The 288358-nt window shown below is 38.8% G+C and overlaps 9 protein-coding genes and 1 long non-coding RNA gene across 19 annotated transcripts in view; 6 read left to right on the top strand and 4 right to left on the bottom strand.

The window, feature by feature from the left end:
- Positions 1-9844: 9844 nt before the first annotated feature.
- On the bottom strand, positions 9845-24351 carry LOC128608672 (uncharacterized). Its single transcript, XR_008386103.1, has 4 exons — positions 23963-24351; positions 14982-15062; positions 11830-11955; positions 9845-11480 (listed from the first exon to the last, which is right to left on the bottom strand). It is a non-coding gene; the product is annotated as an uncharacterized LOC128608672 (long non-coding RNA).
- A 27083-nt stretch (positions 24352-51434) lies between these two features.
- col4a1 (collagen, type IV, alpha 1) lies at positions 51435-105166 on the bottom strand. Its single transcript, XM_053626568.1, has 52 exons — positions 104945-105166; positions 87253-87309; positions 85656-85745; positions 85350-85394; positions 84646-84690; positions 82543-82605; positions 82293-82346; positions 82122-82148; positions 81902-81979; positions 81726-81788; positions 81506-81541; positions 81379-81417; positions 78880-78960; positions 78655-78690; positions 78406-78459; positions 73996-74031; positions 73839-73883; positions 73706-73738; positions 73470-73530; positions 72715-72750; positions 72393-72539; positions 72090-72167; positions 71276-71359; positions 70589-70659; positions 69802-69993; positions 69449-69617; positions 67846-67938; positions 67517-67621; positions 67296-67393; positions 67046-67196; positions 66808-66921; positions 66529-66696; positions 66326-66415; positions 66000-66152; positions 65788-65886; positions 65611-65700; positions 63819-63958; positions 63529-63659; positions 62130-62206; positions 61798-61896; positions 59951-60001; positions 59326-59511; positions 59062-59195; positions 58901-58973; positions 58403-58474; positions 58121-58249; positions 57897-57995; positions 57589-57801; positions 57289-57466; positions 57074-57188; positions 56784-56956; positions 51435-53721 (listed from the first exon to the last, which is right to left on the bottom strand). The coding sequence occupies exons 1-52, from the start codon at positions 105014-105016 to the stop codon at positions 53640-53642; spliced, it is 4905 nt and encodes a 1634-aa protein (XP_053482543.1). The 5' UTR covers positions 105017-105166; the 3' UTR covers positions 51435-53639.
- Positions 105167-105206: 40 nt separating this feature from the next.
- On the top strand, positions 105207-181731 carry col4a2 (collagen, type IV, alpha 2). Of its 2 annotated transcripts, XM_053626566.1 has the most exons (48): positions 105207-105497; positions 105811-105941; positions 106049-106100; positions 132434-132514; positions 157225-157359; positions 157522-157566; positions 157780-157896; positions 158039-158107; positions 158300-158335; positions 158442-158495; positions 158587-158622; positions 158726-158767; positions 158880-158936; positions 159075-159119; positions 160491-160541; positions 160652-160687; positions 160767-160811; positions 160948-160999; positions 161158-161259; positions 161350-161493; positions 163142-163213; positions 163347-163498; positions 163598-163670; positions 163781-163887; positions 164271-164454; positions 164858-164902; positions 165622-165696; positions 165841-165939; positions 166064-166285; positions 166418-166579; positions 166724-166894; positions 169617-169760; positions 169876-170004; positions 172839-173020; positions 173161-173224; positions 173438-173512; positions 173639-173746; positions 173873-173980; positions 176818-176889; positions 177597-177722; positions 177836-177952; positions 178131-178292; positions 178449-178547; positions 178686-178832; positions 178944-179060; positions 179333-179524; positions 179669-179955; positions 180206-181731. In XM_053626566.1, exons 2-48 carry the CDS (start codon positions 105874-105876, stop codon positions 180458-180460), a joined length of 5013 nt encoding a protein of 1670 aa, XP_053482541.1. In that variant the 5' UTR covers positions 105207-105497; positions 105811-105873; the 3' UTR covers positions 180461-181731. The 2 variants fall into 2 exon arrangements, with proteins under 2 accessions (XP_053482541.1, XP_053482542.1); XM_053626567.1 differs by lacking the exon at positions 164858-164902.
- A 650-nt stretch (positions 181732-182381) lies between these two features.
- rab20 (RAB20, member RAS oncogene family) lies at positions 182382-187383 on the bottom strand. Its single transcript, XM_053626585.1, has 2 exons — positions 186541-187383; positions 182382-183722 (listed from the first exon to the last, which is right to left on the bottom strand). The coding sequence occupies exons 1-2, from the start codon at positions 186731-186733 to the stop codon at positions 183181-183183; spliced, it is 735 nt and encodes a 244-aa protein (XP_053482560.1). The 5' UTR covers positions 186734-187383; the 3' UTR covers positions 182382-183180.
- Positions 187378-193551, top strand: naxd (NAD(P)HX dehydratase). 3 transcript variants are annotated; one of them, XM_053626573.1, is made up of 11 exons: positions 187755-188645; positions 188754-189173; positions 189546-189690; positions 189790-189835; positions 189970-190058; positions 190152-190260; positions 190606-190656; positions 190752-190856; positions 191482-191602; positions 191701-191821; positions 191915-193551. In XM_053626573.1, the coding sequence occupies exons 1-11, from the start codon at positions 188132-188134 to the stop codon at positions 192063-192065; spliced, it is 1872 nt and encodes a 623-aa protein (XP_053482548.1). In that variant the 5' UTR covers positions 187755-188131; the 3' UTR covers positions 192066-193551. The 3 variants fall into 3 exon arrangements, with proteins under 3 accessions (XP_053482549.1, XP_053482550.1, XP_053482548.1); XM_053626574.1 differs by lacking the exons at positions 187755-188645; positions 188754-189173 and adding an exon at positions 187378-187571; XM_053626575.1 differs by lacking the exons at positions 187755-188645; positions 188754-189173 and adding an exon at positions 187381-187438.
- A 1493-nt stretch (positions 193552-195044) lies between these two features.
- On the top strand, positions 195045-203539 carry eaf2 (ELL associated factor 2). Its single transcript, XM_053626584.1, has 6 exons — positions 195045-195317; positions 197958-198052; positions 198183-198319; positions 198417-198580; positions 200081-200317; positions 202001-203539. The coding sequence occupies exons 1-6, from the start codon at positions 195194-195196 to the stop codon at positions 202048-202050; spliced, it is 807 nt and encodes a 268-aa protein (XP_053482559.1). The 5' UTR covers positions 195045-195193; the 3' UTR covers positions 202051-203539.
- Positions 203540-208080: 4541 nt separating this feature from the next.
- Positions 208081-221352, top strand: LOC128608666 (sterol 26-hydroxylase, mitochondrial). The gene is made up of 9 exons (XM_053626576.1): positions 208081-208619; positions 210055-210245; positions 210340-210539; positions 213916-214113; positions 214367-214530; positions 214653-214819; positions 214899-214980; positions 217346-217549; positions 218261-221352. Exons 1-9 carry the CDS (start codon positions 208380-208382, stop codon positions 218408-218410), a joined length of 1596 nt encoding a protein of 531 aa, XP_053482551.1. The 5' UTR covers positions 208081-208379; the 3' UTR covers positions 218411-221352.
- A 12574-nt stretch (positions 221353-233926) lies between these two features.
- slc15a2 (solute carrier family 15 member 2) lies at positions 233927-243246 on the top strand. 3 transcript variants are annotated; one of them, XM_053626571.1, is made up of 23 exons: positions 233927-234221; positions 235010-235056; positions 235581-235668; positions 235799-235940; positions 236050-236142; positions 236245-236344; positions 236557-236647; positions 236791-236868; positions 237765-237847; positions 237939-238022; positions 238105-238194; positions 238372-238416; positions 238681-238713; positions 238926-239014; positions 239631-239712; positions 239825-239953; positions 240121-240285; positions 240438-240484; positions 240619-240726; positions 240924-241020; positions 241274-241417; positions 241493-241597; positions 242056-243246. In XM_053626571.1, exons 2-23 carry the CDS (start codon positions 235018-235020, stop codon positions 242251-242253), a joined length of 2130 nt encoding a protein of 709 aa, XP_053482546.1. In that variant the 5' UTR covers positions 233927-234221; positions 235010-235017; the 3' UTR covers positions 242254-243246. The 3 variants fall into 3 exon arrangements, with proteins under 3 accessions (XP_053482546.1, XP_053482545.1, XP_053482547.1); XM_053626570.1 differs by lacking the exon at positions 233927-234221 and adding an exon at positions 234230-234333; XM_053626572.1 differs by lacking the exon at positions 233927-234221 and adding an exon at positions 234342-234724.
- A 286-nt stretch (positions 243247-243532) lies between these two features.
- hspbap1 (hspb associated protein 1) lies at positions 243533-261856 on the bottom strand. Of its 5 annotated transcripts, none has more exons than XM_053626582.1 (8): positions 261800-261856; positions 260245-260442; positions 256900-257084; positions 255251-255387; positions 252924-253095; positions 246686-246769; positions 244680-244790; positions 243533-244125 (listed from the first exon to the last, which is right to left on the bottom strand). In XM_053626582.1, exons 2-8 carry the CDS (start codon positions 260426-260428, stop codon positions 243616-243618), a joined length of 1383 nt encoding a protein of 460 aa, XP_053482557.1. In that variant the 5' UTR covers positions 260429-260442; positions 261800-261856; the 3' UTR covers positions 243533-243615. The 5 variants fall into 5 exon arrangements, with proteins under 5 accessions (XP_053482557.1, XP_053482554.1, XP_053482555.1 ...); XM_053626579.1 differs by lacking the exon at positions 261800-261856 and adding an exon at positions 261044-261774; XM_053626580.1 differs by lacking the exon at positions 261800-261856 and adding an exon at positions 261582-261774.
- A 94-nt stretch (positions 261857-261950) lies between these two features.
- Positions 261951-288358, top strand: part of slc49a4 (solute carrier family 49 member 4) — a 44147-nt gene continuing 17739 nt past the window's right edge. The window contains exons 1-4 of the mRNA XM_053626583.1: positions 261951-262428; positions 269700-269793; positions 281394-281662; positions 283126-283255. Of these exons, the coding sequence (XP_053482558.1) occupies positions 262113-262428; positions 269700-269793; positions 281394-281662; positions 283126-283255 (809 nt within the window). The 5' untranslated portion in view covers positions 261951-262112. The remainder of the gene's footprint in view (positions 262429-269699; positions 269794-281393; positions 281663-283125; positions 283256-288358) is intronic.

Here is a 288358-nt window from a genome sequence, read left to right as displayed (position 1 = left end):
ATGTGATCCTTTGGAAACAGAATGTGTTTGTCCATTTCTATATCTACAGTGCATCCGGAAAGTATTCACAGCGCTTCACTTTTCCCACATTTTGTTATGTTACAGCCTTATTCCAAAATGGATTAAATTCATTATTTTCCTCAAAATCCTATAAACAATACCCCGTAATGACAATGTGAAAGAAGTTTGTTTTAAATCTTTGCAAATTTATTGAAAATAAAAAACAAAAAAGCACATGTACATAAGTATTCACAGCCTTTGCCATGACACTCAGAATTGAGCTCAGGTGCATCCTGTTTCCACTGATCATCCTTGAGATGTTTCTACAACTTGATTGGAGTCCACCTGTGGTAAATTCAGTTGATTGGACATGATTTGGAAAGGCACACACCTGTCTATATGAGGTCCCACAGTTAACAATGCATGTCAGAGCACAAACCAAGCCATGGAGTCCAAGGAATTGTCTGGAGACCTCCGGGACAGGATTGTATCGAGGCACAGATCTGGGGAAGGGTACAGAAATATTTCTGCAGCATTGAAGGTCCCAATGAGCACAGTGGCCTCCATCATCCATAAATGGAAGAAGTCTGGAACCACCAGGACTCTTCCTAGAGCTGGCCGCCCGGTCAAACTGAGCGATTGGGGGAGAAGGGCCTTAGTCAGGGAGGTGAACAAAACCCCGAAGGTCACTTTGACAGAGCTCCAGCGTGTCTCTGTGGAGAGAGGAGAACCGTCCAGAAGAACAACCATCTCTGCAGCACTCCACCAATCAGGCCTTTATGGTAGAGTGGCCAGACGGAGGCCACTCCTCAGTAAAAGACACATGACAGCCCGCCTGAAGGAGTCTCAGACTATGAGAAACAAAATTCTCTTGTCTGATGAAACAAAGATTGAACTCTTTGGCCTGAATGGCAAGCGTCATATCTGAAGGAAACCAGGCACCAGTCATCACCTGGCCAATACCATCCCTACAGTGAAGCATGGTGGTGGCGGCATCATGCTGTGGGAATGTTTTTCAGCGGCAGGAACTGGGAGACTAGTCAGGATCAAGGGAAAGATTAATGCAGCAATGTACAGAGACATCCTTGATGAAAACCTGCTCCAGAGCGCTCTGGACCTCAGACTGGGGCAAAGGTTCATCTTCCAACAGGACAACGACCCTAAGCACACAGCCAAGATAACGAAGGAGTGGCTACAGGACAACTCTGTGAATGTCCTTGAGTGGCCCAGCCAGAGCCCAGACTTGAAGTCGATTGAACATCTCTGGAGAGATCTGAAAATGGCTGTGCACCAACGCTCCCCATCCAACCTGATGGAGCTTGAGAGGTCCTGCAAAGAAGAATGGGAGAAACTGCCCAAAAATAGGTGTGCCAAGCTTGTAGCATCATTCTCAAAAAGACTTGAGGCTGTAATTGGTGCCAAAGGTGCTTCAACAAAGTATTGAGCAAAGGCTGTGAATACTTATGTACATGTGCTTTTTTGATTTTTATTTTTAATAAATTTGCAAAGATTTCAAACAAACTTCTTTCACGTTGTCATTATGGGGTATTGTTTGTAGAATTTTGAGGAAAATAATGAATTTAATCCATTTTGGAATAAGGCTGTAACATAACAAAATGTGGAAAAAGTGATGCGCTGTGAATACTTTCCGGATGCACTGTATCTAGTTGACTAGAAAGGAAACTGCATTGGCTAAAAGCACAGTAATGTTGCACACCTGTGGTAACAATGAGGTAATCACAGCTGGACCAGACTTTTTCCCCATTCTCAGACTGTCACTCACTCATATATACTACTCCATCTGGGATCTCCTGGGCTGAAGGCACCCTCAGGGAAAATGGTAAATAAATTCCAAATTCATCCCCTTCCCCACTCACTAACTTCCTCTCTTCTATCTACCTCATGGGTTTACAGGCTTCCATTCATATTCTAACCATATGCCCTCTATTTCCTAGACTCACTTCTCGCCACCCTCTTTTCCTCTTGCTATTAAACTCCCTATAGTCAATTTGTGCAGTCTCAAAGATCATAGTCCCCCATGCCACATTTTCAGAGGTACTTGGTGTTCAGGTCAAATTGACTCATTTAAAATTTTTACTAAAAGAAAAATGATACAAGCATTTTTATCCTGAAACTCCATGGCCTTGGCTTGTTTTCTGTGAAGAACATGTAAAAGAAAAAAAAAAAACATCTTTGAGTACACATGTTACAATGCCCCCGCACATTTATGTCCTTCATACAATGAGACACACACACACATACATACATATCTGGACTGTCTGTGATTGTGTTTCATCTTATGCATGAAACATGCAAATTTACACATGGAGGCCAGATGGGGGAGTCCCTGAGAGAAACCAGGGGACACGGGTGGTGCTGGATATGTCGCAGGGCCTCAATGGCCACAACAACACCTGCGATAATTCTTTTACATCGTACAGCCTGGAACAGTAACTTCTCAAAAGAATGCTGACAATGGTCGGGACAATCATAAAAAACTAGACGGAGCTCCCACCTCAGCTTCTAACTGTAAAGAAAAGACCAGTCCATTCCTCCAACTTTGTGTTTACAGCCAACACTGCCCTGTTATCCTACATACCCAAAAAGGGCAAACATGTGATGCTCTTGAGCACTCTACACAAGGATGGAAGGATCAGTGGCCGGGAGGACCATAAGCCAAAAGTCATATCTGATTACAACGGCACCAAAGGAGGGGTAGACAACTTGGACAAACTGCTGTCCTACTACAGCTGCCAAAGAAGAATTTTACTGTGGCCACTCGTGAACTTATTCGATATCCTGGATGTCTCAGCCTACAACGCGTTTGTAATCTGGATGGCAATTAACCCAGACCGGAACCAGAGGAAGCTCCAAAGAAGACGTCTTGTTCAAGAGGAGCTAGACAAGGCACTGGTGACACTGCACGTACAGAAGGGACAGCTTGTGCGAGAGTGTGTGTGTGTGTGTGTGTGTGTGTGTGTGTGTGTGTGTGTGTGTTAGGAGAAGTGGTGAAAAAAAATTCCATTATTCTAGATAATGGAATTTCTACAGCCGGTGGCAATAAAAGGAAGCGCTGCAAAATATTAGATAATAAAAAAATTATCTAATGTTTTATTTCTGTGTTGCTTTTAAAACCCAAATAATGTCCCATGTCAATTTGACCTGAACACTATCAAAAGGTCCAAAAAGTGAACACCACACAAGGGTAAAAGCGCACCTATTATGGTTTTGAAACATTCCTAATTTTGTTTTAAAGGTCTCATACAACAGATTTACATGCATCCAAGATCAAAAACACTTTAACGTGCTAATAATTTAAACTGCAGCATTACCTTTTTCCCCCAGTGTCACAAACGACTCATTAAATGATCCGTTCTAAAGGATTCATTCTAAACTCCTTTCAGAGAGCATACTCTGCTCTGATTGGTCAGATGTCCCAGTCTGTTGTGATTGGTCTACTGCTGTCAGCGTGCTTCAAAAAGGAAACGCCCACTACCATAACGAGTATTGGCTCCGTCTGTTAGCAAGCAGCCGATGAAGACCAGAGGTGGGGCTTTTTGTTACAAACCTACGTAGGTTAGTACAGGAAGTAAGTCTGGAATTACTAACAACTCGTTTCAGCTGTTCAGAATCGGCTCCTTCTTTTGGGAATCAATAACCCCGTTTGTCGTACACTTTGATTTTTGAAACTTTGCAGACTTTTTACATTCACAACCAGCTCTATAACACGCCACATGAAAGGTAATATCTGAAAAACCATAATAGGTGCACTTTAAGTTTTTGACAAAGCCTTGCAGTGTACCCATACACATATTTATTTTATGTTGCACAGCCATCTACTCAGACTGTAAAGCAAAACTAATAAACATAAGATATGGATCTGAGCAAGTCATCTCATGCTGAACCATTACAGTGAGCAAGCCTTTTATTACTGGGTTAGGGAGATAAACATTTCACAAGATTCAGCCGACTGAAACAAGAAAAACACAGCAACAAGAACAACACAGCTCTCGACTATAACATTTTAAACCAGTGAAGTAAGACAGGCAAAGTCCAGACAGGCTCGCAGACAGTAGCCTGGAAATATCTTAGTCACACATATGCATGTTAGTCACACACATATGGTAGCTACAAACACTCATACATACACAAGAGCTAAACTACACACATGCGGTGTGTTTATATAATGCAGTGCTTTTGTGCAGAAGGTATGAATAATGCTTCTGAGGCTGATTTGAAATGAAAGACAAGAACATTCACACTAGATACACTTTTGTTCAAACACACTTCTGGGTTCTATACCACGTACGCAGCTGAAGGAATGGTATACAAGTGGAAAACATGATGGCATGTTTTTTTGGTGGTTCATAGTTGTGGCTAGTCCCTCAGACAGAGGCGCTGATGATTTGACATAATTGCCTCTTTAGACTACTAGATGACTACTGTGCCCATGCATTATGTGCAGTAGAGCTAACTGTCCCTGCATGGCACTGAAAGACCTGTATGTTTACACTGCCCACAGGCAAGAGAACTGAGAGACAGAGCAGGACTCCTTTCTCCTAAGTCAGTGAGAAAGAGGTGTGTCTGCTGGGTGTGTGCATATGTGGGTATTTACATGTGTGTGTGTGTGTGTGTGTGTGTGTGTGTAAAAGAAAGAGATGAGCTTTTAAAAACATCAACAACAGTCAATGACACCCTGTTACACTACACTGAAGCAACAGAGCCAAGGTGTCTGTAACATTAGAACTCAAAGGATGTAATTACGCATTTCACAACAGACACAAGTCCTCTTTGTTTTAGCCCTTTTTTCTGCAGCGGTTTCCTTTTTTTTCATGTCATCTCCGGAGGTCACTCCAGGCTAAATCTTTCTCCCTTCCTCTTTTCATACACCTCCCACAAAGCCATGCTTTGTCCCAGAAAGAAATCTTTTTCATATTGAGGTAGGAAGCCATTTCATGGATGGTATATCCAGATCCGTGTGTGTGTGTGTATGCGTGTGTGTGTTTGTGTGTGAAAGAGAGAGAGGGGGGGAGATATGGACAAAGAGGGGCAGGAAAAAAATGCGCAACAAGCAGATGGTGCCATGATAAAGGTACACTCGGGCTAAATTAATCATGAGGAATGATTTTGGTAAATGAATATTTTTAATTGAGCATGGGATGTTAATTAAAATGGAGACAAACAATCTGCTAGCCCTCTGGGTAAGAAAGAGGGTTTTCTGTTATCTGTGAGCGTTACTATACTCCATGTGATATTTTTCCTTTCTTCCTTTCTGTCTTCCTTTCTTCAGAGCAAATCAAAAAAGTGCATGAGAGCAGGGTTTAAGTAATGAAGTGAATTATGCAATCGCTCACATATCTTTGTTATTACACCATTTTAATTCAGCACGTTTTTCTTGAAGACATATGGTTGTATGTTTACTCACGAATGTTATTCATTCATGGAGTAAGGCTGAATAATTTGTTGTTAGAGGGGAAATATAATGGCCTGCATGGACCACTTCTTTGTCTAACTGACAGAAATAGTAGACCTCATGCTCCCACATATCTATTTGACCTCGCGCCTCACCACTCAGGCAACTCATCTGAAAAATTAACATATTCAGTTTCATTTATTATGAGTGTTATTAATGTTAGCTGCTGAGAAGACTTTGAACATAGGCAGGGCCAATTAAACTGTCGGTGGAGATATGCTATGAATGCAATTTGCACTGTTGCTGTGATATCAAGTTCTTGGCACAGCCATTAAAACAGTCATTAATCTGTAATGTCACCTCTGACCCAGAGAGATTGCAGAGAGGCATACTATCTAAACCCTTCGGACCCGTTACTCCAAGAGCAGGACCCGTTTTGGCACTTTGGCAAACCCTCTCGTAGTAAGGTTTAATAATGTTTATGCAGATATACAGTATAGGAAGGGGTTAACCTTTTCGTATCCAATCATTATGATCTGCAAAATGTCTTTATGGTAACCTGAACCATATTGAATGTCTCTTTTGGAGATTTATTGTGCGCTCTCTTTTTAATTTAAAGCGCACCTATTATGGTTTTGAAACGTGCCTAATTTTGTTTTAAAGGTCTCCTACATTTACATGCATCCAAGGTCTAAAAACACTTTAATGTGCTCATAATTTAAACTGCAGCATTATCTTTTTCCCCCAGCGTCACAAACGACTTGTTAAATGATCTGTTCTAAAGGATTCATTCTAAACTCTTCCTTTCAGAGAGCATACTCTGCTCTGATTGGTCAGATGTCCCAGTTTGTTGTGATTGGTCTACCACTGTCAGTGTGTTTCAAAAAGGAAACGCCCACTACCATAACGAGTATCAGCTCCATCTGTCAGCAAGTAGCCAATGAAGACCAGAGGCGGGGCTTTTTGTTACAAACCTTCGTAGGTTAATATAGGAAGTAAGTCTGGATTTACTAACGACTCATTTCAGCTGTTCAGAATCGCTTCCTTCTTTGGGAGTCAATAACTCCATTTGTCGTGCGCTTTGATTTTTTAAACTTTGCAGACTTTTTACATTCACAAACAGCTCTATAACACACTACGTGAAAGGTAATATCTGAAAAAACATAATAGGTGCACTTTAAGGAAAAGGGGGGGAAAGCCCAAATCTGGAGAACTGTTATTGTCAAATACACTTGGATGCACCACAAATAATAGTTTTGTTATGAATAACAGTGTCATTGTGGGATAGGGATTAGTGCTTTAGGCAGACAACCACATCATTTGAGGTTAGATCACAGCAGGAAGTTGCTTCTTCTTCCTGTCTTCTATCAAACACAGTTCTGCATTCCCCAGACATGCCAATCGCATGCTTAGAAGCACAAAGACCATTGATATTATTGTAAATGATGATTAGGCTATATTTAGAGGCTCTGTGTATACACACAGCCCATATTTGGCAGGGAGCTGGAGGGGGTGGGTGTGTGTGTGTGTGTGTGTGTGTGTGTGTTGTGTTGTGTGGGAGACAGGCCTTGTGCTCTTACCCAGGCCAGAGTGAAGTTTTCTGGGCTGATTTCCAGAGGATGCTGGGTGCTCAGAGTTGCAGAGTTTCAGAGCCTGAGACATCCGACAAGAGCACTGCACGTGGGAAGGGTAGATGTACTGACATATTCCCACACTGCTGATTCCAGACATAGATAGAGATACAGTTGCAATCAAAATTATTCAACTCCCATTGAAAATCAGGTTTATTGTCAAAATTTAAGACTTTCAGCTGTTTCATTCTATAGGCATTCGCATGAACAATATATTTTTTTAACCAGATTCACAGAAAGTTGCAGAGAATTTAACACTCAACCTTGATCACCAATAACATCCAGTCCTCTTTCTTTGTTCTCATCAAAACAGGTGTATTTTTAGAGCCTTATGCTCCAGGGAAAAGCAAGGACTTTCCAGGAATGCAGCAGGCATTAATGGGAATCAGCCCTCTGTTTATCCTCCTGGGCTTATTCACCCACCAATGATAGATGGTAGTGGAACAGACAAGACCTGAAATGCACCTGAACCCTGATTCACCCATACCAATTCCTTGTGGAGCTACCTGTGGTATGCCTCTTTTACTTTCAGCCACATAACAGCACATGTCCAACTTAAGCCCTTGAGTTTAGAGTAATGTTTTGAAAATTATTAATTAATCATTGATCCTTTCTTAGTGGTTAGCACGTTCGCCTCACGCCTCCAGGGTCCAGGGTTCGAGTCCCGCCGGGGCCATGCGTGTGTGGAGTTTGCATGTTCTCCCCGTGCTGCGGGGGTTTCCTCCGGGTACTCCGGTTTCCTCCCCCAGTCCAAAGACATGCATGGTAGGCTGATTGGCGTGTCCAAAGTGTCTGTAGTGTATGAATGGGTGTGTGAGTATGTATGTGATTGTGCCCTGTGATGGATTGGCACCCTGTCCAAGGTGTACCCCGCCTTGTGCCCGATGCTCCCTGGGATAGACTCCACAGTTTCCCCGCAACCCTGAAAAGAAGTAAGCGGTAGAGGATGGATGGATGGATGGATGGATATTTCCAATGAGACTATTCACATCAAATTTTCATCAGACACCAGTATTAACTCAAGAAATCCAGAAATATAAAGAATTCACAACACAAAGTCCATAAATAAAGTTACGTGTAATAAAGTGGAATGACACGGGTCAGAATTATTGAAGACGCTAAGAAAAAGCAGTTGTCCAAGGCAAGGTAAGGCAAGGAACCAGCTGAAATCCACAAGTAATTATACCTCCTATCTGTGCAAATTAATATCAGCTGGGTTAGAAAATTGATGGTCTATAAAAAGGTTTTTCATTACCAAGGTGTCACACAAGAAACATCTCATGATGGGTAAAAACAAAGAGCTCTCCCAAGACCTTCACAACCTTATTGTTGCGAAACATATTGATGGAATTGGATACAGACATATTTCAAAAATTCTGAATCCTCCAGTAAGCACCATTGGGGCACAAGTGGCAGCAACATCACTCCGTCATCACCCAGCCATGCACAGGAGCTTCTGTGATTTCTGACCAGGGAGTCAGAAGAATAGTCAGAAGAGTAGCCCAAGAGCCATGGATCACTCAGAAAGACCTCCAGAAACACTTGAAGGCAGCAGGTGCCATTGTCACAGAGAAAACAATAGGCAATGCTCTCTACTGCTCACGTTCACCCCGCAAGACTCCATTACTAAAGAAAAGGCATGTCGCAGCTCATTTAAAGTTTACTACAACTCGTTTGGACAAGGCTATGAAATACTGGGAGACTGTATACTACATACTACACACCATGTTTGGAGAAGAAATGGCACTGCACATCACCCTAAAAACACTACACCAACAGTGAAGTTTGGAGGTGGAAGCATCATGGTGTGGGGCTGTTTCTCATCACATGGTACTGGCAGACTTCATATAATTGAAGGAACGATGAATGGACCCCTTTACCGGGAGATTCTTGAGAAGAATCTGCTGCCATCCACCAGCATAATGAAGATGAGACGTGGATGGACCTTCCAGCAGGACAACGATCCAAAGCATACAGCAAAGAAAACTTGTTAGAATGGCCCAGTCAATCACCTGACTTGAATCCAATTGAACAAGATTTAAAGACAATATGTTTAGAATAATGGGACAAAATCACACCTGAATACTACGGCCGATTAATTTCATCATACAGGAAGCGTCTTGAAGCTGTCATTACAAACAAAGGCTTCTTCACTAAGTATTAAATACATTTCAGTTAGCGTGTTCAATACGTTACAGAACGTCGTTTTACTCCAACAAATACATAGACTTTCAAAACCACACTCCATGACTACATTATTTATTTATTTTAATTAAAAAGTGATGTTAGGAAACTAACAGTGTTGATGGAGGGAAAAATAATGGAAAGTAAATAATATTTTTGAAATTAATCTCTTTTTGATGTACTTTAATGTATTGATTAGAATTAACATGAAATGCTCAGCCTCTAACATGTTTAAAAGAAATGTTATTAGTAAAGACTTTTTAGATGAAATTTGAATTCTTTCTTTCTTCTTTTAGTATGCTCTGCATATCGTCCTGGGTACACCCTTCGATTCCACAGCTGTAAGCCTTAATCCTTATATATATATGTGTGTGTGCATGTCATATTCTTTTGCAGAATTTTGCTGTTCAAAGGTATATCTATATATCTCTTATGTTTATAATTTTCTCTTTATACCTGAATCTTAAAAACTTCAAATGAATTTGTTGCAGGACAAATGCCTTTGAAGTGCAAGTGCCACTGAAACAAGGACAGGACACTCAGAGAAGCAAAAGGGTATGTGTGCTTTTTAAAGTTCACCCAAAAATTTAAATTCTGTTGTCAAGTCACCCTCATGCCCTTACAATACTATATGCTATTAAATGATCACTCAAAAGGGGGGATATGACTAAACAAATCATTCCTAAATGTTATTATGGTTCCTGCTCCTGACTCAAACACAAAAATAGGTATCAAAAACAAGCATCATCTCAGAGGATGGGTGAAGGAGCTAGATCTTCTGAAGATAAAAATGAAGACAAGAAGAGAGCCCTCAGTAAACTTTCAGAGGCTCACAACCCTGAAATGAGTCAACTAGCCAAAGAACCATTTATGTTTCACTTTACGTTCAGGGAAGATATGGAAATGTTTCTCAATGAGCGCAGATTGCTTGATGAGAAACAGGACCTCAGGGTTAACTGCCTCTTTCAAGAGTTTACTTTTTTTTTTTTTTGTTATTTTAAATTCATTTTATGTTTCAGAATATTTTACTTACATTTAAGATGAGAAGTTTTGTTTTTATTTATTTTCATTGTTAAAAGTTATTTCTGTGACTGGAGCTTCATTTATGTGTTAACTTTGAAATTGCTTTGCTTTTGTTCTGAAATTGTTTGCTAAAATATATCTGTTTTCACTTGAGTATTAAGTTGAAAAAATAAATATATTTTTTTAATATAATTAAAAATAGAAACTCAATCTTTGTCTTTAACTGAAAATATATATAATATATATAATATATACGTTTTATATCGTATTAAACATATAGCACATAATTCAACAAAGGTGAGTGGAACCTCTTGTAAAAAAAAAAAAAAAAAAAAACGTTACTTATGAGGCAAATAATTTGAGGGAAAACTGTTAGCTGTTTACTGTTAGCTGACTGTTAGCATAAAAAATATATTATTTCAGTTATATATATTTTAACAAATAGTGGCTTTACAAAGAACTTCAGAAAGAATAATTCAAAACGTGATGACGCTCACTGCCAGCCTGGAACTGCTGCTCGCCATAACTGATGTTCTTCCGTTAGCTCCGTCCTAACTTCCGACCGGCGTCTGCTGGCTTGACGCTGCCGCAGCAGCTCTGTGTATGCACATATCTCCCTCCAGAGACCTTCCTTTCCCCTCCCTCTCTATCTGGCACATGCACACTACCCTTTCCCCACCTAGGTCAGCCTCATAAATATGAATGACATACACTATCTGAAAATGTATGATTACATAGTACAATTGGAGAGATCTACAACTATATTCTAAAAATCAAGAATATCCTAAGGACTAGGAATTAATATTTTAAATGTGAAAGCAGCGTTACAGATTCTCTAGGTCCTTATAGCACTGTGCCTTAACTGGATGTTTTGTAAGTCAATCTAGATAACAGCATCTGCCGAATGAATAAATGTAAATGGTAATGGTAATGTGGTTGGATTTCACTCAATTTCATTCCAAAGCAATCATCTAAAAATGTACAAATGTTAACCCCGTCCCTAACCTTTAACTGTTCCTGAAAAATGTTACAAATTTATGAGACCAAAAGAATAACACATTTTACACAGAATTTTGACATCTGCCTTCAATGAATTAATTAATGTAGATATTTTACCTTTGTACTGTTTTACTGTGTTCTCCGAATACAGTTAGATGGGACTTTATTCACGTGTACGGAGGAATGTATGGAGGAACAGCTTGTTGATGTGATCACTGTAGACTTGGATACTGAAAAGAAAGCAAAGACATATGTATGGGCTACAGTATGCTGAGGCAGGCCTCAGGAGGGATTCTTGAAGGCACTGTGAACAAAGTTTATTCATTGGTAAATAAAATTTATGGATTCAGTAAAAGTGAGAGTATGTGGAGTATCTTAATCTGAAAGTCATATTTTTCTGACTAACAGTACCTGAGGCAATACTTTATTGAAGAACACTCCACAATATTTGAAGTCTAGTCACTGATTTTTGTCATTGGTCTGGCCTTTATTCCTGGTTAAAATGAGGTCAGTTTCATTTCTCAGCTGCTGTGTGTCTATGGAAGAGTGGGTGATTGTGTTGTGTGCAGCAAAACCTACAGCATCAATAAGAGAGTTATCAGGTCCTGAGCTGGGGTGAGGACCAGGACACTGAACCATTCAGACAAGGATACTGGGGATGGGAGAGTGGTCGACTTAGGCTCCTCTCTCTCTGGCCCTTTTTCTCTGTATCAGGAGGGGAAAAAAGAATGAGCACTGAAGAAAGTGCACTAAAGGGGCAAGTTAATGGACAGATCTTGCTTTATCATTTATTTTAGTCTCCACTGGGAACAATCATGCAGGTTAACAAGGCCTATCAGCAACATAAAAGTGCCTCAGTGGCCCTCCTTGTATTCTCTTGTCTAAAGAGTGATAACAGAGCTGACATGCAAGACATATGATTATACTATAAACAGTAACATAACAACAACAACCCCAAATCCAATGTCAATTAGCAATACCATGGTTACCATGTTACCATTGTTGTGTGTTTGATGTGTGTATTCTTATTTCATCACAGTACTTTTCTGTTAGACACTATGCATTGTGGAATAATGTAGCATTGAGAGTATTTGCAGTAAATTACTAGAAAAACGTAATGCCTGTTGGGATGTTTAGCTTCAAGGACATTATGCACATAACATTTCATGTCTGAAGCTATTGAACAATAACATCCAGGCTCTCCTTCAATTGCAGACATGATATGTTAAGTGTATGGTGTCCTCACAACTTAAAATACCAGTATGCATTATATTTTACACTCTCAGTGCTACATTTCCAAATTCTCATTCACTTTTATAATTTTCACATGAACTAATCATTTTCCCTGTTAGCACACATGAAAAGTTGCAAAGCTCCTGAAGATTCTTCAATTTTCAAATTTACATTATTTTACTGGCAACCAAGGTAGCAGTATTTTACAGTATTTAATATGTACAGTGACCTATACATACTGTAGGTGTACCCAATAAACTGGCCAATGAATGTAGACTCAAGGTAGGGAAAATGGTGCATGATTATTTATTATGCAAACAGACTCAAGCAGTTATATCAGTTAGTTCAACTTTGAAGGTGTTGCAGCTTCTATACAAAATTTTGTATGTGTGTGTGTTCCCAGAAATGTTTTCATAAGAAGTGGGGTGCACATGTCTGTAGCCCTGGCACAGCAAGAGACATGCGCACCCCATATAAGCAGAAGTGACCTTATCTGTGGCTTGTTTTACATATATTTGAATTTAAGTGCTCAGGTTGAAATGACCTACTATATTAATCAGTTTCGTACACCACAAAATGAATGGAGTAATATAGGGAATGAGCTGCAGAAGCCATCTGTCTCTTTGGGATTGATAAGGGCAATCTGAATATTTTTTTTCTATAAACAGATTTAGGCAGAGAGTAGTTAAATTTAAAATTACATCAATCATTATCAGATCCTGAGACAGCTGTGAGTCTTGGGGGTTGTTTGTGCTTGAGTAGGGGGTAGAAAGCCAGCTGAGTAAAGTAGATGACAGGATAGAGAAAGGTTGAAATTTGTGTTTTGGAGTGAGAGCAGTGAGAGTAGTGAATTCATTATGTAACTGTCATTTATCTGACATGTTTCCTCCCTCTTGATTGGCAGTTCTGTTTGAAGCAAACCATGGTGAACTTGTATGTGATCTCTTTCTTTTTCCTTTCAATAGTTGAGTGCATGTTTATATAATCAGATATGAAAGCCTGACTGAGCTATGTGATGCGTACAGAGAGAAGTTGGTAAGAGTGGGATCAACATACATACAATATACCAATGATCTTATGTTGGGGTGGATGTCAGAATGAATTAATTGCAGTTTTGATTTTATTCATAGAGCCACTTTGCCACTGAGCTGAAGCCACTTATAGATGTTAATTATTGTCCTCTTAATGCTATGTAACAGTTTTTACATTTTGCTGGTCTCTGTGAAAATTTATCTATCTATCTATCTATCCATCTATCCATTCATCCATCTATCCATCCATCAATGCATCAATCCATCTGTCTATCTATCTATCATTTTTAAACAACAATTCATATTGATATATTATATACCTTCATTTTTTGTACATACACATTGCTTGAGTGCAAACACAGCAACAGTAGTTACACCGTCACTCCAAATTTGCATAAAGTTAAACTTTTCTCAAGTCTTTTCTCAAACTTCTTTCAAAGTCGCTGGACACATTCACCAGCTCTCATTGAAAATGAATGGTCCCCAGTCCCTTTGTCACTGCGAGTCGCTGTATGTCTGAATGCACCTTAATAGACACATAAGCATAAGCACAAGCATAAGAAAACTTCAGACTTCAGAGGTCTTACTGAATTGTATTCATATTCAGATTGTTTATTTTTAAAGGCAGTAACACATCACTGTGAGTCTATTTGCATGGCTGTAGGCCTAAGTAATCAAATGATTATCTATTTAGTCTCTAAATTAGTCTCTATTTAATCTCCCAGTTTATTTTGCACTGCACTGCTCAGTTGGTCACGCAGGTATCATGACTCTTGCTTGGAGGCCAAAATGGTCCGCGCAGTGTGTTTAAAACCCGCTGTCCAGTGGGTCACACATATCAATTGGTCTGCGCTGTGCTGTTGACTGGTTCGTGCCATGCTACCCAGTGGGTCATGCAGGTTTTTGGTCCGCGCTGCGCAGTTCTTCTAAATAGCTCAGTTTGGACCAGCTTTTGAGTTGTTTGACACCAAAAATAGCATAAGTGCGAAACCCGATACCACCATTGATGCTAGCAGTGACCCTGTCCCTAATGTCTGCACTGAGGATAATCCTGATCCCATACGTACAACAGCAACAGAAGAACCAACAGGCACTGAACAACGCCACAGTGAAGGTAACAACCAAAAACAAGGAGAAGATGAACATTGCCAAACCATTAACAACACCAAAACACTACAGTGAATCGTACAGTGGAGCGGCTGTGGCTCAGGTGGTAGAGCGGGTTGTCCACTAATCGTAGGGTTGGAGGTTCAATTTCCGGCCCATATTTCTCCACTTGCCGAAGTGTCCTTGGGCAAGACACTGAACCCCAAGTTGCTCCCAATGGCAAGTTAGCGCCTTGCATGGCAGCTCTGCTACCATTGGTGTGTGTGTGTGTGTGAGTGTGAATGGGTGAATGAGAACCAGTGTAAAGCGCTTTGGAACTGCTAAGGTTAAAAAAGCGCTATATAAGTGCAGACCATTTACCAATCACAGACCGCCATGATGCAGAACAGTGAAGGAGGAGAGTGCAGCCCAGGTACTACAGGAGCAGATCTCAAACATAGCCTATGGAGAATGGAAAGATTGAATCAGATGAACCAGCATTCTTTAACAGTTCAGAAACCACACACAAACAGCAGAAGATCTGTACACCACAGCACAGATAAACTGCTTTTTACAACTAACCAAGGGTAATAGAAACGTTTCACTCTCCAGCTACTTCCCCGATAAGGAAATATTTGTTAAGTCAGCAAAAACCCCACAAGCAATGACAACCTAAGAGTACTCTCACCACGCAAGAGATACAGACTAAGAAAATGGACAGCAGCACGGAAGACTCTCTAAACTGGACTATGGACTTTTTTCTTATGAATTTATTTAAAATGGAATCAGTATAAGACTGACTGGACTCTTGGATTATTTTTGGGTGGGAAGGTGTGGGGTGTGGGGTCTGCTGAAGGTTTTTAAATCATGTAAATATGTTAAAAAGTGAAACTGATATATTAAAGGAGCCGTAAAAAGTCAAAAAGGTCTCTCTCTCTCTCTCTCTCTCTGATCTGTGGGTAGTGATGTGGATAGTGTAGCGATGAGATTAAGAGGCCAACATAAGAGCTGCCCCCTAATCAACCTTTCCTTTTGATCCCACTGTTATTTTGATCTTAGCGTTCATATTATTATACATCATCATATCATTGCATATACACCAATAGAGAATACACAGTTAAATATATAAATATACCACATAGAAAAACCTTCAGGTTGCGGAACAGTGAGCATAGCAATGAGAGCCACATTTTAGAGTGTGATATTGAAAAAAGGAAAGATACAATATTGCCTCTGCATTATCTGTGCTATAAAAAAATAATGTGGGTAATAGAATTTTGACAATCTCCAGGTACTCTTGAAGTGTGACGTGAACTTCATGCATTTCCTAAAATTCATGCATTTTCAAGTTATGCTAAAACTATTTCCATGTAGGATTTTTATTGTTTTTTTTGTTGTTGTTTTTTTGCAATTTTTGATTGGTCCAGTACTTGTTTATTGTCTGCGATCCTGATCCTGAACTTAATCTGCCCTGGAGCAGGTTTAGCTTTGCAGGAAGTAGCCACAGTGAAAGTAAATCACCATCATAAGACAGGAAATAAGTGCAAGTAAGTGCAAACTAAGCTCAAAAATAGCCAGCTAACCAATAAACTCTGTCTTAGCTAGCTAACCAATAAATTCGATCTTAGCTAGCTAACCAATAAATTCGATCTTTGACACAGGCCCTAGAGTTCTGTGAATTGTTTGCCAGAACACAGTTGCCTTCCAAACTCCCAGTGAAGACTTTGCACAACATGACATCAGATGGGTTAAATTGACATCAGACCAGGGTGAGAGTAAAGCATGTTAACCTCTCCAAGCTCATGACCATTTAACAACAGTGATAGTAGGAGACAATAGGAGAGGTTCACTCCTAAATGACTCAATGAAAGCATGATAATTGCATTATTACTGGGAATACACAAGTGAAAGGATGCCAGTCCATTGCAGGGCACCATCCACACACACATTCCCACACTTTTTTATATGTACGGGCAATTTAAAACATCCAATTCAGCTACCAGCATGTTTTTGGAGGTAGGAGGAAAAAAAGAACCTGGAGGAAACCCATGCAGACATGGGGACAACATACACAAACAGTAACCTGAGCTCAGGGGATTTTGGAGCTGTGAGGCAGTAACACTATCCTCTTTGCCACTGCGCCACCCATTTATGAACTTTTATTTTTATAAATTATATGGATTTATGTTTACCTGTTGGAAATGTATGCCTGTCTTGACTGTAGTGCTATTATGCATTATAATGCTATTGATTGAAGTCTATGACAACATTTGGGCCAGATATTACAATTCACATTACACTACATCAACCCCAGCAAGATTTAGCAATAGTCTTTGTTAAACTGGGCAAGTTTTAGATCTGTTTTTGCACAGATCCAGAAAACAGATAAGGATACAAAAAACTGGTAACTGTAATCCGTTACTGTTATGTAAAAAAAAAAAAAAAAAAAAACCCAAAGTAATCAGAGTACAGGTATATTTTGTAAAAATTGGGAATACTATCAGGATTACAATTTATTTTATTTAAAACCAAAGAAATTATTCTTTTGACATAACACAATATAGACAGCTGCTTGATTATAGTTATGGTTCTTTCTTGCCAGTCGTGACTCACATGAGCAACCTCCTGTTGCATGCTCAAATAAATTTTGCACAAAGTTAATTTGGTAGAAATTAACACAAATTATTCTCTGAAATGCTTTTGATATGGTGACCATGCGTCCTCTTTTTCGGACCTTATAAAGTGTCTAAATTTGAGAAAATGTCCGGGATTCAGCTTTAGTTTCATTATGATGTGCTTATAGTAAATGGCAAAAATGGTCCGCACTTATATAGCATGTTTTTAACCTTAGTGGTTCTACAAAGCACTTTACATTGTTTCTCATTCACACACACACACACACTCACACACCAATGGTAGCAGAGCTGCCATGCAAGGCACTAGCCAGCCATCAGGAGCAACTTGGGGTTAAATGCCCAAGGACACTTCGGCATGTGGAGTCACATGGGCCGGGAATCGAACCGCCAACCCTACGATTGAACCTGCTCTACCACCTGAGCCACAGCCGGTCTAATACTGCAACTTACTGAAAGGAGCAATGTGATTTATTGTGGAATCTGCCCTCTTTTTAGTCTATTATGAGAATATGAAATTCTAATATCACATCACTTCATCTCTCCAGATCTTTACTTCTTACTCACTGTTTTTGTTGCTCTTTCAAGGTATAGTACATTGAAGCCCCAAGGATTTGCTGTTCCAGACTTCTGAGCTGGATTTTCTTGTTCTCTGTGTGTATGTGTGTGTGTGTGTGTATGTGTGTGTGTGTGTGTGTGTATGTGTGTTGTATTGTGTGTTGTATTGTGTGGGAGACAGGCCTTGTGCTCTTACATGTTAAAGCGATACTATCTGCATGCTGTGTCCAGAAATAAAAGAAGAGCGAGACAGGAATACCAAACTTGTGATGGTAATATTTTACATACATAATTTGGTGACAAATTAAAGGTTTGGCTTTTTGACTATATATGAAATAAGGAGGAAATACATTTTTTTTTTGTTTGAACTGTTCCTTTAAAAACACCAGAAAAATTACCTGTTCATCTGGTGCGTTCCAGTAGCAGTCACTGGCACAGTATGGCAATCTTTGCAAGTCCATGCACATTAGTGGAGTAACAAGACACCATACAGAACTCTCTCTCTCTCTCTCTCTCTCTCTCTCTCTCTCTCTCTCTCTCTCTCAAGAAATGAGTTCTCCACTGTCATGCCCTCCTGATCCTGGGAACAATTGAATCCTTTCACCTCTCATCCTATGAAGCATAATTATTTTGAACCTAAGGCATCTAAAGCACCATCTAGAAAGGCACAGGAGTGTTGAAGTGTACTGCATGCAGAATCACCCGGTCTTCAACCGTCAGCCATCACTCACAGCACTCACTCTGCACCTTTTGTGGCCTTCAGCATTGTGCGCTAATAGACCACCACTAAAGCCTTGATGGCAAATCAATCAAATCCTGTCAGCTTTCAGAGAAGAGAATATATCATACGGTGCTGTGAAAAAGTATTTGAATTCTTCTGTTGTTGTGTATATCTCATACTAAATAGTTTTAGATATTCAAATGAAATACAACATAAAACAAAGGCAACCTGAGTAAACACACAATACAGTTTTTATTTATTTGTTTATTTTTATTGAAGCAAAAAAAGTTATCCAACACCTATTACCCATGTGGAAAACTTATTGCCCCCATAAACTTAAAATCTGGTTGTTCCATCTGTAGCAGCAATAACTGCAACCAAACGCTTACGATAACTGGAGATAAGTCTTTCACTTACTTCTAGGACTAGTATTTACTCTTATGCTTTGGATCATTGTATTGCTGCATAATCCAGCTGCACTTGAGTTTCAATTTACAGACTGAAGACCGGACATTCTCCTTTAGGATTTTCTAGTAGAGAGTAGAATTCATGTTTCCCTCAATTATTGTAAGTTGCCCAGGCCCTGAAGCAGCAAAGCATCCCCACACCATCACACTTCCACCACCATGCTTGACCATAGGTATGATGTTCTTTTTGTGGAATTCTGTGTTTGGTTTATGCCAGATGTAACATGACCCCTGACTTCCAAACAGTTCCACTTTCAACTCATCAATCCACAGAATATTTTCCCAAAAGGTTTGAGGATCATCAAGGTCTGCCTTAATGTTCTTTTCACCTCGCCACTCTTCCATGGATGCCATTTTTGTCCATTGTCTTTCTGATAGTGGAGTCATGAACAGTGACCTTTATTGATGCAAGAGATCAATAAAGGTCCTTTGATGTTGTCCTTGGCTCTTTTGTGACTTGATGGAGGAGTAGTTGCTGTGCTCTTGGAGGAATTTTGGAAGGTCGACCACTTCTGGGAAGGTTCACTACTGTGGGTTCTTCCATTTGGAGATAATGGCTCTCACTGTGGTCCTTTGGAGTCCCAGAGCCTTTGAAATAGCTTTGTAACCCTTCCCAGACTGATGCATTTCAATCACCTTCTTCCTCATCATTTCTGGAATTTGTTTCAATTTTGGCATAGTGTGTTACTGCGTAAGAGCTTTTAACCAACTTCATGTGGTTGGAAAAGTTCTATTTAAGTGATGACTTTATTGAACAGAGTTTGCAATAATCAGGCCTGGTTGCGTCTAGTCCAGCTGAACCCCAGTATGAATGCAGTTTCATAGATTTGGAATTAGTAACTATAGGGGCACATGCATTTTCACACAGGCCCAGTTGGTATTATATAACATTTTTGCTTCAATAAATGACATTATCCTTTAAAAACGTTTTTTGTGTTTACTCAGGTTGTCTTTGTTTTATCTTAGATTTTGTTTTCATTTCTGAAACAATTTAGTATGAGATATACACAAAAACCAAAGAAATCTGGAATGGGCAAATATTTTTTCACAGCACTGTATATTTTATGGCCTCTACCTTACATACTCAGACACTCACATGTTCAGATTACATCCCGAGAGAAATAGTCCAGAATGGCTTGGGTGCTTCTGTGCGGATTGAGATGAGAGTGTGATTGACAACTCTGAGCTAATTGTGAGATTGCAGCCTAAGCATGGTGCTTTGCTGCAGTCAGCAGAGCCAAGCTGAATGCTGTGTTTCTATAGTGCTTATGTTACTACCTTAAAGCTCCTTCTCCATTTCGGTCAGCCTCAGAATAGTTCAGAGCAATTTTTCATTTGGATTATTTTATTTTATTTTATTTTTGCTTTTAGCCAGACTTTTCTCAGAGGCACTGAGGAGAAACAGAGTGAGATCTCACTCTCTCACATCAAATATCCAACATCCAGTGCTAGCATACCAATGCATTCCACGTAATGTATTTAACAGTACTCTATATACTGCTATTAATTTATAAGAAGAGAAAGAACTTGGCTGATCATCCAAAAACAAGATCATTCTTTTTTATTTATTTTTTTTATTATAGATTAGGAGTGTAGAGTGATGAGACGGTTTGGACCCATTGCTCCTTCCAGCATGGTAAGCATGGAGCAGCCATAAACAGCCCCAGAGCTGACATCAGCAGGGCAACATGTCTGAACAGGCATGGCTGTCCCCATGGAACCCAAACAGCCCATAACACCCAGGCCAAACACAACCTCATTATCCCACACCAGATCAAGTGCACTAATCAAGAAAACCCAGCAGTATAAGTCACTAAAACTTAGCAGCCCACATGCCTGAGCCCATACTGGACCACAGACACATCATGCAGCTCACCATGTGCCTGCCACAATCACTGCAATACATGCCAACAGCAGGGAGCATCAAAACAAGTTTGGATGCCTCTGCCTGACTGACTCACACATTTCTTCCTTTAATTTTTGGAGCTGGATGAAAGTTCTTCCCATCAGCAGGAAGCAAAAAGCACTGTATTACAATCCACTGGTCCCATGGCCCATCTGATAAGAGTTATCTCTGTATGGTGGCCTAGGAAAACCTGCACAGTGAAATGTTGATGTTTCTACTGATTTTCTGCTAATGTTCCTTTCAAGCAGGATGTTTAATAGCCAAGATGTTCTCTAACAGGAGTTGATTACTACAATTCACTTTCATGGTGGAGGTTTTCCATCATTGTCTGAGACTAATCTAACATTGAATCTCCCAGCCTGTATGAGATATACAAAAAAACCCCAGAAGAAATCAGGATGGGGCAAATACATTTTCATAGCACTGTATATAATATATAACACATAAAAATGATCAATTTGACCTATCTTGCACACTACTACAGTCTGGTTCAGTTAGAACAGTAGTCATGTTTAATAATAATAATATCCTTTATTTAATTTTTAAATATATATAGACTGTCATAAATAGCTATATTTACATTTTAAACTAGATTAAGAGTCCTCAATAACACTTCTGTCATCTTTACATTATCTCAGTTGGATTTATTATAACTTGATTTAACATTATCCTAAGATGATTGCAAGCATATACCCCACCTACCTCTACATTTGTAACCTAATTCTTTTATGAAAAAAATACATTAGTGACAATTTATCAAATAATTATGAGCTTGAGATGGAAAACAACTAATCACTTTGATCTTCATCATCATCCATAGTATCATTCTTTCTAGGCTCATCTCCTGAAGTAAATGTCTGTTGAGGCATTTGACCAATACAAGCCTCATCATCGCTCTTTGCTTTACTCTGTTACATCAGTGCTGAATTACTTTTTTTCTGTTGATTCAATTTCATTAATTAACAGTCAAACATTACAAATGTGTCCTCTGCCATCTCTACAGTGTAGTCAGCAGTTTGGGTGCAACATGCATAATTTGACAACTGGTATTTAGATCGTTCATCTACTCCATTTTGCTACAATTTGATTAAAGCATGGCATTCACTGCATGAGGAAAGCACACTTAGCTAACGAGCTATCAATCGAAACTTCTTTAAGGAGACTGTCATGTAATGGGTTTTAGGAGACAGATGCAAATACAGTTAAAGCTTTTATTTAAGAGAGAGAGGAAGACAAATCCAAAAACGTCAGGCGAAACCGTGGTCAAAAACAAGCAAGGGGTCAGGCGATCGGCAAACAGGCATAAACAGAGCCGAATCGAAAAACGAGGACGAGAACAGGATCAAAACCATGAAACGAGACACAAGGATCAAAAGGATTGGTAACAACAGAGACAAATCTACTGAGCGTATACTTCACCCCGAACAAAGACACACGAGGGGTTTAAATACTTAACGTAATCTACAGGATAATACAAAACAGCTGAGACATATGGGAACTATCCAATAACGAGACAAGACATAATCCAAAACAAAACACTCATGTCAAAAGGTAAACAAAGACGTGACACAGACAGACTTTACTTACCAACACATCTGTTGAACTGGCTTATTGTATGATATGGATTTTTTCATTTTTGTTGGGTTAGCAACATCCAGCAGATTTCCAACCCTGCCACACACATCTCATTTACAGAGATTAGCTGGCCATAAGCATTACAATGCTAAAACAACCTACTGAACACCATGACACAATGAGTTCAGTTAACTGAAGGTAAACAGTCAAATGGCCTCTCCAGTGAAAATAGATGGTTGTGCTCACATTTACTGATGAAAAATAACAGACTCAGAGAAAGTCTGGCTTGAAAGACTACCCTTTGAGCAAAGTGTTTCTGTTCTCTTGAGGATTGAGCTCGTTAATGGGCCTGAAAAATGTCAAACAGAAGCCTGAAACTAAAAAACTACTGACATCCATTGCGTGTTGCTATATTCCCATTTCCATTATTATATTTAGGAAATTGCTTGATTTTTATAGGTATATAAACACAAACATTGTATTTTAAAATGTTTCAGATGCTTTAAAAGCAAAAAAAAGAAAATCCCATTTGATATTGCACATTAAATAATGTCACCATAATAAGAAAATAGAGGCTCATATTCCCCTTTATGTTTTATTGACAGTTGAAAACTGCACCCAGTCACAACAAAATGATTAAATCTTCCTACCATCTTGTTTTTTCACCAAGTATAAAGAGTAGCAAGCTTTGTTTGTCTTGTGGGTTCAGAAAAGAGGATTCCATTATAGCCAGGGATTTGTCATAATAGGATCTTTGGTGTTTGCCTGACTATTTGTGACCAGATATGACATGATATATGACAGACTGTTTGCCCCCTACATCTCAGATGTGGTTGTGAGCTCTGAGATGTCCGTGAGCTCTGCAATGACTGAAACGCCGTGCTTTTGGTCTAAAGCTGACATCTTATCCACAATTATAGACTGAAATAACATATAGAAATGAAATGTATAGAGACCATTAGAGCCAGAACCCAAAAATGTCATCAATCCCAAACACAAACAAACAAACAAATAAACAGATACATAGAAAAATAGATACATAAATAAACACATTTCACCTGCAATAGCACCTTATTCAGCAGTCTGTAATTCCCACTTCTTTAAAAATAAAACATCCCATTTGGATTTCTGTCAAATAATCACAAGCTGGTGTCTAAACAAGATTGCTTGGTCTTTTAATACACCAGCTTTTGATCATTTGCTAAAACACACGTCTTACACACAAACTGTGGTCCTGATTCTGTGTTTAGATAGGCAAAGAAAAGATTAGATTCAGCATAATATGTATTTACAAGGATATATACTGTATATACAAAAGAGGAAATTATTCTTACCGAACTATAGGTCTATTATATGCAGACTAAGGTCTGTATCACCTCAAAATTGTGTCGGTCTAAAGTAGATTACACAGACAAAAGAATGTTTTCTTCTTTTGTGTTCACCCCTGACTGATTTATGTAGTAAACAGACATTCTGCCTTGAGGATCGTGACGTGCCATTACCTTGACCTCCTGACCTGACCTTGGAATCTTTCAGCCCCTACCATTCCACCCTGCAGTATCAGACACCCACACACACAAGTGTATACACCATCAGACTTCTGCAAACACACACACACACAAGTTAGTGTATGGAGGAAAATTCATTCAGGCTCTTGCACATCAACAAAACAGAAAAAGTTTAAGCATGTTTAAGCAACTTGGGACTTGGAAAGAAGCGCCCACCTCCCAAATCATGGATGTAGGTGGACTGGCTGTGCTAAATTGCCCCAAAGTGTGAATAAATGTGCAACTGTGTCTGTGCATGGTGTCCTGTGATGTACTGGCATCCCATCAAGTGTGCATTACTGCCTCACACTCAGTGTTCCTGGGATAGGCTCCAGATCCATCATGACCCTGACAAGGAAACATGGTTACTGAAGATGAACGTTCATTCTTTCATCAATGAATGAGCGAATGAATATAATTTCAAACAAAAATCAAATGTGTCAATTGTTATAATTGTTACAAATATGCAGATAAAAGCATCAGCCTTGATATAGCACATTCATTCATCAGAATTCAAATGTTATTCCCAAACTTTGTGTAATTAGTAAAGTTATATAAAACACAGACACAGTGCTAAGTACACTATTAAATTAATTAGTAGAGACATAATCGCCCAAGGATCTTGGAAACACACTTATCAATGAATTCCAATATAAATGCAACACATAGGGTAGCACTTGTGAACATGCAAATGAATAATATTAACTGATTTTTATTACTAATACAGGGAGAAACAGGTAACTCTTTATTTTTGCCTTGTATTATAGTAAACAATATGTCAAGCTACATGTCTACCTCCAAAACCCTGCTGACCTTGAGGAAGGTAAACAGTGGGAGTATATGTTAATTAATTCACCAGCCATATAATTAAAAAACAGCCATATTATCATAACAGAATAAATTTCAGGTCAGGCATCTTCATATTGGTGGAAAATTCTCTTGACTCATTTGGTAGCTCAGGTTGTTTGAAAGTCACCAGTAAAGAGGGATAACACATCAATCATTAGTACATTTTCTTTATTTTATGTTAAAGTGTCCACATTCACTTGTTGGAATGAATAGCTCTTCTTGTTTTTCAAATTGCTAAGGGCATGAAAGTTTTGTTTTCCACACTGCTTCTCATAGCAACCAGATATCTGAAGCAACAATATTTTTGATTTACAACAGATTCAATTCACCAAAGTTTTATTGTAATCTCCAGCCAAAAGGCATTATGGGTGTTCTTTACCCATCTTTAGGACACTAACCCTAATGTACTGCTTTGTGCGATTTCTTGAACACACTTGTATGTACCTTCAGACATGGCTACATAAACACTCCCAAAATCGTACACTATGTACTGGATATGGTGCTGTTAAAGCAGCCCTTTTTCTTTATATGTATATACAGTATATCATCATGTCTCATCATTAATTGAGTATCTCTTCAAACATTCTGGCTAGGTCTTCCTGAGACATTTACATGTTTTAAGTATGCTAGAGTACAGATAATTACACACTTAAACGTAACGCAACTCAAAAATCCTACTCACTCAAGAAAGTAGAATTGTCCAAGTTCATGGCTCAACATTTCATATTGAATATGAATATATGCCCTGCAGCTCCACAGTGACAGGTATTCTTTAACATCCAGTTTTTAAGCACTAATCACTGCATTCAGGGTGTTTCCCCTGCAGATACCCAGCTACAGAAACATTGCTAATGGTTATACAGCCATGGAGGTAATCCCTTTGTATACCTTTAGCCTCTGCAGCCTTATTGGTCGTGTCTCTCTGGCTCAATATAACCCACAATTAGAAATAATGGGCCTTTAGCTTGCTAATAAATTGTGTACCCTATATCCCTGACTCAAGTGTTCAGAAGGATAGGGATTTGAGAAGAGTTGGATCATGTTAGCTATGCTCAGTCTCTCGCTCACTTGCAGAGCAAGTGCATTTGAGCATTTCTATTTCTACTGTCAACTACTCTTGAATACATCCCTCTTTGTTGATATTTTCAGTTCTGCTAACCATTTGGTTGTCTTGGTTGATCATGTGGTTAGTGTGTAGAGCAGTGTGATCCAGACAGAGTTATCAGTGTTAATCAGCAGGACATGCGTAATAGGACTGCCTTAACGACAACTGTTTCTGTAATGAAGCAGGAGCACTTGGTTGAAGCTGAGTGATGACATGGTAGCTTGTGTGCCTTAGTGCCCAGACAGAGTGATTACTAAAGCTGTGGCCATTTAAACCATATCACTTCTTGTATACACCCACTGCTGATATTAACTGCAATAATTTAGCAGGAAATCCAGTAAAACCTAACATATGGTACAAAGTGTGAGATGAAGTAAACTGGTTTGAGTGTGAAATGAGAGGCTTGCATTTTGATTAAACGCCACAGAATGAGGCAGTTAGTGTGAAACAGCAGCGCAGTCAGCGAATTCAGCATAAGTATGCCTACAACCCTCATAAATACACAAACATGTACGACCAGTGCTAATGTCCACTAGATATGCTGAGCTAGAACTACAATTCCTCACCAAGCACACAGCCTTTCAAGAGAGATACACTGAATGTGTGTGTGTGCGCCGGGGGGTGGGGGGGGATTGTTGGTGTAGTGGGGGGAGAGAGAGATTTCACTCAAATGTCTAGGCTCTAGATGTCTAGAATATTCAAAGATAAGAAATCCCCTTTGTATTTCTTCCTAAGTCCTTCATTTTACTGCACTATGGGGAGACAGGAAATGTGTTCATGTAGATTAAATCAACACCTTCTCTGTATCTACAACATACTAATTAAGCCAATATGATCCCCACATGGTTTTTTGGGGGGGTTTTTTGTGAGGCTTTTATGAGGCTGGAGGCTGAGTTATATACGGTTTTAATGTGTAAAGGATGAACAGTGTAAATACTGTATGGGGACAATAATATGAGGTTTCACACATATAAAATTCTGACCCTAGTAATTTCTATAATAACCCTAGTAATAACCCTAGTAATTTCCATCATAAATACATAAATAAATAAAGGAACGTTGTAGTTTCCTTGCTGAATCATCTGTGAACAGCCTACAAAAGCTGCCTGCATCATCAATTTGTCCATTTCTTTATTCTTATCTTTTCAGGAGATGGGAAAGTGACTCAAACCACTAAAATGTAGTAAACTAATCCTTTCATTATTGCTAAATTATTAATGTTAAATCTGCTGTGTCAAATAAGTGTTTAGCACTTGGGCTAACCTTGCTGAATATTACAATATTACAAATTACATTATTACAATATATTACAAAAGAGCTTCACTGTTGCATTGTTATAGGAGGAACAGAAACACTTGGGCTATAGATGGTGACAGTGTTGCTCTCGGCCCTTAATGACATATAGACCATAACTGGAGACACAATAGGAGACACAATATTGGGTTTGTTAATGTAGATAAGATGGCAAGTTTGTCTCAAATGGCTGGTAACACTTTGCACTACCTGTTACTAGTGCTTGAAGAGGTCATTTGAGGCCCCAGATTACTTTTAGATGCCCCCATATACCATCACATTATTCCTGTAATATTGGTTGTCAGAGACTGCAAAAGCAGGAGGGCAGAATTATGCAGTATATAGCATGGGCCAGATCAGTCTATGGTAGGCAGATTTTCCCCTCTGCAACTCAAATACAGGGGTGAGATAGGGGTCCGGTCTCTATGCCTTCATTCTAATTAGTTATAATGACTGCAAAACTACAGCTGTTACTAGAAAGCTAGCAGTTGAGATGCATAGGCCAGATCAGCTAGCTAGATTCCTTTTAAGATATTTAATTACTCTTCAATTAAAAGTCATTCATTATATGCTATAGCTACATTTTAAGTGGACCTATGAGGAGTTTTACTTACAGACATTTGTTAAGCAGCAACATGGAGTTCAGCGTTTACTTTTGCCAGATTTTGCAGCTTCACTGCACCCCACATCCTTTGTGGCGAGTTTGAATGATTCTCAAACTTAATAGAGAACAGTATGCACACTTCGAGCAATTGTTTATTAAATAATAAAAAAAAGACTGGTATCAGCACTATGAGTGCTGTCTGTTATTGCCTTGCGGGGTGCGCTGCCAGGACATGTTATGAACCCTCATGTTGACTTTGATATGCAGTCTTCACAAGTTTCAAAGGTTTCTTGTGTAAAAATGCTTCAATGACTAAATAGAAGACCTCCAGGACACTTTGGTTTCTTGGATAAATAAGAATGACCAGAAATTCAATTCAATTCAGTTCAATTTTATTTTTATAGCGCTTGTAACAATGGTCATTGTCTCAAAGCAGCTTTACAGAAACATATAAACACAGGAAACAGATTTAAAGTGTGTGAATTTATCCCTATTGAGCAAGCCAGTAGCGACGGTGGCACAGAAAAACTCCCTAAGATGATATGAGGAAGAAACCTTGAGAGGAACCAGACTCAGAAGGGAACCCGTCCTCATCTGGGTAACAACGGATAGTGTGAAAGTAAAAGAAGTTCATTATGGTTTTTATATGAAGTCTGATAAAGATGAACATCTGCTGTAGGCTACCCTCCTGATGTCAGGGTCACAAAGTGAGAAATTTCCTATACTGTATATATTTGGCATGAAAACACACGCATGGAAAGAATCAAATAGTTGGCCAGTAATAAAATTGGCCTAGCAGCCATACACTATTTTTTCTTTTTGGAAAATGTATACCAGCATTAACTTTCACTATGTACATCTGTTTCTATAAACCTTTAGGGAAAAAAATCAAGAAAATGAAGAAAAATGCATTCTCAGTTATGTACTGTATGTACAATGGGAAAATATGAAGGAGAAACATCCCATTTGTCATTTTCATTATTACTAGGAAGCCTATCTAAACAATAAAAGAATAAATCTTTAGCATTACTATAGACCATGAAGAAAGGAAAACAAAGAGGCTTAACACTGTATTACATTTCATTTCCTCTCAGGAAGTCCTTAACTCTTGTTCTTTACATGACCCCATATCCTTCAAGCTGTGTGTCTGGTAGTATCCAGTCCCACTGGGCTCTTTACTCACATATATGTGTCAGAGGTCATCCGCAAACTCTCGGGATGCACCCATTAGACCGCTGTATGATCCGTATGTGAAAGGACAATGAACTGACCTTAATACTGAACTAAGACTCATTACTCCAACACCTGGCTCTTCATTAAGGGTTCCATCTCTCTGCCTCCAAAAGTGCAGCCCTAGGGTTGTAACTTTATACCACTATACACAGACACACATGCACACAGGGGATTACACCACCTCCTGTGTGTTGCCCCACTGTGTTTGTTTACTTTCTCAGGTAATTGTTCTTTGAACTGTGCACTTCCTTGGCCAAGGAAGATATAATGAGATGCCAGCAATAGGATCAAGGTGAAAGATTAACTGAATTCAAAGCAGCCTCAATGTGTTATAGTATTTAACATGGCTGTATTTTACTGTGGGCTACAAAGTTAGAAAGTTACTGGCTCTTTTAACACCATAATCGTACTATACAATCAAATTGGTGATGGAATGGTCATTATTATGAGCCCCAGCTATCAGAGAACATCATTCGAATATCTGGTAAGTATTCATTGGTTTTTGACAAGGTTAGGCTATGAGGTTCCAAACAATAATGTTCTTGTAATGTTCTAAAAACATCCATGTTCCATACTGCTTGTCCTACAGAGGGTCACAGGGAACCTATCCCTGGGAACTCGTGGCACCACACAGGGGACATCCTGTGCAACCCATCATAGGGCACAAACACACACTCACCTACCCATTGGGCAATTTAGAGATGCCAATCAGCCTACAATGCATGTCTTTGGACTGGGGAAGGAAACAAGAATATTGAGGAAACCTCCAAAGCACAAAGAGATCATGCATACTCCATGCACACAGAGCAGAGGTGGGAATCAAGCAAACATGCTAACCACTAAGCCACCTTTTAGTTACAGAAACATTGACAACAACATTAGTTAATAATTTTAGCTAGTTAATATTAGTTCATTAATATTAGTGTTTGTCTAATATGAAACATTGTGTGAGCAACAGTTTGAAGCAACTCATTATTACGGCAGATATTCAGAATCTTCTATGAACAAACCGAATAGATTGAATGTTATTTGAACCAAAAGTTACTAGATCTATAATTTTGAAAACTTGAAATTGTTAGCTGAGACATTCAACAACCACTTCCACACAGACTTGTGCTGCTTTTTTTCCCCTTTACTCCAAAGCATTTGGTTCAGCAAGGGATTCTCAACCATCTGATGGTAGTGGCACAACAGGAGGTGCATGCAAGCCCTCATGCATTTTATATCTGATAGCAGACCCTCAGCATACAAAAGAGTTTAGCTATTATCAGCTCTATACAAACAGAGAACATGCAGTGTGTGTGTCCACGTCAACTCTCAAACATGACAGAAATTATGAGCAAATGAAAGATTTGAGAAATTAAATATACAAGCATGCTGTCCATGACAAAAAGATGAGAAAAGAAAAGGAAGAGATTCAGCACAAATAGCTGAGCATGGTAGCACAGACAGGTGGAGGGAAAGAACGAGCGACAAGAGTGAGATGGAATACAAAGCAAGCTGTGATGGCTTGCTGCCCACCCATCGCCCACTTTCCTCTTCCTCCTCTCATCCCACACACACTCTGTTCCTGTGACGTCCACTTAAATCCCCCACGCTCAGCCGTGGGCGTCTGCTCGCCCATTCATCCATACGCCTCTGTTCTCAGCGCTGCTCCTTCTTCCTCTCCAGCTCCCACTCCCATTCTCAATGAACTCCTGTCTCAGAGGTGTGATCTGGGCTGTGATTCGTGATGGAGAGAAAGCAGAATGCTGGATAACGAGGCATCAGTAACAGTAGACAGAATCTTCTGTCTATATATACTGTAAGCTTGATTGCAAAACAGAAGCTGACTAACTTGAAGTCTTCAGAGAAGGCAACTTGCCATAGCAGTGACCTGAGCATTGGGTTATTATAATTCAGTAGTTGTGTCAGCACATGATTCTGGGCCTGCTCCTAGGCACCTTCATCTCTCAGGTTCACTGTGTCCTAATGTTACCTCCAGGGAGGAATAGTCAGCTGATGTGCCAGACTTATTTCAACTGGTCCCAGAGTCACAGCATTTTCCGTAGGTCTCTCCTAATCCTATCAAAACACACATCATACTTTCCATGGAGACTAACCTGTTTTCAGGGAAAATGCATTACCATTACACAATGAGTTGGATTAGAACACCATCATTCATTATTAGTTGATATTAATGCCACCCCTATTTTAAATGATTACAAGCTTGAACAGGATATTGCAACTACTTTCCAGTGTGTTCCCTGTAGACTCCCAGTGTGCACACATGTTTCTGCCACATACTGCTTAAGAGCTCTTAATTAGGCTTCACCACTGATGTTTTGTCAGTTACTAAGAAATAATATTGAAAAAGTAAGTACAGCAAATCTTTACAACAACATAACAATGTTGGCTTTTTATCTGTAAAAAGGTTTTCATGTTTTTCAGGTATGACTTGGCTAGGAAAATGAATGTATCTACCATGTGTCAGGGTACTTAGAGAACCTCGAAAACCTAAATAATAATCAGGCATATGAATGCAAATACAGTCCCCTCATAAAGTATTGGAACAGCCAGGCCAATTTAATTGTTTGGTTTTTTTTAGATGAAAAGATGAATACGGGATGATATATCAGCATTTCAGCTTTTATTTCCTCATATTTACATCTAGATGTGTTAAACAACTTAGAACATGACACCTTTTGTTTAAACACACCCAAATTGTTTCTTGTTGGCCAGGTGTGCCCTGTTAGATTGAGTGTTTAAACAATTAATACCTCTGAATGTCTACTCCTGGTCTGAGCCTTGGGTTTCACCTGTAAAGACTGTATTTTTTGTTTGAAAGGATAAACCAACATGAAGATCAGAGAGCTGTCAATGGGAGACAAGCAATCAATTTTGAAGCTGAAAAAAATAGTGGAAATCTATCAGAGCCATTACACAAGTATATTGTATAGCCAATACAACAATTTAGAATGTTCTGAAAAAGAAAAACACACTGGTGTACTAATAATCAGACATGGAACAGGTTGACTAAGGAAAACAACAGCAAATATGTGAATAAACACACAGAAAAAACAGTCAGTGACATCAATAACCTTCACAGGTGAAGGGTTAAGGCAACACAATCCACCATTCGAAAAAGACTTCAAGTGCAGAAATATAGAAGCCGTACCACAAGATGTAAACTACTCATGAGCAGTAAGAGTCAGAAGGCTATATTGGAATTTGCAAAAGTTCTGGAACCAAGATTAACCTTTACTAAAGTGATGGAAGGGCCAAAGTGTAGAGAAAGAAAAGATCTGTTCATGATCCAAACATATAAGCTCACCTGTCAAGCATGGTGGAGGTACCGTAGTCTCATTGCTTGGGCTTGCATGGCTGCTTCTAGAATGGCCTCACTACTCTTTATTGATGATGCAACTCATGATGGTAGCAGCAGAATGAATTCAGATGTCTACAGAAACAACAACAACAACAAGAAATGCATCAAATCTAATTGGGAGGAACTTCATCATGCGGCAAGACAATGGCCTAAAACACACTGCCAACACAAAAGGTCTTCATCAGGGGGAATAAGTAGAAGGTTTTAGAATGACCAAGTCAATCACCAGACCTTAATCCAGTTGAGCAGCATTTCACCTTCTAAAGAGAGGACTGAAGTGAGAAACCCCACAAAACAAATAACAACTGAAAGAATCCTGCCACCAGTTGTTTATAGATCTAGATGTAAATATCAGGAAAGGAAATCTGAAATTCTGATCTATCGTCTCTTTCATCTTTTGACCTCAAACCCAAATGCCTTCATAGTATAGTAAAAACAATGGAATTGGCCTTGCTGTTCCAATACTTTCAGAATGGACTGTATGTGCGATGCTTCATTGAAATGCTACAGCAGGAATGAAAAGGATTTTTTGCTTGCTTGTTTGTTTGTTTGTTTTTGCAATTCCATCAGCTACAGACCCCACTGGTTGATTTTTTCATTTATTTTTCTCTTATTGTTGTTCTTACTAATGTACAGTACATTTTAAATTTCAATACTGATACAAATTCAACAAAAGAGATTCAGATTTTTTTTCTCAAATGCTTAAAGTTTATGCTAAATATACTATTACAAAATTGTGCAGTCATAGTTATGTTTTCCTCTTCAGACCACACGGGGTTTTACAGTAGGTTTTAAAATGCATTACAGGGTTTTTTTTTATTTAGGTTCTTCTGTAGAAATGTCAGCTGAAACTAGAACTATGTGCAGTTCTAGAGTTATTATAACACTTGACTGTAATGGGATAGCCTTAGTGTTTTTTCACCTGTGCTGTAGGGAGGCTGACTCACCACTGTTGAAGAATGAGTGAGTCACGCCCCTTCACATGCACACTAGTGATATTCCATTACTAGGGAAAAGTCCACAATTTCTGATCTGAACCAACATCGTAATTACGTTTGCTGTTGTTCCAATATTTACACCAGTTTGCAATATTTAGGAATATGCTGTAATTTAATTTCTGATAATTTATTTGGACTTATTTTTAGCCATGGAATGAATAAAGATTAGTCTTTATGCGGGTGTGTTGTCTAATAACATTCCAAATGGTTTATTAATGCTGAAGTTCCTTGTTTGTTACCATGTTAAATAATGCTCTAAATGAGTTAGTTAAGGGAACCTTAATGGCCTTACCGGTATTTTATTGCTCATCTGTCTGACAGGAAATTCCCTCAAGCATAAACATGCTTTTACCTATACAGTCATCAAGGACATACCTTTATCCTGACATTATTGGCCTCAATCATGCATTCTTATGCAGTCATTTTAGTTTCGAAATCAAAAACAGGCACGTCGGTAGTCTATTAGCTACATCTAAGGTTTTCACAAATACAACTGATCTTATAGCACCTTGTTCAGCATTTAAAGCTCTGGTCTACAGCATGCGTGAGACATGGTCTCATCTCATCACAACCGTGGCTGTGTTCTGACAGATTTGCATGAGTTCATCACAACCATTTCCACAGTACTATGTGGGCCAGATAAAAGTAGTAAGTGTGGGCCAGCACAAGGCCATTACTCATGATTCATTTGTTATCTCTCCATCCGTTTTTTCCACTTCAGTAAATGCATAAAAGTCCCTGGTCATGGTCATTCAAAAAAAAAAAAAAAGGAGATTATGAACTGTTTGATTTGGGACAATGGGATTGTATGATTTTTCTCAAATCTTTTCTCAAATCTCTCAAATTGCATGTTTGTGTGTTATGATTTGCAGTATGTATCACTTCATCTGGTCCAGTTTATCCACCCTTTCCTAAATGCTATTTACCTCTGGGCATTTGTGTGTGTGTGTGTGCGTGTGTGTGTGTGTGTGTGTGTGCGTGCGCGCGTGTGTGTGTGTATCTGAGAGAGAGAGAGAGAGAGAGAGAGAGAGAGAGAGAGAGATGAACAAACAGGAACTGTGTGTGATTTTACATGGGTTTGTTTTCATCCCCACAGTCTTGCTGCAGTCACTCATGTAAAATAACACCCTTTGACACTTATACATAACTGATCCACCCAAACTACTGCACAAGAGTACAGCATGTTCAGCTACTAAATAACAGTCATTTAGCTTAATTTCCTTCTACCAGTTTTTACCAATCATCTTTCTAAATATCATGTCCATGATGTCAAAAACCACATATTGCTATTTGAAATCAAGTGCAATGAAACAATGTCTTCGTCCAGGCCAGATTAAACCTAAGCGAATATTTACACAAAAAATAGAAGAAGAAAGAAACATATGAAACAGATCAAAATAAATAATTATCTACACGGATGAGAATTCACAGACCCTGGCACTGTTTATTAAACCTTACAATTTATTTCCCTTTAATTCACTCCTAGTTGTCAGACATTTTTAACAATCTGACTGACCACTTAGAGAAATCCAGACCAATTATGTTTTCCATTTATCTACAGTACACTGTTGTTGTTTTTTTACTATGGTGGTTATTGACAGAAAATACAAAAATAGGTGTTTGTTTATAACCCATAAACATACCCTGTGAGTGTACCTGTGTGCTAATGAGTGTAGGGTTGTCATGATACCATAAGCATATCTTACAACACTATACCAGTTGAAGTTTCACAATACCACGCAATATTGTGTTAATTCATAATCAATTCCTAACGTAATGTAATGTAATGTACGGGGCGCACGGTGGTTTAGTGGTTAGCACGTTTGCCTCACACCTCCAGGGTCTGGGGTTTGATTCCCACCCTGGCTCTGCGTGTGCGGAGTTTGCATGTTCTCCCCGTACGGCGGGGGTTTCCTCCGGGTACTCCGGTTTCCTCCCCCAGTCCAAAGACATGCATGGTAGGCTGATCGGCATGTCTAAAGTGTCCGTAGTGTATGAATGGGTGTGTGAGTGTGTATGTGATTGTGACCTGCAATGGATTGGCACCCTGTCCAGGGTGTACCCCGCCTTGTGCCCGATGCTCCCTGGAATAGGCTCCAGGTTCCCCGTGACCCTGAAAAGGAGTAAGCGGTATAGAAGATGGATGTAACGTAAAGATGTCAGATGTAATTATTAATTAAAAAATGGGGATATATTCAGAAGTCTGTATTTTTAATGTGTTTTAAAGACATCTTGCAAAAGGGGGGCCTCGTCAAATCTTAATGCCATTTGGGGGGCCTTGCCCTGGAAAAGTTTGGGAACCCCTGCCGTAGAGCAATGAAATCATGCAAACAGAAATTGTCCTCAGAGTACTAAGAATGAACACATCATTAGGAATAAATAACTGAATTAAAAAATCAACTCCAAAAATATTATAAAATTGGGGATGTTAGCTAACTTACTATCAAACACGGTTAATGTTTTATTTACACCGTAACGTAACGTTAGCTCGCTTCGGCTAATTTTGGTATTTACACACAGCAGTTAGCATAACTTTAGCTCGCTTACTACCAAACAGGAAATTATTAAAGATTAAGGTAAAGAATTTAGGTTAAATGAAGTGTCACTAACCTTTGTGTATTCTGCAAAAGTAGTGGGAAGTGTCATTTTAGCAAAAATAGTATTAACTTCCTCACACACAGCATTACTTACGGTACTACTGTATTGACTATACTACTGTTTAAAAAAAAATACAGTAGCATCAGTGGTATTTTGAAGCTTAAGAATCGTTATACTACCGTGTGAATTGCAATACAAGTGAGTGTATGTAGTGTAAGTGTGGGTTTGTGTGTTTGGGGGATTTAAATGACATAAAATTGTGGCTTCACACCCAGACTAAATGATGTTGTGTGCTTTATTTGTTTGAGTACATCACACACATTACCTGTTCAGTAGTGAATTAAATCTTGCAGTGTTCATATGTGTTCAGATGGACTAAAATGATTTCTGTGGGTGATAATTCAACCAGTGACTGGTGTTTGTGTGTGTTGAGGATTGAGGTATGTGAGTGCATTAATTCTCCTGGTTCATCATTGTCAGTGGGTTGTAACCTGAATGGATGAGTTAGTCTTTTGAATAGGTCAGGGTTCACTGCCCAATCCAAATTTTCACACCTGTAGAGGTCAAAGCAGGGTGACTAGGCTGCATATATTGCATGCATATACACCGATCAGCCATAACGATACAACCACCTGACTAATATTGTGTAGTCCCCCTTGTGCTGACAAAACAGCTCTGACCTGTCAAGGTATGGACTCCACAAGACATCTGAAGGTGTGCTGTGATATCTGGCACCAAGACATTAGCAGCAGATCCTGCCCAGTACATCCCACAGATGCTCAATCAGATTGAGATCTGGGGAATTTGGAGGCTAAGTCAATATTGTTAACTATTTGTCATGTTCCTAAAACCATTCCTGAACAATTTATGCAGTGTGGCAGGGCTCATTATCCTGCTGAAAGAGGCCACTGCCACTGCCATTGCCTTCATGACCGTTGTCATGAAGGGGTGTACTTGTTCTGTAACATTGTTTAGGAAGGTGGTAAGTGTCAAAATATCATCTATATTCAATTCAATTTTATTTGTATAGCACTTTTAACAATAGACATTGCCACTAATCAGCTTTACAGAAATAAATAAATTCAGGATATAAATTTTAATTGTAAGAATTTATCCCTAATGAGCAACCAGAGGCGACGGTGGCAAGGAAAAACTCATTGAGATGGAAGAAACCTTGAGAAGAACCAGACTCAGAAGGAAACCCCTCCTCATCTGGGTGACAATGGATAGTGAAATTATAAATAATGCCCCAAAAAGTGCAATTGTGTAAACAGAAATTTCATTATAGTTTTCACATGAAATCAGTTATCAGCTGTTCACTGATGGAGACTCGAGTGCAAAACTGTTTGTGGCAATTGCAGTCTTAAAGCTATCATGGGCACTGTAGTCCTGAAACTGACCATATAAATTCCAGGACACAAGATTTCCAGCAGAACATTGTCTAGAGCATCACACTTCCTCCGCCAGCATGTCTTCTTCCCATAGTGCATCCTGGTGCCATCTCTTCCCCAGGTAAGAGACACACACAAACCGGGCCGTACACATGATGTCAAAGAAAGCATGATTCATCAGACCAGACCATTTTTGGCGGAAGACAGGGGTCAGCATGGGCACTCTGTCTGTCCTGCAGCTACGCAGCCCCATACACAGCAATCTGTGATGCACTGTGAGTGTTCTAACACCTTTCTGTCATAGCCAGCATGAACTTTTTCAGCAATTTGGTGGCTTACGTTTGCCTCACACCTCCAGGGTCATGGGTTCGATTCCCACTGTGGCCCTGTGTGTGCAGAGTTTGCATATTCTCCCCGTGTGAGTTTCCTCCCCCAGTCCAAAGACATGCATGGTAGGCTGATTGGCATGTCCAAAGTGTCCGTAGTGTATGAATGGTCGTGTGAATGTGTGTATGTGTTTGTGTACCCTGCCTTGTGCCCGATGCTCCCTCCCGGGATAGGCTCCAGGTTTCCCTGTGACCCTGAAAAGGATTAAGCGGTATAGAAGATGGATGGATGGATGGATAGGTCCTCTGTGGGATTGGACCAGACAAGCTAGTCTTTGCTCCCCATGTGCATCAGTGTGCCTTGGGCACCCAGGACCCTGTTAGCAGTTTCTCCGATTGTCCTTCCTTGGACCACTTTTGGTAGGTACTAGCCACTGCATACCGCGAACACCCTACAAGACCTGCAGTTTTGGAGATGCAATGACCCAGTCATCTAGCCATCACAATTTGGCCCTTGTCAAAGTCACTCAGATCCTTACGCTTGCCCATTTTTCCTGCTTCCAACACATCAACTTCGAGAACTGACTGTTTACTTGCTGCCTAATATATCCCACCCCTTGACAGGTGCCATTGTAACAAGATAATCAATGGTATTCACGTCACCTGTCAGTAGTTTTAATGCTAAGACTGATCAGTATATGTTTATATACATACAATGTTCTTTTATACATGATACATAACTCATTATAATCATTGCACAATAAAATGGTTCATTAAAAGTAAGTAGCAAATTTATTTCAAACAAAAAAAAGATATGTAAAATAGTATCTTTCCACCTTTCCAAGGTCATTTCCTGATTCATGGCAAAATGTACTACCCAGCATTATGGCAGGGGAAATAAGAAATCTTCTGTTGCACCTACTTTACATTTGTTCCTTTTATTTATTACACCTTCATTATTTTTTCGGCTAAAATGCATTTGTAAAATCGTTTATTGCATTTCAGCAAAAAAGTGCGTATACAGTTTTTTTGGGAAATATTTTTTTCATCATTTACTGTTCTCAAACACTGCAGTGCATGTGTAACACACACACACACACACACACACACAAGTTTGTACAACAAAAGCAGGGAGCAACTTGAACCACAACCACGTCAAGGGAATCAATGCACTGGACAGCTAGCTAAACAGGCTGTTGTCTTGATGGCTAGAATACTTGACAGTCATTAGTAGTGTGTGTGTGTGTGTGTGTGTGTGTGTGTGTGTGCGTGTGTGAGTGTGTGTGTGTGTAATGCTTTTGTATGTGTGAGAAAGAAAGAGCATTTGAGAGAGAATGTGTATAAAGTAGTTGTTTTTTTCCTTCTGCATGGATTTTAGGATATTGCCAGCAGCAGTGTTACTTGGCAGAAAAGGAGTTCTTTGGCACTGAGAGAATGTTCTTATAGCCTCAGGAGCCATCTTCCAGCGCTGGAACAGCACACTTGTTCATGGCACACCATGCTCAAAATGCCTCCATACAACCTGGCACCACGCAAGGCACATGCATAATACGAGTCCATTTCTGTACCTACTGGCAGCTCCATATCCTGAACAGCAGCACTGTTTTTCTGTGAAGTTAAATGAGCTGTGTTGATCTACAAGGCATGTCCTTCATTCTTCTATAGGAAAGCCAGTCAACAGTTGTTGCTCTTTTCAAGATGATGTACAGTATGAGTGCTAATGGTGCAGTTGTGTTGCTAAATGATTTCATAATGAAGACAATTGCAAAAGATAAAGACATTACAGACATCAGCTTTGTGGTACTGGGTCTGTTTAGCCACATTCTGGAATTAAGCCATTAATCCTGGTATCCAAACGAATGGAAAAATATTAGCAGGAAGCAAACATATTTTGGAAGATTATTCTGCGTTCTTCCTGAAATTGAAAGTTTCAATCGGGAGTTTTAGCAGCTGGCACTCTTTAATAGGACCACTAAAAAGCAGGGTAGAGTATGTACAGTTGCAATCAAAATTATTCAACCCCCATTGCAAATCGGGTTTATTGTCAAAATTTTCAGAATTTCAGTTGTTTGCAATGAATAAATCAAACAAAAGCTATTGAAATAGTTCAACACAATGAATGCTTCAAGTGGTTTCCCCAAATTCAACTGAAAATGCAACTTATAATGACTTCTCCAGTTTCAAAGTTATTTAACCCCCTGAATAGAATCACTCACAATAGCACAAAAATGTGAAACTGGTGTTGTCTCAAGTACACCTGATGCAACTAATCAGGGGTTTCATTAGTTGCACCAGGTGTGCTTGAGCTGGAACACATGAAATACCTGAACTGGCTAAAGGTTTGTTGAGTGTACACTACCTGGACGGGGCAGAAAAAGGGAGCTATCAACGGTTGCAACCAGATTTCTGAGAAGGCAGGTTGTGATAAACCTTTGAGTGACTGCAAAAGACCTGCAGTAAGATTTGGTGGCAACAGGCACTGAGGTTTCAGTGAGCACAGTAAGGCGCGTATTAAACGCAGACATTTTCTATGCCAGAACTCCAAGATGTACAGCACTACTGAGGGCAGAAAGCCTGCAACACTACTGGCTGGGCAGCAGACGTAGGCACTTTAGGAATATAATCTGGCCTAGGATATAGGAAGGCATTGGCTAATCCTTGGGCTTCAGCCCCTGCCTCAACAGGATGTCTGCCTCCACATTCCAGTTGCCCAGAATGTACATTGCACTCACTGACAAAAAGTTTCCCTTCGCCCAGAGAATTAGTTGTGCCTACCTGAACATGGGGCATGAACATAACCCTCGCTGGTGGTTGATATATGAGACCACTGCTGTGTTGTCTGTCACAACTAACACATGGTGACCTCTCAATTGAGGAAGAAAGAATTTCAGTACTAGAAATATGGCCTGCATCTCTAGGCGATTTATATGTCACTCCAGATGAGGGCCACTCCAGAGACCGTGAGCTGGACAGTCATCTAAGACCGGGCCCAAGCCCATGAGGGAGGCATCTGTCATTACAATCTTGCAATAAAGAGACACCCCTAGAGTGTGACCTGAGGCTAGAAACCGGGGACACCTCCAAATTCTCAGAGCACGTAGGAATCGCTGCGTGACAGATCTAGCTTTATCTTGCTCACTGTTGATAGGATTGACCCTACACATGTTGGGGATAGAAACACCCGTATTATAGTAGAATCCAATATAACCCCTAGAAAAGTTGTCCTCTGCACTGGAGAAAGCATACTTTTCTTGAGGTTCAACCTGAGCCCCAAAGTGCTTCATATGGGTGAGAACAACATCTTTATGTTGAATTGCCAGCTCCCTGGATTGTGCTAGAATGAACTACCTGCATCATCCAGGTAGTTTAGTACACGGATGTCCTGGAGTCTCAAGGGAGCCAGAATGGCATCCATGCACTTTTAACCCGATATTGCTATGTGTCGCGTTCAAACACGAACTTCAGGAACTTCCTGTAACAGGGCGATATTTCTATGTGGAAATATGCGTCTTTTATGTCTATCATCACAAACCAGTCCTCAAACTGAATCTGTGGAATTATACGTTTTAGTGTGAACCTGTATGTCTGAAGAGTACAGTTCAGATGATGCGGATCTAAAATTGGTCTCATACTCCCATCTTTTTTTGCGGACCAGGAAATAATGGCTGTAAAATCCTCCCTCCCTCAGGGAACGGGGTACATGTTGTATGACCCCTTTGTCTAAGAGGGATCTTACTTCCGCTAACATCAGGCTCTGTTTTTGGTGCAATGGTAGCAAAACCAGCTTCTGACTCCTCAGAGTCAGAGAGGGTATTTTTTTTGGCTTTCCATAGCGGAAGGAGTAGTAGCAACATGAGCTCCAAAATCCGGCAGAGAGTCAGAACCAAGAGATAGAGCAGCGCTCGTCTCCGGCTCCTCTTCTAGCTCCTCTTCCAGCTCCATATGAAATCCCCAGTACCTGAGCCGGCTGGCTGCCTCGGCAGCGGCCGGCCCATATCTGCAAGGCTCTGAAACCCAACTCCCTTCTGCTGAAAAGAGAGCAAGCCATGAGTGGAGCTGCCTAATTGTAAGCCGTTCACAATGTGCACGGTCAGACCTCTTGAGAGCTGCCCTGGCATGCTCCAAACCTAGACACTTCACACAGAAAGTGTATCCCCCCCGATGAAATGGGAGCAAGCCGTAACACACCTCCTGAATACTCTCTCACTCATAGTTTTCTCTCTCTTTTTTTAAGGGACAGGAAAGTAGAGATTTTCTTTCTTTTTTTGAAAAGCTAGAGAGGAAATGAAGAGTCTTTTCACAAGCATTACAGAAACAACAGACATGCAGTCTGACTGAAGATAATAATGCTGAAGGCTGATGGCACAGTTCACAGGTGCCGTTTTCATATCATGCTTAATTGCCATGTCACCTGATCACGGCAGGCCTATAAATAGGCCTAAAATATAAACTTCAGATACTGGTCAGGTTGCTTCCCACAGCATGAATCTCCAGCAACGTTGAGTTCCCTTTGAAAGGGCACCACCTTTGTTGAAGTAAATGTTTTCTGTAGGAGATTATCAGTCTCTCACATCATTTTGGACAAATTTATACCCTCTCTTCTTTTTAACATTGCTTTAGGCATTTTTTTATGCACAGCTCTCTTAAGATCTCACCAAAACATCTCAATGAGGTTGAGATCTGCACTTTGACTTGGCCATTCCCACACTTTGATTTTGTTTTCTTTAGCCATACAGATGTTGATTTGCTGGTGTGCTTGGGATCATTGTCCTGTTGCACGACCCAGTTTCTGCCCAGTTTAAGCTGCTGGACAGATGACCTCACATTTGTTCCAAGAATATTCTGGCATAAAGTGGAGACAACATCGTTGTCTCAATCACTGCAAGTTTTCCAGGTCCTATGGCTGCAAAACATCCAAATACAAGTCCAAATCATCACCATGCCTGTTGGTATGAAGTGTTTGTGGTGGTACACTGTGTTTGGTTTTCCAAAACTTCTGTGGTTTATTGTTGCAATTTTGTAAACCTAAACCGTGCTGCCATATTCGTTTTGGAGAAAAAGGATTTTTCCTAGACATCCTTCCATGAAAGCCATACTCGTTCAGTCTTTTCTGACTGTGCTACCATGAACATAAATATTTAATGTGCTTACAGAGAGCTTTAGGTCACATGACGTACCTCTTCTTTTTCTTTATACAATCCCAAAAAAGTTCGGACACTGTGTAAAATGCTGGAGGAACATTGTGCAACTAATTAGGTTAATTGGCATTAGTGCCTATGGAATGGGCAGCTTTCACAACTGAAAAGGCATCATCAGTATATACAGGTTTTAGAGCAACATATGCTTCCATCTAGATTCCATCCAATCTTTACTTCTGAGAGACTCTCTAAGACACTCGTTTTATACCCAATCATGTTACTGACCTGTTGCCAATGAACCTAATTAGTTACAAAATTTTCCTCTAACTGTTTCTTTTTAGTAACACTTACTTTTCCAGCCTTTTGTTGCCCCATCCTAAATTTTTTGAGACGTGTTGCTGCCATCAAATTCAGAATTGCCTTTTTTTTTTTTTAAATGGTACATTTCCTCCATTTAAACATTTGATATGTTTTCTATGTTCTATTGTGAATAACACATGGGTTTATGAGATTTTCAAATCATTGCATTCTGTTTTTATTTACATTTTACACAGCATCCCAACTTTTTGGAATTGGGATTGTATCTCTGAGCATTAAAAAGTGACCTTGGACTGAATTTGCTGAGACGCCCACTCCTGGGAAGGTTGGCAACTGTCCTGAAGACTATCCATTTGTAAACAGTCATTCTCAGTGTAGAATGGTGAATTTCAAATTGCTTGGAGATGGCCTTATAACTCTTCCCAGATGAAACAGTTGCTTCTCTGAGGTCATGGCTGATGTCTTTTCTTTTTGGCCATGATGTAGACACACATCTGAATGCTCCAGAATGCCTACCTGCCAAAAGGCAGTCACACTTCATGATGATTAATGCATTTCATTAGTAACTCCTGGCTGCTAATTACTTTCTTAATTATTAGAAATGAGTTAGATAAGGGTGTACTTATTTTTTCCAACCTGGTTTCTAAATTTTGGTTTACTTTTTGGGACAAAATGACTACGTATTGAAATCTGTTGTGTTGATTGTTATTGCTGTTGTTTATTTGCTTATAGAAGTTTGTGAGGACCACCCAATTGTTATTTAGAATTGAAGGAGAATTTGAAGGAGGATGTACTTTCTTTTTCTACAACTCTCTCTCTCTCTCTCTCTCTCTCTCTCTCTCTCTCTCTCTTCTCTCTCTCTCTCAACCTCAAACAGGTTGTCACGCTCTAATAACCTGTTTGTATAAGTGTGCACAGCCCTCTTCAAATAATTTCACAGGTTTTCTATAAGGTTAAGATCTGGGCTCTGAATGTATCATTCCAAAATGTTGATCTTCTTCTGAAGCCATTCCTTTGTTGACTTGGATTTGTGCTTTATCATGCTGGGAGATTTTTCTTCAGATTTCTTACAGAGGCCTGCAGGTAGATTTTACACAATATGGTGCGAAAAACAAAAAAAATCATCCAATGAGATGGAAACACATTGTTGATTAGAGGAGCCAGAGGACAATGACGTCTGACAAGAAAGCTCTGTCAATTCAAATGACCACTCTCTACAACCATGGTGAGCAGAAACAGATCTTAGAACTCACAGCATGTTGACCTTTGAGGGGAACAGGCTACAACAGCAGAAGATTGGATTCCACTCCTTTCAGCCAAAAAATCTGAGGCTACCATGGGCACAGATTCGCAAAAACTAGACAGTTGAAGATTGGAAAAAGACCAACCAGTGTCTTCAACTATATGTGTGTACGTGTGTATACGTGTGTACGTGTGTGGATGGGTGGGTGAGTGCATGTACTCAGCCATTCAGTCACCCACACACTCAGTAGTGACAAAACACTCTTTGATCTTGTATATCTTGTTGTTGGGTTTGAATGTGTGTGTATGTGATACTTTTAATATTCAGACACCCTGAGGTAACGTTCCCTTGAGAGATAAATATCACCTCTGTTGTTTTTTGATGCTCTGTGTACATTCATGCTAGCAGGTGCACTCAAGTTCTGGGTGATATTAGGCAATGGTTTTGGAAAAGCCACCTCTCTCACTTTTTCACACTGAGCCTCAGGGACCAGAATCAGCTCTTTGTTTATCTGCCACATAACACTGAGTGTGAGTAAATCTTCAAGAAACAGGGTGAAATAAAAGATGTTACAGAAAAATACGATGAGAACTGTTCACGGTGTACTTTTGGCAAAGGATGAGTGTTGGAGTAAGAACAAGAGAGGGAGGTGTGGTGAGTTGAGGTGTGGTGTTAGAATACTGTCTTAGAATGGCTTGGAGTGTTTGTGAGAATAAGCATAAGCATAATGAAAAATCACCTGGGAGATTATCTCAGTAATCCCTCCACATTAAAAGTGTGAAGAATAAGAAAACACATAATAAGGTTCATAGTGAATGCAATAATTAAAGCATAATACAACATACAGGTTAAACCAATAAATCCCATAAAAAGAGGGAGTTTCAAGTTCAAGTTTTAAGTTCCATCAAAAATATAAATGTTCTCTATTATGGTAGAACCAGCATAGAGAAGACATTGCCTGTAAAAAGGCATAGAAACTGCAACACCTGTGCACTTTATTTCTCTAGTGACTTCACATCTCATCAGTAAGCACGTGTGGCCAATTATAAGAGTGGATTCCATGAAGGCATATTTCCCAAGTGACCTTGAACAATGCATTCACAAATGTTTACCCATGCTACCATGCCTCAGTCATGAGACTATGCTCATTCAGCTGATTGGTTGCCAAGAGGCATGTTTGTTCAACCTCCATTGATATCAGTGTGGCACACGTCAGAAAGATTAACAGAATTAGCCTCTTTCTGGGTTATGGTTATCATGTTCTTCTCTAATGTTCCATATCATTTGAAAGTTTTCTTATATTGTGTTACATAATTACTCTACTCTCCTGGACATGTTTCTCATCCTTGATTTTATTTTAACAAATGAATATTCAGATGAGTCACAGAGATCACTGCTCACACACAAGCACACTCATCTACTTAATCTGACATTTTCAAAAATGGACCCCTCACCTAGATGTCCAGCCATTGAACCCTGCTCTTCATGCTCATGTGTAGTGTCTCCAGTGGAATTTCACAACCTTGCTCAATTCCTCTACTGGCCACATAAACACTCACTATAGTAACTGTGAACCCAAGGACGTACTTTAGACTAACACAAAAGCACAGCATGACAACGACAGAAACAACAGGGGAAAATAACCAGAGTGGGTTGGGAGTACCCTTCAAAGTGTGTGTCTTTTGGGTTTTATAGATTTATACAACACAGATATTTTATATGGCACCCTTTCATAGAATCCTATTACAGTGGTGAATATTTCACCTTCTTGGTTATCCTCGTCTGATAAACTTTTGTTTAAATAATATTTCAGAACTACTTTTGCGATATCAATAATTGTTCCCATTTGGGGGTTTTTTTCATATAAAGGTCTGTAGAGCAGTGTTTAACACATTCTGTGATATTTAATGAGCATCACATTATTTCTTTCATTCACAAAAAAAGAATATAAAGGTCATTGGTGATCACTCCTTACCTTGAAACTCATATATTCATATAGCCTATGTCTAAATAAGTGAATGTTTATTTCGACATATCCAATGTGCTGAGGGTGAGAACAAGTAAAATATTTTATTTTCTTTATCTCATTCTTGAGCATGATGGATCTGAGTATGTGACTAAAGCCTTACTCTTCTAAATTAGAACATATAGACATAGATATACACACACAATTACATTCTCACAGGCTTTAAGACAAAAAAAGATTCAAACATACTGTCTGACCACATACACAATGGTCAGAATAGCAGAATCCAAAAATAAGTTTATTAAGTCAGTCAGGAAACAGTCCAGTGATCACATGGTGAATTCAATACAAAATCAAGGAAACCAAAACAGAGGACCTATAGTGCGTACATGACAAATGTTCAGAACTCTAAGTGCAACAGGTCTGAGCAGTGAAGCAATGTGGCATAACACTGTTGCATTCCTGGAGTAATCTGTTTGGCAGTGTTCTTCTCCAACAATCTGCCCAAAGTTTTAGTGCTGCATCGCCCTCTGCAGTCAAATATGTGTCTCATCTATCCACTTAGTGCCTTTCTCATCCAGTTGTCTGCAGCTGCAATATCAAAGGGGTCTTCTAACCACTGAAAAAAAAGAGCCTGAAACCAAAAACACTGAATCATGAAAAGGTTTTAGCACATACAAGGAAGGGAATGTCTCCAACCTTCTTGGCACTGTTACAGTATGTACAGAGGAACCTAGTGACCTCTTGGTTAAGTTTTTCCATTGTCTATTCACTTGGAGATGATAAATAGGGGTATCATTGATGGTTAATTATTATAAGAAGAGTGCCCAAATCAGAGACAATGTCTTCAAGCAAATACAACCCCAATTCCAAAAAAGTTAGGATGCTGTGTAAAATGATTTGCAACATTTTTTTCATAAACCCATATGTTATTCACAATAGAACATATCAAATGTTCAAACTGCCCATTCCATAGGCACTAATGCAGCCCCATACCATTAGAGATGTAGGCGTTTGAACTGAGCGCTGATAAAAAGCCAGATGGTCCCTTTCCTCTTTAGTCCTCTTTACTTTAGATGACGCAGCGTCCATGGTTTCCAAAAATAATTTCAAATTTCGATTCATCTGACCACAGAACAGTTTCCACTTTGCCTCAGTCCATTTTAAATGAGCTTTGGCCCAGAGAAGATGGAGGTGTTTCTGGCTCATGTTCACATATGGCTTCTTCTTTACATGATAGAGCTTTAACCAGCATTTGTGGATGGGACAGCGAACTGTGTTCACAGACAATCAGTTCTGGAGGTGTTTCTGAGCCCATGCAGTGATTTCCATTACAGAATCCTGTCTGTTTTTAATGCAGTGCCGCCTGAGGGCCTGAAGATCACGTTTATGCAATATTGATTTTCACCCTTGTCCCTTGCACACAGAGATTTCTCCAAATTCTCGGAATGTTTTTATGATATTATGTACTGTAGATGATGAGATATTCATAGTCTTAGCAATTTAACATTGAGGAACAATATTCTGCAATTGTTCCACAAATTATAGATGCAGTTTTTCACAGATTGGTGAACCTCTGCCCATCTTTACTTCCTAAAGACTCTGCCTCTCTAAGATACTCTTTTTATACCCAATCATGTTACTGACCTGTTGCCAATTAATCTCCAGCTGTTTTCTTTTTAGTAAAACTTACTATTCCAGCTTTTCTTGGTGCTGTCCCAACTTTTTTGAGACATGCTGTGGCCATCAAATAACATTTTTTTAAAAAAATTCTTAAAATGGTGCATTTACTCAGTTTAAACATTTGATGTTTTCTATGTTCTAATGTGAATAACGTGGTTTTATGAGATTTGTCAAATCAATGCATTCTGTTTATATTTACATTTATTTACATTTTACACAGCATCCCAACTTTTTTGGAATTGGGTTTGTAGAATCTAATAACATACTGAAAAACAGCCTCTGCAGTGTTCAACTCAGTACATGTTTTCATAGGAATCAACAGCCCTTTTGAGGGGAAACAAAAGAACTGCTAATATTACAGTAAAGCCCTGTGAAGCAGGAAGATCCGTTATGCAGTTTGGATGGAGATGGAAACAAAGTTTATGAGGCATAAATATCTGTTCAAGAAGCCCCACTGGGAACTATGTAGAAGATTTTGTTTTAAGCCTACAATGTACAATATATTAGCAAACTGGGCCACATCTGTATTCAACAACCAAGATTGATGCGGCAGTGTGGTGCACATCTGGATGACTGGAACTGAGGGAGGTTTGCACAAATGCACACAATCTTTGGTGTATTTAGCATGTGCCATTCTTTATACATGGAACAATTCAGAGTTGGATTTCATCCATACATTCCCAGGATCTAGCACACATGAGGGCTGTAATATATTCTCACATTATTGGAGCCTGGTGTGTATATATACACTATTAAAATGTAATCATTATTTTTTATATAATAATAATAATAATAATAATAATAATAATAATAATAAAAAGCACTCAGCTAATCTGGTATGAAATCAAGCTCTTTGCAGTTCTAAAGTACTGCTAATTCAATAAAAATATTGTTAATACAAGCAATAGCATTTCTTTTATTCCATTGTTAATGAATGCCTGGAATACAAATAGGGTGTTAGAGAGCTCATCTGACTTGTGACTAAACACACATAGTGCCACCTCACAGCAATGAAGGCTATTTTCCATTCATTACCTTTGTGAAGTTTAGACATTATTTGCCCATCACATCTTTTTAGAGAAGTTCTAAAAGGGTTACAGTATTTGATGATTACCACATTAAATATCTGATAATCAACCAAGGTCTTAAACCCCATCATTTTTCTCTATAAAAGATGCAACTCAACTTTAGAACTACATCTATACATTCCTAGACCAGCAGTTTTTAATCTGGAGGCCAGTGAAATACTTGACAACTCAGTCTAGCCTCCAAACCTGATGGATTAATGTTGTAGTGGAAAATTCTTCAAGCCAGAGCAGGATATAGGAACTGGGGTCAGACTTATTCATATGCACTCCAAAATTCAGAGAGAAATAACACTCCAATTTTATTTTATTTTTTTAAGACATACTGTTATATCTGACACTAATATGCATGAGTTCTATGGCATTAATATATATAAATTATTTCCCAGGAGAAACAGCTCACAGGTAAACTACTCTTTCTGTAAATTGTATTACACAAAGCAACCAAAACACAAGCATATGGCAAACAGCGCCCTCAAGTGTACTACTAGGTAAACGATTATTAAATTGCAACTATATCTAACACCCATCCCACCCCCAATCAACCATTCTTTGGCCAGTCTTGTGAGAGACAATATGCAGGCTACATTTATTAAATTCTATTACTTACATTTCTGTAGCAGACCAATGTAGCTACACTTTCCTTGTGAATAACAACTCCTCTGCACTTTGAATTTCAATTTTACTGGCACATTTGTATCTCAATAGCCTAATTTCTGAACAGAAATATCTGCTATTCATTATAAAACTTTAAATTATATTAGGGAGCATAATGGGTCCTCCCAAAGTTACAAGAAAACAAGCATGTGGCATAACTTTCACTAGGGACATGTGTTGACTAGGAGTATTTTCATCCATCCATCCATCTTCAACCACTTACTCCTTTTCAGGGTCACGGGGGAACCTGGAGCCTATCCCAGGAAGCATCAGGCACAAGGCAGGGTACACCCTGGACAGAGTGCCAGTCCATCGCAGGGCACGATCACATACACATTCATACACTACGGACACACCAATCAGCCTACCATGCATGTCTTTAGAGTGGGGGAGAAAACCAGAGTACCTGGAGGAAACCCCCGCAGCACAGGGAGAACATGCAAACTCCACACACATGGCCCCCGCGGGGATTGAACCCGGGACCCTGGAGGTGTGAGGCAAATGCTAACCACTAAGCCACCGTGCACCCAGGAGTATTTCAACTGTCCCCTACAGAACAAAATGCAAAAATGGAAGTGCATCAACTAGTATTTCAACATTGAAAAAAAATTAAACATAGCATAACATAAAACATAGCCATAAACAACAAAAGTGTTGTGCGAAATTAGGAATCTTTTATTCTAGAACATTTTCTCTTTTATAGAAATCCTGCAAAGTTGTGTTGCATGATTAGGCTTTTTATTAGTATTGCCTGCTTTCAATTAAACAGCAGCAATCAAATAGAAAATAGGCTCAAGGTGAAACTTCTATACAGCTCATTTTTTATACTTCAATAATTTCTCTAATGAAGCATTGACATGGTTGACTGGTAAGCAGTTTTCTGCTCAGAATTAGATTTTGTCAGGTAGCACTGGCGTTAACATACAAGTTTATTTCCCCAGTATGTTTTGACACAGAATACACAATGCACTATTATTATTTTATGTACTGTAGTGTTGTGGAGCAAATAAGACTTAAAAGTCATCTGTACTGCTCTCAACTGTCCTACATTTTCTGCTCTGGACTCTGGAAACTGACAGTATGTTATGAGGATCTGGTTTGATTCCTTCAGCTGTGACTGAGTGACCCAAGACTTCTACTTGTTGTACACAAAACACGCATTTGTCATGTGTTCAGTTCGAGTCCTCTTTCTTTGAGACTTTCAATGACTTTTCAAAGTTTCTTTCCCAGCTCTGGTTTCATCTCTGCAAATACACTGACATCATCCAAGTACCATACTACACCAGTCAGCCCACATACAGTATAGTATGTGGTCTTTTTTGTAAGCCTATGGTGAAATAGAGCATCTAAAGGGGACCTTACAATTATGATAGCACCTACAACTTCTGATCAAGGTTGTAAGACTTCGTCATTCTATATCCAGATTTACTCGCCAAATCCCAACCTCCCTTAGTCGTCCCAACCTCTCACACTTCCCACTGCTTAGTCATCCCAACTCAACATCCAATATATGATCTATATTTTACTGACATATGTTGCAAATTGCCTTTCTGAAAATAATAGACAGCGCAAATAGACGAACTGATTTATTGTATGTTTTCAATACAGAAGGCAGAAAGAAACAAAGTGAACTAATTTGGGGAGAAAAAGAAGCTGTGTTTGAAAATCCCATCCATCTCTGCATTCTTCCATGAATCAAAATGGTGAGCAAGTGCTTTTCATACTGCAACTGAACATTCACAGGTAAGACAACACCAGCACAGAAAAAAGAAAAAAAACCCCACAACATCTTGTAAGTGGGATCAATGAAATTACATGAAAGAATACAATCAGTTGGTGTGAGATAAACCAGGACAAACATTGTAATGGCACTCTTGAGTAAATCCTTTTAAAACTAATGAAGAAACGCTAGAGGAAACACTCTTGTAATTTTAAGGATTGACAACCTCAAATTCATTAAAAAGAAATTTAGAATACATGTATATAAGATGGTCAGCTTTGGCTGAAACAGTGGCATAGTTTTAACTGAATATACAGTATTCCTTGTGGAATTTATAGGGGATCATGAAAAATATAACACTTGTCAAGTCAAGTATATTCAGTGTAAAACTAGGTATGTGCATATGTGCATATTCTTTGGTCTAGCATTCAATAACCACTTAAGACAGCAAAAAGGAATTTGAGACATATGGAGTCTAGCAAGATAAACAATCTAGTTTCCTGAACAGCATGAGCAAACAAAATGTTTGGGTCATTTACGGATAACACATGCCAAGCTGTGTTAGTGTTGCAAATAGATGAAAGGAACATGGCAACTTTAGTCAGTTTTTATTGATATCACCTCCATAGCATAACTCTTAAAGCTGGCTTTAAAAATGCACCTAGTCACAATTGCTCAAGACACTAGGTGTCTTCAACGGACTCACACCATTGAGATACACTGCTATGTGTACGACTGAGACCTTATCAGAGAAATTGTGAAAATGTCCTCTAAATAGGGAGGGATGATTACTGAGGGATGGCAAAATGTGCACACACACAAACATACACACACAGTGCACACTGTTTGTATTTGCTGATATTACTTGTCGAGGTAAACATGTATTCCCCCACTGCACTCCCTGGCACTGAAATAATAATCACACACTTCAAAGCTATACACAGATATATGCCTACTAAAGCATATAGTGCTAAATACTACATGGTGTCCCAAAAGTCTCCATAAATAGGGGAAATTAACACATTTTAGCAAAATGTCTTTTTTTTACATGATTTTTGTTCCAGATAGCCTTTAAGAATGTCTTTGACAAGAGAAAAACATATTGAAATCGTTCTCATGGCTGGATCGGGAAGCTGTCGCAAAGTTGCGATGAACTTAAACAGGAAACATGGCGAGCACATCTCACAGGACACTGCTGCCAAACTTCTTCAGGAATCCAAAAAGACTGGAAGTGTTACGGACCAACCGAGACGTGGACATCCACGAACATCCACTGACGAAGGTACATGGTCCCCTACGTGTGGAGACTTTTGAGACACCCTGTACAATTCACCATTATGTGCCTTAACCAAATTGCTGATTATATTGTGACTTGGTCAATAAAGTGGAAATGGCCATATACAAAATGTGCCCTTGGTCTCATTATACTCTTATAGCTTTCATAAATAACTGACAAAATTAAATGCATTTACCTGAAGAGATTATGTTGACAAGATGTTAATTATTAAAGAAAGCTGCATATTTACAACAGAGCTCAAAGTACATCCTGGCTGCCAGACTACATAAAGGACAGGCATAACTTATGGTGTATTACTAGAAAGAAAACCCAAATCTGTGAAGGTTAGTATATGATAATGGAAAACTGAGCGGAAAAATGGGATAACAGGATACTTATTTTTAGTGCTGTTAAGTAAACTGGGCAAAACAGTACTTAGCATTTGAACCAAGAGAATAGCTGTATTCATTAAAACATGATTCAGAAGACTTTTCAAAATGGCAGCCTGTTTACTAATGGATGTATTCAGTGCAATTGCAAACAGGTGTCATTTATTTAGGAAAGACAATGAGGATATTAATGTAGTGTTCTATATGGAGCAGAAGCACCAGGTTTTGGGGTCCCATCACTCTGGACCTTCTTATTTCGTTTCGATCAGCATTCTTATGTCTGAAAGAACATTTTCTAAGTCCATCTCCTTTCTCTCTCTGACGTAGCACCATGCTGTTTTTCTTATGTAAAACTGGAAACTAAAAGCCAAATGCAGAAGGAGTGTGACCAGGTTAAGTCCTCTTCATGCACACTTGACATCTACTGATGTGAGTTCGCAGATTCCCAGCCTTTAGTGTGGTGGGGACAGGTTTGCTGCAAAGAGATATGGAAATTAATCAAGGGAATTTAAGCTTGAATGATCTAAAAACACAGCAATGCAGCCAGACAGATAGCTAATATTAGATTATAATCTAGATAATATTAGATTAGATTGGGAGACAATTAGAAATGTGCCAGTTTTGGAGGAAGTCACTCTGATATACATATTTTCCAAGTAAGAGATAGCAAATAAGTGTCAGAATCTTTTAGAGTTCTTATGACAACATACCCAGTAAGCAGAAAATGACTATAGATCATTATCCATGACAGACTGGACAGACTGGCCAGACTGAAATTACATATTAAAAGATGTTGGTCCTTTTTAAGCCTGTCCTGGTCTACCATGATTTGGATCCCAACTATTCATCCTTTTAAACCTATATTAAGTTTGATGTATTCAACCACAACAGTCATCTTTTCAGTGTCATCTAAAGGTCTGGATCTTTCCCTCTTCTAATAAAAAATCTAGCTGTCCCATTAACATTACAGTTTTAAATGTCTTTGTGCTCACTGTATATACCAAACCTTGTTGGCATGAAGGTATAACCATCAGGTGGAAGTTTACAAACATACATACAGTGAGGGAAAAAAGTATTTGATCCCCTGCTGATTTTGTATGTTTACCCACTGACAAAGAAATGATCAGTCTATAACTTTAATGGTAGATTTATTTGAACAGTGAGAGACAGAATAACAACAAAAAAATCCAGAAAAACGCACATCAAAAATGTTATAAATTGATTTGCATTTTAATGAGGGAAATAAGTATTTGACCCCTCTGCAAAACATGACTTAGTACTTGGTTTAAAAACCCTTGTTGGCAATCACAGAGGTCAGACGTTTCTTGTAGTTGGCCACCAGGTTTGCACACATCTCAGGAGGGATTTTGTCCCACTCGTCTTTGCAGATCTTCTCCAAATCATTAATGTTTCGAGGCTGACGTTTGGCAACTCGAACTTTCAGCTCTCTCCACAGATTTTCTATGGGATTAAGGTCTGGAGACTGCCTAGGTCACTCCAGAACCTTAATGTGCTTCTTCCCGAGCCACTCCTTTGTTGCCTTGGCCGTGTGTTTTGGGTCATCGTCATGCTGGAATATCCATCCACGACCCATTTTCAATGCCCTGGCTGAGGGAAGGAGGTTTTCACCCAAGATTTGACGGTACATGGCCCCGTCCATCGTCCCTTTGATGCGGTGAAGTTGTCCTGTCCCCTTAGCAGAAAAAAAACCCCAAAGCATAATGTTTCCACCTCCATGTTTGATGGTGGGGATGGTGTTCCAGGGGTCATAGGCAGCATTCCTCCTCCTCCAAACACGGCGAGTTGAGTTGATGCCAAAGAGCTCCATTTTGGTCTCATCTGACCTCAACGCTTTCACCCAGTTGTCCTCAGAATCATTCAGATGTTCATTGGCAAACTTCAGACGGGCATGTATATGTGTTTTCTTGAGCAGCGGACCTTGCGCGCGCTGCAGGATTTCAGTCCTTCACGGCGTAGTGTGTTACCAATTGTTTTCTTGGTGACTATGGTCCCAGCTGCCTTGAGATCATTGACAAGATCCTCCCGTGTAGTTCTGGGCTGATTCCTCACTGTTCTCATGATCAATGCAACTCCACGAGGTGAGATCTTGCATGGAGCCCCAGGCCGAGGGAGATTGACAGTTCTTTTGTGCTTCTTCCATTTGCGAATAATCGCACCAACTGTTGTCCCCTTCTCACCAGTATGCTTGGCAATGGTCTTGTAGCCCATTCCAGACTTGTGTAGGTCTACAGTCTTGTCCCTGACATCCTTGGAGAGCTCTTTGGTCTTGGCCATGGTGGAGAGTTTGGAATATGACTGATTGATTGCTTCTGTGGACAGGTGTCTTTTATACAGGTAACAAACTGATATTAGGAGCACTCCTTTTAAGAGTGTGCTCCTAATCTCAGCTCGTTACCTGTATAAAAGACACCTGGGAGCCAGAAATCTTTCTGATTGAGAGGGGGTCAAATACTTTTTTCCCTCATTAAAATGCAAATTAATTTATAAAATTTTTGACATGCGTTTTTCTGGATTTTTTTGTTGTTATTCTGTCTCTCACTGTTCAAATACAACTACCATTAAAATTATAGATTGATCATTTCTTTGTCAGTGGGCAAACGTACAAAATCAGCAGGGGATCAAATACTTTTTTCCCTCACTGTACAATGGTACTTAATGATTGATAGTTGATCAATGTGTTTGACATGAGTTGATGTAATAGCTGTTGTCAAAACACAACATACATTCCAAGGGGTTCCAAAGTTTTGAGACAATTACTTTGGATGAATTCATGCGTTTAGCCCACAATGACACTCTTCTCTCATGATGTCCACATAAACACTACCAGTGTTTAAATTTTATTATGATAATCACATTGTATTGCATCATGAGTGGCTTCAGGAAGGGCTTTAATAACCTAAGTCATTTGATGTAAGCACTGAACCACGGAAGTGCAGGTACCAGGCAAACAAAATGTTTCTGTTCAAGACCTCTACAGATGGAATATTTGCATAAACAAGTGTTCTGCTACCCTCTAGTGACTAAAAAAATACATTTGCTTTCATCCTGAATTCCCTGAGGTTTAATTATAATAACAATTCTGACTTACTTAAGATATTAGGGCCAAATATGGATCTATTCTGGAATAAACTGCATCCATAAAGAAGGCGTAGTTCTACACAATTATGGAAAACCAAATTAAAGAGCTGAAAGTAGATAGCTTTCCTTTCCTGCATATGGAAATGGTAAATGGTCTGCACTTATATAGCGCTTTTTTAACCTTAGTGGTTCTACAAAGCACTTCACACTGGTTCTCAATCACCCATTTACTTCCATGCAAGGTGCTAGCTTGCCATCAGGAGCAACTTGGGGTTCAGCGTCTTGCCCAAGGATTATTTGGCATGAGGAGTCACGGGGGCTGGGACTCGAACCGCCAACCCTACGATTAGTGGACAACCCGCTCTACCACCTGAGCCACAGCCGCTCCTATATGCATATATTAAGAGTGGAAGAATATTAGAATTTGCTAATATCTACCTAAACATCTCACTATCCTCGATGGTGGCCAACCAGAAGCTGTAGGAGTTAGCATAGTAGTTGCAGGTGCCACGGCCATGACACTCGATGAAGGGAGCCGAGCGGAACTCCTCCAGACAGGAGCCAGGAGAGGCCAGAGCCTGACCAGAGCCCTCAGCCCCTGCACTGGTGTGCTGAAACAGAGACAGAAAGCATGGCACATCGATCAGCACTTGGTTGTTCAGAGCTCAATTACAACATGTATAAATTCATAATCCAAAATTGACACATTGTTTGCTGTTTTCTCTCACCATGACAAAGGAATAACCAATCCACAGAGATAACCAGCCTTGAGGACAGGGTGGGATGGCTACAGTCTGACTGTGCACAGCAATCACCATGGCAGGAGCCTCACACACTGCACATCTATTACAGGACACACACACACATACACACATCACTGCAGCTAGATACACCAAGACATTCAGTTGCACACTCTCCGACATGGACACACAAACACACTGACCTGCTGATGAAAGGTTTGATGCTTTCGCCAGTGATAGGAGCCATGCTCATAGGCATGGGCTCAGGAGATGTGAGCCAGTAGGAATAGTCATTACGAGAGGCAAAGTTACACACATTGTTGATGTTGCAGAAGAGGAATGGCATGGGGCTGAACTTCCTCAAGCAGCTACCAGCCGTACCTGTGAAGAAAAACAAGCAATTGATTATTCATTTGGAAAAATATCAAATTATTTAGTTTCCTATTTATTTGGCAGGTCCCCAATTTGCTTCATTCAAGTGGGAATGTATGTGCAACACTGACCCAGGTCTTGGCCATGAGATCGCTCATTTCCCTGCACATACAGGAGAGAGTACCCCTCATAGATTGGAGTGGTGCCTTGTGGACACAGGGGCACTTCAATGGATTGACTGTGCCGAGTCACTAGGAAGCCATGGTCCATAGAGGAGGGTCCAGGAGGACCAACCTGACCTGGGACACCATCAGGACCTGGGGGGCCTGGATATCCTCTGGGTCCTAAAGTAAGCAGAGCAAAATGCAAAGGAAAGTGGGAGAGTGTGAAAAAATTGCACAAAATTGCCAAATTATATGAGGATGCAAGCTCATTATACCAGAAGGTCCAGTATGCCCAGGTTCTCCTTTAGCTCCAGGAAACCCATTGTATCCTGGTGCCCCATCCTCTCCTTTAATACCCTGCATACCAATCAATCCTGAATAGGTAAGAGAATGAGAGAAAGGGAGACTGAGAGGTCAAAAGACAGATACACACCTCATAAGTAAGTAATATACAATATGGTTTACTGAAGTACTGTTTGCATAGATCAAGATCATTTACCTTGCTGTCCTTTTGGTCCAGGATACCCTGGCAACCCTGGTAAACCTTGGGGACCCACTGGTCCTGGCAAACCAATGTCTCCTTTTATAAAGGTATTGATTCCAGGAGGTCCGGGAGGGCCGTCATTACCTGGAATATTAGATGTCATGAAAGAAATTATTTATAAGACCGACTTGAAAAAAAATGTCAACTGCCAAATGTGTACATACTAGAGTATGTACTTACATCATTCAGTAGTAACCCAAAAGCATTCACAGATTAAAATAATATTATTCTACACACCTTTAGTGCCTGGAAATCCTCTGTCACCAAGCTCTCCTTTGAAACCAGTCAGTCCAGTCTCACCCTTTAATCCTGAGAAAAGCATGTTGCAATGCAATCATATACAGTTTATTTCTAATTAGCAATACATAATGACACAGTTGATACAAAATGAGCAACAAGAAAGAACAGTCATGCACATGAGAATCCAACACCTTGTGTAGACATTTCCTTAAGTATATATATATATATATATATATATATATATATATATATATATATATATATATATATATTTTTTTTTTTTTTTAATATGCATGCCAATTTTTCTGCTTGTCTGAACTGCTAAATCCCACTGTACCGTCATTGTCCAGCACAAAACACAGCAGAATATGTGCAGTCTATTTTCCCTTCTGTTTTCTATTGCAGAATTGCCATGTACAACATGTAACAATATACTGTACACATTAGTTATTTGTTATTATACATGTCTAATTCAACTTTCAATATGGCTCTCACCTTGGAAGCCAGGAAGGCCCGGAGCTCCCATTTCACCCTTTAGTCCTTTATAGCCTGGAAAGCCAGGTTCACCCTGAATCACATGTAAAACACAATTATGAAATATGTCGTTGATCTTCTTGATCTTGTCTTATATTCCTTTTGCACTCAGTTTAACTTACAGTTTGACCAGTGAGGCCTTTATCGCCTTTCAAACCCTGAATACCCTGTGTGCCTGGGAAACCTTTATCTCCTTTCTCTCCTTTAGCACCAGAACTACCTGGAACACCTGCTGGACCTGGAGCACCAGTTTGCCCTATAATTGTGATATGGAAAAACCAATAAATTACACTATCCACTAGATTTAATTCATCCACTATATTGTACACTATACACTACTCACTATAACAGTGTCTATAAGCCATATTATAGCAGAAGAGGTTTACCTGGCTCTCCAGGCTCTCCCTGAACTCCTTTATCCCCTTTAGGCCCCTCCATTGATGGTCCGGGTAGTCCTCTTTCACCAGTTCGACCCTGACTACCTACATATCCTGGCAAGCCTTTCTCTCCTTTGCTTCCAGGAACACCAGGGCTTCCAGACATGCCAGGGGGACCTGGGTTGCCTTTTTCACCTAAGGATGGAAGAGGAGTTTTCTGGTGAAAAAGCAAGCACAGCTCAATATCTTAATTCTGAGACCTTTTGCTGCCAATGTATGTTGTATTTGCTGAATTTTCTTAGGCTATAAATGGTTGTAATAGTAACAGATTTGGATGATTTGGCTACAAGCAGTTTCCAATTTTAATGGGTGTTCTATCTGAAAGGTACTGAGTGCCAAAAGAGCTTTGAACCATGGAGTTTTTTTTTACTCCACGTTATAATAAATAGCAGTATGAAGAAACCCCTAAACTTCACTGGAAGGGTGAACCTAATGTGTTACTGTAATACCGCTGTATTTTCCATTTGTGTACAAAAAGGCAAAAACTTTATGAATAGAATATATGCAAGATGATGCCAATTTAATTTACAAATTATGTCATATGTCAATTCATTTGGGTGGATCAGAAGCTGACCTTTTGTGCCTGCCTGCCCAGGGGTTCCAGGAAAGCCTCTACCAGGTAAACCTAAAGCAGAAAAATCACACAATTAATGCTGCAACAACTAATCTATAAAATCGATAACAATTGATAATTAAAGTAATCGACAATGAATTTCATTATGGATTAGTTGGGTCTGTGACATCACTGTGGATAACCCCGTCAGTGACATCACTTCACAATGGTGAAAAACGCATTTCTATGAATAAAACACATCTGAGAAACAGCGGAGGTCACAGAGTGTTGCGGGAAAAGTCCCCGATCCAGTTTTTCCAAAACACGAGAATGTTAATATTAAGCGCTTCAAACAAACTCGTAAGTGTATTAACGTGGCTTGTCGTGTCAGATGTTGCGACAGATGCGTGTGATGTTTAATGTGTTCTAGACATGTTTTCTTCGGTGCAAAAATGACATTTTTAAGTTTATATCCTTATCTGTAAATGTTAGAAATTCACACCAGTACTTCCATTTTACATAAAGGCTCGTCCTGACAGCGAGTGAGTCTCTGTTAAAGTTCACTCAATAAGCGTGAGTCCACGCATCAATCAAACAGCATGCAATAGAAAGGAAGCTCAATAACTCTGACTAAAATATTCCTTTTGTTCAAATATGTTGTTTGATGCTATATTTGGAAACAAAAGTAATTGTGTTTTTATGAGAGAAGTAACTGAAATGGGGTTATAACATGTAATTAAGCATGTTATTTAAAAAAAAATGTATATAAATGTAAGAAGTATCATACATTTACAGACTAAAGTAATATGTTACTGTGTTCAAATGCATGAATGTGTGTTACTGCAGAACATTCAACCTCTTACACTTAGTTTGTGCTTTTGTTTTTCTTTTTTAGCATTTTTAATATCGTGATTTAACTTCTGCTTTAAAGCTTGTGGATAATCAGTTGGTTTTTTTTGTTGTCAAAATATGTTCATATTTTTTAAAATCCTTTGCACAATGTATAGCATAGCCCACATAGATACATTTAATACCTTTTTCATAGCCTTCAATTTGCACAGTGTTTGTGTCATGTCATGGCAAACTCATGACTCCATTTCCCAGAATGCACCACAAACTACAAACATGGCCAACGACTACAACTCCCAAAACTACTCAAAGACATGCCACCTTCTCCTGAGGACTAATCAGAGACACCTGTTCCCAAATGACTTTGTTTACTCCTTTGAGCTTGATTTCTGCCTTACCTGCTCTAGCCTGTTTGCCTGATCGCCTTACCACTGCCTGTCTTTGTTTTTGTCTTTTGCCTTGCCCTCTGGATATTATAATCTTCATTAAAGGTCTTAACCTGCAATTGCATCCATCCTAACTCAATTATGTGACAGTTTGAAGGACAACATTGGGCAGAATGTGAAATAACATGTTTTTTTCGAAGAAAAAAAAATACAGAAAATAAAAATAGGTCTTTTAATCCAACTAATCTATTAAGCGAAGAAATAATCGACAGATTAATCAATTATCAAAATCGTTAGTTGCAGTCCTACATACAATCAACACATTTCTTTTCAGTGTGTGTGTGTATATATATATATATATATATATATATATATATATATATATATATATATATATATATACACACACACACATACATGCCTGTTTACTTTAAAGTTTACAGACTAATCTTGCAGCTAATTCTTTAAGCATTATTTCTATCACTGCAATATGTATACCATTCATATACATAGTTATGCTCACATCTTTATTTGCATTTGCATGCAAGACTCCATAACTATTGCATGGTTATTTATCCATTTCCAAGATATCCACTACAGTTTTCTTTGTCAAAATAATGTTTATTCACCAACCTGGTTCACCCCTCTCTCCAATGGCTCCAGGGACTCCATCTGTTCCTGACTCTCCTTTCTGTCCATGTGGCCCTGGGGGACCCTGCAGACCAGGTTCACCTGGACATAGAAAAGTTTCAACAGGATTATATATTTTTGTGTCTGTAGAACTGGAGAAAATTGTTCTTGGAAAGTGTGTTATTTCCTTCATAATCTCAGAAAAGACATACATTGGAATAATGAACAAAATAACTGCACGATAAAGTAAGTGTTGCAGTGTACAAATAGAAGCTTAACATTTCAACTTAACATTATTATGCATTTATCCATGGTTAGAAGGTCTTTTTACCCACCTGGCCGTCCTTCAAGACCAGGCTGCCCTGGTAATCCAGGTAACCCAGGGGCTCCTTTTTCACCTGGTACCCCAGGGCTACCTGTTCAGAAAGCAAAAATATCTGCATTTGATGAAAGTCAGCAATGTACATTCAATGGGCCATATTCAATGTTGAGTTAAGTGCACATAATGAAGAATTAAAACAGGAATGGTACATATCGATATTCAGACCTCAGACATAACTACAGACTTAAGCACTATTCAGAAGTTACATGATAGTCGTGAACACAGAATGGAGTTTGCCTAAAACAGAAGTATGTCTTGCTTAGACTTGTTTCTGACCATGGACCTAAGCCCATTTTTTTTCCACAGTATCATTATATTGTTAAATTAAACCAAATTGTTTGTGGTTAATGTGATAATACAACAAGGACTATTCATGCGGCAAAATATTGACAATATACTATATTCCTAGTAAATGTTTATTTGAATGCTTGTCATCTTCTAATTCATATTAGTTTTTTAATTTTTCATTTTGAATTCATATAATCAAATTACATTTGGTAAAAAAATTATATTTCCTTTTTCAGTCCACATTTTCTATCCCTGATTTTTTTGGGACTTAAAGGCATGCTTATGTTTAAAGCCAGTGGTCTAGACATTATTTAAAAACTCCATCTCTTGAACTTCTACTCAAAAATCTGGCAACCGCCTGGGGATGTGAATCACAAATAGGTGACTTGCAAAGTCTGAATGGTGCACTGAGAAAAGCAACTCAAGCAGCTCCGTAACCTGACTTTGAATATGTGTAACTTTCCCCTTATAAATATTGGCATACCTTTAGGATTTAAGTTGCCAAATCTTGTACAACAGGGCAATATTTTTAGGTATTGGTTTGAAGATACTCATTGATTGGTCATCTACAGCATCGTGCTTTGTTATCATAACGTCATGGTGTGACCAACACTATACCACCATCTTGATCTATATTGAGGAGTGTCAATGGATGACATTACTGATAGGTTATGGTATGGTTCATTGTGCAAAGTGATGTGTGTTTGGCTGGAGGATCACATGGGAATAATAAAATAGTCTATTTTTAAGACAGAAAGCAGAGAAAAAAAGACCAAGGCAGGATTATTAGCATTCATTTTCAGTAACTGCTTTATCCTAGGTTGTGGTGGATCTGGAGCCTACCCCAGGAACACTGGGTTTAGAGGCAATTTTTTTGTATAACTAATCTGTGAATCCCACACTGGCACATAGGAAGCTTGCGAAACATTGATCTGACTTGAACCAGGGAATCTCTGGGTGTGAGGCAGCTGGGATTTCTACCCACTGCACCACTATACCACGAGCAATCTATTTTAAGCTACAGTATATTAACTAGCACGTGAGACATTAGAGAGAAATAGAACTTGCCTGGGTAACCAGTCGGGCCTATGTCTCCTTTTGACCCTGATGTTCCAGGTATACCGGGGATTCCCATGGCACCTTTCACTCCCTTTTGTCCAGCATCCCCAGGGAAACCAGGTGGGCCCATTTCACCCTATATGTATAGGATACAGGGTGTACACAACACAAACATCATAAAGAGTGGTCTGAGCTACCACTTTTCATATAATTTTTAAATCAGACTTTCTTTTCTGAAAACTTTTAAAAAGTAATGCATTTGACCAACACCCCATGTCTGCACATAAATATGTACCTTCTCACCAGGGATGCCAGGAATTCCTATGCCTGGCAGACCTGCCACTCCCTTTTCACCTTTTCCTCCTGGATCACCCTTAAACCCCTGATGACCAGGCTGCCCAGCAATACCTTTAGTGCCTTTTGGCCCAGATTCTCCTGCAAACCCACATAACAACAGGTCACTACTAGTGGTGGCTTGTCCATAGGGGCATGTGGGGCAGCACCCCGCCATATATGTCAGCCATTTAAAAAAGTGTTCATCTTCATAGACCTCATTCACAATTCAATACATTTTGAATTCCACTGAAATGGTAATTACCTCTTTAGAGTGACTAACTTTTTTTTTTTTTAATGTTGCTATTTGACAGATATTCCTTTGATTTGCTTGCCTTTCTAGATGCTGTGCAATTGTGGGGTTCCCCGCCCCACTTAGCTTCCAGGGAGTTATTATTACACCTAGTTGTCAAAAATGTAACTGCAACAAGCACTAACAGAGGTCCATTGGGGAAGGAATCCTGCTGTCCCATGCTAGGGGGAGAAGCAAGGGACAAAACAGTTAATGGGATTGCCAGATTGGGATAGTTTAAAGATATTCAGTGGCCACCAAGATCTTGTTTCATAGCAAATACTCAGAATTACATTTATTAAATAGGTAATAGTAATAGTTTCATTAGATACTTTCTTACTCAAGTAGATGTTTCTATGAGAACTTTGATTTTTACTTGAGGTTTTTTTTTTGGTTTAAGGAATGGTTTGGTGTGTTTTGTGCACTTTCGAATCAGGAATCTCCATGCTCAGAGGCATGTCCTCTACCTCCACTCCACTAGGTGGATTGGCTATGGATTGGGTAGGCACTGCTACAATGCAATAAAAGGAAAAGGAGATGCCATATATATACACACATACAGACAGACAGAGTTTCCCTCTTTTTGTGTTAGTTCTCTTATTTTCAGTCCTGTCATAACTTTTTTTTTTCATGGCCATGCCTTAATTCTCTCTAGTCCCTTCTTCCTTTTCTTAAACACCTCTGACAATAACAAACATATGTTATTATATTCTTCTTCTTCTTATAATAATAATAATAATAATAATAATAATAATAAAAGCTTACACTGGGTTTTCATTAATAGTTTTTGTTAAATTAGCAATAACAGAACTAATTACTATAAAAATCTAAGCAAAAACAAGTCTAATTATTTAATAACATTATTTTAAGCTGAGATTTTGAATTTGATTAATTTATTTATCTTCCTTGTCTTCCTTATAGTAACTTTTTGTTAGAAACAGTAATGTTACAGAGTAGTATGCTTGTTCAGGGAAAAAATGCATATACATTTCACATTAGAAAAATACAGTAATTGTGTGGAATATATTTTCATAAAAAATTCAGAATTTTAGGGTAAAATTTAGTATATTTATGTAGCATTTGTATGTAGCATTTATCTAGAAAAAAACACTGATATTAACAATTGTCTATACAAGTAGGTTTTAAAGTGCCATAATATATTGACTTCTCGATTATTAAGGAAATGGTCAACTAATCGATTATCAAAATAACTGATAGTGACAACCTTACTAAATTCTGCACTATTCCACTGTTCAATTGAAGCCATTGACTTGAATTGGTTGTTTTACATGTCTTACTGACCAAGACGATAAAGCCAGATCATAAATCACTGATCAAACAATTACTCAGTACAGTAAAATTACTCAATCTGTGTTTATGGCTAATAGAGTGCTAAAATATAGCATATTCATTGCACCAGTCACCATATTTGGTACTATGCATTGCGCTTCTTCATTTGTACCTGGCAATCCCATTTCTCCCATGCTGCCTTTTAATCCAGGCTGTCCATCTGGTCCTGGTTGTCCAGGAAGTCCTGGATCACCTTTCTCACCTAAGCAGAAGACATATTAAAAATGTCACATAATTTTCTTGCACTCTTGTGGTGAGCATATTAACATATTGCTGACATGAACTTTACCTGGCTTTCCTGGTGTACCAGGCATTCCATCCTTTCCACGCATTCCAGGATCTCCAGGTGCTCCAGAAACCCCCTTCTGTCCTGTAGGGCCTGGATCCCCTAGAAATGGATATCACGTACTTCATTTACTTGCCAATTACATATGTACTTATATGTACTGATGCAGCATGGCACTAGGACTTCATTGTTGATATTCAAGTCTCCTACAGTACCTCTGTCTCCGATGTCTCCCTTCTCTCCTTTCATATGCTCCATTTCCACTTCAGTCATATTACCAGCTGGTCCTTGAATACCAGGATCTCCTCTCTCTCCTTTAGGGCCTGGTTCACCAAACTCTCCCCTAGGCCCAGTCAGACCAGGGTCACCTACCAATGTCAATATCATATTAAGTATAGCACAACCAATAAAAAAACTATTTAATTTAATTTGCTAAATTTTGTGCAAATTATTGAGCTGAGGAATCAGTAAAAGGCTGTCTGAATATGTCAGTCCCTGTCCTAGTAAGACACCTAGGTAAGATGCCTAGTAAGCATTTCACCTCTTGGTCCAATGGCTCCAGGGGCTCCTGGCTGACCCTGGTGTCCAGGTGACCCTGGAATTCCCATTATTCCAATATCTCCCTTGTGACCTAGAAATAAATATGTTCAACAGTGGAATAAGCTTAATCATTGCCAATTTTTACAGCAGAATATTCATAAAGAGATTATTACAGAAATGTACAGAGCATCACACAGCACTCACCTCTCTCCCCAGGGAATCCATCTTTACCTGGACTTCCTGGTTCCCCTGACAACCCCTTAGGCCCTGGTGATCCAGGTAAACCAGGGGTGCCTTTCTCACCTTGAGGACCAGGCATTGCAGGACCAGGAAAACCTTGTGGACCTTTCTCTCCCTTTGCCCCAATTCGACCTGTAACATCATAGAGATATAGGCGTCATCAGTGTTTTTGTGTGTCAATGTATACAATGTGTATTATCAATCATATACAGTTTAGATATTGCTACTTAAGGAGAAACTTACCTAAGGGACCAGGTTCCCCAGGGGGTCCCATCGGTCCAGGTAGTCCAGGCTCACCGTGTCCTGGGGGTCCAGGTGGTCCTGACAAACCTGGGAATCCAGGAGGGCCAGGGTCACCTGGAAGTGATAGATTAAGGTAAATCACAGATATTTTGGTTCCATTTGACTTTCTTTTAATGTTGTAAGTAGTATCTAATGATGAGTTTCTGACTAAGACACTAATGATACCAACTTCTTGTACCTTTTACACCCTGAGGACCAGGTGGTCCAGGTTGTCCTTCGGTTCCAGGGACTCCTGGCATTCCTAAATTACCCTTTTCACCTTGAAACCCTTGCAATCCTGGCTTTCCTACAGAGCCCTTGGGTCCTCTGAGGCCAATGCCAGGTTCACCCTTTATGATAATAACAGCAGTTAATTAAAACCAGAGCAACTTAGTCTGCACAAACAATTTGACATGCTTTCAAAATCAATATTTTTGTCACAATCATACTTTTTGTCCAGGTGTTCCTGGGAGTCCAGGAGAACCGTCCTGGCCTGGATTGCCAGGGTCTCCAGGAAATCCTGGTGCACCTGGTAAACCAGAGTGACCTAAACAAAAAGAGACAGAAATACATTTCTAAAAAATAATGTTGGCATTATGAATGTAGTTTATTAATAATAATGTTAGATTTAAAGCTGCACTTTTTTTATTACAACTAAACTATAATTTACCTTTTGGACCTGGTGGACCTGGTAATCCGATTCCTGGAAAACCAGGGTCACCTTTTTCACCTGGTGATCCTGGCCATCCTTGATCTCCAGCAGGACCCCTTTCACCTTAAGAAGAAATGAAATAGAATGCAATAGAATTTATTGCAATAGAATAGAATATTGCAATTAAATGCAATAGAATTTACAGCATTGAAAAACTATTACGATTAAAACAAAACTATGTACCCAAATCTATTTGAGCAAATATAAATATAGTTATTTACTGTAATTTGCCATTTTGGATCAGTGAGATAATTGATCATATTGCTAAAAGCTACGTATTAAGTTACCTTGAAGGCCATGCAATCCTGTCTCACCACGAGGTCCTGGTGGACCTGGAGGTCCTGGTGTACTTACACCTTTTCCAGGTTCACCTTTAGATCCTGTTATAAGAACGGGATACTGGTATTATTAATTTTTAAACAACAAAAAAAAAGTACAGTTGCAATCAAAATTATTCCACCCCCATTGCAAATCAGGTTTATTGTCAAAATTTACAGACTTTCAGCTTTTTGCAATGAACAAATTAAATAAAAGCAATCAAAATAGTTCAACACAACGAATGCTTCAAGTGTTTTCCTCAAATTCAACTGAAACTGTAACTTATAATGATTTCTCCAGTTTCAAAATTATTCAACTCCCTAAATAGAATCCCTCACAACAGCACAAATATGCAAAACAGGTGTTGTCTCAAGCACACCTGATGCAATTAATCAAGGGTTCATTAGTTGCACCAGGTGTGCCTGAGCTGGAACACATGAAATATCTGAACTGGCCAGGGGCAGAAATAAATGAAATACCTGGTCGGGGCAGAAAAAGAAAGCTATCAATGGCTGCAACCAGATTTCTGAGAAGGCGGGTTGTGAAAAACCCTCAAGGGACTGGAAAAGACCTGCAGCAAGACTTGGTGGCAACAGGCACTGAGGTTTCAGTGAGCACAGTAAGGTACATACTAAACGCAGAATGCTTCCATGGCAGAACTCTGAGACGTACACCACTACTGACCCAAAAGCACAAGAAAAGTTGGTCCATAATCATATAAAAAAGCCACAGAAGTTTTGGGATTCTGTTCCGTGAAACAAAACTGGAACTTTTCAGCACGATGGATCAGCGGTATGTCTGGAGGAAGAAGAATGAAGAAAGAACACTCTGTCCACAGTCAAGAATGGTGGTGGCTCAGTGATGCTCTGGGGCTGCTTTGCATCCTCTGGCACTGGAAACCTGCAGTGTGTGGAAGGCAACATGGATTCATTGAAGTATTAGGAAATCCTAGGAGAAAACGTCATGCCGTCTGTGAGGAAGCTGAAGCTTGGGCGTCATTGGACCTTCTAACAGGACAATGATCCCCAGTATACTTCAAATTCCACCAAGGCTTGGTTGCAGAAGAAGTCCTGGAAGATTCTACAGGGCCATCACTGTCACCTGATTTGAACCCCATCAAAAATCTCTGGTGAGATTTGAAGAAAGTGGTTGCAGCATGCAAAATTAACAAGATTACTGAACTGGAGGCCATTGCTCATGAGGAATGCGCTAAGATTCCTCAGGAATGCTGCCAGAAGCTATGCATCTCATTTACAGCAGGTCATAACAGCAAAAGTTTGCTCTACTAAGTACTAAAGATGCTTACCATGAAGGGGTTGAATAATTTTGAAAGTGGAGAAGTCATTATAAGTTGTATTTTCAGTTGAATTGGGGGAAACCACTTGAAGCATCCGTTGTGTTGAACTATTTCAATTGCTTTTGCTTGATTTATTCATTGCAAACAGCTGAAAGTCTGTAAATTTTGACAATAAACATGATTTGCAATGAGGGTTGAATCATTTTGATTGCAACTGTAGGTTGACATGACAATTGAATACATTCAATGACATGTGTACAGTTTGAAGTACTGGCCTGGTATTCCTGGCTTTCCTGGAGCACCAGGAGCTCCCTGACTGCCCTTTTCTCCAGGCTCTCCAGGCCGGCCAAATCCAGGAAGACCTGGGGGTCCTCTCTCACCAGGGGGTCCTATTGTCCCAGGATCTCCATCCTGGCCACGGTCACCTTTAATACCCTCTCTAGCCTTTGAAATAGTATGGTTTGTAGATTACATATATAGATATACTTTGATTTGATATACACATATTCTTTGATCTGATAAGCTTTAAGAAGCTACAGTAGATGCAACCAAAATTATGTGATTAAACCTCAAGCTCATATAATGTTCGGTAGTAATTTTTTAAGATACAAAAGCTATTAGTACTTACTGGCTCTCCTTTAATTCCTGGTAAACCTGGACGTCCATCTTTCCCAGGAACTCCATCTATGCCTGGTAATCCAATACTGCCAGGAACCCCAGGTGAGCCCTTCTCTCCCTTCAGCTCTGGGGCTATATAGATGTCACCTGGTTCACCCCTTGCCCCAGGAGCACCAATCAAACCTTGGACACCATCATTCCCCTGCAGTTCAAAGATAAGGCAAAGTTTTATATACAATGTTGTATATAGTTGTTAAACGCAAAATTGTTAAATGCACCAGCCCCCAGTGCTGGCTTCAGCACATTTGGTTCCCTAGATACTAATGGCACAGTCCAGTTTGAATATGTCCACTAGGAAAATCAGCTTTGCCTGGAGGTCCTGTCTTTAATTATGCTGGTGTATGGATGCTCTCTTATGTGGTAAACAAGGGTGCAAGTAGTGCTTCTGGAACTGGCAGTATCCTTTCAACACACAATTGAAGGTTTGTCATGCAAAAATGGCATCCACTTCTAAATCTTGCCATAGGCAGCTGCTTATGTTTCCTGTTCCAAGTACCAAAACTGCAAATTCTTTCCAATTTAAATTCTTAAATTTCAATTAAATTGTTTGGAGCCACTGTTAAGATATTCTGTATACAAAGCAACATGAATGAATGGTTAAATTGATTCATTTCCGAACCTTGCTGGCCAGATAAACCAGCTAATGACTACAGTTTGCTTGTTTGGTTATAGCTATAGTAGCACAATGAATAAAAAAATCCAGAATCAGATATAAAAATGTGTTTTTCATCACCCACCGGAAATCCAGGTGCTCCAGGAGGGCCAGGCTGACCCTTTTGTCCTTTACTACCCATTTGTCCAGGGAAACCTAAATAAAAAAGAAAAAAAGATAACAGAATATAAGTACATTATTCATATTAAACAGACAATGTGCCCTAAACTAATATGAATACAGATATGAACAGTAGGTGGAATATTCTTTATTTCTGGATTTGGTTTTTTCTGTTAAACTCATGGGGAGAGTTGCCTGATTTCAGCACTATTCTCACCCTAACTACAAGAAGATTTGAAATAAGCCAGTAATTTGTGTTTATTCAGGTTGTCTTTGTCTTATATTAAATTCACTTATGAGAGTATAAGTGAATAAAGTTTAAGTATAGCAACATTACAATACTCTGACCCCTTTCATATTAATAGTGGTTAAGAACAGATTTCTGTTTGGAAGGTCATGAGTTCAAAATCCCAGCACTGCCAAGCACTTGGGCCCTTGAACAAGGCCCTTAATCCTAAATTGTATAAATAAGATAAATGTAAGTTGTTCTGGATAAGAGCGTCTGCCAAATGCCATAAATGTTTTAGTAAAACACCAAGATATTACAGATATTTCACATGATTCAAAAGTAAGACATCTAAAAAGAAATAACTGAAATCTGGTGAGGATTTTCATTCATTGCCTAAACTGTCAACATATAAAGTCACACTACCTTGATTTCCTTTTGGCCCCTGACTACCAGGTAAACCTGGAGGTCCACTAGCAGAGCATTGTGTGCAAGTGTCTCCTCTGTCACCTAAAACAGAAAGCAAAACAGATTTTAAAAGGTCAACTAAAAACAATCAATTATCGGTTATTCCAAAAATATATATAATTAAGCAATATCAGCATGTCTATGATTCAACCTGAGGCACCTGCCCTGCTTTTCATACAAGGCTTTACAACAAGCTGTGATTTGAGAGCAAGTGACCAATCAGCTTCATATGCTTCAGACAGAGCATTGTGTGTTGCCATCCAGCAAACAGACTGACTGACAGCCTGTAGGAAGTGTAGTAATTGTTTGAATGTAATGAACTATTACTAGATTTGGAATTTTATGTAATGAACACAGACAGGCAGAGAGATACAAACAGTGAAATATAACGGTGCTGTTATATTAAATATCAACACACTTGGAACGCTGCTTGTCCAATCAAATTGGTGGACCAGAACTATCTGTTGTATAATTTACAGTAAGACCAAAAATATAGGGTAGTTAAGTACATAGTTTTAGAATACACTAAAAATATAATTAATTATGCTACACATAGGAATTCACAGAAAATAATAAGTAATTTAAGACATTTAATAGTTGTGGAAACAAATATAACTTCCACATTTGTAAAATCCTTAGATTTTAGAACTTTTGTGGTATCAGTTTATTCCAGGAACAAAATCTTTTCAGTAGATTTTCACTGTGGTTAAAATCTATTTTTTAAGTTTCTTAAATCAAATGAATTGAGATGCATGAATACATTGTTTCTCACCTTTCTGTCCCACCTCTCCTTGCAAGCCAGGAGGTCCAGGAGGGCCTGGTTCTCCAGTATTAACGTCACACTCCTCATCTGCAAAAAAAATAAAGACAATCAAAAACTTATTACAATAGGAATGGGCACAGCGGGGGTGTACAGAACATAAAAATTGTTTCTATAAGTCTTGACCAATGTAATATTATAAAAATTTGTGTTGTAGTTTTTGTAATATAAAATCTTTCTTTTTTTTTAAATGAAAAGTTTCTTTGCTAAGATTGCTGGCCTACACCTAGGCATACTAAACCAGTCTGTACTTACTTAATGGCCCTGGGGGTCCCGGTGGACCAGGAAGTCCATCAGCTCCCTTGGGTCCTCTGAGAGACTCTCCATCAGCACCTTTGTCTCCTTTCTGTCCATTCTCTCCAGGAAAGCCTGTCTCTCCAGGAGTACCCATAATGTTCTTTCCTACAACCACCCAAGGACAAAAGGAAAGGACACCACAGTGTGAGGCAGAAAACATTAATGATACAGGCAAGGGAATTAAAGAAACTTGCAGAGAAAACTTTTTGCAGAGGAATTTTCATAATTTTATCTGAGCGTTTACAATGGAGTTTGGGTTAACATGAAGTACTTCTCTTACCTGGGAGACCAGGCTCTCCAGGATACCCAGGGGGGCCTGTAAAAAATGACCAGCTCTTAGTCTGGAATAATCCCATATTATGTTTCTAGTTCATGAAACATCATGAAATATTGTTCAGAAAGTAGCTTGCAATAGCATTTTTGTACTTGAAGGTGGGTACTTTAACTACATGTATGGAATGTACATAAAATGTACATTCCAACAGTGGAAAAGATGCTCCAATATGTTTGTCTTTCACATTCCTTGAATTTTTTTATAGGTTTTTTGGTCTATATAGACAGTTATGGAAGTATGCTGCACAGTTCAAGCTTAATCTGATCATAGCAACTGTATGTGAGCTCTATGAATGGCCAGGTTTTTATTCATGTTAGTTCTTGAATAGGTCAGCTTAGACAAAATGATTAACATCGTGTCCGGTGTGTTTTAGTGGTAATGTGTAAAAGCCATCTGCCCAATAACACTGCATCTAGGTCTGAACTTCATGGTGCCATAGGTAAAAAAAAAAATAAAAATTGCCTATTACTCAATTTTCCATATTTGTACATTGTTTTAAATTTATAAATGACATAACTGAATAAAGAAATTGAGGTGGAATTTGCATATGCTTGCTATACGATCAGATTTGACCATACACAAGTTTGATGAATAATGTTCAATAAGCATGTTGGCATTGAATTCAAAATTACTATTTTTTACTGTGTAGTTCAGAAGTAAGGAATGTAATTTATATGCATCTGTTCATCATTCTGACTTACCCTTCTCTCCAATCGGTCCTGGTAAGCCTGGAGCACCTTTAGGGCCGGGTGCACCATGACCCTTTAAAAAATGCATTTAGATATAAGTATATTAAGACCTTCAATCAAATTTGAGCCTGTTTATAAACTACCAACTTGGTGTTTACAATTTTTTTTTTACTGTATACTATGTATGCTGTATATGTACAGAACAAAATAAATAGTATAAATAGAAAAGGAAATGGTTGGATTCTTACATATCCGGGAGGTCCTGTCTCCCCCTTTTGCCCCTGTTAAAAAGAGACTAACATCATATTTCGTGTAAAAGCACAAAACAAGATTAATTTACCTGTTCCTGTAGCATACTGGTAAAAGAGAAAATGCAATCACCTTCGTCCCAGAAAAGCCATCAGTACCACGGTCACCTTTTTCCCCCTTTTAGAAAGAAACAATATTGTGAAATATTTAACATATGTCTTCTTTTGTTTAGGTATATTTTATCTTACATTAAAATCTGGTAACAGATTATGGAAAACATGCATTATACCTTAGCTCCATTTTCTCCATTCTTTCCTACTTTTCCCTAATAGCCAAAAAAAAACAACAACAAGACAAAAAAAAAAAAACCATCAAACTTGTATACTGGGTTACTTGATATGCATTTGAACTACTTGTATACAATGGGGGAAATAAGTATTGGACGCGTCAACATTTTTTTCAGTAAATATATTTCCAATGAGGTTATTCACATGATGTTTTCACCAGACTTTGGTATTAACTCAAGAAATCTACACATATAAAGAAATCCAAACATAAAAGTCCATAAATAAATTTATGTGTAATAAAGTGGAATGACACAGGAAAAATTATTGAAGACGCTAACTGAAATTTATTTAATACTTAGTGGAGAAGACTTTGTTTGTAATGACAGCTTCAAGACACTTTCTGTATGAAGAAATTAATGGGTCGCAGTATTCAGGTGTGAGTTTGGCCCATTCTTCTAAACATATTGTCTTTAAATCTTGTTCAGATTTTTTCTCTGAAATCAATTGAGAGTTTCCTTTTGTTGAATATTTTTTGGATCGTTGTCCTGCTGGAAGGTCCATCCACATCTCATCTTCATCATCCTGGTGGATGGCAGCAGAATCTCCCGGTATAAAGGGCTCCATTCATCATTCCTTCAATTATATGAAGTCTGCCAGTACCATGTGATGAAAAACAGCCCCACACCATGATGCTTCCACCTCCAAACTTCACTGTTGGTATAGTGTTTTTAGGGTGATGTGCAGTGCCATTTCTTCTCCAAACATGGTGTGTAGTATAACAGCCAAAAAGTTCAATTTTGCTCTCGTTTCACCAGACTACACTCTCCCAGTATTTCATAGGCTTGTCCAAATGAGTTGTGGCAAACTTTAAACGAGCTTCAACATGCCTTTTCTTTAGTAATGGAGTCTTGCGGGGTAAACGTGAGCAGTGGAGTGCATGGCCTATTGTTTTCTCTGTGATGATGGTACCTGCTGCCTCCAAGTGTTTCTGGAGTTCTTTCTGAGTGGTCCATGGCTCTTGGGCTACCCTTCTGACTATTCTTCTGACTCCCTAGTCAGAAATCTTGTGAGGAGCTCCTGTGCGTGGCCGGTTGATGATGGAGTGATGTTGCTTCCACTTGCGGATAATGCTCCCAATGGTGCTTACTGGAAGAGTCAGAAGTTTTGAAATACAGTATCTCACAAAAGTGATTACACCCCTCACATTTTTGTAAATATTTGATTATACCTTTTCATGTGACAACACTGAAGAAATGACACTTTGCTACAATGTAAAGTAGTGAGTGTACAGCTTCTGTAACAGTGTAAATTTGCTGTCCTCTCAAAATAACTCAAACACAACCATTAATGTCTAAACCGCTGGCAACAAAAGTGAGTACACCCCTATGTGAAAATGTCCAAATTGGGCCCAATTAGCCATTTTCCCTCCCCGGTGTCATGTGACTTGTTAGTGTTACAAGGTCTCAGGTGTGAATGGGGAGCAGGTGTGTTAAATTTGGTGTCATCGCTCTCACACTCCCTCATACTGGTCACTAAAAGTTCAACAAGGCACCTCATGGCAAAGAACTCTCTGAGGATCTGAAAAAATAATTTTTGCTCTACAGAAAGATGGCCTAGGCTATAAGAAGATTGCCAAGACCCTGACACTGAGCTGCAGCACGGTGGCCAAGACCATACAGCGGTTTAACAGGACAAGTTCCACTCAGAACAGGCCTCGCCATGGTCGACCAAAGAAGTTGAGTGCACATGCTCAGCACCATATCCAGAGGTTGTCTTTGGGAAATAGACGTATGAGTGCTGCCAGCATTGCTGCAGAGGTTGAAGTGGTGGGGGGTCAGCCTGTTAGTGCTCAGACCATACGCCACACACTGCATCAAATTGGTCTGCATGGCTGTCATCCCAGAGGGAAGCCTCTTCTAAAGATGATGCACAAGAAAGCCCGCAAACAGTTTGGTGAAGACAAGCAGATTTAGGACATGGATTACTGGAACCATGTCCTGTGGTCTGATGAGACCAAGATAAACTTATATGATTCAGATGGTGTCAAGCGTGTGTGGCGGCAACCAGGTGAGGAGTACAAAGACAAGTGTGTCTTGCCTACAGTCAAGCATGGTGGTGGGAGTGTCATGGTCTGGGGCTGCATGAGTGCTGCCGGCACTAGGGAGTTACAGTTCACTGAGGAAACCATGAATGCCAACATGTACTGTGACATACTGAAGCAGAGCATGATTCCCTCCCTTCGGAGACTGGGCCGCAGGGCAGTATTCCAGCATGATAATGACCCCAAACACACCTCCAAGATGACCACTGCCTTGCTAAAGAATCTGAGGGTGAAGGTAACCCTATTGAGCATCTGTGGGGCATCCTCAAACGGAAGGTGGAGGAGCACAAGGTCTCTAACATACACCAGGTCCGTGATGTCGTCATGGAGGAGTGGAAGAGGAGTCCAGTGGCAACCTGTGAAGCTCTGGTGAACTCCATGCCCAAAAGGGTTAAGGCAGTGCTGGAAAATAATGGTGGCCACACAAAATATTGACACTTTGGGCCGAATTTGGATATTTTCACTTAGGGGTGTACTCACTTTTGTTGCCAGCGGTTTAGACATTAATGGCTGTGTGTTCAGTTATTTTGAGGGGACAGCAAATTTACACTGTTATACAAGCTGTACACTCACTACTTTACATTGTAGCAAAGTGTCATTTCTTCAGTGTTGTCACATGAAAAGATATAATCAAATATTTACAAAAATGTGAAGGGTGTACTCACTTTTGTGAGATACTGTACATCTATATCCAATTCCATCAATATGTTTCGCAACAATAAAGTTGCGAAAATCTTGGGAGAGCCTATCATGAGATGTTTCTTGTGTGACACTTTGGTAACAAAAAGCCTTTTTTATAGACCATCAATTTACTAACCCAGCTGATATTAATTTGCCCAGATAGGCAGTATAATTACTTTCTAACTACTTAGGGATTTCAGCTAGTTCCTTGCCTTACCTTGACTTGGAGAACTACTTTTTCTTAGCGTTTTCAATACTTTTTTCCTGTGTCATTCCACATTATTACACATAACTTTATTTATGGATTTAATGTTGTGAATTCTTTATATTTGCGGATTTCTTGAGTTAATACTGATGTCTGGTGAAAATTTCATGTGAATAGCCTCATTGGAAATATATTTACTGAAAAAAGTATTGACGTGTCCAATACTTATTTCGCCTACTGTATATATATATATATATATATATATATATATATATATATATATATATATATATATATGTATATTGTTTACTTTCTACACTGTTTTATTTATGGTTTATGTCTTGTTTCCACCGCATTACGTTATTGGTTCTTTGATAATGTCTCAGCTGTTTTGTATTATCCCTCTTTGATTAGGTTAAATATTTAAACCCGTCGTGTGTCTTTGTTCAGGGCGAAGTAATGAGTGTCCGTACAATACTGAGCCGTTTATCCTTGTGTGTCATTTCATGGTTTTGCTCTTGTTTATAGCCTGGCATTTTTTTATTCTTGCCTTAGCCGGACCCCTCACTTGTTTTTTGACCACGTTTTTGCCTTTCCTATTGGATTTGTCTGCCTGCCTCTCTTCTAATAAAGCTCTTAACTACATTTGCATCCATCTGCACCTTGATTACATGACACTATTGCTGATTCTAGATTTTTATGTGATGTGTAATGTAACAGGTTGAGGAGTCTACGCAGTCTACTGTCTGTTGTTAATGAATCCAGTTTGATCTGGGCTGATTATTGAAGGAATAACTGGTTCAATTCTTTTAGCTAGGGTCTTGCTTTTTATTTTTGTGTCTGTATTGATCAGTGATAAAGGACAGTAACTATAGGGTAAAGTGGGGTTTTTGTTGGGTTTTAGGTGAAGTGATATATTGGCAGTATTCATTTCTGTTGATAGTGTCATATTCTGTTTAATTTCGGATACTGATCTGTTTAATAGTGGTGCCAAAATAGTCCAGAACTGTTTTATAGAACTGAGCTGGAAAACTGTCAGGAACTGGTACTTTATTTTAGGCAGATTGTTAAGGGTGTTATAGAGCTCTTCTGGCTCTATCGCTTTGCTCTTCAGTTAATTTTTGTAGTTTGATATTATTTAAGAAACTACTGATGTCTTCTGTGTCCAGATCTGTAAGTGATGAGTATAGGTCTTGAAAGAATGATCTAAATGTATTATTAATTCCCTACAGGGTTTGTATGGTCTATTCTGCATCCTGAGTTCTTGATGATTGGGATTGTTGTTGTTCTTTCTTTGTTTCATTTGATGAGGTTTGATAGGAATTTTCCAGAATTATTATTATTATATTCAAAGTTTTCATGCCTGAGTCTTTGTAAGAAAAAAGCATGTCATAAGATAGACAGTGCTGAAACATGGCAACTCACTTCTGGGCCTGGAGGTCCTTGTTCACCTTTGATTCCTGCTTGATATGGTGAACACTGCCCAAACACAGAAAGATTAAGCCTTACCATAACCATAACATGACAGGATCAATTCTATCTTTTTTTATATATATATGAAAGTATGTTGTAAACAAATGCAATTTTTCATATTCCAAATCTCCTACATGTGCAGCATGTTAGACTGCACCTTTAAAACATTCACATCATGTTTTTGCATTTAAAATCACTCACCCTGTCACCCTTTTCTCCAGTGTCCCCTCTTTCACCCTACAAACAGATAAAGTTAACTGCTTCATCTTCCTTTCAGTAGCAGTGCATTTTGGAGATTTAAATAATTCATTGATGCACGACAAGCAGTATACAGTCTGAATTATTAGTTAATGAACCTGGCTATGGGTGAATTAATAGAATTCTGGTTTATCAATAAAATTAGCCTAAAAATATCAAAAGCCATACTTTTGGTCCATAAACTGTTGTGGGTCCTCCACTCACTCCGGGAAAAGGGGGCCCTGGTAGACCTGCGGGGCCTTTTTCACCCTAATAATGAAGGTACACAGCAAATTGAGTGATGCTAAATTTCCAGAGTTGACAGCAAGTTTTCAAATTAAGTACATTTCACTGTAGCTCAAGCTTGCTGTTAAGTTGTTAAGTAAGTTGTTATTCTTAAAACAATTGTAGAAGTGTTGATTACTAAGCAGTTTAACATTCATTACTTAAATTCAGCCTTTCACATCAAATTCAAGTGCAAAAAGAGCTCCACTATGACCACTTTTTCTTGTTGTATGTCAGTCGAAACAAAAACAAAAATGATCTTCTTGAGCATATAATGGTGTGTGTGGATGCAGACAATATTTTGTACCATGTACTTAGTTTAGCTAGCTTGGTTGTCTAACTAGGAGTCTTACATTGGGTCATATCACATGTAATGAAGACCCTTGAGAAGCTGCAGCACCACAGGCCCATGGTACATGACTGCCTGGATCTGCTGCAGTCATCTACCTGCTTCACAGAGCTTACACACACACATGAAAAGGCCACATAGCACTGTGAGAATCATGTGCTTCGACTTCTCAAGTGCTTTTAACACGCTCCCGTCACGCTGGCTGGCTGAGAAGCTCTCTGTGATGCGAGTGGACCAGGACCTCGTGGCCTGGATTACAGACTACCTCAGTGACAAGCCGCAGAACAGTTGCAATCAAAATGATTCAACCCCCATTGCAAATCAGACTTATTGTAAAAAATTTACAGACTTTCAGCTGTTTGCAATGAACAAATCAAACAAAAGCTATTGAAATAGTTCAATCACTTCAAGTGGTTTCCCCAAATTCAACTGAAAATGCAACTGGCTTCTCCATTCTCAAAATTATTCAACCCCTTCATGGGAAGTGTCTTTGGTAATTAGTAGAGCACCCTTTTGCTGTTATGACCTGCTGCAAACAAGATGCATAGAAAGATACCAGCTTCCTGAGGAATATTAGCCCATTCGTGAGCAAGGAAAAATTGCTTTTGTTTGCAAACAGCAGAAAGTCTGTGAATTTTGACAGTAAATGTGATTTGCAATGGGGATTGAATAATTTTGATTGCAACTGTATGTCAGGCTGCAAGGCTGCTTGTCAGACATGGTGACTAGCAACATAGGAGCACCGCATCACAGATGATAAGGAAGAGGAGTACAGAAACCTTATGGAGACCAAGGAGCTGGTGGTGGACATCCGGCCCCCCACCCCGTCGCCATAAAGGGGGAGGGAGTGGAGACAGTGGACGCCTAAATGTTCCTAGGGCTGCAACTTAACAACAAACTGGACTGGTCAGACAACACTGAGGCCCTCTATAGGAAAGGACAAAACAGGATGTTCTTTCTGAGTCGGCTCAGGTCCTGTAATGTGTGCACTAAGCTTCTATGGATGTTTTACCAGTCTGTGTTGGCCAGTGTTATCTTCTTTGCTGTGGTGTGCTGGGGAAGTGGCATTGGGACTTGTGGTGCCAAGAAACTGAGTAAAATGGTGAGGAAGGCCAGCTCTGTGGTGGGGATGGAACTGGACAGTGTGGAGGAAGTGACTGAGAAAAGGATGAGAGGGAAGCTGAAAGCTATCATGGACAATCCTTCTCATCCTCTCTACGCTGAGCTGAGGAGGCTCAGGAGCACGTTCAGCCACAGATTCATCCAGCCATGTGCCTCAAAATGGCTGGGGGGTCTCTTTCATGCCATCAGCCATCAGACTCTACAATGCCACAATACCCAGTACCTCCTACTCTACTGACTGAGTCTCACAAACACACACACCCAATAGTTAACTGTCGTTCCACAGATATTGCACATGTATATAAATTCCAAGTATATTGCACATGTACATATACAAATAGAACTGTAGCATATGTACATACACCCAAATCTATTTTATTGTTTCTATTACTTTCTATTGTTTCTATTATTCCAATTGTACAGGTATTTCTGAAAACTCTTTTCTTTTCTTTGAAGTTACTTTTCCCACTTATGCTGCTGTATCTTGTATGCATTTTCTGAACTTTTTATTGAACCATTTTGCACACTGAGTGACTTTTAATTTAGTTGCTGATGGTTATGAGATTTAAATACACCTTGAGGTATTATTGTGCTGGGATATAAAGTTAGAGGCTGATCAGTATGTTTGTTGGTGCTTACCAAGACTACATTAAGGCTGCTGTAAGTTTACATTACCATTACTAAATCAGTTTTCTTTCTAAGTATGTCTGTGTCTGCCTTATTATCTTGACATTTTTTTTTATTAATTAAAATTCGTGCACATCCATGAAAATAAACATGTAAAAGCAACCAGCAGAAGGTTTAGCCCTAGACAATATAAGAATCTGTTTACTTGGTTGTCATGAAGAGCAGGTGTGTATATGTGTGTGTGTGTGTGTGTGCATGTGTGTGCGTGTGTGTGTGTGTGTTTATGTGCAGCCCTGGGTTCTCACCTTGTCACCCTTCGGACCAACAAAACTAAGCTTATCACCCTGCAATGGAAATCAAACAGTAAAACATGAGCTTAAAATTGATCAACACGTTATTTATTAATAAATGAGTATTAACTTTAAAACCTACAGGAGGGCCAGGAGGACCAGGATCACCAGGAAATCCCTGAAAGGAAGGGTCCGAAAAAGGAGATGTCATTTTAAGAGGTTTAGAATTGATATGAATTTTAAACAGCTAATGCAAGTATTATTCTGCTTCCTTTGGCTACAAATTCATGTAACACAATGTTTGCATATTTCTTTCTGTCTTTTGAAGCATTTACAGTGTCTGGTTAGATGCAGTCACTCACTCGAAGCCCATCTCGTCCTGGTGGGCCAACTGGTCCTTGTGGTCCAGGATTTCCTTGCACCCCCTTAGAAAAAGGGTGAGAAATTTCAATTCTATCCTGTGGTTTTCTTGACCACTCAAGCAGATATATATTGATTGGGGGGGGTACATAAGAAAATATAAACTGCAACAACTTACTGGCAATCCTGGTGACCCTTCAAAGCCTCTATCTCCTTTCTGAGGAATAAACCCACCAATGACACCACCTGGGTCACCCTGAGAGAGAGGAGCATAAGGTTAATGGCCTGTGCATGCTAGACTTCTGTGAATTAATGAGTGAAAGGTTAAAAGCAAAAATAAACTATCATACAATGAAAAATGCATTGAATTAATTCAATATTGAGCCTTTTTCTCCTACCTTCATTCCTGGGTCACCTGGAAAACCCTGAAGTTATAGGAAGATATAATCAATTAAATAATCGGATGCAGTGGTGCTAAATTAAATGAATTCAGAAAATCACGAGGCTAGTGCATAGCCGAACAGTCTAAAAAGCTGCTACTTATGTGAAATTAGTTGTCTTTTCCTTACTGGTGGTCCCAGCAATCCTGGTATGCCTGGGATTCCATCTCTACCTCGATCCCCCTGCAGTCAAAAAACACTTCAGCTCTAAGCTTACATGTGAAATGATAAAATACACAGATTCGCAAGAGATATTCTACATAGCATCTGATATTCTATATAGTGATTCTAGATGCAAATATTGTAAATATATATAAATATACTGTATATAAATATATATTCTCATTTAATAACAAAGAGACAAAATTTTAATGTTTGCCTTTGTTCCGTTGCAGCCTGGGATACCCGGTGGTCCCTGTGGGCCATCTTGACCTGGGATACCCTGAAGTGGAAATATGACCCACAATCAAGTTACATACACATTAGTCTATTTTAGTGATCATTATTTTCCAGGTATAAAAGAAATAAACTGATAATATATGAGGAAGTAGATAAACAAACATGTATAAAATCCAGTGCTGGACAAATTGGCATTCGTTTGAAATCTACGCCACTTGTAGATGATTTTCCTTACAGTGGAATGATGTATTTCAAATAATTTGGAAATCCCTCACCAGACTCATAGGCATTCACATCCTTTTTTCTGAAGGACTTATAGAACTCTTTAGATCTTGGCATGATGAGACCACACACCTCAATAACAAAGAGAACAACTGATTCAAATTTTATGGATTTGAAGGTGTGATAAATGTAGGGGTGTACTTACTTTTTCCATGTGACTGATCTGTTTTTTTTTTTTGTTTTGTTCATTTAAATTGTTAAAATTACTACAAAATGTCATTTGATAGTGTACCAACATTATTACTAGGCACTGTTTCAAAGAGGATCAAATGTTTGCTTGTGCAAATATGTTAAAAAAAGGCAACAGTTTCCATGGGGTGTACTTATTTTTTCACATGACTGTAGGTGTAAAACTACTTTTAGCAACAATAAGGTGAAGTAAATGTTTTCTTGTCATTCTATCACATAAGCCTACTCTTTGATGTTTGAGGGCACTTGTTTAAGCACAGCTCTCTTTATATCCTGTCACAGAATCTGAATGAGGTTGAGGTCTGGATTTGACTTGGCCATTCCAACAACGTGATTTTCTCTTCTTTACCCATTCAGATGTGGATTTGTTGATGTGTTTTGCATAGTTGTGCTGTTGCATGACCTAATTTTGGCTGAGTTTAAGCTGCTGGACAGATGACCTCACATTTATCTCAAGAATATTCTGGGATAAAGTAGAGCTCTTCATTGTCTCAATGAATGGCCCTGTGGTCCAGGTCCTGTGGCTGCAAAACAAGACCAAATCATCACCCCTCCATCACTATGCCTAACAGTTGGTATGAGGTGTTTGTGGAGATATGCTGTTTGGTTTTTGCCAAATATGGTGCTATGCATGATGGTCTCCTCAGCCCAAAGGATATTGTTACAGAACTGCTGTGGTGCATGAGGTCACATGATGTAGCTCTTGGGTTTTTCTTTATATCTCTGAGCATTAAATGGTCTGACCATTTGCGCTACATTTGCTGAGATGCCCCCTCCTGGGAATACTGGCAACTGTCTTGAAGGCTCTCCATTTGTAAACAATCATTCTCACTGTAGAATTTCAAATTGTTTTTAGATGGCCTTTCATTAGTAACACCTAGCTGCTAATTACTCTCTTAATAGTAGGAAGGGTGTACTTATTACTTCTCACCAGGTTTCTTGGGCTACTTTTTTGTGAGAAATGACAACATATTGAAATCTGTTATGTTTTTCTGCTGTCACTTGTGGTTATTTGTTTGTTTATAAAAGTTGATGAGGACCACACAAGTGTTATTTAGCCCCTGATAAATAAAAATATAGAATTAAGGAGGGTGTATTTTCTTTTTCCCATTACTGTATGTACTAATGTACCTATACTATAAGTCATATTAGTGCATTTTAGTCATTCATAGAGGGCAATAACAATAATTAATTGCTATTTTGATGCCAATGCTGCTGAATTATGATGGCTAATCTAAATAAAGTAGAAAACATCTAAAGAGGCAATTGTTAAAGGTGAAAAAGCTCTGGGGTTTTAGATAAAGACAACTGTAACCAGATTAGAAGTTGTTATGCAGCTAGATACAAGCAAACCTTACGTGGTTAACAAACCGCAAAATGCAGTAATAAATTATTTTAAAAATACATTTATAATGCGGTGCGGTGCGAGGCCTGGCAACCTCTAATCATTCAGATGAATATAGAATGTATTAAAACAGATTTTTTTTAAAAAGAGGTGGCCTGGGAGAATGTTACATTCATTGCTAAGTTGAATATTAGTTAGTTCACTTGAACACACAGGTGTTTGAGAGAAATACTCAGTTCATGAGCAAAGCAGAACTGCAGAACTTACCGGATGCCCAGGAATTCCCGGGATACCAGGTAAACCAGGAAGGCCCTAGAGCAAAGATATCGATATTTGTCATTACAAGCTTTGCAATATTTATCTTTGTTAGAATAAATAAATAAATATATGATACTCAAAATTATATATATATATATATATTTATAGAGAGAGAGTGAGAGATGAAAGAACAGTTAACCACAAAACCTTTCAGATTTCTCACATGGCTCATTTCAGGATCTAATCTCAGGATCTCTTACAGGATAAACATATATTGTGATATATTGCAAAATACTATGCAATATATTTAACGATATATCAATATATGTAGATTTTCCCCAGTGTATGTTTGGTTACATATTTTGTAATAAAGCTACAGTATGTGCTATATATATATATATATATATATATATATATGTGCTATATATGTAGTTTGTGAAATATACTGCATGAGCACTAATTCTTGCTTAATTATGTATTGAAAATCTTTAGTAAAAACATAAATGTATATATGCTTATATGTAAAGTATATATACAGTACACACACACACGTGTGTGTGTGTGTACGTATATATATATATATATATATATATATATATATATATATATATATATATATATATATATATATATATGGCTGTTGATTTTGAGAGCTTAGTTTAAGTGCCAGTTAATTTCAGTAGCAATTGTATAAATAAAGAAATATTACTTACACGTGTTCCTTTCATTCCATGAGCCCCTGGCTCACCAATATCTCCCTGTAAGAGTACATTAGTCATATTACAGTAACTGTTTCTGGTAATTCTAGCTAATTAAAGAAAAACATTCTCAAGTCAAAAGTCTCTGATTTTTTTAGTGAATAATAATGGTACAGTGAGTTAACAGGAAGCAGGATTACACATGAGCTATTATACCAAGTACTACTAATTAGAATAAATATCATGCACTGTTGTATGTTGTCGTGAATTAGCCTGCATAAATTGTTTGTGTGTATTATCTGGGCTTTAGTTATTACATACCTTTGGTCCCGTTGGCCCTTGGGGGCCCTCATGACCTTGCACACCAGGAAATCCCATATTGCCTTGTAAACCAGGAAAACCTCTCTCACCCTGTATCAAGAAGTTAAAAAGATAATCAGTTTGTGACAAACTAGAGTGCATATCATCCATCCATCCATCTTCTATACCGCTATCCTTCAGGGTCGCGGGGAACCTGGAGCCTATCCCAGGGAGCATGGGGCACAAGGCAGGGTACACCCTGGACAGGGTGCCAATCCATCGCAGGTCACAATCACATACACACTCACACACCCATTCATACACTACAGACACTTTGCTCATGCCAATCAGCCTACCATAAATGTCTTTGGACTGGGGGAGGAAACCAGAGTACTAGGAGGAAATCCCTGCAGCACGGGGAGAACATGCAAACTCCACACACACACAGGGCCGTGGCGGGAATCAAACCCCCAACCCTGCTAACCACTAAGTCACCATACATATCATGCCTAAATGTAATTCATATAATGGTGTACTAAAATAGGACAGATGCAACATTTCATAAGTTATGTTCATTGTTTACTACATTATTCAAGATCTCTTTTTTCTTTTATTTGTTTTATCGGATTTGTAAAACGGTGTCACTTAAATATGTTTGTGTGGAAGACACCACTAGATGGCGCAACAGAGCTTTCCATTACAATGGAACTTTCTTACTACATCATGCCTAATAGACGATGCATTACAGTTTGGTTCTTTATTTTCTTAGTGGATAATTTTTTTCACTTGTGCACTGGATGCTTACAGGACAATATGCTGTTTATTATACAAATATGCTGTTAATTATTAACCACATAAATGTATTCATTAGGCGGGCAATGAAAAAGTATGAAAATATTGTACAATATAATAATAAGGTTTTTAATACAATATTTCATAAACGTAGTAGCTCCAAGTGATGTGTAAAAAGTGACACGTCAAAAAATTGTAAATAATAAAATAAAGCTACAATGCTTCTTAAAAGAGTGTACTGGCTGCATATGTAAAGAGGCATATTGCATTGTATGCAAAAAACACCACTGTTTATAGGAATTACATTTTAATTGAAGTATGGAGTACTTGAAATAGGATATATATATGTATGTGTGTGTGTGTCTGTCTGTGTGTGTGTGTGTGTGTGTGTGTGTGTGTGTGTGTGTGTATAGTATTAATGTATATTAATAGTATTAAAGTATTAATCAAATAAATCAAATGTATTTATTTATTTATTTATTATAATCTATATATATCATTACCACATAATTTACCATATGGTAATGATTTATGACTGTGACTTGTAGTGTATGCAGGAGAGAAAAAAAAATGTAACTGAGAACAATAAATCAGTAAAACAGTAAATCAACACATGGTAAATATATCAGATACAGTACTGTATGAACAACTTTAAATTCATGCACTTGTGTGTTCAGATCATCAATATACATCCTTAACCTTCATACTGTAAGTTCAGCAAGACTCACTAATTAACGAAAACAAAAATAATACACTTTATCAAAGATCATAAAGAAGCAAAACAATGAACTGGACTGTGAGAGTTGAAAAACTGAAGTGCACATACCTTTGACCCTTTCACACCGCTGCAGTCACACTTCCCACATGATGAGCTTGAACACCCCTGGGGGGAATTGAGAGATTAAATTGTTAAAGTATTTCACTAGGTGGCAGCAAGTGTACATAATATATATATATATGGAATCAGTTAAAACACTACCTTTCAGTAGTCTAATGGAGTTGAATATTAAATTAAGAAATTAAAATGTAAGAATAAGAATGTCATAAATCTCATGGACTGTATCGTTCCCTCAGAGACAATGGTGCTGTGAGACTTCTTATCAATAATCTTGCTGTTACATGTTTTTCATCATCCTGCTATTGGGACAGCTTATCTCATTTTCCTTCACATGACAATCTAGAGTCTACAATTGACAGAGAATTGTTCGCACCGGTTTCTTTCATCCAGTGCTGTTCTGTTGTGCTGTCTAGTTTGTGTCCTGTGTGGTTATTGTATTTTTTTTTTTTTGCTTTATGACATCCCTTGTAATGTCCCACTGTATTATGTGTCGCACCATGGTCCTGAAGAAACAACATTTCATTCAAGTGTATATAGTTATATGGCGGAATGACAATAACACCCAATTGACTCGACTTGAAAATGACATTGTGCTGGTGTTTACACCCTAATAAACAAGTTCTACAGTCTGTGTTGTACAGCCAGCTAGTCCAAATGTTCATTTCTTCATGCTTCCTGCACACCCCCAATCCTCTCCAGTTGTGCTTGGCACTATATCCTGGGAATGATGATGCCCTCATCTTTTACTTCATCCCTACATCTTCCTTTCCCTCTGAGGCCCGTCATTCTTTTGCTTGCATGTGAGACACTTGGCCAAACATTTGCAGCCAAAGTACAAACCTAAGATTCAGACCACCCCTGCCCTCGCAACCCCACCTCCTCCTTTTGTGTTTTGGGTAATTGGATCAGTGTGTGGGTGCTGTGCAGGACCATGAGAACTGCTGCTATCTCAACATTATCTCATCACTGCCTCTGAGTCAGTCCAATCTGACCATCAGCTCCTGTCCAGGCATGGAGTTAAATGACTGTTTGTAGTCGACCTTAGTATAATGACAGATACATTTTAATATTCTAATACAGATAATCAATAGCCTTCATAACATAGTTATATAATACACCAATGTCAATTCTCTCACCACTACTTTTCACCTTTCATACATCCTGGTGGGATTTATCATGTTCACTGCATGACTAAGGTAACTAAGTTGCTTTGCAATCCCTAAAAATCCTGACATACATGAAGAGTCTTATCTCCACACATGTCCACACATCCTTTTATCACTTCAGTACTGTTATAATGGCCATCATCCAATCTCACACTCCAACATGCTAATCTCAGATCTGGATCACATATGCATGGAAACATGGATCTTATTTTCCTTCTTATGCCAGTCTTGCATTCCCTCGAACCCAAACATGATGTGAACAGAAAATAAGACAAGGAACATACAAGACTGATTAGTAGATAATTATCTCAATATGGTCCCTATAGGGCCTCTATAGATGTGGGAAAAACTGTGAGAGTTTAACTACATGTGTATTGTGTGCTTATAAGGACAGAATGCTTTGGGATTGACGTGAGTTTGAGCAATAACATGAAGCCACAGATATATAAACTGTCTTTTTGGCTTTTTTTTTTTTTGTTGTCCTGTCTCAGAATAAACAACTGTAGCTATACAGGAACAGAATAAAGAAGTCATAAATAAATAAAAGAAAGAGAGGGGAGAATGGAGAGAATGAATCAGACCTTTTTCTGTTTTTCAACTGAGCCAAAGCCAAGTTTTCAGGTGAGAAAATCTCACATCAACAGTTTGGTGTGTCTCAGGTGTGGGATTTCATGTGCAGTCTTTTAATCTGTGTTGTAAATGTAAAAGTTTAAAGATTTTCTTTTCTTTCTTTCTTTCTTTCTTTTTTTTTTTTGATCTTGTGGGCTTTCAATAGCAAAACAAAAAAGAGAAAAAGCTGCAACTGATGAAGGGGAAGCGTATAGATGGGACACATGCCAGGCAGTCAGGATAGAGTACTTCCAGGAAGAAAATAAGTTCTTTTTCTCTGAACATTTAAAGGCTAAACGATGATAAGTGTGGAAAGAGCACTGTGAAGCCCAGAACCAGCACTGCATACCAGTGTAAGACGTCATGCTGATGTCAGAGCTATGAAGTGGGAAAAGATTTATACCAGCTATCTGCTCAAATCTAACACCTAAGGGAAATTGCTTATTATACAGGAAACTCCGGTCATTTTGGTTATAAAATAAGAGGAATAATGACTTGGCTATTCAACTCTGTTAAGATTTTTTTTTTATGAATTCCAGCTAAGCTAAGGCTGTGTGACTGGAGGATTCATCCATCTAAACTCAAACATTATCTGACGCTTCTACATGTTTGACTATTTCCATAAGTGTGTTTTCTTCCCCTACACAATTCACCAAATATGAACAAACATGACCTATGAATTAAATATTGCATTCTCTAGTTAAACATCTGAGTCAGGGTATCTTTTTCAATCCAATACACTAGAGTACAGAACCAGTACAGTACAGAGTTCCTTAAGACCTACACTGTATCTTCCAAGTAACATTATTAAATATTATCTAACAATATTAGATAAATCACAGACCAACTCAAGGAATCTATGTATGATATGAGCAAACGGCAATAATCAACAAAAAATATTATCCATTTGTGCATAACTGAATGGTTCATGAATATTTACATATTGTTTAAAATGCTGTAATATCTAAAATGCCACATTATTTTAAGATCCATCCATCCATTTTCTGTACCACTTATCCTACACAGGGTCTCGGGGAGCCTGGAGCCTATCCCAGGGGACTCGGGACACTCTGGACAGGGTGTCTGAGCCATAAATCATTATCTTAAATAGACATTTCAACTGACAGCATTAACTGATGCGTGATTCCTCAACAAGGAACTAAGCGACATCATCCAACCAAGATTTGTTTGTATAGACTCAGTGTAAAAGGCAGCATTTAGATGAAACCAGCCCATGTAGCCAGCACATCTGCTTGTTGGAACTCATGAATCAAACGTGTGAAAGTGCTGTTCAGTGATGTCTCCCAGAATGGTAATAATTGTCCTAATGTGTTGAAATTTCAGGAAACTCTAAACAGACTGATTATGAGGCAATCACCGGTCTGATTTGGGTTTCCCAGAAATCTGATACAGAGTAGTGATGTGTGGACAGAACTCCACAATACCCATATATTTAATCATCAAAACAAGAGGAAAGTTATAAACAAATTAAATTCAGTTTATACATTTTTTAAAGATTGTAAACCCTTTCTTTATAGCTTGTTGAGATGCTAGGGAATGCTGGATTATAGTGTCCTGCTTTTATCTGAAAAGAATGAGTTGTTGTTGTTTTTGCTTGCCAAAAAGTTACAACAAACCCCTTTCTACCAAATAGCTGTGATTTGTCATTTTTTTCTCTTTCTCGTGTGTATCTTTCCATATCTCCAATGCTCTAGAGATGCGTCTTTCTTTCCCTGTCTGGAGCATTTTTGCTGGCATGGTTTGGCTCCATGTATCCCATTAATGGGAAGGCTACTTGCAAATCAATACAGTCTTCTTCCGACTGATCAGCATTATCCTATGATGATATATTTCTATCCTGATGGGCCTGGTGTCTTCCAGGATAACAACACACCCATCTACATCGCATGAGGAATTTTTTGATGATATTGAAAATGTTTAGTCACCAGATTTCAACCCAGTTCAACACCTATGAGAGATTTTAGACTGTATAATTTGTTATATAATCTAAAACGTGTTATTATTTTGTTTAAAGGTCTTTTTTTTCATTTAATGATGCCCCTCAGAAGCTACATAAGATATTTACATGTTTCCCAGAAGATGACATAATAACAATTTACACCGATCAAAAGTTTACACCCCCTGGCTCTTCATGTGTTGTGTTGTTTTCTTGAGCATCAGTGAATGTTTGCATCTTTTGTAATAGTTATGTACGAGTCTCTCAGTTTTCCTCGGTTTGAAAAAGAAAGAATGTACAGGACCTGGAGGATTTTTCTGAAGAACAGTGCACAGTTTAACTGCTCAGGACAAACAAGGGCCTCATGAACAACTATCACAAAACACAAAAACATAAAAAAGTTGTTGATCATTCAGGTAACAACACACAGTATTAAGAATAAAGGGTGTGTAAACTTTTGAACTGGATCAATTGTGTAAATTCAGTTATTATTGTCTCTTGTGAACTATATGTATACATATATTATATGAAATAGCTTATTCAGGGCAGTTCTAAATAAAAACAAAATGCAATTTGAATGATTACAAATTATATAATGTGTGCCACAACTATCAAAGCTTATTATGACATACATAAGGGTGTGAGTGTGCAAACCTCTCCAGTTCAGACATCAAATCTGATGGTACAATTGTATTGATGGAAAATTACTTGTGTAAACCTCTCAATAATATATCCATGCATTGCCTTGTGTTCTGCTCTAGAAAGTCTGTCATCCTATAAGCAGGAAACACAAGTTTCCTATCTTAGTCAATCCTGATTAAATTCCATGGCTCTAACCATTGTCTTAGTACATAACAAAAGACTCTGGACTGGAACCTCTAAAGTCAGGCCAAGTGGAACAGTAGCGAGGAAAGCTAAGTGAACTGGGAGAATAGGAGGAAACATGGGGGAACCCAGCTTGCATAGAGAAGGAACCGTCACCACTTGGATGAGGTCATTGTCCAATATAGTGTAAATACATTTTAATAGTGTTAGATCACATTTGGGAACATCTGGGGCGTTATCTGTTCTCTGTAGTACAACTCACTGGTCAGGAAAAAGAATTTTCTCATAGTCAGTGCCAGAAATATGGGATCAGGCTTTTCTATTGTCTTACAATGCACATATTGAGACTACACTGGTGGGTACATCTGAGGCCACCAGCAGTACATTCCTGATCTGAAATGCACCAACCCACATCTCTGATGAATGCATATTCAAAATCTCTTGTCTCTTGTGCAAAGAATGAAAAAAATAGAACAAGCTGATCATATCACAATACCAATATGCCAGTTTTATAGTACCAGTCTTATCATAGCATGTATGAAAGCACTGGTACATCTACAAAAAACAAAATAAACCCATATTAAGCATTAAATGAGAGGTAGTATTAATCACATACACAGTTTCTTTGCTTCAGTTTTAGGGCCTCTTTTAGGATGTGTAGGATGTCGTCTTCCACAACCTCATCAATTATCCTACATTGCTACTGTATATTTCCCCTGACATTAACTAAGCACTGTTCAGAGGCCAGAATTGATATTTTACACCTTAAGGTTAAGACTAGGAGACTTGATGGAATTTAATCTTCAATCAGTTTAAAATATTTATTACCAGCAGAGAGGAGAAAAGGCAGACACATTAGTCACTAAACACCTCCCACATGGATGGATATGAAGCTCCTTTTTTTCTCTTTGTGCCGTCTGGTCTGAAGGAAGCAGAGACCTTGCAGTGCCTTTGCCATAGATGGTAGATGAGACGGAGCTGGTTTCTAAGCAGCATGGACAAACTTGGTACACACACTTGTTTGAACATGCACAGTCACATTTAAACATTCAAATGTCCTTGCATGACTCTGGATTAATTTACCATTGGGATGGGGAGAAACATGGGACAACACATATACACTCTTACACACATGCTTACACACACAAGCTGTGGTTAACATTTTAGATGACATGAAAGATAGGCCAGATATGCTCACTATGAAGAGTCAATGACTGCCACGAGGGGTGTTTGGAATTCTGTTAAAATAGGAAACTTAAGGCGGGAATTCGTATACATGTATAGGAGAGAGAGAGAGTGAGTGAGAAGGATTGAGAGAGGGAACACTTCAGCTTTTAAATTGTTATGCAGTAGCCACGCTGATGGCTAGGTAAAACCATTCATCAGGCTCTCACTCTGAAGGGTTAATGATGGAAGGAGACAGCCATTCATACTGGCAAAACATAGCAAATGGAAACACAAATGGACCATATTATGACCCCATTAGGCCATCATCCAGTCCAGTAAAGAAGTGACAAGATCCCAAAGAGTCCTTCTCATGCTGATATGGGTTTTTGAGAGCCATAGAGAACCAAGGATCTTCTTGCACTGGTAAGATTATATGAGGATCAGCATATAATATGCTAACTGCTAACCACAATTTGTATAGCGCTTTTAACAATTGACACTGTCCCAAAGCAGCTCTACAGAAATATATATATTCAGGATATAAATTTTAAACGTATGAATTTATCCCTAATGAGCATGCCAGAGGCGACGGTGGCAGACTCAAAAAGGAGCCCATCCCCATCTGGGTGACAACGTATAGTGCAATTATAACTAAATCTCTTCTATAACTGTGTGCTACATGGTCAAATAGTGCAACTGTGTAACCAGGAAATTCATTACCGCGTTCAAATGAAGTCTGTTTTGTTGAACAATCCGTTTTCATTTTCAAATCCATTTCGAATTTCAACAGCATTTAAAAAAAAAAAAAAAAAAACCTCTCAGTCTACAGTGGTAAGAGAACATATGATCAGCTAGTGCTGCAAAAGCCTAGTTTATCTGACACTTCACAGACCTGCCCAAAGATTCAGCTGCACCCAGAGTTCACCTCTGCCCTTCGGATTCTTCACTGGTGTAAACTGAGGTCCTGCCTTAGTCATTAAGTGATATTCTTGTCTCACCTATGACCATGTCTGCATACTTGTACTCATTACTAAATTACTGGCTGAGAACTGACCTACAACATCCAAGACACAACTGAAAACTTTCCACCACGTGCAAGAATCCAAAAAGCTCAGTGCACAGGCATGATATAAGATTTTAAAAAGGATTTCGATGTCAAGGAGGATTTCGATGTTTAAACATGCGGACTGGGAATTCATATTTTGGTGATTGTAATTATTTAATAGTTAAGTAAAACATTTAGAATAGAGTATATACAAACATTGCACACACATTCAAACTATGTTTTATGCACTCAATTATGTTATGTCATTCTGTAAGAATGAAAGCGATTCCAAACCTGAGACGTCTGTTTGTGAAGCTTAAAAAGGTCATTTGGCTTCTTAATCAATAGGTAAAAAAAAAATAACCCAATGATTTGTTTTACAGTTCAGGAGCGCTGCATGAGCAGTAAAATGCATAAAGGCAGTCAAACAGATGATTCCAAGCACATGGCACATGAAACACAATTTTAGCACGTGGGGGGAATAAACAACAGATGCAAAACTCCCTGGCTCTGAGAATGCTAAGCATTAACAAAGGATAAAAACAGAAAAATGAGACCTTAAACAAAAGATGTAATTGTTTGTAGTGCTGTTATGTTGAAACCAAGATCCTTTTTGGAAGCACTTAAAATAGAGCTGTCTTCTGAACAAGGCCAGGGAGATTTTGCAACTGTCCAGTTTCTCATCTGAACAAACAGGGTATTGAGCACAACAGAGGAGGAGGAAGAGAAGAGAAGAATGAGGCTGTGGTCGGTTTTTACAAGCCCAATGCAAACAACTCGTGAACATGTTTCGTAACATCGATAAAGATATGCAAAAGACCCAAGGGAGACTATGCCAACTGCATAGTTCAGTACATCTCAGATGTTTTACAAATAATTTATATACACACATCTATTTGATTAAAGTTCCTAACTGTTAATCTCAGCTACAAATACATGTGGTCAGCTCAAGAACCACCGACAAAAGCTCGCTCTATCCATCTGTCTGCCCCAATTTAACCATTTCTTTCTCATGAATACTGAAGGGATGGAGTGTGGTGACTGAATTTCTCAATATATTTCTGTACAAACTCCATTCGGAAACCACAGAAGAAGCAACAGATCACTAAAGCACTATGACATTTGTTATGGCTAGACAGTTTAATCACATCGCAGCCATAGCACTAGAAATCTAAGATAAACGTATTCTGAGCATGTTGTTTAAAGCATAATGACGTCTTTGCAGTTTGATCTAGTGTGAACTAACAATAAACCCACATCCAGTAGTGACCTGCCCTCAGACAGGATTCCTCTTCCCACGCTGTGTGACACAGGACAGGATGGATTCAAATGGAAACTGACATTATTGCCAAGCCCTATATATAGACAATTATGTTACATGACACAGGTTGCCAAAATGACAAAGTATCTGTGTCTGGTTTCAGTCTGACACAGTCTGGCTGATTTAAACCTCAGGTAAGTGCACTGATAATAAAACTTATGGTTCCTGTAATGCGTTAAGGATAAAGCATGTTTTCCATCCATGGGGGGAAACAGACTTAATTTGCACTCAATTATTATTTCTAAACATAATTTGTAAGGTAGAAAATATAAAAACAATGTCTTCCATTGCAGTTTCAGGTTGGTCTGCACCTCAGCCAGCAATAGCCAGTGTCTGTTTTCAAGATATTAGTGATTTTGTATCTACTACATGTGCTGAACCAGGAATATACTGTATAGTAAACACTACTGTAAGGAACAAAACCAGTATAGAAGCATCAAAATATTACAATATAACCTAGAGGGAAAAAAAATCTGATTTGACACAAGTGCGCATATACACACACCCACACACACACACACACATTGGTTTTATTATCATTGTGGTGGTAAATAATGCTATATCTATCCCTAAACTAAACCTAACCTTCAGAGCTTTTTAAGTTTTTATATACTGTAAAAGCTGCATGTTTGTGCTGTAAGACACAGTGTCTTTTGTGAAATTTCCCCATAATCTTGAATTGTTCATTTTGAATGATTGTAATAGTAATCGTTTATTACTATCATAATGGGGGCCTTTCATTTACTCATTAATCTTCAGTAACCGCTATATCCTAATCAGGGCTGTGGTTGATTCTGAGTTTACCCCAGAAACACTGAGCACGAGGCAGGAATACATGAATGGGAAGCAGGACACCATGTACACACACATTCACACACTCATTCAGACAGACATACATTAACCAAAACTTAGGATCGAAGAGGGGACCCTGGAGCTTTGAGGTGGCAATGCTAACTGCTGCACCACTTTGATGCCCTAATGGGGACATTTATTTTACCCAAAGACAAAATCTTTCTCTCTCTCTCTCTCTCTCTCTCTCTATCTATCTATCTCTCCCTCTCTCTTTCAAATACACATACATATAATTGCATTAATTGCATACACATTAAAATACTTTCACTATCTTTATTTAAGCTTGTTCTATATAATTTGGTATACAAGACTGCACTGGGTTTATCAATATCTCTTCGTACCTCCATTCTGTCAACAAATAATAGTTTTATTCACTGATGTGGTCTCAGAGCAAAATGCATCATGATTGGTTTAGTTATACGTCCAGTCAATTTCTGCTCTCAAAATATATTTCCATTGATTAATATACAGTGGGGGAAATAAGCATTGAACGCGTCAACATTTTTTTCAATAAATATATTTCCAATGAGGCTATTGACATGAAATTTTCACCAGACATCAGTATTAATTCAAGAAGTCCATAAATAAAGTTATGTGTAATAAAGTGGAATGACACAGGAAAAAAGTATGGAACACGCTAAAAAAAAGCAGTTCTCCAAGTCAAGGTAAGGCAAGGAACCAGCCGAAATAAATAAGTAGTTAGAAAGTAATTATACCTGCTATCTGTGCAAATTAATATCAGCCGGGTTAGTAAATTGATCTTCTATAAAAAGGTTTTTAGTTACCAAGGTGTCACACAAGAATCATCTCATGATGGGTAAAAGCAAAGAGCTCTCCCAAGACCTTCGCAACCTTATTGTTGCAAAACATTTTCATACAAATACAGATGTATTTCAAAACTTCTGAATCTTCCAGTAAGCACCACTGGGGCCATTATCCACAAGTGGATGCAACATCACTCCGTGATCAACCGGACACGCACTGGAGCTCGTCGCAAGATTTCTGACCAGTGAGTCAGAAGAATAGCCCAAGAGCCAAGGACCAATCTGAAAGAACTCCAGAAACACTTGGAGGCAGCAGGTGCCATCGTCACAGAGAAAACAATAGGCAATGCTCTCCACTGCTCACGTTTACCCCGCAAGACTCCATTACTAAAGAAAAGGCATGTCGAAGCTGGTTTAAAGTTTGCTACAACTCATTTGGACAAGCCTATGAAATACTGGGAGAGTGTAGTCTGGTGAAACGAGAGCAAAATTGAACTTTTTGGCTGTTATACTACACACCATGTTTGGAGAAGAAATGGCACTGCACATCACCCTAAAAACACTATACCAACAGTGAAGTTTGGAGGTGGAAGCATCATGGTGTGGGGCTGTTTTTCATCACATGGTACTGGCAGACTTCATATAATTGAAGGAACGATGAATGGAGCCCTTTATACCGGGAGATTCTGCTGCCATCCACCAGGATGATGAAGATGAGATGTGGATGGACCTTCCAGCAGGACAACGATCCAAAAAATATTCAACAAAAGGAAACTCTCAATTGATTTCAGAGAAAAAGTCTGAACAAGATTTAAAGACAATATGTTTAGAAGAATGGGCCAAACTCACACCTGAATACTGCGACCCATTAATTTCTTCATACAGAAAGCGTCTTGAAGCTGTCATTACAAACAAAGTCTTCTCCACTAAGTATTAAATACATTTCAGTTAGCGTCTTCAATAATTTTTCCTGTGTCATTCCACTTTATTACACATAAATTTATTTATGGACTTTTATGTTTGGATTTCTTTATATGTGTAGATTTCTTGAGTTAATACCAAAGTCTGGTGAAAACATCATGTGAATAACCTCATTGGAAATATATTTACTGAAAAAAATGTTGACGCGTCCAATACTTATTTCCCCCACTGTATTTGTGCTACGCAGTTTGAAAAAAATATATAAATTTGTGAAAATTTGATACGTAAAAATATACTCGCACTACCAGAAAAAGAGGCCCACAGCCTCTGGTTTCATCTGTGTGCTATAGGGACCTTTGTAGGAAATAAACTAGCCTTCCTGGCCTTTCAAACAATAGCAGGATCAGGCTGCATATGAAACATTGCATTAAGAGTGGTTCTGTATGCAACAATGGCAAACTGTTCTCCTAGGAATTGCATGGAGGTCTGTAAACGCCTGCTTATAGATGCGAAAATGAGGCATTTACTGATTTTTCTCAATGACGAGGTTCTCTCTTGTTTTGGAAGAATGCAACCAGGGTCACATTAGAATGCTTTTCTGTGCTTAATTACCATATGTGTTTGAGAGAACCTTTTGATAACATCCATCCGATCAGACTCCGTTTTTCTGTAACCATGAGATACATCCATAAAGGCCAAAACAATGAACGGGTCTGACTGCTCAACCATAATGCAATGCAGAATTGAAAAATCACTGTCATGTATCACTGTCGCAATGGGTTAATATATGTGTGAAGCAGTTCAAAATGTGTGATTCTGCTTCTCAATATAGGACAATGTTACACTCTTTATAAAGGAAGACAGTGCTCTGTGTGTGTATAAGTGATTTCAGAATTGGGTGTGTTTCTGTCGAGTCCTCTGTCCCATCAATTAGATCAACATGTAATTAAGTGAAACTAATCACAAATTGCATCATACCAAAAAGTCAATTGTTTAAAAAAACAAAACAAAAACCAAACACAAGGCCAAATACCCCAGGTGTGTCATGACACCCTCCCTCAAGAACAATTTATATGGCCTAGAGCAGTGATGGACTGCATGTCCATTAGCACCTGTTTTGAGACCCACAAAGCCAGCTGCACAAACAAGCCTCCAGAAAACACTAAATGTGCTCAGTTAATATGATATCTTCCTGGTGGTTAGACGTTAATTTACCTTAGGACTTAACAATGTCATTTTAACTAAATTTGTTTAGATGCCTTTAGACATGATTCTGCTCAGAGATACCTCTAATGGGACTCCTGTGCCCAAACAACTGACAGTCCCACATGACCATGACCATGCAGTTTAGATTGTAGCCATGGCAATAAATTAAATAAAGAGAGTAAAGCTATGTCTGAAACTGCACCCTGTTTGCTGTAAAGTGCACTATGTCTGAAAACATTTTGTGCAGAACATCCACCCGGGAGCGTTATTAGAATGTTCAGTAATTATTCCACAAGTTTCAATAAGGATAAACTACAACATTCCAGAATCAAATGTTTGCTTCAAAGTGTTAATTTAACATTCTTAACACAGTTTACTGAAAAATTTGTTACAGTAACGTTGTAGGAATGTTCACTTCCTAACAAGCTGGGATATGCAAAGAAAAGAATTTCACTGTGATTTAATGTATATGCGACAAATAAAGGCTTCTTCTAATAAACAATATGAATACCCAGATTCTTATGTAAACGTAACAGATTCTTGAAGAACCAAATGTTCCACAACTGTAATGTTCAGAAAATGTTTTGCTAACCTAAAATCATGAGTTGGTCAGTGCACTCATGAAATGTAGCTACTGCCTTACATTTAGTGTTCCACAATGCACTTTGTTGCTTGTAGAGAATAGAGATCCTTCTGGAATCATATGGACACAAGTAGGATGTTTCTTTACTACAACATATGTGCCCCTTTGCTATTACTATTGATAATCAAATATTTTTGCCTCAATTTGGCCCTTGAATTTAGGAAGTGTTTTGGAACTCATTAGAGCTAATGCCAGGCTAAGACATTCGCTTCTTTTTCTAATGTTGTCATCTTTAGGGATTTGATTGACAAGGCAGGTGGAAGGCACAAAAGGATGTGAACAGTTGAACAGGCAATCTGCCAGTGCTGAGACCAAAGGATCTGCTACAGCTATTCTCCAGGCTCAAGCTATCATTTCAGTGCAGGAAGCTGATATTCCACAACTCCCAATGGCCAATTCATCCCCCGCAAATCACAGCATGGGTAATCTGAGAAGTCTCAAAGTTTAAGACTGAATTTATTATTGCTGTTAGGATGAATAGGTGATGGACTCAACTGTACAAACAACCCAAAGGTTTACTGGTGTCACAGATACAAAAGGACACCTCCATTGTGTAAAACACATGTAGATTTGTGTCTGTAACAAGCCATGTGTGTTCCTTTCTTTCCCTATAGAAAAAAAGATGACAATAAACGGTGCTGATTTATTACTTTCAAATTACATAAGTGCAAACCATAAGATGAGAGTTCTAAACAAAATACTGTTTGTGTTTGGATTTATGAGACACTTTGGCTATGTTGGTGATCTTTGGGTAGTGAAGTGGGTTAATGACATCAAAGCCCAATGACTCTGTTCTCCAAGACCACCCAGAATTTTTGTATGCTCACACCCAAGCATTTGTAAAATGATATGCAAACTAGATCAATATATAAAGGAAAATTATCTCAGACTAGTGGTGGGTTATAGACCATAGAAATCAACTTGACTGTTTCTACCATGGTTCAGAAAAACAATAAAGGAAACTCAAGTACATCCTATTAGCAGGTAGCTAAAATGTTTGCCCAAAGGTGTTTCTCAGTTAAAGACAATCCCAGTTAGTGGACATGATTGGTTAGAAGCTATTCTAGTTACTTTTGCTGGAAGAAGGAATATATGTCTCGCTTTTTAGCTTCTAAGTAAAAGCCGTAACATTAGCTAGCTCAACAGGAAAATCATGCTGATTTTCCTCTACAAACTTAGGAGCATCATTCCAAGATCTAGGATTTAGGGCTCAAAAGAAGAATGATACTTATAATTTCTGTGAAACATTTCCTAATTAACAGCTAGCCACAGCATCCTAAACAATAAACACAATAGTTTCCATCTAAATAGCAACATCAACTTAATTCCTGTCCAAATTGGGGAAACTTTGCTATTTCTTTTATCATTGAGGTCCTAACTAGTTTTAATTTATCAGAGTATGCATTCAGAAACACGTCAAATGCTCCAAAAAATAACTTCTACTAAACTGTAATTCAATTAATATTTCCAAACATAGCATTAAAATATTTTTGGCACAAAACTGGCTGAAAATGTTGGCTATGTCACCCACGCCTCTCTCACACGACGGGATGCAAATGGACAGAGAGTCAGGAAGATAAACAGTAGTTACTGTTATTTCCTCTGTTGTTAAATTTTTTACATTCCTCCCCTGACAGAGAGCAGAACAGTAAGATCTGTACAGGATGGTCAACATATGAGTGGGGTGAAGTCTATCATGATTTTCCTCCTGGCCTTCAATCTTCATTCACTATTCCCTTCCACACACCCACCTTAAAAACATGCCTCTTCCAGGAATCTGACAGATAAAGCAAAGAAGCAGGATACACAGGATCATTTCAAATCTAGTAAGGTGGAATTTGTATAATTTGGAAGTAGTAGTACATACTAGTAACTAAAAATACATTTCTTTTTGGATTCATGGAACACTTGAGTTTTAGTATTATAGGTTTATTATAGGTTTAACAGGATGCCTCCCCAAACAATGTGGTGTTTCAGCTGCATCATTCCAATTCACTCAACTACTTGTCGGTTCAACATGCCGTACACTGCATTTGATTCAACAAGGATTTATTTTATCCCTCAACCTTTGCAAGGTTGATTAATCTCAGGAAGTGAAAAATTTGGCAGGTACACTAATCTGATAGGAGCTAATCTGGACACACATGGGAATCTCGGAGAATAAACAAAAACAGTAATAACTTCTTGGAAGTTCAGCCAAGCTCAAATTATCAGGACCACCAGCTTCATATTAATGTAAATCTACAGGCAGATGAATAACAAAACTGTTACTCAAAACTACTTCAGGACTGTTTGTACTTGGAATTCTTTTTTTCCCACCTAGCATTACAATCTGGATCATTCTGCACTTCGCTCTGATTAATTTGAGACAAGAAAACACTGTTTGCATAGTAGAGCAAGAAGCTCTTAAACTGTAAAATTGTAAGTAAATATGGTAATGCTATCTATTAAATTGATTTCCTTAAGATAAAAAATCTATCAAAAACTATATTTCAGGTAGACGGTAGAGATCATCATGATCTAACTGAGCTCCAACTTTAGGGTTTTGGTGAGGCAGGACAACATTAATAATGGCATAGCCTCAAACTAAATTAAGTCAGAAGTCTATCACACTTTACCTAGTGAATTTTTATCTAGTGTTTTTGTTGTTTTTTTTGTTGAGATTGATACAGCTGGTTTGTTTCCTGTGAGACACGCATAGAAGAGCTAATATCATTAACCAGGGTTGCCAAGTTTCAGCAAAATTTCTAGACCAACTCCATCTGCTTTTGTTTGTGGAATTCTAATCTATTTCATTCCAATTATTTGCTATAAAACAGGATCTTAACAGCCGCAGAGTATTTTTAAACTAGCCCAATTTGCCATAAAAACTTTCTCATTAACTGTCCCCCAAACTGAAAATAATCATAGAACAAACATTGGACAGTGTGAATCCTGCCCCAATGGGCCTCTATTAGAGCTTGTTGCAGTTCCCACAAGATGCAATAACAACTCTATGGAAGCTAAATAGGGTAGTGTGTTTTCTGCCCCAAGGTTGCATCTATCAAATAGCAACTTTTTTTTTTTTTTGTCGGTCAGTCAAAGAGGTAATTAGTATATTCATGAAATACTAATGTATGGAATCCTTAATGAGGACTTTATAAAGATTAACGATTATTGACAGGCGGATATATGAGGGCCTCTGTCTCACCTGCCCTTATGTATAAGCTGCTAATGGTCAAGAAGTAGTTACTGTCTTTAGTATGGGAAAAAAATTAATCAAATCTTTATTATACAGTTATCTTCCACAGTGGCCTACTGGTATGTTTAATTTAAGCATTACTGTGAACTCCAGTTAACTGACTGTTAAGCCAAACTAAGCTTTAGGTGATCAGCATAGGTCTTATAGGCTCCAAGGATACAAACAGGAAAGTGGAAAGAGTGTTAGCTAAAGTGCAAGTTCAATCTGTAAAAAGTAGAATTCAACAATGTTGTGCAAGAACTTCTCCAAGGGACTATCACTAAACGTAAGCAGTGGGCGTTTCAGGCCAGTAACTATTCCAGACATTCACATCACCAAGCACTTGTATTCAGAAATGGTTTTTGCATTAATTGAAAATGGTTCGTAAATTCCAAGAGAACCCATGTCACACCCCTCTTCATCTCCCTCCACTGGCTTCCTGTAGCCGCCCGCATCAAGTTCAAGGCCTTGATGCTCACCTACAAGACCTTGTCAAGAACAGCACCCTCCTACCTCAACTCTCTCCTGAAGGCCTACGTTCCCTCTCGCAATCTGCGAATGATTAGCGACCGACGTTTAGCAGTTCCAACTCAGCGTGGCGCAAGGTCCCTTTCCAGAACCTTCACACTAACTGTTCCTCAGTGGTGGAATGCACTTCCAATCTCAATCCGGACCGCAGAATCTCTCACCATCTTCAAAAAACAGCTAAAGACCCACCTCTTCCATGAACACCTAACCAACTCATAATAAAAAAATAATAATAATTTTAAAAAAAAATGCACTTACACCTCTACTCTGCACTTTGCTTCTTCTGGAATTCAATTAATAGATCTTGTATGGTAGCACTTCTTGTATTGTTCTCTGCTTGATATATCGCTTTGCTTGTATCATTCTCATTTGTAAGTCGCTTTGGATAAAAGCGTCTGCTAAGTGAATAAATGTAAATGTAAATGTAAATTATCCACTGTTAATGTTTGACACAAAGTTTATATGGAATGACAACACTTGAATGAAAAAATTCCACGCCCAGGAATCATAATCATATTGAATTATGTATTTAGCACGCATTTAGTGTTCTCTAAAGGTTCTCTTAAGGTTCTCTAAATCCCTCACCAACACTCCCAAATGATGTTCATTGTTAAAAGGGGGACTAGGGACTCTATCTTTTAATTTTCTCTGGAAATTGAAGACATTTAAGTGAATTAAAATTTAAAGCTAGATGTTAAAATGGTATAAATACAAGCTAAACTACTTCTAATTTAGATGGCGGTTTTAATCTCCTGAGCTGCTACATACTCTCGACTACTTTATAAACACAGATCATGCACAAGTATAGGGATAATATGATTTATATTCAAACGAGTGTTTATGTGTTTATGACACTTTCTGGTATCTTTCACCCCACCCTTCCAAATCCAAGCTGCCTCCACCCAGTTTCCAGAGGTCCTGACCCACAGAGGAGGGGCCAGCATGCACTAAAGAATGGACAGACAGACTTCTTATCTGTCCAGTAACAAGATGAACAGATGAACCGTGGTACTAAAAGGCATCACATCTAAACTATTAGGCTACATACTGTAGTTGTTTGTATTAGTCCAATAAGACAGAATGTTATGGGTAAACTAACAGGGTATAACGACTTCCATATTTGATCATATCATAACAGGTACAATATGAATATAATATTAATTTATATATCCAAAGCATACAAAGTACAGTTTTACTAAAAAAAAAAAAAAAAAAATTGGTAAGTATTATTCAGTGACATGTAGTCTACACTATTTATTTATTTATTTTTTCCAAAGTCGTGTTGCCTTTGATCTCATAAAATGTTCAGTGGTAATAAAGAGTGATGGATAGTAAACAGTGATGGCTCTAACTACTGTCTTGAATACCGACTCAGATTTCGCACTTTGCACACGATCTGACAAATGTCACAAGCAAATAAATAAACAAACAAACATATTGTATGAAGTGAACTTACCTCCGCTCTGCTCGGGTCTGCTCTGAACAAAACGGTTGCCAGAAGAAACATCGAGCCGCTTAAGACGCGCATGGCGCCTGCAGCTGATCTTCACAGCGCTACAGATAGACACACAAACGCGGCTCGTCCGCCGGTGTTCCTCCTGAAATATCTACTTTTATTTATTATTTTTTGCTCTGGAGCCTAATGTACAGGTTTTGTCCGCATCTTTGCTCTGGACGTTATGCTGATCTGTTCAAACCAACAGCTCCTAGATGAGTGTAACACACACACATACACACCCCTCACACCCCCCAGACCTCCCACTAACTTCAGCACGTCCGAGCACAGCCCTGTGTGCCAAACAAGCACTCACTTTTCAACATAGTTGAGAGAAAGTATCTCCAAAGTCCGACAGACCAAGCAGAGATTAACATTTGGCGTCTAAAAGAAGCTTGGACAGTCGGATTTCAGGACTTTTATTTTATTATTATTATTATTATTATTATTATTATTATTGTCTTCCAACGTGCGCGCGCGTCGCTTTCGCCTATCCAGGAGCGCGAGTGCTGAGGTAAGAGCGCTCACTTTGATTAATTCCGTGTGAACTTGAGGAGTGTGTTTTTTAAGTGGTGTGTTTACAGTTTGGAATGTATTTTGTGCATAAACACAACCGAGAATCATTCATTTCAGGGTTAACGTTCTTTCCCACCCTAAATTTCCCGTGAACACAGCAGGCTATGTAGGTTTTGTTTAGAAATAAGTTTGTTGTCAGCCACGAGCACTGCACGTCATATGTTAGCTGTATGCTAGAAGTTATGGTGTATAGTTCCTTTCTTCCATATACTTTCGCTCTGGAAATCTAATAAACTCTTACAAAACTGTAGGTGGTGTGTGTGGTGCTGCCATGTGGTAACGGCGTTCCTGAGTGAGCGTGTAGGAGAGAGAGAATGAAATGTAAATTGCGGATGGAGGGAGTGATGCAGCCACAGCACCGGGGAGTAGTGAAAATCCTGAGGTAAACTCCACCAACACTTTAGACATTGCTTTTATAACGCATCCATAAATACACCCCAATCATTTGCGTGATTTCTCTCATGCTTTTTTTTTGTTTTGTTTTTTTAGGGTTCTTTTGATTTGTCTCATCGTTCTCGTCCTGACGACAGAAGTTAACGCAGTAAGTTGTTTTATTATTAAAAGGAGGCTATATGATGCGCATCACTAGCGTGCCAAACTAGGCACTTCTCAAGTGGGAGTGTCCAGGGAGTGTTGAAGCAGGGCTGGGCCTGATATTTAACCCTGTCAAATGAATGTGCACATTGGTGATCGGATCATTTTACTGACTCGGATCTTTGAATGTCGTTCAGCAAAATGAACGAATCATTTTTCGAGTCATTTCGTTCATTTCAGCAGAATATGATTAAAATGTTACATGCTAAATTCCCCAGCACATGTAGTACTTACGCAAACGTCGATCACATTTGGAATATAAAATAAACTATAGGCTAATGCAGCCGAGGCCCAATTATGAGAAACAGAAATGATTTATTAATAGCTTAGCTGGTCTTAGTTCACCTCAAATCCCGATCCAAGTCGTTCCTTCTTTTGTCACGTTATATTTGTCACGTCTGTTCCCCGGAAACAGAAATTATTAGTTCACGTCTCGAGTCTCCGGGTTCGAGTCGTTTGTTTGTCCGGTGACTGCCCCATAGGCTGAATGCAGTGGGGTTGTGACATGATGAACGAACGACTCGAACACGGAGACTTGAGACGTGAACTAATAATTTCTGTTTCCGGTATTGCATGGTGCATTGCCTATGGGACTGTCACCAGAAGAACGGACGACTCGAACCCAAAGACTCGAGACATGAACTAATAATTTCTGTTTCCTGTACAGAATCTATGGGGGTGTTGCAGCGCATGCGTGGTCAAAAATGAACAGATCACTATCTGAGACTCGTTATTCCCAAGTGATATTAAAGATTCGTTTAAAATGAACGAATCGTTCATGAACGACACATCACTAGTGCACATTAAAGCTCTATAATATATACAGTGACGATTCGGTTATTGTTGTTGGTGTTGTTTAAAATAATTCCAGTGCATAAATCCACTTCAAATTTCGTGTCTTTGACTTGTATGTATGTATTCCTTATCTTTTTTTTAATTTTTTTTTTTAAAACAAAATTGATATGGAAGAAGTTTTGGACACTATATTATACACTCGCTGAGCACTTTATAAGGAACAATATACTAATACTGGGTAGGGCCTCACTTTGCTCTCATAACAGCCTCAATTATTCATGACATGGCTTCCACAAGATGTTGGAAACATTCTGGTCCATGTTGACATGACTGCATCACACAGTTCCTGCACATGTTTTAGCTGCACTTTCATGCTGTGAATCTCCCTTTCTACCACATCGCAAAACTGTTCTACTGGATTCAGATCTGCTGACTAGGAAGGCCACTGAAGAACATAGAATTCATTCAACATGATCATTGTCATGTTCATGAAACCAGTTTGAGATGACATTTGGTTTGTGACATGGTGCTTTATCATACTGGAAATAGTCATTAGAAGATGGATAAATTGTGGCCATGAAGGGATGCAGATGGTCAGCAACAATACTCAAATAGGCTTTGGCATTGAAATGATGATTGATTGGTATTACCGGGCCAAAGTGTGTCAAGAAAACATTCCTCACACCATTACACCACCTCCCCCAGCCTGGACTGTTGATAAAAGGCAGCTTGGGTCCTTGGATTCATACTGTTGGCACCAAATTCTGACCCTATCGTCTGCCTCAGCAGAAATTGAGATTCATCAGACCAGGCTATGGTTTTCCAGTCTTCAACTGTCCAGTTTTGGGTGAGCCTGTGCTCACTGCAGCCTCAGCTTTCTGTTCTTGGCTGACAGAAATGCAACACAACGTGGTCTTCTGCTAGTGCAGCCCATCTGCGTCAAGGTTTGAAATGTTGTACATTCTGAGATGCTTTTCTGCTTTACTGTTACTGTAGCCTTTCTGTCCGCTCGAACTAGTCTGGCCATTCTCTGTTGACCTCTCTCATCAACAAGGCATTTCTGTCTGCAGAACTGCTGCTCACTGCATGTTTTTTCCCTATTGCACCATTCTGAGTTAACTCCAGAGATTGTTGTGCGTGAACTGCACCAAGATGCACCTGTAAAAGCATTTAGACAAATCTCTTTTGGAACAGTCAGAAAAAAAAAACAAAAATAGAACTCTTTGCCAAAAATTCAGCTTGCTATCTTTAGAGAAAGAAGGGTTGTGTACATGAGCCCAAGAACACTGTAACTCAGTGAAGTATGGAGGTTGGAGCATTATGATATGGGGCTGCTTATCTATGAACAATACTGGGGAATTGCATATCATTGAAAGAAACATGAATGCTGCAATGTACCAGGACATATTAGATGAGAATTTAATCTCATTAGCCAAGAAATTGAGTCTGGTTAGTACGACCCTAACATACAGCCGAAATAACTCAAGAAGGTCTTGCTTGGCCCTCTTCTGACTTGAATCCGGACTCTTCTGCAAAGTGTGCACTTCTCAAATGGGAGTGTCCAGGGAGTGTTGAAGCAGGGCTGGGTCTGATATTTAACCCTGTAAAAGGAATGTGCACATAAAAGCTCTAAAATACATACAGTGAGGATTTGGAGGCTTTTGTTGTTGTTGTTTAATATAATTCCAGTGAATATATCCACTTCAGATTTATACACATAATGTCTTGACTTTGTATGTTTAAATAGTAACAAAAAATGTATGTATTCCTTAGTTACTGGACACAAGTTTTGGACACTGTATTATACACTCACTAAACACTTTATTAGGAACAGTGTACTAATACATTAGCCAAGAAACTGGGAAGAGTCTGGGGATTAAGACCCCAAACATACAGCCAGAATAACAGAAAAAGGTCTTGCTTGGCCCTCTTCTGACTTGAATCCCATTGAAAATTTATGGAGGATGATTTATGGACAATTTGCCAAGAGGAATGGGCCAAAATTGAACCACTATGGGGAACGGTGACTTCTTGTGGTTGACGTCCCAAAGCTGTAACTGCCAACAACAGCTTTGCAACAAGGTACTAATGTTGTTAAGTTTTTGTGTCCATATACTTTTTTGTGCATATTTATGAGTACAAAGGTAAAATATATAATGTGTGTAAATTTGAAGTGCAAATTTACACACATTTTGAATTTTTTTATAGATCATGTTTAATTATTCTGTGTTTAAAAGTCCTGATGTAGTACTACACTAATCCCAACAATCAGAGACGCCATGAAAACATAATTGTTGTTGCTGTAATGCATGGCCGTATCTCTGTCAGATATCATCTGCTTGTTTAGGGATAAGAAGACGACTGTAGGAAGTAGTGAAAGTAACTTCATATCAAGCCATGCATTGAAGCACATAATATCTGAGGGACAGTTTTAATTCCTGTTAAAGACAGTATGTAGGACAATTCATGGGTTTCTGGTTTTAGTAAGTGTGTCAGGATAGCAGAGACCCAGGAGGTAACTAGCTAGTTAATTAGTAAAGCCCCTGGTTTCAAACATGGCTTCAAATGTTAAAAAATCTGTGTAATTAAAGATGGCATTTAATAATCATTTAACAATAATAATTTTAAAAAATGTGTATGTTACTACAATTCAGTTATAACTAAAAGCATTGCAGCATACTCTGTAGAAGCAACATGCATATCACATCTTGTTTAATAAAATGGTTTAAAAAGAGCTTTTCTGTCCTCTAATTTAAATGCCTACGAGCATGGAGTGACGACCAGGTCGTTATCCATTAATGGTCATAAGTTTTTCCGGTGAAGCTTGCCGTCATATTTTTCCATATAAGGTTGTGAGATTTTATCATACAAACATGGAAAACAGTCTGAAACTGTCTTGTGCAACAATGACTTTTAGACAAAAGTATAGCTTGCCTACCTTTTTTCTACTATTGTCTCAATCAAAACAAAACCTTATGGGACACGGTATTAGACATGTTTAGGTTCTGATTGCAGGGCTTTTGTTTTGTTTTTAGATCTAAAACAGAAGCAAACCAACAATGTTTTTACATTTGTTCATCAATAATGTCCAATGCTAATGCAATGCAATGCTAATATAACTAAACAGAAGCATGTCGTGCTTCCAAAACATGCTATTGGCCACTACAGCGAAAGGTTATATAAGAAATTAAGGGATGAAGTGATGCACGTCTTCTGCTAATAGTCTGGGAAAACACCAGGCATTATTGTTTGTGATCTGAGGATTGACTATTGTATGTTAGCTTTGTTATCCATTATAGAAGTACCGTAAAGGTCAACACAGGCATTTTTGTTCAAAGGTTAAGACCCACATGGGAAAGATCAAATTTCACTCATATGTGTGTGTAGATTTGTTCCTGTCCTATGTGTTTTTCTTTGTACATTTTAAATGTCATGAAACTTTTTTGCCATCAGAGATTGGGGAAACCTTATAAGTGGTTTTGGAACTACTGCTACTGGCATTCATTATATTGGTTTCACATGTTTTCCAGCAGAATACCATGTACTAGGAGTTACTACAACTCTGCAGTGGTATATTAATATCATACTTTACCTTCTCAGAAGTAAAGTAATTTGCCAAAGTGGAAGAAAGGAGCTCTGTGTTTTAGGCCTTATCTGATTTTGTGCTTTCCTGATGAAAACCTTGTGACAGTGTCAGAGCATACTTAATGCATTGTGTTGGTCCATGAGCCACACTGATTATAGACCTGCAGGAGAAGCTATTTTCAGACCAGCATCATTCAAGAATTCTCCACAACCTCATCAATGCAATGTACTGCCTGCAGACCTAGCGAGAGTCACGTAAACATGTCTGCCTGAGTCTACAGTTGTAATCAAAATTATTCGTCCTATCAAATCAGGTTTATTGTCAAAATTGACAGACTTTGAGCTGTTTGCAATGAACAAATCAAACAAAAGCAATTGAAATAGTTCAACATAACGGATGAATGAAGCATTCATTGTGCTGAACTATTTCAATTGCTTTTGTTTGATTTGTTCATTGCAAACAGCTGAAAGTCTATACATTTTGACAATAAACCTGATTTGCATAGTCTGATTTAGTAGTCATAAATTGGTTTTCTGTCTAAATACATCATAAATTAACTGAAACTTTCTAAAGTGTGGTCTACTGTTTCTGGGACAGCTGGTCTCCATCCAATTATGCTTACACATACTGTTTGTGCATTACCCATGTGACAAATAACCTCATTTTTGGCTTAAATCCAGGTGTCTGTATTTGTAAAGCGATTGTTTACATGACCATTTCAATAATCTGAACAGTACCGAAATCAAGTAACATCTTAGTAGTACTAGTAAATGTTTATAGTTGCATAGAATAGTGAAAATAGCATAGAATGGGTGGCCATTTATTAAAGTACATAAGTATGTAAATGGATATACTTTTGGAATTTGTCCCTTTTTTTTATAATTTATTTTTGGTATATTATTTACAGGTGTTTTTTGAGGCTGAATTAACATAACCACAATAGTGATTATACACACTAGCATGAGTCAATGAAAGATGCATTTTAACTAAATGGCTGATGTTTCATATTAAGTGTGCGATAGGATTTCCTCCCTTTCCCAGGAAATATGCTGGAGCTATTGGAATAAGAATAATTATCCCATATGTTTCCTTAGAGTCAAGTCTTGAGAAAATCTCAGTATTTCCTTATGGGCCATGTAATCAAATTAGAAGTGGTATTAAATTGCACCAGACAGTAGAAGAGACAGCAGTTGAAAAACCACTAAAAATGCAAGGAAAACATATAGAACAAGATTCTTCATCTTGGTGAAATCATCTGTTAGGTTTGTGAATTGAAAACAGTTCCCAGATAAATCCCTAAAGTCAATGCATTGTATCCGATTCATGCAAGGGTATCGTATGTTCGTATTATTAAGTAGAATTCAAAATGGGTTTGAACATGATGATCACATACTTTCCCATGCACATTCTTTTTTAGACATTATATGGTACTTTGCTAATATTACTGTGACGGTCTGGGAAAAATTACCAGCTGCTGTGTGGCTGAATTCCACAGAGGGGGAAAAAAAGACATGAAAATGTTTTGATTAACTTTTTAATCTTTAATCTTAGTGGTTAGCACGGTCGCCTCACACCTCCAGGGTCCAGGGTTCGAGTCCCGCCGGGGCCCTGTGTGTGCGGAGTTTGCATGTTCTCCCCGTGTTGTGGGGGTTTCCTCCGGGTACTCCGGTTTCCTCCCCCAGTCCAAAGACATGCATGGTAGGCTGATTGGCGTGTCTAAAGTGTCCGTAGTGTATGAATGGGTGTGTGAATGTATATGTGATTGTGCCCTGTGATGGATTGGCACCCTGTCCAGGGTGTATCCCGCCTTGTGCCCCATGCTCCCTGGGATAGGCTCAAGGTTCCCCCGTGACCCTGAAGGAAGAATAAACGGTATAGAAGATGGATGGATGGATCTTTCATCTTTAGCCTGCACAAAGATGTCTAAAGCCTTGTTAGCGAAGTGTCGTTTCATCACACAGTGTTGTTTGAGAGTCTAATCATTTCAGCTTGTAAACAGAAGGTAAAAACTTTCTGAAAATATCTGCGTTGCAGCTGGAATAGAATTTTTAGATGCACTTTTCTCCTTTCTCCACATTTGAAGGTAACCAGAATTTAAAATCCTATAACTTTACTTTTTGGGTGAGATCAGAGGCACAAAATACTTGCATAAGTGTACATTTATAGTATTACTTATAATAGCTGTATTTATACTTTACATGAGTATAGCTGAAAATGAATACCATTGTACCCTTACTTCATTACATTTGCAAGAATAAAAAAACTTTTTACTCCTAACATTTTAATTTAGACTTTCAAAGAACTTGTTCAGTTCGAAGTTCAGAAACATGCCAGTTCGCCATCGGCTGTGCTACACAATGTCGTTAATATCATAGCTAGCTGTGTGTGTTTGACGGTGCACAAGCCACTGTACTTCACTGTGGAACTTGAGGATGAACACCCCTCATATGAAATTCTAGCTAAATATTACAAACATACCTAGACTGAATGATGCTTTCAGGCAACATTGTGTAAAACAAGAAAACACTACTTTAACAAAACAAAATCATCTTCTTAGTTCTAGAAGGATTAGTAATAAAAGTTCATAGTAAATAAAAGTTTTTACATGAAAACATGACTTTAACTTCACTGTCTCAGCTAAACGCATTTACATTTCACTTTTAATACTTGAGTACATTTAAAAGTAGCACCTTTATTTACGCTTGAGTATATTTCTGGCAGGATACTTCCACTGTTAACTGAGTAAGATTTTGACATATTATCTATACTTTAACTTAAGTATAATTTCTTAGTACTTTGTACACCTCTGGTTGAAATGGTTGATGTTAAAGAGAAACATGTTTCAGTTCAGGAAAGCAGTACGTTTCAGAACTGTATATAGTAGAATGTCACCACGTGAAAGGTTTTCCCAGGCCACCCCACATTACATAGACATTGTCTGTGAAAATGTTTTGCATATTTGCCACTGCTAGTTTAGCTGTGTCCATCCTCTTTGGGGAAACCCCTCTGAGTATGGCATGGTTTTGTCTGCAGGTGCTCCCTGAGGCTGTATGGTGTATGTGAGAGTAGGTGGGTGTACCTTTGGATTTGCATGAGAGGAAAGGCGTTGATCTAGGCAGAGCGAGATGTCTATGAGTGATAAGAACAGGAAAATGGTCGCAATATCATATGCCAAAATAATCCGCTCTGAAACAGGAGACAATTGAGGGAAGATCTATTGTGTTGGATTGAAGGAAATGGGAAAGGAATTGATCCTTGGATGAGAAGACCATATGTTGAGAAGCATGTTGCTTTCATTTTATTTAGTTCAGCATATCTTTGTAGGTCTAAGTGGTCTTTAATGTTGCTTTAATACATTTATATACACAGTGTACAGCACTGTTGTGATAGCTCCTATATGTGAATGAGTGTGTTTGTTAACGCACAATTAATGTTCTACTGAAATGTGCCCTTTTATTGAATACTGGATGCAAATGTGTTCTGTTGGTTTTCCCATTCTCTCTGTCCTGAAACCTTTTTGACCCTGTATCGACTCAGAGATTTTTGCCTGCCAAGAAACACAAGACTTCTGTGTTCTATGACGTGTATATGGAAAAGCAACACTGCTGTAATGTTATTAGCCTATAAATTAGCTGCGTAATAAAAGGTGTGCTGATAATTTCAAGAAACACAATCTCTAATCTAAAGGAACATCATGGCCTTTACTTTAAGGGGAAAATCGCCTTATATACTGTCTTACTTACTTTTACAATCCCTCATTTTTATGCTTATGTTTCTCTCTCTCTATCTCTCTCTCTCTCTTCCTGTCTCTATTCTTCTGTCTCTTTCATTCAAGAGGATGTACATCTGTTTAGAGACAATGTGCTAAACATCCTGATTTTAAAATAGTCTTGTGAATGGTAAACTAATGGGTTCACCAGATCATTTAGCTGAGAAAGTCAGGAACAGGAAGCGGTTACATGCCAAAAAATACCTTTAAGATGACATTCCCAGAAAAGAAGTCCCTTTGCTGTATTTTTCCATTAATGTTCAGTGTTACATTGGACAGTATAGACTAAATATGTTTGACATAGAGAAAAGTATTATGTGTTAGAGGTCTGGTCATGTTTATGTTTTACTGAATTAATTTTCTCTTGCCAATACAAAACCTACAAACGTTCCCTTTCATACTTACTATTTTAAATGTCCTAAAATCATTTGCCTTGCACCTCCAGGGTTGGGGGTTTGATCCCTGCCACTGCCCTGTGTGCACAGAGTTTGCATGTTCTCCCTGTGCTCCAGGTTTTCTCCCCAAGACCAATGACATGCGTTGTAGGCTGATTGGCATCTCTAAATTGTCTGTAGTGTGTGTGCTATTGTGCCCCGTGATTGGCTGGCACCCCATCCATTGGTTGGCACCCCATCCACCCTGATTCCCCTAGGATAGGCTCCAGGCTCTCCATGACCCTATGTAGGATAAGCGGTACAGAAAATGGGTGGATGGATGGGATAAGAATATCAAAAGGAATGCTTACTATTTTTGGAGTATTTTAAATGATTTTAGGACATTTTCCAGACCTAGTATATTGTTGAATTTTACTTTGCACCAACCCTCAAGTTGGTATATTCTGGCAATATTGTAGAGCTTCACATAGCATTCATATTACTTCAGACAAAATAGTTATTGAATTAGGCAAAGATTAATGGACAAAATTACTGTCCTAAAGTCATGTTTAGGTACTTAAAACAAATCACTTGCTTTTTTTTATCAAAGAGTGCAGGGAGAGTAGATATTGGTTGATTTGGTTCCAAGCTGAGTTCAAATAACATGTTCACACCTGTCCAAACAAACCAAAAATGAGGGGCAGACATATCATAGTTCACAATAGCCAAATCAAATGACATAAAATGATCTAGAATGGTGTACATAATTACCTGACAGGAGACTAGGAGGATTGCAGTGATGTCATGTAATGATGAATGATTGCATACTGACTGGCAGACATCTTCAGCGATGTCACACACGAGCATTTGGGTATGTTGCGGTTTCTACGCCATACAGTTGGGGTTCTAATGGGTGATGGGTGGTTAATGGTGCATTAATACACACTTCAACTGGTCAACTGCTCACTCTTAAAGTTAGCCCATGGCATGCTGGCTTTTATCACATCACACCGAATTGGTATCATCCTCTGCATTTGTAAGCCTTTTTATGGAGTAGGGGTGTAGCAGATAATATGATTAAAGCATAAGTGATTTCATACAAGCCAGTGTAGTGCTAAGACCGTATACTCTGAGGTCCATTGTGAAGAGATGAATCCGAAACAGGGCATCCAAGTATAAACAGTGTATTGTATTGTGTTGTATTGTATTAGCAAGTATTATTCCCCCTGAACTTTTCCGCATTGTGTGGTGTTATCCGGAACGGAAATGAACCTAACATATGTCATGAATCTACACAAACACTGCTTATCACCCTGGGAACACCAACCACACAGTGAAGCATGGTGGTGGCAGTATCATGTTCAGCATTACCCTTGGCCTTTTGGTTGGCTTCTATGACTAATGCACAGCTTACCTGGTCACTGATTTTGGTGGATTTTATAGGCTGTTAGTTGGTGGATGGCCTCCTCTAAGTAGATTTACAGATGTGCCATATTCTTTCCATTTTTTAGTAATGGATTTAATGGTGCTCTGTGGGATGATCAAAGTTTGGGATAATTTTTAGAAACAAATCCTGATTGATTTTTTTTTTCAGCTTGTCCTAGGCTTGTTTGAATAGCTCCTTGGTGTTCATACTTCTGTTTGTTTAGTTATAACCTCTAACTAGCTATGGGTCCTTCCAGAAACAGGTGTACTTATATAGAGACTTTAACCGCACACAAGCTATTTATGTGATTTATTTATGTGATTTATGTGACAAGTTGGAGTTGGTTATTAATATAGTACATATGCAATATATATAATGTATAGTACATTGGGTCTTACTTGTGTTTGTAAAACTGTGGTCTAAATGAGACAGTCTGCTCATGCTGTTGTGTCTCTGTTTAGACAAACATGAGAGGACTCCCATGAGTTCCAGGACTTTCCTTGCTTCCTTTTATAGTCTGTTAGCTGCCCCTCGTAGTGTATGATTTCTCTGTCTCTCTCCGCTTTGTCTTTGTGTAGTTACAGAGGGTGGTGGTCCAGTTTTGGCAGTGGTAGTCAAGGAAACAACATTCCCATGTCATCTCTCGCTCTTTCCCTCACGTTCCACATGCAGTGCTGATCATGTTGCTTGTCCGGAGGGGTAAGATGGATAATGGCTTTTAGATGGTGATACGTGTCAGTGAGCTAAGTCTCAGCTGCGTTTGTGTATCGTTCATTAGAAACAGTAACAGACCACCTTGGAGTACAGGTGCCCTGATTTTGCTGAACACATACTGGTGTATGAGTAAAAGCAGGGCTGTTCATTATTATAGTTTATGTATTCTTTCAAGCTTTTAGGCAATAATGGTTGTGAACATGTATAATAATAAGGGGTGGACAGATCATAAATTCATTAGCTAGTCCACAAGGCAAGTGAAAGCTTCAGTGTGCTTGCCAGTCCCATGTTTTGGTTGCTGAATTGACAAGGCTAAAAAGTGGTAGCATTACATAATGTAAAAAATAAGGCAAGTTAGATAGCTAGTAAAGGCACTAATACAGACAAACAACTATGTGATCATGTAGCACATTTTGTTTTACATGTCTCCTCGACAAAAAGTCAGTAGGTCATTGCTGAACATTTCAGCTAGAAGATGTGGTGTCCTGTCCGTGTCCGCACGTAAAAGATATTATTAGACTCTAGATAACGTCTTTATTTTCTTTTGTCTTGTTTAACTGTGAGGTGACTAGTGTTGCGCTAACAGGAGAGTGTTTTATCAACGTTTCCACAACACTGCGTATTCCTTATTCTGAAAAAAAAATCATCTAATATCCATGCACACTAGTAAGAATGTTCTACGGTTAACCAGATCCCTCATCAGCCAGTGTGTGTAGTTCAGAATGGGGTGGGATTCAGAAGCACACACTATAGTTATAGTATTAAGGTGAGTCGCATTACTGTGAAGCACTTTAAGTTTAAACATAAATGCATATCCAGTGAAAGTTTGTTTTGTGAAAGTCAATAAGAAGTAGGGCTTTATTCCGTTGTTGAAAACTACTTGTCTGCCAGGCAACTAAGAAAAAAAAACAAATTGGGCCACTAACAAAATCTGCTTGTCTACTGATTTGTCCACCCCTGTAACATTAGATAGCTTCATAAGGCAAATTTCTGAAGAGGCAAAACTTTTTTTCTCTTTGCTAGATTACAGTCTCACTTGGATCTTTGGCTGACACACTGACTCAGCATTGCATTAGACGATTAATGACCTAAGTGTCATTAATCATGAATGACTTAAATAAACAAGAGAGATATAGCCAAGATTAACCAAAATTATGACATATTTCTCATATTTCTTTCCTCACCTCATGCTTTCCCATCTGCCTACCCAGGTAAATAAATGATTCCAATATTAACAATTTGCTTTGTGATCATAGTTACAAACACGAAGTATGCAATGTGATTAGCAAGTACTCTGTGCACACAATGAAAAACATACATGGAAATATGATATACACTTCTACAGTCTAGGAATACAATCTAGGAATAAACAGTCACCGACACAAAACACGTTCATCTCACCATGAGGTAATGACTGAATGTAACGTTGTATCTTCAGGAATATTCATTATTTTATCCACTGTCTTTCCCTCCCTGTTAACCTTATTACTCCCCCATTCTTTTTCTCTCTTCCCCAAGACCTCCTTCATTTCCTAGAAAGAGATACTTGTATAATTCCTTACAGGCATAACTCTTAATAATCCATCATGACAATGAAAGGTGGAAAGACCAGATTTAATTCTATATTGGAATTTTCCTTTTTTTAAGCACACTCCTTTATAAAAAAAAAAAAAAAATCATTATTGAATTAACATGATAAGCTTTACTACTGACAACAGAGACAACATTTAATTAGAAACAGTTCAGAAAGTTTCTGGGACAGAGAAACATTTCCTGTGCAATACAGCTCTTGCTTAATCTCCTGGTTCATTTTGCTATGTCAAGAACAGGAAGCACTGATTAGAGCTGTGGACCCCTGGGAGTTGAAGTTCAGTTTTTTTTGACTGAGAACCAGTTTGGTGTGGAGAGGTCCAGCTGTGCTTGGCTGCTCAGGCGGTTAGAGGATGTGTTGTTGACATAGGACTAGAGCCAGAATATCAAACTGAGTGCACACTCATTTTCTGTTCCTTTTTGGTTTCAACTATCTGGTGTTTTGGTTTACACTCATCAAATTGCATTACATTCACAAAAATAGCATAAAAAGTCTTTGTCTTATTGTTTACCTATTATGGACGATACTGAGACAAATGATTTATATCTCCATGTTGTTCTTTACAATTACTGTGTATTTGTGTCTCTACTCCATTGGATTTGTCATTATTTACCCCCTGTTTGTTGCACATGTATCCATGTACACAATTTGTTCTAAACAGTTCCCATACTTTTGAGATGGAACAGAGGCTGGAGGTTTCCAGAAACTTCCCCATGGGAGATGGGAGTAAAACAGGCACTTTTGACCTACAGCTGCTCACGGAAAGGGGCCAAAGGATTATTCCTCCTATATACTCGTCTCTGTCTCTCTCTCAGATCTCTCTCATCGGTCTTACGTTTGATTTTTTTTTTTTCCTTAATTCCTAAATTCTTAATTCTTCTGTATTTTAGGACAAACTGTATAAAGACAATGGTGATTTAGTCTTCTTGTGAGGATTGCATGTTTGCTGCTGTTACTCTTAGAAGTCATTCATTAATTTAGAGCGCAATCAACCAATGCTACATTAACTACCTACAAAGTAATAGACCTTTAATTAATGAAGTCAGTCCTTTCAAGAGGTAATTGCTCCACAAATCTGAGGAGAAGTTGAACAAAACAAATAACATATTACTAACACTAACACAAACTTTCTAAAATTACATATATGGTCATGTGAAAAAATAAGTACACCCCATGGAAATTGTTGAGTTTTTTTTTTTTCATATTTGGACAAGCAAACATTTGATCTTCTTTGTAACAGTGCCTACTAATAAAGGTGATACACTCTATGAAATGACAAATAAAATGTAAATTTTGTAGTAATTTTCACAATTTAAATTAACAAGAAAAAAACCAAACAGATCAGTCACATGGAAAAAGTAAGTACACCCCTACATTTATCACCTTAAAATAAGTAAGTACACACCTTCAAATCCATAAAATTAGAATCCGATGTTCAAGATTGGGTATCAGTGATTAGAACCTGCTTAGGGAGTGCAGGTGGAACCTGTCTTATTTATAACCGTCTCATATGTAGTGTCTGGTGTTCTCTTTGTTATTGAGGTGTGTGGTGTCATCATGCCAAGATCTAAAGCGTTCTGTAAGACCTTCAGAAAAAAAGTTGTGGCTGCCTAGGCGTCTGGCAAGGGATTTAAAAAGATCTCCAAATCATTTGAAATACATCATTCCACTATTAGGAAAATCATCTACAAGCGGTGCAGATTTCAAACGGCTGCCAATTTGTCCAGGACTGGCCGTCCCAGCAAATTCAGCTCAAGAGCAGACTGTCTGATGCAAAAAGAACCTCGACTTTTCATCACATGATCTGATAGTAACTGTTGGTGTCAAAGTGCATGCTTCTACAATCAGAAAGAGATTGCACAAATTTGACCCGCATGGGAGGTGTGCCAGGAAAAAGCCTTTACAAGACTATAGGCAAATACCAGGCCTTTTGGTATGATGTGCTCTGGACAGACGAATCAAATATAGAGTTGTTTGGCCACAGTAACAGCAGACATGTTTGGTGCAGACCAAAGACAGCTATTCAGGAGAAGCATCTCATACCAACTGTGACGCACGGTGGTGGAAATGTTATGGTTTGGAGTTGCTTCGGTGCTGCAGGGACTGGACAGCTTGCATTCATTGATTCAACTATGAATTCTGCATCATATTAAAGAGTGCTTGAAGATAATGTGAGGCCATCTGTCTGAATGTTGAAGTTGAACCGAAAGTGGATCTTTCAACAGGATAATAAAAACACACTAAACACAGTAGCAAATCCACCAAGGAACGGCTCAAAAAGAAGAAATGGAGGGTTATGGAATGGCCTAGTCATTCAAATTCGTTGAAATGCTGTGGGGGGATTTGATACAGGCAGTACATGTGAGAAAACCCTCAAACATCTTGCAACTGAAAGAATATTGCATGGAAGAGTGGTCAAAAATTCCAGCAAGCCGATGTCAGAGACTGGTGGACAATTATGCAAAAACGCCTACAAGAAGTTATTTCTACTTAAAGGGGGCAATACTATCTTCTGAGGCCAAGTGTGTACATACTTTTTCCACAGAAGAATATCACATCTATTGATTTTTCTATTAAATAAATGATAGAAAAAGCTAATTTTCCTTGTGGTTTTGTTCAAGTATATCAACTTCATTAATAGGCACTGTTTCAAAGATGTTCAAATTATTGCTTGTCTAAATATGTTTTAAAAAAAAACAACAACAATTCACATGACTATGTGACTTACAAAATATCTGAGTCCCATTTTGTAGTACTCAAAAAATGTCATTAGTTGGGCTTAAACAGAAACAGGGAGTTAAATATAGTACTTAATTTGTGCCAGATTTGGATGGAACAGTATCTGGTACCTCTCAGATATGGAGTGCCTGCATTCTGGAACTTATTTACCTGGATCAAGTGAAATACTTTGGTGAAATACTTTTTTTATACTTTAAGTTGAGATCCCAAGCATATAATAACCAGACAAAAAAATGGGATGTTTGTTTGTTTGTTTGTTTTTTTGTTTGGCTGTCAAGCTTTCTCAGACTGTCACACATATGAGAGAACATTTTTGGATATTTTTTTTGTGTGTTTTTTAGCACATTTTGTGCACTTGCACTTATTTGAGTAAAAATTTAAAGTGTCGTTCTTTTGGCCAGAAAATTTGTGATGGCTGAAATTTCAGTACATCCCTACGAGATATAAATCAAGATGAGCTAAGGATAATCAGGCATGTTGTAGGGCTCAGATGAACGTAAGTGGTAGAGGAAGCATGACCGGCTTCCAGGAGCTACAGTAAAGACAGGTGGGAAGGTGGGCAAGAGGGGAAGGACAAAATCACTGACATGAGATAAACACTGACCCTAAAGAATTTGGCTTATCTGATGAGCTATTTTAATTGGGAAGATTTACTGTTATGGTACTAAAAAAAAATTTTAAAAACCCTCAAAACCATTTTGTGTGCATGTGTCTTTCTTTTTTATCCTGCACTTGAATGTTAATTGTGTAAAAGTGCATCTGCGTCTGCATCTGTTAACTGTTACTGTGCTATGGGAATGCTTGAGGTAATGGCTGGATTTTTTTAAGGTCTTTTTGCACATGTGCTTGTTTGTGTGTGTGTGTGTGTGTGTGTGTGTGTGTGTGTGTGTGTGTGTGTGTGTGTGTGTGTTATTAATTGTTCATATAGAAACCAGTTTTGTCTACCAGAGGAATAATCCACAGGAATCTCTCTTGACATCTTAGCTCAAAGTAAATGTTTGTTTTATGCATTATAAATGAATTATATGATGTCTGGATAACTGTTCAGGTTTCTGCAGTTCAGGCTGATTTTTATCTTTTTGCATCTGCATGTCTCAGGTCGTTTTAAACCAAGTTGTTCCTATACTTGCGCTTTAGTTTAAGTGCAGAACAGAACAAATGTCTTTGGCTAGGATGAGATGAGCAATCATCCCAGCCATAACATGCCCTTAATGCACCTTCTCATGGCAGATTCCCTCTTGTGGCATTGCTCTCTTTTTTCTTTCCTCTGTGCTCACATTGTGCCTACATAGGTGTATTTCCAGCTGAACAAGGGTATTCCCAAGTCCTGTCTGTTGTCTGTGTTCCTATGGGTCTGGGATACTGGTGTTCACTTGTGGTAGGAGAATCCCTGATAAAGAAGGGTTTATCAGTGTGGATCATTATAATTTAGGTCTAAAAAATTTTCTGAATGAAATGCTTAAGGTGAAGGTATGACCCATTGTGCTGGCACGGAAGGTGGAGTGCATTCAAAATGCACAGCACAGACAAAACTAAGGGTTACTGAGTTTGGTCTTGACATGGCATATGTCTCAAATAATCCAATAATTACTCAGTATTTGAATCAGACAAATAATATACAAGTAAGTGATAGTGATAGCTTCTCATTTTAATACATTCCAGAGAAATTATTACATTGGCTGCTGAGCCTCAGTTTAGCCTACTATCCCACACAAGTACACACAGATATTTGTACAGTATATGGACTGTACTTCACCAGCTGTACAGAGCAGATGTGCAGATGTTTCATTTCATTAAAAAAGCCCTATTGAAGGCATTTGCCCTGAACCTGTCACTGTTTCTCATCACACATTATCAGGCATCAGAATATTTGCAGGAAGCAGTTAAGATATGTTCAGGAAAACCATATGGAGTGTGCCGGCATTGCTGGAATTTTTTACTGCTTAACAGACACTTCATACTCACTCCCTTATACGTATGAAGCAGAGCAGCCTACACGTATGTGTGACAAAACCCACCCACAAGGCACATTCTTCTCTCATACTATCTCATTAAACCATTAAACATTTATTCAGTGCGTTTACATGGACAACAATAATCCACTCTTAACCCGATTAAGACAATACTTTGATTAAGAAACTACCATGTAAACAGCCATTTTTAATTACCTTAATCTAATTAAGGTCATACTTGAATTAAGCAATAATCGAATTAAGACATGTGGAGTATTCCTGTTTTAGTCGCATTATGGACATGTATTACAGACATGCAAACACCTTAATCACATTATGAACGTCGTGTGGGAGTTTTCACCGCATTTTGCGACAGGACACGATCACACATGGCAGTTTTACGTTTTACGGCGAACAAGAGAGTACGGCTGCTTCCCAAACCGCATACTTGCCTACTATAGGTCTGTAGTGGGGAAAAATACATGTATCTCGGCTACTATATAGACGGTAAGTACATGGTTTAGGACGCAGCCCATGGCTTCAAGCAGTTGTCTTTTAGCACGTATAGCATGACAAATAATTAACTGCACTTAAAGCGTTCGTAAAAAAAATTAAATAAAAACACCCAAAACTGTATACGGTACCATAACGAAGACGAACTGTATGTTGATACGTGAAATTCTGGAGGGACGGCGGATGGCGTGGCGCAGTGACGTAATGACGCGGGCTGTTAATCTAATTATGTTCTAGAACATGTAAAATGGGAACATGACAGGAATATTCTAAAAGCGACTCATGTAAACACCTTAATCACATTATTATCTTACTCAGAGTAAGGTCAATAATTAGATTACTTCTGTCCATGTAAACATAGTCATTGAAAGGTGGGATGCCTTCCTCCTGTACAGTCAGGCAGTGTTCCTGTATACCTGTCATTATTGGGGGTTAGGTTTTCTCCTCAGTGCCATGGTCACAGCAGCAATATAGCATCACTGTAGAGAGAAACTCACTAATCAGTGGTAGGGTGAATTCTCACCAGCAGTGAGAAAGGTGAGTTTTCTGGGCTTTAAATCATCAGTCTTAGGTATGTATAGTCTAGATTTTTTTGCTGGTTGAAAAGTGATAATATTAAAGGAGTGTAGTTGTACTGAGGAGTAGTATTGCCACCTCACAATTCCAGGATCCCTGGTTCGATTCTGAGCTCAGGTTACCATCTGTGTGGAGTTTCTGTGCATGTTCTCCCCAGGTAGGTTTCCTCCAATATCTAGAGAGTCCTATCTGGGGAAAACTGGGTGTGAGGATGGAATTTTTCTGCATATAAAAGTATCAGAATTGTAGGCACTCACTGTGTGGTCAGTTAACTGTTTTCAGTTTGTCACAGAAACTCACCTCACATTATCCACTTTTCCAAACCTTTTTGAAGTCCAAAATATGGTGATTTATTGGGGTCTTGTGTTGCAGATATTCTATCACTGTTACCCTTTGACACTTGGTTAGGGTCAACCTTTCATGCAGATAGGATCACAGCTAAGGTCAGAGGTCAGTATACAAAGTCAGGGTTCAGAAAGCTTTGACTGGTTCAAGTTATGAGACCCCAGGACCTTTTCACAATCTAAAAGACCAATGCTGTAGCAGAACCTGAATTGACTTACACATGAGCCAGTAAATTAGGCAATCAGTTTGAACACTGGACGTTTTCATTTCAGCTTAAAATGATTATAAGAATAATAAAATAGAAGAAAAGACAAATCTCATTTAAACTTGCACTTCGGTATTGTGGATGAGAACAACGCATAAATTCAATGAGTCAGGAATGGGAGATATTATGAAAGTAAGCCAAAACCATTTTATCATTGTGAATGAATGAATTGTGATAAGAATCTTGTAGCTCTGTTGGTTGCTCTGTTTATTCGCTTGTCATTTGAAGAGTACAAATATGTCTGATATACTATAGCTCAAATCTCAATTTCAGGACATGAACACTATTTTTTATTTATGCAGATCTAACATACACTATATGGTCAAAGGTTTGTAGAAACCTGACCATCACACCCATATGTGGAACCCCAAATTGTTTCCACAATGTTATTTAGAACGTCTTTGTACCCTGTAGCATTACAATTTGCCTTCACTGGAACTAAGAGACTCAAACCTGCCATGGTTTGCCAAGGTTGGTGTAGAAGAACTCGAGTGGCCTCCACCTGACCTCATCCCCACTGAACATTTTTGGGATAAACTGGAATGCTGACAGCACCCCAGGCCCCCTTGAACAATATCAGCGCCTGACCTCACTAATGCTCTTGTGGCTAATTGGACAAATCCCCACAGCCATGCTCCAAAATCTAGTGGAAAGCCTTCCCAGAAGAGTGGAGCTTTATTATAACAGCAAAGACTGTTCCGGAATCGGATGTTCATAAAGGGCATATCGATGTGATAGTCAGGTTTGTGCAAACTTTTGGTTATATAGTGTAGCTCTTACTCCAAATTTGTCTTATCTATCAGCTAATAGACTGGGCGGACATAAAAATATCAGAGTACAAGTCAAAAAATGTTTGGAATCTATGTTAAAATGTCATAAAAAGCAGCATGTCCATATTTGGTAGCTGGAAGCAGCATTCTGAATTTCTCAGTATGGCCTTTTCCCCATGAGAAAGTCATAAGTAGTAATAACAACATTCCCAGTGGCACTTGAAATTGCCCCATACAGTAGCAATGTACAGTGCTCATGGAACTGACTAATGTCTAATGCTTTTTAAAATCAAGCCTTTCCATTTTACACCTTGTTAAATCACTTCAGATCTCAAGCTAGTAAGTGCTGACTTACACATCATTTTCAATCATTCTTCACTTCATTTAGTTCATTTACAGTTACCGTCTCTTGGAAAAAGCTCGTAAATGTACATGGCATCAGAGCACAAGAGACATCTGCTGTTATCAATCTCTTTTTGTTGTACCACACAAATCAAGGCTCAGTCAAAAGCCTCAGCGTACAGAGACTGACTGTGTTTTTTTTCTCCAGCTCTCACGCAAAAAAATTGGCATCTGGAGCACGGTTTGTGCCAGACACCTGTCATCTGGCTTAGCTATGACTGTTCTCTCAGAGCTGGGAGAATATTGTGGAAGTGGCTAGAGAAGTTGTGTCTTTACGGTTAGTCAATAGCCACAGCATTGCTCAAGTGTTTGAGCACGGAGTTTCCGCTCGGTCTGAACTATCTGATTTGTAATGAGACCAAGAACATGCAGCATCTCACAGTATTCCCACTGAGCTATGTAAAAATGCAATGTTTATAGTGACTTCACTGACTCTGAGTCATCACCAGGCTTGTTTGTCTAAGCACACTTATAAGGTTCTTACGTCAAAGCCATGAACTCAGATTTCATTTACATATGTATAATAAGGGGTCTTTTATTTACTGTTAAATCCACTGCAATCCCTTGCACTCAAATGTGACTGCAGATGTTTACTGTTACAGCAAGAAAGACTTCATTAGCTCTATAAACCACCCAATAATCAGATATATAATTGGCAACATACTTTACTGAACTTGCTGAAAGTATGAGACCATGGGATTGTGAAGTTGAACAGCTCATGCAGGCAGCTATTTAGAAGAAGAAGAAGAAGGAGCCTTTATTCATCACATATACATTTCAGCACAGTAAAAATTCTTTTCTTCACATATCCCAGCTTGTTAGGAAGTTGAGGTCAGAGCGCAGGGTCAGCCATGATATGGCACCCTGGAGCAGAGAGTGTTAAGGGCCTTGCAGAAGGGCCCGACTGGGGCAGTTTGGAATTAGTCAGGCTTAAGCCCCCCCCCCCCCCCGGGAAATTTACTCTGGGAAATGTTGTGCTTTGATTTGAAACAAATTCATTTAATCCCATATATTTCCCGACAGACGCCGGGCAGCGCCAACAGACACGTTTGTCGTGTTTTGTCGGATCAGTGTGTTAACCCTGTCGGCATCTGTTGGCATTATTCGGTGTTCGTTTTCACCGATTGAACATGTTTTATGTAGTTTGATGTCTGAGCAGTGTAGTATGATTTTCCAACAAACTCCAACGTAATCTGGGCACAATCGGTTGCCATGACGATGAGGCAAGCGTCCCTGCAAACTCCATGGAGAAAAAAGCCTGTGCGCTAGGTGCTAGGCGCACATACTTCTAAATGGACTGTTTCCATGCATTTATTTCTTGCATGTGAGGGCTAGTTGCTTAAAAGTTTTGAACACTGAGCAAAAAAGTTGGATTTATCATAAAACTTGCCTCTGGTGTTGTCACTGTTTGCAGGACTAAAAATCCAATAAAACAACACAAGATTAGGCTAGTTTGGTGTTGCTAGCCAAGGGGAGGGACAACTAAGCTAACATTGTATGGTTTTTGCTGCTACAGCGCCATCTAAAGTATGTTATCTTTCCTTATGCTCTGCTCATATCATGTTCACGTATATTGGAACTCATGCAGACATTTACACACCTTGTTTTCCTGCTCAGTATGAGAGTTTCATTTTCAACCCCGTATTTCAATTTTTCCCTCACACTGACTGTGTGACCTAGTGTTTGACAGAATCGAGAGCTGTCAGTCAATAAGACACGAGTATTTCCACGTATTTTCCTGTAAACCCTGTCTGATTGGTCTCGCCTCCATTCACTGAAGATACAGAATTACAGCACCGCCCTCTTCTATTACAGACATTCAGTTACGTAGTGACAAACTGCTCCAAGTGGAGAATTATTCAGGGCTAAAGAAAATGTCTCCAGGGCTACAGCCATAAATGCCCAGACCAGGTTACGTCCCTGGGCAAACCGAGCACAACTTTGAAAGCTTTGCACATCCTCTGTACAATAGAAATTTGGTTTGAGTAGGCGATTTAAGATTCTTGCTTACATTAACAAATATACAATTAACAACCTACATCCCCTGCCCATTATCTGGATCACTGATTGATGCCGTAAGCAGAACATAGTGATTTTCTTTCATCACAGGTCTACTGATAGAGCATCTTCATCATATTATCTGAGATGGAGAGCACATGTTATTGCACAGGCAGTCTGTTATAAAAATTTTCCAAGATTTAATTTGGATCATCTCATACAGTGTGACAAGTAAATATCTTAAAAGACTGCTGAAATGTCACACTGTAAGACAGGCTTAAATTCCGTCATGACATTTAACCATTCCATTCGAGAGATATGAAAGGGTATAGCCTGTCTTGTTCAACAGTGGAAAAAATGATTCACTTCTATGCAGTTTCTGTGAATACCACCGTAACAAGCCCTAAGTGTCCCTAGCAAGAGAGAATTAATTAAGAATGCCTTAGTGCACTAATGTGTTCTGTGATAACAGGATACAGTTTGAAGAGACGAGCAGAAATAGGTTTGGACTTTTCAGGAAGGATTAGCCACTCTGAGAAATGGGAGACATGTCTTACTCCACTGCCGTCTTCATTAGAAAACACATATATCATTCTGTCACTTTCTACTCCCAAAATATAGCAGAGGTTCCAAGGTCTCCTGTAGTTCACTTAAAGATTTCTCATATTCTATATGCAGTCATATAAGGACGTTAACTCACATTTTAATGTATTTAATGTGTTAATGTATTAGAAGTATTAATAGCTGTTTAATTAGTAATAGATTTTGCATGTCCAATATGCTTTATCACATGCATTTGCAATAGAATATAGAGAAGGACGTTCATGGTTTCAGGGCATTCATGTGACAGAGTTGTGGAATGAGGCTGGGAATTTCCCTGTCTAGTTCTGGGGGGTCTGAAAATGTTTCATTGTGAATAAAGACCATTGAATATGGTTTGTCAGTTGCATAACAAAGTGGTCTCTTATGTCTTCAACACATCAGTGTCCACTGTCAGTAATTAGCACATTTCATTCAGATAGCCATCTTGTCAGCTTCTTTCATCTATATAGACCTAAGACCAAGGAAATGTGTAATCCTCTCAGAGCAGTTACTCTGAAGTGATAATGGCTAAGCGCTAGTAACTCTGAAGCCAATGCCCTCATCAGTGAGATTCTGAAGAGATCTCGTCTAGAGGGTTGGAAAGTAATGGTCATCCAGAATACTCTACAGTGTCATTTATTGAGACTGAAGCACAATAGCAGGCACAACAAGAACAAATTACTACAAATGCCAAAAATGTCCAGTTAGAGTCTAATACCCATTCCAGCCTAGCTGTCTCTGGTTTTGAACAACGAGCTCATTTGCAAAGGAGCAAAATGTGTGTCATCATGTGTAATTATGTATGAATTAGACTGAATATTTGTCACTTGATTATGTGTCTTTAATCAACCATTTTGTGTGTTATGCTCACTATGCTGTGTCCTACATTAAACCAGTAGAATATGTGCTAAAACATTGGAGTTGGATTAGATTATCCTTTGGATTTTTTGATGCATTGTTTAATTTATTATCATGAAATATGTTATTTGCTCTTGAACTCCATTTTGCTGGTTGCCACCACATGTATTTATAACAAATATTCTGCAAATAATCTTGGGAGCCAAAGGTCCACCAGTTGCTCTGTTTTGTAGTGACTGTTTAGCTGGGCCTTTTTTATTGTGCATGTTCTCCATTTTCCTCTGCGTAGGTGTCGGCTATTTAATTTGGATTGCACTCTCTGTGTACCTGCTAAACAAGGTTTACCAAAGAGCCAAATATACAGGTTCCAGACAGATTAAGATTTCACTGTTTATGAAGTGTGTTTGTGAAGGTTCTTGGACCATGTGTTCAGGAGAAATTGTTTTAACCATAATATTATGCAGAGGTTTTTTGTTGGTATTTTTTCCATCGCCGGAGCCGAGGTTTTTAAATTGTACCTTATTTACGGACCGTAACAATGCATTGTGTTATTTTTGTTTATAACCTGACAACTGGTCACTCGGTCACCACTTTTTTTTAAGTACAGCTTATTGTATTGTGATTACTTTTTGTCAAAATAATCTGAAAGGTTAGGACTACTATAGTGGGAAACATCTGTGGAATTCCACCATCTTGTTTAACTGATTGTGATTTCTGACCCTGTGAGCTTTGGATGCTGCCTACTGCCACACTGTCCCATGGGCCAGATTGACCTTCTGTTAATGGCTGAACACATATGCTGTTGGACCGACCTCCACAGTTTTTTTCTCTTATGCCTTTACATGTGCTTTTACATTTAGAACAATAAAGTGTTCTGGAATATCATCCATCACATATTCACATGTTCACACCTGAGAAATGAGCAGATGTAAACATTTGAAGTCTCTTAAAAGAGGCACTTCAGTCATCTATAGCAGAAGTCTGTTTGGGCATGATATGACTCTGCTGGAATATTATTTATGAAATATTTATATGAATTATGTATATATTGTAAGAGCTAATGGCAGACTTGAGAGATCTTCACTCCAGTGACACAGTTACTGTTATGTAAGTTATGGGAGGAGATGTTCTGAACATGTGGCCTGTTTGATTTATGGCCTAACCAATAATCCAACCACATGTATACACATGAGGACACTTAGTTTAACACTTTTTTTCACTTAACCCAACATTTTCCATAGGGATGAAAGAAACAGTAAATAATATTAGGTGATCATTGGTTCTGTCAGGGAAAATAGTATTGTAGAAATGGTGCAAAATGTGAATTTTGGGGGAAATGGGGGCTGGAATAGGATAGAGCACATTACCTTTGTCATCATCTGCAGTAATCAAATATTCAGCAATAAATTTAAAGTTGGTCACTTTTTTCCCCTCATTGTTTGGGTTTCCACATTGTATAACGTTTGTCCTGTGGTTTATTTTTTCAACTTTTCCATCTGATGGAACAATGTCTGTAGTCCCCCGGATATCCCACACACGTTTTTGTAAGATGACTAGTTCGCAAATGAAAATTCCGTAGATTAGATATTTTTGTCATGTCTGAGGATAGTTGCCAATAACCCCTAAAAATACATTGATGCATCTGTTACAGTTACTTGCTCCACTAGGAATCGTTATATAGCAACTACTCAACTTAATTTTTGTGCATGTTTAAATATTACATTTCAAGAATAAGATTCGGGACATTACTTAGACACTTATATATCTGTTTTGTGTTTTAGAGATCTCTAAATGGAACTCTTTGTGGTGTAGGCCAGATGACTCAATGTGGCCTTTGTATGTTTTACATCCAAAATCTCACGTCTACGTAACAAGACAGAATTCCTTCTATTCACATTTCCACATCTTTGCACTGTAAGAATAAAAGCCACCAGTTTTCTTCTGGTCTTTTATGGAGAAACAGGAGGCACATGCTGACATGTGGATCCATGGACAGACAGGGTTAGTACAGAAGTCTGAGGAATCTGTGTGTAGGAAGAGTTGGTGCCAAGTCTTAGAATGGAGCCTCCAAGGATGTGAATGCTTGACTTATAGGTCTTATAGAGTATCTACGGAGTGAGTGTGAATGACTTCTTACATATAATGTATAGGGATTATCATATAACATTAATTTGTTGAAAATACATGACAGACTTAATTGATCCTACATAATTATTCAACAGGGTATACAAATACTTAATTGGTTCAAGTAATGAATGACAGCAGTCTATTTTGTAGTGTAGCATTTCAACTGAGATTACGGTTAAGGTAGGTGAGTAAGTAAATGTATGTGTTCATGAAAAAACAAGATAAATACAAGCAATCAGCAAGGCTCATGTTGCCATACAAAATGTAAAGAATAACTGAACTATTTGTCTACATTGCCATTCTTACCCATCGTACTGACATGGAGAGTTAATGTTTACTGTATGGCAGGGAGTTATGGTTCCTTTTTTTTTCCTGTGTGCCATAATATGAGCATTAACTGATATTAACTGTATATGATCAGCTTATGTCAATGGTGACCCAACCAAATAGCTGTCAAATCTGCTACATTTGTGTACCAGTGACATTGAGGGTCAAATTTAGCCATAACAAACTTGGTCATTTAGGTATTTTGTGGTTGTTGTTTTTTTAAGAGTAATAATATATAGAATGTGCATTGTCATTTTTGCACATTGAATATGGCCATAAATAGACTTAGTAGTGAAATCTTACCCACAAGCTTCATTAGTGTGTGGTAAACAGTGTTTATTGACATCAAATGGGGCAGTGGTAGATCAGTGGTCAAGATGTTAGACTACTCGTTGAAAGGTCATGAGTTCAAATCCATGCACTGCCAAGCTGCCACTGCTGGGCCCTCAAGCAAGGCCCTTAACCCTCAACTGCTCAATTGTATAAATGAGATAAATGTAAGTCATTCTGGATAAGGGTGTCTGCCAAAATGCAGTAAACTAATGATTGTGTATTATCTTTTCTTTTCTAGGGTGGCAAGAAGCACAGTGAGATATGTGGGGGCAGAGACTGCAGTGGTGGTTGTCAGTGCTATCCTGAGAAAGGTGCAAGGGTAAGTGTCTATCTGTCCAACCATCCAGTATTGGCATCTCTATTGACTTAGCCTTAGTCTAGATCATTAGGAAACAATGTGAGAGGATAATGATGCTTTGGGGGTTTGTTTTTTAGTTTTTTTACAACACCACAAAAGGCTAAGGTTTTTTTAAGCCTTGACAGGCTTGCTTAAACTACTATGTATACAGTATATTTGACCTGAAACACGTCATTCATATAAAATCGTAGAATCACTTAAATACCTATCCTTTAAGCCTCACACGTACACACACTCTCATTTTGACCTTAAAGTTCACAGATCAGTTACATACAGCTTTTTTTGAGATTGATGTCTCTCACACCTGTCTTTGTATGTTTTCATGTTTCCAACTTTGTGATGTGTCCAAGGTTCATAAGGTCAACTGCAAAGAAGTGTGGGAGACATTTCAAAGAAGCTGACTCTATGTTACGAGAACAAGCACATAGGAGTAGACTAAACAATATACATTAATGAAATTATGGGAGCGCAAAATTATGAGGAGGCATCAATAATAACCATTAAATGTGTGAAGTCTTTCAGCAGAATACGTTATACAGTGCCCTCCACTAATATTGGCACCCTTGGTAAATATGAGCAAAGAAGGCTGAGAAAAATTGTCTTTATTTTTTAAACTTTTGATTTTTTGTTCAAAAAATTCACAGAAATACTCTGCTCGCATGGATATCAAACAACTGCAAACACCACAGGTTTATCAAAAAAAAAAAATCTTTGTTAAATATAGGTTTGCAACAATTGTTGGTACCATTTTAGTCAATACTTTGTGCTACCTCCCTTTGCCAAGATAACAGCTCTGAGTCTTCTCCTATAATGCCTGATGAGGTTGGAGAATACATGGCAAGGGATCTGAGACCATTCCTCCACACAGAATCTCTCCAGATCCTTCACATTTCGAGGTCCATGCTGGTGGACTCTCCTCTTCAGTTCACCCCACAGGTTTTCTATGGGTTTCAAGTCAGGGGACTGGGATGGCCATGGCAGGACCTTGATTTTGTGGTCAGTAAAACATTTTTGTGTTGATTTTGATGTATGTTTTGGATCATTGTCCTGCTGGAAGATCCAACCACGGCCCATTTTAAGCTTTCTGGCAGAGGCAGTCAGGATTTCATTTAATATCTGTTGATATTTGATAGAAGACACAACAAACTTTTGCAATTCTCCAGCTGTGATCCTTGGAGATTTTATGGCCACTCGAACCATCCTCTTCACTGTGTGTTGAGAGACTATAGACACACATCGTATTCCAGGTTGATTCATAACATTTCCAGTTGACTAGAACTTCTTAATTATTACCCTGATGGTGGAAATGGCCATTTTCAGTGCTTCTGCTATTGTCTTATAGCCACTTCCCATTCTGTGAAGCTCAACAACCTTTTGCCTCACATCACAGCTATACTCCTTGGTCTTATCCATTGTGATGAATGACTAAGGGAATTTGGCCTATGTGTTACCTCATATTCATACCCCTGTGACACAGGGAGTCACCGTTGAACAATTTCCTGTTCCTAATCACCCAGGTGTAGTAACAAAATGTAAAATATCAATGGGAATATACTGAAATTTTTTCTTTTATGAATTCATAGAGGTGCCAATAATTGTTTACAATTATTAATACAACTATGTTTAACAATTTTTTTGTTTGCAATTGTTTGATATCAATGAGAGCAGTTTTGTAATTGTTTTTAAACAAAAGATCGAAAAGTTAAACAATAAAGACAATTTTTCACAGCCTTCTTAGCTCATATTTACCAAGGGTGCCAATATTAATGGAGGGCACAGTTTGTTCTTCCATGGAGAATTGAGTTATGACAGAATTCAGTTATGCACAGTAAATGTTCCTTCGGTCTCGACTTCTGGGATTTTACTTAAAGGTGGACTGGAGCAAACCTAGAATTGCATAAACATCTGACAAATATTTTCTGCTGATTAAAAGAAAATCTGTAATTAAATAGTCAGGGTCACACAGCTTTGCTCATGAACTGCACTGTACTGTCACTAGAAGTATAAACTAGGTTGCATGTAAGTGTACTGTTTGTACAACATAGGGGTGACCTTTTGCTTACTGTGGTGAAAGGAAGTCTTTTAAGGAGGAGTAAGGGAGAGAGAGGAAACATTCCACAGCAAACATCAGGATGCAAAGGGCCTCATGAGCATGGGTCAAGTCGTCAGCGCTATCTTTCTTCCTTGCCCTGTACCGGAAAGGGAAAGGTTTGATTGTTTTTCATAGTTTGCATTGAGGGCATTCAGTTTGGCTTGCTCTGGAGGAGTTTCCCTAAATAAAATGTTTTACGTTTGTTTTATCTACCGTAAAAATGGAGTGTACAAATACAAAGGAGAAACCAGGCTTTCCGTGATGGTCTAATAGATCCATTCAGCATCCCAAAACGAAGAGGTCATGTGCTTCTCTTTTGTTTTGGCTTGTTTATTTCCCTCTTCTTTTCACTGTTTAGGTATCCAGTTCCTTGTATGTTTCCCAGCTTTACATAGCATCCATATTCCACCAGGCAAATCCACATCCTGCAATCTGTGTATCTATCCATAAATACTGTCTTATGGGGAAACTGGAACCTCACAGATGTCTGGGTTCATATTACATCTCTCTTATGGTCCTTGTGATATTCGGCTGTTCAAGACTAACATGTGCGGTTTTTGTTGAACAGGACAGAAAGAAACTTCTAGTCAGAATATAATTCAGAATATAATTTTTCAATCCTATAGAATTTAATAGGATGAGAGCTAGATTTGCTGCCAAGATTTTATATCCATCAAATAAAGACATGTATAACAGACTCTGTCTGATACATTTTACTACATGAAATCGGAGAATCATAAAGCCAGCAGATTAAAGAGTCAAATTTTGCAGGGATTAGATGTTTTCTGGTATCTATTGGTGCAAATGAAGTAAAATATTTATTTCCCCAGTGGTCTTAAACTGTTGTATATCCTTCAGTATTCACAGTTGTTTGACAAGGCAGATTAACAAGTGCATTTAAATGATCCTTTGAGATGATTCGCATGTTCATCAGCTTGACATCTGCATTAAAACCTCTCTTAATTCCATTATCCAATAATAAATGTGAAAGGCTCCTAGAAGACAGTTGACCTAAATTTGTTGACAGCAGATGTGAAATGAAGCCACAGTTTATGGAAAACAACATTAAGGCCAAACAGAGGTATTACACAGGAATTTCAAGCAAGACTGCATGGTTGTTTTTGAAAAATTGTTCGTTTTATTTTATACAAGTGGGCGGCCAAATATCTTGGTCCGACCAGTGTTCGCTCACCCCCTCATTCAGCTCTGATTTGCGTTATATGTTTTCATACATGAGAGAATGACAGTGTTTGGCAAATTTCCTTCAGCAAAAAAGTCCAGATGCAAAGATGTAGCCTCTGGTTCTGTTAAACTAAATGTGGTAATGTTTTACAATGTGTTTTGTTAATTACACATTGCTGCTGAGGTCTGCAAAGTGCACTTAGAAAACTTTTTTTGCAGACAGATTTCAGAGCTATTTACAACAGATTAGTGGCTTTGCATAGATGACACTCACTGAGTTCCAACTGTGATACTGTGATGGCAGGAAATGTTATGCGTGTCATCTACAGTATTGTGCAAAAGAAAATCTCAGAAAATCTCTGAAGCAAAGATTCTTTCGTAATGATGAAGTGAGAAGTTTCTGTGGATCGAAAAATGTACTATAAATAGCAGTAAAATTAAAAAAATTTCAAAAAGTAAATTAATATTTACTGTGACTATCAGTTTTCTTATCTACACTGTTGTGCAGACATGATGTATAAAAGAACTGTGGGCTTTGAGTTCTCCCAGATCCTTCCTGGTGTTCCTGAGAAAGTGGGAGAGATTCTCGGAACTAAACTAGAGAAGGGGGATCTTTAATGAATGATTATACATCAGTTAATTTAGACATATGCTTAGTCAGTGGTTGAGAGGTAGAAACAGACAATAGTAAAATAAATATATTCTCTCAACAAGAGAATATCGTTATGAGGAAAAGTCTATACATGCTTTATCCACTGTGGGAAAGTGCAGTGCAGAGTACTGCTGGAAAAGGAAGTGACAAACGGATGTTCAGCACAATGAATACTATCAGATCTCTTTTTGGGGGAAAAAACACACTAAGGCCTTTCTTTTTTCACCACATACATGACCAGGGTCACTTATAATTGGAACTATTTCCATAAGTAAATACATGGAGCATTCATTTGGAACTCTATGGAACGTTACATACGCCCCTAACACTCCATCAGAGAATATAATATCTGACTGTGATACCACTATCTACATCTGAGTGGAAAGATCAGATAAACTTGGACCCCTTTTTTCCGTCTCCTCATGATTATGAACATGTCAGTCCTCGTTTTCTCTTTTTGAAAGCTGACCTGTATTCTAACCCTTGGCTTGAGTGGAATATCCTCTACCTGTAACTGACATTTGATAGTAGAGAGTTAAGAGACGTCTATGGATGATATCCTGTTTTGGATATTGAATTTAACAAAGTCGTTGATGTTAAAATTGAGTGACTTAGTGAGTGTCGTGAAGTCTTCTCCACTCTGTATACATTGCACAGACAGGACCAGGGAAATGTTAGGCCCACCAAAATGTTATCGATATTAGTACACATCATTCAGATAAGAAAGCAATAAATGACAGGGAATGCTGTTATAGGAAAATAATCAATGACAGAGTGTTGCAATGACATTAATACCCCAAAATTATTCTTTTCCAATAACAGCACAGTGTTTTATTCCTCTTTTACTAAAGCAATTTGCCAATGTGCTGTGGAACATCTGGGAGACAAATTCCTGTTGTCACTTACATTATAACAGTTGTTCCGTCACCAGCCTCTCTGTTTCTCTCTTGAAGTTAACTAGACAAAAAATTAGGTTGTTGTTATGAAACTGCAAAATGCAGTGCTTTCTGGGCAGTGGTAGCTCAGTGGATATGAGTCATAGGTTGAAACCCCAGCCTTGCCAAGTTGCAACTGTTGGGCCCTTGGGTAAGGCCCATAACCCTCAACTACTCAGAAGTATAAATGAGATAACTCAAAGCCATCCCTGTGTGAGTAGTGACAATCACTTATTAGAACAAATGCTTTAATATATACCTGTATTTTGAATTAGAGCTGTTGTTACACCTTTTGGAAAGGACAACCTGAACCTGACTAGGAAATATCTTCCCTAACATTTTCTAACAGAAATGTCCCACTGGGATGAATAAATTCTTATCTGAGCTTACCTTAAACATTATTATCAGTTATATTAATCCTTCAAACCAGTATCTGTATCAGTGGCAAACTAATCATACACTTACTATGCACTAATCAGCCAGGCATGTGCAGCAGTGCAGTGAACACAATTATGCAGATAGAGGTCAAGGGCTTCTGTTAATGTTCACATCAAACATGGGGGAAAATGTGATCTCACTGACTTTAACTGCGTCATGGTTGTTGGTGCCAGATGGGCAGGTTTGAGTATTTCAGAAACTGCTGATCTCCTGGGATCACATTTTGAGGTGGATGAGCTACAACAGCAGAAGACCTCATCATGTTCCATTCCTGTCAGCCAAGAACAAGAATCTGAGGCTATCATGGGCACAGACTCGTTGACACTGAACTGTTGAAGACTTGAAAAAAAAACAGGTGATTTTTTTAGTCTTTAATTGTCCAGTTTGGGTGAGTCTGTGTCCATGATAGCCTCAGATTTGTGTTCTTGACTGACAGAAGTGGAACTTGATGTAGTCTTCTGCTGTTGTAGCATCATCCACCTCAAGGTTTGCTGTGTTGTGCATTCTGAGATGCTTTTCTGCTCACCACAGTTGTAAAGAATGATTACATGGGTTATTATATCTTTCTTTCAACTTTTAAAGAAATGGACTACCTCTAGACTATCAGATTAGACATAACTGATAAAACAGTAGTTAAAGTTGCAGTGATGTGTGCTCTTAGACATCACTAGCTTGTTAAAGCTCCTAAATGGACGTAAGAGATTCCTCAAGTTACAGGTATAAAAAGCTCATCAGAGGACATCCTGAATGGCATACCTTGACCTCACCACTGTACAGAAGGAAGATCTTTTATTATATGAGCATTATATGGAGATTTTCAACCTGGTTTATTCTAATACAATTTATTAAACATTTCATACACTTGTGATGTATTTGACATGAAGAATTCCCATCAGTCTTCATCACTGATGTCTTGGAATTGGTAACATTTCTGTCAGCTTCTTTTTCCCCCAGGTTACTCAGTTGAAATATCAGGGTCCCAAGATTTTCCCTTATTTCTTAATCACTGTATTTCTTATATGTTTTGGATCAAAGAACCTCTACGCTTTCTTCCCCAACCCAGTCCTTTGAATATGCAGCTACTGCTTCCGTGTACAGCCCTTGTAAGGCCTTTCAGCATTACGTTCTTGGGTTTAAAGGACAAAAGGGGCTTTGTATGTGTGAGACAAGCACAAGACACAAGCTGTGATTAGAGATAAATAAGAAGAAAATAAGAGAACGTCCCCTTGGATATTTAGGGTGCTATAAACAGCTCTAATTTCACTTTTGGGAAGAAGACAGATAGCCTTAGATACATTAGATACTTTCATCTTGTGCAATAATATCAAGCTGGAAACATGACATGTAAACAAAACAATTAAGTACCCAAGGGCAGTTAACTTAGCAGGATAAAGCTGGCATAAATAACTACATCAAATCATTGAACTGTCATAAAAATATGTTGTAAAAGAGCAGCTCAACCAAGGTGTGGGTCACATGGCCTGATGTGGGAAGCTGAGTTTTATTTTATTTTTATTTTTTTTTACTACATTTACTGCATTATTGCATTATGCATTATGGTTCTAATTTCCCAAGATCCAAAATTTCTGTGTATTTGTGTACATATAATGTAATGTTTCGGAGCCAAATGATAGCTCAACAGCTCTCAAATTCCTTATTTATTCTAGTACACTGGTACACGTGGCTAATAAAGCACAGTTCAGATTGCGTTGCGTTGGTGATTTATAAACAATAACTGCATAAATGATGCCAAAGCAATTGAATTGGGGTGAAACAATACGTAAAAGTGGTTGTTGCGTGAGCTAAATTTTGAAGTTTGGCTATCAAAGAGACTTCCAGAGAAGTAACGTGAACTCAGAACTCAAGTACAACACAGAGTATAATGCCAGAAATAAAATGCAGTATGGATAAAAGGACATAACTGTACATGTTATACATAACGTGAATAAGGTAACTGTGAAGACACCAGTTTAAATGCTGTTGTGCAAACATCTGAACATGACACCAATTTTACCCAGGTAATATTAAATTAAATAATAATTTTTGAAAAGAATATTGATTATTCTATTAAGGTATAATTTAGATAAACATTCCCATTATTCAGACTTGGCATAATTGGCATAATTTATTTTCAACTGGCAGAAATGGAAATGTTATACACAGCCTCCAGACCAATTCATATGCCCACTCAATCTCTTCCCAAAGTAACTTTTACGTTTAGTAAATCACATTGTGGCTGCAAAGTTAATCATTTTTTTAATTGCCTCTGCCCTTTATTCTGCATTCATTAAGTAGGTTTAGTAAATGTTTGTTAAGCCAAAGTCGCAAAACAGGTACGTGCTATGTTGCTCATATCCTCCATAGACCCTATTAGTTAATCAGTTTGCTTTTTTTTGCAGGTGTAATCAAGTTTGCATGTGCTATTACACATGCATATCTTAAAATCTAAAATCAGATAAAAATGCAATTTGGCGATTTGTTTGATGTCCTCAATAATTTTTGCAATTTGCATAATACAGAAAACTGTTAAATTAAAATGTTTTACACCTGACTGAGATTTCCCTCAAAGCCTATAAACTACCTGCCAGTCAATGTAGTCATTAGTGTTGGTCAATATTTCACCACGCTGGTTTCCAGTGAGGCGAGAGCAACGAAAACGGACTTCAGTACGTGAAGTAAGACTAAAGTGATGAAAAGGAAAATGTGAGTCACTGCTCTCTGTAAAGTTTAGTGTAATCATCCAGAAGCATAACAGTCAAAAACATTCTGTGTGCCTCTTGATTAATCTAATTTATTTGCTGGAGCTGAGGGCTTTAAACATGTGTTCGCCTAATAGCTAGCACATTTTATGACACCAGTGTGGTTTGTTTGCTCTGTCTTTAAAGAGATTTTGCATTGTTCTCTTGTTTCAAACAGTTTGAGCTTACAGTTCACCTGAAAGATTTCAATCATGGATATCAAAGGCAGATTTTGTGATTTTTAAAAGTGATCTATAATGATATATATTTATTTTTAAATAAACAAACAAATAAAAGGTTAAGTGGATCTTTTTAAGTTTCATTTCTTAACACTACTGGCATTTTGTTGGAGGAGTATGTTTTAAAGGTGTCAAGGACTGTCAACTGAAATCAAAGGAGAATTTATGCATCATAGCCACATCCTATTTCTTTCATTCTCTCTCTTTCTCTAGCGGCCATACTAATTCACATCTGGAAAGGAAGCGGTGGCTACTTGTCTTTATCGTGACATCATAGTCATAATGCATGTTTTTCTATATTTCCCGACAGCTCTGACAAGTTTCACCCAGGGATCCCATATGATTTCACTCAATCTTATTTAATGAATGAGATACTACAAAAGATGTTACTTATAGTTCTAGGAATTATCCCAACAGGAATCAAGCAGGGAGAGTTTGTACGTCCTGTTAAACCCACTTAGCTCTGAAAATCCATTCGTTATTATTACATTCATTAGTGCGTCCATCCATCCATCCATCTTCTATACCGCTTATCCTTCTTCAGGGTCACAGGGAAACCTGGAGTCTATCCCAGGGAGCATGGGGCACAAGGCGGGGTACACCCTGGACAGGGTGCCAATCCATCGCAGGGCACACTCACACACGCACTCACACACCCATTCATACACTACGGACACTTTGGACACACCAATCAGCCTACCATGCATGTCTTTGGACTGGGGGAGGAAACCGGAGTACGCGGAGGAAACCCCCGCAGCACGGGGAGAACATGCAAACTCTGCACACACAGGGCCACGGTGGGAATCGAACCCCAACCCTGGAGGTGTGAGGCGAACGTGCTAACCATCATCAGTGCGTACATATAGTTATTTCAAATATATTAAAACTCAAACATTTCTCAGAGCCCCTTGCTCCTACACGCCTTAAACACTATATCGTCATTCACTCTTGATTTTATCTCATTATACTCACCACTGCCACATGTTTTTATCCATTCTTTAAGATTGCTGTTTTATGTTTTTGTAGTCCTATTAAATAGTTCCGTCGTGTTAAAAAACATACATGGGAAACATAACCACTACGCCTGGTTCACCATAACTAAACCATATGTTTCCCATTACATCCTTGCAGTGCTCTCTGGAGCTAGCCCTGAGCCAATTTCACTCAAATCACATTTGTGCAGGGGCCTTAGTGGAACATCCATTTTCTGACAAGCGCAAATTTTCTGGATGAAGGATTGAAGCGACTAGGTAATTTGTGTGCTGCTGTTCCTGATTTGAAACAGTGTGTTAAACCGTATTGGTGACAGACAGAACAATATTTGATCTCAATTCAAGTGTGCAAGCCTTAGTGATTTACATCAGAAAGCACATCCTGGCAGACATTAGTTTGCCTACATTTGGATCCATGCCCAGATTGTTGAATTAGTCTGCTAATGCACCGAGGCTTTAGAACAGCTGGACTGGGAGAAGGTATCAGATTTGTACATCAGAAAGTGAGAGTTTCTGCACACAGAACAGGATCTAACTTTGGTGGGTTTTGAATTGCGATGCAGTCTTTAAGATCTTGTTTTCAAGTCTTCTTTTTAAAAAGGGAATGCAGATTTTCCGTTTATGTTAGGATATGAGATAGTGGGATCAGTAAAGTCGGTGTTTAGTTAGTCTGTGTAGTTTTTCAGCATCATATTGTAATCTCCCGCTGTTATTGTCATTCACACCGCAGCTGGGCCGTGTCTACTCTCTGTGCAGCCAATCCATTCCTTAATTCTGAAGCAACTACACAGGTGGCTGGCCCTAAAGACGTCTGGGATACCGGAGGCCCAAGCCAGGACACAAACATTCAGACTCACACAAATGCATGTATACACATAATCCCATACACAGACTTTCAAGCTTAGATCAGCTCCACCCACTTTCTTATTTTTTCACAGGACATTCCTCTTTACATAATCAATTTTAACTTTACTAACACAAATGGTGTGGATTGAAATGCTTGTTAGACAGTATGTGCATGAGTAGATATAAGAGCTTTAGCTTTTATAGGTCTGAGCATGCTCATCCTTGTCAGCAGTCTGAGGCACATGGTTTTGCACGTGTGGTAGACTAATTATGGCCAAGTCTAAACATAATAAGAGCAGCATAAACACCAGCTCACAGTGTAGAGGATCCAGAGCAAAATAATTCAGCCTCAAAGGCCAAGCAAAAAGGCAGTGCAGTGTTGAAAAATGAGCTGTGCGTGAACATTGTCTACTCTGCCCTTCTACTCCACCGTTCAAAAAGGCTTCACTGCCATGACTATATTCAGTAATGGGAGTGGGTACTGTGTGCGTGTTGTCCCTGTGCTTCGCGGGTTTCCTCCAAGTACTCTGGTTTCCTCCCCTAGTCCAAAGACATGCATTGTAGGCTGATTGGCATTTCCAAAAATTGTGCCCTGCGATGGGTTGGCACTCTATCCAGGGTGTCCCCCTCCTTGTGCCCCGAGTTCCCTGGCATAGGCTCCAGACTCCCCCGCATCCCTGTGTAGGATAAGCATTATGGAAATGGATGGATTTAATACATATAAACATATAATAATACATATACATATAATACATATAAAATCCCAGTGTTCCTGGGATAGGCTCAAGATCCACCATGACCATGGATAAAGCTATTACCAAAGATTCATGAACAAATACATAAGGATTTGCAGATAATTATATTAGAAATCTTAAGATTTATTCATCGTATTTTAACCTGAAGATAAAATGTTATGTTTTGGTCAGAAAATATTTGTGGGTTTTTTTTTGTGGGTTGCAGGTTTTCACCACACAAAATCACTACAGAGAACATGTACGCATGTCTCATCCAACTTTTAGATCATAGGTTTGTTAGTACATCCAGAAATTGTACCAAAATCAAAACCAGCCTTTTATAAAAGTAGCCCCCTGTGAACAGTTTGATGAGTGGGTGTTCAGTCATATGTTTTTCATTGTTATCTGTGTTGATCCTGCAAAAATGTTTAAATATTCTGGAACAACTGTACATTTGCCACCCTCACTGGAATTGCCCATGGCCCTGTCCTATGAGGATGTTGATTTAAAAGTGTCAGGTCCAAGAAAAACAAAAAGAAACTCATCTTCACCATCTTTTGATAGGAAAATATGTATTTAAAAAATAGGAAGTACCGGTGCAGTGGTCTAAGTGCTACACAATTCTCAGAAGGGAGACATTAGAAGACACCCACAATGTTGTCTGCAATCCTCTTCTCTCTCCTCATTTTTCCTGTTTAGAGTCAAGACTTCCCAAATGAGAGATATCCGTTACTGAATGAATAATCCAAAGCATGACTGTTACTCTTCTCCCTTTGCCTATCCTGTACCCTGTAAATAGTTCATTTGGAATAAACAGCACGTATAAGGAAATAGTCTGGGGGATTTTTGGTGCATCTGTGTGAGAGGAACCCCCCTCCACACTGCAAATGTATTTGGATTGTCACATTTCCCAAAGAGCAGACATATTTTATGGCAAAAATCAGTCACAGACTAAATAAAAAGAGTGCCTGTGAGAGGAGGGTAAAACCAAATGCAGTCCCTCAAATGGGTTTCCTCTAAAAATACTGCTTGCAGATGTGAAACGTTCTTCTGCTCCAAGTGATCCTATGGTGTTTATGCTTATGTAGTTATCTTCATGCTAAGGATCCATGTAAATACGACCCTACATCAAAGGCTTTGCACACAGGTACAAAATTCCCAGATATGTATTAAAGAAACCATTTATTGAGAAGCTTAGACAGACATTTCTTCTTTTCTGTAATAGATTTCATTTTATGTGTGTGTGTGTGTGTGTGTGTGTGTGTGTGTGTGTATATATATATATATATATATATATATATATATATATATATATATATATATATATATATATATTATTATTATTATTATTATTATTATTATTATTATTATTTTCATTATTATTATTTTCTGAATTAGAAGCACCAGGATGATTCACGTTTCTCACATCCAGCCATTCCATATCAACTTTTGCATCATATCCATGTAGAGATATGGGAACCAACTGACTGTTGAGCTTCGAATTGAATCTGAACCAACGGGACTTTCTAAACATCTACACTGACACACTGACCCCTGGGCTCCAGGCCCAAAACTGTTTCGATATATGTTTGGTTTTAAATGGTAAAGGTCAGCTTTTGGAGCATATTTCCCATAATTTTATGTTATGAAGTTTTTCCTAATGTTACCCATGAGAGATCAAGTACTCAAACTAAATTCAGATTCATACTGTATGTTTTATACAGACATTGTTTAAGATTTCTGTCCAAAATCAAATTATTGTAGTTCATATGGTCAGTAAGGGGGAGAAAACATACAAAAATGAAACAGCTGTAGTTTTAGCGGTAGATAGTAATTTCCAAATGTCTCCTGTCACAATGTATAGCATTAGTCAGCTCCTGATATGGATATCCTGATTGTTTTAAAATGCTTTGGAAACTGTGATGACCTGAACAGGGTTGAATGTGACTGTATATGGGGGTTTTTTTTGTGTGCGTCTGAGTCTCTGCTTGTCTGTTAGCATGGGCACTGACGTTCTCTTCACACATACTTGCAGCTCTGGACTTCCTCACACGCCATTTCTCCTTCTTCTTCTATTGCTGTCTTGCTTTTTGTCTCTGCGGCTCTGTGTTTATTGGCACCCAGTGGGGCTCTGAACAAACCGAAGCTGTAGTTTACCATTTAAAGACAAAGACGAGGAGCTGGACAGCTTTCAGGACATTCTCTTGGCCAAATCTCATTATAGGCAAATGAGCACAGGATGTCTACTGGTTCGGTTATTTGTAGTACTTGTAGCTTCTGTGTGTGTGCCAAATTCTGGATATTTTCTAACCTAAATTACATTTCCAGTCAATAACCTAATGCTTGACACTTTTCATTAATAGCGAATTTACTGTAGCCAGTACAAATTTGGAAAAGTACTTGCAGTGGTATCTGCTAAGATAGTCATGACATTTCTTACATTTCTTACATTGAATGACATTGTTGCGTGTTGTTTGCTTCACATGACCCTTGACTCGCGGTCATTGCTGTGTCTCCTAAGACAGGAGCAAGGTTATTATCTGAAGAATGTAAAGGCCACATTAGGGTCAAGCAAATGCCAGACTAATGGAGACTTTTAGATAAGAATGTCACATATTTCTTTCGTTTACCACACAACAGTTTTGTAAACGATTCAATTCCATAATGCGTTACATAATTGGCAATTACTTAATGATCATGTAGGGGTGGTCTAAGGGTTTCTTTATGATTGTGGCCCATTATCCCCTCTTCAAGAGATTAACTCTCTGTATCTGTAGTCTATTTTTTCAGTCCTTAAGTTTAGAGCACAGGCTCCCAATCCTGGTGCTGGAGTACATTCTGTCCGGCACATTTAAGTGTTTCCTTTTTCCCAACACACCCACTTTAACTCGCTTAATTTAAGTTAATTAGCTGGTTAGTTCCAAAAGTGTTGCAACTAGTTTATTATTCCTCATGAAATGGTAGAATGCAAGCTGCTGTGATCACACTGGGCTGTGTGTAAACTTGAGATAATGAGTATTAAGGAGTTAATATAGAAATTGTGCATATCTGTATTTAGATCTCATTGGGAAATAACTACATGTACACACAGAACTTTAGTACTGCTCGGACGCTATTTGCATTTGTGCTGCGGAGTTTGACAAAAACAACTAATTTGCCAATCTAACTTCAAACTTAAGCCTTTTTCTTTGTGTGACAACAACGTGCCACTGTCTAACCATTGTTATAACCCCTAGACCATCCGTGTGTTGGACAATGTAAATATTGTGGGGTCCAAAAGTCTCAGAGCACTAGAGAAAATACTTCTATTTTGCATTATTTTCTAATTTAATACAACCGTTTTTATTACAAATGATGTTACTAACAACAACTTGAGTGACATGTAGAATCTTTGAAATATTTACATGAATTTCTTAGCATTTGGTATACTCCCTTTTTGCTTTAGTGACAGTGTGCACTCAAGCTGGCTCATGTTTATGGCCCACAAGTCTGTGCAAAAACGTATGACCCATTTTAGATCAAACCCAACGGAGTATCGTCTAAACACAAGCTTCAATAGAAGAGATTAGTCCTCTGACCTTTTGTACAAAGCAATTGTCAATATGTTCAATATCACACATTTGCTTAGAATTAAATAGGGACCTAGAAATAGTGCATTTGATATGAATATATATGTAATTATATGTATATGTGTGTGTAGCATTTCTGATTGCATTTCTGAGCCTTTATATACGTTATATATAAAATCGACACTTGGATCCTACGTTTCTCAGACTGTGCAGTGTGTCAGTGTGTGTCAGTTACAGATAGCTGCTAGTTTTCATTATTAAAAGCAGATTGAAAAGCAGATTTCTTTATAGTTATAAATTAGTTCGAGTTGTATTTACCATCCATTGGTTCTTATAAAAGTGTGACACAAACTGCTGACCCCCAAGCTTTTTCCCTGGTTCTAAACCATCAATTTATAAATGAACATTTAATGTCTTAACTGTACAAGCTTAGAAAGTTTGGAACGGTCCTTCAGTTTGTATGCCTCCAGTGAGAACACTTTCAGAAAGCTAGAACTGTTAATTATCTAAAGAACACTTGAAAACCCCTTTACTAAGGGCATATACATATCTGTGGTTTAGTGGATGTAATCATCTCAGATTGTTCTAGATTGTTGTCTTTTGATGTTTTACTTGGATAGACACTGCAAGATGCCAGCATGTCTATCAGCATTTCATCACCTTAACGCACACTACCTGCACTACTTACGTGACTCCTTCCCCACACACCACTAACGCTTTGTGCAAATCATATAATCGAAAACAATATACATTAAATAAATTTACAGTCCAGATGCTAAACAATTGAGTAGGTTACTCTTTTTTTTTTGCTCTCTCTCTCCCTCTCTCTCTATCTCTCTCCATTTTTTCCCCTTCAGTTTCCCACGCCAATACTGTGGTGTTCTGGGACAGCATGTGTATGTGGGTGGGGGCGTAAGGAACATACAGACCAGCTTTGGGGTTTTATAGCAGCTCGTATGACTAATAGAATCCGGGACTAAGGCACACAACACTACTACTTGGATCTCTGCCCTGGAACAGACTAACGCTCTCACACATGTGTGGCAGGAAGACCTGGAATTTGCATGGATCCCATGGAATAGCCTGTTCTTCACATTGCTGGAATGCACATTGACGTGTTACATCTGCTGCACTGGGATGAAGTGTACATAGGGAAGCTCACTAGAGATTGATTAATTCTAGCTTAATTAAGTCAAATCAGATTTTATGATTGTGCAGAATGAATGGAAGTCTGTTTAACACTGGTCCGTGACATGCTGCTGTGCATTTACTGTACAACTGTACAACTCAAAGAAAACATAATGAGTTTCGCTGACACTTTAATTTGAATGCACAATTTATAAGCAAGTAATGCATACATTACAAAAATGAACGATTAGTTATTGATCAATTAATTAATAGTTATTCTATAAAGTATAAAATACATTTTATATAATGTATTATTATTTAGGTATCAGATTCATTCAGAGGAAACCCATGAGGACATGCGGAGAACACGCAAAACGCCGGACAAACAGTAACCTGAGCTCAGGATCAAGGTGTCAAATCAAATGATTTATAATGAAAGTTTCAGTAAATTAATAATAGTACTTTATAAAAAAAAAAAAAACATTTTCTTTATTTAATGACAATTTTATTTTGAATTTACTGTTAAATGATTTCCTAAAGCAGCAGGCACTGACTCTAACTGTAAAGAGCCAACTAAACGTAAATTGACTAAGCACACATTGTCTAATTAAAGTACAAATTACACAAAAGTGCAGATGATCATGGGCATAGATTTGGCTTGAACATTGGGTGGGTTGAAGTGTAAATGGCTATGCTTCCCGATATTCTTAATTAAATTATTAAAAAGTAAATAAATAAATTGAAAAATATATCTGTTATATCTGCAGTGTCATTACATAATTATCCTCTGCTTATCTATCTTTCTATCTATATACCCATCCATCCATCCATCCATCTATCTGTCTATCTGTCTAATCTATCGTCCACAAGCTGTCATGGATATCCCGGAGGCTACTCTGGACTACAGCTGCCAGCAGCCACTGCACTACATCATGGTCACATGACCACCTGCACCTGAATCACATGTTTTTCGCTATCTTGTTATATTGATAGTTATAGCTAAATTACAATGAATTACCCTCCACTAATATTGGCACCCTTGGTAAATATGAGCAAAGAAGGCTGTGAAAAATTGTCTTTATTGTTTATCCTTTATCTTATCTTATCTTATTGCCTGGATACTACACTGATCATTCATACATCAGTTGAAGTCACCAGATGGTTTATTACTATTACTGTGTGTCATTACCATTCCTAACTATTACCATTAGCCTCCTCCTACACACCCCAGATTCCTTACTGAGACCTGCAATGCTGCCTTTTTATTCTTTTTTTTTTTTTTTTCCTGAGACAAATTCCAGGTGAATTATGTAATGGAAGAAGAGTTGAGAGAATGCTGCTTTCTGGTAGCATACAGTGAAAAGGGTGACCTAATCAAACTGGATGTAAAAGCAAGATAAAGAAGTTAAAGGGATCAACAGGTAATGAGAAAAAAAGGGAACGTGGTTGAAAGAGAAGCCAGATGAGGTCACAGAGGTGAGATGGTGAAAAGCAGGAGATTTATGAGAAGAGGAAAGAACAGCATGAGACTTAGAAAGAGAGTGAATGGAACAGGAAATGGCCTGTGATTGTTTTGCTCATTTCTCTGAATTTGAGAGCACTGAGAGTTTAACCATACCATGATGATGTATGCTGTATACTTACAGCCTTTCACCAGCCTGTGAGTTGAATAATCACCTCATCATACACCCCCTTTAAGCATTTTTGTTAGCATTTTCTAGAGGGACTGTAAGTGCCATACAGTAGCCTACTCCCTTCCGTTGCTTTTGTGATTAATTTGGGCTCGCTCTTTGCTTCCCTGCTGATTCCACAGGGACTGGACATTCCGTTATCCATGTGTCACGTTCATAATGTTCTTTCTCCCCACATCCTCTCTGTCCATGTCCTCTTTAGCTTGGGTTAAGATCACTCCTCACGTGCCTGTATTTCAGATGGATATCTGCAATAGTAAATCCTCATTACCAAAGTACAGAAATTGAAAAAGACCTTAACCGCTTTCTGTTTCTCTTTTTTGAAATGCCCTCTTTGTGTTTAAATGGACTTGACATGTCAGATCCGCACACGTGCGCATACTCATTGTGTAAAACGTCACGAAAAATGTGAAACTTCAAAATACTTCAAGCAGATCGTAGGCAAGCTAGGGGATTTTTATTTTTAAATCAGCAAACACTTAAAAGTCATTAGACTCAAACAAACTGTATGTAGAACGTCAAATACAGTTAAAAATCGCTAACGTAAGTAATCATTTAAGAGCTACAGCAACGATAACAAGCTCCTTACATTTGTAGCCAGAAGTAGGGTGAGAGTTGATCCCCCTTTTTTTTCGAGCTGAGAGGCTTCGACGTCATTTATAGTAAGGGAACATAGTGAGCATAGATGCTTCCGGTGCATTGTGGGATTTTTTTTTTTGAAAGTGAAGGATTTTCTGATTGACGCAGCCCTTAAAATGGCCGACTCCCTGATCAGTGTCCTGAGTACTGAACTAGGGAGCTGGTTGAGACACGTCCTCACTAACTCCTCCTGTCAGGTTTCAGATCTAGAAATATCTGTGATTTATATACATCATCGGTCTGAGACCGTTTCACTTGAGCATGTGTGTGTAGTGTACAGGTTGCCAAGAATTTGAAGCTGGCATGAGCACTACAGCTGTACCTGCTTTCTATATCGTCCACTTCAATAGGCGCCTTATTTACTTATGAAAATGTACAGCTTATTTACACATTATGTCATAATGACACAGCATATCCAATTTATCGAGCATGACTGGCTCATACATATAGACATATGTCCAACAGAACTAGTCTCATGATAGACTTTTTGATTGTAGAGTCCATTTTTGACACTTGATTGGACTTGACACATTGAATGTCTGAGAAATGTGTCAGTTATCATGATTGTATAGTATGAGCATTTTTATTTGTCTGTGTACAGGTGATCTTAGCTATTACCTGTTAGAGTTAATTTGTTGTGAGGGTGTGGTTCAATTTGTGCTTGTTTAAAATGGCAGAACGGTAACACACAAGAAAATAAACTTTACAACTCACGTATTAATATGCCATTCATCTTTTAGTTTATTTCATGTAGAACCTCTCTTGTTATGTCTTTTCCTTTGCTGTTTTACTCACCCGCTCTGTCTCTGGCTCAAACTAACATGTTCACGCTTCACATTAAACATTATTATTTTTCTTCTTCGTTTTTCTTCTTTCTCATGCTTCTTTTGCAGTCTGTGTTGCGACTAACATGGGAGCAATTATAAAGCCTCGTTGCACTTTTCTCTGCCTCTTTTTCTTGGATGAGGGTTTGAAGTCTACTGCATCTGATAGAGTTGAAAGTAGGCCACATGGTCTGGGCTGTACTCTCCCACAAAGAAAGTAGACAGAAATACAACATGGAATGAACTCTGGGGGCCTGCACATGAGTGACATGATAGCAAGATTCCCCTTTTTTATACAGCTAATATCACTAGTAGACTTGCACATAGAAAACGAATTTTAAATGTAAGGATAGATATCCCACTCTGCAAAATTCGGAACTCTTTTATTATTAATATTTTAACATGCACCCTTTGCCCATTTTGTTATTGTGATAAACTATAAAAACTTAAAACATTAAATGTCTTGTTGCTCTTAGTTAGTGGTTAGAACATTTGCCTCACACCTCCAGGGATGGGGGTTCAATTCCCGTCTCTGCCTTGTGTGCGTGGAGTTTGCACATTCTGCCCGTGCTTTTGGGGTTTACACCAGGTACTCCGGTTTCCTGCCCCCATTCAAAGATATGCTATGTAGGCTGATTGGCATCTCTAAATTGTCCGTAGTGTGTGAATGGGTGTGTGAGTGTGTGTGTGATTGTGCCCTGCAATGGGTTGGTACCTCTGTACTGTACACGTGAAGTGCATGTGTGCTTACAGGGAGAGGAAGAGAGAATGGTGTGTGTGTGTGTAACTCTAATTGCACCGTGGTATAGCAGAATGTGAACAAAAGTCTCGTTGCATGGTTTACTGTGGTTCACACATTGACATCAGAGCAGATATCACTGGCAGACATTAAAGGGGAAAGGGGTGGGGAGACTTTTGTCTCAGGTAAGAGAAAATGCTTAACATTTTCCTTGAATAATAGACTTCCATGATTCAACAAGCCAATGTTTTTATCTGGTACAACCCTTACTGCACACAAGCAGACGGTATCTACATATAAGGCACATGATCTAGTGGTAAAGCCCATATAAAAAGTTTGTTAGGTGCGGCAGAGATATGGATCTACAAAGAATCAGGGCCTCGTGTTTGGGCTTCATTTCTCGCTAGATGCTTTTATACTAATAAGCATGATGCATGTCCACATCTATGAGAAAAGGCAGTCATAACATCACTGGCTTTGAAAGCTCTCCAGGTCTCCATTTGTGATGATTCACACCACAGTTCCTGCTGGAAAATCCGTGTTACTACTCGCATAGTGAGAAAACCTCGAATCCTGTTGTTTGTGTGAGCAAATGGAGAAGTGCCAGTGGTTTAACAGAACACCTGTCTCAGTGCGTGACATGCAGTGGTAGGTTAACAATAGCCACCTGTCAAAACCAACATCCTAGCACTCTTCCTTTGAGCTGTATTTATTAAACCACAGTCCTTTTTTTAAAAAAAAAAACATGGCAAATTGTGGTTCCCTTTCAAAGGGAACTTCGACGTTGCATTTAGCATAACACTATGGGAAGCGCCTCTCGCGCATGACCAGTATCTGAAGCTTGTGTAAAATCATGCCTATTTATAGGCCTGCCATGATCAGGTGACGTGGCAATTAAGCGCGTCGCGTGATATAAATATGTCACCTGTGAACCACGCCGCCAGCTTTTATTATCTTCAGCGAAAGACTGCATGTCAGTTGTTTGTGTAAAGAAACAAAAAGACGCTTCACTTCCTCGCTATCTTTTCTCAAAATCTCAGAACTTTTCTATCCCTTTAAAAAAAAAAGAAGAAAAAAAAAAGGAATGAGCGAGAGAGAAAAATATGAGTGAGAGAATTGAGGAAGTGTACATGCGTAACCCAGACGTTTTTAGTCATGTCAGATATGACATAAGTGATACTGACTAGAGCGAACGTAAACATTTTTAAGAAGCGATTAGAACTTTAAAGCTCTAACCGATCACCCAATTTTACCCAAATGCATACATGCTATGTATCTCTTCTTTGTTATTTCCTTAATCCTACCAAAAATATCCAACGTACTTTCAAGTACGGCACTCACTATAGCCCACTGAAATATGGGTAGCAATTTAAGCATAACACATTTTCCATGTCACCAATTATGATGAAGTGGTTGTAATATATTAAGCCGCCTTTCCTTGGGAAAACCGTTGTTTTTACATCTATTTATGGTTGTTTTGGTAGATTTGTTGCAACTTTTGCCCTATAGGGAACAGCTTCTGTTATTTTGGACATGATCCAGACCTCCTGGTCAGAACCCCCCAGAGTGGCAAAATATTGTTCTCCCTGGGATTCTGTTATTCATCAATCCGAATGACTTAGAACATTTGTAATCTCGAATGCTAAAAAATAACTTCAGAATTAAAGTGTCCAATTATTGATGTACTCTATTTATACCCTAGCTCTCTGAATTTCTTGCAGTTGCTTTGTGTTCTGGTATGTGAGCTACAGGAGGATCTGTGGTTTAAATCTAAAGTAAGTTCTCACAGAATCTCACACGTTTTTTTTCTTCTAAATCAGCTATTTCTTGGCATTCCCTCAGTGACCCGCATATGACTACACTATTTCCCATGATTCTTATTCAGTGAAGTGAGTGACCCCCTCAATACAGAATCAGTCTCCTGCCTGTTTAGCTTAGTAATTGCATTGAAGCATTTGTATAAACACACAGTCATGGTACACAGGTAAACTGAGGTGTGGACATTGACTTGATCCGAAGCTGTGCATTCTTGTGAATGAACATCATTCCAGGTAATGTATTCAGCCCTTGGCACCTCACTTACAGTGTATGTGCATACTGCATAGTCAGAGTGATAAGTACATCATGTATATCAGTGGTGTTCAAAGTGGGGGCCGCGGCCCCCTTGGGGGCCGCCAGGGGGCGCCCGGGAGCCTCAACAATTTGGTGTGAAAAATAAATTCTCACTCTCAGACAACCACACACACACACACACACATACACAATCAATTCCTAATGCAATGTAATGTAAAGATGTAAAGTGTAATTATTAATTTAAAAAAAAGGGGGGGATATATTCAGAAGTCTGTATTTTTAATGTGTTTTAAAGACATCTTGCAAAAGTCAAATGTTAATGCCATTTGGGGGGCCTTGCCCCGGAAAAGTTTGGGAACCCCTGATGTATATAACATCATACTGCTCCCTACACTGTAAAACCTGAGAGAGGAATTTGTGATGTGGTAGAGAACATTCTTCCATGTTATTAATAACAGTAATAGTGGAAAGATAATTTTTTTTGGATAGGTTATAAGTCAGCTTTCAGAACAGAGAGTATATAAAACAATGAACTGAATAAAAAACAATGAAATTTTACAGTATGTAACAGTAGCGTGGTCCTATAAGTAACATACAGTGCACGTGGCATAACAAGAGCGTTTCAAATAAGTGGCCAAAAGGTATTGGGAAGTCTGAGATTTTATGTCAGATGTATAGTGCAAACAAAACAAGTACTGCAAGTAGTGATAAAGAGGTACATGGATATTAATTAGTATAAGCAAATAAAGCAAAATTTACAAGGATAGTTATAAAGAAAATGCATTATAAGTTCTGTGGGTATAAGATGTTGCAAAACCTATAGCTTTCATTGATGACTTTTTTGTATTATATAATGAATATAAAATGGTTTATAGAATGTTTTACACAGTATATATTAATTCAAAGGTATAATTGTGGTATTTCCATTGTCAAAAGACAATGCTGCCCCCAGAACTCTTCTTTATAACCCTATGCCTTTTATCACACAGAACTGTTTGTTCCCTTGGCCCTAACTACAGCTCTAATCATTCTCTATGTGCCCATATTCTAGCAGGAGGAGATGTAGACTGTGCTTCAAGTGTGTATTTGAGATAGCAGCTTTGGCTATCAGTGCAGATGTCAGTGAAGTGGGCTATTTCAGCTCCATCACACAGCACAATGCACCCTTGAACACATAGATTCCGCTACAGACATGTGTGCACCAAAGATTCTTTAAATGTGTTTTAAAGATCAGCTGTGTGAGTTTTAGACTATAAGGAGTTGCAGCAACTTCAGTTCTTCAATCTTGTCTGTTCAGCTGTGACAAAGGTTTTACTTTACATGTCCACATCACACAAGAGATGTACTGTGGCAGTGGCAGTGGTAGTTGGTTAAGGCATTGGACTTCTGACCAGATGGTCATGAGAAATAGGGGGCAACATGGTGGCAGGCAAGTAGCATTACTGTCTTACTGGTTCAGTCCCGACCTGTGCAGTTTCTGTGTTCTCTGCGTGTCTGTGTTTTTACTAACAACTATTATAAAAGGTGCAAACATACACTGATGCTCAAGAAGGCAACACAATATATTAAGAGCCTGGGGGGTGTAAAAATTTGAACAGGATGATTGGTGTAAATTGTTATTATTTTGTATTCTATGAAACATCTTATGTAGTAAATATCTTAGGCAGCTTCTGAAGGGCAGTACTAAATGAAACAAATAAGGCCGATTGTAACGATTTGAGTTGAACCGTATCGGAGGTGTATCGTTTTAAAAATGAACTCTAACCACCGATGAGTAACATCCTCATCCTTTGGTAGTCCATGCAAAGTGGTGTTACAACATGAACCTAACTCTTTCAGGGAAACTACTACTGCAGTACGCATTCTGTTTGGTCAAAGTACACATGAAAGGTAAGATCTGAAAAACCGTAATAGGTGCACTTTAATATTGTATAGCCGCTGTTGGAAATGGGTCAAATAAGCAGAAATTGCACAAAAAAAAAAAATTAAAGAACGTACAGGACCTGGAGGATTTTCCTGAAGAACAGTGGGCAGTTTAACTGCTCAGGACAAACAAGGGACTCATGAACAACTCTCACAAAACATAAACACAGTCATTGATCATCCAGGTTACAACACACAGTATTAAGAACCAAGGGTATGTAAACTTTTGAACAGGTAAATTTGTGTAAATTCGGTTATTATTGTGTCTTCTGAACTATATGTAAATATCTGTTATGTGAAATAGCTTATTCAGGGCAGTTCTAAATATAAAACAACATGGGATTTTAATGATCCCTCTTTTTTTAATTAACATGTTGCAGATTCTGTAAGGGGTGTGTAAATTTATCAGCACAACTGTATACTTAAAACTGATATGGTTACAGAATAGTAGGAGATATTGTGATCTTAGTATCATAAGGTTGTATCTGGGTAGGGACTGAACAGGAGAGAGAACCTGATAATACAAAAGGCCACTTTTTTTAGACAAATAATTTATAACAAAGAATGTTTGTAAGTGGCTGCATTAGGTATTTAGACAGATGACATGGCTTCAGCAGGGGTACAGTATGTAGCTTGTCTGTTGTGTTTTAGAAATCCACCAGCTGAAGCACAGTAAGCTAGTTTGAAGAAATTTGAGCCACCTTTGATTAGAGCGTAGAAATAGCAATTTGCCTTAAAAGCCACCAGATGGCCACACTGTGCATAAATAATGTATGAGAATATTGCCATCTAGTGCTCATAATGTAGTATAATCAGGATGAAGATATGATATACTTGTAATATAACCATGTGGCAATAGTGACTTTAAGAAAAAAAAAAACATGGATAGTTAGATCATTTTAATAACAGAAATTAAAATGATGTGATATATATATATATATATATATATATATATATATATCAATCACTTTTGTGGTGTTGTAATATCTTTTTCATTATCCTCAGAAAATTCGGGACATAGGTTTATAAGTTTTTTACTCTTCTCTTTCTGCTGCTAAGGTGAGTCCTTTCATACATCATAATTTCCAGTGTTATTTAAAATTGCACTGCCTTGTATCTTGTATTCTTTCACATGACTGAATTTTGTTATGTGTTATGGCTTGCTGTGTTCTCTAACATTTCAGCGCTATAAGTACCTTTAATCTTTGTGTAATGTCCTTCTTTGTCTCAATAACAGGGCCAGCCAGGTATTCTTGGCACTCAGGGCCCTACAGGGCCTCCAGGACGTGCAGGTGACCCTGGCCTGCAAGGTTTTAAGGGAGAGAAGGGTAATTCGGGTGAGACAGGCATCACAGGACTGAAAGGGGCTCAGGTGTGTATAACTTGAACCTGCTTCATACTTCTCATCCAAAATGATTCGAAAATGTTATAGTGCTAATGTAAAGTCATTCATTTCTTCAAATGGAGTAAAATTGCGTCAGAATTGTGTGGAGTAAAATAAGTTGATCCCATCGCCTCTTATTTGTTTCTGTAGGGAATGATAGGAAGTCCAGGGTTTCCAGGAGCAGATGGTATTCCAGTAAGTGGCGTCTCTTTATAGTGGAAGTTTTGGATCCATATCATATATACTTATGACCAAAAGTCTCTCTCTCATATGCACACACACACACACAAACACACACACACACACACACACTTTTGCGGGGTTGTCACATTTAAATCATTTACAGATTCATGTAATGTGTTGCATTACAGACAATGTGTGTTACATTCGGACCTCTCATCTATGCAGGGTCACCCAGGGCAGCAAGGCCCTCGAGGAAAACCTGGTGCTGATGGCTGTAATGGAACCCGGGGAGATCCTGGAATACCCGGCCTGGAGGGATTTAATGGTGTTGCTGGAGAAAAAGTATGTGGAATGCACCCATTTTAGCCAGAAACAACAACGTCAGAAATCAGCTTTAATGACGTGTAGATTTTATTCTACACGTCACAACCGTATATCATATTCTCTGCCTCTGTCCTTATCTCTTTTCTCAATTCTTCTTCAGGGTCAGCCAGGCAGGAAGGGTGAGAAAGGGGACTCCCTGGAGATTAGCGTTTACATGGAGAGATTTCGGGTGAGTGCAAGAGGCAGTATGATATTTTGGATTCACTCAAAAATAGAACTACGGTTTAGGAGCAAAGAGTAGTAATAGAAACCACTGTTTGTACGTATTGAAATAAATTGATTAGACAAGCTTCGCTCCATACTGTGGTATAAGTATATGCAATAAATGGTTCTGTTATCATCTTCTTTCATTTTAAATTAGGGCGAGAAAGGACTTCCAGGATATCCAGGACCTACAGTGAGTTCAACATTAACTCTAACCTTTCCTAGACTTATAACGGTTATATTCAAAAGTACCATTTTTGTTAAATACTATATGTTTTACCCTTTCTTTTTTAACTAAGGGTCCTCCTGGAATCAAAGGTGCTCAAGGAAGACCAGGTATCATCGGTGCTCAGGTGAGTCTGTAGTATTAATTATTAAAATGATACTCTCAGATACACACACTGTATCTACACCGTCCATCTCTTATACTCCTCTCCACTACAGGGTGAAAAGGGTTATAGAGGACCTCCAGGACCAAAGGTAGCCCAAAGACACTGACTAATTCTGACTCATCACTTGTTATATGACTCTTATTGATGTGTTTGAAAGGTATCAATACAGAATCTTGCTCATCTTTATGCAGGGCGTTGCAAATACACTCATTAAAGGAGATAAAGGAAATCCGGTAATATGAATATATCACTGTTGTCCACTAGACTGGAAAGTTAATTTAATTTGAGTAAAGAAGTTGGTGATTGGATTAACCAGTGGAACTGCAATCCTTATTTTTACCACAGGGGGACGTTGGAGATCCAGGGCCACCAGGGAACCAAGAGTTTAAAGACACCTTCCCAGTCAGTCATGTGTCTGAACATAAAATGTTTGGATAACAGCACTTATGTATTCCTAGACATTTGTGTGTTTTATTATGTATTTATTAAGCAGAATTATTAGGTCTAGTAATTTAACCGAAATGAGTTCTTCATCCACAGGGCCCCAAAGGCGATAAAGGTTCTAAAGGTGAACCAGGAGATTTGGTAAGTTACATGAGTGATGTGAAACCTTGCTTTCACTTGCTGGCACGTTGTAGTTACACAGTTGTGTAAGTAATAAGCTTACGTGTGCCTTAATCAGTATATGGATGTTGTAAATACCCTGTTCTATAAACATTATATATATATATATATATATATATATATATATATATATATATATATATTATTTGTATTAACAGTATTTCCACACAGCAGTCTTTAGTGTTTCAAATAACGGCAGTTTCAAAGTACAGTAACAAGCCAATGTATTAGCTGTAACAAAACGTACATTGATAGATTAATATCTGCACTTTATTGAAATGCTTTAGGTAGTGAAACCTTTTACGGTAGTTTGGACGATATCTAAAAATAAAAATGGAATAAACGTTAAAGAGCCATATATAAAATAATAAAATGCAAATTAAAAAAACAGGCAAAGATGGACAGATAAAATTACAAGAAGCTACACAGAAACCTAAATAATCAAAGAATAAAACTGATGGGAAAAAATTGAAAAGGACAAAATTAATTAAAAGTATTAATGTAATGATAACGATAATGAGTCTTTATTGGTCACAGCACAGTGAAATTCTTTTCTTCGCATATCCCAGCATGTCAGGAAGCTGGGGTCAGAGCGCAGGGTCAGCCATGATACAGTGCCCCTGGAACAGAGAGGGTTAAGGGCTTTGCTCAAGAGCCCAACAGTGGTAGCCTGGCAGTGCTGCGGCTTGAACCCCCGACCTTCCGATCAGTAACCCAATGTAATGAATGGGTACCTGATTAATATCTTGTGAAATGGAGTAGAATCACATCAAAGGCAGCACCATGGCTTTCTATATAGTTAATTCTTAGTACATTTAGTGGTCCAGCACTAGGTGATCTTGCATGTATAATTTTGGACACATTCACTCAGACTGTCTGACATGTGTTAAGGTGCTTTATCAATACTTACTTTAAAAACAGGAAACTATACAGTATTCATTAAGTGAAAGCTTTCATTGGTACATTACCATAGTACAGACTAATGAAAACAGAGTAATATAGAATTTAACTGACCATAACAAGGCATAACAAAAAGCCCCATTAGTAACATTATAGTATCTGACATCAAACCTCATCAGTAGCAAGGATATCTTCTACAATACGTAGCTTCTACATTGCACAGCTACATATTAATATAAGTTTCAGAACTTATAGTACAAGAACTACTAAAACATTTAAGTAATTGCACAAAGATAATACTTTTTCCTTAGCTTTCCCAGGTATTGTGATGATTTAGTTAACTGCATTGAATGTGACTTGTATGACTTAATAAATCATAATTGTTCAATCTTTGTGTTCATAAAACTCATTTGTGTTTTTTTTTTTTTAAAGGCGTTTCATATCAAAGGAGAGACAGGACTTCCTGGATTACCTGGGAATCGGGTATACACTTGTTATCTATTTGTGTTATCAGATCTGTTTACTAATATTTTCAAGAACATGTTTCTGTTTGACTTCTCACATAACAAGAAATATTTCATTATTGCTAATAGGGCTATCCAGGAAGCACTGGAGCGCCAGGAAGAAAGGTATGCTTTTGGTTATCAGTTGGGCCTGACGGTGAGATGCTGTTGATGTCACTAAGCACTCCCTCTCTATTTTTTCCAGGGTGAAGCTGGGGATTCGGGTATTCCTGGGCAGCCGGGAAGCAAGGTATATTTTACTGGTAACCGTTTCACTGTTATAGCACAGTGAGTTTATATCTGAAACTTGCTGATGAACTGCAGTGCCTTGAAGGCTGCACAGGATTTATATTTTGAATGTTGCTAACATGTTAATGCTTCAATAGGGGGAACCAGGAGAAGCAGGAGAGCTGATATTTTCAAATGGATACAGTGAAGGTAACAGAGTACATCTTTTTATTCCAAACGTTTATTAAATTCTGTTAATCAGAATTTAAGTTCTCTGTTCTGTCCAATTAAATCTCCTGATTTGTTGTTAGCCACAGTATTTTAACCCTGTCCACATTTTCTTCATATCTGCTTTCTTGTTCCTAAAGTTGGTCCTCCAGGAGAACGTGGCCCACCAGGGCCTGATGGTCTCAGAGGAAATAAAGGATCACAGGGTCCCCCTGGGCCAGATGCTCAGTCACAGGAATTTGGTATTTTGAACTTTTAATGTTTGAATATTAATATGAGCATGTATTCTGACTGTATGAATCTTTTTTTAGAAATTGTGTCTGTATTTCCAGTGTTGCCCGGACCATTTGGACTAAAAGGGGAAAAAGGGAGGAAAGGTGATGCTGGGGAACCTGGTATCCCAGCCTCAGAACCTGGGCCTCCAGGCTTTGATGGCCTACCAGGACCACCTGGGCCAGCCGGACCAAAGGGATCATGTATGTGTGTTTGTGTGTGTGAGTGTGTGTGTGTGTGTGTGTGTGTGTGTATATATATATATATATATATATATATATATATATATATATATATATATATATATATATATATATATATATAAACTTTGTCTCTATGTAAACTCTGTCTCTATATATGCTATTTTGCATCTTTTGTTTGAGTGATAAATGGATCTAGTTTTTAAATAAGCTTTAAATGAAAACTACTATAAAAGAGAAAGGAACTCATATACAGTCATGTGAAAAATAAGTACACCCCATGGAATGTTTTTAACATATTTGTATAAGCAAATATTTGATCCTCTTTGAAACAATGCCTATTAATAAAGGTGATAAACTCTATCAAATGACACATAAAGTTGACATTTTGTAGTAATTTTCACAATTTAAATTAACAAAAAAAAATATTAATCGCGTGGAAAAAGTAAGTACACTCCTGCGTTTATTACACTTCCATAAAATTAAAATCCATAAAATTAGAATCAGGTGTTGAAGATTGGGTGTCAGTGATTAGAACCTACTTGAGGAGTGCAGGTAGAACCTGTCTTATTTATACCACTCACATCACATCTGGTGTTCCCTTTATTATTAAGGTGTGTGTCATCATGCCAAGATCTAAAGAGTACTGTAAGGCCTTCAGAAAAAAAGGTTGCGGATGCGTAGGAGTCTGGCAAGGGATTTAAAAAGGTCTCCAAATTATTTGAAATACATCATTCCACTACAGTGAAAATCATCTACTAGTGGTACAGATTTCAAACGACTGCCCATTTGTCCAGGACTGGCTGTCCCAGCAAATTCAACCCAAGAGCAGACCGTCTAATGCAAAAACAAGTCTCCAAGAACCCCAAAATTTCATCACAAGATCTGCTAGTAAGTCTTGTAGCTGTTGTTGTCAAAGTGCATGCTTCTACAATCAGAAAGAGAATGCACAAATTTGACCTGCATGGGAGATGTGCCAGGAAAAAGCCTTTGCTGTCTAAAAAGAATATTAGAGTAAGACTACAGTTTGCCAATGAGCATCTAGGCAAAGACCAGGCGTTTTGGAATAATGTGCTCTGAACAGATGAATTAAAGATAGAGTTTTTTGATGAAGATGAAATGGAGGGTTATGGAATGGCCTAGTCAAAGCCCGGATTTGAATCCCATTTAAATGTTATTGGGAGGATTTGAAACATTCAGTACACGCAAGAAAACCCTCAAACATCTTGCAACTGAAAGACTATTGCATGGAAGAGCGGTAAAAAATTCCAGCAAGCCTTGTGGACAATTATGCAAAACACCTACAAGAAGTTATTACTTCTAAAAGGGTGCAATACTAGCTTCTGAGGTCAAAGGTGTACATACTTTTTCCACAGAAGAATAACACATCTATTGCTATTTCTGTTAAATAAATGATTGAAAAAACTGTTTTTCCTCCTGGTTCTGTTTATCAATTTTATTCATAGGCACTGTTTCAAAGATGATCAAATGTCTGCTTGTCCAAATATGTCAAAAAAGCCAACAATTTCCATGGGGAGTACTTATTTGTTCACATGACTGTGTACACATATATGGTATATTGAATGCAAAGTTGAAGCTTGCCATCAGTATTGGAAAATTGTGTTGTCAGTATGAATCTGTTTGGCCACAGGGAGCGTGAGTTTCAGAGGGCCTGAAGGGCCACATGGACGTCCAGGAAATGCTGGAGTGAAAGGACAAAAAGGTAAGACTATTGACCAGTGACATTAGTCCAAAAGTTCCTGTTATACCATTTATGAAACAGGATAACAGGATGATGAATATACAATACATTCATCATAAGTTGTATTGCTCACAATGAATGTACCATTTTTTAGGTGACCATGGTCATTGTGAGTGCATTTTGCAAACCTCCCCTCCTGGACCCCCTGGCCCAGCTGGAGATCAGGGTGACCCTGGAACAGTGGGAGAGTGGGGTCAGCTGGGTGATCAGGGAGACCAGGGACCCAGAGGCCTCCTTGGTCTGCATGTTAGTTTCCTGCATTACAGTTATGGTAGAAAATATATTCCACAGGCAGTAATATTGTGAACTATCAGAAATTGTCATTTTCTTTTTTTTTTTCTTCAGGGCTTTCCTGGGCCACATGGGATGCCTGGCCCTAAAGGCTCTAAGGGAGATAGAAGAGAGGTTAAAGACAAAGGTACACCTTTATATTACAACGTTATGATTTTAATTAACACAAAGAAGAAATGAATGTATAATTAATAATTAATTCGTATGTGTTTGTGCTTGTACTTGTGTATTTAACAGGATCACCAGGAGAACCTGGAGACCCAGGGAGACCAGGTGTACAAGGACCACAGGGCAGACATGGGACTAGTGGAATAGATGGTGCCCCTGGACTTCATGGTCTTCCTGTGAGCTTCTCATTAGAAATTATGTGCACTGATCTGAATGCACTGTTTTCATTTTATGTAGTCATTAAAAGTACTAACAGTTACTGCTGGCATGATGCACCCTGTTTATTTTACACTAGCTGTAATTAACAGTGTGCCCACGTAAATCTTATTTCCAAACTCTGTGAGTGCTATCATTCAGATTTAAGTGTGGCATTGTGAATCATGTTGGGGGAAAAAAGAAATGTGATGTTTATTGTACAAAAATGTGTTTCTTTGTCCACATGAAGCTGCTGGTTTCCTTCTTTTATTATAATCAATGCTCTTTCCTGATTGCAAGTGTAGATTAAGCCTGCCGCAACAAAACCGCTATACTATGTGCTGTGTTGCTGTGCGGTTTGCAGGGAGAAGGGCCAGTTGGTGAGCCTGGAGAGAAGGGTTACCCAGGCAGGCCAGGTATACCAGGGTTCCCAGGACTAGCAGGGGAACCAGGTCAAGTAAACGGAGCACCTAAAGGTGTTAAGGGTATAGCAGGTGATGCAGGATTAAATGGTTATGATGGAGTCCCAGGCACACCGGGTACTTCAGGTATGCGCTCTGCCTTTGCTCTTTCCTCGTTCTTCCATCATTTTCATGCTTTAATTCCAATTTCTCATCCTCTATTTTGTTCTGCAGTCTTTGCTTTATATGTCTCTTTTTATGTTACTTTGGGTTTAATATGCTTAAAGTCATGGAATCTGTACATCATGGAAACATTCTAATGAAATGAATCACTTAACCTTGCTCTCTGGCAATTTAATTGCGCGTGACGGGTTTCATTAAAAATGGATTCCATGAGGAATTTTCCCTGAAAATTCAGAGAATGGTCATTTAATAATATGATCTCTGCTGCTGATTCAATCGCAATCAGCTTCTGTCTGTCTACTGTATCTGTATCTACTGTGGTGTTATCTGTTTCTGTCGGTCATCATCTCTTGCTTGCCATTTAAAGGAGACTGTAGTCTACAAGGAGAAGGAGGCAAGTGGATTACAGCAGGTAGCTAGATCAGTGACAAGTCAAATTCCCTCTTAAGAACTCTTTTCTGTCTTAGTGCTTCACTGCATCGCAATAACCTTTTTTTTTTGTACACAGTCACTCTTAATGCTTTGGGCATTATTAACCTTTCTCCTTGTGTGATTTTATTCACCCACAAATATTGTTGTACACACTATGTTTTTATGTGCTTTGTTTCACACACAGCAATGAGTCACATGTGATTTGGGCATAACACAGGGGTTCCCAAACCTTTTGAGCAAACGACCCCAAATGAACATTATGAATTTTCTGAAACCCCACCCAATTTTTTATTCCAAATTGATCATTTAGGACTTAAGTAAATGTGTTCTTTTTCATGTCGTCTGTTCTGTCACTCAGTGTCAACAAGGGATCAGCAGAGGTAGATGGATGGAGAAATTTGTGTAAATTTGATTGTGCAGCATATCAGCATATTATTAAATATGGGAAATTAAATGGGGGAAATTAAATAGCACATACATTCTTTTTAATGGTGCTTTTAATTTTAATTTTAATTATGCTTGTATGAATACGAATCCCAGTAACTTCTAGTTTGGGAACCCTTGCTATAACATATCACTTGTTGTTGTTGTTGTTGTTTGCAAAACAGGCAATCAGAAACTCTACTGTGGTGTCTATGTTGAGGTTATGAATTTATTTCCTTGTCACTAGATATCTTATGGTTTTGGTGTATCCCCCAGGCGATTGCGCAGTTTTAACTGGACCCCCAGGAGAGATAGGACCCCCAGGACATCCTGGATTGGAGGGGATGCCAGGTAATATATTATATATAATATAGTATTTTATAATATTATAGTATATATAATTTATTTATGTGTATGCTATAATATTAATAATATATATAATATTAATCCCATAATCCCCATTTAGACAGACCTGGTTATGTCTTTGTGTTCTAGGATTTCCTGGTCCAAAAGGCTTTGCAGGAACTAGAGGCAAGATAGGAAATAAAGGAGAACAAGGAGACCAGGGCATCGGAGGCTCACCTGGAAAAACAGGTACGTTGAGTGTATGAGGGTTTTGTCCTTACGTACACTCAGACATTCTGGTTGCTCTTGAGAATTACCATTTATACAGCTTTTTGTCTGCTTTATTATGTTCATGTAATGGTTTTCCTTACAGGTTTTACTGGACCTCGTGGAGACTTAGGCAGTACTGGACTAAAAGGTCCCAGAGGTTCTTCTGGCATCCCGGGTAGACCAGGGCTTGATGGTGAGTCTGGACAAAAGGGTCCTAACGGTGAAGCTCTAGGAGCATCTCCTGGACCCACTGGTGAACCAGGACTGCCAGGACTGCAGGGGATAAAAGGCCCCCCTGGAAACCCTGGCGCAAGTGGATACCCAGGTAAGAAATACTCTGTAAGGATGAACTTACCTTGTGATAAAAGTGTTTTCTGTTGCCTACTACATTATAGCTTGGGTGTTATTAACATACAATGTATATACAATGATTTATTTTAACTGTGGTACACTATAGGCATGGGGGGAATGCCTGGGATGATTGGGATCAAAGGTGAATCAGGTCCCTCAGGATTACAGGGGGAAATAGGAAGACCTGGACCAGCAGGAATATTTGGCTTCCCTGGGAAGCCTGGTCCGGAAGGACTCCCTGGACCTCCAGGCCACACTGGACTACCAGGTAAATTAGTAATATAATCAATCTCTACTAATCTCTATTAATTTCTACCTCATTAGAGAGCTATTAACCTGACCTGTCAATACCATTGCAGGACAGAACAGTCTACTCATAATAGTGATATTATCTTTTTGCTGTTCCTCAAAGGGCCTAGTGGAGAAACAGGCCATCGTGGAGATAGTGGTCCCCCAGGGCTCATAGGAGTGAAGGGTGTTAGGGGAGAACCAGGAAATGATGCTGGGCCAGGAGATTACGGACCACGAGGGGATCCAGGAGACCCTGGACATGTTGGACCTACTGGTGTTCCTGGACTTAAAGGTCAGAACATTTTCACGTCGCAAATTTCAAATGACAAACACATAGCAAATCTTATGTGGAGAATAATGTGCAAATGGCAATGTCACATCATCATGGATATTTGTCATTTATATTTCCCGTGAAGTATTACACTCCATGACAAAATTTACGTTTATGGCATTTGGCAGACATCCTTACCCAGAGAGGAGCTGCAACAGCTAGTCGCTAAAATCGATAATAATCGATTATGAGAATCGTTGTCAGTGAATTTCATTATCGATTAGTTGGTCTCCGAACAGCACGGGGTTCTGTTTTGAAAACACACATCAGAGTAAATACTAAAGTTGTGTCCCAGATGACGTACTATACACTTTCACTATGCACTGTGTATTCTACCGTCTAGTGTATGAATTTTAGAAAGGTAAAATCATCTCAAATGGAACACTAGCATTTTTTTAATAACCGGAAGTATATGCCGCTTCCCAGTCGATGTTACATGATATCAAACGTATGTAATGCAACGGGACTAGCTTTAGCAGATACCCAGAGTCAACGATAATGGGTGCTTCTCAATGCTCAAATTGATGCTTCCTCGTTTCCTCGCTCCTCCGTCCTCCAGCCTGTGACCTGGAAATCGATCGAAGTCAGCCATCTTGAAGGACATATCAATTGTCTAATTGCACCACGAGGAGGTGAGGAACGAGGAGTGAGGAAGCTTCCAGAGGACCTAGGAGCGAGGGTACACAGGCGTATCCTATGCGGAAGTGTTTCTTGTCGAAAAACCTGACGCACATATAAATTCACCTCCTCCTTTACATCTCCAACAATCTCAAACAAAAAGTCCTTTGATGATGTGATGCAATTTTTTCGTGAAATATAAATAAGTTAAATAATAATATGCTTACAATGAGTATTGTAATTAATTGATCCTTGCATGTTTGGATATGCAACACTGCACAAAAGATGCGATAATTTACGTATTGTTCATTAATTTATTGTTGAATAACCCAGACATTTCACATAATATCAGTGCATTCAGCTTTATTAAGAATGTTGTTATTAACCAAACTCCAACAACATAACGGCAGATCCCCGAAGCACAGTGAGGTCATCCAGCTGAGATTAACTGACATTGTTTTGACGTGATGTTTGAGAGAACGAGGACATTCCATTCGACTTGCTTTGATTCCTCTCTCCTCGCATCTCATCCTTGCATCCTTCCCTTGCATCCTAATGGGTGGAGCTAAGACACAAGGAAAGGAAATGAGGATGCACAAATAAGAAATGAGAAGCACCCAATGACTTTCTTCAGTTTATTGTTTATATCAATGTTACCCTTTATGCCCAGCATGACCTCAGTCACTATCAGATGGAGCTGTAGTGTGCTTATCATTTATTATTTGTGGATCCTCATGTCCTTATATTTCTGCAACTGTGTACCTATGAAGAAGAAGCCTGTCAAGAATACCGACAGTGTCGCATGAACTAACCCAGGATTTACAGAACAGAGAAAGTAAAAAAGAGCCACCTCTGAGCTAATAATAAAAGAGAGTTCTGTGCTTTAATGTAGGAGTAATAAATAGAAAGCAACATGAGAGTAACTTTGTTTTGAGGAAAAAACCTTGCATGGTCAATAATGAACCACGTGAAATGTTTCCAATACCGATAGTTCTGCCTTTCATGCCTTCTTTTAAATTAATATTAATTAATTCTACAATTCTGAAAGAAATGCAAATAAAAACACAGTTCACAGTAACTGGTCTCATAAACAGAAAACACATTACTCAAATTAACATTAACACATGAACTAAATTCTGAAGATTAAAGTAAGATTATTAATTTATTGAATGTTATTAATTCATATTAACATTGACTGAATTCTAAAAAACCTCCTGTTAGTCTCACATTCACTCTCCACAAACAAAAGCATTTCTACTTCGTCATTGACCTCAAACTGGTAATATATAATATAAACTTTTTTTATATATATATTAACATTAACTGGGTATGAAATATACTACTCTACAAATATATTTTTCTGTGCAATATATACTTTTTTGTCAACTCATCTTCATTGAAATCGGTGTAAAATTTTAGCAGTGCAGAGCTTACAGAGATTACAAACTGCAGTTTTGTCATCATTCCACACAAGAAACATCATCTTTACACACAGCACAAAATCAATGTGTTTTCCCGCCCTCTTTTGATTGACAGGATATAATCGGCCCTGATCATCGGATGTTTCTAAACTATCGGCCGATGGCTCATAACATTGCAAATTGCCTTTATCGGCCAATACTGATTATCGGCTGATACATTGGTGCATCTCTAGTATAAATCAACCCTGAACTAATAATGGGTTCACATTATCTATTTTACAGCATCTGTTGTAGGACACATCAGTTGTATTGTCAAGACAGACAGAGTCATGTCTCATTTAAAGAACAAAAATCACAATATGGATAGTTGTACACTCTACAGATGGGTGACATGTAAAGGACAACTCAAAACAAAATGTCTTAATAAGGTGTAGGGTACCAGAACAGCTTTAATGTGCATTCTAAACATCTCTGGATCAGTGCTGGATGAATGAACACCATCCAAAAATCCAAAAGATATTCCCTAGTAGCTGGGATCATTAAAAATGTCACTTCTGTACCTGTCACATACTGCACATCACATGGTCCTCAACCAAATACACTGTCCAGTTTTTTACCGGTATTTCTCTCATATTTCTCCGCAGGTATAAAAGGCTCTCCGGGCATGGCAGGTTTCCCAGGAATGTCAGGAGATCCTGGTCTAAAGGGCCTTCAAGGAGAGACAGGGCTGGTTGGAATACCAGGCCTACAGGGAGATAAAGGAGGCATGGGCCATCAGGGAGAAAAAGGTTCATATTTGGTCTTATAATGACAACTGTATGAACTTTAGATCATTTTGCTCATGATGTTAATAATTCTGTCTTGGAGGTCACACTTTTTCATTGTGCATAATCTTTTTATCAGGTGAAAGAGGAGTTATGGGCCCTCCAGGTAAAATGTCCATTGGAGAAATGACACATATGAAAGAGGTTATGAAGGGTGCTAAAGGTGACCATGGGTTTGAAGGAGTTCCAGGTTTCACTGGGCCACGAGGTGAGTACTCTTATTACAATTTATTGCTGTTATACTGAGTATGGAAGTGAAAAATTGACAAAGATTTTTTAAATAAAAAATGTAAAAAAGATTTGAACTTTGCAAGCCATTGAATGGGTAATATTTATTTTTTTAATTGAAGACAATTACATTCATGATATTGAAATATATAAGGTTGAAAACCACACATTTGTATTTATTTATTTATATTGAATTAACAACCTTGAAATTCAAGTTTCTTTTTTTTCATTCAATGCCTACCCCTCTCAGGAGCGTGCGCCTATGTCACTATATCAACAGAAACCTGTCTGTAGTGTTATTTCTTTTGTTGCCTGTTTGTGGTTTTTATTCATTCATTCATTCTTTCTCTCTTCCAGTTTCAGTTCAGTTTCTTAGTTCACCCTCTTCATGTTTCTCAGACACATGCATGGGCTGTGTGCACACTCAAAGTGATTAGTCGTGGTGAACTCATATGTGATCTGTATATTTTCCCAGAGTAGTACATTTCCCTTCTTCCAGTGGTTTTATGTTGCAAGTCATTTGGAAAGATTACTTCTAAATGGCTTAAAAAAAAAAAAAAAACCTTCTTATACCGTGCAAACCAGCAATAGAATAGTCTTTATAATGATCAAATTAACCAAATCAAACATGTCAGAACCACATAACCAGGTGAAGTGCACACACACACACACTCACACACACACACACACACGTGACTGAGAAACATTACTGAAACACGTGATATTACAAAACATTTCCAAACTCAAGAGCCCTAGGCCTTAAAGTCAACACAGAACAAGAAATCAACACTCCCATAATGCTCACAATTAAGTTATTTTAAAAGTTTTTCAGACCCATATGCAAATCGAGTACAAAAGCCACGCCCCCACCTGAGTGTGGCTCGGACTGTATTAATTTAAACTTTTGCTACTAAACAAATGCGAAGGCAAAGCAGAAAAATATTAACTTATGTGCAGTGACGTAATATTTACTAAACCACTGAATCATTTTTCTGTGTATAGTCTATATCCTCTTTTAGCTAATCGATCCATTCTATCTCTTTATATGCAGATGATACTTTATGATTTTTGTCTGATCTACAACGCTCACTTCCTAATGCCTTCCAAATCATAGATAAATTTGGCACACTACCTGGATTTAAAATGAATCATTCTAAAGCTGTTTGGATGCCTCTCAATTCAGATGGTTTTAATTTCTCTATTCTAAATAATATTCAGATATCAACACAAGTCATTTACTGAAGGATGGAGCTGAGACCCACTTTACCCCTCATTTCAAAAGTTAATTATATGTCAATTTATGGTAAAGTTGAGTCAGATATTCAAAGATGGATGTGTCTGCCTTCATCACCATCTGCCCGAATATCAACAATAAAAGTGAATATTCTGCCCCGCATTAATTTTATATGTTCTATGCTCATATTATGCTCATAATATCTATTGTGCTCAGTCTTCATGGAAACAAATAGAAAAAGAGCGCATTTCACCAGTTCGTTTGCAAGATTTTTTTATTTTCAGGCTTTTCACACAGGAAGTGCTCATTATATATTATTACTATACTTTCCTACACGCTCCAAATATGTAAAAAGATAGAAGCCTGTTTTTCATCTAAAACTATATGGCACACTCATACTCCTATTTGGCACAATTTGAATTTACTTTCTGGCGGACGACCTTTTGTGCAGCCTTCCTGGGCTATAAAAGGCATTCTAACGTTAAATGACATAAAGGGAAAGGAATCAATTCTGGATTTTCGAGAATTAATAGAAAGATTTAATATTTTGCATAACACTTTATTTTTATATTTTAAACTACGTGCCACGTTAAAGGCCAGTAAGGAACCTTGGGGTACAAATCTTCAAACTCACCCGGTAGTGAATTGGATTCATAACGCTCCTTTATCTTTGCTCCTTAAATCTTAATACAGATAATTTCCCTAAAGCTAGAGCTTGGTTATTGGATCTGAACCCTTCTATCAGTATCATCGAATGGGATACAGTGTGGGATAATACATTCCATGCATCCACGAACCCTAACCACCAATTCATTCATTTTAAGGTTATTCTCAGAGCATATCTAACCACACGTATACGATATGCTATGGGTCTATCACCCCACCAGTTTTGTAATTTTTGTGGACCTGGATGCCTGGACTTATTTGATGCCTATGATTTGGGACTGTCCAAATGTGCTTGACATTTTGTACAATGCTACTATGATTTGTTTTCCCAAAGATCCTGTTTTTTTTATAATTTCCTCTAAGTGAGATGGTACAGAAATTTTGGCTAGCTGCCATGACCGCAGCAAAGAAGCTACTAGTTCAGCATTGGAAACCTCCTTATGACCATTCTACTAAGCATTGGCTACATTCTTTATTGGAGATACTAAATCTGGAACCGTCATCTGCGCAGACTAATCACACTAATCCTGTAACTTTGTCTATGTGGAAGAATTGGATATCTATAGTCAAGGAAATTTTGGAATCTACAACTACTACTTCTGTTGTTGTTGTTGTTATTATTACTACTATTTTATTTGTTTATCTATTTATTTATTTTATTTTATCCTATTTTATTTATGTACCTGTCCAAGTCCTGTAGTGCAACGGGTTGGGTGAGGGAAGTCAGGGAGGTTATGGGGGTAATAGCGGTCAAATATGTTTTCTTTCTTTTATTGCAAAATGTTCTGTATGCTTTTTCAAAAATAAAAAAAATACTAAATTACAAAATAATAATAATAACAATAATAATAAACATAACTCAAATGCATGTTACCAAATTGATCATTACACACATTCTCTCTTCCACCTTCTAGGCACCAAAGGTTTGCCAGGGATTCCAGGACAAGAAGGGCTTCATGGATTACCCGGCGACCCTAGCACTGTAAAAGGTCTGCATGGACAGATTGGAGCTCTTGGACTGCCTGGCCAGAAAGGAATGCCAGGCCCTACAGGACCCCCAGGAATTCAGGGATTTTTTGGACCGACTGGACAAAGGGTAACTCTCTGTGCCAATATAGTGCTACATCACCATTTACTGTATGTGCTTGCGATGTATACATGTTTAGAGTTTCTTTTTCTATAGGCTGTTTGTGGTATTGAGGTTGTTTGTGGTCAATATTAACTGTAATATCCTAGGGGGACAAAGGTTCATCTGGTGCTTATGGAGCAACAGGAGATGTTGGAATCAAGGGGATTAAAGGTAATATTGAAATTTTAAGTATGCCATCCTCAAACTCTGCTTACGCCATACATTTTATGGTTCACTGTCTGTTATTTGGATTTTTCTAATCTTAAATCAAAGACTGATATTTTGTGTAACAACAAATGACCATGTAATCAAAGCCTTCATTGGAATTTCTGACCAACACCTCACATCTGTCGATTATTGCTAAGTGAGACTATTCTGCTTCAGGTGAGCAGGGTGACATTGTTGATCTCCCAGGACCCACAGGATCCAGAGGGGAAACAGGGCTGCTTGGACCTTTAGGTGAGGCAATAAAGTATCTGCTCATTACCTGGGGGAAAAAGCCCCTAAAGTATTAATCTTTTCAGCCACATGTGTGTGGAATGATCCTGAGGATTTTTTTTTATTACATGCATTATACCCTTGCAGGTCAGAAGGGTTACACAGGTGAGCCTGGAGTTAGAGGAAGTCCTGGTTTTGATGGCATCAAAGGAATTAAAGGGACTCAAGGTGAACCTGGAAAACAAGGGCCATCAGGTAAGAGAATCCACTCATAATGAACCACTGTGCTTAAAACCGTGTCTTTTTGGATGAAGTACTAGTCTGGTTCCTACACACGGAGTAAAATTATGCACAAGTGGACCACTTCTGGTCTTTTAACAGGTGCTGAAGGCCTAAAGGGCTTTCCAGGAAACCAGGGCTCTAAGGGCTGGCCAGGAGTGCCAGGACAGGCAGGGGTCCCCGGTAAACCAGGTCATCCAGGACACATAGGTATGTTCAAGCTAATATAGGGATAAATGTACAGTGCATCCGGAAAGTATTCACAGCGCTTCACTTTTTCCACATTTTGTTATGTTACAGCCTTATACCAAAATGGATTAAATTCATTATTTTTCTCAAAATTCTACAAACAATACCCCATAATGACAATGTGAAAGAAGTTTGTTTGAAATCATTGCAAATTTATTAAAAATAAAAAACAAAAAAAGCACATGCACATAAGTATTCACAGCCTTTGCCATGACACTCAAAATTGAGAAATTCAAAGAAATCCTTGAGATGTTTCTACAACTTGATTGGAGTCCACCTGTGGTAAATTCAGTTGATTGGACATGAATTGGAAAGGCACACACCTGTCTATATAAGGTCCCACAGTTAACAATGCATGTCAGTGCACAAACCTAGCCATGAAGTCCAAGGAATTGTCTGGAGACCTCCGAGACAGGATTGTATCGAGGCACAGATCTGGGGAAGGGTACAGAAATATTTCTGCAGCATTGAAGGTCCCAATGAGCACAGTGGCCTCCATCATCCGTAAATGGAAGAAGTTTGGAACCACCAGGACTCTTCCTAGAGCTGGCCGCCCGGCCAAACTGAGCGATTGGGGGAGAAGGGCCTTAGTCAGGGAGGTGACCAAAAACCCGATGGTCACTCTGACAGAGCTCCAGCGTGCCTCTGTGGAGAGAGGAGAACCTTCCAGAAGAACAACCATCTCTGCAGCACTTCATCAATCAGGCCTGAATGGTAGAGTGGCCAGATGGAAGCCACTCCTCAGTGAAAGGCACATGACAACCCGCCTGGAGTTTGCCAAAAGACACCTGAAGGTCTCTCAGACCATGATGAAACAAAGTTTGAACTCTTTGGCCTGAATGGCAAGCGTCATGTCTGGAGGAAACCAGGCACCAGTCATCACCTGGCCAATACCATCCCTACAGTGAAGCATGGTGGTGGCAGCATCATGCTGTGGGGATGTTTTTCAGCGGCAGGAACTGGGAGACTAGTCAGGATCGAGGGAAAGATGAATGCAGCAATGTACAGAGACATCCTTGGTGAAAACCTACTCCAGAGTGCTCTGGACCTCAGACTGGGGCGAAGGTTCATCTTCCAACAGGACACCGACCCTAAGCACACAGCCAAGATAACAAAGGAGTGGCTACAGGACAACTCTGTGAATGTCCTTGAGTGGCCCAGCCAGAGCCCAGACTTGAACCCGATTGAACATCTCTGGAGAGATCTGAAAATTGCTGTGCACCGACGCTCCCCATCCAACCTGATGGAGCTTGAGAGGTCCTGCAAAAGAAGAATGGGAGAAACTGTCCAAAAATAGGTGTGCCAAGCTTGTAGCATCATTCTCAAAAAAGACTTGAGGCTGTAATTGGTGCCAAAGGTGCTACAACAAAGTATTGAGCAAAGGCTGTGAATACTTATGTACATGTGCTTTTTTGTTTTTTATTTTTAATAAATTTGTAAAGATTTCAAAAAACTTCTTTCATGTTGTCATTATGGGGCATTGTTTGTAGAATTTTGAGGAAAATAATGAATTTAATCCATTTTGGAATAAGGCTGTAACATAACAAAATGTGGGAAAAGTGAAGCCCTGTGAATACTTTCCGGATGCACTGTAAAATCAATTGTTTTATCAATTCTGCAATATGCATTATCCATGTGGCAAGTTATTTCTGGTTATAACTTCTATTTAGCATCTATAAATGAACCTCTCTGTTTTTCTTGAAGTTAATAAAATTGACAACATGCAGCTTGACATATTATGGAGAACCAGAAAGCGCAAATCCCTTTACTGACCTTTACAATGTGCCAACACCAGACATTCCTTCCATAACTATTTCATAAATGTTCCCTAACAGAAAACTTCACCATATTGATGATCTTTTTATTTGTTAGACAACATCCTTAATAGTAGACTTAGTACACTTAGACATGAACCATCCACCATATACTTACCTGTTAATGAGCTATCACTATAAAAATGATAACGTATTAGAACAAGCATATTAATCTAACCCTGGCATCCTTTTACAGGTGGAAGTACTGTCAGAGCTGTGCTGTTATAGAAAATAAAACTGCACTGTGGTATAAAAAGTGATAAAGTATAGCAAGAGTTATGACCTAGTTCAGAAAAAAAGGGGGGGGGGGCGGGATGCAAACAATGATTGTTATTATTTAATGTTGAACTAGTGTAAGTATTTTCGGTAAATAATTATGTGTAGTAGCGTGCAGTTCATTGCATGTTCTACAGGAAAGGAAATAGTTGAGACACATCTGATATGACTAAAAGGAGACATTCATCATTTAAATCGTAAAGGCCATCTATGGTAGGAGTTTTGTTCCTATGGCTATACGAGCATTAAACACATAGGCACTCAGCCATTGTGATTCCAGATGCATTTGTTGTATGATCCTGATGTTTTTCTTCTTGTCCCCTTCTCCCCTCTATGCCTGTGATTGTTTACGATGGTTTATATGTATGATGTTGTTATGTTTTTGTACACACCCACTGTGGAAACAAATTTCCTCTTTGAGGACCAATAAATTATCTATCTATATGTCTAGCTATCTATAAATTTGGGCTTCCAGAAGTGTTCACGTATAAGATTTCAGTTTTCTCAGCACCTATCAACACCTACGTTGGAAAATGCTCACCAGCCGATGAGAACGAGTATGACCCTGCAGTAATAATAATGATCATTTTTAGTCATTGTTAAATACTTAAAACGTTAGTCAGAAAAATAAAGCTTCAGTGTGACCTGCTGTGAGTGCACTAATAACGTAGTAAAATATGAAAGATAAAGTTTTCTTTTCCTTTTCAGGTTTTCCTGGCCTTCGTGGGATTTCAGGGTTGGATGGCCTTAAAGGTCTACAAGGCCTTCAAGGTGTTGCAGGTAGAACTCAATCTTTTTTTTTTTTTAGTTATTTAAAAGTAATCTTTTGATTATCGATGCACCAGAATTCTAATCTGTGGCAGAGGACACAGCCAAATGTCAGCAAATACTGGTCAGAATACTGAACGCTGAATACCGAATCCTAAGTAGCAAAATGTTTTCTTAATGTATATTTTTCCATTACATTTCTTGCTTTGGAGCAATGTTTTGGACTTGTTGCTTAATTATCAGGATGAATGTGAGGAGTTACAGATCATTCACATTCAGTGGTTTAGGGTTAAATGCACTAAATGTTGATCATCTACTGTATAAATCCATCTGTGGCTGGGAGAGAAAATCATTGGACTGCTCTCTTGGTTGGTCTTCGTCTCTTCTCTGTTGACCAGAGAGTGAAACTAGCCAAGTGCAAGTGTCTGGGAGCTCACGTTTTACAGAAGCAAGGACGTAGCACTCTCTTCCAAAGGCATTTGTACTGTATATGTTGTCGTATGAGCAACAGTAAACCCTCCCAGGCTGTTAGCAGTCGTATGATCAAAGAGCTTGCAATTACTAAATTCGGTCAAGATGGGGCTAAAAAAAAAAAGATTTTTACCAAATTCCCAATTTAATTTATACTATTCTTTTTATTATTAATTTGCTGTAATCTTGCCGTTATAGCCATGTCTTAGCCAGTTTTATCTCATGCCCATAATGTATACACTTGTTAGGTCTTGACAATTGGGGGATACCAGGTGAGGATGGAGCAAAAGGAGAAAAAGGAGCTACAGGTATTCCTAACACAGAGACTGGGGTCCCTGGAGACGATGGCCTTAAAGGTTCTACAGGAGATCCAGGTGGGTCATCATATACCGTATATATATTCTTTCTGATTTTGCAAAATGAGATCATTTCTAATTTAAGAGCTCTGTCTAAGATTGAAACACTGCTTTTTTTTTTTTTTTTTTAGGTGATCAGGGTGAACCAGGCCCTCTGGGAAATCAAGGGCCTCCAGGAGCACAGGGAATTCCTGGCAGAAAAGGTCTATCAGGGGACATAGGGCTTCCTGGTCAGAAAGGTCTTCCAGGTAAAGTGCTTAATATATTGGACCACAATAATAGTACCGAGGGAGTTAGCACCCAGCATTAGCACATATTTCCCATAAGGATAAAGCTCATAAGATTATCATGGAGTTCTCACCACTAAGATGGTGCTGCATAGGCTATTGTGGTGTGATCAGCATTTCTGATCCTCTATTTGTTTAGGCTTTCCTGGAGCCACCGGTCTTCCAGGTTTTCCATCTCCACCTGGATCTAAAGGAGAGTATGGCTTTGTCGGGGATTTTGGAACCCCAGGACCAAAAGGACCACCGGGGGACATAGGAGACAAAGGATTTCCTGGACCGTCTGGTATTTCTGGAGGAAAAGGTATGGTCCCTAACACTACAAATTCAATGTGGATCAATACCTTTGGCTTATAATTTAGCATACAGTTTATACTGACATTTATAAAACATTATATATACACTTTATACAGAGAACTAGGCTTACTCTGAACCTGATCTTTAAAAAACTGGGTTACAGGTATAAAGGGAGCCATGGGAAAGATGGGAGTCCCAGGACCACGTGGTTTACAAGGTGACCGAGGCGTTTCTGGATCTAAAGGAGAGACTGGACCACCAGGTATGTAAACGTTATCCAGTTTTGTTTTGTTTTTCATTTGAAATGAGAAGTAATATTCATCGACTAGAAATTTTCTGTTCATCAAAAGTTTGTATATATCAAAAATAACTCAGATACACCATGTATCACGTCTTTCAGGCCCGTCTGGCCCCCCTGGTGCTGAAGGACTCCGTCCAGTTCCTGTGAAGGTGCCAGGGGAGAGAGGACCCCCTGGTAAAGTTGGTAAGCAAGGAATACAAGGAGTCAGAGGGGAGTATGGCCCAATGGGACCCCCTGGAGATGCAGGTAAAGGTTACCAAATCAAAATATTGAACAATTTATTATATTTTAGCTCAAAAATATGGGCATTTACTATAATATTATGGCCTGTCATGTTAATGCTTTTTCTTGTCCTAGGATATTTGGGACCACAGGGGCAAAAAGGAATGCCAGGGCTGCCTGGAATACCAGGAACACCAGGTATCCGTGGGGATGTGGGACCAATAGGACACCAGGGCCTCCAGGGCCTAGAAGGTAAAGCTCCCAGAATTCTGGGGTAAGCTGATCTGTTAAGAAGTTAAAGTGGCAAGTCAACAAGATATTCTAGTTCATTTAGAAGAAATAAGCAGTGTCTTGCTTCTTGAAAAGCAAGATTATAGTAAGTGACCTACACTGCTGTATGGGGTTGTTACCCATTAACCTGGAATGTAAAAGGCTGTAATGAATAAATGGAAATAATGTCCATCTCAACAGATGTGATCATGTTACTTTTCTCTACGGCAATTAAAACGTTGTTCACATGTCAGGAAACTCTGGCCATCCTGGTATTCCTGGTGCCCCTGGTATGCCTGGACGCAGTGTCAGTGTTGGGTACCTCCTGGTGAAACACAGCCAGTCTGATCAGACGCCAATGTGCCCTGTGGGAATGTCCAAGCTGTGGGATGGCTACAGCTTGCTTTACTTTGAAGGGCAGGAGAAAGCTCATAATCAGGACCTTGGTAAGTAAATAAGACCTTATCATTAGACCAGAGGATTGACATTAAAACTCTTAACTATTTGCGAACAATGTTTGCACCATTTTTGGTATATACTACAAACCGCAAAATAGTTCTTTTAAGAACATTCTCTACTATGTTATCCAGGTCTGGCAGGCTCTTGTCTTCCTCGTTTCAACACCATGCCATTCCTGTATTGCAACCCTGGGGACATATGCTACTATGCTAGTCGCAACGACAAGTCCTATTGGCTTTCTACAACTGCCCCCATTCCCATGATGCCTGTGGAAGAGTCAGAAATAAAGCCCTATATCAGCCGCTGTTCAGTATGTGAGGCTCCATCTGTGGCTGTAGCTGTGCATAGTCAGGATATAACTATCCCACAATGCCCTGTAGGCTGGAGAAGCTTATGGATTGGCTACTCATTCCTCATGGTGAGCCTTCAGTCATTTCTCCTAATTGTTACATCACACTGTAATTCTACACAAATTAATTTTTGTAAGTGTCATCAACTAAAATGGTAACAGATGACATAAATACACATAAAAAGATGGACTATCACACCATGTCCAATAATATTAGATGTTTATACAGCTCTCTGTCTTACAAAAAATGCAAAAATTAGCTCAGAGCACTTGCTTGCACAAAAAAAAAAAGAGCTCTAACTTTGTCATTTATACACAGCATACGGCAGCCGGAGATGAAGGAGGTGGTCAGTCTCTGGTGTCTCCAGGCTCGTGTCTGGAGGATTTCCGCACCACTCCCTTCATCGAGTGTAATGGAGCTAAGGGTACCTGTCACTACTTCTCTAACAAGCACAGTTTCTGGCTGACATCCATTGACCAGTCCTTCCACAGTACTCCCGAGTCCGAGACGCTCAAGGCCGGACAGCTCCTCTCACGCATCAGTCGCTGCCAAGTCTGCATGAAGAACCTGTGACTTGTATGAACTTTGACTTGAGGGTGTGGCCATTTTGACATTTTTGTGTGCAGTCCAGTACAGAATGTCAAGGTAAGCTCTAAAGGTCACCCAGAGGTCATAGTAACTATTACTTTCATAAACCAAACAGGATTGTTGAAATAAAGTTTAGGAGCTGTTAATCATATAAATTGAATACTGCATACTTTTACAATATCATGGATGGCCTTCAGTTTTTCTTCATTACTGTGTACCCCATCCTATGTGCCTAAAGACTGAAGATCTGTAAATGTGTTGAGAAGAGTGGTCAAAGAAGCATCAAAAGCTTAGAAATGCTTTATCGTTACTCATGTTACATTTGAAATGGTGCTTTTTCCTAACTTATTACCTCACTCATCAGCGCGATTTGTATAATTCATATTACCAAGTACATCATACAGCAGAACCAAAGACGCCCATGTTAACGCACTGCTTCCCTTATATTCATCTATGTATGACACTTCCTGTAGCTATTAGAATGTCTCGGTGTGATTTATACAACAGCCAAACGCTTTACACTATAAACAATACAACCATCCGAGGGACACCTCAAATAAAGTGTTGCTTTACTTGTGCTTTTAATTACGATTTTATCATCAGGTAATGAACTCTGTTTTTACTAACGCTGTTCTCGAACTGTACATTTTGTTTTGTGAATAATTATTTGCACTTAAAATACAGGATGTGGTTATCATCGTTATACTATGCTTCAGCAGCCTCTGAGCACAAGCATGCACATTTTTACAGGACAGAGCCATTTCTCGGATATGCAAGACCACAAGTTAACCCTTTGCAAAGTGGAGTTCAGAACATCTCGTCTTATTGAACGATGATTATGGATTCATTTGTTTCTATTCTGACTGCACTGATTTGACTTTTTTTGTTTTTAAATTTCACTTCTTCTTTTTTTTTTCTTGCACAGCAAAAAAATAAAATAAATAAATGAATAGCTCACTTAATACAGGAATTCCTTTTCACTATCGGATATTTAATGATTGATAGACCAAATTCATGAGGTGAATGACCACATTTGTACTTTACTCAGCCATGCATACCACATGTGTCAGTTTTGTGTGTCGAGAATAACCTTATCTGATTCTGATCATAAACAAGTCAAAGGAGGAGATAACACGATGGAGGTGTTACAAGTTAACAATGTATTTATGTGGAAAATATTTTTGGACCATGTTCTGAATGATTGTGACTGTTAGCATTACTGAACAATAACAAATTAAATGCTTCTTTTTGTTACATATTTGACGTGACATTTGTTTGCACAGATCATCAGGAAAAAGATGCGTAAAGAATTTGTTAAACATACGATAAGGCAAATATTCAACAAAACAGCTTCATCAACTGTAATCTAAAAACTGAGGCATTTCTATCCATCATTCCAAACATGTTACCCATGGCAAAGTGTAAAATTAAAAATATAATTAATACTATTATGAGTATCTGTCGGAGGAAGGGTGGCGAACTCGGTAGCATAATTAGTAGGGGTGAAAAAACACTGGGGGGGTGGGGGGAGTACTGTATGTGGACAACCCACAAATCACACCCATAGACTATGTGGGCCCCAATGTGCTGTCACAAAGTTGGAAGCACACAATTGCATAGAAAGTCTTTCTATATTGTAGTTTTAGGATTTCCCTTCACTGGATCTAAGGGGCCCCAAACCTGCCGATAATGCCCCTGTACACAAAGCAAAGTCCATAAACATATGGTTTACACACAGCCCTGACCTCAACCAACCTGAAGACTTTTGGGATGAACTGAAACACAGACTGCACTCCAGGCCTCCTTGCCTGACCTCACTAATGCTCTTGTGTCAGAATGGGCAAATCCCCACAGCCACACTCCAAAACAAACAAATATATATATATATATATATATATATATATATATATATATATATATATGGGCTTCCCAGAAGAATGGAGACTGTTATAACTGCACAGGGGGAACAAACTCTGGAACAGATGTTCAACAAGCAAATATGATTGTGATTGTTAGGTGTCCACATACTTTTGGCCATATCGTGTATATCATAAGCTTGGGGACGATGAATTTCTACACCTATTAACTGCCTTCAGATAGTTCACAAAATACCCTCACCTTTAACTCTGATCAAAACGACCTTTTCTTCTTCTCGCTATACATGTGGTCTGGGGTTTTTTTGTTTGGGGGTTTTTTGTGCCACACCACAAAGGCCCTCTTGGAGCTCCCCTCCCCTACACCACTGGATCTACTTTGACCATGATAAATCAAGATTATCTGCATGCTTCAACTTACAAATCACGTGTACCATTTATTTTTCTAACGAATAAAATCCATATATTATATTTATATTTTTGTACATTTGTTACAAGATGGTCTAATTTTTTATTTAAAAAAAAAAAAAAAAGGTGGTAAGTGGAAACACCAAAAAAAAAATCACAGCATAAAATTCAGAAGCCATCACAGCAGGGCAAGTTAAAAAATACTGCTGAACAACTTAAATGTTTTCGTCTTCGTACCGTCTTGAACTCAAGTAATACTTTTTTTTTTATGCTGAATAATAATTCTCAACACTGATCATTACAAAGTACTCTATTTACAGAAATTTGGTCATCCTTTCTAACAGGGGTTACCAGAGTTTTCCATGAAATGTAAACAACCTTCTGTGCCTTCATTGTATTAAGGAGTAAATCCGCATTCCTGTTCTAGGCACAGCAGCCCGCTTTAGTCCTCTTGCATGTGCTGGGTGCTTCCAGGTCAACAGTGGAGCTCTCGCCCTCGTTCCGTTTCTTCAGGATTGAGGGCACCACCAAGTCAAACATTGTTTCAAACAACACATCCACGTTGTAACCAGTTTTGGCACTGGTCTCAAAGCACATGCTTTCAGCGGGCAGACAGGCCTTCTCATCCAGCCCTTTGTAATGTAGTACACGTCCATACAGAGCTATGGCATCCTCTCTGTTCACCTGTTTGCGCTGAAGAGAGGAGGAAGAAAGAGACAAGCGTGCAGGCTCAGCCTCTTCCTGTCCCTCTCCCTCTGGATTTGACGCCTGGGCATGCGAGTCAGTCAGGTCAGCTTTGTTGCCCACTATAGCAAAGATGCAGTCAGCATTGGCAGTGTCGGTTAGGGACAGGAAGCGGTCCTCCAGCTCTACATAGCTTTGCCAACTGGTCGTGTCATAGGTGAGGATGACCGCAGCCGCACCACGACAGTACATAGAGCCAAGACCATGGAACTGCTCCCGACCTAGAACACAATCCAGTCAGGGAAAAGAGACAGCAGATAGGAGAGGAATTAAATGATAAGTAAATAAATATATATTATATATATATATATATATATACACTTTTTTACACTTTAGCAAAATTTGGTAAAATGTTTAGAACAGTGGAAAGTGAAAAACAATGGCAGTCTGTTGTAGAAATATGCAGTGGTCCTCAGCCCTCAAGTCTCCCAACAATAGCTTCCAGTGAGTACACATCTGTGCTTGCTTGAGGACGTGACAGTGAGCTTTGTTCTTCACTCTCTACCACATTTTGCAAATACAGTCCCCTCCAAATGTATTGGAGCAGCAAAGTCAGTTCTTTTGTTTTTGCTATACAATGAAGACATTTGGGTTTGACATCAAAAAATTAATGAGACAATAGATCAGAATTTCAACTCTCGTTTCCTGTTATTTACATCTAAACATGTTAAACAACATCTGAACCCACTCATTTTTAAGTGATCAAAAATATTGGAACAGGTGACAGAGGTGTTTCTTGCTGCCCAGGTGTGTGCTGTTAGATTGGCTGTTTAAACAATTAATAGCTCTGAATATTGTCTGTAAAGACTGTATTTGTTGTTAAAAAGGATAAACCTGCATGAAGACCACAAAGCTGGCTATGGGAGAAAAGCAAGCCATTTTGAAGCTAAGAAAAGAGGGAAAATTGGTCAGAGTCATTGAACAAGTATAGGGCATAGCCAATACAACAATTTGTCCTTTTAAAAAAAAAAAAAAAAAAAAAAAACCACTGGTGTATTAACAACCAGACATGGGACAGGTCAGCCAAGGAAAACAACAGCAGTTGATGACAGAAGCATAGTGAGAGCTGTCAAAAAAAAACCCAAAACACAGTCAGTGACATCAACAACCACCACAGGGCAGAGGTGAAGGTTCCACAATCCACCTTTTGAAGAAGACTTTGCGAGCAGAAATATAGAGGTCATACCACAAGATGCAAACCAGTGTGAATCACAAAACACACTGCTAACACAACCAAAGATTTCAGCAAAGGGGGAAAGTGGAAGGTTTTAGACTGGCCGAGTCAGTCACCAGATTGGCTAATCAACCTTTGAGTCTCAAAAAGAAAATTATATGCAAAATATAATGTTATTATACATATAGTGTAAACCAAATAGTAAACATCCAATGGTAGTAAAGTCCATTATTAGGTTTAATCATTAGTGGCATTGAAAGTGGCACTGATCAATCAATATTAAAAAGTGAAGTGATGAGTCACTATCGATTACTGAAAGATACACCATAGACACTCAGCACTTGTTATCACACAAGCACGTGACGGGGATTGATGAACAAAAATCTGCCACACTTTGGGTCAGCCGTCTACAGCAAGGAAACTAATTCCACAGGAAGTGATCTAGCAGAAAGAAGTTTAAAGGGCTAAAGTCATCACTCAACAAAAGATATAAATCAGCTGACGTCAAAATCTTTCTACTTAAGAAGAAAAAAAACTCACTTAAAACCTTGAGAACAACAAATAAACATAACGCCTAAGTGTATGAGGGAAACAGAGGTAATCACCATAAGATCCTGTGACAATTTGTTCACATTCTCACTGGAACAGTCTACTATGCGTATTCTATAAAAGGAAACGAAGAGATCTCATGATGTCTCATAAAAGCCCATGTTGACTCAGACGCTTTAGTCGACTGTGTACATATGCACTGTTTCTGCACTACAGTCTGGGTTAATAATCATACTTCATAACATGGATCATATGACTTACCTTTCTCTGCTACTGCATGCTAGATAAACAAAAGGTCTGTTCAGTGATTGCCAAAATACACTGTAGACTCAATTCTGATGAAAGAACACATGCTAGAACCCATGGCGAAGACACAAACACATTTGCTTCCTAATTCTCAATGTTTTAGAGGCATATAAGATTATTTTATATTAGATATAAAATTTTATATGTTATATTATTTTCTTGTTCATAAGTAGGTATGCTACACTGCGAGATAATTTTAAAATCCTGTCAAGGAATAAACCAAAATGTTTGGTATGGAAAGCATGTTGTATGGTGCAAAAGACATCTCTAACTTTGCACACTAATTTTTGCAGCAGGTTGTTGGGGTTTTTTTTGCAGGTTGCTGTTGTTATTGTTATAATAATAATTATTATTAGGAATATCAGTCCCATAAGAACCGTTTAAGTTCTGGATGTCCTATTATTTTGTTACGCTGCCCTGATTTTATCAAACAAATATATTTATGCACTGACTCCTATGAAACTTATCTCAGACCACGGTAAACGAGTGACCCACAAGTGCCCTTAAGAAAATGAAAGGACTCTAGTAAAAACTTCATTACCAGTCAAATAATTAGTTGGTGCAAATGATTTGCTTGATGCAGTTGTAAATTTGCTAATATCCTGCAAATAGGTTATGATCATTCACTCATCTTTACTAAGCACTTGTGGTGGATCAGGAGCCTATCCTAGGAATACTGGGAGCGAGGCAGGGACATACACTGAAGGGGACTGTCCATGGCACTGGCACACACACAAACGCACACGATTTAGAGTTACCTACTGGCATGTTTTGAAAAAGCCAGAGGAAAGCCACACATGGGGACAGCATGCACAAAAACTTTTCTTCAGTAGCTACTGAGCTGAATATTAGCACTGCAAATGTTTGAATGAATGGATGGATGGATTAATTAATTACTTGATTGATTGCACAATAATATCAGCTACAACATTCAAGTGAAAATAAACATCATTAAACTACACGTTTGTAAAAGTAGGGTGTGTGTCTGAGGCATGGGCCTGGTCTCCTACCTGCAGTGTCCCAAATGGAGATATTGTAGGGTCCCCACTGCTTGAGAAAGAAAGCCCCTCCAACTGTGCTCACTGTGTCCTTGAATTTCCTCTCGGTGTACCTGTGGAGCAAAGATGTTTTCCCCACATTCATGTCACCCAGCAGGACAATTTTCACGTCAGGCTTTTTCAGCTTCTTCGTGGACTCGGCCATGGTCAGAAGTCCGCACACTCCGCTTGTTCACTTTCAACAACCAAACGCCATATTTACCCTTTTTGTTCACTCCTTCTTTAAACACAAATGACAGCACAAAACACACAAAAAAAAAAATTATAAAAACGAGTGTTTTCGTTTGTTTCTCACATATGCCATGGTTGACATTTCACTCCCCGAATATGTGAATAAATAGGTTTGCGGATAAATCTCAGAAGAACGGTTTCATAAGGGTTGTGTAAACTTGCAGCAGTAATATTTAGAAAAGTTGAAGCACAACTCTTAAAGCTGGAAACACCCCGTTGTGGGCGGGGCTACAAAGATGCCTGTCCAAACGCGTAAAAGGTTGATTGGACTACATCCTGTTACTTTAGTTCATTTAATTTATTATAAAAACAGTCAAATAAATAAATAACCATAACAGTTATCGTGTCTTAGTTTAATGACGTTTTAATCTCGACACTGTGCTGCATAGAAAAGACGTCAGTTTAACGGGATAGGTTTTCGACTTTGGACGGACGTCCAATCAGAATCCAGCCTCAGCGTTTTCCTGCCTTTTGATTGGATGTTGGACTGACGTAATACAGTACCGTGCAGGGCCAATCCAGCGCTTGTTCTTCACTTGAACACACGCCGAAGTGATCTCGATGCCGTTTAAACGTGTTGTCACCTGTTTTGCTGTATCGCTCCAAAGTTGGTCCATTGGTAAGACCAGAGTTGCTCAGTGGCGGTGTTGTTTTAAGAGTTGTTGCGAGGTCGGAATGCATGGACGCAAAGTTGCTCCTCCGCGTCATAACTGTAGCCTTCTGTTTCGCAGTAACTCTTCTGTATGAGAAAGGTAAATCCAGATCTAGTGGTCAAATCGCAGCCTAGCTTACCTTCACTGAGGTCTGTGATTAACCTATGGGGCTGTGTTAAACGTTGTCATGAATCACTCGTGACGAATTCAAGTCGAAACATATTCCTATTCAGACCCTTATTATGTTGTTGTGCTTAACGTGTGTACTACTACATGACGTGGTACGCAACGTCTCTGACGTATGTGTCGTGGCTACAGAGAGGAGGAGCTCGGATTAAGTTTTGATAATCCTCTCTGTAATGTAACGGTAACATGATTGAAATTAGCACCTTTTGGTTGCTTTTTATTTTTTTTGCTTAATGCGTGCAGATATTAAGATAGTTGAGACTCGGTTTTCTAACAACTGCCACCAGGAATGATGGCATGCACGAAGAAAAGTAAAAAGAGGCTAGCTAGATAAGTAGCTCGAATTTGGCTAAGGTCGGCTAGCTGAGTGCTTAGCTAGCTGACAGTAAACAAACGCAAATTGACTGACACGGTTGTTGCTTAACAAATCCGGTTTATTTACATTTTTATTACATTTTTTGCACCGCTCGATCATGTTAGTGAATCCCACCCGAGGATACCACTGGTCAGACGCGGAGACGAGAGCACTGTTGACTATTTGGGGAGAACACGACGTGCAAACGGCGCTGGACGGAAACTTCCGGAATAGTCACGTTTACCGCGACGTGGCTGGCCGTCTCGGGGACATGGGCTACGATCGGACCCCGGATCAGTGCCGGGTGCGGGTTAAGAGCCTGAAAAGGCAGTATTTCCAGGCGAAAAAGGCCTCGAAGAAAAACGGCCACTATGCCAAGATCTTCAGGTTCTACAAAGACATGGAGAGGATCCTGAGCAGCAGGTCGGCAGCAGGCTTGGATGCACATGATCTAGACGGCATGGGTGCTGAAGGAGACGAGACCATGGACGGCACTGAAGAAGATGGAGAGAGTGTGGACCAGCCACACGAGTCAGACGTGGACGGTGCAGGAGAATGCTCCAACATGGAGTACCCTGTGAAAATCGAGTATCCACCTTACCCCATCCCAGTGACTGTGGGCAGCTGCAGCAGTAAGTCCTTATCTTGTCACTTAGCAGCTCACAGTACATACAACATGCACAATGGCATATCCATTCACCATCTCCTCTCTTTGTTATCTCACGTGTACGTTGTTACAGGTGTACCAGATATTCCAGCAAAGCAGACTGAAGAACAGACCACCACCATGCCGTCCTCTGCAGGAAGCCGGCGGCACAAAAAGCGTTTTGCGAACCTGTCACTGGAGAAGCTAATGGAGAAGTTTCTGGAACAGAGTTTGGAGGCAGAAGAGAACTTCTATAGACTTGAGGAGCAGCGACTCCAAGCCGAAGATCTCCGTAGGGAGACGGAACACACGCGAGAGATGCACATGTTGCAGATGCTGGGCCAGATGTTTGCTGGTCTCGCCACATCCACGGGCACGTCGTCACCTGCTCCTCGGTCCACTCGTAACTCAAAGACCGGTTCTTCTGGAACTCAGGCACGTCCATTTGGTGGCAGCCATAGCCATCAAACCTGCCAGGTCGATTATGCCAGCCCGAGTCCGCCAGCTGCTCCAGGTCTGCGCAGGACCGACGCCATTCACTACTGACCCAATGTGTTCTGGTTTCAGTTAGAACTATTTGATTGCGTACAGCTCAGCTTACTGTATATTTTGCATTTTTGTTTTCTTTTTTTCTGGTTTGGGTGGCATTCGGAGCAGGAGAGAACTGCGTGTCCAGAATGTGCATATCCATTCACATTAGGAATTATTTATAGCATCAACCCAATCTAAAAAAAAAAAGTATCACTCGAACCTTGTATTAGTCAGATATCAAGGGGAATGGGGGTTTTTTGTTTTGTTTTTTTTTCTTCCTGTCTAGCATAGTGCTGATGAAATGGTATGATGGACTGAAGCAGTCATTCAACTGATCGTGGTGTTTTTTCTTTAGTTATCGAGCGGACATTTTCCTTGGGAGGGCTCGCACACAGAAGCATGGACATGCTGCCACTGGTTAAAAATACAATTCCTCCGCTGACATCTAAAAAGCACAAGGGTCAAGATGGTCGCGTTGGAGTCATTGGAGGATGTCAAGAGTAAGTGAGCGCTACGTTTTAATGGACGGCAAACATTAAATGTGCGCCGGCTTTTTCTTTTTTCTTCCTCCCGTCAGTAATTCTCTTCTGTTCCATTAGGTACACTGGAGCACCTTACTTTGCTGCCATTTCTGCACTGAAAATAGTATGTAGTGTAATGTGTAAGCAAAATATTTGCACAAAATAAATGGGAAAATGTAATATTAGCCTGTATGTGACACTGTCGTCATGTGTATTTTTGTTTGTTTGTTTTTCTTTGTTTTTTCCCTTCCCCCTTAGGGTGCAGATCTTTCCCACGTTTTCTGCACCAAAGATGCTGCCACTGTGATTAAATCTTATAGCCCCGAGCTCATAGTTCATCCTGTGCTGTGAGTGCATTCATCTCATCATCTAATCTGGTTATTACATCTACACTCACTAGTGATTTTAAAGTGCCTTCTCTCTCATGTTGAATCTTACAGAGACAGTCCCAATGCAGTGCAGGAAATAGAGAAATGGCTGCCGAGGCTCCATAGTTTGGTGGTGGGGCCAGGCTTGGGCAGGGAGGACAAGCTTCTTAATAATGCAAAGGTAAGAGAAATTGAGGGTTATGCAGGAAGTCAGTAGGCTTGCTTACTTCTTTACTTACTTTCATGTGAAAGTTGTTTATTGTGCATAATGATACTTTTAGGGCAGTGGTGGCTCAATGGGTTACTGATCAGAAGGTCGGGGGTTCAAACCCCAGCACTGCCAAGCTGCCACTGTTTGGCCCTTGAGCAAGGCCCTTAACCCTCTCTGCTCCAGGGGCGCTGTATCATGGCTGACCCTGCGCTCTGACCCCAGCTTCTTAACATGCTGAGCTATGCGGAGAAAAGAATTTCACTGTGCTGTAATGAATATGTGACCAATAAAGGCTTCTTCTTCTCTTCTTTGTAGGTGGTTATTGAAAAGTCAAAAGCAAGAGGAATTCCAATAGTCATTGATGCAGTAAGCAGGGTGATTTCTTTCTGTTTAATTGGAAGCATACAAAATGGGTATGACACAGAGGAAAGTATAATGTGTTGTATGTGTTTTCCTACCAGGATGGACTTTGGTTAGTTTCCAAAGACCCATCAGTCATCCAAGGTTATCAGAGAGGAATCTTAACGCCCAACTTCATGGAGTTCAGTCGTCTCTACGAGGCGATGGTGAGGGATGCGTTCAGAGTTTCTAGATAATCACCATGGTTGTTTTGGGGGTTTTTTCCCCCTAACTATTGTTCATTATTACTCTTAGTCATTTATGTAGGTTGATGTTATCATATAAAACTAAACGAGTTGCAGTTTATACAGGATTTTGTGGAGTATTTTTGTGATTGTTGCCGCCAAAAATGCTTGATTGATTTGTTTTTTTTTTTATTTCATTGCAATTTGAGGAATGTTTTGTGGTTGTTTTTTTGTTTGTTGTTTTGTTTTGTTTTTGCAGAAAACTGCTTGAATTGGCAAAATTGCAATCGCACGAAATCGTTTTGTCTTTCGCAGTGATGTTTGTTGGTAGACGAGAGCTTTTTAGCTGTACTCATGTTCGACGCACGTGAATCGAAGAGGGCTTTGGCTGAATGCACGTTGTGATGATGTCACGTGACACAGCTTGGCCCACATCCGCGCTGATTTTGAAAAATTGCAAGCTCCTCCGAATATTGTGGAGTTTCTTGATTTTTGCGTTCATTTCTGCTGTCGCAAAATCCCAAAATCCTGGAGGGACTGAACAGTGAAATGACATGCTAAAACATTATATGAAATATGGACCGAGTTTCACATTTTTTGATTACAGCACCATCAGCCCTTGGACAGCACTGACCTCAGGGTAACTGCCCAGCAGCTGAGCATCGCACTGGGTAATGTGACTCTCGTTTTGAAAGGGGAGGAGGACATCATCACTGACGGCAACCAGGGTCAGTCGGGTTAAAACCAGCCATTTCCCCTTGTGTGTGCGCTGTCTTTAAAAACACGGTCGCTTATTTTTGTCGCCTTGGCCTCCCATTGTCTCCAGTGTTAACATGCAGTCAGGAGGGAAGTGGGCGTCGCTGTGGAGGACAGGGAGATCTGCTGTCTGGCTCTCTAGGAGTCTTCTCCCATTGGGCTGTCAGTTCATCACTAAATGCAACTGAAGGGTAAGCTTACCAGTTAATCATCTTCTGGTTCTATCTCCTACACACACACGCACACAAATAGTAGTGATTTTATGCAAGTGTTTGTTTCTCCAGTATGAATCCTACACTGGTGGCTGCTTACGGTGCTGCCTCACTGACCAGGCAGTGTAACAATCAAGCCTTTCACAAGTACGGCCGTGCCACCACCACCTCTGACATGATCCCGGAGATCTGTGTCGCCTTCAAGAAGCTGTTTGAAACCTGAACTACTTCATCTGTACTCTGAGCATTCGGCTTCCTTGCAGCCCTGTGCAGCCACGTCTGATTTCTCTCCCTTAAGAATGAAGGGATGCACAGTTAAAAACGGACACCTGTACACACTGTTTCCTCGTATGGATTGTTTTGCATATACACTTTTTTTTTTTTAGTTTTTTTTTAGTCTCCACCACTGTCCACACCTGCCTGCTTTATATTTCTCATCACTCTCTTCCTCAAAACAAACACCTGAGACTGAGCTAGTAGAGTCCAGTCTGAGTACACGGCTTTGTGGTGTGCTGCTTAGAAACAAACTTTTCAGAAAGTATATAGGTTTAACTGAGCCCCCGGCGACGCAGTCAGTTTTTCATTGAACATGATTCAGTAAAATTTACCTCGAACGTTTCTAGTTATTCAACCTCATTTACTGCAAATATGGGTGTTATTGCAAGACTGAAAGTTGATGGTGTACTTAAACGACCGAGTCATTCACGATTATCATCTATCTGACTAAACGTAACTCTACCACAGTGCTGCTGAATTCTCAAATCTTATTTCTGAGATGGTTTCGATTTACTTTTTAACAGAGGCTCTTAGTCATTCAACTCCTGCATTTATATTAACACGCTTATTATAATACGGTATCTTTTCTAGAGCAACTTGCACAGGATGTTGTGCTGCGCACAAACGGATTTTAAAAAGGTGTGAAATTGTTGATATGGCGAAGTTTTCTGTGAGGAAATGCTAATTTAGCTTCTGTTTTTTTTTTTTTTTTGGAAGGAGTCTCCACTGTCGGTGCTTTGTAACAGTCAGAGGTAAAGCTGTTCCTTAAAGTTTTCAGACACAGGCAAGGCTTCACCTCGTAGGATGTGTCAGGTTCTCTAAAACATGACAAGCTGCATATTTTTGTCTTCATTTCAGCTGAAAGAGAAAGTATGACGTGTCCTCCTTTTATAAATAACAGAATCGTTAGTGTCGGCAAGTTGCTGTGGTATAAGTCGAATAAAACACGTTGGGTCTTGCTGTTTTAAGAAAATAATCAGTCGCTGAGTTTTCTATGCCTCTGTCATTTTTATTCCTTATTTAGTATTCAAACCAGCTCCTCTATTCAAATGTCTGTTTTTACAGGCACGATGTCGTGGGATTCTTAATCCTGTGGCAATCCTTTCTTTCCACCAGACATTTCTTTCTAAACAAAGAAATGTTCAAATAAGCTATCAAACAAGATGGTTGCTTTTGTATAAATCACACAACTTTGTTTATAACAAACCCCATTCACAGCATTTTCACTGGTGACATGTCCAGTATCATTCAAATATTATGGTGTTCTGTGCTAAATATTTTAATAGATATTTAATATAGAAATCATAAAGTTTTAGTACCAGCACATGCCGTGCTACAGCCCTTATTGTGGGTCTAGAAGTATATCACGGCTCTGACTGATAAACCAGATACCACACTTTTTTATTATTATTATTATTTAGAAGTGTATTTCCCCCCCCCCCCCCCCCCCCCCCCCGGCTTAATTGTTTACCCCATGTCATGATTTGAATGTGAAGTGTTTAAAAGTAAATCCTGAAGCAAACATTCTTACATTTGGTTCTCCCTGTACAGAAATGACATGGTTCCTTTAATTCCTCCCTTTCCCATCGTAACACATCCATGCAGATCCTAATATCAATTGTTAATAGCCTTAAACATTACAGTAAATGGCAATTTGTGCACACGTTTCAGATGAATGAACATCGCCACAACAGCAGCGGTAATATGGTGTTTCATTACAAGAATGATTTCAGCTATATAAAACATGTACAACCCAATTCCAAAAAAAGTTGGAATGCTGTGTAAAATGTCAATTAAAAACAGAATGCAGTGATTTGCAAATCTCGTAAACCCTTATATTATTCACAGTAGAACATAGAAAACATTTCAGGTGTTTAAACTGGGGAAATGTACCATTTTATGAAACAAATTAGGTAATTTTGAATTTGATGGCCACAATGCGTCTCAAAAAAGTTGGGACGGTGACAACAAAAGGCTGGTGGAGGTTGATTAGCAACAGGTCAGTAACATGATTGGGTATAAAAAGAGTATCTTGGAGACGCAACAACCTCCAGCTGTTTCTTTTGCAAATCATTGCATTCTGTTTTTATTTATATTTCACACAGCGTCCCAACTTTTTTGGAATTGGGGTTCATTCAGACTATGTTAATCATTCATCAAATGCACTTCTTTTGAAGCATATAAAATATAATAATTTTCCATGAGCTCCCCAATGGCTTATGCCATTTAGTCTTCAGATTTAATCGATAACATCCCAACTATCACAAAGCAGGGGTAATGTATGATGGTTGTTTTTAGCAGTTGGATTTTCTTGGCAGAAGTTCTTTCTAATAAAGTCTCTGAACTCATCATTTGTGTGTTTATCTTTTTTTTTTGTTTGTTTCTTTTTACGTGTGTTCAAATGTCCCATGTGTTTAGGGAAAAGTATAGTATCTAAATGTACACCTCCAAGAGCCACCAACAGTTCATTGTAGCAGTAATAAAGCGCTGCTGCACCTGATACACCACTATTCGCTGTTCCTGCTGTACAGAGGGAGCGTTTTGCTGCCTCACTCCTAATGTTACCAGGCTCTAGACTGCGACCCTGACCAGGATGAAGTGACTATTGAAGATGAATGAATGTGCTGTGCTGAGAATGACCAAGCACCACATTTCTGGCCCCTTTACAGAGTAGGGCTGATATTTTGTACAGATCAACTGATGGGCTGCAGTCAGCAATTGCACGAGTGACCTATACTGAGGTAAACTTGATTAAAGTAGTAGATGTGCCGAATAACCTAGCAACTCGGAAAATTTGCAAGGTAAATTGCTTACTAAATGTTACACTGCCAGTGAGAAAAAAAAAAAACTGATTACAATCCAAAACCCACATATAACTTAGTGTATATGCGAGTTTGTCTTTCTTTGGGGGGACTTTTACTCTGACAAATGCGACTTCCGCTGGGGTCCTTTGGAAATCCCTTATGAGTTGCTGTATTTCTTCAGCCAAATTCCGGTGGCTAACGTGAGTTAGTTCTGCCGTAGATGCTATCGAAAAAGACGTGGACGTTTGGAAATTGGTCATTTAGTTAACATATGATAGAAAACGTCATTAGAATGAATGGGGCAGCATACTCAAACTTTGACAATCAAGAACATGTCCTCAAATTAGGCGAAACTTTCGAGAAACAACCAAAAAGTGCTTTCCATACGGTACGATGTAAGTGGCATCTTCTTATATATACATAACCTTAACCGATAAACTAAAAACAGCTTTTTTAAATTTACTATTAAGTCCAGAAAGTTGGCACCTAATGCTACTTTTCACGGAACAAGAAATACAGGCAATTTATAAGTCAGCTATTAATGGTGAACTACCTGCTGAGTACTGAGTTTATTTAGCACTTAGCAGTATTTAAATCCAAACGTCTACATTTTAACATCCTGTGTTTTCAGTGTAACGCTTCGTCTTCGTGTTTATATTTAATTAAATATGTATATATAATATATGAAAAAGCTGAGACAGACGGAAAGCACAGCTTGATGTGAACTGTAGGCTCCGCCCTCTGTGGTGTAACCCCCTGTTGCCAACTGTTTTCAGAGGAAAGTAGATAACGCATGCTCGAGAAGTCGCGAGTCACCAGATGACGTCATGGCCTAACGTGCATATTCAGTTGGACAGCGGTGATTATTTGCATATTCGCGCGGTTCATTAAGAAGGAAAATTTTCTTCCGGCTTTGGTTGTGGCATGACAAACTATTTATAACTGAGAACAAGAAATAAGCAGTGTGAGTAAGTAGTTGGAACATAGACACAAAGGAAACAGATGGAATAACTCGCTTTATTATTTGTAAATGTAACTAAGAAGAGCGCTTAAAATGAAGGTGATCAGGGATTGGTCGTTGGAAACACAGAAGGTGATCAGGGATTGGTTGTTGGAAACACGGAAGGGGATCAGGGATTGGTTGGTCTGGGACGAACGATCTGGATTTGGACGATCAGGAATCGGTGATAGATTCCATCTATCGTGATGGCTATTGCAGTGAAGGATTTAAGTTAGATGTCTGTTGGGAAATGTGGTTTCTGCAGCTTTAAGATCGAGGGGAAAAAAAATAAGTCGAGTCAAGTAAGCTTTATTTCTGTATCACATTTAAATGACAACGAGTGTCAACCAAAGTGCTGCATGGTAAAAATCTAATCAGTATAAGATTAAGACAAAATGAAATAAAAACATCACAATTAAGAGGTCAAATAGATTACATAAGACAACAGGGAGATCATCAGCAACAAGACAAAATTGTGTTGAATTTTATGATTGTAGTCCTATATGTACCGTAATAGCCTGTGCGGTCTGACTTCAGAGCTGAGCAACAAACCAATTTTGTCTGATGCATCTTGACTTCCCTTGTCGGTGCTTTCCAAACAGATAAAGCCGGGAATGTATTCAATAACAAAACATGAACAGGGGCTCAAATTAAGAAAATGAATCAATATGTTATCAGGATACTTTACTAGCTAATAACTTTAGATTTATTTCCAGTCCTAACTTAAGGTTTGCAAGCATTCTTGACTTTGTTAACAAATAATTAGGAGTCATCAAAAAAAATGGACTAAATGCTAATGCTTGCAACTGACTTGTGACAAGTTATTTATTTGATTTATTTACTTATTTTTTCTGTAATGATGTAACGTGTACAGAACACATTTAGGGTATGTCTCTTACCATCACTGCACACCCTGCTCAAACACTGGTTAGCCTACACGCATTCAAAGCCACAGGCAATACTATCATCGATTGCCAGTAGTTAGGGCGGCTGTGTTAGAGCGGGTTGTCCAATAATCGTAGGGTTGGCTAAAGTTCCTGGTCCACATGTCTCCACATGCCGAAGTGTCCTTGGGCAAGACACTGAACCCCAAGTTGCTCCCTACCATTGGTGTGTGAGTGTGTGTGTGTGTGTGTGTGTGTGTGTGTGTGTGAGAATGAGAAACAATGTAAAGCACTTTGTAGAACCGCTACGGTTAAAAAAGCGCTATATAAGTGCAGACCATTTACATGGTATATTGTACATGATCTCGCAAGCCTAGTGATAGTTTGTTGGAAATGTAGGCTTGCGCAAGCACAGATAAGCCAGGCTCAACACTGCTGGCAAGTCGACCTAGTTTGCTCTCTCCATAGCAGCTGTGTTGTGAGCTGCAAAAAAGAAAAAACTGTGGTAGGCTCTTTTTTAATTAAAAAAATAGTCACTAATGTCAAAAAAAAATCCACGAAATTTCTTCATCAGCAGAGTACGTGCATACTGTATGCGCACCGCCCGATTTTCCTAACCAGATCTCACATGCATATTTAATTCTATTGCACCATTTAGTTGTTCCATAAGGTGGCAGCAGTGACCCAGGGCCGTTGATTCTCAAGGTAGTTGAAGAAAAAACGGAAGAGATGAAAACGAGTGCAGGTTACAAAGTATTCGCATTTGTATAATTCTAGCCTTAAAGAATATAAGGATTTGTATATGGGTGCTAATCGTGGTAAGAGATTGCCCAAGCGTTGTTCTTCGTGGTGTTGTGATTCTTCTTCGTTGTCACCCTTCACACCAAAAGACCTGCTTTACTGCTCTGTACTGACTCCTGTAGGCCAGAAGGAGTGGTGCAAGTTGTCGTAATGCGTATGCGTCAACCGCCTGTGTACGCATACATGTCAAACGGAGTATACTTTGAAAGGCTAGGCGTACACTCAAAAAAAAAATAAAACAAAGTATACCAGAGGCTTAAGTTGCCAACACTTGGAATAGCCCTGACATTCTGTCTCTGACATGTGACTTAAATATCTTTTCATTTTTCGGTTTTCATTTGTACCTACAGATGACTTCAAACCAGCATCCATAGACACAACATGTGAGGGGGATCTGGAAGTTGGAAAGGGAGAACAAGTCACTATAACATTGCCTAACTTGGAGGTAGGACAAATAAAAACAGCATCCTGTGTAAGCGCATCATACTAATCAGATTTACCAGGCTTCACTTCACGACAAACAGAAAAATACTAATAAACCCATTATTCTTCCTCATTCCCATCCCAACCCACAGGGATCCACTGCTCCAGTTACAGTGTTTAAAGGGTCCAAAAGGCCTTATATGAAGGAGTGCATTCTTATTGTAAACCATGACACAGGAGAATATCGTCTGGAGAAGCTTAGTAGCAATATATCGGTCAAAAAGACAAGGTGCGTATTTCTCACAGCAATGCTCGGTTCTACTCTAATGAAGTGTTCTCTCCCTCAGTAATGTTTTCTATGTTTGTGTCTCTCTGTTTGAACACAGAGCGGAGGGCAGCAGTAAGATCCAGTCACGTCTGGAGCAGCAGACCACTAGGCTCAGTCAGCAAATGAAGAGTGGCAATGGAGGGAAAGCCCCAAACAATTCCAAGAGCTCCCCTGCTAAAGAAAAAATGTCTCCTGCTTCCCCCATGGATGACATTGAGAGAGGTAACCTGTATCAAATTTATATCATGTAGTAGTAGGGGTTGTCAACTGTTCCAGATTCAGACCCTGCAAAGTATTTCAGCAGAATGAACCGAGTACTAGAAACAATAAACTAGCTGCAGTTCATGAATCTGAAGCAGATCATCTTTTGAGACTTCTCCAGTTATGTTTTTTTGTGCAGGTTATTCGGGGCTAAAGTCATTATGTCAGTAATGAAAGGAGTTTTCATAGACTTTTCATTTTGTTTACCCTCTCTCGTCTGATTACTTTTTTTTTTTTTTTAGACTTTTATTAGACTGTTTTATTAGACTGTACTGGTCCTAACCCCGTGAGAAACCTTTTTTATTCAGTCAACACTCTGGAACAAATTTTGAATAAAGGCAAACCTAACGTGGTTTTAGAGTTTTTAGGAAAGAGATTTTAAAAACCTTATATAGAGTTCCTTACATATATCTCGGCATGGAAATCACCATAGAAACTGGCATGGCATTAAAAAACAAACGAACAAACTCTCATCTGATTAGTAAACTGACACACCATGGCTTACTTTGAAAAGTTGATGGGGGGGGGGGGGAAGACCTGTTTAAAGACAGTTTATTTCCCCCCGTGTCAAATGCAAAACATTTATCTAGGGCTGGGCGATGTGACAAAAATATCATATCACATCAAGATACTCAAGGACATTTCTACGATATATACAGTGCGTATCACAATATAGCTAACGAACAGCAGTAAAATAAACAAACAAAAAAAGACGTTAAACTGAGTTTGACTATACTTTTCTTTAAAGTAAAAAAAAAAAACATTTGCGTCAAATCAACAGCATCCGTTCAGTACCGTTTTATTTGTAATTATCAAAAATGTGAAAAATACATCAACATACCAACGCCCTCATCATTTATCGCAATATCTATATTATATCGATATATTGCCCAGCCCTACATGTATCTCATCTGTTCAGAGATTATGGCACATGTCAAAAGTGGTAATGTGAGGCTTTTCTGCAAAACAATACATAACCACTTTGAATTGTCTTGTATAGCCATTGTTTTGTTGCCATTCAGTTATACGCAATTTTAGGTAACTGGGCGGCTGTGGCTCAGGTGGTAGAGCGGGTTGTCAACTAATCGTGGGGTGGTGGTTTGATTACCGGCCCACGTGACTCCACATGCCGAATTGTCCTTGGGCAAGACACTGAACCCCAAGTTGCTCCTAATGGCAAGTTAACGCCTTGCATGGCAGCTCTGCTACCATTGGTGTGTGAGTGTGAATGGGTGAATGAGACACAGTGTAAAGCGCTTTGTAGAACCGCTAAGGTTAAAAAAGCGCTATATAAGTGCAAACCATTTACCTTCACAAATTTTAGTTGAATAGCTGTGAGATATATAATCATCTCTTTAGCAACGAATATTCTGCTGTATCTTAAAAAAACTACTGGCTAGTGTTTGGATTCCATCTCAAGCTTGTGTAATTTGTTCGGATATATCTGCACGTACTTTCTAGAATTGATGGCTGAGGCACGAGTGATGGATCAGATGAGCAGCGGCGAAAGCTCCTCGGACTCTCGAAGCTCCTCCTCATCTAGCAGTGAGGACAGCTCGAGCAGCAGCGATTCTGAAGACGAAACTCAGCCTTCGTCATGCAGATCTCACACAGTGCCTGTGTCCACCCACAGCATGCCCATCCTCACCTCGCAGGAGCGCTCGGAGGAGGGTGGTGGACACCTCATGAACACACTCAGTGAGTATATCTAGTTTGTTTATCTACATTATAACCAAATGTTTGTGGACACCTGACTATCACACTCGTGTGTGTGTGTGTGTGTGTGTGTGTGTGTGTGTATATATGTGCTTTTACAGCCTTGCTGTTATAGTAACGTTCTTTGATTGTGGCGTAGCGTATTTGCGTTTAGTTGTGCATTTTGAAACCGTTTCATTTTAGTGGGATGCATTGTATCAAGTGGTTTGATGCAGTTTCAAAATTTCACTCAGTCCAATTAAGTAGTTTAATAACCAATAACAATCAGTCCTGCCAAAAGCCAATAAGACCAGCCCCAAACTGAAAGCTCCTCAAGTTCCTCATGAAGACCACTGCTTTGTGATTTGATAGTTTGTAAATATTGTGAAATTTTAACCAAACTGTCCTACAATTTGTAAAATTACAGTTCTAAAAGTTCTTACAGATACTGTCAACCTTATGCATTTATACAATAATGTACTGAGCTCGTGTTAAGAATTGGCTCAATAAGTGCATGTATGAGCGGAGACCTCACATGGCCACTAGTGCATGCCAAGACATTTAGTGTGTCTGTGATCTGTGAGATCGCTTTAGAATCTGGGTAGAAATGCATCATTTTATTTTAATGTGTATTTGAATGCATTTGGATATTGATATTGGACATTTCTATAGTATATGCCCAAACCCCAGGATACGGATCAAAGTAGCCACATTTTGAAAGAAAAGTGCAGACCTGTAGGTAACACTGACACACACACACACACACACACACACACACACACACACACACACACACAGGGTCAAGTTCAAATGTTCTCTACTTTGACATGGTGCTCTACAGAGATTTTTCAGAAAATCAGTAGGTGTGTGTATACACGCTCACCAAATACTTTGAGAAACATCTGTACACTTGCTCATTCATGCATAACAATGGGAGGAACAAAAGTGATCTGGCCTGGTTTCAGAAATTGATTGCAGACACTGCTGATCTCCTGGGATTTTCATATAGGCAGTCTCGAGAGTTTACACAGAACTTACACAGTGTGAGGAAGGAAAAAAACCGTCCAGTGAGCAGCAGTTCTGCAGGTAGAATAACCTCGTCAATGAGAGAGGTCAGAGGAGAATGGCAAGACTTGTTCAAGCTGAGAGGAAGGTTATGGTAACTCAGGTAACCACTCTTGAAAGCACATGTGAAACCTTGAGGTGGATGGACCACAACAGCAAAGAATCATGCCGGGTTACTATGAGCACAGGCTCACCTAAACTGAAGAGGTGAAGATTGGAAAAAGACCAGGGTGATGTTTTATCTTACTCATGTTTTAATGTTCAATCTTTAGCTTAAAATCTTCCATGATTCCAGCCATTAAAAACTGAGAGTGAACATGATTCAGAAAATGACCTAGATGAAGAAAAATGTCTGCTCTTTTTGTTTAATTGACTTTTGTATCACAATAAAAGAAAACCTCTTTGTACCTTAGACGTGTTGTGAAAACCAAATGGTAAAAAAAAAAAGAAACAATTAAATCCATTCAGTTCCAGGCTGTAAACGTACAAAATGTGGAAACATTCAAAAGGGAGGGGGGATTTTTGTGCAAGCCAACGTGGGTGTGTAAAATATTACTTTACATATAACGCAGATATAGCTATTTGTCTGGATACTGACTGAATTTTTATATTTTGCTGCAGAAAACGATCTTCAGCTGAGTGAATCTGGCAGTGAGAGTGATGATGACTGAGAGGACTTAAGGTACACTCCTTGTCATGGAACTGAGAGCTGGGGAGCTGAGGTTATCAGGACCTGCCCGGTCACTTACACTGTGATATGGGGATTTTTAATCATCTATCAACCTTTAATTATTAAGCATTTTCTTTCTTCAGAGCAGCAGTGTTCTGTCACCCCCCCGACATACTGTGTGGTTGACCGTTTAAAAGCTGTGAAAAATTTCCATGAATTTAATTATTTATTTTCTTAAATGAAACTGTGTAGAACCTGTTTCTAAAGGTTCTGGGGTTCTTTCCCCCCCCCCCCCCGAAACAGTTACTTCCACTCACAATGAGTATGGGTGCCAAAGGTGCAAGAGAATATCACTTCGTCTTATATAATGCCAGAGCAGCATATAATTTTGAGGTCATTCATTGTACATTACAGTCTGTAATAATTGCAATCTCATATTCAGCAGTTTTTGCTTATAGCCTGCAATACTTGAACGTGTCTATCATAATCAGTTATTCTAAGAAGGTTGCTCAAAGCAGTTTTAGTGCTGTAACTTGTAGATTGAAGGTGCTTTTGATCAGAAAAGTAAGCCAGGCTGCTTATTATATAATTAAAGTGTAAAATGAATGTTTTCTGCTATTCACTACACTCATCTGTGCCTTGCTTTGGTTTCTTATGTGATGAAGCAACATTGAGAGGTCAAAGATGCCTGTAGTCAAATCTGCACAAATAGGATAAGACAAATACTTCTACAAATAGTGCTTGAACATTAAAGGTGTGTAGAACAATAAAATAGTCTTCTGCTTTTATTTGGATCTTGTCTATTTATTTTAGGTATTTTAAATAATTGACAAAGTGACTTGATACCAGGGGAGGATTTAGTGATTTGGGGGTCCTAGGAAAAATGTAGGAATGGGACTCTCATTTCAGTGTTTTAACATCGATATTTAAATAACCTACGTTATTCAGAATTAGTAGCAATAATCAGGGGTGAACTGGGACCAAAAAGTGGCCCTGGACTTTCTGGCTCTGAGCGGATCAGCACACCGACTCATTGATGCTTAGAGCAACTTTTAACACCAGTTACTAGCATAAAAACACAACACAATACAGAAACATACATGCTATTTAAAACATTTTTATTTGAAGTAGCACTGAACAAATATCAAGTCATATTTGTAAACTAGGCAAACAGAAGAACAGTGTTACAAAGAATATAAAACAATAAAGACGGATGTTAGCTAGTCGGGGGCAACATCTGGGTGCGGTGTAGGAGAGCTGCACCACTCAGCTGTACAACTCCTGAATCAGGACTGAAATCTTATATTTTAACACTAACATCAATCCACAGCTAATCATTTTACACCCAAAAAAATAGACCACTACTACTATGACTACTGCTATAATAATAATCATAATGAATTATTTTCTAATATGAAAGTAATTTTGATATTAGGCTTATATTAATGAATAAGTCTTTCACTACAACCACTAACCAAGAGCAAACAATGTCACTGTATGGTACAGTAGGACATCAGCATATTAAAACATTATTTCTAAATTGTGGTGGTAATTATTTGAAGTAGCACTGAACATGAATCCACATCTGAATGGCACACTCATCATGTGACATTAACTCACATAAGATCATGGCTGCAGAGTTCAGGGTTTCATTTGGACAGACAGACCGAGAGAGCGCGAGAGAGAATGAACCCTGCTGCCTGTCCCAGCCGCCTTTGTCTGTGATGCTACCATAATCTGTAAAGTTAGAGCAGTCAGCACTTGCAGAACTGCAAACTTGCCTTCATGCCAAAGGCAAATCTGTACACTAAAAACACTTCACAGGCTTTGATAAACTTTTTGCTTTCTAGGCCATAAGGTGAACTAGGAAAAAGTGGCTAGAAAGTGATTTTCATTCCCACGCCTGGGCACTACTTTTAAAATTCATTTTTGCATAAACACCGCTCTGATGGACTTAACAGAAAAGTTCTCCACAAAATATCCTGCAGATTTTTGTCACGATCCATAAATGTATACAATTATGAATTTTTAAAAAACTAAAATCTTATGCTGCTAGTTTTGCTTGTAACTTTTTTTATTATGATTTTAGCAACACAAAATCTCTCAAAATGACATTTATACATATACCTAAACATTTGAGACAGGCATTAGTACACTCAAGCGTGAATGTAACCATGAAATAAGGCAAATTTGTAGAAAATACGCTTCAACTTCACGGATTAGCACCAAGCAAAATTAACATACACATTGTACATTTAGCAAAACTGATGTTTTATACATCAAAATTTTCAGTAGGCACTGTATAATCACAGAAAGAGGAAAAAAAAAAAAAAAAAAAAAAGCAGCACACTTTGGCCCAAGTTGGCTGAAATGACTCAAAATGCTACCCCCCGTCGTCTATTAGCACGTACAGCATGACAAATAATGAGCTGCACTTGAAGCTTTCGTAACGTTAAAAACGAAACACCCAAAACTGTATACGGTACCATAACAAAGACTAAACTGTATGTCAATACGTGAAATTCTGGAAAGAACGTCGGACAGCGTGGCGTGGGGACGTAATGACGTGTGCCGTTAATCGATCTATGTTCTATAACATGTAAAACGGGAACATGAAAGGAATATTCTAAAAGCAACTCATGTAAACACCTTAATCACAATATTGTCTTATTCAGAATAAGGTCAATAATTAGATTACTGCTGTCCATGTAAACGTAGTCAATGTCTCAACAAAAGCCATCTCACAGATGTTGTGCTTGTTGGGGGAGTGAAACACCAGCTAGGAAATCACAGACCAACCTCCTCTTCGATGTATCCTGCCTGAAACAAAGATACAGTGAAAATGATCACAACAGTATAAATAAAGATATATTCACATGAACAATAATTGAGTTAAAATATACTCTATCAGCTTCTACACATTATAAAATATGATTATGATCATCATTATTATGAATTCCATTTTTGTGAGAAAACAATAAAAATGTTGCATAAATGTTCTTTCCAAAGCTGCAAAAGAAACTCATGGTATTTAAATTAACTTTAGTTTGAAGCATCAAGATCTTCATGTTTTTTCACAAGATTTAAGATCCTTCTGAGCTGCGTCACTGTCAGCACCTCTTGGTTTACAATTAACCTATGGCGGATTATCCTCTCACAGAAGATCTTGTAGCTGGCATCGAAGGTTGGCTCATTTCTGAAAAGAAAACGTTAAAAAACGGAAAGGATATTATTTTATGTGCCATAACTATTTCACAATGGCTTCTATTTTAAATATAGTACAAATAGTAGCAAATCAAAAGCAGGTGACCAAGCAATTTGAGAAGATTTTTTTTATTTATTCTTCAGAAAGAAAATACATTGGTAATAAATTATTTGTAGTTTCTTCTATCTTCACGAACCACTACACATTTTATCATTGAATTACTGTGCCAAGAGTTGTGCAGTCAAGATTGTGTTTACAGACAAACTGACAATATACACTATGTAGATGGTCAATGCTTTACTTTGGAAATGTGCAATAATGTGAGGGAATTATTAATTATTATTTGATAATGAAATATAATAATTCACGGTTCTTCTGAGGTCCCAGTAACTGTTGCAGTAGACTTTGTCAAGAACCTGGTGTACTGTCTGTAACAGGACTTGTAGTATCGCACCTCGCATCTCAGCAGCTTTCAGCAGCTGGCCTGTAAATTAAAAAAAAAATAATAATGAAATTAATTTGTAAATAAAAACCATTAAATAAAAACTGTGTTAACAGGTAAGTAATATTGAGTGTTCTGGCTGTAGCTGTATGCACATCTGACTCTGACTGTTCAATAAATATTAAATAAATTATGTAACTGTATCTGAAAATTACCCATGGTACCCAGTGTCGTGGAAATTAGACAACACTCGCAGACTCGTTCTCTGAAGGTAAAAAGGTTTACTACAGAAAGATGGTTAATACAGGATAGAATAAAACAGGATAGAATAATGAGAGCGCTCTGAAGCCCTTGTACTAACACACTACTAATATATATATATATATATATATATATATATATATATATATATATATATATATATATATATATATATATATATATATATATGAAACGCAGAGCATGACATAATTCTGTGTACCCATAAGAAGCAGTTTGAGGCAGTTCAAACAGGCTTTGTTTTAGGATCTTGGACAGACGAACCTTGAATCTCAGTGACATGACATGGCCTTCTTAGGCATTATCCTCAGATGAACATGAACAAACTTATTACAAAGTAAAAATGAGTAATTTCCCTCACAGCAGCTTATGGCATAAAACTTCAAAGTTCAAACCTGTGTGTGTGTGTGTGTGTGTGTGTGTGTGTGTGTGTGTGTGTGTACACTTTGGTACGTTGTTTTTACCTACCTGCTGACAATGTTTCTGCCTGTGAAAGATGGTCTTTCTGGCGTTGGCCTGCCACAGTAAAGTACTTGTCCGTTTTCTTACAAATTATGCACAAGGAAGGAGGCACAGGACCTGCACAAGCTAAGTTTCTTCGTCGGACATTCAATTGTTGAAGTACTACTACCCCATGACACAGACTGGCCTTCGTGAGCATCTTGAGCTTCAGGACGCTGTGTGACCCGTTTCTCGGCCACATCCATGCGCTTTTTGTCAATGAAACGCCTGTAGCAAGTGAAGTGAAACCCAGCGTCTTAGGGAACATTGTCAAACTCGGTTTCTAGACAATGTTTATGCTATTCTCCGATTCTCACCATGCAAGCCAAGCCACCTTTTGACGCTGTTTCTGAATATATCCCACCGTATGCGTGCAAAATCCTTAGTTTATCTTTCTTTATGGACGTGAGTTGCATATAGCATTATTTGTAATCCTTTTTACGGAGTTTTAAAGTAGGTCTGTCCGTAATTTCCTCTTCTTCGCTACTCGATATTGCCGACAAGGGCGCAGCCATCTTGGACTCATTTTTAAATGTCGTTCCAAAAAGCGGCTCCCTTATTGGTCAAGCGGGAAGCACGTGACGATTGGTCCGCGAAACCTCATCACTCATGATCAAAATATGACTACGCGAGGAGATAACTAATGCCGACTTTAAACACTAATAGAAAAATAAACTGCAGGATTACACGTGGAGAACTTTTATTTCCTCGCTCAAAACCAATACATCTTTTTTTATTGGCATGAAAAGAATTTAGTGCTGCATATATGGGAACGGGATTAAACGAAAAAAGGCTTCACCTTAAAGCCCATTCCTCCTCGCTTGAGTGGTCTGACAGAGACAGTCAGTACGTTTAGATTGACAACAATAATCAAATTATTGACCTTATTCTGAATAAAATAATATTGTGATTAAGGTGTTTTATGAACGCTTCAAGTGCAGTTAATTATTTGTCACGCTATATGTGACTGCTTGAAGCTGTGTGTTGCGTCCCAAACCGCGTACTTACCTACTGTATAGTACATTTACAATTACATTTATTCACTTAGCAGACGCTGTTATCCAAAGTGACTTACAAATGAGAAAATACAAGCAAAGCGATATATCAAGCAGAGAACATTACAAGTAGTGCTACTATACAAGATCCATTGAGTTCCTCGACTCGGACACAGGAATGGTTGGCTTATCCTTCCCCTTTCCAGGAAGAACAAGGGCATAATAAAGGATTCTTTTGGTTTGGTTGAGGATACGTAATATGACCCCCTTTATGCATGCGTGTAGGTTTTTTGGTTCATGCATTGTAGGGTAAAATATGAAAAATATAAAAACGTGTGCATCGTAGCTGACACCTACATGAACACTACAGGTGGTTGTCTGACTGTAAGTCATTCTCTTCAAATGTTATTGAGCTTATGGTATATTTTGTGTATGAGCCCATTCAGTAGTAAAATACATGGAAACATGTACATATGATTTGCTAGTTTATTTTATTAAATATCAGGAAATATAAAAGGTGTGCATTATACCTAACACCTACATGAACACTTTACAGTAGGTTTTTGGGACTGTAAGTCCTTCTCTTTAAATGCAATTGAAGTTAGAAACGTGTATACCAATGTCGTGTGTAACTTTAGAGACGGTCCCTTAATTTCTGAATCTCGAACCTCCAACGTCAAGCCAATTTTAACTCAGGAGTTAAGTTGCTGCTACTGAGGCGTGCTGGTTTAAGAAGTGAATCAGATGTCCCACTGAGAAGACCTTTGCACAGTTCTCTGTCGGTGTTCGGGCTTTCATATAAAGGTTACTCGCGTTCATCTGGTCCAAACAAGAGGACATTACAGGGCCGACATCAGTCAGGAAAAGCACACGGGGATATCACTCGCTCACTTTGGAGAGGCGCAGAAATGTTTTTTAAATCGTTGGTGAGAAATGGACTGCTTTCATATAAGCAGAATATTCCCACTGGACTGAAATGCGTGACGGCGGCATGTGTGAATGTGGGAGTCTGGAGATGGGAGAGCTCGTCCACGGTCATGGACAGCAGCAAACTGAAGACGATGGAAGACTTGGGCGGCCCCAGCTTTCTGACATCTCTCTACTGGCTATTTGGTAAAGGCTACTTTCCGATTACTCACCAAATGCAGGTAAAGAGCTTTACCTTTCGGCTTTCTTGTCGTAGGGCGCGAATAAATAAATAAATAAATAAATAAATAAATAATAGCGATAAGTTAGATGTGTAGTCTGTACAATCACCGTCCGCTTTATTAGGAACACATCCCACCATGCAAAAGCCCATTCCAGGAAGGTGGCGTCACCCTCCAACCTCCATATTATATTACTGTATTATTCAACTCATGGAGTGCTTTTATATTCAATATCTACTTTACACATGTCTGCAGGGTTTGAGTTTGGCTTCATCACCGTCCTAGCTCCTTGTAGCAGCTAGTTAAAATACCATTAGCTATGATAATGGATGAATGACACCTATTAAACTCATCTCAACATGTCTGTTACAGTCATTTAACCTACTATGGGCAATTGAGAAATCACTGCTGCAAACAGTACAGCGAGATACACTGTCGGGTTTTGTTTTTTTACTCCTATTATATATGGGTAGACTTTAGTGTAGTCTGGGGTGAAGTGCGTTTAGTTGTTTTTTTGTTGTTTGTTTTATTTGTTTGTTGGGGGGGCAGGGGGTGGACACTGCCATGGTGCACTAAACTGAATCGAACTGATAGGTAGAGAGAGAGGTGTCGACTGTAAAGCCCGCCTACCGAGAAATCTGATAGGTTAGTTAGCGCAAAGAGCGACCAATCAGGACGCGCGCTGTGTCAGACTCTCTCACCTTGTCTGTTACTCGCTCTCTCGGTTTCTCCAGAGCCCGTAAAAATTATATATTATAATTTTATTTATTTATTTATTTATTTAAAAATGTATATAATTTACGGGCGTCCGGGAGCCACTATTAAAATGCAAGCGTTTCCCGGAACTTCCGGGAGAGTTGGGATGTCTGACACGTGTATATTTATGCATACATGTATCCAATCAGCCAATCATGTGGCAGCAGCGCAATGCAAAAAAAAAAAAAAATTCATGCAGGACAGGAGCTTCAGTTCATGTTCACAGGAAACAGAAAAAGTGTGATATCGGTGACTTTAACCATGGCATGAATGTTGGTACCAGATGGGCTGGTTTGAGTATTTCATATACTGCTGATCTCCTGGGATACACACACACACACACACAATTGACTGATTAGATAATTGCGTGAATGAGTAGGTGTACAGGTGTTCCTACTGAATCACATGGTGAGCGTGTATAAATTTGACTTAGTATTAGTATAATATTCTTGTGCTGTCAAATTGTATTACATGGAGCATTGCTCAGTTTACTGTTAACATAAACCGAGGATTAGAGCGCTCCACACCCCTACTTTCAATTTAATACCAGGCATGTGTTATTCTTAAATTGAAATCACGACTATGGAGTCTGATATTTCCAGGGACATATTTCTAGTTTTCTGTTGTTTTCACCACTATACATGCCCTACCTGTAGTTATTATTTTCCATCCTATGAAGATTGAGCACAGCAAAATCTATGGTCCTCTGTGGAAGTCCAAGTATGGGCCATTAGTGATGGTGAATGTGGCCAGAGCAGACCTCATAGAGCAGGTACTGAGACAGGAGGGCCGTCACCCCATTCGAACTGACATGCCCCACTGGAGAGGATACCGGGAGCTCCGCAACCAGGCCTATGGCCCTCTCACAGGGTGAGAGTTTCATATATCACACATACATATTCAAAGCTATGAAGAATTGTCTGTCATTAAAGACAATTTATTTATGTTCTTTGCTGGTGTGTAGGATGGGGGCAGAATGGCAACGCATCAGAAGCATCTTGAACCCTCGCATGTTGAAGCCCAAACATGTGTCAGGTTACACTAACACCATCAACGAGGTGGTAAGAGACTTCATAGAGAAGGTGGCTTGGCTAAGGGCAACAAAAGGCAATGGCATAATGGTGCATGACTTTGCTGGAGAACTCTACAAGTTTGCATTTGAAGGTAAAGCCAGTATTTACAACATTACTGACAGAATATGTAATATACAAACAGATGGGTGACCGATTACTGGCAAAACACCAGTGGGGGCAATTTGCTGCCATGATTTGGGTCCACTTGTCCCCTTAGTGGGAAGAATCACTACAAATCAACACAAAGTTCTTCTGACTGATCACCTCAAACCTATGATGAAACATTTCTGTCATATTGCGAGGTTTCTTTCCCAGGATGACAACTCCCTCATCCATATGTCATGAGGAATTACTAAATAGTTAGACACCAGTGCTAAAAGTCAGTTTACATTGCTGAGCAATAGTTATACAAACCGTATGTTTACACTGTAATAAACCGGCAGGGAAATGCAATTATCGGTCAGCAGACATTCATCATCATAAAAAACCTCAACTTTATTAAGAGAGGCCTTGACATTGCTTAAAATTGACCTTGACCCTGTTCATGTGAAACTGATCTGCATTGATAGGTTGATTAGATAGTGTCTTTCCTGGGACAAGTTAGACTTTACACAGGTAAAGACATGCTACATGTCTGTGAAGCTACAATAGGAGGGAGTTTCTAAAGCTATAGATCTCTTTTCTGAGACAAGAGAAGCATTGGGTCTCATTTATCAAGCTGGATATGAATCAATTTATTCACGAAATGTTCACAGGAGAATATGAAATCACGTGAAGATGTAATCTGACTCCTGCTGATCTGCACTGCGACTCTTGACTCATTCGGCTCATGCTGAATTGAGCAGACGCATTCAGTTTTAATTGTAGCAGTCGTTCTCTAACTGAACTAAATGATTTTTATTACTATAAAAAAGCAAAACGACAGTGGGAGCAGTGCCACGGTGGGCAAGTGATATAATCAGTGTGTGGCCGAACACCATGTAACACCGGTAACACCGACATCACAGCAAGCCTAAGTGACATAAAATGTATGAACTGTATGTGATATAAAGTACAGATTTATGTGATTGTATGTGCAATACAATACTGTGTAACATCGAGCTGAGCAGTGACAAAGCTAACAATATAATATAAACATTTATAAATATGGGATATGCCGTGCATGATCATATCAGCCTCTATATCCATAGTCAGCTTGCTAATACAAGAGATAGAAACAGTAGAAGTGAAGGGGTAACCTTATTTAATTAGATGCACTCGCTCAAGGAAATGTGTTCACTGTATTAGAAATATTTCAGTCATGTTGAAAAGACTACACACTTTTTTGGCCATGCTTGAGGGGAAAAAAACATAAAATTTTGCAAACAAAAATGTAAAAATAATTTTAAAAAAAATAAAGTAAAACCTTTGCCCAAAGCAAGCTTATTAAAAAGAAAGAAGGCTCATCTTTAGCTAATGATTAGCCTAAAAAAATGAACATTTTACTCATGTAAAATGTTAAAGGTTTAGTCTGATTCAGTCTCTTGCATAAGTACTCACCCAATTGAAACCTTTACATATTTACATATATATGGACTTAATTTGGATTTTGTTGTATGTCAGGAATAATGAACAAGACAGCCCGTAATAATAAACCTTGGCAAAAATCAGTATAGTTTAAATATAGCTATCTATCTATCTATCTATCTATCTATCTATCAGGACTTTAAACTCACACATATACTAAATGTTGAATGTCATTGTGCAATAACAACACTGCTTGCTTATTTTATTCCACTACTGTCACTTTATTTTACTTAGTCTTTCAGACGGTGACTTTTGTTTATTAGTCTACTTCTATCTTATTTGCTACTTTTACTTATGTTATTAGAATAAGCCAGGACTGTGCTTCATTGCAATATACTTCAGGGAAGCACTATACCTCAAACTATTGCACTTTTGGTAATTGGTTTGTCTTTTTTTTTTTTTTTAATTTAATTTTACTTATAAAATAACCATACCAAAAATATGATTTATCAACATCAATAGGAGTAGCGCTTCAAATTTCATTGTATGCAGAGCTATACAATGACAATAAAGATCATTCATCATTATCATTCATCATTAAATTTATTATAAATAACAAAATGTTAAAGTACTGATTTCTGTTGCTGTGAAACCCTTGAATGAATTTGCCTTTATAAATCACATAATTAGTGCAATGTAGTGCACCTTATGTAACAAAAGTGCCACTTGATCTCAATATAAATACATCTATTCCTAGAAGGCCAAGAGTTTGTTAGAGAACATACTTAAACACTGTAATGAAGACCAAAAACAAGTCCAGGAAAAACCTAGAAAAGAGGGCGTTGGGCAAACATTGATTTGTACAGTGCCCTCCATTAATATTGGCACCTTTGGTAAATATGAGCAAAGAAGGCTGTGAACATTTTTCTTTATTGTTTAATCTTTTGATCTTTTGTTTAAAAAATTCACAAAAATACTCCGCTCTCATGGATATCAAACAATAGCAAACACAACAGGTTTATCAAAAAAATATATCTTATATATGTTAAATAGGTGTGTAACAATTATTGGCACCCTTTTAGTCAATACTTTGTTCTACCTCCCTTTGCCAAGATATCAGCACTGAGTCTTCTCCTATAATGCCTGATGAGGTTGGAGAATACATGGCAAGGGATCTGAGACCATTCCTCTGTACAGAATCTCTCCAGATCCTTCACATTTCGAGGTCCATGCTGGTGGACTCTCCTCTTCAGTTCACCCCACAGGTTTTCTATGGGTTTCAAGTCAGGGGACTGGGATGGCCATGGCAGGACCTTGATTTTGTGGTCAGTAAACCATTTTTGTGTTGATTTTGATGTATGTTTTGGATCATTGTCCTGCTGGAAGATCCAACCATGGCCCATTTTAAGCTTTCTGGCAGAGGCAGTCAGGTTTTCATTTAATATTTGTTGATATTTCATAGAGTCCATGATGCCATGTGTCCTAACAAAATGTCCAGGTCCTCTGGCAGAAAAACAGCTCCAAAACATTAAAGAGCCACCACCATATTTAACCGTGGGCATGAGGTACTTTTTCCATATGGCTACCTCTCTGTGTGCACCAAAACCACCTCTGATGTTTAAACGCTATCTGACCATAGAACCCGATCCCATTTGAAGTTCCAGTAGTGTCTGGCAAACTGAAGAAGCTTGGATAAACCTGCATTGTGTTTGTAATTGTTTGATATCCATGAGAGCAGAGTATTTTTGTGAATTATTTGAATAAAATATGAAAATGTTAAACAAGAAAGAAAAATTTTCACAGCCTTCTTTGCTCATATTTACCAAGGGTGCCAATATTAGTGGAGGGCACTGTAGGTCATTCAAACCTTTATCTCTAAATGACTTTAAATGGGAAAAATATGAATGGCAAACTGTAAAATGTTTCTCTCAGGTTATACTGTAATAATTATTTTTCCATAGGGATATGCTCTGTGGTATTTGAGACCCGACTCGGTTGTCTGAATGAAGTGATCCCTGAGGAAACACAGAAGTTCATCTTTTCTGTGGGAGAAATGTTCCGCCTTTCCCCCATCATTGTCCTTTTCCCGAAGTCTCTGTGGCCGTACATGCCCTCTTGGAAGCACTTTGTAGCTGTATGGGATCACCTTTTCAAAGTTGGTAAGTCACAGGCCAAGATGACCACACCATTGTAAAATAAGCACATCAGCACATCATCAGAAACTTCCTATGATTGGATATCATGCAGCTCAAAATTTGTTTTTCTCACTACGGAGTTCTTTTACTCTGTGTTCATAAGGAAAAAATAGTAAAAAAAAAAAAGAAGAATTCTAAATGAGTTGTAACAATGACTTTGCCAAGCATTTATATCATAAGCATTTTTTTTTTTTTTTACACATTTTGTGCTTTTTAGCTGGTGAGCTAGTCCAGAAGAAGGTGGCAGAGATTCAGGAAAAGGTGAAGCAGAGACTGCCAATAGATGGTGAGTACCTGACTCACCTGCTGATCAGTGAGCAGATGACACCCACCGAGGTGCTGGGAAGCATCACTGAACTGCTGCTGGCTGGGGTCGACACTGTAAGCAGTGACTTTTTTTTCAATATCTTTTGACACTATGAGGATTTCTGAACTATACTAAATTTGGACACAGCTATCAGAGCACCAGCATTTTTGTATGCCAATATTTTTATACTCTCCAGACATCCAACACTATTTCCTGGGCTTTGTACCATTTGGCTCGAGATCCAGAGGCCCAGCAGAGGCTCTACAATGAAGTAATCAGTATTTGCCCAGGTGACAAGATGACTTCCAGTGAAGACATCAGCAAGATGCCTTGGCTGAAGGCTGTGGTTAGAGAGACACTTCGGTGAGGCACTGTTTTACTCTTGTGCTATATCAAGATTTAACAAGTACAGTCTTGTCATTTTTTATGACTTTTTCTTTAGGTTATACCCTGTGGTGCCAGGGAATGCTCGAATCACTGCTGAAAAAGAAATAGTGGTGGGAGGTCACCTCTTCCCTAAAAATGTAAGCATTATTCCACAGTGCTGTTGAATTCTCATATCTGATCGGACAGAAGGTGTTGATTCGTTTTCTGTGACAGCATGACATCTGACATTAGTGCTAGTCCTTGTACTTTAACATTTCTATAGTAGCAGCTCATTTACTGGGATTTGTATGGCAGACACGCCACATAATCTAAGCTTAATAAAACAGATCTAAACCATGCTGTTATTTAACAAAGGCATGCATTTATGGAAAGAATCTTGGGTGTCCGTGCATTCCAAGTAAGTTTTCTGCCATGGTAAAGTCTTCAGAATGGAGGGCATTTCTCTCTGTGGTTTCTTGGTAATAAGACAAGCTGCATGCTTTTGTTTTATTAACTTCAAGAAAGAAAAAAAAAGAGTCTGATGAGGGATCTATTGTAAATAGCTTTTATAATGTTACTTATAGCAGGTACTGACATGTCATGTTTTTCCACAACATTAAATGTAAGTATAATTATTAATAAATAAATTATTGTAACTGTGGGCAAATTGTTGTCGTATAAGAGGAGGAAAACCCTTGGGGACATGCTGTTATGGGAAAATAATCAACTTCAGGGTGGAACAGTAATTTTGCATCATGCCAGGAGGCATCACATCACCCCAACATTAATTATTTTCCATTAACAGCAGCACACTCTGTCATGTTTTATCATAATTGACATGATTTCTACAACCCCAATTCCGGAAAAGTTGGGACAGTATGGAAAATGCAAAAAAAAAAAAAAAAGAGTCATTTGAAAATTCACTTAATTATTAACTTCATTATTAACACATTATTTGATGTTTTACTTTGTGAATTTAGTTTATTTTTGAAAATATACACTCATTTCAAATCTGATGACTGCAAAACACTCCAAAAAAGTTGAGACAGTCGACTGTTTACCACTGTGTAGCATCACCTTTTCTTTTAATTACACTTATTAAGCGTTTGAGCGCTGAGTTCAGATACCGGTTGGTTAAGTTTAGCAAGTGGAATTTTCTCCCATCTGTTCATTTCTTCAGCTGTGCAACTGTACGGGGCAACTGTACGCATTCTCAATGGGAGACAGGTCAGGACATGCTAGCACCTGCACTCTGCTTATGCAACCATGAACTTGTAATCCAGGCAGAATGTGGTTTAGGCGTTGTCCTGCTCTGGATGGCGGCATATGTTGCTAAAAATGTATACATATCTTTCTGCATTAATGGTGTCCCATGCCATGGGCACTGACACACCCCCATACAATGACAGACGCTGGCTTTTGGACCTGACGCTGATAACAGCTTGGATGGTCCTTTTCCTCTTTGGCCCGGAGAACACGACGGCTGTTTTGTCCAAAAACTATTTGAAATGTTGTCTTGCTGGACCACAAAACACGATTCCACTGTGCTACTGTCCATCTCAGATGAGGCTGAGTCGAGAGAAGTCAGCAGTGCTTCTGGACAGTGTTGATGTATGGCTTCTGCTTTGCATAGTAAAACCTTATCTTGCATTTGTGGATGCAGCGGCGAATGGTGTTTTGCCTGACAAAGGTTTACCAAAGTATTCCCAAGCCCATGTCAGGATATCCATTACAGACTCATGACTGTGATTAAGACAGTGATGTTTGAGGGATTCGGAGATCACGCGCATGAAGTGGTTTTCAGTCTTGCCCTTTACGCACCGAGATTTGACCGGATTATTTGAATCTTTTAATTATATTGTGCACTGTAGGAAGTGAAATGCCCAAAATCCTACCGCTTTGTCTTTGGGAAATGTTGTTCTCAAAGTGTTGGATTATTTACCGACGCATCTGTTGGCTGATTGGTGAGCCTCGACCTATCCTTGCTCTTGAAGGACTAAGCCTTTTTTGGAGGCTCCTTATATACTATGATTAGACGATTGCCTCAACTGTTTCGCATCACCTTCTTATTTCAACTCCTCACATCGCTATTAGTCCTAAATTGCTCCGTCCCAACTTTTTTGGAAAGTGTTGCATGCATAAATTTCAAAATAAACGTTTATCTTCAAAAACCTACGCAGTTGATTAGGTAAAACATCAAATACCCTGTCTTTATATTTTTTTGTTTGTTTAAATACAAGTCAAAGAACATTTACAAATCACTCCTCTTTGTTTTTATTAGCATTTTCCATACTCTCCCAACTTTTTCGGAATTGGGGGTAGATAAAACAAGCCTTTATGAACCATATGCAGTGGAGGAAAAAAATGGGTAAAATTAGTTTTAGTAAATGTAATGCCTTCCTATTCCTTATTGTAATTATTTGCATACCAGTACTGTACTGAGATAATAATGCATACTGTAATATATACAGTTTAGTTATACTAAATCATCTGCTCACTCATAAAGCATTTTCTCTTTCCAAGACTCTATTCCACTTGTGCCACTATGCAGTGTCCTATGATGAGAACATATTCCCAGAGGCACACACTTTTTCACCACAGCGCTGGATGAGGGATGAGAAGCAGTTAAACCTGCACCCATTTGGCTCTGTTCCTTTTGGATTCGGCACCCGCGCATGCTTGGGAAGAAGAGTAGCTGAGCTGGAAATGTATCTCATCCTGTCCCAGGTAAAATCATAAATCCCATTCCTTCTGCATTACCTGTCTGCACTTTGTCCCTTTTCATTAATTTTCCACCTTTTGATGTCATTTCTCCTGATGTCCTTCCTAGCTACTGAGTAATGAAGGTGGTGGAGTGAGTAGAGATAAGATTTTGTGGCAGATAATGAGAGATTTGTCAACATCTGTACATTAATCTGTAAATTAATGTCAGTTTATATTCAATCATTAATACACTGTTCACTGTGTACTGCTCTCATAGTGTCGGTTATATAGCACTAACCAGTGAAATGTGAATGGTTCTCAAAGCAATATTTATAGTATGATTTTATAATTTAGCTCTGTTTTTTTGTGCAGTTCAGTTGAATTCAGGAAATCTAGATCTCATGGAAGATAAATGTGGCCTTCTATGTAAATAACATTGCACTGCTGGGTCACATGGTCACAATGCTGTCAAATAACTGTGATTTCACTTTAATGTTCCGGTAAATAGGGAACATTAACCATCCAATAAACTTTCACCTTTTTTTCCTAAGTACACCTCTCTTGTTTGTTTGTTTTATTTGGGTTGGTTTTGTTTTTTTTGGACGAACAATACACACTCATCAGTTCTACAGTGTGTCTAGATTAACTCTAGTTTAGCTCATGAAGAACTTCAATACTGCAAGCTTGGGTTGTGACTAACATGTAGATAAATTGAAATTTACTTTCCTTTTTCAGTTAATTAAACACTATGAAGTGCGACCAGATCCCTCAGGAAAGACTGTGAAGCCGATCACAAGAACTCTGCTGGTCCCAGCCACATCGATTGACCTTCAGTTTATTGACCGGCAAGTCAGGCAGAAGAACCCAGCCAAAGCTGCTGCCTGATAATATACAGGGAACCCTCCTGAAACTATCAACAAACTATTTTGGAGCAGTATTTTACACGGTTGTATTTTACTTAATGTGTCTTCTAATGCCTGGCTTTTACAAACAATTATTTTATTAGTCATAGACCAAAAGGTGTAGGTCTGTACACTGAAATATTGGTGTATAAGGTATTAGATTAGTATAATGAAATGAATGCACTGCAAACTGGGTGTAATTTTATTATTTAAATAGCATAAGATTTTAACTGGATTTTAATCTGATTTGTTTAACAGTTGGAAGTGCTAGTTCAACATTTCTTTGCCATAATTATGGGTTGAAAAATAACTTTGCTCTGGATTCCATCTTAGTGGATACAATGGTGCCACCATAAGATCTAACATGGAGATACAATCCGTACAGGAGGAAATGCTAAAAGCAAGCATGCACACTCATTTTCTTTTTATATCTATGAACTGCTCGTTGTAACTAAATGCTCAATGATGTTTTGTACAACAAAAAAATTTCTGTAATATATTTCTGTAAATTGTAAGAAATATTTAATCAGTGCCATTTAATCAGTATGATCAACACTGAGGAACATTTGGGCTCTGGTGGTTGTATTAAAAAAAATGCTTTTAAAAACACTTACTTAGCCAAATAAGTACCAGTGGTCCATCTGTGTAAGGTTGGTGCCAACAAGCATGCAGCCTTTTGCAGTGCCTTTAATAGAAATGTGCCAGATTCCAATATTTTTGTATGATTTTGTGATTGTACAGTGCATCCAGAAAGTATTCACAGCGCTTCACTTTTTTCCACATTTTATGTTACAGCCATTCCAAAATGGATTAAATTCATTATTTTCCTCAAAATTCTACAAACAATACCCCATAATGACAACGTGAAAGAAGTTTGTTTGAAATCTTTGCAAATTTATTAAAAATAAAAAACAAAAAAAAAGCACATGTACATAAGTATTCACAGCCTTTGCTCAATACCTTGTTGTAGCACCTTTGGCACCAATTACAGCCTCAAGTCTTTAAGAGAATGATGCTACAAGCTTGGCACACCTATTTTTGGGCAGTTTCTCCCATTCTTCTTCGCAGGACCTCTCAAGCTCCATCAGGTTGGATGGGGAGCGTCGGTGCACAGCAATTTTCAAATCTCTCCAGAGATGTTCAATCGGGTTCAAGTCTGGGCTCTGGCTGGGCCACTCAAGGACATTCACAGAGTTGTCCTGTAGCCACTCTTTCGTTATCTTGGCTGTGTGCTTAGGGTCGTTGTCCTGCTGGAAGATGAACCTTCGCCCCAGTCTGAGGTCCAGAGCACTCTGGAGCAGGTTTTCAATAAAGGATGTCTCTGTACATTGCTGCATTCATCTTTTCCTCGATCCCGACTAGTCTCCCAGTTCCTGCCGCTGAAAAACATCCCCACAGCATGATGCTGCCACCACCATGCTTCACTGTAGGGATGGTATTGGCCAGGTGATGAGTGGTGCCTGGTTTCCTCCGGACATGATGCTTGCCAGTCAGGCCAAAGAGTTCAATCTTTGTTCAGTCTTTGGTCTGAGAGTCCTTCAGGTGCCTTTTGGCAAACTCCAGGCGGGTTGTCATGTGCCTTTCACTGAGGAGTGGCTTCCATCTGGCCACTCTACCATATAGGCCTGATTGATGGAGTTCTGCATAGATGGTTGTTCTTCTGGAAGGTTCTCCTTCAGAGACACGCTGGAGCTCTGTCAGAGTGACCTTCGGGTTTTTGGTCACCTCCCTGACTAAGGCTCTTCTCCCCCGATCGCTCAGTTTGGCCGGGCGGCCAGCTCTAGGAAGAGTCCTGGTGGTTCCAAACTTCTTCCATTTACGGATGATGGAGGCCACTGTGCTCATTGGGACCTTCAATGCTGCAGAAATGTTTCTGTACCCTTCCCCAGATCTGTGCCTCGATACAATCCTGTCTCGGAGGTCTCCAGACAATTCCTTGGACTCCATGGCTTGGTTTGTGCTCTGACATGCATTGTTAATTGTGGGACAGGTGTGTGCCTTTCCAATTCATGTCCAATCAACTGATTTTACCACAGGTGGACTCCAGTCAAGTTGTAGAAACATCTCAAGGATGATCAGTGGAAACAGGATGCACCTGAGCTCAATTCTGAGTGTCATGGCAAAGGCTTTGAATACTTATGTACATGTGCCTTTTTTTGTTTTTTATTTTTAATAAATTTGCAAAGATTTCAAACAAGCTTCTTTCACGTTGTCATTATGGGGTATTGTTTGTAGAATTTTGAGGAAAATAATGAATTTAATCCATTTTGGAATAAGACTGTAACATAACAAAATGTGGGAAAAGTGAAGCGCTGTGAATGCTTTCCGGATGTACTTTATATGTGGTTTGACAGATACCTGCTATAGTCCTTTCAGAGGAATTATTGTGTGTTCTATTCTAGGATAATTGTGTTCAGTTCATCTAGTTAGCTAAGGTGATTTATTCACAGTGTTAAAAGAATGTTTGTGTCTTGGATTGATGTAAACAAGTAATGTAGATAGGATCTTAAACTGATGTGAATAAATTGTCTTTCACAACAAAATGTGGTTTTGAAAAGTACCTGCCTGAGTTCATTGGCATCCCTACCAATAATCATCAGTGTATCCTCAGTGGATTGGCAACATCAGTGTATATCAATAAAGGAATGGTAAAAAAACAAAAACAAAACACAATACTGTGTGTAGGTATTAAAATACGTGCATATTAAATACTTGGGTACATCATACATGCTCATCAACATCAATTTGGGATTCTGTAACACAAATTCTCAGTTCAAACCCAAAGGCATTTGTCCATATTTTGTAGCTAACAACTAACCAACACTCTTTTTTTGCTCTTTTACAGCTTTTCAAGACACATTAACTCAAATTGACTTACATCTGTCAAATGTTTAAATGATTTTAATAAATGTCACCTGAATTTTATGCAATTGTTTGTTTATTTTGTGAGCATTTTAGTAGAATTTTAGCATACAAACAAGTTGCATTTTGAGATATATATAGGGAAAAAAAGTATAAACACATCTGTGTTATTTGTGTTATTTTTAACTCATATTTGTGTGGAAATGTTTAACATACATCATGTGTTAAATGTACTAACACACTGTTGGTAATGTACTAACACACTGTACAAACGTACTAACACACTGGACACACAATGTGTTGTCCTTAACTAGACATACAGGTGTGTTCAAAATTTAACACATGGTTGAGTGAAGGTTTGTATCAATATATTTACCCATAAAACCATTACTGTACACTAGAAAAACAAAAATGTGCGATAACTGTCCAGTGTACATGATGCACCGCACTGTTCGTTCGCGTTGGCTTACTTATGTGTAATGCCCACTGGATTGTAAATTGGTTACTCAGTTTTTTGGGGGGTTGTTTTCATCTTAAATATATGACTTATTTGAGTTGTTTACTTCAAAGTCTATATATAAACACCACTTTAGCAGCTCTAGCAATACATTTCTGAACACCTTCTTGTGTATAAATAAAGGAGATACCATGTTGACATATTTGTTTATAATTAATGTGGTATATTTGACTTTTTCAAAGGGTAGAAATAACCCTGAAAATATTAACCCATTTATGAAATAAAATAAACCCAGCGTTTTTGTAAAAAAAAAAAAATTAAACCATCCTTTGGGCTGAAAAACAACTAATTTACTGGGCTAAAATTAACAGCACAACTTTGGTTTAGATTAACCCAAAATGTGTTCTGTTCTATATTTACCCAGCTGTTGGGTTAAAAATAACCCAATTTGGGCTGTTTTTAACCCAGTGTTTTTTAGAGTGTACATGTATAACTGTAGTTCTGTCACAAATTGAGCATGTGATGTAATATTTGCAATAAATACCATGATTGTGTCCATCTTTCCCTGGAACCTTCTGCCCCCAAGTTTCTATCAGATTAGTGTTGGTTATTGCTGGTAACACAGGGGCACTCTGGAATAATCTAGCAAGCAAATTCACGCAAAAGCAAACTTATCTCTAAGGCATAACGTTCCCCTACTCTTCTCACTGAGGTGATAATCAGGAAAAAAGTAGTCATTAGAGACTGCACATATTAGATCAGGCATCTTGCACGGGCTGATAAGGAGAGTCTTTAGGGGACTCCAGCACAATGAGTGAGATACCACACAATGGACTGTTGGGAGAACATGGTGGATGAAGGCACTTTGCTCCATTTAGAAAGTTGTGATATGTTTTTGTGCCACCAGCAAAATGCCATCCACAGTTCTGTGAAATAGATTAGACAGCAGGGCATTGGAAAATACTCTGAACAAACAAAACAGCAGGAGAACCCGATGAGGGATAAATGGAGGGAAATCAGCCTTAACATTGTGAGCATTGTGAGAATCCAGCTCAGTAGTAATGGCCATAGTATGGTGAGGGAGGATCAATCAACATAAGTTAGTTGTGTATTATTAAAGGGGACGAATACTTTAGGGAGAACCTGGCAGGGAGAGTCAGGGATGTATACCACCTTTCAGCAACAACACAGATCAAGTTCATAGATATAACTAGCAAAAAGCTCAATAAGGCTCTCAATGCTACTGAAGCAAAGCCAATTTGATGGTGGTTCCTATGGCATATCTCACTTTGTGACTTTGCTGAAGGTCTTGGCATGTGGGAACTAATGCACAAGAAGGTATCCAGGTGATATTCATTGCCCCTGACCATGCCTGTGGGTGTGTGTGGGTGTGGGGTGATATTGGCGGAGTGGGGAGTGGGAGGTCATGACACTTCACAAGGGCCTTAAAAAGTATTCAATTTGATTTTTTAAATTTAAGGCCATAAAAAGTCTTAATTATTTTTTTTACTTATGAGAGGTCTTAAATTTTAGATGACAGTTTGACTTTTTTGATTTTGCATCTACTACACTGGGCCAGATTATCCAATGGGCATCATGGGCACGGGCCCTGGGGCCCATACGCACTTGGAGCCCAAGCGAAAGGAAGAATTTTTTTATTAATTAATTTATTTATTTATTTATTTATTTACATTGCCTAAGACAGCAGGCAATGTGTGTTTGGGCCACACAAGATTAGAAAAAAAGTGCTCCATTTACCGTCTACAGTGGTGTAGTCTGTAGGGAAGGTGGCGCCTGAAAATAGCCTTTAATGTGTTCCACCCGAGTTGAACTCGCTCTTCTCCCTTTTTCACCACATATAAGATCGGAAAGACATTTATTTTCAATAAAAATGAAGAAATATTTTAAAAGTGGAAATAAAGTGCCTAACAACTGTTTAATAATCAAGTGTTTATCGGTTAGGGGTAGGTGTAGGGAGTTCTTTATTATCCCAATAAGGTGGCATGCATTTAATATACATTTACATTTATTCATTTAGCAGATACTTTTATCCAAAGTGACTTACAAATGAGGAAATACAAGCAAAACGATATATCAAGCAGAGAACGATACAAGTAGTGCTACCATACAAGATCTTTTAACTGAGTTCTAGAAAAGCAAAGTATACAGAGTAGAGGTGTAAGAGTCAGAGTAAGGTTTTTTTTTTAATGAATTAATAATTTTTTGTACAATAATGTGGGGTTGGCATTTTATGAGTTGGTTAGGTGTTCACAGAAAAGGTGGGTCTTTAGCTGTTTTTTGAAGATATTAACAGATTCTGCGGTCCGGATTGAGGTTGGAAGTTCATTCCACCTCTGAGGAACAGTTAGTGTGAAGGTTCTGGAAAGGGACCTTGAGCCACGCTGAGTAGGTATTACTAAGTGTCAGACGCTAATCGATCGCAGATTGCGTGAGGGAACGTAAGCCTTCAGGAGAGAGTTGAGGTAGGAGGGTGCTGTTCCAGACAAGGTCTTGTACGTGAGCATCAAGGTCTTGCGTTTGATACGGGCGGCTACGGGAAGCCAGTGGAGGGAGATGAAGAGGGGTGTAACATGGGTCCTTTTGAGCTGGTTGAAGATGAGGCGTGCTGCTGCATTCTGAATCATTTGAAGGGGTTTGATGGAGCTGGCTGGGAGGCCTGAGAGTAGTGAGTTGCAGTAGTCCAGTTTTGAGATAAGAGCCTGGACTAGTATCTGTGTAGCCTGTTCGATGAGGAAGGGTGGGATTTTCTTGATGTTGTACAGGATGAACCTACAGGACCGTGCAGTTGTTGAGATGTGATCTGTAAAGGTCAAGCTGTCATCAAGAATCACCCCAAGGTTCCTGGCTGTCCTGGTTGGCTTGAGTGTGGTTGAGCTGAGCTGTACAGTGAGATTGTGGTTGATTGAGGGACAGGCTGGGATGACGAGAAGCTCGGATTTTGCCAAGTTGAGCTTAAGGTTGTGTTCCCTCATCCAGAACGAGATGTCAGACAGGCAAGCAGAGATTCAAAATATGAACAAGTTATGTTCAAAAAAAATTTTTTAGGTTGAGCTCTCAAAAAATGAGCTTTCTGTAAGATTTTGTTTGGGCGCAGCACCAGACTTATCCACTAGATGACATCCAGGCTCCATTTGTGACCACATAAGGACTCTTCCATTTCCACATACAGTTGCAATCAAAATTTTTCAACCCCCATTGCAAATCAGGTTTATTGTCAAAATGTACAGACTTTCAGCTGTTTGCAATGAACAAATCAAACAAAAGAAATTGAAATACCTCTGCCTCTGGATGGAGCTCAAATCTTCTTTAATTCCAGACTGCTGGGACTACGGCTGCTCTTAACACCATACAGACTTCATATAAATCCATAATGAACTTTTTCACAATATCTGTTGTTACCCAGATGAGGATGGGTTCCCTTCTGAGTCGGGTTCCTCTCAAGGTTTCTTCCTCTTAAAACATCTTAGGGAGTTTTTCCTTGCCACCGTCGCCACTCAGTGGCTTGCTCAGTTGGGATAAATTCGCACCTTTAATATCTGTATACCATGTTGATATTTCTGTAAAGCTGCTTTGAGACAATGTCTATTGTAAAAAGCGCTATACAAATAAAATTGAATTGAATTGAATTGAAATACTTGGGGCAGTGGTTAAAGGCTCTGGGTTACTGCTCAAAAGGTTAGGAGTTCAAGCCCCACCACTGTTGAGCCCTTGAGCAAGGCCCTTAACCCTCAATTGCTCAGTTGTATAAATGAAATAAATGTAAATTGCTCTGGATAAGGGCATCTGCCAAATGCCATGAATGTAAATGTAAATAGTTCAACATAACAAATACTTCAAGTGGTTTCCCCAAATTCAACTGAAAATGCAACTAATAATGATAAGTGCCTCATCTAGAAGTTTGTACAGGATAAGCAGATGTCAAGTCTAACAGCTGGTAAATAATACTTAGGAATAAAAAATTAGTTGACAATTCAAAGTACATTTTATTTCTTATAAGCTCTATTGTATTGGCCTATTTTAATAGTCCATGTACAATGCAGGTAATTCATTATACCTCATTGAAGTTTAAGGCAAAATGAGCAGGATTTGTAATTTCCGGTGTTTAAGATAACATTCAAAACTGGCCCTTCCTCTTTTGTGCACCTGGTCTCTACATTTTCACACCCTATGTGATCTTATTGGCTGGGGGTAACAGACACACTATATAAAAACATTCAGAAAACATCTAGAACTCAGCAAAATAAGAAAATACAGGCAGAGGGCAGAGTTTCTAGAGATACAGACACCACACACACTTCTAGTCGGTCATGATTGAGAGAGATTGTTTTTGTATAAGTCTGTACATTGTATTTTTGGAAAGTCCTACTCATTCTTCAAGGACTTCAGTCCCACAAAACCAAACTCCAGAGTTGACATGTTTTTGCATCAGCACATGAGCACCTCATCACTTTAGCTCTGGGTTTTTGTGAAAAAGCTGCTGATTCTCTCCCATGGCCAAGCAGCTGTTGAACATGGGTTTTCAGTCAACAAACAGGTGGAAACATGTAACATGGATGAAGACACAGTTGTTCCCAAAGACTTATCTGTGACCACATGAGAGTGCATGGTGGAGTGACCCATGTACCTCTTACAAAAGAGTTACTAAACTACTGTGCAACTGTACAGACCAGGTACAGAATGCACCTGGATGAGGAAAAAAGGAAAAAGACAAAGGATGAGAAGATCACCAAAAGAAAAATGGCTGAAGATGAACTTGAAGTTCTATGGAAGAAAAGAAAAACCATCCACAGTTTATGTGAGACTCTAGAAAAAGATGTAGAAAAAGCTGAGAGTACAACAGGGACAAAGATGGCTGAACTGATTACAAAGTCTAACACACCGAGAAGACGCTGCAAGGAGAAGAGAGAGGAGCTACATGACTTGGTTAAGGAAATTGAGAGAAAGGCTTCTGAGCTACGAGAAATATAATGCTGATATGAATCTGTTTTGATGTTATTAACTGTATTGAATAAAAATGGGTACATATGTTAAACCTGTGTTAATGGCTGTTTGTTCAGCTCTGCAGAAATTTTGAAAATTTTTATTTGTTTGGGTCTTAAAAAGGTCTTAAAAAGTCTTACATTTGATTTTACAACGTGTGCAGCAACCCTGCAAGGTACAAGAGGAATACACACACTATTACAAATTCAGAACCATTCAGAACCTAAAAACACAGGGTTTCCCATTCAGAAAAGGTTCTGAATTTGGAGAGCCCTATTTGGAGAGCAATAACTGTTTACTATCCAAACAGCCATAGAGAAAACCTTTTTTTTTTTTTTTTTTCAAAGAATGTAGGAACCTCAAACTATAGAAAAGTATTGCAAGGATGAGAATCTGTGATGCACAAGTGGGGAAAGAGAGCAGAGTCACAGAGTGGTCACATCCCTTAACCATGCTGCTGTAGGTACTGATGGATCTGTATTTCAGGTCAGTTTGTGACAAACCTTTATTTTTGTATCATATACTTAACTTGTGTTTGCTTCGAACGTCTATGAACTCATACTTCTTGTTCCACCATGAGGCTGACACACCACAGGACTTCTTTTGGAAAACATCTTGTAAAAGTCTTACAGAAACATAGGTCTATTGCTCAAGTGTAATGGACAGATGAAGATTTAATGATTTTGCTCTGCTTAGTCAGAAAGAATGACATGTACAGTAAATGACAACTCACTTCCTCTCTAAAGGCTCTCTCCCTCTTCTTTCCCTTCTCTTTTCTGTAACTGCTTCTCTAGAACTTTCTGTTACAATGCTTGGTGCAAACTTCACTTCTGTCTCAGAATAAACTCTGATTTATGACTTCAATTTAAGTCTCATGCCTCTATGCCTTATGTTTGACACTAGTTTTGACCTCAACTAATCTGACAAAATGAAAGGATATTACAAATAGTTACATTGAATAGAACTTCAAACCAACAAATAATACATATACCTAAAGATAATAATGAAAAACACTATACCTAACACTATGAAAACACTGACACTAAATCTAGCTAATAAAAAGCAGAAAATAAATGACCACTGTATAAACGAAGAAGATAGAGTAGTAGCATTATCTTCACAAACCATCACTAATAAGCAGCAAAAGGAAGTGGTGCATGTTTATATTCTGTACTAGGAGCTGTGGTTGTTTTAAGAGCCAAGCCTCAGAGCCAAGGCATGCAGCTACTTCAGTCAAACACTTGAAAGGTCACCACCCTCTTATATAGAAAGGGGTAAATAGTAATGGTAAATTCCTCCTGTAAATCCCTCCTGTTGTGTCACAAATTGGGGCAGAGCTACAGGCTCAAATAAACTGATTTTTCCACCTGTAGAGAGAGTGCAAGTCTTGATTTGATCATTTATTGGCTTGCGGTATGCTTTAAGCCTGCCTCCACCTAGGGTCACTAATAGAAATTATGCTGGTTGAATGAAACAAAGGGTTAGAGCAGGGGTGTCAAACTCATTTTAAGAAACAACCCACATTACACTTAGTCCAATGTCAGGAGGACTGGACAAAACAAATTGTTTAGTGACCGATAATATCAGCATAAATGTGTTCATTTACTGTGTGTATTATCTTTTCATTTATCAACTTTTATATGAGCGTTACTGTACATTCTCAATCCACAACCAGATTGAATGTGTATTCCCTATAAAGCATACAAACAAACTCCAAATTATTACCAAGAAAATAAATTTTCCAAATTATGGTTTTATCTTATGGTGTCTTGCATACTAAGTGTGCACCTTCCTTGACCTTTTCTGCATTTTGCAGTGTTACAACCTCAACTACCATGGACCTAATTGGGATTATATATGAAACGGACTTAATTTTGAAAAAAAAAAAAAAAAAGCCATTAATTAGGATTCTATGTCCATTTTTTTAGCTTGTTAATGAAGAATTACATACAGTATCTTTAGCATATTTTGTCAGTAACTGAGTTTATGACTCATTTTTGATCATGACTCATGATTTCTTGCTCTATTTTGCCCTCTAGTGGAATAACAGAGACTAGCTATCAAACCTTTCAGTTCAATTCACAAAATGAATTAAAATAAAAATACGGATTATAAATTCATTTGGTAAAGCAGGTTAGAAGCAGCAGGATGTGGGTATGACACCACTGATTTAGAGGGTGATGTTCGAGCACAACTGTCAATTCATATTAAACCAGTCTCTTTAATCTCTCATAGACATTAGCAAATAATTTGACTGGTGCAAAAAAATTAAATAAAAAATGAGCTAACTTTTCATTTATAATGATATTCTTGCAAGGATGCAATAATCAATGAAAAAATGAGCAATACAAATACAATGATTGGCCATAACATTAAAATCACCTGATTAATATTGCGTAGGTCCCCTTTGTGCTGCCAAAACAGCACTGATCCATCAAGGCGTGGACTGCACAAGACCTCTGAAGGTGTGCTGTGGTATCTGGCACCAAGATGTTAGCAGCAGATCCTGTAAGCAAGTCCTGTAAGTTGCAAGGTGGGGCCTCCATGTACCAGACTTGTACGTCCAGTACATCCCACAGATGCTCGATCGGATAGAGCCAACACCTTGAACACTTTGTCATGTTCCTCAAACCATTCCTGATCAATCTTTGCAGTGTAGCAGGACACATTATCCTGCTGAAAGAGCCCACTGCCATTAGTGTATACTGTTGCCATAAAGGGGTGTACTTGGTCTGCAACATTGTTTAGGTAGGTGGTAGGTGTTACTTTAAAATAACATCTATATGACTTGCAGGACCAAGGTTTCCCAGCAGAACACTGCCCAGAGCATCACATTGCCTCACCCGGCTTGCTTTCTTCCCATAGCACATCCTGGACCACTTTTGGTAGGTACAAACCAGTGCAAACCAGGAGCACCCAACAAGACCTGCCATTTTGGAGACCCAGTCGTCTAGCCCAGTGGTTTTCAAAGTGGGGGCCGCCAGGGGGCCTCAACAATTTGGCCAGGCTTGACAAACTGTTTGTGTGTGTGTGTGTGTGTGTGGTTGTCTGAGAGTGAGAATTTAGTTTTCACACCAAATTTCGTCGCAATCTTCGCTCCCTTTCCCCTCACATTTCTCCTCCATTGTCACAACCTTACTTCCCTCTGATAGCCACCTCTCTTCACTTGACTTAAACACCACAATTGACATGCTATGTTCCACCCTAACATCTTCTCTTGACAGCATCTGCCCCCTAACCTCCAGACCTGCTCGCACATCACCCTCCAGCCCTTGGCTCTCAGAAGCTCTGCATAACAACCCGGCCAAACTAAGAGCATCTGAAAGGACATGGCGCAAATCTAACAACCCAACTGACCTAACCAATTACCAGACACTTCTCTCCTCTTTTTCCAATAGCATCTCCATTGCTACAGCCACATACTTTCAAGAGAAGATTGGTAGTTCTCCCAACACCCGCACTCTCTTCAAAACCTTTTCCTCTCTTCTCTGTCCCCCTCCTCCGCCTTCCCCTACCTCTCTCACTGCAGATGACTTTGCCACTTTCTTTTGCAACAAGGTTACATCAATCAGGAACCAGTTCTCAACCCCAGACATGTATAGACCGGCTCCTCCTCCATGTAACTCCCAACTGATTTCCTTCTCTCCCCTCTCAGAGACTGATGTCTCTAAACTCCTCCTCTCTAGCCATCCCACAACCTGTCCTCTTGACCCTATCCCTTCTCACCTTCTTCAGTCTATCTCTCCCACACTATTACCTGCACTCACACACATCTTTAACACATCCCTCTCTACTGGCACATACCCTACCTCATTTAAGCAGGCCCGGGTTACCCCACTGCTTAAAAAACCATCACTTAACCCTGCTGTAGTTGACAGCTACAGACCTGGACACCAAGCAGTCTGGCTTCAAGAGCAATCACTCCATGGAGACTGCTCTGCTTTCCGTCACTGAAGCCTTATGACTAGCTAGAGCAACCTCTAGATCATCTGTCCTCATCCTACTTGACCTCTCTGCTGCTTTTGACACTGTGAACCATCAGATCTTCCTTCAACTCTCTCCACCCTGGGCATCACTGGAACGGTTCTGCACTGGGTGGAATCCTATCTCTCTGACCGATCCTTCAAGGTATCATGGAGGGGAGGTATTTCTGAAACTCAGCAACTCACAACTGGTGTTCCACAGGGGTCAGTTCTGGGTCCACTCCTCTTTTCTATCTACACTACATCTCTAGGGTAGGTGATTGAGTCTCATGGCTTCTCATATCATTGCTATGCTGATGACACCCAACTCTATTTGTCCTTCCAGCCTGACGATCCATCCGTCTCTGCACGCATCTCTGATTTGCCTGTCAGACATCTCGGTCTGGATGAGGGAACATCGTCTTAAGCTCAACTTGGCAAAATCCGAGCTTCTCGTCATCCCAGCCTGTCCCTCAGTCAACCACAACCTCACTGTACAGCTCAGCTCAACCACACTCAAGCCAACCAGGACGGCCAGGAACCTTGGGGTGATTCTCAATGACAGCTTGACCTTTACAGACCACATCTCAACAACTTCACGGTCCTGTAGGTTCATCCTGTACAACATCAAGAAAATCCGACCTTACCTCATCGAACAGGCTTCACAGATACTAGTCCAGGCTCTTGTTATCTCAAAACTGGACTACTGCAATTCACTACTTTCGGGCCTCCCAGCCAGCTCCATCAAACCCCTTCAGATGATTCAGAATGCTGCAGCACGCCTCGTCTTCAACCAGCCCAAGAGAACCCATGTCGCACCCCTCTTCATCTCCATCCACTGGCTTCCTGTAGCTGCCTGCATCAAATTCAAGGGCTTGACATGCTATAAAATTGACATGCTTGAAATGACATGATATACAGTGAGGGAAAAAAGTATTTGATCCCCTGCTGATTTTGTACGTTTGCCCACTGACAAAGAAATGATCAGTCTATAATTTTAATGGTAGTTGTATTTGAACAGTGAGAGACAGAATAACAACAAAAAAATCCAGAAAAACGCATGTCAAAAATTTTATAAATTAATTTGCATTTTAATGAGGGAAAAAAGTATTTGACCCCCTCTCAATCAGAAAGATTTCTGGCTCCCAGGTGTCTTTTATACAGGTAACGAGCTGAGATTAGGAGCACACTCTTAAAGGGAGTGCTCCTAATATCAGTTTGTTACCTGTATAAAAGACACCTGTCCACAGAAGCAATCAATCAGTCATATTCCAAACTCTCCACCATGGCCAAGACCAAAGAGCTCTCCAAGGATGTCAGGGACAAGATTGTAGACCTACACAAGTCTGGAATGGGCTACAAGACCATTGCCAAGCAGCTTGGTGAGAAGGGGACAACAGTTGGTGCGATTATTCGCAAATGGAAGAAGCACAAAAGAACTGTCAATCTCCCTCGGCCTGGGGCTCCATGCAAGATCTCACCTCGTGGAGTTACATTGATCATGAGAACAGTGAGGAATCAGCCCAGAACTACACGGGAGGATCTTGTCAATGATCTCAAGGCAGCTGGGACCATAGTCACCAAGAAAACAATTGGTAACACACTACGCCGTGAAGGACTGAAATCCTGCAGCGCGCGCAAGGTCCGCTGCTCAAGAAAACACATATACATCCCTGTCTGAAGTTTGCCAATGAACATCTGAATGATTCTGAGGACAACTGGGTGAAAGCGTTGAGGTCAGATGAGACCAAAATGGAGCTCTTTGGCATCAACTCAACTCGCCGTGTTTGGAGGAGGAGGAATGCTGCCTATGACCCCTGGAACACCATCCCCACCGTCAAACATGGAGGTGGAAACATTATGCTTTGGGGTTTTTTTTCTGCTAAGGGGACAGGACAACTTCACCGCATCAAAAGGACGATGGACGGGGCCATGTACCGTCAAATCTTGGGTGAAAACCTCCTTCCCTCAGACAGGGCATTGAAAATGGGTCGTGGATGGATATTCCAGCATGACAATGACCCAAAACACATGGCCAAGGCAACAAAGGAGTGGCTCAAGAAGAAGCACATTAAGGTCCTGGAGTGACCTAGGCAGTCTCCAGACCTTAATCCCATAGAAAATCTGTGGAGAGAGCTGAAGGTTCGAGTTGCCAAACGTCAGCCTCGAAACCTTAATGATTTGGAGAAGATCTGCAAAGAGGAGTGGGACAAAATCCCTCCTGAGATGTGTGCAAACCTGGTGGACAACGACAAGAAACGTCTGACCTCTGTGATTGCCAACAAGGGTTTTTAAACCAAGTACTAAGTCATGTTTTGCAGAGGGGTCAAATACTTATTTCCCTCATTAAAATGCAAATCAATTTATAACATTTTTGATGTGCGTTTTTCTGGATTTTTTTGTTGTTATTCTGTCTCTCACTGTTCAAATAAATCTACCATTAAAGTTATAGACTGATCATTTCTTTGTCAGTGGGTAAACATACAAAATCAGCAGGGGATCAAATACTTTTTTCCCTCACTGTACTTCATTAACGTACAGCTTCAAGTTCAAGGCCTTGATGCTCACGTACAAGACCTTGTCAGGAACGGCACCCTCCTACCTCAACTCTCTCCTGAAGGCCTACGTTCCCTCTCGCAATCTGCGATCGATTAGCGACCGACGCTTAGTAGTTCCTACTCAGCGTGGCTCAAGGTCCCTTTCCAGAACCTTCACACTAACTGTTCCTCAGAGGTGGAATGAACTTCCAACCTCAATCCGGACCGCAGAATCTCTCACCATCTTCAAAAAAAACAGCTAAAGACCCACCTCTTCCGTGAACACCTAACCAACTCATAAAACAAAAAAAAAAATTTGCACTTACACCTCTACTCTGTGCACTTTGCTTCTTCTGCAACTCAATTAATGGATCTTGTATGGTAGCACTACTTGTATTGTTCTCTGCTTGATATATCGCTTTGCTTGTATTTTTCTCATTTGTAAGTCGCTTTGGATAAAAGCATCTGCTAAGTGAATAAATGTAATGTAAATTGTTGAGGCCCCCGGGCGTCCCCACTTTGAAAACCACTGTGTTAACCTACTGTATGTTTCCAATTGTAATTTCTCTGTCCCTCTGTTGTAAGATGTGTGTGTTCATTATGTTCAATTTACATATTGTTGCTGTTTTTCATGCAGCTGTAACTCATTACTTTGCATTGCTTGTATAACTGTCATTTGCATGTATTCAAATAACAAGTGAAAAAAAAAATTATAATAAAATGTGAAAGTTGGAGGTGGGAGTGGAATAACGGGCGTTTCCGATGCAAAGGGAATACAACCCTTTACTGCTTCTACTGATGGCTTTATGAGTGTAAAATATTTTATGACACCCAATGTGTAAAAGCTGAAACGACAAAACAGTTTGCGACGAACGAGTAAAACATTATCCAAAAGAAAGTAACGTTGTTTTTAAAGAGCAGGAGTTAAACTCTAGAGTAGTTTCTGCAGTGCTGAGGGACGGACTTGGACGCGTGGTAAGAAGAGCACAGAGTGCTACTGACAACACACACACACACACACACACAGAGAGAGAGAGAGAGAGACTGAGAGAGAGACTGAACACTTGGACAGACTATACAAATAACGGTAATTATGAGTTCTTTAAAGTAACAGCAACTCACGACGAACACATAATTGCAGTTTGTTGGATCTGGGGAATGCTAAAACTTGGTCAAATGTCGCATGTCGTGAATTTTATTGTTTTCAAGAAGAGAAAACTAAAACAAGACTCGGTGGAAGAGGTGTTCAGCCGTGCTTTCTGTGCGAAACATTTGTGGTAAAGATAACACTGCGAAGATAAGCAGCCTTTTTGGGGGACATTATTCGTATTTGTATGTGTTTGTTTGTTTGTTTGTTTGTTTGTTTGTTTTGCAGCGGGCTTTAATATTAGACACGGTTACCTCAGCTAAAGTCTGTGTAAAGTTAAACTTCGAGTTGAGATGTAGCCTAAGACAGAAGTCTCAGCTCAAAGACACGGGTAACATCTAAAAATACTCTCTCTAAAGTTACATCCCATTTGGTGGGTTCACTGTAGCAAACGGTCAAAACAGTTGAGTTGAGAATAATAATAATAATAATAATAATAATAATAATAATAATAATAATATGTATGTTTTTGTCACATAGTAATTCCATAGACCGGTATGCTTCCTTGTATACCAGGGTTATATGGTATTAATGCTAGATATCTCACTGTTGAATCGGTCTTTTCTGTAGACACGTTTGGAGTTCACTTTCTGGGTTTGTTTGTTTTCTTTTTTAGATAATAACATGGAGGAGAAACGACCGAAAAATAGACAGAAGTCACCAGTAAGATGTTCCATTTGTCTCACTGTCCTGCTGAAAACAAAACAAGACAATAGAAACCCTCAGAGAATTTGTAATGGTTTTAACGGTTATGATGAGAATTGTATTGGTTTTAAAAGAAACTGTAATGGTCCCTGTGGGTCTCCACTGGTAATTTGTTGCCTTCTGTTGGTGGCATGTTTAGTGGATACCATTAAGGACAATAGTAATGGTTTGCTGATGGTTTGTAATGGTATTTGTAGTGGAAAATATTAGATCGTCTGTGAGGACAGGTGTTACTACTACATGTCAAAAATGGTTCCCAGCAACTCAAGTACATTCAAATACCAGCAACATTTTCCTGACTGCAACAATTAAATGAGTAATGAAGTTGGTCGGGATGTTGTCCCAGTTGAGTGCGACATTGGGCTTGGTGTCAGTTTCAATAAGTGCTATGAAAAGAAATCTTCACTGACTGTTCATGTTGTCTGATATGAATTGTGTCTAATGATGAAGCGTCTTTATGTTCTTTCCTTACGCGCTTACAGAAAATATGTGGGACCAACTACCCACTGAGCATCTCCTTCATCGTAGTCAATGAGTTCTGTGAGAGATTCTCCTATTATGGCATGAAAGGTAATGAAAGAGCACAAACGTCCAGTGGTTTATACAAAACCATGTTATTTCGCTTTTACTATATGTTGTGCACGTAACATGAAATATTTTTGACATACAAAGGTACCATGACTTTCTTTTCTTCATAAAGCGGTGCTCACACTTTACTTCATCCATTACCTCCACTGGAGCAAGAACCTCTCCACTGCTATATACCACGCATTCTCTGGCCTATGCTACTTTACTCCTGTATTAGGGGCCATCATAGCAGACTCATGGCTGGGGAAGTTCAAGTAAGTTATAATGGCTACAATGCTCTTTTGCCTGGAACAATTCACTGTAAGAGAAAGCTGGGTTAAACCTGATAAGTATTGAAAATTTCTCTCTGTGCTGTGTTCACAGAACCATCATCTATCTGTCAATCGTGTATGTCATTGGTCATGTAATAAAGTCTATTGGTGCGATACCAGATGTAGGGGACAGCAGTTTACACATGTAAGTGTTTCGCTTGTGTGCATTCATAGTATTTGAGCTATGCATTTCCATGTGTGAGTGGTGTGTTTGCATTTTTTATGGTACTTTTTGTTTTTATCACAGAGGTCTGTCCATGTTTGGCCTCATCCTCATTGCTTTTGGGACAGGAGGAATCAAACCTTGTGTGTCAGCGTTTGGTGGGGACCAGTTTGAGGAAGAGCATGTGAGATAGTCAAGACATGTTTCACTATAGTCACAGTCATGCTACAGTTATTCAATTTCATTATCACTGAACTTGTTAGCTCACTACAATCACAATCACACGACAGTTAGTCAGTTACATTATTATTGAACTTGTTAGCTCAGTGGTCTGGTAAAGTACTTCTTTCCTAAATCAGATTGCTTTAATAATTGCATTTTCTTTGTGGTTTTCAGACAGATGAGAGAAGAAAGTTTTTCTCTATCTTCTATATGTCAATCAATGCTGGGAGTGTGCTTTCGACCCTCATCACGCCAATTCTAAGAGGTTAATCCTATAATGCTACAGATTTCTGCTGTGTTAAATCCTTACAAACCACGATAATGGTTTGCACTCAAAATGTGCAGTTACATTCCTTACACATAACTGCGGTTATACTGTAAATATAGGTTTAATTTTTTACAACACAGGTGACGTTCAGTGTTTTGGAGGTGATTGCTATGCTCTAGCCTTTGGAGTCCCTGCGGCTTTAATGATCATCGCTCTTGGTGAGTTTAACCACACATTCGGGTTCAGAGCAACTCAAAACTAGTAATGATCACTATTATGTATGTGATATTGCATATAGTTTCTGAGACCAGAAGCACTGCTGTGGAAAAACAGGTCAACACAGGAATCATATAGTATACATTTGCCTGTAACTCTTTGAATTGTAAAAGCTTTTTTTGGCAGTCTGTAAAATGTGCCTGTTAAACAGATCATATTAGTGAGCTTTAAGCTCGGTCAGCATTATGGATACCTTGTGAAAACGATGGCCTCATTACTCGGTCTGTGTAAACAACTTTGCAGAAATATTAAGCTTGTAAGGCAAGAGTGTCACAGTGGTGTTCTACTGTAGAGTGGTTTGGCAGATTTGCCTTCACACAAGCTACTCTAGGAACATTTTATAAACTTTCCAAATTTAAGTGCTGGTGTTTTTCAACGATTTATAGCTTAACTGTAAAAGGCAGCCTATAATGACCAGCTTTAGAGTACAGTAGGTATACTTAAACCAATTCCTGCTCACACATAAACAGTACTATGTACAGTGCATCCGGAAAGTATTCACAGCGCTTCACTTTTCCCACATTTTGTTATGTTACAGCCTTATTCCAAAATGGATTAAATTCATTATTTTCCTCAAAATTCTACAAACAATACCCCATAATGACAACATGAAAGAATTTTGTTTGAAATCTTTGCAAATTTATTAAAAATAAAAAACAAAAAAAGCACATTTACACAAGTATTCACAGCCTTTGGCATGACACTCAATATTGAGCTCAGGTGTTTCCAAATGTGGAAAAAGTGAAGCGCTATGAATAATTTCCGGATGCACTGTACCTCTGATATAGGGGATGGTGACAGCCACTTCTCTGATACTGAGTGTCTGTTGTTTGCCTAGTGGTTTTCATCGCTGGTAGTGGGTTATATAAAAAGTCTCCACCTGAGGGAAATGTCTTGTTGAATGTCTGCAAGTGCATTGGGGTAAGAAATCTCTTTCACACGTTTTCACAGTTTGGCAGATTGATAGTGAAATTGCTATGTACGTCCAGTTAATCACTATTCTGTCGATCAGTTTGCCATACGCAGTCGGTGGAGAAGCAGCAAGAAAAGCCCAAAACGGAATCACTGGCTAGATTGGGCCGAGGGAGAGTATTCGGTATGAATATTTATAAATCTTGGATTTTATTGTGTGCTCTAAATATATAGTGTTGTGAATATTTTATGTCATGTGCCACCAGAAAAGTCTTATTCAGGAGATCAAAATGGTGCTCCGGGTGCTGGTGCTCTACATTCCATTGCCCATGTTCTGGGCACTCTTTGATCAGCAGGTAAAAGATGATCATCTTACAAACTAACATTAACTTGTTTTATTAGCATGGTTCCAAACTTTGGCTTATAGGTTCACTTGTCAAATGTACTTAAGAGATCATTAACAGAGATAACACACTGAATATGTCTTACTTTAAAATGAAATTTAAAATTGAAAAGTTCTTATTTTGTATCAGGGATCTCGCTGGACTCTACAGGCCACTCGGATGAACATGGATTTTGTAAGTCGTCTTCCCATTCTTTATAGAAGTTTTCTAAGGTCATACATATTTCACTGTGTTTCAGTGTGTCATTTCCTGTTTCATAACGTGACTATGTAGCATGGTGTCCCTTTTGTAATTACAAGATTAAAGGGAACTGAGAAGCAAAATTATAAATAGCTTTTTATACTGAGCTTTTTAAACAAAGATTTTTATACTGCTTAATTTTAAATTGTTAGGTGAGGTGTAGTTCCATCCATTAATCTAGATTTTTATGTTTTACAGGGAGGCTTTGTAATAAAGCCTGATCAAATGCAGGTACCCATATGCACAAGTCTTCCCTTGGTCTGGAGTACTATTAAAGCTTAGAGATATAATGATATTACTAAGAAACTATCATAAAAATTTAAGCAACACATTTATTGCTATCTGTTTTATCAGTCATATATATTTTATGATTTTCTGATCATTATGATTATTGAGCTCTGTGAGATGCACCATGTATTGTTTATCTCCTTCCTGATGTTAAGATGCTGAATGCTTTGCTTATTCTCGTGTTCATCCCTATCTTTGATATGGGTGTGTACCCACTCATTGGCCTTTGCCGGATCAACCTCACGTAAGTACAGCCCAAACTGCATATCCATGTAAATGGAAAGTCCCAATAAAATTTTATTTTATGACACATAAAGAAGTTTTTTTTTTTTATTGTCCAGCAAAGTACAAAACAGCATATGCAGTGTCAGTGATTATGAAAGGTGCAGCATTCATTATGTGGTTATTACACAGCAAAACAGTGCAGACCAGACTGTTCTTGTAGAAGACGAATTCCTTAATATAACCACTGTTTTGCATTTTGTATTATTTATTTTAGTACACATTTTGCATTTTCCTCGCAACTATGCTTTTTTGTTATTTTACATATTGTGGTCTCATATGCTGGTTCATTATTATGTTGTTATGTGTGAATTATAAAATGCGCTCTGTGTCTGACATGACACCAGGCCTAAATTTATTTCGCATTTTATTCTGTTTGAACTCCAACACAATTAAGTCTTGCAGTGCCCCAGTTTCAGTGCTCATGCAGTTTCAGTGTTCATGAACATTTATCTGCACTCTTTTATAAATAGTGTTCAGAACATGCAGGTGCAAACATGACACAAACAAAGTCAAATAAATAACCAAATGTTAGACTTCTTGCTTGTGTAACTTCTATATCTTTCTCGTGTGCTCAGGCCTCTAAGGAAAATGGGCGCAGGAATGATCCTTGCTGCACTTGCTTTCTGTGCTGCAACTGTAGTGGAAGTCAATGTCATTGTACGTCTTCAGACACTCTTTATCTATACCACAGTGGTACAAATTTAAACACGTGTTATAGAAATTGTCAGTACTGAACGTGCTGTACACTGTGTTGTCTTTTCTGACAAAGAAAACGGTTGTGGAACCTCCACCAGCCAAAGAGTGTCTGCTACAAGTCCTTAACCTTGTTAATGGAGAGGCTGTGTCTGTAGAAATTACAGGACATAATATTTTCCCTGACAAAATAGAATCATATAAGGTGAGGTCAGCACTCACACGCTATCGATCTCTCTATCTATCTATATCTCTCGCTATCTCTCTCTCTCTTTATCTATCTATCAATCATTAAACTATTTAAAATTTATTTTAAAATCAATTTTTGTAACCCCTACAAAGCAAATAATTAAACCATTGCTGTGTTGTCAGGATCCTATAGAATACACTCGACTTCCACTTGGGGGTGACCACAAAGTCTTACCAGTCAGTGTCTCTCAAAACGGAGAGACTTACCCGTGCCAACTTAACGTCACTGAGCACACTGCCTATAGCCTCATCTTGTATAAGGAGAACAATACTATTAACTGTAAACAGGTGAGTTCAAAAGAGTTTCCTGAATTTCTCTAGGAAGTACTTTTGACAAATGAGAACACAACTGACATCTAAATATATTAAGACGATATCAGGTTCTACTGTAGTGATAGTACATTATCCTCTTTGACATGTTTTCTGTCACTAAAATGAAGGAGAAGGATAATATCATCAAATCTGAGAATGGAGAAGCCTTCCTCAGGTAATGTACAACTTTGAACTGCACGGTTAATCTTCAGTAGAATTATCAGACTTTGCATAGTACAACTTGGATGTTTTTTTGCAATGAACTATAAAAGTGTTACGACTTTTTTTTTTTTTTTCTTTTTTCTTCAGATTCATTAATACCCGCTCAGAGAATATGAACATAACAGTAGGCAGTGTAAATTTCTTTGCACCGAGCAGTTACGGGATCTCTGAAATCTTAAGTGTTGAAAGAGGAAAGTGAGTACTTTATCCTACAATAGATATACTTAATTACAATCATGTAGTAACATCTAGTAATTCATTATCTCTCCTCGAGTTGGAAATATTCTTTTTATGGACTTTTTATGGACTTTCATATCACACTTGATTACAGATTTTTATGCCTGTTCAAGGTCTTGGTTGATGATGCTCATGTGTTTATTTGAACCCTGCAGATACATACGAGTTACCTGCGAATCAGACACAAAGACACATCATATTGATCTGGGGCTTCTTGACTTTGGTGCCACCTACACATTCATTCTCGGCGGGGTAAAGTTGTTTATCTTGGTGTGGTTAATGTTTTACCGTGAACAACATGGGTATATTTGTTTCACAATTTTGTGGACAATTATACAGACTGGAATTTTGGAAAAAGATTTTCCATCATATAAAAAAAAGAAATTAGAGTCAGCTCACAAACATAGAGCTTTTTTTTTTTTTTTTAATCTGCCTGTATGAGATAATGATACAGGAATGGGTACCCAGGCTAAAAAGGGTCAACAGTTGCCTGTTGTTTGTACAGGATACAGAAACAGTAGCAATTCAGAAGATGGAGGATGTACACGCAAACAATGTGCACATTGCCTGGCAGATCCCACAGTATGTCCTCATCACTGCAGGGGAGGTCATGTTCTCCATCACTGGTCTAGAATTCTCATATTCGCAGGTGATTAAGTGAACCACATTTTCATTGTAATGTTCTGTTCGTTTCAGTTGCTCATGCTAAAGCTTGTGCCCTTAGGCTCCAGCCAGTATGAAGTCTGTGCTGCAGGCAGGTTGGCTTCTCACTGTGGCTTTTGGGAATGTCATTGTGCTGATTGTGGCAGAGGGAGCTGGGCTGGAGCAGGTAAGCTCTGCATCATTCTTTTTATGACACCTAGTCTAGCCTTAAGCCACAAGCAGAAGGTAATAAAAACACAATATACATCTAACATGATAGTGAGGTAAATGATTCTCCTTTGCTTAGAATATTTGTGTGGTAGCCTGGGAAAACTCTTGGATGATGTGGCAACAGCCAAAAAGTTTCGCTGAATAATTGTTTTCTGCCTGTAATACGCTTTAAGGAACCATAAATACTATATATTTAACCAAAACAACATGGAAATGTTTTACCTTGATAACCCTTTAATTCTGTTCCTTTTCACTTTTGGGGTAATAAACTTGTGGTTTAGATACATGGAAAAGAGAAACATATTTTCAGAACTAATAGTAGAACTAATAGAATAGTAGAAAATGTCAAAATTTCACCACATGTTTATGTACAAGTCGTCGTCGTGCTGAAAGTCTGACTGGTGTCATCTACAGTGGACAGAGTTTCTGCTCTTTGCTGCACTGTTGGTTGCAGTCAGCATCATCTTCTCCATCATGGCCTATTTCTACACCTATGTGGACCCTGATCAGCTGGCCAAGCTCACCAAAGAAGATAACAACATGGCTGACTTAAAGGAGAAAGAAAAAGAGAATATGGACATGATTGATGTCCCAAAGAGCACAAAGATGTAGCACAAGTAACTTGTTGCTTCTGATGTATAATTTATTACTAAATCAGATGAAGACTAATTATATCAGTCAGGAATTCCTGTTCATTCCATTTTTTGGTAATAGGACCTTTATTTGATCATTATTTGATCCTTTCTACTAATGAATAAAATACGTATCATATTTAAAGCAAGAAATAACTAAATACTAAAAAAAACTGATGGCTGTATTTATGTTTGTGTTTATGCATTTAAGACACCACATGTAATTTAAAGCTGTAGGTTGTACATTATAAAAATAAGATTGATAGCGGAAGATGTATTTTTTGTGTCCGTTGACAGTTTGAAGGTAATGCTATACAAACTGACTTTAAACAATTACAGAGCTGCCAGTTTATTAAAGTTTATTACAGATGTACAGATGAAGAGCTGGGCAGCACTGGGCCTCACAGCTCCAGGGTCCAGGATTTGCTCCTGAGTTCGGGCTACTGTCTGCCTAGTTTTGATTGTGGATTGGCTAACTGAAGTGTGTGTATGTGTGCGTGCATCCTCTAGTATGTAGGGTTGGCGGTTTGATTCCCAGCCCACATGCCGAAGTGTTCTTGGGCAAAACACTGAACCCCCAAGTTGCCCCGATGGCAGGCTAGCACCTTGCATGGTGTGTGTGTGTGTGTGTGTGTGTGTGAGAGAGAGAGAGAGAATGGGTGAGTGAGAAACAGTGTAAAGCGCTTTGTAGAACAGCTAAGGTTAAAAAGCTCTATATAAGTGCAGACCGTTTACTATTCTGTATGAACAGATGCTCCACCCATTGAGAGATTTGTGGATCATGACTGTGAGAAGCACGTACTGAAAATAAAGCAATAATAGATGTAGCTAATAAGCTGGCAACCTGGTGTATATCTGTCAACACCAAATCAGCTGACAACTAATTTGCAAAGACTAATATAAACATCAATGGTTAGACTCCATTTATTTTTGTGATATAAACTGAGTAAATAAAATTCATTTTCAGATTGGTGCTTGGATTTAAGGCTTTGTTTTTCGTCCAATTTCATCTATGTGATAAGTTATACTTTATATATTGTCTTTCCACCGCCCAAGGACACTGTTCCCAGCAGAGAACAGTATGTTATAGCTTTATCTCTGTGAGATGTGAGGTATGACACACTAGCATTTTATATCACAAGAAAAACAGCATCGTCTCAACAATTCTTTGACGCTTACATAAATATATGTAGAATCAGTGCATCACTAATAATGTGACAGAAACCATGTTCCTTTTTCTTTCAAATTATTATCACTAATTATTATTAGCCATTAAGTCTTTATTAACCACAATATTTCATGTGTAAAGTTAATACAGTGTAAAAATTGCTTTGTGACTTGTTCAGTCAAGCTCTTTCTGTCTGTCTATCATTAACTTTGTAACAAGGGCGATGACATCAGGATGTAGCAGGCAGTCCAGCACATCATTGGTGGATATTTGGCTACACATTGCACCACCATTTCCATCTTCCTTGTCCTCCTCTGATACACTGATTGCCTCTTCTTTCCCATGTGGTTCTGTATGCAGGGGCTTTGTTCTTTTTTGCGTGTAAAAGAGTGTATTGTCTTTTGAAATGAGAGCCTCTTTGGGGTTTGTCACTGTGGGTTCCTCAGACGTGTCTGCATGACAAGTAACAGGAATGAGGTGAGGTCCGAATGGCAATGAAAATGAGGTCACAGGCTCAGTGACAGGGGTCTTCAACTGACCACTGGAGTCCCGCTTCAAAGCTGAGGGACTGGGTTGTTCTGCACATCTGCCCCAGTCTTCAGAATGCAAGCTCTTTTTATTCATGTAAGCCTTCACTGCTAGATTCAAGTACTGCATGTTCTCATCATGTGTAGCGATCCCATCCTTTAACACAAAATCAGACAGCATGGATGAAGTGAATGACAGATTGTGCAATTACAATTTTTCCCCACAACTAAAAATGCTCTCAGTTCACCTTTTAACATGTACAAACAGAGCACAGGTTTGTGGTCAATGCAGGTTATGGTACAGTGTGAGGATGTTGTCAGTGGTCATGGCCGTGTTATCAGTCTGTACACACAGCGGTGACTGAGCAATCTGCCTGTTATTGTCTAAACCTGGAGTTAAGACAAGAGGCAGATTCCTCACGCTCTGCCATGTGTACAAATTGATGACAATGCAAGCACCAGTGAAAACAAACATCCATCAAGACTGGAGCGCCCTCTGCATGGTGATGAGTGTTATACAAATTGTTCATTTTCATCTACATTAATTACGCATTAAAATGTCAAGAAATCTATTTAATTGAAACTTTCTGGGGTATACATGGTTCTCAGTGTCACGTGCTTGTCAATGGTAAATTCATGCATTTTTCCACACATGCTATGCAGGTGTGTGTGTGTGTGTGTGTTGGTTATTTTGATGGGTGGTGGGCATACCTCCGTAGGATTGAGCCAGTTGTCTTTGTTATCCACACTTGGTTTAGTCTTTAGTGCACAGATGATGGTCTTGGTCAGAGCTTCTCCTATTCGGGCTTCATCATCCACCTCCTGCATTGAATCATGAGTGTGTCACTAAGAGGCACTCCTGGGAGTTGTCATGAAAATTACTTACTATTCTAAAGCTCTGATGCAACTGATTCCCTTGTCCTTGCAGTAAACACACAAGTGTCTTCACACTTATTCAAGTCCACATTCATTAAAACACATACAGCACCATGGCATCTATCACAGTGATGCTGCCGATGAGTCATGAAGGGTCTATGCCTTAAGCTATGCCAAGATAATATGCTATGATTTGAATTTCAAATACTTCAAATACAACATTTGTGCACTACCACCCTCATACAGCGCCTTGCGAAAGTATTCACCCCTCTTGGTATTTTTCCTATTTTGTTGCCTTACATCCTGGAATTAAAATGAATGTTTGGGGGGTTTGTATCATTTGATTTCCACAACATGCCTACCACTTTTAAGATGCAAAATATTTTTTATTGTGAAACAAACAAGAAATAAGACATGCATAACTATTCACCCCCCAAGTCAATACTTTGTAGAGCCACCTTTTGCAGCAATTACAGCTGCAAGTCTCTTGGGGTACGTCTCTATAAGCTTGGCACATCTAGCCACTGGGATTTTTGTCCATTCTTCAAGGCAAAACTGCTCCAGCTCCTTCAAGTTAGATAGGTTCCACTGGTATAAAGCAATCTTTAAGTCATACCACAGATTCTCAATTGGATTGAGGTCTGGGCTTTGACTAGGCCATTCCATGACATTTAAATGTTTCCCCTTAAACCACTCGAATGTTGATTTAGTAGTATGCTCAGGGTCATTGTCCTGCTGGAAGGTGAACCTCCATCCCAGTCTCAAATCTCTGGAAGACTGAAACAGGTTTCCATCAAGAATTTGCCTGTATTTTGCACCATCCATCATTCCTTCAATTCTGACCAGTTTCCCAGTCCCTGCCAATGAAAAACATCCCCACAGCATGATGTTACCACCACCATGCTTCACTGTGGGGATGGAGTTCTCACAGTGATGAGAGGTGTAGGGTTTGCGCCAGACATAGCTTTTTCCTTGATGGCCAAAAAGCTCAATTTTAGTCTCATCTGACCTTCTTCCATATTTGGAGTCTCCCACATGCCTTCTGGTGAACAGCAAACATGTTTGCTTATTTTTTTTCTTTAAGCAATGGCTTTTTTTCTGGCCACTCTTCCATAAAGCCCAGCTCTGTGGAGTGTATGGCTTAAAGTGTTCCTGTGGACAGATACGCCAAGCTTCACTGTGGAGCTTTGCATCTCCTTCAGGGTTATCTTTGGTCTCTTTGTTGCCTCTCTGATTAATGCCCTCCTTTGCTGATTTTGGTGGACTGCCCTCTCTTGGCAGGTTTGTTATGGTGCCATATTCTTTTTTTTTTAAATAATGGACTTAATGGTGCTCTGTGGGATGTTCAAAGTTTCAGATATTTTTACAGATATTACAAACTGACCTGTTTGGAGAACTTCTTGTTTTCATGGTGCCCCTTGCTCAGTTGTGTTGCAGACTCTGGGGCCTTTCAGAACAGGTGTATATATACTGAGATCATGTGACACTTAGATTGCACACAGGTGGACTTTACTGAACTAATTATGTGAATTCTGAAGGTAATTGGTTGCACCAGATCTTATTTAGGGGCTTCATACCAAAGGGGGTGAATACATATGCACACACCACTTTTCCATTTTTTAATTTTTTTTCTTTTTAACAATTTATTTTTTTCATTTCACTTCACCAATTTGGACTATTTTGTGCACGTCCATTACATACAAATCCAAATAAAAATCCATTTAAATTATAGGTTGTAATGCACTAAAATAGGAAAAATGCCAAGGGGGTGAATACGTTTACAAGGCTCTGTAGCTGGCATAAAATGGCATAACATTACAACAGATGGTATCACACCTTACCATCTCAATCCAAGAGTTGACACTGACAGTTACTGGGTCTACTGATTCCACATAGTGCCACCAGTGTCTTGGGACAAAAAGAACCTAATGGAAATTAAAGGAAGAGACAATATTGACATTTTAGTGATATGTTGAGTTCACCAAATCAACACAATATGGCTAAACATCTAGTGTAGGTACCTGACCATTACACCCATGTGTTTGTTGAACATCTGTTATGCGTCATTGAGTTTACATTTGTGTGTTACCTCTCTGATCTCTTTTTTTTCCCTACTGTTTGTTTGTCCTGCTGTCTGTGGCTGTCTTCTTATAGGTGGAGCCCTGTGGCAATCACCATTAACTGGTTGATGAGACCTGACAAATGGGAAGGTAGGAACCTGGCCAAAAGAGGCGGAGCTGTCCATTTAAAAGCAGCACTATGAAGCCCTTGTGCTAGCCTCTTGGCTCACTGTTAGCCTGTTGTTTTGATTGTTGGCTTGTTTGTTGCTTTGTTCGCCCTTCCACCCTTATACTAGCTTCCTTGGTTTGAAAACAGGTAAGAATGTGTGTGTATGTACAATCCATTACACAGGTGTGTTTGAATATCTAGACACCCTAATCTAGAGGGTGGGTGCCACCCTTGTATTTCTTGTTTGCTTAGCCTAGTGTAGTTAGCTAGTTATTGTTTTTATGTTCTTGGCAGTCAGGTTAGCTACTTCTTAAATATAGCCTAGGGTAGTAGTGTTTTTGCTATGTTAATTTCTTTGGCACCATCAATGTTCTCTCTCTCTCTCTCGGGTGAGACTAGTTCCCCTTTTGTCCTTGCTTGTGGTTGTCCCATGGGCGTAACCACGCATTCTTTGAGGGGGGTCTTACCCCCCCCCAATGTTGAGGAAATGCCAATCTGTCCCCCCAATATACAGTACAAAATATTTTCTATATGTCCCCATTTAATGAACTCTGCCAACAGCTTTGTCTTTTCTTCATCTATTCTATTTATTTATGTATTCCTTTTTAATATATTTCCATTTGTTAAGGAAAATAGATGTGTGCCCCGCCTCCAATTGTACACTTGGTTGCGCCCATACTCAACGCAAGTTCGTTGATATATTTTAGCAGCTCAGTCTGTAAGAAATTGAGACAGCAGCCAAGCGTAGAAAAGTGCAGCAGAACATACAAGCTTTTTTTCAGACAGTAAGTAACTAGATACCTAAACAGTAGGTATCCTTCGCTTAGTATACAAGGCATCATACCATGGCTTGGTTTGTTCTTAAGAACGTCAATTAACTGTTGATATTTGCACATCCACAAAGTAGGCTAGGCTAATGTCAGTTCCAGTTTTTGACCATTAATGTTACATTCACTTGCATATCCTCCACCGAGTTCATTGTAACTTTACCCTCCTGTCCTACTCATCCACCGTCAACATAATCTTATCAACCCACAATCTTAAATTGTTATTGTTCTTACACTCACCCAAGATCTTACTTCCTGTAGGAACGTAGCAACATCCTATTCCAGATTTAGAGCCCCCTTTGCGATTATAATAACCTCCACTCTTCTATGAAGGCTTGCTATTAGTCTTTGGAGTGTGCCTTTGGGGATTTGCCCGTTCAGCCAGTAAGAGCATTAGTGAGGTCAGGCACTGATGTTTGGTAAGAAGGCTTGGTGTGCAGTCAGTGTTTCAGTTCATCCTAAAGGTGTTCGGTGAAGTTGATGTCAGGGCTCTGTGCAGGCCATTTGAGTTCTTCCACACCAATACATGGCAAACCATGTATTCATGGACCTCACTTTCTGCACAGTAAGCAATCTCAGCAAGCATTATTGGAGAACACCCAGTCCTGTTATGCTGTCAGAGAGAGGTTACTCAAAGTGATAAGCTTCCACTGTTATGTTGATGATACACAGCTGTATTTTTCAGCAAAGCCAGAGGACAGACAGCAGCTTAATAAAGTTGAGGAATGTGTAAAGGACATTAGTTGCTTATTAACTTCCTTCTACTGAATTCTGACAAGACAGAAGTACTTGTACTAGCACCACATGCAGCTAGAAGTAAGCATTCTGATTACACAGTAACTGGATGGCCTTTGTTTCATCATGTGCAGCAGTAAAAGTCCGTGGTGTGATTACTGACTCCAGTCTTTCATTTGACGCTCATGTAGATAATATTACTAGGATAGCCTTCTTTCATCTCAGAAATATTGCTAAGATGAGAAATATGTCATTACATGATGCAGAAAAATTAGTTCATGCTTTCATCACCTCTAGGCTAGATTACTGTAATGCCTTACTGTCTGGATGTTCCAGTAAGTGCATAAACAAGCTCAGGTTAGTCCAGAGTGCAGCTGCAAGTCCTTACTAGAACCAGAAAGTATGACCACATCACCCCTATATTATTCATACTGCACTGGCTCGCAGTAAAATATTGCATTGATTATAAAATACTTCTACTGACCTGTAAAGCACTCAATGGTCTCATGCCACAGTACCTGAGCGAACTTTTGGTCTTTTATGATCCGCCACGCCTGCTTGGATCAAAAGGTGTAGGCTATTTGTTGGTACCTTGAATAGTGAAGGCTACAGCAGGCGGGAAGAGCTCTCTCTTATAAAAACCCCACAGTTATGGAACAGCCTTCCGATTAGTGTTTGGGACTCGGGCACAGTCTGTGTTTAAGTCTAGGCTGAAAACATGTTTACTCAAGCTTACCATGAATAGACTTTCTTTTACACAAACTACAGTCTTATCCATCATGGGATAGTAAGCATACCTAACAATCTCTTCCTCTCTTTACCTTCCTCTCTCCTTCTGTCGAGCCACACATGATATTATGGAGATGCCAGTGATCCTGACCCTTTCTGCTCTCCAGACTTGCCTGATCTATCTTGATGCCCTACCTCTGAATGGCGCTACATTCTGCCACTGAGGACGGCCCCAAGCAGTGCAGCCTGGAGACTGCTGAGGATGGTGCCGCTTGAAGTACCATGGAAATGGTTTTGGACCTAAATTTCACATGGACATTTTTGTTGTGGTTGCTGGGACAAAGGTTGCTGCTATGGCAGCACATGCAAGTCTGAGAATTGATTGCAAAATTGTAACAGACGTCACATAAAAACCATAATGAACTTTCCTTTTCTTTCACATTCAGTTGTTACCCAGATGAGGATGGGTTCCCTTCTGAGTCTAGTTCTTCTCAAGGTTTCTTCCTCAGATCATCTTGGAGAGTTTTTCCTTCCCACCATTGCCACCGGCTTGCTCAATAGGGATAAATTCACACACTTAAAATCTGTATCCTGTGTTTGTTTCTGTAAAGCTGCTTTGAGTCAATGTCCATTGTTAAACGCGCTATACAGATAAAATTGAATTGAATATATTTGTTTATAATAAACTCATAGTAAATATTCTAAAATTTGCATATACTGTATTTAAGACATGTTCACTTGCTAAAATGTTAGTTTTTGCAGTGTTCCCAAAACCATCTGACAAATCATGCAAGGTTAATAAATAGTACAATTTTACACATCACAAATCCAGCAGAAATAGGACTCATGGGTGAAGCTTAGATGGGTTTGCGTTGTGTCTGCTGAAGTAAGTCATCAGGTCTGGATTTAGCCAAGTACAGTAATTCAACATTACAGATTAGCGCCCTCAGTCAGCATGCAAGTTTCTGGACTTGTGTGTTTGAACAGGCACAGAATACCAAAAGCGAATGCATGTCAACATTTTGCTCTCCACTAGTGGGCAGCTGTAGTCTGTCATACTGTTTAATGTGGCTCTACTTTCACAGCACTATATGGTTTATTTTCATGGAAGTGTATAGGGCCTGGTCAATCTTTAAATCATACTACAGTCTATATTCCTGCATGCTCTTCATTTTCTGTTAACATTTTTGCCTGTTTTCCCAAGTTGCTTAATTGTTAATGTCAGTATTACAATAACTGCAAGTCAGAAACAATATTTATCCATACTGTAATGGATTTCTTATGTGCACCCTGCATTATTCATGAGCTGCTGCTGTAATCAGATGGACACTTTCTATTCTGATAACCACAAAATGAAAGTATACTGTCTAGTCTGATCATCCATTTTAAGAAACACATCCATCGATAGCATATGTGCAAATTCTGCATAACTTTGGCTCTGTTGTACAAGCTGTTGGCAGGAAGGAGTCCCTGGTATCCTTGCGGGAATTTTCTTTTGTTTGTCATTATATAAATGTGTCTGTGTTATCTATCAAGAGGATTATGGTGGATTTTCAACTTTCAAAGTTTTAAACAAACACATGGAGAACCACAAACATTTTCAGCCATCCTGTTTTTTATAAGCTTGTACTGCGTATTTGCACTTGTGGGCAGTGAAGCTCTCTGTGTGATAATGGAAACGTGCATCTCTGGTCTTCATTAGTATGCTGCTGATAGTGTGAGTGCTCCCAGAGAATACACTAGCAATGTTGGACTACCACTAATTGCCCTGCCACCATCTCCTGTCTCGAAGTGTGTGAGCAAAGAGGCTTCATAAATAGAACAGAAATCCAAAATGGGGTGGGGGGAAAGAGGGGGATGAATGCACATATTCACACACACACACACACACACTCACACAATGAAGAAATGCTATTTACATGATTTTGCTCCTGCTTACCATGCTAGTGTTTAAAAATTCATGAAAATAGAGGAAGGAAAGTTAAAAATATAGCGAAAAAAATTGACACTGAGTATGTGCACAGCATGTGCTCATAGTTAAAGCCCAAATTACTATTCTTCAAATATAAAATCATTTTGAGTACTGAAAAGTGCTCATAGAACCAAATAACTATTTATTATTAAATATAACTTTGTTTATAGTTTTTGCTAACAGTACCCACATACTTTCATACATAGACCCCCCCCATGTTCTCCCCATGCTTTGGGGGTTTCTTCCGGGTACTCCGGTTTCCTCCCCCAGTCCAAAAACACGTGTTGTAGGCTGTTTGTCTGTAGCGTGTGAATGAGCATGTGAATGGGTATGCGATTGTGCGCTGTGATGGGTTCTCATCCCATCCAGGGTGTCCCCCCCCCCCACCTTGTGCCCCGAGTTTTCTGGGATACCCTCCAGGCTCGACGTGACCCTGTGTACGATAAGCGGCACAGAAAATGGATGGATGGATGGATGGATGAATGAATTTTAACTGAAATTCCTTTTCTAATGACACTCGAGAGCACAAAGTGGTTGTCTTTGAGCTCATGTATGTAGAAGAGGGCAATCATCGCTTTGCTCTGTGTGTGATGTACCATGAGCAGCAGTTTGAAAAGATGCAGTTGGCTTCCTGTGTCTTGGAGGAAGTAAGTGTGTTAGCTTTCACCTTCCCCGCGAGGTAGCAGTCACTTCACTCCAGGGAGTGAGAAAATTGTGTAAAAATACTGAATATTGTTTAGTGGAGGCACTCGTGTTGGGATGTTATTTGTGATGACTAATATTTCAAATGGGATTTGATGTAGCAGTATATAGCTTTAGAGATCTTTTTGGGTACACATAGTTATTACAAGCACTTTGAGGAAGAAGATTAAGTAGTGCCAGTTGAACTGCTCTCCCTCCCTTGTGTAGATTAATCTGTTGCCAGTTCATTCAAGGAGACTCGGCGAATACATGCCTTATGAAGACAGATTATCTGCTGCCCTTGTAGTAGTCTCTAATGAAAATAAAAGTATTACTGTGCACATCAATGTGACTGTCATGTTTACCAAGTACTTGGTGAAAGATTCAGGTTAATGTTAGATACAGCATGGCATGTCAAGCCAACCACTGACAGTCAGCAATCAGCCGTCTGAGCAATTATCACTGGAAAGGTACTGTAACTGCAGGGTGTTAAAAAGAAGGGAAAAGGAAGCAACACTCAATGTCTTAGGATAGTAGCGAAGTAGGTTTGCAAACCATAATGAAGACTAATAATTTTATTAATATAGCACCTCTCTCTCAAGCACTATTTAAAAAGTTGCTTAAAATTAATAAACAAAGAAAAAAACCTAAAAGTCTTTCTAATGGTAAATACCTTTTGATCAGCAAGGAAAAAAAAAGATAACTCAATCGTTCATGAATAACTTTTTTTGGCTTGCCAACTGGTGTCACTGCAGAGAAAACAACACCATGTTTTAGACAGTTTGTTGCCCAATCTCAACTAAAGCATGTTTAATTCTTCAGCAAAAAAAGGTAACATGCTCCAGCTCTAACCCTAAGAGCTTTTGTATGACCTTTTTGAGCCAGAATTACGAAGAAAGCATTTACCTGACCCGGCTCCAGAGTGACGAGGTAGGATCGGGCTCTTCGGAAAGCAGGGAATCGGCGCATGTCAGGACGTTTCACGTTGACCTGGCTGAACACACTGGACTCCTCGTATGGTATACGTGTTGGGTACATACATTCTGCATCATCAGGAGGAAAGAGATGCCAGCGTTTTCTAGGGAGAAAACAAAGATTATTGCTACTACTAATGGCAGCACAATAAAAAGTGTGTCAGTTGAAGAACTGAAAGAACCTGTCAGTTGTCTTACTGAACATGGCCTACATACATGTGTTTCTTCATTCAGACTGACAGAGCCCTGATCAGCAGCATGGGTGCAACTTTGTTTTAAAAAGGATGGGGAGAAAGATGAGGGCTGGAATAAAGAAGCAGGAATCTTCATATTCTCAGAGATGAGAACACTGCGAACAAAAAATCCAAGTCCATCATGAATGTCCATCAAGGGGTTTTCCACACACAACAGTCTCTAATATTTACACAAAATGGTGTGAAAAACAAAAAACATTGAGTTAGCGACAGTTCTGTGGGTTGATAAGAGAGGTCAGAGGAAAATAGTCAGGTTGGTTTGAGCTGCCAAGAAGGATCTCTCTCATCAACAAGGTGTTTCAGCCTTTAGACCGCTTTGTACACAGGATGCATTCTGTGTAAACTCTAGAGAATAATGTGTGTGAAAATCCCAGGAAATCAAAGAGTATCTGAAATAATCAAACCACCCCCATCTGGTACCAAACATCCATGCCATGATTAAAGTCACTGAGATTTTTTCCCCATTCTGATGTTTGAAGTGAACATTAGCTGAAGCTCTTGACCTGTATCTGCATGATTTTATGCACTATGCTGCTGCTACATGATTGGCTGACTAGATAACTGTGTGAACGTGCAGGTGAATGGTGAGTGAATAATACAATAATTATTCAGACTTGAAAAAATACGCAAAATACACCTAAATAAAGACAACACAAAGTAACCACAAATGCAAATTTCCCACTCTGAGTCCTTTTCCCTTCAGTGAATTGGCTTTTCAGTCGTGCAAATTGTATTTGCATTTGATCTGACCACTGCTTCAGGTGAAAAAGCAGAAAAGTGTGGTTTTCAGGTTTCTCACTATATTGTCGCTCTGTAATCTACGAGAAACAATATCAAACCTTACAAATAAATCACTGTTAATGCCAAGCTAATATTAATACAACAATCTTACAATATCACTGCACTTACAACACGGCCAACACAATCACAATAAAACAGACAATCTAACTAATCAGAAAAACCTTTTAAAAAAAAAAAAAACACCTTACTTACATGACTCATGAAGGCAACCTTGACTCACATATTTATGTTTTCCAAAAGCTAAAGTGGTCGTGATTAAAATTCAGCCAATAGTAAGCTTTATATAAAAACATGAATGAAAGACATTAAAAGCCGTTTATCTTATCTAATCACACGCGCTCATTTAATAGCTATCACAGCTTATAGTTCATTTGATTAACTGATATACAGGATTAAGTAGGTGAATAGTGATATTGTACAGCACAATGTCCCAGCTAAGATAAAATAAAAATGTATAAGACATCAACTTAATAATAATTACATCTGTCTTATTAATGCGTTGTGAGTTAGAACTCACCTACTCCTGTGTATTATCTCTATATCTATTTTTATTGTCGGTGCACTAAACAGCTGCCAGAGCTTCCAATTAATTGCGACGAACGACTGAAGGTACTTTTCAGCATCATCTTAGAAAGATTTTCAGAAAACACTGAAAGATTTTTCTGCCGTACCTTATTATATAAAAGATTTTCCACAGACTACACATAATCTCAAAAGCAGTAGGGGCATCTACTGCAGTATATCATTTCTGATGTATTAACTTATTTCTCAGATTCAGATTACATTATACACTCAAAAGATGTGGCATTCAACCAAGGCACACAACTGTAAATAGATTAGACTAGACTCCAGGACTATCTCTGTCACAGACATACAGAAGTTCCTTGTAATACGGCTCCGTAATGCAGATCAAGAGACTCTTGCAGCTCAGCCCTTTTACCCAGCTTTGCTTTTCTCTTTCAAAAGTTCTGGAATAAAATAACTCCAATTATCTAAAATCATTTTGCTTCTCTACTAGCTATAATGTGTTTTTTTCTTAAATTTTTAACTCAAGTTCTAGATCAAACATGACCGTTGGAAAATATTCACTGGCAGTGTACAGTTGTACAGTATTAGCACCAATGTGTCTCACATGACCCAAAGTCTTCATTTATGGCTTATGTACAGTGTTAATGGACTGTAAGCTCAAGCTCTGTGCCATTACCTGCCTTGAATCTGGAAGACAAGATTGCATCCGTAGGAGTCCAGGTGACATGGAGTGTTAGCACCATTTGTACCAACCCAAAGAGTACTCTCTCTCCCATCACGGCCTGGATAGCCAAAGTCAGACCACACTACATCCTGCAACACACTCGTTTAGATTAGGCTTTCAGTATCGACTCAGTGATTAGGCTTTCAGTATAGACTCACATTTTTACTATAAATGCTCACACAGCTAAAATAAAGAAGGAGGCCCATTATTTATTTATTAAGTAAGTAATTGCACCATAATAAAACTGCTGCAATAACAACACATTTTCCCCTTATTGCATAGCATGTCTGATGTCAATATATTCCCTTTACAATAAGAAAAAAAAACCCTGTGCTTAAAGATGGTACCCAGCAACCTGGATAATGAATCCATTAACAGCTGGGAGATTGTAAAGAGCAGACTGTGCATTTGAGGTTTTCAGCAACTTTTAAATGGCACTATTCATCATTTAAGAAAAGCTGATGCCTGCCAGTCTCACAGGCTTGGCTTTGGCAGTATTGCGGTCTCAAAAGAGAACAGCGACAGCTCACGAGCATTTATTATCATTTACAAAGAAGGTGAAAGCTTGCAAGAGCCACACATTCAGATCAAAGTAACCTTGTGGCAAACTTTAAAATAGCCTCTCAGCCATTACCATCTGCAGTCTGACTGACTGAAAACAAGAGCTGGGCAAAACACATCCAGTGATTTATTGCTCCAATTTAGTCAGAAAGTCTATGTGCTTCCAGAAGTCCCAGACACACTGCTTCAAACAGTAGGTTTCAAACACCAGAAATGCACATACACAGAAGACAGAAGTAATACAAATGGGAATTGATAAATGCATCAGAAAGAATCATGCTTGTTAGAATCGGTGATATGAAATCACCTCCTCTGAAAAATCTGTGAAGGATCAGCTGCTTTCTAATTGTGTGAGTGGTTCACTAAGCCGGAACCGTGTGGTGCTTTGAAACTACAAAAGGCCTGTGATCTAATTAGGCCAGCAACAATTCTTACAGAATTGACTAATCACAATTATTTGATCTAATTGGTATTATTTCATTTTATCATGCTTAATGTTAGATTCCAGACTTAAAAGTTGGTTGAATAAACAAACAATACTCATTTAAAATTATTTTCTTGTTGTAATCAAACTGCTGCACCATTGCATTTTAGCTTTTATTCTCAGTCAAAGGCTTACTTTTCTGAACTATCTGTCCTAATGCTAAAACATATTAGATAGGAAGATTTAGAAAATGAGTATAGAACAGTACATGGTTTATCGTTATAGGTTTTGCAATAGTACATGCTCATTGTCCAGCAACCTATTTCTGTATTAAGAAATTGAAATCGAAGTTATTAGTGCTGTGTCTTTCCTGACCATTTTTATTAGTTTAAAATGCAAACAGAAATTTAACGTACTCATTATTGACAAATGGATACATGTGCACATGATTAGACAACTGTTATGCTTTGTTATACTACAATAGTGGCATAAATTCAATAAAAAGACAAATTATTAATCATAATTGCATATCTGACAATTAATCAAATTATTATTTTTTTTTAAAGGGTATGTTTGTTTTGAGATGTATGAAAATGGACATTGTATGTTGATTTACCTTAAACATGGTGTCCTTGTCCTGAAAAAGAAGGGCAATATACTTGTAGTCTGCATAAGCCCAGTACTCTGATAGAGGATAGTCAGCAAATGGGCCTACAGATGCAGTGTCACTCCCCCTCATCCAACACAGAAACTCTGTGAGAGTTGCTTCGACATATGAGCACTCTGTTTCAAAGAGAGGAGCTGGTGAAATAAAATAAAAAAAAGACAGGATTAAAACGTGCAGGTAGACAGTGACGCTGTTAGGAAAACTGCCATGGATGGGGCCTCAGCGTCAATTTCAAGCCAATTATCAAGTCAATTATCTGCTCATTCTGAATGTACTATTTATTGATTCAGCACAATGCTGAATGGAATGTCCTAACATTACCTCAATCAAAAGTGCATTGTAATGACACAAAGTTTTAATCATCCACTGTGCAGTGGCACAAAATTGCATCTAGGTACACTTGATTTCTGTCTGATTTAAAATGAAAATTGATTAGTCAGTCAAATTAAATAACACTGTATTGGAAATGTCTACCATTGTTGTGTAGAGGGAACAAATGATCTATCTCCTGTCAGCGCCACACACCAGGACACCTTTGAGCAAGCTTGCATTTCTAAACGCTATTCAGAAGAACGTGCGCTACAGACATGTGAAAGTTGTGAGTACTTTACAGTAATAAGTGCCAGAATGTTATACTGGCATAATAATATACAGTACACTTCTCATAACTAAAACGTTCAAATCAAAATGACAGCTTTCACTGACCAATTTCATATTTCCTCGACTGCTGGGAAAACTACTTTTAGTATATGTATGCAATATGTAAATTCCCTTGTAGACGCAGAGAATTTGAATGACTTTGTCCCAGTCAGGGTTATCCCAGGAGGCAGGAATACACCCTGGATGAGACGCCTATCCACATACTAACAGCACATACTGGCCATGTAAATAAAAGGTATAATAATAATAAGTTGTAACAATAAAACTCAATAATATTAAGTTATGGCTCATTTTCAAAACTCTGCATCATAAAATAGAAAGCACAAAAATTCACAGAAATTGTATAACTTTTGCATTTGAGGTCCTGCACACACAAAATCTTCATCAAAATGCCAGTGTTCAGGCCATAACGTAGGTCATTTTTACACGTATATTTGTAGTGGATGAGAAATGAACCTCCTGAAGCATAATGGTTTAATTAGTACTTTTTATACATTTATAGCTGTTAGACACTTAAGAGACATGTGTCAACAAAGCATAGAAAAGAAACTATAGTGGAATGTGGTAAACATGAATTAATTTAATGGGCTCTTCATATACAATTTCATTTAGGTCTTCGTATTCACAAATATTGTACCAGGAGTGTCCAGCCTTATGCACAAAGGATGTGGGCGCAGGTTGGAATGAAAACCTGCGCACACACCGGCGGTTTCTGGTTAAGATTGGGCAGTTACGTGAAAGAGTTACATGAAAAAGTGCATTCCCCATGGTTTCTTATGAAAAGAGAACTGCCTTTATTTTACAATTTATATACAAAATAAATAAATAAATAAATAAATAATGTGTGTGTGTGTATATATACACACACACACACATACATACAGTATCTCACAAAAGTGAGTACACCCCTCACATTTTTATAAATATTTGATTATATCTTTTCATGTGGCAACACTGAAGAAATGACACTTTGCTACAATGTAAAGTAGTGAGTGTACAGCTTGTGTAACAGTGTAAATTTGCTGTCCCCTCAAAATAACTCAACACATAGCCATTAATGTCTAAACCGCTGGCAACAAAAGTAAGTACACCCCTAAGTGAAAATGTCGAAATTGGGCCCAATTAGCCATTTTCCCTCCCCGGTGTCATGTGACTTGTTAGTGTTACAAGGTCTCAGGTGTGAATGGGGAGCAGGTGTGATAAATTTGGTGTCATCGCTCTCACACTCCCTCATACTGGTCACTGGAAGTTCAACATGGCACCTCATGGCAAAGAACTCTCTGAGGATCTGAAAAAAAGAATTGTTGCTCTACATAAAGATGGCCTAGGCTATAAGAAGATTGCCAAGACCCTGACACTGAGCTGCAGCATGGTGGCCAAGACCATACAGCGGTTTAACAGGACAGGTTCCACTCAGAACAGGCCTCGCCATGGTCGACCAAAGAAGTTGAGTGCATGTGCTCAGCATCATATCCAGAGGTTGTCTTTGGGAAATAGACGTATGAGTGCTGCCAGCATTGCTGCAGAGGTTGAAGGGTTGGGGGGTCAGCCTGTCAGACCATACGCCGCACACTGCATCAAATTGGTCTGCATGGCTGTCGTCCCAGAAGGAAGCCTCTTCTAAAGATGATGCACGAGAAAACAGTTTGCTGAAGACAAGCAGATTAAGCACATGGATTACTGGAACCTTGTCCTGTGTTCTGATGAGAACAAGATAAACTTATTTGGTTCAGATGGTGTCAAGCGTGTGTGGCAGCAACCAGGTGAGGAGTACAAAGACAAGTGTGTCTTGCCTACAGTCAAGCATGGTGGTGGGAGTGTCATGGTCTGGGGCTGCATGAGTTCTGCCGGCACTGGGAAGCTACAGTTCATTGAGGGAACCATGAATGCCAACATGTACTGTGACATACTGAAGCAGAGCATGATCAGTATGCAGTATTCCAGCATGATAACGACCCCAAACACACCTCCAAGACGACTACTGCCTTGCTAAAGAAGCTGAGGGTGAAGGTGATGGACTGGCCAAGCATGTCTCCAGACCTAAACCCTATTGAGCATCTGTGGGGCATCCTCAAACGGAAGGTGGAGCAGCACAAGGTCTCTAACATCCACCAGGTCCGTGATGTCGTCATGGAGGAGTGGAAGAGGACTCCAGCGGCAATCTGTGAAGCTCTGGTGAACTCCATGCCCAAGAGGGTTAAGGCAGTGCTGGAAAATAATGGTGGCCACACAAAATATTGACACTTTGGGCCCAATTGAGACATTTTCACTTAGGGGTGTACTCACTTTTGTTGCCAGTGGTTTAGACATTAATGGCTGTGTGTTGAGTTGTAATCAAATATTTACAAAAATGTGAGGGGTATATTCACTTTTATGAGACACTGTGTGTGTGTGTGTGTGTGTGTGTGTGTGTGTGTGTGTGTATATATATATATATATATATATATATATATATATATATATATATATATAATTTCAAGTGCTTATAAACTACGTCTTTAATTTAATTTTGTCCTTAAAGTATGCAACATATTTTATTGTCTGACATCATTGCTGAGGGAACTTGTTGTGAACACCCATGAACAACTATGTATGTAACTTCATTTAGTCAGCAGGAACTGAGAAACTGCTTACCCTTCTGCTCACACCGCTTCCCAATACGAAAGCGTACAGACTTCTCCTCTAGACAAAGTGCCAGATGTTCCAGAGTCCAGTCCCGTCCTGGCCAGTTATCAGTCATGTTGAGGAAAACCGCTGGCCTGTGCAGAAACTGCATGATCCTACGTGCTTCCTCAGGCCTGAACGGTTTAGTGGCCATATCTGCAGAGGTCACTGAACAGAAACACAGATTTGAAGGTTCACATCCATTGAACCAGACAAGCCGTACACCACTACTCACACTCATTCTCTGAGACATTTCCATTACACTACATTACTCCAAAAAATGAATCACCAAAGTGATTCATTTTTCCCCGTTCATCTCTTTATGACGCTGTATACTACAGTGCTGTTGAATTCTCAAATCTGATTGGTCAGAAGGTGTTAAGTTTCTATAACAGCATGTGCCAGCTGTAAGGCAAATTACAGGTTTATAATTTGTTTTAACACTTTATTGTTACTATAGTTGCTCCGCATAATCAAATGATAATGAATTAATGATTTTCTCACGCTCTCTCATATAGAGAGAGACATTTATTTAACACAATATGTAAGAAGTCTCAAATGACAAGCTGCAGGACTTTTTAATGACGTTTCACAACATTAAATGTAACAACCCTGCTAGGAAAAAACCTCAGTGGAAATCATCACAGACATTCTAATGGTTTCCACTACAAATATCATTACAAACCATCAGTTAATCATTAAAATCATTACTGGCCCTTAATCGTATCCACTAGACAGAACATGCCACCAATAGAAGGCAACAAATTACCAGTAAAGACCATTACAGTTTCCATTCAAACCAATGAAATTCCCAGTATAACCATTAAAAATTCTATGAGGGTTTCTATTGGGTTCCCCCCCAGCAGATTATAAAAAGTATGACGCTGTTCACTGATATTTATATTTTATATTCCATATATCTCGTTGGCAAACTGATGCAGTACAAGAAGAATAAAACATTTCGACAAGTGCTGTTACAGGAAAACAATAAATAACAAATACTTCGTGGCTTCACAACTGGCCGCTTTGTCGTTGTTTATATTCCTGTAACAGCACGCCCCGTCGCGTTTTATTCCTCATTTATCTTAGAAGACTCTTGTTCACGGATTATAAACTGAGTTTAAATGATCTAACAACTAATTCCCATATGTGAGCGTAAAGTGCATGTAGAGAATAGCCAGCTGTGTCCTTCCATTACATATGCATATGAAGAAGAATATGTGGTGAGACAGAATAATCATGGTCAGCCGGAAAACAGCTTCGAGCTGCAAACTATTTTAACGACACAAACACTAGCTCATCGCTACCTGATTTATTTTTCTCTCTACACGAGCTTTACATGAACTCCAAACATAAACATGAACAACCAAACATAAAGACACAGCCTCACAATATAGCTAGCAGCTAAACATGAGGACGTTCACTCAGCTTCCCAGAAAAGCCGAAAAGTACTCTCTGTTCTGATTTGGCCTTGTAAACAAACTCACGTGAGAGCTAACGACTGTGTTTAAAAAAATAATCTGACCGGAAGCGAAACTCCAGCCATTCAGGCTCTGCCAGGACGGAGGTCGTCGTGTCAATAAAGGCCACACAGATCCAACATGGCGAACACCGTAGTTGCAGTTTCTACAATGTGTCGTCACGACCGGTTGTGAAAGCCGCATGCGCAGTAAAGTTTGAATTCTGGAAGCTCGAGCTGCTGTTGTTTACGTTTGTGGAATCTCCTGGGAAGGAGATGTTTGTGTAGTTTATTATTATTATTTTTATTATTATTATTATTATTTCACCTCGGACACTTCATTACACTACACGAAGACAAGTGATTCCGAGTCGAGTCAATGGGTGCCGTGGAGAGCACCGAGAGGGAGAGGGAGCCGCTGCTGTGGCCGAGACAAGCCGAAGCGACACAAGCCGAAGCGAGAGTCCAGGCAGTACGCAGCAGCAGCAGGGTGTACGGACGAAGATGGCTGGTGTTAAGCTTGTTCTCAATGCTCGCCTTTTTACAAGGGATGGTGTGGAACACATGGGGCCCCATCCAAAACTCTGCCAAGCATGCTTTCGGCTTCTCATCTACGGACATTGCCGTTTTAGTCATTTGGGGACCCGTGGGCTTCCTCCCGTGGCTCCTGTTTGTGTGGCTGATGGACAAGAAAGGTTAGTTACTATCTGTTTACGTTGCTGATCTGACTGCCTTGTGTAAATAAATAGCTTTGCTCCAAACTGCACAAGATCACACGATTCTCCAGCAAGTGCTTCAGTAATTTTCAGCATCCTGGTCTCATAGGGTACAAAACTTGCTAAGAAATGCCCTAATTGTTACTTTTTACTTCGTTTGCTGCCCTGTGGGAAAAGGATGTATGAAAAATTCTTCTCCATCTGGTCCCTCTGAGGTTCTGGCTTTTGTCAGAGGATTTCCCTTTCAGAGAGAGTTTTGAGTCAGAACTAGACCAAGACAATATGTGGCCCAATACATTATGCATCCATCCATCCATCCATCCATCCATCTTCTATACCGCTTACTCCTTTTCAGGGTCACGGGGAACCTGGAGCCTATCCCAGGGAGCACCGGGCACAAGGCGGGGTACACCCTGGACAGGGTGCCAGTCATTATGGTGCAATAACTTAAAATCACAGAGTTGTCAGATAGTCATTCTTCCAGGGTCTTAAAATCTACAGGGTGTCCAAAAGGTCTCCATACGTAGGGGACTATGTATGCTAGCATCGCTTCAATTGTGCCTTCGTCAGTGGATGTTTGTGGACGTCCACTTCTCGGTTGGTCTGCAACACTTCCAGTCTTTTTAAATTTGTTAAACAGTCTTGTGTGTGTGATGTGCCTACTATGGTTCCTGTTAAAGTCCACCGCAGCCTTGTGACAGCCTCCTGATCCAGCCGTGGAAATGATTTCAGTGTGTTTTTCTTTTGTCGAAGGCGTTCTTAAAGGGGGAAAAAATTATAATATAAACTAAATATGCAATTTTTTGGAAGATATTTTGCTACAATGTGTTAATTTAATGTGTGTATGGAGACTTTTGGGACACCCTGTACATTAAATAAGTACTACAAGGGATTTGAATAAAAAGCAAACCACCTGATGCTGAACCAGTGAGAATGTGTTTATGTATGAGTGAATGGATGAACTAGGAATAGAGTGAGCCTTTTGGAGGAAATTTTTCAGTAAAGTTGCAGCAGCATCCATCTATCCATCCACCTGGAGCCTATTCCAGGGATCTCGGGGCACAAGTCAGGGGACACTCACATTCACACACTGCGGTCAATTTGGAACTGCCAATCAGCCTACAACGCATGTTTTTGGACTGGGGAAGGAAACCGGTGTACCCAGAGGAAACCCCAAAGCAATGGGGGAACATGTAAACTCCACGAACAGATGGTGGAGGCTGGAATCGAACCCCTAATCCTGTAGGTGTTTGGCAAACGTGCTAAATCAGTTGCAGCAGCATTTACAAAAGAACTATTTTCACAAAATTCAAATGCAAACTACACAAAGTGATCTTGCACCACATTTTAGCATGGTCAAACAGAAAAAATCTGTGGCCAGATTCACATTGTACACTTTTAAGTCTTTGGGCAAAATGGGCTTGTAAGCATAGTGATTTCTGCAGACAGATACAAATCATGCAGACTGGTATAGCACAATGTCTCATAATACACAGGTTATATACTGTCTGTATTGTTAACCTAAGACTCCATATATTATCATTGAGCTGCCTCATGTTGCTCTTTGTATTTAGTTATATGACCTAAGAGTACAAGGTAAATGAAAAGGCAAAGTCAGTTGTGCAGTACTGCTGAAGTAGGTTTATCAGTGCTTAGTCAGGATTTTTTTTGTAATGCTTGAGATTCTGTGTGGTCTGCCTATTGCTTTTAAACAGTTTTTCAATCATATACTGATCTAAATTTGACTGGAATCTCTTTTCACATGACAGGTCATCAGATGATCCTTTGAAAATGACAGCACTTTAACCTTACCATAAAAACGAATGAGAATCCAATGTATGTGTTGTATTTTGAAAAAAGTCACGCGGAGATTTTGTAATCAAAAGGGCACGATTCCTCTTTGGTCCTCCTCAGTTATACATCCTGCTCAAATTTGTCAGCAACCCGCACCCCACCATAGTTCAAGCTTGACAAATGACATATTGTATTTAATGACATAGGTAATTAGATATAATTGAATTTGTGAAATATTTCCAACAAGTTGGAACATAAACATTACTAATGTAGCTACAAGTGCTACATTTTAAAATGCCTATGATCGCTGAGTTCATAGATTGTTTTCTTCATTTAATTTTTGCACAAATAAACAATTTGACAGGGATTCGAACAAGCTAACAATTGGAGAATGCATGAATTAATTAAGATCCTAGGTCCTTCAAATACAATGTTAATGTAATCGTGACACACATTTTTATTGGTCCAAATCATTATTGTATAAATCCTGCTGTTGTCTGTTCTCATCACTAATGGTAGAAGTGCAGGCTGTTGAGTTTAATTGTTTCAAGGGTTGCACAATTACACAGAGTACTGTCTAAAGGCTTGCATATTAACATAAAACATTTCACGTAAGCATACATTGTTAAGGAGACCTGTTATAGAACCTAAGGAGGACTACTTTTAGTACAGTCACAATTAAACTTTTTCTAGTCCCCTGTATACGCAACCTGGACTATTCACTCTCGCAGATGTTTCCACAGCTGTTTATAGACTTCTGGACTGCAGTGTGGGTCACACAGCAGCATCCAAATCACGTTCCTACCTTCACACCAGCAAGCAATAAGGCAGTGCGTGACGACACACATTTGCTTGACATTGAACTCTGGTTCCAGCTACAGCGAGTAGTGACATTGGAATGGTCTTTAAATTTGATCTTAATTAATTATGACTTAATTAATTAAATTAGTTATGACTAGATAAGGCAGCTGGCTCCAGCAAACTCTGTGGACTTTGTGGCACCGATGTTCTCTCACACAAGTTCCTGCCTGGGTTTAGTTCAGATTTAACATTGTGTCCACTGCCATTTCTCATCATAACTTCAGTAAAAGGTTGTACAGTGATACAGAGTAATTTATTAATGACGACGAGAGGTGAAAAAAAAAAAAAAAAGACACACATACATAGCATTGTCAGGTCACCAAATCTACACTATATGGCCAGATGTTTGTGGCCACCTGACCATCACACACATATATGTTTATTATAATAACCTCCACTCTTCTAGGAAGGATTTCCACTAGATTTTGGAGTGTGGCTGTGGGGATTTGCCCATTCAGCCACAAGAGCATTAGTGTGGTCAGGCACTAGTTCAAGTTCACTTTATTGTCATTTCAACCATATACAGCTGGTACAGGACACAGTGAAACGAAACAATGTTCCTCCAGGACCATGATGCTACATAAAATAGCGCACTAACCACATGAGACGACACAGAACTAAATCTACACATTTTTACATAAAGTGCACGTGCAAACATGTGCTAACAACACAGAACAATACAGTACTACTGAAACAGGACAATAGGCAGAGTAAGTGACAGTGTAGCGCCGACCAGTACACAGTTTTAGTGTGGAAGTGTCCGATATAACAGGTAGTGCCAAAGAGTAACAATATATTTTAAAAATGATATAAATATAAACATAGCATGCTATGACTGAGTATTCAGCAGATTATCTTATACCAAATATGGTCATAGCAGTTATTGGGGTAGCAGCCAGGTAAAGTGTATAAACTAAACTAATGTTGGGCGAGGAGGTCTAGGGTGCAGTCATTGTTCCAGTTCATCCCAAAGGTGTTCAGTGGGGTTGACGTCAGGGCTCTGTGCAGACCACTTGGGTTCATCCAAACTAACTTTGCCACATCATGTCTTCATGGAGCTCACTTTGTGCACAGGGGCATTGTCATGCTGAAATGGGTTTTGTTCCAGTGAAGAGAAATTGCAGTGGTACAGCCTTCAAAGACATCTTATACAATTGTGTGCTTCCAACTTTGTGGCAACATTTTGGGGAAGGCCCACGTGTGTGTGATGGTCAGGTGTCCACAAACCTTTCACCATATAGTGTATATAATAGGTGTAGGTTTGAGTGGACATTGCAGATTTACTCAATAACTGTGACAGTTACGTACTGCTGATTTAATACTAAGCAGCATTCCCAAGTCTTAGTGTATTAAATTTCTGATAATGGCACCTTTATATAGCACACAGCATGCAAAGTCCTGTCACTGAAGAGACAAGTAAGTATTAGAACATTATGTATGAACATCTGGGGTCTTAAGGTTAGTTTGTATTGATTTCAGAATATGTTCTACTATATATTATGACATATAAAGGCTCTACACAGAGTGCATTCAACTGTACAAAATATAAGTATTTATATTTAGTATATAATTGGAATGAAAGAAAAATTACACCTTGTATTTAGTGAATAAATGATTCTGATTCTGGAGATTCAATTTGATATACAGTTCATTGGGAAAGTCTGTTATGTCTTTGCCTTGGAGATGTTCATGACCTTGTGACTTATAGTTAGGAGTCAAAATGCTTGGCATTTATGTTAATTCAGGTGAATCAACCCCTTGCAGAGTCACTGGCTCTGAATAGGTGACTTTGATTTTAGTACCAGCCAAAGAAAGTAAAAGTGCTGGCTGTTAGAATTTTGTCACTTATATAACATTCAGTCTATGTAGCTAAAAGCTGACAACCATGTGAAGTGGTTCATCTGTGAAAGAGTTCCTGTGACACCTGCTTGAGTAGAGCACATTCCTGCTGATGTGGCAGAACCCAGTTCCTAACAGCAGATTGTCTTCATTCAGCTTGGACAAATCTTGAAGAAATCTCGCTGCATACTGTTAATGCAGGGGTTCTAGATTGATATTAGTGGTTATATAACGGACACGTCCAGGTTTCAGTTAGACTCTAACTGGAAAGGAGTGAGAGAGGTCACTACACATCATAATATGAAAGTATTAAAAGTTCCTCTATTGAGAGCTCTGTAACATGGGTGTTAGGAAACACTTTGATTTTAATGTGCAGTGTGTACTAGTCTTCGTTTATGAAGATAATTCTATAATTATAATAATTATAATAATTAAATGTAAACAATAATAAACAATTAAAGTATAAATATTAATAAGTAAGTAATTATAAAGATAATTACTGAAAGGATCAAAACATTTATAGCCCAACTGCTAAAATAATAATAATAATTTATAGTCCAACTAAACACCACTGATATCATAATTCGTTATATAGCTCTAGACCTAGTTTGTTATATAGCTTTAGAAATTGTGATTAATATGTGGAGCAGGATTCAGACTGTGTGTGAAATACTAGTGATGTAACTGTAAAGCACTCTGCATAAACCTGTTACTGGAGTCGATCTCCACAGAAGACATACAGTGTATATGCAAATTAAGACATCAAATTACACCTCTGCCTGCTCCTGAAAATGAGCACTAGCAAATCAATTCCTCGCATGCAGAGTTGCTATAAATGATTAGGTCTTTCTTGTCTTGAGTCTTTGTGTTCAGATTTATTGCACAGTCTATTATATAGTGCCCTCCACTAATATTGGCACCCTTAGTAAATATGAGCAAAGAAGGCTGTTAAAATTTTTCTTTATTGTTTAACCTTTTGATGTTTTGCTCAAAAAAATTCACAAAAATACTCTGCTCTCATAGATATAAAACAATTGCAAACAAAACAGGTTTATTAAAAAAAATTAAACATATTATTGGCACCCCTATGAATTCATATAAGAAAAATATATTTAAGTATATTCCAATTGATATTTAACATTTTTTTTTAGTACACCTGGGTGACTAGGAACAGGAAATTCAACCATGACTTCCTGTTTCACTGGGGTATAAATATGAGGCAGCACAAAGGCCAAATTTCTTTAGTCATTCATAACAATGTGTAAGACCAAGGAATATAACTGTGATGTGTGGCAAAAAGATTGTTGAGCTTCACAAAATGGGAAGTGGCTATAAGAAAATAGCAGAAGTATTAAAAATGCCCATTTCCACCATCAGGGCAATAATTAAGAAGTTCCAGTCAACTGGAAATGTTATGAATTAATCTGGAATTGGATGTCTGTCTTTATTGTCTCAACGCACTGTGAAGAGGATCACAGCTGGAGAACTGCAGAAGTTAGTTGCGTCTTGAGGTCATAAAGTCTCCAAAACTACAATCTGAAGTCACCTACATCACCACAAGTTGTTTGGAAGGGTTTCAAGAAAAAAGCCTCTACTCTCATCCACAAACAAACTCAAGCATCTTCAGTTTGCCAGACACTACTGGAACTTCAAATGGGATTGGGTTCTATGGTCAGATGAAACCAAAATAGAGCTTTTTGCAATAAACACCAGAGGTGGTTTTGGTGCACACAGAGAGGTAGCCATATGGAAAAGTACCTCATGCCCATGGTTAAATATGGTGGTGGCTCTTTAATATTTTGGGCCGTTTTTCTGGACTCTATCAAATATCAACAGATATTAAATGAAAACCTGACTGCCTCTGCCAGAAAGCTTAAAATGGGCCGTGGTTGGATCTTCCAGTAGGACAGTGATCCAAAACATACATCAAAATCAACACAAAAATGGTTTACTGACCACAAAATCAAGGTCCTGCCATGGCCATCCCAGTCCCTTGACCTGAACCCCATAGAAAACCAGTGGGGTGAACTGAAGAGAAGAGGCCACCAGTGTGGACCTCAAAATTTGAAGGATCTGGAGAGATAGTGTATGGAGGAATGGTCTCAGATCCCTTGCCATGTATTCTCCAACCTCATCAGGCATTGTAGGAGAAGACTCAGAGCTGTTATCTTGGCAAAGGGAGGTAGCACATAATATTGACTAAAAGGGTGCCAATAATTGTTACACACCTATATTTAAAAGATTTTTTTTTTCGATAAACCTGTGTTGTGTTTGCAATTGTTTGATATCCCTGAGAGCAGAGTATTTTTGTGATTTCTTTGAACAAAATATCAAAAGGTTAAACAATAAAGACAATTTTTCACAGCCTTCTTTGCTCATATTTACCAAGGCTGCCAATATTAGTGGAGAGCACAGTATCTCTTTTTGCATCAATACTTTTTTCAGCCTTTGAAGGAATTGAAAGTGGCAGAGAGAAAACTGTCAGTTTCAAGTTCCGTCAAAAGTAATGGTCAAGTAAATTACACTAGGAACAGATTGCTTAAAGACTGGTTGTTCAGAGAGGAAAAGCTGCTTTCTTGCTCCTTATAATATGCTGCTTTCTTTACTGACACACAAACATTTTTTCTGTAACCTTTAATTATATATAAAATATAAAATATTAATGTATATATGTATATAAAGAGAAAAAAAGCTGTTTACACTGTTTATTGGGTCTCTACCATGTTATTATGTTGTCCCTGTCACCTGTGTTCCAGGGTTGCGGTCTTCTCTCCTGCTCACAGTCTTCTTCATGGTGTTGGGCTCCACTCTGCGCAGTATCCCTCTCTCAAACCTGCAGCTCAGACGCTGGTAAGACTCTCATTCACGATGCATCATTTCACTCCACATCTCTATCCTAGGAAAAACATCTTGTAAAGGTCAAAGCAATTTTCACATCCCGCCTTGAAGCCATATTCAATTCACTTCCAAGTGCCATTCTCTTGTGGCCCGACATCTTAGTTATGATGTGGTTTGATGGTTTGTGTCATTGGGTAAATTATTGTTTTATTATTTAAGAACCTTGCATCTTCTGGAAGAGCAATTTTATTTGCTACTATGTAATGTCCTTGTAAAATTGAAAGGAAAGGACATGGAAGCCCATCAGGACACAAGGTACTGGTAGAGCAAGAACACAATACATTATTGTTTCTATAGGAAGAGCTCCTTCACAGGGACTTCATCTAATAATCTAAACCTAAAAATAAACGAATTTAAAGTGTTGATATTTAACTAAGAAAAATGTATAATAGTTGATATGGTGAAGCTTGGAAATGTTTATTTAATATGTTCAGTATGGCCAGAGTCTCCAGTGTCAGCACTTTGTAGTAGTCTGGGGTGAAGTTGTTCCTTCCACCACAGGACAATTTCACTGCACTATGTGGCTTTGTTATAATAGGCTGCATTTTTGTCAGAATAACTTAGAGAAAATGAGTAAATGATTGTTTATAGCTTGTGTCAAATGATAACACTAGCTAACTTGTTTGTCAAACATTCCTCAACAGTACATGTAACAATCAACCTATAAAAAAGTAGGTTGTGTCATTGTTTAATGAAGAAAAGCATTTCATGCTTGGGAAATTGCTGTGTCATGAGAGGAATAAAACCAAATAGCTTAAGGAGTAACTAAGAAAACAATGGCTGTGTCAGAAATCGCATACTGTGACAGTACCTACTGCATTCGTTTCAGTACCTACTGATCAGTATAAGTGGTAAGCATAAGTACACTCCTGACGTACTACGCGTGCGGATTCTGACAGCTCTTCCACGCCAGTCCCGTTGCCTAATGGGATAGCGCAGTATCCACAGTGTCCACTGGTTCCGTACTGCAGAATCTCGGTGGAAGCAGTAGTATTTCTGTTATATGAATACTGAGAATTCGTACTACTCTTTTGATGTACTGATTTTCTTCGCCTACTGGGTAGTAGGGATATTCGGATGCAGCCGACGACATATTGAAAACAGACATTTATTAAGACTCCTTACTCTGCAGGTTCTTTTGTGTTGATTTTTTTTAAACATAGAACATTTTAAGACAAACACATTACATGTCTCATTAGTTCACAGGCTCAACTGGTGTCTCATTTCTATCTATTTACTACCACTAATATGCAGTACTGTACAAGAATTTCATTAGTCCTGTTTTTATTAATATAAGTAGTTCAATATTTCCTATTGAATCTCTGAATTAGCTTGTTTCATATGATGCAAAGCCACAGACATCACACCCCTTTGTATAATTGTTTATAAAATCATATTTTTTAATGATGTGTTTGGATTTGGGGGTTTATTGAAGTGTTGCATGTCTGATTATTGAAACACCGCTGCTACAGACTACTGGAATCAATGTGGATTGAATTTCATATTTATAAAGTTGCTTTTACATTTCTTACCTTGCTTAAAAGCTAGAAGGGAAGCTCCATTTTGCTGAGAGCAGGAACACCTGCTGTTTTATATCTGATGTAGTGTTTAGCTGTTCTGTATAAATTCTGAGTATTGTTCATGGCTATATTCGAAAGATCTTGCAGCCGATAAAGCTCAACTCTCGTTGCTGTTACAGGAATTTTGTATGTCGGACGTGTTTGTAGTCTTGTGTTTTAATTAGAGATAGGCCTTCTGCCTCATTTAAATATTCAAATATCTGTACGAGTTAATGAATGGATATTTAGGTAAACACTAGGAGAGAAAATCATGTCAATAATAATATTGCATATAATAACATGTAGCATAATATAATTTTTCTACTGCAGTTGAAATTTCCACCTGTCAGTGCTTCTGTAAGTGTTTGACAGTCCCGACACACACCTCTAACTTGTACAAAGTGATAGTGTTGCTCTATGTGTTAAAATAGTGCCAGATGCTTTTCTTTTACAATTTGCTCACTGACTTTGTCAGCACGAACATTTAATTGAGTTCATTACAAATCTGGTTGGTTGCTTAATCAACAGTTGAGCATTGACAAGGATTTCAAGTTGTACATGAGCAATGGGCTGGATTGAAAAGGCACTTGTTTACCAAGAACTATGAAGCGTTCTCTGTCCCAACAAACATTGACTTAAGAATGATGTAAGCAGCAGGTGCCAATAAATCATCGTTGACCGAATATCTGCGTTCACTATCAGACACGGTACAGAAGTTTGTTCTTGATCTGTTTTGTTGTCAAGACCACCGATTCACCGAACGAGTTAATGCTATGAATGAACGTTTTAAGGTGCACACAGATAATGCTACTTTATATTTGTGCAAAATATACACGGAGAAGCCACGCACTAGCATCTGCCTCCATTATGCATTCTGTTTTATATGAATGTTATTTGCTGCAGAGAATGAAATGATTGTTTGATGTTTGTGTTAGGCTTTTTGATTCACACCCAGCAATGGTGTTACAATACTTGCATCGCACAAGGTGTGATTTCACCCTATGCTGTGAATTTATTTCATGTGTTTCTAAGTCCAGGATTGAGCCTGCTTGCTTATATCTAAGTGGAGGTGTGAAAACAGTGTGTATGGTGAACTGTGTGTTCGAACCCTATGTTACTAAAGCTGCTAAGCCTCTGTATTGCTAATGTGAATTTAAATGAAAACAAAAATGGACAGGAGACAGAAATCCTTTTTGTCACCAATAGGTGTCAGCACTTGCATTGAGAGTGAGTAGATAGAGATGAGGTTCATTCTTAACCAATGGTGCCCTGTGCTTGTCTCAAAAGTAGCAAATATCTGTATCAAGAGCCTCGGTGAAGGGGAACGAAACTCATTGTAGCCAATTCAGACATGATGTGCTCTTGTCAATTGGTTGATCCATCTAGCACAGGGTCCAGTGTTAGTTTCAACAATTCACTGTCTGCATGTTTGAGATCAGTAGAGGCAAGCACTTGGAAAAGAATAGCTGCAGATTGGAGGCAGATGTCAGCGCATGCTCTTCAGAGAGAGGAATGTGTATATAAGACGCATGCAGTGTTTGGTGAACCTGTTTTCATGGAATTCTCATGGTTTGGATTTGGATTTCACAGATGGATCTGAATCTGAGAAAAAAAAATTTGCGCTCAAGACCTTGTCTGTTCAGAGAAATCCACTGCCCTCTCAGTCTTGCCTATAGAGGAAACGCTTGAGTCTGAGTCTGTGCTGCAAAGGCACAAAAAACACCCACCATATTGCAGTGGTTGCTGATTGGGAATGCCAGTGATTGCTCTCAAATCAAAGCAGATTGTAATACTTACAACAAATGTATGCAAATAGCAAGCACAGCCTCTGATTAACGAGTACAGGGTGCTATAGTTGAACCACCATGACTTCAAATGACAAGCCTTTACATCTAGTAGCAAATTTCAAGAATTCCCTGTTGGCCAGACGTTCTGTCAGATGTTTTTTATTTAATTGTTTACAGAATAAGACGCAACACGTGTGCTATTATTATTAATAGCGGGGGTGGAGTGGTGCAGGCCAACAAGCTGTGTTACTGTTACCACTTAAAAGCTGATTATTCTCCAATAACTGCATGTCACAAAGTGTTTTATTCCTCTTACACCACATCAATTTGTTTACATTTTTACTATTACATTTATTTACTATTACTATTACACATATTGTTAATTGATTTATTTACAGCTTTTATTTTTACAGGCAAGTGATATGACCAACTTGAACAACCAGCCATCCATATTAAATCTTCTGCTGAAATGGGCTTTCTCTCAGTAGGGGACAATTAGCTACAATTATAGTGCACTAATGGACACATTCCACCCAAAAGCAGTTTAATCAGAGTGCATTGAGACTTCCTCTGCCACCGCTTTTTGATATTTATCAAGTTAATAATCTCTGTCTAAATTGCTACGCTCCTTCTGCACTCAGGGTTTCTCGCGCAGACTCCGGCTCACTCGCACTTATTTAAACTTGTCCTCTGCCACACTGCTGCAGCAGAACTTACGCTTGCTTGTCAGCTGATCCTGGAGACAGATCACACAGAGAACTTGATTCATACAGTAATTAGAATGGAAGTGAATCAGCACAGTGAATGGAAGTCTTTGGTCTTTGCCTCAGTCCTGAGGGTTACATCTGTCATAATTTTTTCTGGATTAGTGCCACATTAAACAAAGGCTTTTTTTATTATTTTTATTTTATTTTTTTTAATAACATTTTTTAACATTGGAAGAATCTTTGCAGAGTTTGCATGTTCTCCCAGTACTTTAAAGGTTTTCTCCAGGTACTCTGGTTTCCTCCACCAGTTCAAAGGCATGTGCAAATTGTCCAGAGTGTGTGAATGTGTGTGATTGTGCCTTGCGATGTATTGGCACCCCGTCCAGAGTGTCCCCCGACTTGTTCCCCGAGTCCCCTGGGATAGGCTCCCGGATCCCCCGTGAACCTTTTTAGGATAAATGGTACAGAAAATGGATGGATGGAAGAGTCTTAAAGTTTCCTTGCTTTGGGTTTGGGATCTGAAATCATGATATCCAAATATCAAAGGTTTCTACTTTTTCAGAGGAAACTCGCTTTCCATTTAACTCTTCTCCAAAACCTGTCCACTCCTCCATTTCTATTTAAGGAGTGTATGACTATGATAATAAGTCTTACCATGAGCACCAATATTGCTGTGTCTAGGTTTCAACTGGATAGTGTATACGGAAGATAGGATGGAAACAGGGTGTTAAATATTAAAGCACAATATTTAAGAGAGAAATGGAAGGTGAGATGAGTGTTGTTGAGAAGATTGTGGAGTAGATCAGTGCGGTTATTGATTGGTCTTGCAAGGAAGACTTACCTTTGTGTACAGCTGGGGATTTTGATTTCATCTGTGAGATTGAGGCCGGTGATTGAGGTGTCACTATAGTATAGCTGGAATGGTGGCTGACAAAATGGAGCCGTGTCTCATGGCTGCAGTCTGTACTACTTGCTGAATTTTGTTCTTCACTTAATATTGGATTATGCCTTGAAATGTTTTATGTAAAGAGCACCGGCAGTGCAATTATTGCAAACATGCAATAACATAATTTGACTTGATCCAAGCCGTTGCCACAAAGAAGCACACAAATGTGTAGGATGTCTTTGTATGCTGAAGCTTTAAGATTTCACCCCACTGGAATAAGGAGGCCCAGACATATTCCAGCTTGACAATGCCCCTGTGTACAAAGTGAGCTCCATGAAGACAAGGAGGGACCATCGTTGGAATGGGATGTTCAACAAGTGCATATAGTTGTGATGGTCAGGTGTCCACAAATTTTTGTCCATATAATGTATGTTTAATGTTATGTTTAACTTTGGCAAAATAAGTTACCTCCTTAACACTTCAGCATCTCCTATAACACTTATGTTATAACAGCTATAAACAGTTGCTCTGTCTTGAAGTTAAGACAAACAAATGCAGCTTGTCACATTTCTGAGAAACCCCAAAGTCCTCTGTCTTGAACACTCTTCTGTATCTGAAAACTGAAAGTTACAGATTTACTTCTGTCTGTTACAAAGCACTGATATTGGAGACTCCTTCCTATATATATATATATATATATATATATATATATATATATATATATATATATATATATATAATTTTTTTTAAGTTCTCACAAAAAACTTCAACATACGCATGTTTTTAAAATCCTTTTATATGGAGCGTTAATAGGCACATTAATATAAACCTTTCAGATGGATTACAGTCCAAGCTGCTGTTCTGATCAATCTCCTGACTAGTCAGATTCATGCATTCAACAGCACTGTGGTGTAAAACTATAGATGTGAACATTATAAAGCAACATAGTGTTGTACTTTCAAAAGTGACAACACTCCCATCACACTACTAAAAAATGTGTAGCTATGATAATAGAAATCAGATTATTGATTATTGACTGCTTTTTATTTCCCCACACATGGACCCAGATTTTTTTCCTCGTTCAGCTTATTGAAGTGCTCGTAAATGTGTTCGTGGAATTATTGCCAACATCAGAATTTTTTTTTTTCAGGTCTCTGATGTAAACAAATTAACTGTCACTACTTGGCTGGCTCACATCAGGAAAATATATTATTGATGTTCTAATACTACAGTATAGATTCTGTGTATAACTGTGTAAAATCACTTGGTTAAACTCTATATTTAGTGTTGTTTATGTAAGGTCAGAACTGTTGTGTATAGCATATTTGAATTTTATGCTGTGATGTCTTGAATTTTTTAAAAGTCTTTATCAAAAGATCTAAAAAATAAATAACTGTAAAATCACAGTTTGGATTTATATGCCATTGGTACTCTTAAGACAGAAACCATTTGAATGTCTTGCTCTGTAGCATATTGTGCATTCATTCCTTTGCTTCAGATTGGAATTGTTTACATATCGGCTGTAGCAGATGGAAAGGGATTCAGTTTGCTATCTGTGGTAGCTCTCGCACTGTGCACTAGGGACAGGTGATGGCCCAGTTTAGTCAGAAACGCGCAACCATCGGGAAGCTCCCTACAGAGGCCTTCTTTTCTCCAATCTTCCATGAACACAGGGGAAAAAAACTGTTTTTCTGTAGTCAACCACTTTTCTGATGCATACAGCAGCAGTTTTTTTATGGGGTTTGAATTGTTTCATAATTCCAAATAAATAGATTACTATCCACAAATAAATGCAGTGAGATTTACAAAAATTAAACAAATTCACAAATGTATTGAATGAGGTCCACAAATATGTCAGTAGTTTCACAAAAATAAATAAAATTGACAAATAAATAAAATGAGATTTGCCAACAAATTTTTTTTTTTTTTTACAAATATGCTTTTATGTCATAAAAACAACTCTGCTTTGCATTCCTTTGTGGATCACGTCTTTTGATTTTGAAACATTTCTAGTGTCAAGAGTGCACACAAATCCACAAATAGTTGGACTCCACCCACCGTCTACTCAAGCCTAACCCCTACTCAAGGATAACGACCACATTGCACTGACCAATCGTAGCACGTTCTCGCTCCAACCAATCACGTTTTGTTTTACAATCAGGACGGGAACAGAGTCATATTGCACCGAACTCGCATATTATGAAGGCTCTCCAACATGGTCGATCAGGAGGAATGATGACAGGAGAGTGGTTCTAATTTATATTTGCAAATCTCATTTTATTTATTTGTCAGTTTAAGTTATTTTTGTGAAACTGCTAACATATATTTGTGGATCTAATTTTTTACATTTGTGAATTTGTTTAATTTTTGTAAATCTCACTGCATTTATTTGTGGATTGTAATCTGTTTATTTGCAATTATGAAACAGTTCGAACCACATAGTTTTTCTGACCTGCTGAGATATATATAATGTATGTCATGTGAAAAATTGTTGGCTTTTTTGACGTTTATACAAGCAAACATTTGATAAAAAAAAAATCATTGAAACAGTGCCTATTAATGAAGTTGATATACTTGAACAATAGAATAATATTCAATAGAAAAAATAATAGATGTGATTTACTTCTGTGGAAAAAGTAAGTACACCCTTGGCCTCAAAATCTAGTATTGCCCCTTTTAGTAGAAATAACTTCTTGTAGTCGTTTTGCATAATTGTCCACAAGGCTTGCTGGAATTTATGACCACTCTTCCATGCAATATTTTTTCAGTTCCAAGATGTTAGAGGGTTTTCTTGCATGTACATGTTACAAATCCCCCCACAGCATTTCAAATCTGGGCTTTGACTAGGCCATTCCATAGCCATTTCTTCTTTTTGAGCCATTCCTTGGTGGATTTGCTAGTGTGCTTAGGATCATTATCCTGTTGAAAGGTCCACTTTCTGTTCAACTGCAACATTCAGACACATGGCCTCACATTATCTTCAAGCACTCTTTAATATGATGTAGAATTCATAGTTGAATCAATGCATGCAAGCTGTCCAGTCCCTGTGACACCGAAGCAACTCCAAACCATAACATTTCCACCACCGTGATTCACAGTTGGTATGAGATGCTTCTCCTGAATAGCTATCTTTGGTCTGCACCAAACATGTCTGCTGTTACTGTGGCCAAACAACTCTATATTTGATTCGTCTGTCTAGAGCACATTATTCCAAATGGCGTGGTCTTTGCCTATGTGCTCATTGGCAAACTGTAGTCTTGCTTTAATGTTCTTTTTAGACAGCAAAGACATTTTCCTGATACGCCCCCCTTACAGGTCAAATTTGTGCTTTCTGAATGTAGAAGCATGCACTTTGACATAAACAGCTGCAAGACTTACTAGCAGAACCTGTGATGAAATTTTCGGGTTCTTGGAAACTTCTTTTTGCATTAAATGGTCTGCTCTTGGGCTGAATTTACTGGGACGGCCAGTTCTGGACTAATTGGCAGTCGTTTGATATCTGTGCCATTTTTAGATGATTTTCCTTACAGTGTACTTCAAATAATTTGAAGATTTTTTTAAATCCCTTGCCAGACTCCTAGACAACCTTTTATCTGAAGGCCTTACAGAACTCTTTAGATCTTGGCATGATGACACACACCTTAATAATAAAGGGAACACCTGACACAAGATATGAGAGGGGTATAAATAAGACAGGTTCCATCTGCACTCTCTAAGCAGGTTCTAATCACTGGTACCAAAGAAAATATGGGACATGATCCGAAAGATGAAGGGCAAGGAAGGCGGAACCCAAATACAACACATTAAGAATCAAGGCTCTCTACTACCCACAAAACAAGAAACTGCTAACAAGTTAGCAGAGACATTTGAGAGAAATTTTTCAGTGGAGAACTGCCGCCCTGAGTTCCAGATGACACAGACATAACAGGAACAGATCTCTCTTTTAACTTCCTTTCAGATAGCATTTCCTTTCAGATGAGGAAAAAGCACCTTGAATCACCTTATAAGACTGGAAACATTTATACGGAATAGTTTTATCAAAAAAATAGTTTTATCAGAAAAAGCCTATGATACAACCTGGAAATACAGCATCTTAAAAGATTTCCATGAAATGTGTTTTCGGCGCTACCTGCCAAATTTCATTTCCAACTTCCTATCTAACAGACACTTTTGTGTCCAAATAGGAAACACCCTGTCAATTTTACACACACAAGAACTAGGGGTGCCACAAGGAACATTCTGTCAGTCACCCTTTTTAGCATAAAAATCAACAGTATTCCAAACATCATTGGACCCAACATATTCTGCAGCCTCTATTTTGATGATTTATGTATCAGTTACAGGGGAAAAACATGAACATAATCGAGAGGCAGCTACATATATGCATAAATAAATTATGTCAATGAAAAATGCATTTAAATGATCTACAACATAGACTGTATGTATGCACTTCTGTCTTCTGCAGTCTCTGTACTTGGAACAAGAACTCAGCCCATTAAGGTCATAAAAGAAACCAAATTTTAGGGCTCACTTTTGACAGCAAACTATCTTTCATCCCACACATGAAATCACTAAGAAAGAGATACCTTTAAACAATTGACATTATAAAAGTATTGACTAAAATAAGATGGGGTGCAAACTCTTTTGCGTCTCTACAGAACGCTGGTCTGATCCCAGATGGACTACGGAAGTGTAGTCAACGGCGCTGCCAGGAAATCCTATATCAAAACGTTGGATACAGTACACCACCTAGGATTAAGACTCTCCCTTGGAGCTTTCAGGACTTCACCAGTTCAAAGCTTCCACATTGAAGCAAGGGAACCATCACTTCAAAATAGGTGCTTGATACTGGCCCTGCACTATGCAGTCAAGCTGAAGGCAGATCAAAATATTCCAACTCGTGCTCCAGTTTTCCACCCTCAGTATCTACAACTGTATGAAGCCAGACCTACATACATTAGTCCTTTTGGGATCCGCATAAAACCCCATCTAGAAAACGGGGATATTAACTTGGACATCCTAGCACAGACACATACATGCCCTATATCACCCTGGAATATAATGAAACCAACATCATAATGGATCTGACTCAACATAAGAAGACGGTGACCCACCCAAATTAATATAAACAACAGTTCTTAGACATAAGATGCCATTTCCCACTCCATAAACCCGTATATACGGATGGATCTAGAAGGGACAATAGTGTGTGTGCAGCAGTCGCATTTGGACAACCGCGACTTGGTATTCGTATTCCTGCTCACTTTTCACAGTCGAAGCCCGTGCTTTGCTCCTAGCCCTAGAGCAGATAGAGAGCACATAAAACGGCACTTTTTAATCTGTACAGACTCAAAATCTTCCCTCCAAGCACTCGAATCCTTAAAGACTGAACACCCCATAATTGCCAGCATCCTAGCTAAAGTGGATTCTTTACAGAGACAAAATTTCAACATCCTTTTTTGCTGGATAGCAGGCCATATGGGACTGTCTGTCAGTTAACAAGCAGACATTGCTGCTAAGGAAGCCCTCAAATTAAGAACTACAGATTGTCAAATCACACCGTCATATCTTAAACAAATAATAAACTCGTACATCTCAAAAAAGTGGCAAATGGTATGGGCCCAGTGCATTCATAACAAACTACACAAAATCAACCCAGTTATAAACGAAAGACAATTCCTTAATTTCCCCTTTGAATCCAGACACGATCAGACCATATACACAAGATGCCATATTGGACACTGAAGACATCCACATGCTTTCCTACTGAATGTTGAAGAACCTCCCACATGTGATTACATGTACATTAAAACAAGAATGACTGTTAAACATATACTAATGGACTGTCCTGCTGTTGTCACCAATAGACAATGCTTTTACTCAGGAAATACGTATTAAGAAGTCTTACAAAATGCCCCACCAGAAAAAATCCTGAAGTTCTTATTGAATATTAAAGTGAAGGACCTCATATGGTTACTGCTAAACTGTTATAAGATTTTATTGTTGTAATGCTGTAAGAATTACTGGAATGCCCTACTTTACCTATCTTGATCTTGCCATGAAAATAGCCACTGATGCTGGCATGGCATTAAAAGAACAATAAATAAATAAATATCACTGGCACCTTGATCACCTGATTCTAATTTTATGGATTTGAAGACGTGATAAATGTAGGGGTGTACTTATTTTTCCATGTGACCAATCTGTTTTTTTGTTAATTTAAATTCTGAAAATTACTGCATAATGTCAAATTTGTGTGTCACTTGATAGAGTATATCAACTTTATTAATAGGCACTGTTTCAAAGAGGATCAAATGTTTGCTTGTCCAAATATGTAAAAAAAAAAAAAACCAACAATAAGTATAAGGATCAGAACCAATTTGGTGTTGCTATTCCCTCCTGACACAATTGTATATAAATACTTTAACAATTGGCATGTTGTCATTTGCAGAAAGTACATCATTGGTCAGTGTGTATCTCTAGGGAGATTGATAATAAGTAGGCCCACAGCAGGACAATTATAAAGTCCTTTATTTATGTAAACTAAAGGTGGTACATTTATTAAACCTGGAATTGTAATCAGTCTAAGAATTTGTTTCATTTCAAATTTCAGGTTAATTCATGGTGGACAGCTTCTTAATGGTTTAGCCGGTCCAACCCTTATGAGTGCCGGCCCTCTACTCTCCACTACATGGTTTGCTCCAGATCAGAGGGCTACAGCCACAGCTGTTGCATCATTGGTCGGCTACCTTGGAGCAGCCTGCTCCTTCCTGATTGGTCCTCTGGCTGTACCAGCGCCCAACGATACACAAATAGTCAACAGCATCACCCACTTTGACACTGGGTACATCAGGGACAGGATACAGTATGTTCTCTATACAGGTACAGTACTGTCTCCTTTGAATCTACAAAACCCACACTACACCAGTGCCTTTTTTCCCTGCCCCAAAAAGCAGTCTCATTCCTGATACAAATACAAAAAAAATAAAATCAAAGATCTCAGTAACATTAGTCTTCACCTGTACTTAAAGAAGAGGCTGCCATTGTCCTGCTTAACTGATTCAGAAAATTAAAGTATTTAAGGAAGAAAAGAAATCTTGCCCTGAAACAGAATAAAGCACTGACGCTCTTAAATATAAAAGATTCTTCTATTTGTATGAAAGTACGAAGCAAGAACTAATTCCGTTGGCTTTCGAATTCAGAAGCAAATGTCCAACCATACGCAACACTAGACAGTGGAATGAACTTGTGTATTTTAAAATATTCCCCAGAGAAAACAAATATTATACAGCACTTTTGGACTTGAGTCAGTCATCCCTAAAATAAACATCAGAGAAGCTCATAATCACAGACGAGGGGAGTTTCACAGAAATGCTATTGTTTGAAAATGAACTCGGATGAATCCAAAGCATGGCCAAGAAAATTGTTTCCTTTTTTATCATGTGGATGGAGCCCAGGAAAAAAAAAAACTAGGCAGGAAAGATCCAACAACTTCACTGACTTCTTGGCAGTGTGTCCGCATATTAAATCCTTCTTAGATCCTAAATACTTTTCTAAATAGAATAAAAATACTTTTCTAAATAGAATGAAAAATACTTTTCTAAAGACTTTGTATTGCAGCTTTTAAATGTTTTACTATACGTTTTGTTATCTTCTTTAAAGCTAGTAGTAAGAAAGTGAAAGTTTTAGAAGATGAAAACACAGAAATGCACATTGTCATTGACCGATGTAAAGAATAAAACACGACAGCGTGTGCTGTTTATAGGAAAATAATCAATGACGTGGCATGCTGCGTCCCAACGAGAGGCAGCTTACTGTCCTACGGTTGATTTATTTTAATATAACATTATTAGAATGTGCACAGTCATTTCAACCTTTCTTTTACATTACAGCCAACTGCTGTGATTACTAATGTCAGAGCTGCTGTTATAGAAACTTAATCAACACCTTCTGATCTGTCGGTTTGGAGAATTCAGCAGCACTGTGCTATAAAACACTGGGACTGATCGAGACATAAACTATAAGCATCTCAAAATTTGAAGACATCGCATTACTTATTGCGGATGTGACTGTTTCAGGGTTAATGAGATGATCATTCGCCTCGTTATGTGTTTCCTTACTGTGCGGGAGTGTAATAAATCTTCCTATCGCCTAGTTAACTCAAGATGAATGTGGCTGTTAATGATGTTGCTCGGGATCCCTCTTTCTCATGGTGCGTTTAATGCCTGAGACTTACGAAGTATACTTAACAGGCTTATCTTCAAGCCTGACCAATTCTGTGAGATTATAATGGAGGTAATGGCTTGGTGACTTACCAGTGTTATCTCTTTTGTGTAACTGTGCAGAATTGGGGATGATTGCAGTCCTCTTTGCCGTCGTGCTGCTCTATTTCCCATCCAGGCCGCCCATTCCACCCAGCGTAGCAGCAGCTAGCCAGCGACTCAGCTACAGAAGCAGCATCTGCAGATTGCTGAGGTATTTGGGTACAAACACAGTCCTAACACACTAACAACTAACACTTATTCACAGAACTTTCCAGGATTTAGAAATTATTTAAGATTCTCACCTATTCATAAGTGCACACACTAGCAAACATTTAGAGTTGAGTGCAAAGGTTTGCATTCCTCTATGGCTTGAGGGTTAAAAAGGTAAATGTGGCTCTGTTTTATTTCTCTACAGAAAGACCTAAAGTTATTAAACCGAACCCATCTTAATGTTTTGTTGGTATAAATGGATTTTCTTCATTCATCTCCTTCATATTTTCATAAGAGTGGGTAGTCGGTTGTATTTCAGTGTTTTTCCTATGGATGAGAGGATGTATGTAGTTACAAAAGGACATTTCGTTCTTTTAATTCTGATCATACAAACGCCCCCAAATCCCTCCTCATTTGATGCAGTGAGAAAGTTCCGAAAAGCAAATCCGAAAAGCGTTTGACATTCTTATTTTCATGTTTCTAACCTTAGATTCGCGGACTCTGAATATAGGAATGAATTGTGATGTAAGGAAAAATGTATGTTACATAAGAACAGGGAACATAAGGACATGACTGTCTGTAGGTGTGTATTGAAATCTAATGCAAATGTAGCTGTAGTGCAAAAGGGTATGTTGGTCTAACCACGCAGATGGTTTCGAAAGCATTTTAAGCAACACCTCTAGTCATTTCGAGATCGGGTTGAGATCAATGTGGGTTTTCTAATTCTGAACAATCGGCGAAGAGATCAATTTGGTCTGGACGTAAGTGACAGAAAATCTTAATGAATCGGGTCTTGTCGTTTTGCCCCTCACCATCTGCTCCAGTTAGTTAATGCACATCAGAGATGTGGTTCTATCCCTGTAGAGTAATTATGAAGCCTTAAGTTGGCTGGCACTGTCCCTGCATGTTAAGTAGATCATCTTTTTGTGCACTCTCACTGGTCACATGAGTCTTCAGCAGACTTCAGCCTGAATGCAGTGTACACAGTTTTCCGCAGAATTACTTCCCTTTTGATAGAAGTTGTTTATCAAAGCTAGGGCCAGTGTCACTGTTTACAGATCAGAGACGGCTGTTCCTTGCCCTGGGTATGTCTGGAATGGGTTGAAGGCTGCTCCCTGGAAAGAAGTGAGCATCCAACGGCATTGGCATAAGAACCCTGTCTTTTTAATCTGCCAGGTCAAAACACAGAGGGACACCAGAGTTTCTGCTCGCAAACACAAACTTTCTACAGAAGATGAAATATAATTAGAGCAAACAGAAAAACAGCATGCTTTCCACTTGTGGGTGTGTATTTTATACATCCATCTAGACAATTAATGGAATTGAAATTTTTTTGGAATTGAGTATTGCTGATTGGAGTCTAGCTGATGAACTGCATTTCATATGAACCTTGTAAAGTTTCTCCACATTTACAGAACACTGCAGAGTAGTAGTCAATTTCTCACTCTGAGTCATCTGCGAAACTAATTTCTCTTTTCAGGCTTAGACGTCTCTGGAGTTTGAAATATAGCTCATTTAATTGCTTTGAGTTTGATTTGTTTGCATAAGTCTCTCTCAGATGCTCTGAATATTATCACTTCATACCATCTTTACAAGAGCCATTATTCAGTGCTTGATTAGTGTGGTAGCTATGCATATTAGGATTAACTGGGCTTAGTGATTAGGGTAAAAGGTATTGCTATGCCTTGTTCCTGAGGTGTTCAGATTCTACATGGCATGCCATCAATGTTCAAAAATATTTCACAGATAAAGAGCCTGGAATGCTTACCTACTGTATCCAAATAAGCTCTTACTGGTGTATGGTTATTGATGTTTTCGCTGCTGGAAGGTTAATGAAACGGGTTAAACTGGGAGAAAAGATTATCCATCACAACACATTTCCTTCATTGAGGCCAAATCAGCACTTGTACAGCTCTATCACATCTTCATGTGGGCAGGGGTAGTGATTTACAGCAATACTTGAAGGTTCTGTTAACATTAAGACTTTGTATTGCAGATGGTTTGCGTTCTCGCTATGCTTCCCAATGCATTCAACAAAATGAAGTTGGGGGGCGGAATTAGTCGTCCCAAATGTCAGAAAAAAGATCAACAGTGTGTCTGGTGAGTCTTTTGAGCTGGCTGTGGGATGTATTGTTGGTTTACAGCAGAGCTCACCCACTCAGGGAAATCAGGGAGGCTGTATTTGGAGCATAAGGAGGGCAGATGAGCATGGCTGATGATTATAATTGGGACAGGAGTGATTGAAGCATGGCTAGAAATGCAGGTGAAAGGGACTGATTTTTTAAGGGGACCTTGAGAAATTCTTCTCCCTGGTGCTCTAATACTGTGATTGGAGAGATACTCTTAGAAATGCTAATAGATGACATAATGATATAGCCAGGGGTTTTTGTATCAGGGGATGATTACAGACCGTTCACGTTTGAGGAATATTTTAATGCTAAAATCTTACGAATTGTGTTGTGTTCACTTTTGAGGATTGAAGGACTGGATTTCATGACTGATACTTGGTTTTTGATGCATGAAGGCAAAATGCGTTAAAATAAGACGAGGCAGATAATCCTCCATATGTTAGTGAGATTAATGATGTATAGTATTTTTAAGTAAACGGTCAGATACTGTGCAATGAATACTTTCTCAAGGAAATAATTGGGAAAATGTATTTGCAAAGTGCTTAACCCCTTCCAGTAATCATTGGTGGGTCCAGACTTACATCCATGCCCTTGTAAATAAATATCTCTTTATTAGTTTTACTATAAAAAAGTAATTATTTTTTAGCATATGTTGATTTATCTGATTTTCAGACAGATAAGTGAATAATAAGCTGGTATATTAAAATTGGGTAAACAGTTAAAAATAAATAAGTGAATCAGTGATTCATTCTGAAAAGCACAACTGCACTTTAGAAGTACTATTATCTTTACATCTAAGCACTCAAAAACCAGCTACTTAAAGAAATGCACTACTTAGTAATAATAAACACACACATATTAACAAATATGATACTAATACTCATGTAGAACTGAGGCATACTACAGATAAACGTATGTCATTGTGACATAAAGTCATAGAAGAGAAAGCTTTGTTGCTAAGCACTTGCTCCATTCTATAATTACACTTGGCCAAGCGCTAGCTCTGCTGTCAGCTTGGCGTAGCTGCTGTCCCGCTCACATTTATCTTTCTGTCACTTGGCTGAAAGGCCACATAGATTTTGTGTGACAGGAAAGCTGAGGAGCTGGTAAAAAAAATAAACACTTCAATGTGCCTTGAACACCTAGTTTCAACAAATAGTAATACATCTACATCTGTCTTACAGCGGTTATCATGCCTTTTAGCCCGTGTTAAATAAAAACAAAATTCGAGTGTGTTCGGTATTGTCAAGAAGTGATGACCCTTAAAGACAAGAGTGAGTAATGAGTTTCACACAAATGGAGCAATTGAGTGCATGAGGGGTTGGCAATGTTGATAAAACAGAACTAAAGAAAATAGAGGCTGTGAGATAAGCGTACGTGACCCTGGACCTACACTACAGAGTAATTTTGTATGAATTACGAATAAGGCTTTGATAATGAACGGATATTTATGAATACAGAACGCAAACCGATAAATGTAGGTACTATGTATCCATAGATTATGTCCTCCCTTCTGCTACTTTACTTTTACAATCAACTGGATGTATGTCAGTCCAATGAAACATGAAAAGGACATCCTAACCGCCATCCCAGTCTCGCTCTGGCTGACCATCTCGCAGTAAGACCATAAAGAGAAGGACGCTCATGGTCTCTGAAAATTCAGTGGTCCTCGTCCTGCGTTTAGACCCTTACTGCAAAGACTAATTACACTCAACAATAGCATGTTATTATTTCAACAGTAAGTGTACAGCTGTCATTTAAACCCTTCTAGATTATTTGGTCTCCTCAGTCAACTCAATTACATTCCCACGAGCAGATCCACAAGAGACCAAAACAACAGTCTTTTGTTGTCGTTCAGTGCGCACAAAACTATCATGATCAGATGCCACGAGCTGCATTACTTTCCCTTACGCTATAAACTGAATGCAAGGCTAAGTAAGACTGTGTACATCTGGGCAGGAAAAAAGATAGTACTGATTGATATTGTTTGTGCAGATTTTTAACTGTTAAGTGATTTTAAGCTGCACACTGGCGTTGTGGCACGGTGGTTTCGTCTAGGAACCCTTGTTTCTGCCCACCTCTCACAAACTTACCTGTAGGTGGAGTGGCAATGGTCATTGCCCCTAGGTGCAAATGAGTGTGTCCATGTGTGTATGCAGGGTGTTTCGCAGTTGGACTGCCATCACATCTAGGGTGTGTTTCCACTTCACACCCAGTGTTTCTGGGATAGGGATAAGAATGAACAGGAAAGAGTGCATGAATGAAAACTGCCTTTGTTACAATCAACATTCTCTTAAACAAAGGGATTCCTGCATGCAGCGCATCCCTGCTCTGTCATTTATCTCTCTTATCTCTCGCCATGCTATCTCTCTCTCTCCACTCACTAACACGGTCACTCAGTCAGACCATTGTACTGCAGAGAAAGCCGCAAAACTGATTTCCCCATACAATTACTTGGCTTTGCCACTTTTTTTGTCATTGATACTATTATTATCAGTTTTAGCACATATTGAATTTTTTAATTTCTCACTATATTATTTTCACTTTATTGTTCTCTTGCAGGTGCGGACATCTAGCTTATCTAGTAATATATTTACATGAGCTCATTTTGGAGAGACATACGTTTGTGCAAACTGTATCATGGAACATGCAACCACATGTGCACACATACATATAGCCTCACATTTTACCCTCACTATCGCTCTCTCTCACTCTCTTACTCACACACAATCTCCCACACACATGCTGAACAATCTCTCTGTAGTCAGTTTTTGTGTTTCTTCTATTTTCCTGTACCATTTTATTGAACTTGGTTGCCTGGGCTTGATTATTACTTTGATATTGCAAAAAGCCAAACTATTTTCGAACTCCAAGTCATTGATTATTATTCCTCTTTGATGAAAACTGAGGTAAAATTTAAAGGAAAAAAATAAACATTTTGACTTATTGAATGCAATTTATATAAGGTTGTAATT

This window comes from Ictalurus furcatus, chromosome 6 (assembly GCF_023375685.1).
Source record: "Ictalurus furcatus strain D&B chromosome 6, Billie_1.0, whole genome shotgun sequence".
Lineage (NCBI taxonomy): Eukaryota > Metazoa > Chordata > Actinopteri > Siluriformes > Ictaluridae > Ictalurus > Ictalurus furcatus.
Note: the sequence above shows the minus strand (reverse complement) of the source record. Positions and strands in the feature narration are given on the sequence as shown.

What these genes read in the sequence shown, in the direction of transcription:
- col4a1 (XM_053626568.1), bottom strand. Translation starts at nt 105,016, where the DNA reads ATGCGCGTCTTAAGCGGCTCGATGTTTCTTCTGGCAACCGTTTTGTTC. An exon ending in GGGGCCAAAAGGAAATCAAG is followed by an intron (nt 70,660 to 71,275) that starts GTAGTGTGACTT and finishes TTTTTTATTTAG; the next exon opens with GTTTCCCTGGACAAATGGGT. An exon ending in GGGAGACATCGGAGACAGAG is followed by an intron (nt 65,887 to 65,999) that starts GTACTGTAGGAG and finishes ATCCATTTCTAG; the next exon opens with GGGATCCAGGCCCTACAGGA.
- col4a2 (XM_053626566.1), top strand. Translation starts at nt 105,874, where the DNA reads ATGAAATGTAAATTGCGGATGGAGGGAGTGATGCAGCCACAGCACCGG. An exon ending in GGAGTAGTGAAAATCCTGAG is followed by an intron (nt 105,942 to 106,048) that starts GTAAACTCCACC and finishes TTGTTTTTTTAG; the next exon opens with GGTTCTTTTGATTTGTCTCA. An exon ending in TGGTATTTCTGGAGGAAAAG is followed by an intron (nt 178,293 to 178,448) that starts GTATGGTCCCTA and finishes ACTGGGTTACAG; the next exon opens with GTATAAAGGGAGCCATGGGA.
- rab20 (XM_053626585.1), bottom strand. Translation starts at nt 186,733, where the DNA reads ATGGCCGAGTCCACGAAGAAGCTGAAAAAGCCTGACGTGAAAATTGTC. An exon ending in CTCCATTTGGGACACTGCAG is followed by an intron (nt 183,723 to 186,540) that starts GTAGGAGACCAG and finishes ATTGTGTTCTAG; the next exon opens with GTCGGGAGCAGTTCCATGGT.
- naxd (XM_053626573.1), top strand. Translation starts at nt 188,132, where the DNA reads ATGTTAGTGAATCCCACCCGAGGATACCACTGGTCAGACGCGGAGACG. An exon ending in GAGTCCGCCAGCTGCTCCAG is followed by an intron (nt 189,174 to 189,545) that starts GTCTGCGCAGGA and finishes TTTTTTCTTTAG; the next exon opens with TTATCGAGCGGACATTTTCC. An exon ending in TTCCAATAGTCATTGATGCA is followed by an intron (nt 190,657 to 190,751) that starts GTAAGCAGGGTG and finishes TTTTCCTACCAG; the next exon opens with GATGGACTTTGGTTAGTTTC.
- eaf2 (XM_053626584.1), top strand. Translation starts at nt 195,194, where the DNA reads ATGATAGAAAACGTCATTAGAATGAATGGGGCAGCATACTCAAACTTT. An exon ending in TAACATTGCCTAACTTGGAG is followed by an intron (nt 198,053 to 198,182) that starts GTAGGACAAATA and finishes CCCAACCCACAG; the next exon opens with GGATCCACTGCTCCAGTTAC. An exon ending in CATGGATGACATTGAGAGAG is followed by an intron (nt 198,581 to 200,080) that starts GTAACCTGTATC and finishes CGTACTTTCTAG; the next exon opens with AATTGATGGCTGAGGCACGA.
- LOC128608666 (XM_053626576.1), top strand. Translation starts at nt 208,380, where the DNA reads ATGTTTTTTAAATCGTTGGTGAGAAATGGACTGCTTTCATATAAGCAG. An exon ending in GGATCACCTTTTCAAAGTTG is followed by an intron (nt 214,114 to 214,366) that starts GTAAGTCACAGG and finishes TGTGCTTTTTAG; the next exon opens with CTGGTGAGCTAGTCCAGAAG. An exon ending in TGCTGGCTGGGGTCGACACT is followed by an intron (nt 214,531 to 214,652) that starts GTAAGCAGTGAC and finishes TATACTCTCCAG; the next exon opens with ACATCCAACACTATTTCCTG.
- slc15a2 (XM_053626571.1), top strand. Translation starts at nt 235,018, where the DNA reads ATGGAGGAGAAACGACCGAAAAATAGACAGAAGTCACCA. An exon ending in GGGGACAGCAGTTTACACAT is followed by an intron (nt 236,143 to 236,244) that starts GTAAGTGTTTCG and finishes TTTTTATCACAG; the next exon opens with AGGTCTGTCCATGTTTGGCC. An exon ending in AGGGAGCTGGGCTGGAGCAG is followed by an intron (nt 241,598 to 242,055) that starts GTAAGCTCTGCA and finishes TGTCATCTACAG; the next exon opens with TGGACAGAGTTTCTGCTCTT.
- hspbap1 (XM_053626577.1), bottom strand. Translation starts at nt 260,533, where the DNA reads ATGGAAATGTCTCAGAGAATGAGTGTGAGTAGTGGTGTACGGCTTGTC. An exon ending in TCAACTCTTGGATTGAGATG is followed by an intron (nt 244,791 to 246,685) that starts GTAAGGTGTGAT and finishes GATTCAATGCAG; the next exon opens with GAGGTGGATGATGAAGCCCG. An exon ending in ACTGGCTCAATCCTACGGAG is followed by an intron (nt 244,126 to 244,679) that starts GTATGCCCACCA and finishes TTTGTGTTAAAG; the next exon opens with GATGGGATCGCTACACATGA.